The sequence below is a fragment of the Drosophila mauritiana genome, chromosome 2L (genome assembly GCF_004382145.1).
Source record: "Drosophila mauritiana strain mau12 chromosome 2L, ASM438214v1, whole genome shotgun sequence".
Classification (NCBI taxonomy): Eukaryota; Metazoa; Arthropoda; class Insecta; order Diptera; family Drosophilidae; genus Drosophila; species Drosophila mauritiana.
Genome location: NC_046667.1, coordinates 17174747 through 17463104, shown reverse-complemented (window position 1 = coordinate 17463104; position 288358 = coordinate 17174747). Strand labels below are relative to the sequence as shown.

General features: G+C 39.9%; 7 protein-coding genes across 17 annotated transcripts; 5 read left to right on the top strand and 2 right to left on the bottom strand.

Annotated features, from left to right (window-relative positions):
• The first annotated feature begins 7716 nt into the window (after positions 1-7716).
• Positions 7717-7836, top strand: LOC117135114. The gene has a single exon (XM_033295131.1). It carries the CDS (start codon positions 7717-7719, stop codon positions 7834-7836), a length of 120 nt encoding a protein of 39 aa, XP_033151022.1.
• Positions 7837-93213: 85377 nt separating this feature from the next.
• Positions 93214-128538, top strand: LOC117150774 (putative neural-cadherin 2). 2 transcript variants are annotated; one of them, XM_033317818.1, is made up of 13 exons: positions 93214-93364; positions 99888-100031; positions 104648-104763; positions 106224-106388; positions 109084-109221; positions 112032-112452; positions 112899-113807; positions 115790-118115; positions 118549-118719; positions 120831-121072; positions 126005-126226; positions 126305-126478; positions 126903-128538. In XM_033317818.1, the coding sequence occupies exons 1-13, from the start codon at positions 93313-93315 to the stop codon at positions 127214-127216; spliced, it is 5394 nt and encodes a 1797-aa protein (XP_033173709.1). In that variant the 5' UTR covers positions 93214-93312; the 3' UTR covers positions 127217-128538. The 2 variants fall into 2 exon arrangements, with proteins under 2 accessions (XP_033173709.1, XP_033173710.1); XM_033317819.1 differs by lacking the exon at positions 106224-106388.
• LOC117150775 (akirin) lies at positions 102923-103592 on the top strand. The gene has a single exon (XM_033317820.1). The coding sequence runs from the start codon at positions 102973-102975 to the stop codon at positions 103534-103536; it is 564 nt and encodes a 187-aa protein (XP_033173711.1). The 5' UTR covers positions 102923-102972; the 3' UTR covers positions 103537-103592.
• A 9372-nt stretch (positions 128539-137910) lies between the features above and the next one.
• LOC117150771 (neural-cadherin) lies at positions 137911-260472 on the top strand. 10 transcript variants are annotated; one of them, XM_033317810.1, is made up of 23 exons: positions 137911-138353; positions 154437-154488; positions 175931-177679; positions 193094-193544; positions 194052-194268; positions 194509-195294; positions 195854-196087; positions 196145-196336; positions 199683-199873; positions 202703-202892; positions 204601-204783; positions 205968-206154; positions 241223-241366; positions 241502-241617; positions 242506-242670; positions 245032-245169; positions 246955-248278; positions 249688-251989; positions 252080-252250; positions 253382-253623; positions 257839-258051; positions 258185-258355; positions 258828-260472. In XM_033317810.1, the coding sequence occupies exons 3-23, from the start codon at positions 176125-176127 to the stop codon at positions 258947-258949; spliced, it is 9294 nt and encodes a 3097-aa protein (XP_033173701.1). In that variant the 5' UTR covers positions 137911-138353; positions 154437-154488; positions 175931-176124; the 3' UTR covers positions 258950-260472. The 10 variants fall into 10 exon arrangements, with proteins under 10 accessions (XP_033173701.1, XP_033173704.1, XP_033173698.1 ...); XM_033317813.1 differs by lacking the exons at positions 137911-138353; positions 154437-154488; positions 242506-242670 and adding exons at positions 161472-161552; positions 163469-163734; positions 243739-243900; XM_033317807.1 differs by lacking the exons at positions 137911-138353; positions 154437-154488 and adding exons at positions 161472-161552; positions 163469-163734.
• Positions 209075-209538, bottom strand: LOC117150776. Its single transcript, XM_033317821.1, has 2 exons — positions 209317-209538; positions 209075-209256 (listed from the first exon to the last, which is right to left on the bottom strand). The coding sequence occupies exons 1-2, from the start codon at positions 209397-209399 to the stop codon at positions 209121-209123; spliced, it is 219 nt and encodes a 72-aa protein (XP_033173712.1). The 5' UTR covers positions 209400-209538; the 3' UTR covers positions 209075-209120.
• Positions 260473-282226: 21754 nt separating the features above from the next.
• LOC117150417 lies at positions 282227-282682 on the bottom strand. The gene has a single exon (XM_033317286.1). It carries the CDS (start codon positions 282635-282637, stop codon positions 282227-282229), a length of 411 nt encoding a protein of 136 aa, XP_033173177.1. The 5' UTR covers positions 282638-282682.
• Positions 282683-284138: 1456 nt separating this feature from the next.
• On the top strand, positions 284139-284760 carry LOC117145093 (selenoprotein BthD). The gene has a single exon (XM_033310615.1). It carries the CDS (start codon positions 284278-284280, stop codon positions 284713-284715), a length of 438 nt encoding a protein of 145 aa, XP_033166506.1. The 5' UTR covers positions 284139-284277; the 3' UTR covers positions 284716-284760.
• The last annotated feature ends 3598 nt before the right edge of the window (positions 284761-288358 follow it).

The following is a 288358-nucleotide window of genomic DNA, read 5'->3' as shown; positions in this document are numbered from 1 at the left end:
GCCTTTTACAATTATTACACATTTGTTTTCCTATAGATAAGTAATTAATAATTTCATAAACCTTTTAGAATGCAATTAAATATTTAATTTTTTCCATTAGATGTCAAATCACACAAATCAACCTTCTATATATGTACGCCAATTAACTGGGCCACGATTAGCTGACTCCTTCCACAAATTAGACGTAATAATCGCACTGGCGTGACCGGGTCAAAGGTTAGGGCAGTATCAAGTGGGCACATAAAAGTCGTGCATTGAGGAAACACACTCGTAAAATGGGAGCGTTGCGCCAATACAATAATAAATCTACGTGCACATCTGTATGTGTGTGCATGTGTTGGCATTTAGGTGAGCGTTAACAAGCCAAGGACTTGTATAATATTTTCTAATTTCTCAATTTCCCGCACATTGACATCCGGAACTAATAAAAATAAATCGCACTTTGATATCCGCTGCGCATTGCGTTCGTTCATTTGGCTTCTTTTTCCTTTTCCCACCCATTTTTTCAATAATCGTTATACACACACTCATAAAGGTGCACAGAAAGAAAAAATAATGTTTTGTCCATATAGGTCTCTAAAAAAATTACTTTAATCAGAATTAGTTAGTGTTAGTTTTGATTTTTTGTATATATGGCATTTAACTATGACGTAATTGAGCTTCAAACAAAATGCTTAATTTGATTCAAAGTTTGCATAGGTTTTTGTGCAGTGCACTCACACATATAACACAGGGAAAGCCCTATCGGATGTCAGTGTTGTGGCCCACTAACATTTTTATATCATTTTTCGTATTTCTTTTTCATTGTTTTCCCTCTGCTGCCCACACTTTTTTGGCCTGGCGAGTAAGCGCCAACAATAAATAAATGCGCTCGCATTCCCATAGACTCGCACAGATACTTTTGCTCACACACGGACAGCGATACAGTTACAGGAAATTTATAGATCTAACCGGATGTGCGTCTCTCTGGTGACAGAAACAGCGAGATAGGAGACATAGTTGGAGAGCGGGCCCCATATCTGGTACATACTGTATATACATATAACACTTTCTGTGTGTGTCTATTACATGTACAAATAGCAACAAAATGACCAACTAAATAAATAGTTTCCCAACCGCACGGCGGCAGGCGGAACAGGCCAACAGGAATGTGGTAGCAAGCACCACTCCGTAGCACCACTTTCGTAGAACTCGCTTCTAGGGCTTTACCATGACCAATTAGATTGCAGCTATAATATTTGCAGCAAACATGAGCGAATATATGGTTTTACAAAAGGTATATCGGTGTGATTGAAGAGCGCCGAATTCAAATAGAGTCCTGGCTGACATTCTGCCATGTATCCTGTTGCCCTTTTAGGTTAGTAATTGCATTGCACCTGTATCTAACTCAATTTCCCAGCCCCGCCCTCTGATCACATCCCCTTTGGCAATTGTTCCAATCGAGCACTTTCGGGCTCCCCAGCAATTGGAAAATAGAGACAAGTCTGCGTTTCTGCTTTTCTGCTGATTTCCTGCTGCTGGCACTGTAAATCCTGCCGGAGGATAGTATGGGTATATATATCACCGGCCATACTACATAAACGACTCAGAGAAAGACGAGGCAAGGCAAGCGTATTATTGCTTCAGTCTTGCTTGCTGTATTTATATCTATTTTCGAGGAGTGCACACTTCGGGAAAACTTTAATTTATGGTTAATAATCAAAATTATCATCATAATCAGAAAACAAGACATAAAACCCGCTGTGATTCCTTTTATTTGTAAGCTTCCCTAAGAGAGATAGTTTTCTTAGTTCAATAGTGCCATCACTCGAATATTGTTAAATGGCTTATATTGGCTATTTTGGCCTTAATGTTTTCTGCAGTGCAGCACAATAAAATATCTCAAGTTGGTGATGAGAAGCGCAGCGCACAGCCATGCGAGTCTGAGATACTCGTACATATAGCAGGAAGAAGCAGGTCAGCAAATGCAACAAAGCTGCTTATCGCTTAACGCTCGGTGTAATGCGTTTAAACTTGATGATTGATTCTGGGCAAGTGCCACTCCCCCGCCCCAAAGGCCCTCTAAGCCATTAGCTGCAACTAAGTGCAGATACCGATAGAAAAGTGAACAAAAGTTCCTTGGTAAAACTTTGAGGGGGTTCAGCTTGTTTCGGGGTTATCCAAGAACAGCCTAGGCTGAACGGCGGGAAATCCCTTTTCGCTAACGCCCCTTATAACAGATTTTCCTCCTGCCGACGCCATTGTTCCACTCATTTTATGTTGTTGCCTGCGTTTTATTGACTGAAGTGTGGCCTGCTATGGCAATGGCGGCCATTGTGCCCTAAACTAAAACAAAGTACTGTTAGAAGCACTTTCTCTTCTCACGCTGTCAATGTATTAGTGTGCGAGTGCGATTGTGTGTGTGCCAGTGCCTGTGTGTGTGTGTACTGGTTATGGCGCGTTATATGCGTGCGTGTTACTGCGCAAAGATGCCCCATAAATTTCGCGCGTTTTCGCCTTCAATTTTTTCGCCTTGCGCTTTGTTTTTAATTTTTTTCGTGCTATTTTTAGTGTTATTTTTTATGACAGAACGAGAATGGCACAATTATTTTTGCAGCCGAAAGTTTTTGTGCACCACACTTGTGTGTGTGTGTGAGTGGCGATATCTTTCTAAATTTAATGACTTTGGCAGCTCTCGACCACTAAATCAAACTGTTATTGCTCGCTCCTATTTCTTTTTGTCACCTAAATTAATTTTACGATGTCTGATGTGGCAAGTGGTTGCAGACAGTTTTTACATTTTGTGCGCTTTAGTAAGGGACAAAAACTTTCAAGACTTTTTGCAGCTGATACCAGCTAATTAGCTGAAAAGGCTTTTGCCATCGAAAGAATAAAAGGCTGCTCGAAATAAAACTGCAGACAATGAGAAAAGCGGAAGAAATTTCCGCTGTGAATAAATTCAAGGGGAACCCCAAGCGAGAAAGTCGTAAATTTTTTCATTAATATAGACCCACGAAAGTGTGCAACTGTGAACCGAGAGGAATAAATGTTGCAGACATGCACGTTTTACCAATAGTGCTCTGCAATGGCTTAAATAATCCGAAATTCGAATAAATAAATATTTACATTTAAAGTAATGTTTGCATATCTTTTAACGTTTTCCAGATGAAGTTCACTTTTCTTCCATTTAATCAAGCTGCCACTACAGTAACTTCCAGTGGAACATTTCGATTGTATTGAATCTTCACGCAGTCACCATTTAACATACTCAAACTTACCTTTCCTTACCAACAACAGAGCCCCCAAAACAGTGGGGGCATCAGAGCGGCTTATTTACCTGGTGCTCCAGCACTTCGGCACACAGTATTTATGGCCCGGTGCTGTAGTCAAATATTATTCCACGCACTCGAACTCACGCACGAGCAGAGGGGCAAAAGGACAGAGGGACATTGCAGTGGTGGCCGGATCGGTGGGAAAACGTGGCTTTGTTTGCATATTTTTTGGCTAGCACTTAACGCCGTGGCAGAAACGCAGAGCCGACCACAATGCCCAGGTTCAACATGCCATCCCACCAAACTGCGGCTGAACAGTCCGGCGTATTCCCGATCCCGGCCAGAGGCTTATCCCGGGCTCTATGGCTGTATGGCTCTCTGGTTCTGGGGTCAGTTGGACTGGCACTTTATGTACATGCATTTTTCCATTTCCACATTTAAAACGCCGCATTTCCCTCTTTGGTTTCTGTTTTTTTGCCAATTGTTAATGCTTTTGTTTTTCCCATTTCCATCGCGACGATGACGCGGCTCAGGTAGCGTTAACACTTGTTTAAAAATTTGTTATTGGATTTCTTTTGTTCGCATTGTTTATTTATTGTGGCAGTCCGCGGAGCGAGGAGTGACAAAAGGGACGGATAGTGTGGAAGGGGGCCGGAAAATGGGTGCCAGGAAACCCGGAGATGGCTGACAAGTTGGCCCCGCATAGGTCACGATTTCCCCATCTCAGTTTGTCCTATCAATTTTTTCGTCCGCCGTCCGGTAGCGCCTTTGTCACTTTTCATTGGGCTTATCGGATTGTGAGTAATATTCCTGGCAAATTGAATATAATTGCGCTTAAGCTGAAAAGCGCATTAACCAAATTGAATATCAGCGTCTCGTTGAGGTATCACAATTTATTTTTAATATCATATGCGTAAACAGAGAGCCCGCAAACAAAAGTTTCACTTTGATTGAACGTGTTTAATTGGAAATATTTAAGCAATGAAAAAAGTGGGAATATAAAATATAATTCGCATTGGATTTCATTAAGCGGCACTAAAGTAATCGACTCAAAAAGCTGGTGTCGAAAATCGTTGTGCTTATAAGGAAGGTCCTTGCAATTTAGGGGGCTTGTCTTACATATTCTAATATTTTCCCCAAGTTAACTAGTTTTCCACTTTGGAAGAACTCCGAATTCCCATTTAGCAGATGTGTTCTTTCCCTGCCGTCGACAATAAAACATTTTATAATTCACCTTCTTCGTATTAGGCTAATTAACTTTCCGACAACTTTGTTTTGCTCATTTCATAATTGAAAGGACAAAACTTGTTACTTTGTCTTTGCTCACATGTGGAATTGGAACAAGAGCCTCGTTTACGTTGGCCAGCAAGTAAATTAAGTTAATTAGAAGCAAATGAAATATGGGAAAAGTTGGCATTCAAATGCTCCAAGTGCCTCTCGCCAGGTTCGTGTCCTTGTTTCCGAAACAAAATACATATTTGGGCATTAAATTTCAGGGGGTCACGTTTTACACTTCAACAACATCGCCCCCCGTTAAATACGCTGGCTGTGACAATTGCGTAAAATTGTTGAATTAAGGGCTAGCCAATGTCTGGTCTGTGTTTTGGTTTTCCGCCAGGTCCTGGCCCCAGTGTCCTGGGAAAATGGGGACGGGGACGGCGGCGCGGAACAGCTGCGCGTAATTTTAATAGGGAAATTCGTTTGTGCCCACAATTTGGAGACACGCGGCGGTTGAAAGATTGGCGAACTCTTACACCGGCAGCACTTAATTTAATGTAATTTAAATGCTCTCCGTTAATTATGCAAGAAATTTGCCACGGCTTTTGAAATGGTTTATATCAGTTTAAAGCACACTTTGATGTCGCGATTTGCCAAGAACTTTAGTTGGCTAATTTTCCGCTGGCTCTGGTTTTGGTTGGCTAATTAATGTTCGTGCGCCCCAAATTCAATTAGTTAAATTTTCCAAGTATGTCAAGTACGTGGCTGGTTTTCGCCAAAGAACCATTTATCAAAGACACTTTACACATTTTTGTTGTGCTATTTCGATTATTTTCTTTTGTCACCCTAAGCTCTTAGATTGAGACATTCCGCATTAAAAATTAAGCTAATTTCCGCAGCGCCATTAGGGAAATGTCACGACCAAATTTAGACCACTTTGATTCTGGATGCGCATTTGATCTTAACATATAATTTGATTTGCTCTGTCGAGTATGAATATTTGCTATTTTTACAATCTTTTTGAAGCGATTTTTCATGTTGCCGTAAATCAATGAATTTGAAATTGAAAGGAGGGAGGAATATTACATATATTTATGTGAGAACAACTTTTTGCTTTATAAAGTTATGAGTCTATAAGTAGTAGAAAATAGCTGCAACCAACGAATTAATTTGACTGCAAATTATTAGGTTGTATATATGAGTAAAAAATATTTTTTTTGTTTTTTTTTTATTATTTAAACAAAAATTTAATAACTTAGTTCTATTTTTCGTTTGCTTCCATTATTAAATTTTTACTTTGACTACTATTGTCTCGCAATAAAGTGTCATTAAGTTAGTCCCAAAAATGCAATACTCCAGGTCTCCAGCTGAAAACAGCATCCTATTGTCTTTTCATAAATCAAGAACATAAAGTTCAGGTGTGCGGCTCTTTGAAAAGGGCGAAATAAGAGCAAAACTCGGAAATCTGCATTAACCAAAAGGGCATTTAGAAGCGGTGGCCAGGTCCGCTGCAGAAATTCAAAGCAAATTTCCGACACTCCAGAGGGCTTTCTCCTAGCCGTTTGGCAGTTTTATGAGACGGCTTTAAAATCACGTTAATGATATTTACAAGGGCGGTGCTGCGGAATTTGCAAGTGTAACGGCAGACTCAATTCGGCCTTTTGACCAGAGACGCTTCCGTTTCCGTCCCCCCTCGACCATGGTGTTAACTGTGTGAATTTCCCGGAATTTCCCGGCCAACGCAAGTCATTTGCATAACAAAGTCCGATGAGCAGACGCACACACACACAGATGGTATTTACAACATTTAAATTAGACATTAAATTTGAAAGATGGGCTGCAAGGGAACTTTGCCCATTTCTCTCTCAGGTGTTTTCTTCTTTATTTAGCCTTACGCTGTCCGCTTTTTATACTTTTCTGCCAAATTTATTTAAGCTGCAGATAATTTTTGGTCTCTTGATTTACTTATTTACTTCGCTTTTATGGCACTCAAATGACAATCCGCCCGTTGTTGTTGCGTGTAATTTGGCCAGTGCCGAGTGTTTTCTTTGGGGTCGATTACGGCGATAAGCGTAATTCCTTTTTTTTTGCCAGAGTACGAGCAGTCTATATATTAACTTATTGGCAATTACAGAAGAAGAAAGCAACTGGAGAGTCAGCAAGTTTGGAAATCGTAAATATGTTTCGGGAGTTCTAGTTTAGTGCGAACATAATTCAGCGTGATTTATGGGTATTGAATTCGAACTGTGTTTCTTTTTATTTTTAGCTTTTTTTGCTCTTTAACTATAAATATATATTAACTTTTCAAATTATTTTAGACCAAAGGAGATTAAAGGATATTTTCTGAAATATTAAATAAATTATGCTGAGCTTGTATTATAAAGGATTTAAATTCTCAAAGGTATTAGTTGTGTTTATAAAGAATTTTTTAGGGGGTAATATTCGCATCCGTGGTATCGTTTTACAAATAATTACCAAAATCTACAGGAAACAGCTTTCGTGTTTTCATACTGGTATAAAGCAAAACCAGCTGTGGATTGTGTTCAAAATATGCCCACTTATGGCCATTAGGACTAAAAGCGTATGAAAATACAGGGACCGAAAGCGCAAATGAATTCTCATACAAAAAGTTTATCGTTTCGGTCTGTTTTGGGGGAACCCCGGGCTAGATTCATAGCTAGAGCTATGCCATATTGGCGAAGGGGAAGAAGATGAACCAGGGAGTGCTAAGGAAATCAGCACATTTGGTTTTAACGATTCTGCTCCCCAGCATTTTTTCCTCATACCAACAAGGAATATGCTCCAGTGCTGGCATATCTTCTCCTCTGTTTGTCCATTTTTTCATTTTTTTCCCCAGCCAGCTTGTTATTGTTGCTTTTTGCTTTTTAATGCGCATTTGTAGTAATCAGTGGTGGTCGTTCAGCACTACAAAGTGTCACAGGACGAGACGCCTACATCCCTCTCAAGAGGTAATATGGTATTCTCCGAAATGTTGACTTCAGATTTAATGAAAATACAAACAGATCTGAAGCTTTGCATTGTAGACAAATAAAAAGATGACATTTTCTAGCGTAATATTTCTAGATTTCATTTAATATGCATATCCATTCGCATTCATAAGGCAATCAATCTTCGGCTATCCTTCGCCAGGCAGCCAATTCGGTTCCTTTTCTGGCCCGCTTGCCAGTGCGGCGATGGCGGTGTCCTGTGAATTCAAGCAGCTGAGCAACTGAGCAGCTCCTGAAATATGCAGACAGATGAGCCGGCAACAACCATCACCCACGACAGCAACAATGGCAATGCGATGATGGCAAACTGTTATTATGCAAACAAATTACATGGCGGATATTTCACTGTGGGAAAATAAACGTCTCGAATTACAGAGGAGTGTACCATGTGGGATTTATATTAAAAATCTGAGAAATACTTTATATGACTGTAAAATTCTTCACTGCGGCTAGATTCAAATAATAAAGTAATATGATCGTCATAATATGCATACAGAAACTATAAATGAACCACAAACTATTTTCTAACTCTCAAAAAGTGAATAAAGGACCAAAATATCCTGGGGAATATAACACTTAGCTTGTTTTTCCGCCAGTGTAGACTTAAGTAGACCACAACTAGAGCTCTCCTGGGTTCCCATGCGTAGTTGAGCAGTTATTATTTGGCCATTTCGACTGATGCTTCGTTTATTGCCAAATGTAATTAAAATATCCAATTAGTGCAGGAAGCGATCTGCATATATGTATATGGGCCCTGCGGCCAGAACTTTTATGAGCTCCGTTCCCTGTTGGCCACATAACTAATGACCAAGAGAACAGCCCCGAGTTCGGGCGGCAACATAAATTCCCTTTTGGGTAAAATTAATAAAAATGATTGCAGTCGCCTGTCCCCCTGCTACGTAGAATGAATGAATGGCGCATGCCAGCTGTTGGCCAAACACGCTTTTGATTGCCAACAACACCCAGGAACTACAAACCAACATTGTTGTAAGCTGGAGCCAGGCCCAAAACAAAACATCAGGAAGGGATCTAGTGGGAAAAAATGGAACCCGTCTTTCATCAGAGCGTGCATAACAAGCAGCTCGGCTCAAACTAAAGCTGGACAGTCAGACAGTCATGGGGAATGGACCAAAACCATGGCAAAGAAATGGGCCAGGATGCCACCACCACTGTCCTGTCGCTCACTTGGCTCATATGGTGAGCGATAGGGATGGGCTTGGAAAACCATTTCGGATGTCCTTGGCGTCGCTTTCCTTGTGTCATGCCACTGCAAAATGACAAACAGTTCGCGGGATGTGATGCAAACCCAAAGCAAACGCGAGAAATAAGACAGGATCAGAGGGACATGAGATTGGGCTATAAAATACCTATTCATTTTATTTCCCAAGGCAAAGTCCACGAAATTAAATTAAAATTTTTCTTTTATTTGAAGACTGTTCTGGGCTTAAAAATAAATTAAATATGAACAAATAATGGCGTTGAAACTTAAGTATATTCGTTTAATTACATTAAATTAAATCAAATACTCATTTTACAATTTATTACATTTTCAGAAAATGCAAGTGTTTTCTCATTTTAATATTGTCCACATTAAAAGAACATTCACAGGCAAATAAGCCCAGGGCATCCAAAAAATTCCATTTGCTGAAGCCTGTCTCCAGTAAAGACCACTCCGTTTGACAGGCAGTGAGAAATCCTTAAACTCAGCTGCTGCTTAAAGCGCCTTTTAATCCAACATGGTGCTCAACAATGGCTTTTTTAGCCACCACCCGCGAAAAGCCACTAAAGCAACCACAGTGGTTATAAGCACTTCACATCTAATCAATTATGCCATCTGCACATATCGTTTTAGCTCTTAGAAAAGCACATTGGCCAATGCCCACATAACATTTAAATATGCATGAAGATTTTAAAGCACCGCGCCAAGGATCAGCAATTCAGCGAGGGAAAAGAGAGATAAAATATAGCCGTACAGCCAAATGAAATTGTAAGGAAAGCAGCACGACCAACGTGAAACAAACAAAGCAGAAAGGGAGGAAAAAATGTTCAGAAAGAAGCCCAAAACAGGGACAGGACACTCCAGCTGCAGAGCAATCGGGATCCGAATACGAATCCGATTCAAACTCCGACGTAGAATCAGCAACAGAAACGGCAGCCTGGATACGGAGAAGAATCAGAATCAGAATAAGAAACAGGAACCAGAGCCAACATTGCATGGCTGATGGTGCGCTAATTCCGTTAGCAATTTCACTTGCCAGCCGGGAAAGTGCGCAAAACACGAAAACAAAAATCATGGAAAATTCGGTGGGAGTCGCCGTGGAAATGCTCTTTATAAGTCAGTGTAGCATAGACATTTAGGCTCTGGAAAATTACAAGTATTTGAATAATGAATAGTACAGCTTTATTTGAATGGGCTGCTGGGTAGATAATAACTAATAAGAGCATAAAATAAATCATATTATATTACCCAAATAAATCAATTTGATGTAAATTCAATTCATAGATTTTGAACGTTTTTGATTTTTAACAATTGAAATAAGCTAAATTGGAGCAGAACTGAATTCATTCGATTTAATAATATATATTTGATGTGCAAGGATTATGATATGATATCCTTTAAATACCACCTATCTTGCCAAGACATTTTTCTCTAGTTGAGTCAAATAAACCTAATGAAGTAGTCAAATTTTTGGCTCTCCGGAAAATCAACTGCAAACGCACATATGCGTGGAGCTCTTGGAACAAAAACTCACTTTTCCGAGAAAACAGAGCAAACATCCGGTGTCTGACGGTAGAGAACCAAACAAATCTTACGCTGCAATGAAAAACGAGGCGAAACTGCTTAACGGCTGCCGTTTTCTGCTGCCATTCGTCCTGTCAAATGTGCAAAGGAAAAAAACCGGGGGATAACAAGGAAGCTGGAAGAAACGAATGAAATGGCCAAGCAAATTGTATTAGTGCGGGAGTGTGTTGGCCACATTGCAACAGATTAACGTGCTTTACTTGGCTTAAACATTAGCAAACAGAGGAGGGGGTAGTACATCCGTGATGGTCGAGGGGGAAAATGGGCGGAACCTTTGCCCCAAAAGTGGACGCCGCACAAAAGTAACGTTAATTGCATTGAGGGCACACATATGTGGTCCCAGCTGCCCCTGCACTGCCCTCCTTTGACATCCACAAAAAAATTTTAAATAAAGGAAACCACGCACACACTCACCTATTTGCTTTATTTCCTCTGGCTGGTTGCTGGCTGCTTGTTTCTTGTATTTATTTACATTAATTGGATTTCAATGTGTAACAAGCAGATACATCCGATATAAATTGGATACCAGAGCCGGAGAAAAGGCGTCCTCAAAGGCTCAAAGGAAAACTCAAAGGACTCAGGACTTAAAGGCCAGCAGTATGGGCAAATCTGAGAAAAAAATGGTAACTTTTTGCCGAAGTTCAGATTTACACGGGACGCAGATTTAACGTGATTTCGAAATTCCATTAATATGTACAATAGGGAATAAGTCGAATCAATTGATATATAAATAAATATTGAGTTAAGGCTTTTAATCTCTTCAGTTTTAAATGCATATTGAAGTGGTGTGGATGGGTGGTGCAGAAGATAAGCTTAAAAATCAATATAATACATGGGCTATCCACTCAATGACGAGATTAGAACTAATGGTCTAAAATAATTAAGCAGCCTCTGCAAACTGGCTAAGTCACTGGGTCATTGTGGGCTTAGTAGAACGGATGATGTGGCCCTGCCAACCGTGTTAGATGGAGTGTGTGTCCTGTGTGTGAGTGTGTGGAGGGCGGGGACAGGATCTCCTGCTAAAAGGATATGTTGGACTTACCCTAAGTACGGGGAAGCCGCAGCCAAGTGCAGTGGCGACACTAACAAATGAACCCTGTTCGGGACCATGACAATGGAGAATATGGAGGGTACGGTGGAAAGCTCAAGCATATTGAGCGTAAAACCAGAAGATTTAAAGGTACATGCACAAAGATGATACTACTTAGACATATGTCTTTCGCCCGGCTCCCTCACAATTTATGGTAGCAAGAAGGGCAGCCAGCAAACCATCATCAAAACCGGCCAGTGCAAGCCTTTCGCTCTCCATCCATCATGTTGGCAGCTTTTGCATAGACCAAGTCGAGTCCTTCGGCAGGAAAAGAAGCATCCAGGAGCTGGGCCAAAGGGGAAAGGCCGAGAGAAAGCCATTTCATTGTGCCAAGTGGCTGTTTATGATGTTTTTGCTTCCCGGAAGTTATCAGTTGCCCCGACCCAGGACCACAGTCTCAGTCTCAGTCTTTAGACCAGGACCATACCAAATCCACGACCGAAAGTCAACTCTGGGTGTTGCCTTAAAATGTTGTTATTTTGACATTTTCTTGCCTCACTCCTTGCCATTTTATTGCAGGCTGCTGGGAAAGTTCCACTCTAACAAGGGGTATTTAAGCTGCTAAAAACCTAAGTAAAAACTTGTATAATAATGTACAGTCTGAAAAGTGACTTTAAGACGAGCCCTTTTGATGTTTGGATGCTCCAATATTTAAAACTTTATAAAATAAAATAAACTTAATAAATTTAGCAATATTGCAGACGAAAGAAAACGTTGAAAAACATATTTTCATGAAAAGCTACTCACAAACAGAGTCTCAGCTTTCTATGTGCCGAATTGTATTTAAATGCAAGGATAGTACATGAGGTATGTTTGTGCATTTCAAGAGCATACGAAAGGGTTTATGGGTATTTGAAGGGAATATGAGCTCCGGTGCTTGCTGTTAAGCCGTATAGCATTTCTTTTTGGCCACCCTCAGGGCTTAGCGAACAAATGGTTTTCTTAAATTGTTTGCCATTTTCCATTTTTGGTCCCCCCAGTGCAGTTGTTATTGTAACTCTTAGTGCGGCCGTTGAAAGCTTCCTTAAATAAATTTTTTGCAGTTTACAGTTTCCGCATTTTGGTGTTGAAGACGAGCCTCAGCCGAACAGAATAACAAGCTGATGGCCAAAAAAAGAAGCATCCGCCTGTTGTCCTGCCCAAAGCCAATCATCAGCTGGCTTGCCTATTTGAGCAAGGCCCAGACCCCAAGCTTCCTGCTCTCGTTCGCTTTAACAATGTTAATAATCTTATTTTGTGCCTCAATGGACTTTTCCGTTCCTTTCTCCCTGGGCCATGGCCCTTTGTTCGCAGACGAGTGCAAAAAGCACAGCAAGAGCCAAATATGCATGGCATTTTATTGCATACCTTAAATGCAATTTTTGTAGCACAATTTTTGGCGCTGCTTTTTGGTAACTTGCCTGAATGGCGAAAAAACTTATCCACTGATTTTTGTGCCCTTCTGCTGGCCAATTTTTTCCGCTTGCACTGCGACTGCCGTTGGCCCAAACAGCAGCCTTTGCCATTTTTATCATTCCGCGCAAAGTTGCAGCAACATTTGTCCTTTGCCATTCCCAGTTGCCCGAGTCGAAAGGCTCTGAGCCCTTTGCAATGTCATTGGGCCACATTTTGCGCTTCGAAATAAAAGCCAGTTAACGGCAATCGCTTTAAATGACTTCTTGTTTACACTTGATATTCCATGGTATTTTTGAGGAATCGCTTAAACTTTTTTGAAAAAAACTCATAAGTATGTTTAATATAGTGATATTGTATTTCATCGAATTATTTATGAATTATTATGGTAACTAAAAATTTACTATTATGTTGTAATATAATTCTAACAATTATTCTTCTGAATATTTAATTATACATTTTTGTACATGTTCCATTGAAACTAATCCTACAGTAGTCAAGAGGTATTATGGAATCAAACAGAATTATACAATTGATAAAACCGAAATCAAACCTTAAAAAAGGAAACAAGGTGACTAAAGTCCTTTTACTAGACGATGAAAGCATAATAGACGAAAGCGGAAGGGAATACAACAAGGGCAAATGTGTGGCGGAAAAAATTATTCACGAGGAATAACAAAACTCAAACAGATTACCAGGAGCGTGAAACGACATGGAACGGAACTAAAGCGGACCAAAAGTAGTAAAAGAGGGAGTCGAATAAATAAATAAATAAAATCAGGAGCCAGCCCTGATTTCGTTAGGGGTCCTTTTCCGTTTCGACTGCTCCTGCTCCAAGTCCGATTTCCGGGCCCCTGCTGCAAATGAAACCCAGCCAGGCGAAACTCAAACAATAAATGGCATAGATAATGCCCTAAAATATTCAATTAGTTTATGGCCACGTTCGCCATTTACGTGTGCTCCACGGTTGTTCTGGGCCTGGTCAAACTGAAAAACTTCAGCTGCAGAACATTTCCAAAAAATTAGAGATGTTTCAACCGTCGTTTTTGTACCTTTTTGATATATTGTGTGGGTTTTTTGTTCTGTTTCTTCTATTTTTTTTATTCACGTACTCTGCAGCCCTTTTAATGGGCAGCCGTAAAATGAGAGCCGGAGAACAAGAGAAAAATGTTGCATTAAAATATTTTTATTGCCTGCTGAAGTGCAAAAGGAATATTTGCAGAATTAAAGGGCACGGCAAAAATTGAAAATAAAAATTAGATAATGGGCGAAAAGGGAAGACATGATATAACTTTTACGGGTCATAAACTCAGGTTCTTAGTGTGAAATGCTTCTGATAATGATACCCTTTAAAAACACCAAATATTATTGTGGTATAGAAAGCTCGTTCGATAATGAGGGACTATATGCAAGTGGAAAATTAAATTATGGAAGAAAATTGGTCACATTATTTAACTACGTGTTCATTGAAAGTGTGTACCTTGCTATCTTAAGAAACATCAGAATGCATTTCAATGACACCACACTTTCTTTATATCCCTGTTTCTCAACATCGCCTTTGATCTCTTGTCACATCTCAAAAGATTCTCATGTGTCAAGTGGATTCGCCTACTAATCACTCGGCCAGATACAATTCGCAATCACCGAACGAATGGGGCTCCAATCCCCCCACTCACTCACTCATTACTCACGCATTTGACTGCTGTCGCAGACAAATTTGGGTTTAGCATGCACATTTGCCAAAGCCCTGACAAATTAATGCACATTTGCGATAGCATCTTCAATTCAAATCACGCGACATGTCGCGGACTTGGCGGCAGACAGATGCCATTGAAAATCAAATGGCAACTCATTTGACGCAGCCCCAGATGTTTTCACCTTTCCATCAAGACAACGGGTGCGATGGCGTTGTCGCCGTCATTTTTGGTCGACATTGTTTTGGGCCAACGCGTTTGTCATTGTAGCCTGGCGCCCAAAACACTCATTTGCGTGGCTCCAAGTCTGCGAATCCACGCGTCCACGTCGCAGTCTTGCAAATGCGCAACAATTCGCTCAAGTGTAAATAAAGCCAAGAACATCGCGATTGGGAGTACGAGTCTGGCGAGGATGAACCTTATCCTTTTTGGCACAGCTCGTCCCAATGGCGTCTGCGGCATTGACAAAACACCTGCACGAGCGCCTGACAACGGGGCAGGTGAATGCTATTCTGGTTCCACGAATGATTCCACTTTTTATGCTAAGATGCTGCAATGGAAGAGGAGGATTTCTAGTCCTCGCTGCGTATAAGTAAAGCGGGAATAACGGGAATGCTATAGCTTGAAGCCGCCTCTGAAATGTTAATAAACCTAGAGATGTTATCCATAGTCAAGCTTACCATTTGCATATTCTACCAGATTTAATTTAAAAGAAGGCGATATGGGTAGCGAAGATTATTCCACCTGATTCGCACATCTATACATACTTAAATATTATTTATAAAGCAATGACCTGCTCTTTAGATAATATATTTAAGTGAATAAAAAAGAAAAGAAAATGGAGAAGTTGCTCGTCTTAGCATGATGGGAACTCAAGAAGTTCCTTAGACGAAATGGTGTCGTATTAGCACATATGTATTAGAAAATACATATATATAAAAAATAAGAAGCTAGTTGAATGTACTTACAGATTTCCTATTGTGCTTCTCTAAAAATATGGATATTCATTATGGCATTACCAACGGCAAGCAAAAGTAGGAGCATCCCACCTTCATCTCTGACGTTGGGGACTTGTTCGCCTTTCTGGCAACTATTGTCGCCTGCCACGCCCCCATCGCAGACTCAGACAATCGCATGACATGTATAAATGCAGAATGGCATAGCGGCACTGTCTGTGCACTTCTGTATCTGAATCTGCAGTTGTGTCTGGCTGTCTGTCTTTTTGCGAGTGTCTGTGCTCATGGCGAGGTGAATGCATTTGGCGCACACGTGCTTTCTGGCATTACCACCTCGAACTCCCCAGTTGCTCGTATTTTGAGGATCCCATCTCCCCACTATATAATGTATTTGCGCCTGGGCCCAAGCGGCAACGATTCTAAAGGACGTCGCTGTTGTGAGAGGTCCTTGGGTGGGCTAGGCAACACGTTGCCACCGGAGAGATAATAAGTCTGACGTAAATTAGTTAGCCATTTTGAGTTATGAATGCGCATTTCAGCGGATTGCTTTGCCATTGCTGGAGTACTGCGAAATGGATCGGAATAATTTCCACTAAGCTTTTTCCCGCTAATGAAAGTTAAAAGAGATTCTTGGACTGCAAAAGGTTTTCGATGCCCAAAGAGGTTATTGTTGGCATAGCAGCAGAATTAATCTGTTTAAACTCATTTCGAATCTAAACTTACTAATTAGACAGATCGCATTATTCCTGATAATGGTATTAGGCATTTTTATTATTTTTTTTACTTTGAAATGTCAACTAGCTGAACTAATTATTTATCAGCCAAGGATGACCTGAACTTTTGTGTTTCAAACGAAATCACCTTGACTTCCCTATCCCAAACAACTTGTCTGTCCAAATGGCACTGCTACATATTTTATGCCAAGAAATACGATGTACGCATAATTAAGCATTTCATGGTGCAAACAAGCACACTCAGAGTCTGGTGACTAATATGCCCAATCATAAAACTAATCCTCATGGCAGAGGAAAAACCTCATTAAAATAACGCATACGCAACGTTGTGTGTTGACAGACGGGGAGTCCATAAAACAGGCAAGCACAGAGGCCATGGTTAATGTGTCTGCCGGCCCGAAACCAACCCAGGTTTTTGCGGCCAAGAAGTCTAACCAAGCGAAATTAACATAAATGAATTTGCAGTTGTCCGTAGGGGAACCCCATACCACAACCCTTGCCCTTCAAGTGCGAGAAATGCCCAGACAAATGGCCAAATCACACTGACCTGCAGTTTAATGTGGCGAGACGTGTGTGCATGCGGGGCTCTCATGGGCTTTTGGGCTCGGGCCCGAATTAAAGATGAATGAAAACTTGTGGCAACACGATATAAATCATTTATGCCACGCTAAGTCCAGAGCCAGGGCCTGAAATGAGTCTGGAGCCAAAGGTGCCAGGCATATTAAGTAACGCACTGGGCTTGGGCCTTCGATTCACTGGCTTTAAGGCGGAGACGAGGCACTAACCTACAGCAATATGAATGCGAAAAGTGTGTCAGCCGAACAAAAAAAGTTAGAGAGAGAGGAATCCTTTCAGGACATGCGCAGTGCTGTATGCGATCCACAAACAATTCGAACTTCGGGCCTTAACTGTTAACATTGACCAAGAAATTATTCGGAATGGCCAACGACGGCAGCATCCCAGAGAATTCAGTCAAGCGGCGTTGCTGTTACCGAGCACAACACACATTATCCTCGACTTTCGTTGGGAGCCCTGTGTCCTTCGCTGAAAATCGCGGGAATTCGTCGTGATTTACCGGCACATTGCCTGTTTATTTTTCCGCAAGTGGTGCTGGGTCGATTGTCTATTATTGACAGTCCTGTCAGTCGAAATCGAGTCAAAACGGGCCGAGGGGAGCAGAAAGGGCCAATAAAGTGTGTGTTAAGTGCTTGACTTGTTGCCATAGTTTTGGTGTCCTTATCTCATATATATAAATATATATATTCGAGGTGGCAAAACGAGTTGCTAATTAGCCTAAGGTGTGGCTAAGAAATGTATCAGCAATTAAATTAATAAGCTAACTTCTACCAAAAATCAAAATTTACATCAATATTAAGTGCAATCAAAATCAAATATATAATAATAGAAAATCGAAGAGTATCACAGTGAAATACATAAAAAGTATAAATATTGTTTTTGTCAAACGAAGAGAAGCCCACTAAAAACACTGTAAAAGTATATGAATCAACCAACTACCATAAAATCCAGAATACCAGGAGATTTTTTAACACAGTTAAGGATCGTACTTCAATGGTATCCAATAAATTGTCATACAAAAAGTATAAATAAATTCCATATTAAGCGATTAAATAAAAAATCGGATGACACAAAAAACAAAATAACACACGAGTATCGCATAAAATCAATCAGAATCCATCAGTGAACGGTGACAAAAAAAGTTCATAATAGAATTGTGCATAATTCATAATTCATTTTCAATGCAATGCAGAACAACTGATTCAAATTAATCCAAATTAGATAAAGTAAACAGGAACAACATATGCTTATTAAATCACTGATAAAAACTTCATTTAATCGAGATTCGTTTGACCCAAATCCATGTTAATCGGGAAATATAGCAGTTTGATCAAAGTGCAAATGGCAAGAAGCAGCGGAAATTTTATTGACAACACAGTGCCGGAATGCACATAAAATAAAACAAATATCAAATTGCAATGTTTTAAACGGCAAGCGGCCATAATTCGAATATATAAATGCATTAAAGTGCTCCTGCAAAATTGTATAACTCTGTGCAGTCGCGTTTTTGTGTTGGTGTCGCTTAATTGAGCATGCATTAAAATAATAGGCAATATAAATAATCTCGTCATAAATATAAGAGAATGCTTACATAATTTAGGCTTTTGAAACATTTAAAGCCACGAAGTAAAAAGCGTATATCTGTCTCTTTGTGTTTCCATGTGTTAGTGGCAGTGACAGTGCGGATGAAATAAATGCTTTAATTAAATACACGGCATAAACAATCGGCCAGCTCGGATTACCATTGGGAGTACGCAGAAAAAAGATTCAGCTGGTAAGCTTAGACTCGCAATAATTGCATCAGGCGGCGATGAAAATTGAGCAAAATAACAAAGTCCTTTTTTATTTGAAATTAATTGACTATTCAACCACGAAACAGGTATAAATAACCTGCATGTGACCACTGATTGAACTTTATCAATTGATCCAATTTGTGATATTGAGTTGTTCGTAATTCCCAGCTCATCCACATATACACATTGAAATGCAGTTCAATTTAATACAAAAGAAAACTCTTGCGGAAAGACAAAACGAAAAGTCCTAGTTCACTGGTTAATAAATTATTCATTGATTGCGAAACTTATTGATGCTGAATTAATGTGGAAAAACAACAAAATAAAAGTCTCAAGCGGAAGGAAAGTCAGTCACATTTAATGTGATTTTCATTGATTTCCCTTTGGCATATAAAGCGAAATTAATTGATTTCTAATGTTGATAAAAGTAAAGTAAACAGAACACTTGACAACCTTCCCCCTCTGCACCATCCCCCGATCACCTACACCCCGCGCATTTTCTGAGTTTTTCCTCCTTTTTCTATTCTTACCTCCCCCAATCTTGGTTGTCAAAGTTTACTTTGAGTGTTGATTTTGGGGACGAAATAGCAAGCAAGTCTCCATCAGTCGAGGAGGACTTTGTGTTGCTATTGCATGTAATTAATTTTCCAGCTCGGAGCTGCCGCGAGTTTCCCTGGCAACCAAAAAAGAACCCGGCGCAACTATCCTAAAATTAATTTAAATGTAGCTTAAAATGTTTTGACATTTTTCGAAACACTTACTACTCGCCCCCGGCATAAATTTTTATTGGCGCTTTGGCGTTTAAAAGTCAAATGTCACATTGTTTTCTTTATAATTGTAGGCCATGAATTTTAAACTTAATTCCGCTAATGGTTACTATGAATATTCTTTTATGATTAACCACAGCAGATGAACTTGTTGGTTTTTATTAAGTAGTTCTTAAGTAATTTACACTTCTTTCTTAAAAATGGGACTGCTTGTTTAATGCAGATAACAATATTTCGCGCATACATACTTTCTTAAATGAAAAAGAGCAGATTTTCATTACACGCAATAGCAGAGTTTCCGTCCTCTTAAGATTATCATTTTAAGTCTAACTAAGCGACGGCTTGTTGCACTAACAGTCACAGCTGCATTTGCCCACCGCGAGCCCATTGCAACCCTTTTCTTGCCACAAGCTGCGACGTGCCCAAGTACATGACAAATACGGTGAGGTAAGCCGAGGCATGCAGTAACGGAGGCAGACGTGGCAGGAGCTACTCCAAGCCATGGCCATTATCAAGACCACAGCTCCGCCAACTGAGTGTGTTTGGCAGCTTTATCGGGGCCTAATGCCTATGTATAATGCTAAAATTCGAACGACGTAAACAATTTGTAAGTCATGTGTAAACATCATAAGTTACTAGGCGCATTCGTTCGTTCGCTCGTTCCAATTATAAGCACTTAATGTATCACCGGGGAGGATCCATACGCCACGTAGGCCCAACGTGCATATATTACGAATACGCCACGTTCGCCGGCAATAAAAACAAACAAAATAAACACGGAACGGAAGGCAAGCTGTCTGAGTCCTGCTACCCCGAGTTAGTTAAACAGCAGCCAAGTAATTAGATTTTTCCACATGAAGCAGATAGGCAAAGAGAGAGCGAGAGGGAAGAGCGTGCAAGCGGGATGGCGCATCGAGCCAAGTAGTGTGCAAATACGAGTAGTTTCAAGTGCAAACAAAGGGCCTGCTGCCATACAATTCAATTATAAAAAAAATCTCGGGCGGAAGCAAAAGCAGCCACATTCAGAGAAAACTTTCAGCGCAAAACTTAATGCATTTAACGCGTGCGGGGCAAGCAAATGGATTAGTGAGCAGATGAAACTTTTGTTATTCTCGTTAAAATCCCGACATATCCACGAACCACCCACCAAAACCAGCCCACCTGCCATAAAGTTTGGCGTTGTCACATACCTTTATATATATTTTGCCATATGCCACATGCCAAAATCTCTCTTGAGCAAAAGGAAAACAAAAATAACCCAACTGCAGCCCTTTGGGTATTTTCCGAGTTTGTTTGTGTATTTGCGTTGGTGATGCCCTCCGAAAAGTTGTGCTTGAATCTCACATTACACGTTCGCTAGATGTGTGCTTTTTGCCATTTTTTGTTTTTTATCGCGCCACAGCCAAAAACACGTGACTGCAGAGACAGGTGGCAAGTGGGCAGAAAAAAGTGGAAGCATAACTTTGACTGTGCCCCAATTGACGTTGGGCAAAAAGAGAGTGACAAAAGAATTAATAAACTTTACCGGCATTGTTTAATTACCCGAGAGTAGTTAAAGCTGTGGTATGCAAAACCGTAATTACAAGAAGGATGCTTTTTTGATCAGCCAAAGTAAGCTGTTCTAAGCTGATTCGGCTTGGGGATAAAAAACTGGGTAAAAAGAACAGAAGAGAGTAGAATTATTCAAACGGCACTTTAATAATTTGTGGGATGTATAAACCAACCTAGAATTTCAATTGCTTGTAATTTTCATGGTGACTGCAATACTCTGTGCATTATAAATGTAAACTTTTTTAATACGTTTTTTTTTTTTCGAACTTTAACTGAAATTTCTATTATGTGAAAGACAACTACTCCCAAGTAAGTTTATGTTTTAGCTAACATCATCGGTAACTCATTATAACTCACATAATAAAAGACAACAAAGTCGCTGCTGCCGGCGGAATGATGTTAACCTCATCGATGTTTTGAATATCAGGACTTGTGTTCTTGTTGCATATATGTATATGTCTTTAGAAAATGCATAAACCTGCATTCGCCGCAGGTGTACGCTTGTGTGCCTGCCTGGCTAGGTAAATTTTAAAGTCCAATTTATGCATATTTTAAATAATACGGACTCTGTGCACACGCAAAGTTTATGCGACCACAGAGTATCCAAGTTTATAGTATGCCTGCGAATAGGTGAATCGCTGGCAAGCTTTGTGTTTTGGCTTACTCGCAGACTGCAGGATCCAAGCTCCTTTTTTGAGCAGATACTCGCATATTCCACTTGTGTGCATACCAGATAAAATAGCTGTATATAAATCATGTCACGGCCGAGATAAAGGCGAAAATAGTCTCTTTCTGAAGGAAAAAGTATAAGAAATGGGCTGAAATGTGAAGACTTGACCCGAGGTTTCTCAAGAGAGCGGGTCTTTCTTGATTCGGAACAGAATGCATTTATAATGGTCGAGTGCAGTGAGTACGCAAATATAATTGAATTACCTTAAGTGATTTTTCTTTCAGACATCGGTCGGGACTTGCAGATAAATATAATGTATATGTATAATATTTTCGGTTGGACTCACATGCTTTACCGGCAGGCTTTTGAGCACTCAATATTATTTGGGAATAAACCTATTGAATTCATTCTACAATTTGTTTTATTTTTAAAGTTTTTTTCTTTATTTTATTTGAGAAGATTTTTCGGTAAAAAGAAAATTGACTGGGCAAAGGAAAATATTTTTCCTTGCTTTCCTCGCATGAACTAGGTTATTTAAGTTAAATTTCCCTATTCAGGAGCTTTCCTTCAACGGTGCCTTAAAATATACAAATTGCTTTGACAAATCATTACAACGCTTATCAACTAAATAAAATAAATAAAAATCAATTTCCGGATACTCAATAATTTTTTTGTCGGTTCACTGGGAAAATGCCTTCATAATTCCCCCAGCGGGCATAACCACTTTGGACTTTCACTCGTTTTCCGATCCCTAACAAGTTTTCCCCAAGAATGACGCTAATCCCCAAGTAATTGTCTGCTTAGCGCTTACTGCCAATTTATTGAGATTTTTGTTTTTCCCTTTTCCATTCTCACCTGTCGCACGTAGTTAAGTGTGTCGATACTTTTGGCCCTTCCTGTGAATTTCGTAGGAGTTGCCTGGCAATCCCCCGCACACATAGTTATCACGTCGCAAACTTTGCGCTATTCATTTTTATCATGCGATTTTATTTATTTTGATTTTGCCACGAAGAAAGTTTCCGGCCAACGTCTAATGATGTTAACTGCTAACGGCTTATCCGGTGAGAGAATCGGCCCAGGACTGAATAACTTTGACAGGTCGTCCCCTTTGGATGACTGCCACGGACATTAAGTTACAGGATTAAGACCGTAGTGGCCTGGTTTCAGCTCGGGTCTCCTTCGATGCTCCACTCTTAATTAATACCGGGCATGTGCTGAAATCAACCATTTTCTCTGGCCGAAAATTGTTCGTATGAGAGGGGTCATTCGACGCAATGAACTGTCTCTTCCGTGAACTTAATACATATAGTTTTCTTTCCTGTATGCTGGCCGTCTTTTGGCCAAGGATATGCACCTACCCCGAGTACAATTTCAATTTTCTCGTTCTACCAAAGGACGGGAGTGCAATTATTTTTGCGTTACTTTTGCACCCACTTCACACTGCGTGCGGATATGCACGTATATATATTCGCATGGTATATTCGCATAACTGGATATATGTCGCTTACTGCACTGCAGCTCCGGGGGCCCATTGATGGCCATAAATTTTTAAACAACAGAAATTACAATTACTGACCACCGGCAAAGGGAAATGCGATGGGCCAGCGGACAGAAACAGCAGCGGGGTAAATTGTGAAGGATGCATAATGAAAGCAATCCATATTAAAAATATAAATCACGCAGTGCGACAAGGATGCGGAAGATGGGACTGTGGTGGACTGAGTGGGCGAAGGACATATGCCTTGTGTGCCTGGGAACAATAATAATATGCCCAGCTGTCAGTCGATTCGCCTGCGGCAGAAGCCCGGCCAAATAATTAATTGGCTGCATTATGACGCTCAAAGACTGGCTCCTCGGTGAAAGTGGGCAAAAGTGCCCGGGGCATTTAAAGTGACGGTCCAAGGGGCAACCGAGCCGCACTTCCAATGCCACTTCCACCTGTCAATGGCAGTCATTCATTGCTGTCATCGGCCATTCCATTCCGGGGCATAATTTTCAACTTGTTGTGGTCGCCCAATTGCCGTTCATTAAGAGCGCGTAATTGTGGGCACACAGTGGTTTGGTTAGCGCTATCTTATCCGCATTCACTGGATATGGGCACAATGCCATGCGAGAAGGTCCTCCAGAGCCGCCAGGATGCTCTCGAGAGGTTTTTAATTTGCCTCAATCAATTACAACAAATATATATTCACTGATTGATGAAAGATCATATTTATTTATACTTTCGAATTATTTCCAATTAACTCCTACAGATGAAATTATGAAATTAACAGATGAAATGAAATATGAATATGAAATGAATTAATATTTATAATATTTTCCTGTTTAGTTCTTTCATATACTAAACATAATAATTCCGAAAATTAATTTGTCAATCGAATTCAATTAAAAGGGTTTTATTTTTAAGCCAATTGTATTTAAATGTAAAACAAATTTTATGTGAAAGTTCCCTCTAGTGTTCACCATATATTTTATTGATTGCAAAAGAACACATTTATTTTAGTTTTTTGTTTATATTCTGCCTTCTAGCATCTTGGCCACTGAGCCATAGCTATTTATTTTTCTACTGGCTCAAGATAGCCCTGCAGTTGCCTTGGAATGCACAACATTTTAGACCCAAGTACGAGTCAAGTCAAGACCCAGGAGCAGAAGGAGGATCCAGGGCCAAGGATATTAGCCTGCATTCCGAGCAGCTGTTGTGTCATTGTCGCCGGGCGGTATCCTTGTTTTTATAAGCTTTCTTGCATGTAATCAGTTAAGGATATTCATGGACATGACTATGATTTTAGTGCACACACACACAAAAAGAAAAGCACAATGGCATGTATGTATTCTACACAGAAAAATATAAGTTTTCTTGGCGAAACATCAAGCTTTATGCCTCTGAGATGATCAGATGACATTCTAATTTTGCTATCAGCATTATTATAAAGGTTCTTACCATATTAATTTGCTTTTGCAAAGAACTCGATCGACTCAATAATCGTTTTCATTAGCAATTGCAGAAGTTACATTTCTCCCAGTGTACACATGGTCGGCAGAGATTTGTGCATGGGCTGGCGCCAAGTCGCAGCACGGAGCCTTTCAATAGGAAAAAGAAAGCCCGAGCTAAAAAACAAAAAGCCAAAGAACGCTGCAATGCCATGCAAATCCTGCTGAGCAACACAACTCAACATGATGGCCAAGGAGCCGGCCACTCGTGTCCCCGGCGCACTTCCCATTTGCCGTCAACAACTTGCTTGTCCTGCTGGTCCAGCTGTATGGCGCTATATGTGGCTGCCCGGCTTAAAGCCCATAATCAGGCGATTTGCAGGCATTAGAGATGGTGAATGGATGGCGGCGGGGGCGGCAGTGTATCCAGCTCTTCGAGGACACAAGGCAGGCTGTTGTCGTACGTCAGCTTTTGTCTATGGTTGATCATTTGCTAGCCAGTGGATTTGGCCCCTAATACTCTTGAAAATGTCCCCGACAGTTGTGCCCACTAGATTCTCATGTGGAGCTGCTTAAGGTGGGCTTACTCGTGCCGAGAAACAAAAAGCCTCGCCAAAGCTATATTTGTAACTCTACTTTTTAAAGAAACGAAAAAAAACTCAGCGAAAAAAGATTTCTTATATATTGCTAAGAAATATTTTTTTAAGCTTTACTATATGTTTACAACTATAAATGCACTGTAATTTCCGGTTTCTAGACATATATAAACCCCTTTACAAGAGTTCTGGGTGGACTACTCTATTTTCGATTGGCATAAAAAGTTGCCTTCAATTAGCTTAAACAATCTGAAAATGCGCTTATGCTGGATTGTTACTTAACAGCTGTTATATCCTTTGCTTTTTACCCATCCCCATCGACCATGAACTTTTTCTTATCGAGCAACGTAATCTAAGGTAGACCAAAAAAGTGAGTAAATGGCCATCTATCTTCGGGCCTTTTGCAAATCCGTATTCCATCTTTGCCAGGCTTCAAGCACACGCACTTCTTTTGCACTTCGTTGCTCCATCTCTTCTCTTACACCTAGAGAAATTTCTTATTTAACAACTTGGAATAAATATAAATAATGAAATTAAGTACACTTATAGAAAAAAATTGGTTTAAAATAATGAGATATGTTTTGTTTAAACAATGTTGAATTGTGGGAGTATATAAACACTTTATGTATATCTTTCACCCCCTCCTTTTTTCCTTGGTCCACTACAAAGGAACAGGACTTTTTTATAGCTCTTCAGTACAGATGCTGACATCCCTTGACTGCAGCCCGGCTTTCATTACGACGATTCTGCTCAGCATTTCCATTTCCATTGCCACTGCCATTGCGCTTATTTTCTTGTTACACTTGCTCCAAGAATTATTGCCTTTGCATATTCACTCCGTGCTGTGTGTGTGACTGCGCTTTTTTTTTCATGCTCCTTGGCACTTTTTGCCGGAATTCTTTCCACAAAAATGACAGCTGACACTTGCGTTTAACCGCACAGATTTGCTTTTAGTACGCTCTCGTGTCGTCCCCAGTCGAATCCTTTATCCCCTCCTGCGATTGCGGTCCATCTGTTTGTACGTTCGTCTGAAGCCAAGTTGTAATTGTCGTTTGTATTACCAGCAAACGACGACTTGAGGCGTTGTGATTGCGGTTTCCTCCTGCTCTGGATACTCCACCAAGCAATCAAATGCAGCTCCACTTGTAGCCCCATCTACTACCCTTTGTGGTTTTGCCAAAATCGTCGTAAAAAATTGAATTCCATTAACGTAGCAGGGTTTGTGGGCTTTACACTCGAATGCGCTTACAGTTGGGGAGTATTGACTGTTCTTCGGGGAATTAAAGAAACATTTGCATTCCCAATTCGGGGTTTTGAAAAAGGTACAAAACTTTATGTCTATGCCTTTTTAAACATTTCCTTTATTTTGTATTTGATGAAATGGTTTCTAATATACATTAAAAAGATACTGATAACCTTAACTTATTTTGCGCTAAGCCCAAAACATATCTTTTATAAACAAAATTGCAAAATTTAAATTTTTACTCAATTTCCTTACTATCTGCGATTCTTAATGCGTAATGCGACCTTTTGATTCACTTTCAGTTGAGATTGAAATAAGGGAAAGGTTGTTTTTAATATACTTACATGTTTGCTTACCTTGGCAGCAAGCCAAACAGTTTTCATTCGCCCTCTCAACAGAATCATATTCTTCATAACTGTATCCATCGGACCAAACAACATTTAAGTCTGCACTCCTATCAATCCCGTTTCCATGGTTCTGAAAAATATTTTCGATGTTTTATACAAGATGAATTTTTGTAACCACCACGCCCCAATCACGAAGTATCCCCTTTTGTGGGCTACGGGATGGCCGAACAATATTAGCAATATATGGAAGGCACTTTTGATTTTTGAAGTATGCGTTTCAAGCACAGTTAGTTGCAAAGTATTGCATAACAAGGAGAGCTTACTCTTCCCATTTTTTTATTGGAAATGTTAAAATGATTTTTCTGTGCAGATAGATAAAGCCGTATATAAAATTTCAAGTCCCTCTTATATTAAACATATTTAGAAAAAAGTTAATATTTATGTCACATGTAAATAAGCTTCGAATTCGTCGGTATTAGAAGAAAATTTTTTGGTAATTGTGGAAGTTTTAGAACTTCGTCTGGTTTTATTTTCTTAAATAATTTAAGCAGATGTAAATTTTTAAAATCTTTATTTCTCTGCTCTGAAATCTAAATAAAAATGGAAATCTTTCCAATCATCCACTCGATAATATGGCCAAAAGACGAGCATAAAGTCCGAGGGTAAATGGCTTAGAAAATGTTCGCCAACAATTGCCATAAATAAAAGTCACTCGGGCCGCATAAATAAAGTATCGAACAGAAAGAAGGACGCAGGTCCATTGACGATGACAAAGCTGACAATACGCAAATAAGATTTGGCTCAAAAATTTATTTAATTTCATTTTATTGGATGAAAGTCAAAGGCGACGAAAGTCTCAGACAGAGCCGGACGAAGAGGAAAAATCCCGCCGTCGGGAAGGAAGTGGAAAATGTTTACCATCCAGCAGCGGATCCGTAGTCGAACCATTAATCTTTTTGCGCTGAATCAGCTCAAAGAGCTTTGGCCTCTTTTTGGCGAGACGAGTCGAGCGGGCTGAATAAACAAAGCAACCATTTTGATGCCAAAACATTGGGCCAGAGTTCAGCGGCAGTATGAATCTTGGCCATTTGCAAATGAGTCGCCAGCATAATGACCATGAAGCTATTTGCTCGACAACAAATTGCCAACAATTTCGCACACTCCATTGACTTTGGCCTTTCCTCTTTGGCTTGTTCAATTTTCATTAATTTACTTATAATTATTTGCCGACATTTTCATATTGACTCTGACCGGTCATTTGTTCGGCCTTCGCGCCGTCCGGCCTAAGAACACAAGTCAAATTAAAAATTTAAACTCGGGCACGGGGACATGGAAATTGCTTCTGTGCTCTTCGCATCCCATGGCGGCAATAAAAAAAAACAGATAGCAATGAGAAAAATGCGCCTGTTAACTTGTTCATTACCCTAATGGAGAGTTTTTCCCATGCATTTTCCTCCTTAATATTCCTTTTCTTTCACATTCGGTATCCCTTTGGACCTTTTTGCTTTGCGAAGGACTCCTTTTCTCGAAATCTTGTCCTCCTTCGGTTCGTTGCCCCAACATCGTGTCCTTTTTGTTCCATTTATGTGGAGTGGAAGAGGCAACAGTGAAGCAGGCTGGAGTACCGCCTTAATAGAGTGAAATTCCGCACTGTTATATATTTCATTTAAATGACATTTTAATTAATGTCAACAATTTTGCCATTGTGGCGAGTCGACGCTCTCATTATGATGTCCTGAGAATTCGCTTTCGCTTACCATCACTTTCAACATTTTTTCACTGTCTGCCGCTATAATGTAATTATTTCTAATTAGATATTTTAATTATGCGTAAGTCGTTGAGGGTCTTCTCAGGGGCTCTTGCTCATTAAAGAATTTTGTTGCTGCGAAAGCCAGTTTTTAAGTTTTCTCCAACGATTTAAGCAGTGTAAATTGCTTAAAAATATGCTGTACTTGTAAAAACAAACAAATAGCCTTATTCTTTTCACGATTCATTGGAACTCAGATTCATTGGAAACGAAAGCAATAAGTGTGAATCTGTGGTGTATATTCCTGAAATCATGCGCGTGGTTGCTGGTTAGCTCATCACATTTTATTCAACATTTATTTAACCCCTTTAAATGATATTTAATTCAGAGGCAGCAGGTCAACCGACTTGATATCTCCATAATGACAGTTTTTCTAGTGTCAATCCGATAGGCAAAATGAACAAAGCCGAGAGAGGATGGCAAATAAAAACGTCAAAGCAAAGTCAGCTACTAATCAGAGCTTAATGTCGGCTTTAATCCCAAACAAAGTCACTGCTGACAGTCGAATGTTTGCCAGGCCAAAATCTTAAGCTCACCGAAAAATAAACATACACAATGACCCTATATATAAAATTGCCCACGAGAGACCATCAAAATTCGAAGGGCCAAAGAAATGAAATCCCTGACTTATTTTTCGGTAGGCCAAAAAAGGGCACAACTTTTAGTTACAATAAATTATATGCAACAGTTTAAAAAAGGCAAAAGAGTTAACGATGTTGTGAGCAGTGGTAACAGCGGACTCCGAGCATTTTTTGTTGGCGAATAAAGCACTTGAGGGAATTGCACATAAAACGACTGACGGATGACAGGGGAACGGAAAAGGGTTAAGGCCATCATTGGCATGTGGCGAAGAAATCTTTTCATTTGGGAGATGCCAAATATTTGCAGGTAAAAAATAGACGACGGAAAAGGGACAAATCCCAATATGCCAGGCACTTTATTGCAATCCCTTTAAACAAGTTTTCCGAGATCCTTTCCTTTTTCTACATACTTGCTTGGACGCCTTCACGTGCGAATGCGGCAAACAAATGTGTAAGACTTTTCCAGCAAACACTCGAAGTTGTGTGCGCCCTCGGAATCCATCCCCCTTTTTTTGAATCCTTTCTATTTCGGCAAATAAAATATGGAATTACTTAACGGCCATGTCAGAGCGCAGACATTGTCTGCGTCTGTCTATTTGCTGGCGGTTGCCTTTGTGCTGGATTTTATTTGTTCTGATGTGATTTGTTTAGCTCAGCAGTCCCATATGTCAGGTTGTCTTTAAATTCTCGTCGAGAGTTCCCTTCTCCGACTTTCAGTTTGGGGGATTATGCGAAAGTAAGTGCTACATGTGTCTCTGAGTCGGGGCTTTAAAAGTAATTTTCCTTGTTTGTCCAAATTGTTTTTACACTTTAAGCAAGCAGCTGCGTGTGATTGATATTTTCACATCAACCAATTTTTAGCAGCACAGTGATTGGAGCCTTACATTAAATATATCACAATAAACCTGACCTACAGGCTTTCCTAGATATTCAAACACAGGGAGGATGATGATAGGTTTTTAAATTCCATACAATTCGGAAGTTCTACCTTTAAGTAAACACTGATAGCTGCCGATATACTATGCAATACCATACTATTTATTTTATTCTTTGTATTCTTTCAAAAGCTAAAGCTTTTACTTTTTGAGCACCACATTTTCGTATTAAGATTCCATCTTGTCTGACAAAATTTTGAACTCTTCATGAAGCTGCGGCATATAAATAAAATTTTCATGAGAAGGCAGGGTTTGTGGAGAAGGGTTGCTGGTGGGTGAAAAAAACTCATCAGGAATTCAGGATGCGTGGTCTTATGAAAACTTGATGCCTCCGTGATGACACTCATTGTCTTGAGTAAAAAGTGTGGCAAATGACACGAGCGAAGAATGGGTGGATGAGGCCTGAAAATTTTGGCTTTTATAAAATTGCCAGAGCACCCACACACGTTTAAGTCGCGGTCTTTTGTTCCGCAGTCCCCCGAATGCTTTTTAAGCATTTGCTACACACATTTTGCTCGAGCGGCAAATGACTTTCAAGCTGTCATTTCCTCCGGATTTCGCTCCGCATCTTCCGCCAGGTGTCCCCTGTGTCTCTCAGTGCATAAAAAAGTTTTCTAATGAAAAATTCAGCTGCTCAGTTAAAGTTTTCGCTTATGAAAATGCAGCTTCCAGTCGGGGAGTGACCAGATAACAGCGAGATGGAAATGGAAATGGAGCATTTGAGAATAACTCCCCGGAATTGGATGCGGATGGCTTAAGCTGCACAAACTGCACCTCGAATTGCGAAATGAAAAGTAATCAAATTCTTGTTGCTAGTTTGCAGACTGGTGAAAAGGTTGAGACAAGTTTTTACTGAACTCTAACAAGTTCTGAATCGTGAAGGTGACGATTTGCCATAAAGGTGAACGGGAGCACTAATAAACTTGAACTACTGAATAGAATTGTTACAACTTATTTAATTAGAGTTCCTCCAGTTTGTTGTTTCCAGCTTTTCCAGTTTTCTTTAGGGTTATTTTGCTAAATATATTAGGCACAGAAAATTGGCTGTATTGCTAGTCCTACTGCGGGCAATGTTCTTCAGTATATACGTAAACTTTATGTACATTAAAAAATTTTTTTAAAATAATTCAAGCACGAGACTTGGCTCCTCTTTAAAATCATATGCCCGATTCAGCTCAAAAATAATTTTGTTCTAGTTAAGAGATGGAAATTTCATTAAAGTTCACGCCACCGCCATCCGCATAATTTATAAAGTGTCGAGCTGAAAACTGCCCACCGAGCAGCCTCAGCAGCAGTTTCCATCTAGGAACCCAGTATCCGACCATCCAACCGACCAACCAACTAACAAATCCGTCCATTTATCCATTGAAGGTCCGGCTGCGGCCATAACAAGGCGTGACTTACAGCGTACTTGAAGGGCCAGAATGAAGCAATTTTAATTTGCTGCTCTTGGCTGGATAGTAAAACATCAGCAGTGGCAACAAGATGGAGAAGACAACCCGAAAGAAAGGGACTCTCCGAGCCAACCACCCAAAGTTCTTGCAGTCCGAAATGCAGTGGGTGGATCCCAAAGTGTTGCGCTTCATAAATAAAAAGGGGGAATTTCCCGGCCAGAGGATGTGGTGCTGGATGAGCGGCAAACTTATAGCTCTGTTGGCCAGTGTAAAAGCATATTTTCTGCTTTTAATTGCAATATATTCTTTTAGACAAAATGACTGATGATGGTAAAGTTGGCGCTCCTTCTCCCTCACTCGCTCGCTGGATATTTTCTTCGCACAACCAGCAAAAATATATTGCCATGAAATTTGCAGATGGCACAGGAAACGGAAACCCAGCGGAGACAGGCATGTCTCCACACTGGCAAACTCCGTTTGACTGCTAAATGAACAAGGGAAACTCGTTCTCCGCTTTCTCTCAATTTCCCCACCCACCACCACCGCCCCACAGATTACACTTTCATACAGCTTCGAGGCACTCGGAGCATTGCGGTTCCTGGTCACTGCGGTTCTTGCTGTTATATTTTATGACGCAACTGCGAGAAATCGCTTTGCTTAGCCAAACATGAAATTTGTATCTCTTGAATAACATGCTAAAGCTCGATAAGTAAACATCAATCGGTTCAAATGACTAAAAATAAGGTGTCTAATAGTATGCATTTGTTTTTCGTACTTTTCCAAGGTCTCTAAATGAGTTGTTGCCTAGTTCTGTGCATCCCCGCAAATATACTTGGAATAGCAGCTTCGTTTTTTCAAGTGTAGCCTCCCCAAATCCTTTCTTCGACTTAGCGAAACAAATAACTCTGAGATAAAAGGAGAAAAAGGGTTGGGAAATATGGGGAAGAATTACTAAAGGCAGCGGCTCCACAGAGGCCTTTGTCTTAGCCATCGCGACCGCCATTTTGATGATGAATAAATGAAGGCCTTTGTGTTTTTGGACGTGGCCAAGCTGAATTTACCACTTTCATTTACTCGACATGCACTTATCCAGTTGAATGTAATAATTTACGTCTCCTGCAGTACTTTAAGCCTAGGATGTCAGTTAATAAATTTAATATGTATGAATGTATAGTTCATTCGATTTGCTTGCAAGGTTTCGGAAGCAGCGTTCTTTTTGACAGCTTTTCCCTTATTCCTTATTAATTTAATTTTCAATGGATTCAGGTTCTTCCCTTCCAATTTTGATATTTCCGCTGACCTGCAAAACTGGCAAATCGCTGAGAAAACTCATAATTTTTTCCCTGACCTGCTGTGAAGGCAGCGTAAATTTTATTATTGGCAATGCCAACTGCACGGGCTCCACCAACTACAACAAAGTTTCCGGCAAAAGTTTTAGTTTTTTTCCGCGCCCTATCAGCCGATTTAACACCCCCTCGAATCCCCCCTCAAACAGATGATTAATGAAGCTTTGAAAATTTGAGTGCAAATTTAATCAAGCGCACAAGCAAATCGAAACATTCGACGAAAAAAGTGGCCAACTTATGATAAGCTCCAAATTGGCGCAATATGCTCAGGAAAAGAGAATAGGGAATGAAATTATGTAAATAGGAAGGGAAAAACAAAAGAGCATCGAGCTTAGAAAATAAATTATGCAATAAGTAGGATTCTGGCGCCCTGTGATTTATTATTCGATTTTTGACGTGTGTTTATTATAGCGGAGTGGGTGGCTGAATAATGAATGCCCTATGCAAATTGTATGATTTGCAAAAAATGGGTGAATAATGATTGAATTTTACAATGTCAAAACAAAAAGAGGTTAAATATTCAACAAAGTAACTTTTACATTGACAGTGATCTTAGCTACAGTTATTAATTGAAATCTATATTAATGTTTAAATTATTCTTTAAATTTCAGTTGTCCAAAGGGTCATGCTTTGTCTTCAAAGATTCTCAATGTGAGTAACTTTACCTTAAAAATTTATGCATGCAGTAAAAGTTATTATTAATAAGCTACGTAGCTATATTTTCATAATACTCTTTTTATTTACAAAGCCCCCATCACTAAAAATTGAAATAATTTGCTGAACATAATCCACTCATAATTATAGTAAATAGACTTTACTTCGCAGAAAAAATCAGAAACTTGCTTGTATGCGTTAGTTGACTTCCTCAAACCCTCTTCAAAAATACTATCTTCTCTTAACCTGCAATCCGGTTTAGACATTTACGTAACCCTCTTCGCCGGCACGTGTTTCAAATTTTGGCCAGGACACAAGCACTCGTACATTTTAAGCCTTAAAGACAACTTCATTCATCATGCTGTCCGTTTTGTATATAAATTTCATTAAACTTTTCGGGGAGCCCCAATAATCAAGTGGCCATTTTATGCGTATTTGTTCTCTGACGTATTCATGAGCGCCAACTAACGCCATCAATTTGCGAAAAGTCCTACCAGCTCGAAAATATTACCACCGTGACAGACGAGGGCCTAACTTTTGGCATTTCTTGGTCCCGACCTGAACACTTGACAGGACCTGCTGTCCCGATGGCCCGGTTCGTGGCCCAATTATTATCATAATGCCAAATGAAGATGACAACATTGACAGCATGTTGGTTGTGGGGCCAAGTTTTAATGATGCTGCTGAATTCGCCGGCTGAGGGCCAATTAATCACTGCCGCCCAGTGTCTCCGTTTGAGTGTCACTTAATTTTTTATGGTACTCCGGCCTGACTTAGCGTCAAACGATTCACGTTCAATTGTTTTATGCCGTCTGCGCTTTGAGGTTACGAGTGGTTCCTATAAAGTGTTTTCCTCCTCGGCACGCAAACCGCATTCTCCCGCCTCCGAGCGAATTGTTGTCGAGACTTTCGAGCCATTTTGAGTGCCTGGCCAGAAAGTTTTCTCTCTTGCCCGAGAATGAAACCGTCAATTTGCCGCAAATATACGTACATTCATAGGAGGGGATCTGACGGGGGGAACGTATACCAACTACGAGAAGTTTTTAATGGCCATTGAGGCCAGTTTATGCAGCTGCCACTCCCATTCAGCATTTACCAAACATCCACCGGCGGCCCTCAATCCAACCTCCCTTATGGTTTGTTGCTATTATTAAATTAGTTGCGGGCGATTTGCGGTAATTAGGGTAAAATTTAATGGCTCTTTGAACTCGTTGGAAATTTGGAATATGTATAGCCAACATCATGTGCTTCCTATATTCAGCTACTCCCGTTTGCAAACATTTAATTATTTAAATTAGGTTAATTTCGAAAACTAATTGTGTGTTATAAAGAATTAAGTGTACATTGTACATCATATAGGTTGCAAAAATACAACAATACTTTCTGATTTTGAGATATATATGGTCCGCTTTGATTGAACTTTGTTTGTGGGCTTAATTCAGAAGACAGCAATACAATATGATAATAGCGATCTAATTAGGGCGCTTAACTGCATCGATTGGCTGCCAGAGTACGAGTATTCGCACAGGGAATTACACCTGACATTTGCCTGGCTCCATCTCAATATCTCCACACGAGACACGGCTACATCACAGTGCAGCAGAAATCTCACCAGGTGCATAATCCTCTTGCTGCCGCCACCTACAACCAGCGGGGTCCCGACAATCTGGTCGTGCATGATGCTGAATCTTATTCGAGGCATCAGCAGCGGTATCAGCATCATTTATTTATGCGTGGCACAGCGTAGCATGGATGCATAATGGCCATGACGACATCTGCTGGATTCAAGCGGTGTTAATAACACGTCAACATTCGGGGCGTATACTTCATGTATGCGATGCGAGTGTGCAGGGGTGCACGGAAAGGAGCATCAAGTATACGCCATGCTGGCACCTTACACAATGCTGCCTGTGGAAGAGGAACGTCATTTGACAGCCACTGCAGCTAAACGCATTTAATGGCCAACGTTGTCTGCAGCGCTCTGCGTCTTGCAAATTGCAATTAATTAATTGAAGTGCCGGCGGTGCTGCACCCACATCCACGCTCACCCATTAACGTCTCCACAATGCCAAGCAGCAAAATGCTTAAATGGCTGTCACGTCTGCCACTCGAGGAACACCGAAAGAGCCAACCAGGAGATCTTCTGTCTTATTTATGAGTCCTAATAGCGTACCAGCCCCGCACAAGTGTGGCATGCATTCGTTACAGGTGAAGTAGCAGTTTACCACGTGAAATTGAAAAGTCTAGCAATGAGTGTCATATCAACGCAAATTTAATTCCATATTGAGTTGAAGCTTCGTTTCATTCAATCCTTACGACCGTCAGTTATTAAAGATAATTTGGTGAATCAATGGGAAAACTCGTAAAATAAGCAGCTATAATGATTTTAAGTGCAGGAAATGTAAAATTGACATTAATTAAATTTAATCTTCAACAATTTTTCGAAAGAAGAAAACACGGAAAGGGAAAATACCCAGAGAATAAGCTTAAAAGCCGCGCAGTAAATGGCATTTCAAGCGTATGCCTGAATAATACTCAATTATTATATGGCCGGGATAAAGATTGTTGAAGCCCTTTACAATTACCAATCGAAATCAAAGTGACAGAAAATATTACATGTAATACGCCTTGAAAGTGCATTTTTGAAATGCCTCCGACACGCGTTTCCCTTAATTAAGAAGAAGAACAGAAGGAACATTTACTTCCTCACCAATACACACTAGTGGGGACGTGTTTTACACACACGTATGTTGGGCGGGTCCCAAAAACAATATTTATTGTAATTTATTTGTAATGATAAAAAGAATGGAAAGGCACACGCGAATGGCATATAAAAAACAAAATCGAGGCGGTGAATCAAATTAAAATTGCACCCACATTTAATATTCATTGGAAATATTTTGTAACAACAATAATAATGCTGCGTGTATCTCGCAAACGACTGGCTGAATTGAACGGATATCCACGGTATATATACATATAAAATACAAATACCGTATACACACGTTTGATATGAAACAACAAACCAAACTGTCGTGGGCGGAATGGCAAACACATTGATATCCCCAAAAGCTGGGGTAAATTTATTGATAAAATGTGCTGTGGCTCCATCAAGGTTAAACGATTGGATTGAACAAATATAACCATAAAATCATATTTTTTTCAATTTCCTCCCAAACGAACTAGAAATTTAATCGTTTTTATAATCCACAATAAAAGGCTTCCGAAATACCAATTAAATGCTTAAATTTCAAATCAAAATATAAATAAATTTCCAATTACAAATAATACCTAATAACTATTCAATACTAATAACAAACTTAAATTAAAATGTTGACCAAAGCGTTGCCAAAAGAAGTTAACAATTTATGCCATATTTCGGACTATTTTAATTTTATAAAATTAAAAATCAAATTAAATGTCGTCCAATAACTGGTGTACACTCAGATTACATTTTGTGTGATCTCAAACAACGAAAACAGGATTTATTTTTCACACTGTTCCTATGCTAGCTATATTATATCGATTGTCACATTTTGACTACAATTAAATCCTAATTAAATCTGATGTATACCCATTTAGAATACTTCATCAAAAACTAAAGTCAGTATAACCTCTGCACGTGTATAAAATGAAACTTTGTACTTCAGATGGTATTGTAGCCTTCGAAAATTCTACTATTTTAATTAACCATATGTCTATGATTGTATCGATCAATGTATTATTTGAAACATTAAACTCATTCTTGGTCAAACCAGCAATAAACATTTTCTCATCTGGGACTCCTATAATCGAAAGTCAATTAGTTGCATCCACTTATTTCATAAATATAATTTTCAATAATTGTTTGCTGAAAGGAAATCCGAATATAATCAGATTACTAGCGCCGTCTTAAGCAAGTTTTGCAGCAAACAGAGGCAGCTCATGATTCCGTTCATTTGGCCCATTAAATTCTTGCCAGGAACATAAGCACATACTGTGGACATTTGATTAAATGCCCATTTCTAGCACACGCTTATAAATACACATGCATCTATCAGGGATAATGAATTCAATTAATTTACTCCTGCCAAAATTCCAGGATTATATACACACGAGATAGGCTCTCATATGAGAGGACCACCGCCTCCAAAACTCTATCCTCGATGTCTGGGCATCATTATGATGAGTGATTGTTGCTGCTGCGAGTGTCTGCGTGTGTCGAACATTTTTCTCTGCCTTATACTTATATACTTATATTCTTTTTGCCAATTTTTTCCCATTTGTGGCGATTTTTCCCTTTGTTCGTCGCACGTTACTGCGGTTTTATTAATGTGTGCTAAATGTGCCGTCTACTTATAATATACGACCTACTCACTCATACATACACTTATGTGCACCAGACGCGAATGGCTTATTTTTATGGAGTTTCATGAACTCGAGACACCGCATCCCTAAGTGATTTGTTTGCCAAGGCCATCGGTGTGAAGTGTATGTTTATATACCTCAAGTGCCAACGATTTTCGTCCTATTATTCATTGGGACAATAGGCTGATGGCTATTTATTATTGTGTACATAGGGATTGCGGCCACCACAAGGACTGAATAAATTGGCACAATCGGAAGGGATGGCCTATTTTAGCTAATTGAAGCTGAAAAATGGTAGCAGCCAAATCAAATCCTGCCCATTGATTTCCATTTTGATTTTCAATTGAGCCAATCTAATCGAATGCATTTTAAAAGGACAACTTTTTGGAAACCATTTTCGGTTGCCCAATGCATCCTCCATTTATATTCACAAATCAGCAGCGGGCGACATTTGAAAAGCCAATTTCATCCGCATCGTAACGCAAATTTTCCGCCTGGAGCCAAACTAATACATAATTAGTTCAATTTCCGTTGTTGTCGATGACAGGAGGCATTTTCAAAATTTCCCCCTAGCTCTGCGCACTGCAGTCGTCTGTCTGCATGGAAAATTCCACTAACGCTGCATTTTGTGGAAAATTTCGCATGAAACTATATACATATATAGACTCGGGAAATTTATTCAATTAAAAGTTTGTGGTCAATGGTCCATTGAGGTTTAATGACCAATATTCCTTCCCCAACTGTCCTTAAAGGGCTGCTGTAAAAATGCATTTAAAGCAAATAAAAAGTTTTGGGCCATAGAGGACGCTAAAAATAACTAAACATAATGCGTCTATTTGCCACTTAATGAATTTCGTATTTTTTGTTTCCTGCCCGCGAACGAGAAAAACAGGACGAGATGGCAAATGGAAAACCTGTGTCCCATGTCCTGTGTATTGTTCGGCGTCTTCATTTCTTGGCTTTTGCCATTTGGCAACTTTCAGCCAACCGAGTGGCAAATAAAGTATCGCCGCCACATCTTGGAGACGCTTTCGGGATGGGGGCATCTGGCGCAGAGCTGCAAAATTTTCGCTTCTGTCTGCCAAGTTAAATGTAATTGTAATTTTTAATTTTAAGTGCTCTGCCAGGGACCGAAAATAATAGAATGCGGGAAAATGTCTGGTGCGCCAGCATTACAAATGTTAATTGCGCAACACATAACTCATACTCTGCTTTATGCTGTGAAAAGCGGGGAAGGCATTTTCCTATATGCATGGCTGGCCGGAATTTCTCGTAATAAGTGAAGCCTTATTGCATCTGGATTTTCCAACCAGCAGCTATTTTATAACTAAAGGGTATTAAAGTGTGCTGAGTGCCTTTAAACGTACCAATTTAAATGTTAAATAAGAACACAAATTTTAACAACAATAAAACATAGATATAAAAATAAACTGTGATTGGCATCAGTTTTTCCTTTGGAAGTATATTTTTACCACTTGAAAAATACAACTCTGGTCAAAGCCATTTTTCAGTGTCCTTTTAGAGGTTGCACCTGCTTTTGAATGAAATTGATGCCTGTCAAAGGGAGTTTGGTGCAAAATGCTTGCGACAGTCGACGGGGCAATATAAACTGTCCGCTCCTGTGTCCACACCACCCCTCCTCTCCCCTTGCCCTTTGGCGCCCCAGCACTTATGCCTTTTGTGCGATACTTATGGCAGTGCAACTGATGATAAAGGGGGCCGAGTTGGCCATCGGCTGCTTGCAGCTTTTGCTGCTGGGCAAAGCATAAATTCGGCGCTTAACGTTGCCCACATGGATGCGATGCTGGTTTTTCCCGTCGCCAGCGGGCGCCAAATTCCCCTTTGTCACTTTGAAACCCCAACCCCCTTTCCACTTTTGAATCCGCCCGCACTGACCATTGTCCTCGCACTCGCAGCAATTGCAATTGTTTTCTATGGTGCCTGCATCGATGATATGGTCATGACTTGGTGTTCAGTTATCTTAGCCGTTTGCTCTCTTGTTTCCCATCCCGCCTTCCTTCGATTTCCCCCCACCGTTCTGGTTTTAATTTTCACCCTCACAGCAGAGATGGTTGCGATTTTAATCAGCATCGAATCGTTGATTGCCGGCCAGTTGGACTGCCTGTTGTTTTTACTGCGTACTTGCAGTTGATTATTGCCTTCGCACTTGGCGAACCACTGAATCGATAAGAGCTTTATGGCCTGCTCATTAATAATCACTGATACGGTCAGTTGTGTATGCTTAGAGACTTTAAACCTGTGCCCATATACGGGTACTTTGCATGGTTGTGAGGCACTTTAAGGCACTAATAATGTGGGAGTGAGTCTATATGAATAAAGACAAGAAAAGAAGTGAAACATACCTATACCATTTTACCATTAACTTATACCATTGCTGTTGGGAAACCTAATATAAATCGAAAATCGATTTGTAAAGATCATTAATTTTGACTGTTGTCACAGCTTGCGATAATTGCCGCCATGTTTTCGATCCTTTTGGGGCAATGTTTTTATTGATGCAAAATCACAGGGACCAGTTTGCATAGCGACAGGCTCTAAGCCCATATCAAATCACAGCAGTGACAACATTTCACGGAAATATAAAAAAAAACACACACGCGAAACGGGAGACAGAACAAACAGATAACAAATTAAAAATCTGGCGAGTTTGCTTACATTGTGTGGCCGGAACTTTGAATAGCAGGATGGGGCATATGGTCAGAAATATTTTGCTGGTTACATAATTATTTCGGTTTGGCCTCTGGCGGATGTGGTCGCTTAACTGCCGGGACATCCGAAACTGACTGCACAATGCAGTTGATGGAAATTTATTCAGCCCCCGTGGCATCAAATCCTCTGTTTTTCCCCCAAAAGTTGGTAGCAGCGAAAAATTCAATAAAAGTCCGGTTCGTTTGCCCTCCTCCCCTCCTTGTGTTGGCCTGGTCAATTTTTCTAGCTAATGATTTGGTTTCCGCTCTGCCGAATGTGTATGTGCCTGACCCACTGCGGTTTTTCCAGTGCCTACATGTGTGTGTGCGTTAAATTTATGGCTTGCCAAGTGGTTAATTGTGAATGCGCATTCGCGGCTTGGGCGTTGAAATGTGGATGCGGTGGTGGCTTAGAAGTGAAATGGGCTGCGATTGAAAAGATGAAAATTGCATTTAAAACCCAAATTCTGCAAAGAAACCGACAGAATGGTCCTTTAGTGCGTTCCGCAAATGAGAATTTAGAAAGTAAGAAATGCTGACAAGCTTTGGTACTTTTGGAATTTGTACAAAAACTGTGGAAATCAAAAACTCGTTTATAACATGGCAAATTGCGTTTTGTTCCAAGGCGCTTCCCAATCTCACAGCAAAGTTCAAGTTGTGTACACTTCAACTATCAACCATTACTACTAAAGTCCAAAACTGATGAAATTTCCCAAAACACGCTGTTTTGCATACATTTTGCCACTTAACTAGTGTTTCCCCCGAGTAGTGAATTCTGGCATTTGTGCGGCTCAAAGCTAATGGACAGAGGGTGCAAAGGATGGAAAGGGTGCTGCGTGTTTGGCGGTGCCTGTGTGTATCGAGCAAATATTCCGGTTCGATCCAGAACCGCCACCTAATGAGAAATCCTATTAAGTACAAATTTAATCCTCTAACTAATTTCGCAAGCACGCCGGGAGCAGCACGCACAAATTTGGGAGCTCCCATGGCGAGTGGTGGCCTCCACTTCCAGGAACATTCACCCCGGGAAATGCGACGATGACAATGGCTAACAGTCAAATGGCTAGTGCGCAGAAAAAAAAAGTTTAAAACAAAAAATATACTTTTTAAAAGAAATTTTAAAAGAAATTAGTATATTTTTTGTTTTATAATAATTAAGAGTCATGAATAACAATTGTATTTTATTATTTTATGTCAGATTATTTTACTACAAAAAAAAATAGTCTCCAAAAGGATGACATTTTTTAAATGTGAAAAAATGGGAATACAATTTTTTGCCTGTGTCAAAACCGAAAATTTGCACAGGCGATTGAATCAATTAAAAGTTTGCCACAGAAGTACGAGATGCAACACCAGCTACAAAACTGCATAGGGCATGCGGTAAGAAGTGTGCTGAATGAGCAGTGGGGGTCTCCATGGAACCGAAACATTCTCGACAAATTTACCCAAAAATTAACAACAAATCTCAGAGGGAAGAGCGCGGCACCGAGCCCAAACTTCAGCTTGTGTGATAGGTAAAGTGCACAAGTTGTGGCAAATATTTTGAGCGCACTTTATTGACCAATATGTGTAGCAGTTGCCAGTGGCAAAATGCGAAAATGCGGAAAATGCTAGGGCGGACAGCCAGTCAATTGATGTGGCTCTTGGTGATATGGCAAACTTTGCCGGCAACCCATTGGGACAAGTTTCCGTCCACAGCGGAGGAAGCCGGCGCGGAAGTGACTGAGTCCTGCCAAACTTCAAAGAGCTTCGAGAGCGCGAAATTGGCATTTTTAATTGCTCTACACAGTTGGCAGAGTCATTAAGTCGTACGACTGGATAAGCTGTTTGAAGAATCCAAAAATTTTATCAGATTATGTTCCTTGTGGAGAGAGTAAAGGCATCGGTAGGATCTTAATACTTGTTCTACAAATGTCAATAGGAATATATAAATCCCAATTGTCCCACAGATTTTTCGCTGTGTAAAGCCCATAGAAATTGATTGACTCACATGTAAATAAAATCCCGGGCACTGGCAAAGTGTCAGCTTAAATGTAATTGTTTGGAATTTTAATGAAATTGAAAGACTCCATGCTGATGCAGCTGCAGCATAAAATAAGAAGTAATTGGCAAGCAATAAAAAAGAAGGCTAAGAAACCCGAGAAGACTTGGCTACAATGCAGTGGCAAGTGAGTGTGCAAGTGGGCAAAATGGAAAATGCGAAATGGGAAACTTCACATGAGCTGGCAGCCCTCGAATCTATTTGCACTAAGTGTTCGTTAGAAAATGTTTGCATAGCAGCACTCAACGTCATTCAAAACACATGTAGAATCGTCGGAGACCCTTGAAGAGAGTGAGAGAGCTCCTTGGGCATGGAAATTGCGTGGGAAATGGGGAAAATTCGGAACAGGCTGGGGAAGGGGAAGGGCAAGTGCGAGGCCTTGACTGTGCGATCTGAGTGAAGGAAATCAAAGAAAATCAATAAAAGGCAAATTGTCGTAGGAAAACAGAAATGTGCATCATTTTCACTTTATGCAAATTGCAAAATGTGTGATGAAGTCGACGGCTCTGCCGGCTCTGCTTGTCCCGTTCCACACTTTTTCCAGCTTTTCCGCCATTTCATTCCTTCTGCAATCATCATGAATGAATACAAATACAAGTAAATGGGTGTGCACCCGGCCCCGGACCCCGCACCCCGACCACACCCCCATTTTCCACTGTTTGTCATGTGCAAATGCAATGGCTGACAAAAGGCATTTGCATATTTAATGTTATTACGTTATTTTGCATGGCACACAAAAATTTATGTTTGCATGCGACAAAACTCTCAGACATTTTCATACACCCAGACTCGTCGCATTGCGAATGCGCATATTCGTTATATTTCCCACAAATTTCACAATAATTCCCTTACAACTTTTGGGAAGCCAGAATGGTAGTGAGTCGAGTAAAATCTCTCGCCACACTTGTGCGCCATCGTCATCACCATAAATAATACAATTATTGTCTGCTGTCAGTTTAAATTTACGCCCATTTCGAGGCTTGGCTAGTGAAGTAAATATCGCAAATGCACAGCGACGAGAAAAAAAGTTTGATGATTGTTGAGTAATGAAATTCCATTACAAACACATTTCAGATTACAGTGCCTGTTGGCTGCTTTTTCCTGTCTTCCACATCATCAACGCCATTATCCAAGTAGTGGGTAGTGTTGTCTATTTCCGATTTTTATTGTCATTTATTTTGGAAATAATAAAGACTGTGGGTAATTGCAAATGCTATTAAAGCTTCCTCGTCATTTAGTTGGACCAATCTCTTATAGAATTTATAATCATGGAAGCCCACTTATAACAAACAATTGTCTCAATTTGTATCATAAACACCAAAGACGATTTGTAAAGATATCGGCACCAGGATTATTTGCACTAAATATAATTTCCGGCTACAATTTAATTAAATTCATAGTTTGCAATACAATGAAGTAAGACCTGCCGATATTGGAGCTTGCAGTAAATTTTCTTTTGCACAACGATTCACGTCTCAATATTCCCAAATCGAATTTATTACAGCGTGCTTTTTTGGGAATTTACCCGCATAGCATTTTCTTTTGAAAAATATCACCTACGAGCAGTCGCAATTTATGATTTTAAATTCCATATCATCATAATCAAAGTTTAAAGCTTAATGTAGTAGCGCACGCACATACACAAGTGCGTCACACATACAAAGGGCGCCTCAAAGGACTCAACGGGCACGAGTTACCATGTGTGACTTCGGTCACTTGGCTTTCTCAGCCAGGAAACCAAGGGGCAAGTCAGCCTACAAGCTTGGCGACAGGATGTGTGAAACAAGGACACGAGTAGAAGGCGACCAAGGGGATAGGATGGGTGCAACTGGGACTGGTTCTAGCGTCTTCTGGCCGGCAATCATGGCAACCGCAAATCATCATAGATATTTCGAAAATTTCATTACATTGTTAGGTTGTGCTGGGCGACTTGGTAAAGGTGGCAGGATTTCTTCCGCCTCCATCCTGCACGACCTACCACACACCACGCCCACTGACCCATCTGGGAAATCTCGCTGTTATACACTACACTTGGAAAAAATACAAATTCCATTTGCCTAAGTTAACTATTATAAAATATTATACAATATAGTATATTCTATTGAATTTAATGTTTATTTTATGTGAGTGTACATTTTTATAAATAATTTACCCGGTTGTAAAATATATATTTCTCAGTGCATTTGTGCACTTGGCTGAATGTTATCTGCCATGCCAAATGATGTCAATGAATGGTTAGATGAGGTGTGCTTGTATGAGTCCCTGTATTATATAACTCCCCGCCTCCCACACACACTCACACAGACGCACGCATAACAGTTAATGACGGCTCTGAAAATTCCCAGGAAGAGCAGGAAAAGCACAAGTTTCCCAACAGAGCCGAGCCGCCTCTCATTTCCACATTTTCCCCCAAACCAGCATTTTTTGTGCCGTTCTTCTTGTTGTTTGTGTGTTTTTTTCCGGTTTCCCCGTGTCCTGCCACAGCCCATCCGCCCCCTTTTTCGCTTGTACCAACCATTCTCGTCTATTGTCTCATTGTCTGTGCGCTCATGTATGATTTTTTATTATAAATAAGCTTGTAGGCGTGTGTCAGCTAGAAGGGAAAAGCCCTGTGCGCCAACTAAACTCTGGCCGTAATCTGAAATGGTAAGCAACAGCAATGTCTGGCAATCATGGTGTAACTGCCAGCAAACAACAAAAACAGAAAGAAGCGCGGATGAAACGGGGAAATGTGTTGTGACATTAAAATTTAAGATTTAAGGAATACATCGGCCGGAATTTCATTAGACGAACGCTGCCAATTGCGTTTAAAAGAAATCGACTGAAGTAAGAGAAGCTACAATGAATACATCTATAAGTAATGATGTAGAGCTGACAAGGGAATAAATTATGTGAGGGGAAAACCAGAGTTGTGTCTTAGCAAACGGAATAATAAATACGTTTCAAATACATGTGAAAATGGAATTTAAAATATATATTGATGTCAGTTAGCTTTTAATCACCATGCTTATGTAATTCTTATGTTATGAAACGATTTACTTAATAACCATTTCCTTTTTTTATTTACAGAACTCGAATTTTGTTCGAATGCTTCCTGCCAGCAATCAAAATGGTTCGTAAAAATCTCGCAATTGTTTTTAGAACGAAATAAGCTCGTTTAATAATTCCCATTCAGACAATCTCTTTTAATTTATTTATGAGAATGTCTTGGAGTCTCCTCGCACTGCTAAAACAAATCGTCTTCTGCCGAGCAATTCAAATTGAGCACCCATAAATACTTTGAACAATTGCCGTCGGCCTGGTTGATTGTTATCTCAGCTCAAATCTGGGTAATTCAATAAAAAATAAAGACACACAATCCAGGAACACACACATGCTGCATTTGTCTATCAAAAGAAATTTTATCTAACTTACAAATTTCCAAGAAAGCTGGAAGGGCAACCTTTTGCTGGCCCAGAATATACACATCTAAATTGCAAACAAATCGAAAGCCGCAGACGTTGTGGGTGTGGATGAATATCTCAATTGCAGAGGAAGCTAAAGGAAAAATCCAGGAATCGGGTGCTGAAAAAGAATACACATTGCCTTGGGCTTATTTGTCGATTGTGCGGCAATGCAACACTTTTTTCTCAATCCCCAGGCTTAAATGAATAATGGGCAACAAGGGGCAACAACGTTTGCCATTCGCCATTCGCCAACTACGCTCCACTCCAGCCAAGCCAATTTCAATTCCCTTCGCCAGCCACTCGAATCCTTCCTGGAAGCTGTGGCTGCGTCATTTCCATCAGTTGATTGCCATTATGTTGTTAAGGTGAAAAGCGCTGGGACATTGTTGTTTTGGTTGCTGCCGGTGTGTGGCAGGAATATTGCGACACTTGCAACAGCACACAAACAAACAAAGTGCAATGCTGTTATTGTTCTGCTGTTGAGTGGAAAATGAGTTTACACTTAAGTAAATCACTTTTGCGCTTTCATATTGACAAATGAAATTAACCCCGGGGACAGGAGGAGGCCAACACCGACAGCCTTCTCCCCGAAGCACGCACACGTAAGACATTGCGTATACGCAATATCTGGCATGGCCTGCTTTCCTGCATTGTTAACTTGTTTATTAGTGAGTCTGACATCCCTTCGACCTGATTCGGTAAAACCGAACCGGCCATAAAGAAAATTTGATTTCGAATTGGCAGCACAAGCCTCAGAATTAAGGTGTGGGCCAGGAAAAAAGGTCAGGGGTTGCAGGGCTCACTCAATTTGCTGGCTAATTTAATATGCAGGCTGCAGAAAAACCTACCGAAAAGTAAAATAAAGGCACACCAAACACATTCAGCTCTCGTAATTGGATTTTGCAAAGTTATTGTCTACAGGCCGGCAGGCCCTTTCTTTATCCTTCCCTTCCATCTCGCAGTCGCTGCATTTGAAATATCGAAAAAGTTTCTGTATAGGAAAGGGTTTCCAGTCCTGAGTATGAGATATGCATGCTAAGTCACGGCTGACCAGGCATACGAAAGTTTAAATGACTTTTGCTTACTCTTCAGCCCAGTAAGAAAAGTACCCTCACTCTCCAGATGTGTGACACAATAACTTTACGCTTGTAAGCTTAGTTTAATTAAAAAAAAAAATGAAACACAACTGTAAGATGGCTACGACTTGTCCACTATTGCAGAAAACTATTTCAATTTACAATGTTGCACATCGGTAACTTTTCAGATTTCTTTACTTCTATCCCGAACACGCTTCATTTTTCGCCGTGTATGTGTGCGAATTATTTTCAGCTTTTCGACATGTAAAAACTTTTTCCTGTCTGCTGTCCGGCAATTTTTGTACTTCAATTATTTAGTTAATTTAACTGACTTGAGATCCTTTAGCATTTTACCTAAATAAGATGCAACAAAAGTTAAATAATATTTGCGGATGTGAAAGGGCAACAAAAGCATATCTTGTTACAAACCTGAACTCTTCTCGTACTTAGCATAACTTGTCATGTGCAGAAAATTACTTTCACGTCAACAAGAAGACGAATTTCCTACCGAAAGTTCTTTTATTTTTGTTTGGAAAACTTGTGTTCAGCGCACACAGGGCAAATTCCTTAAACTTTTCCGTTATACGCATATCAGGAAAAGAAGGGATTTTCCGTGACTTTTACGAAGAATTTTTATAAGTTCCCGCAAATACACCGCAATGATTGTCGCTCACAAAATCATTACAAGGTGATGATATTTTTTCAGAGATGCTATCCTTGACAGAATTCCTTGTCTATCCTTCTAAAAGCGAAGAAATGAACTTTGTGTTAATATAATCTGCATATAACATTCTTAAAAAGAGCTGTATCAAAAGGAAGTACTGTGTTAAAACACCTTACTTTTTAGATTAAAGAGCGTATTTAAACATTCGGTCTGACTTCTTTCCACTGATGGAATTCTAGCTTTGGTTACAGCATATGCATAATGTTTATAATGAAAATGTGTAAGAGCAGGCATAAGTTGAAGTTTGTGCCATGCTCTCAAAACAGTTTCCACCCATTTTCCACCTTAACCACTGACATTCTTCCCGTTACATTCTCCCACCCGCGTAATCTTTCTCTCAGAGCTTTGAACCTACACCTTCCGCTGTAACTCAAAACTGTTTGCTGCCAGTTTGATACCGTGTGTGCGTTATTTTCTGCTATCAGCTTCTTCCTGTTGTTAAGTTTTCCCAGCCAACTTGTGTGTAAAGTAGGTTAAGAACTAAAATTGAGGCACGTGAAAATTTTAATGCCACATAACTGCGGAAACTGTTGAAAAAATCAATTTACTACGGCAGACCGTACGGCATCACATTATGCTGATGCCCATTGTAATCTCCTTCGAGTTCCCACGAGCCACAACCCACACAACTCGCATAACAATGCCAAGTGATAGTAAAAATCAAATATTATAGTCACAAGGCAAGGGCTCCGAGAGCAGTATAACACTTTTCCGACCAGGACCGAAACAATCTGGCTAACAGAGAAGTCAATATGCGTCTTGCTTGCTGCATTTCTCAAGTTGGATAATATTGCGGTCGGCTTTGCATAAGGGAGAATGTGCCACAAAAAGGGGAGAATCAAATGCACTCAAAAAATCTGTACATAAATATAAATATTTAGGTTTTACATGAGAGTCTAAATAAATGGAATACAAATGATCATTTACTTTAAATAATTGAAGCCAAATAAGTAAGATGCTTGAGTAAAAGCCCTTTTTTCTTCCATCTTATTGATATGTGGAAAATGTAATTTCTGTACAAATATTTTTCTGTGAGTGCTGAAAGAGGAAATTCGCCGGCAACAATCTGCAACGTCTTAGTTTTTAGCCGACTGTTGCCCTCTTTTGACTGTTAATCGGCTGCAAAAACAAAATGTACTCGAGTGGTAAAAGTTCCCAGCATCGCCATCCAACTGTGAATGCAAAAAGGAGCATCCTGGCCAGGAAAAAGGAGCTGCAAACGGAGTGCAGGATCAGGCGGCAAAACCGTTGCTGACTGGAAGATGCCCTAATGCGGTTGCCACACATCACTTGTTCCCCTGGTCGACTGGCAGTTGTTGTTCCTGCTGTTGCAAATTGTGGCCAAAGTGCCTAATAGCAATTCAATTTGTTCCAAATCGTAAGCTTCAAAGTGGCAAGAACTTGGCGATGCAAGAGATTGAACCGAGCTCTTGAACTCTAAGGGGGCTTGCGGCTGTATAAGGAATCAGAAGGCATTGGAAATTGAAGGCATTTGGTGAAAGGAACTTCGAACTAAAGCCTTATTATGAAAACAATATTGTTAATTGCCATTACAAAAAAAGTATTTCAATGTTACCTGTTAGTTAGATACTTTTAATCAGGCTTTAATTAGGTGTATATTCAGAATTCAATTTGAAAGTATTATAAGTTATAATATAATCTGCAACAAAGGTAGGATTTCAAATTAATTAATTAGTTTTGAAAATGAAATTAAAGACTATATAATGAGAGAATTAAACGGCAATCAATTCAGCATTGACGTTTTAAATTTAGCATTTCGGTGAAAGTGAAAACAATTACGACAATCAAAATTGAAAAGAGGAGCACACAACTGCAATCGGATCTGCAAAAATGTTTCAACTAAATCGCAGGGGCGATTCACCTCAAAAGGCGTTGAGCTGCTCTAGGATATACAGACGAGCTGAAGGGATAAATGAGCGAAAAGCTATTAGGACCTGCCGTAAATTCAACAGTTTATTGGCTCCTTCGCCCAAAGTGCAGCCAAAATATTTGGCTCTCCTTAATTGAAAATGCACTTGGTCAGGAGGAGATGGCGCCGGGCAAAAACACCCATGCAACCTCATCTCTGTCTGGAGCATTTCTAATGAGCACTTAACAATTACATACCTCCTGAGTACGTTGGCTGGGCTTGGGAATTCTTTTCCATTGACTGTCTTTCTTGCTCGTACTTGAACAAAGTTTAGCACATACTTTGCTCTACTTTATTTCCCAATGTCCTTTTAATCAAAAGCCAACTTGACCGGGCCAACAACAAAGACATCCCATCGACTGCGACTTGCACAACGAGCATTCAGCATCGAACAGTGAGCAGCAATCGATTTAGTTGGCGGACTGGCCAGGACTCGCAGGGAATAGCCAGGACTCGCTTTTCCAGGAGCCGAAGAATTTACCTTGCCAAGTGCCTCTTCAAGATGCACTCATTTAATTGAGTGACCCAAAAATGAACGAGCTGCATGTTTAATTTCTCGCTCTTGTGCCTCTCGAGCACTGATTGAGATCCCAGGGCAGTCGATTGCTCTTTAAATATTTAAAGAAATTCCACTGTGAAAGGGGCGAAGTGCTGTCGGCCAGGAGTCACCAAAGGCACTTAAGTGGCAATGGCAGGGATGCTGTGATGTTGACTCTAGCATTAGGGGATTGCAAGTTGAGCAATAACTGCACTTGCTTCATGGTAATAATTGCAAGGAGCATTGTGTGACACATTCCATGAAAAGCTCTTTCATCTTTGACTTGATAGCCACCCATAATGTCAGCTAAATCACGATTAAGGATCACGAGCGAGAAGTTCGCACAAAAGTAAATCCGAGGCTTTAAGCTTTAGCATTTCCATAGTGATTCGCTGCAGGACATTACATCCTGTAAGCAATTTGGACATATTTGGGTGGCCATCGTTTCGCAGTTTCGACTGCTTCTTTTGGCTAATACCAACATGGTGCTCTTCGTAAACAAGGCGATTGCATGTTTCCAGCGAATTAATAAACCAGTACTCCATCCATGGGTAGCACTCATCCAGGCCCGCAGTTCCCGAGGGCAGCCGCCCACTTTCAGTCCCTCCCAGAAACGCACATTAATGCGAGTACATAAAACGAAACTGTGATTTTCCTCCTTTCCGCCAAGGTTTCCTCCACTTTTTATACATCATGATTTTATGCGGCTCGAAGGTTAATGATATGGATAGAGGGTGGGGTAGACTCAGAGTGCTTCAGCTAATTATGCGCATGTGAAAGGAGGTGGGGGTGGGGTTTTTGGGGTGTCATGATCCGGCCACATTAGTTGTATTATTCTAATTAGGCGACGGACAAATTAATCGGGCAGCGAAAAAACCAATGAAGTGTGGGGAACACACTCGACGGGTTGGCTGAGCGCGGGGAAAAGCACTTTGGAAAATGGTCAGACATTAGCACCACCAGCTGGTTTTCTTTTATTTTTTCTTCCTTCAGGTGTAATTGCAAGCAATTTTCCCTCACATTTCTTCGGCGATTATTGCGGTCTTTATTTGACCCTTAATGTTCGATTTTATTGCTCGCGTTTTTATAACAATCAACTAGCTTTACCTCTTTCGCCCTTAAAAGCACTTAATTTTTAATAACCAGCAGTTAAATGCTCGAACTCGGAACACACATTGCATTTTCACTCTATTTGGACGGCGTTACTTGAGTCAACATGCAATCAATATGATATATTATGACCGGAGTGTAAAATGCTGTTCGGTAATTAATAATAAATTGAATGGCGATACAGAGAAACGCTAAGAACATAAAAGCTAGGCGAATTACATAGACATTTGATATTTCATCATGTATGCTTTGTTCATTATTGTATTGTATCATTGTTGTATTTTTGCATTGTTTACATTGTATTCTTCCCTAAGCCCTACAGTTCATTTAGTAGTTCTTATCTGATCGAGAGCAGATACAATCCCTTGGCTTGTTCAAAAAAAATCCATAATTAATTAAAGTCAAAGCCCAGAGTATTTCCCTAACACAGCCCGTGTCGCAGACTCCTTCGAGTGTATCTTGAGATACAAGTACCAGGGCATAAATCAAATCAAGAGGAAGGTTATCACGTTGATCACGTAATTGATTATGTAAGCTGTGCAGTGGGTGAGTCCTTGGGTGCGGTATATTTGCCGTATATATAGGGGAAATGCTCGTTTTTGTTCCACCAAGTGATTTCGCAATTAACAAGGAAAAAGTTTGCTGTCATTTGGGGGGTCAAACGAGTGGATGTCGGAAAAGAGGAACACGCAATCCCCCAGCACGTGGGCATTAAAAGTCCGGACTACGGACTGAGGACTCTGGACTTCGGGTCCAGTTCGGTTGGATGGCATTCGGACTGCCGGAGTTTGGCATTGTTGATGCTGCCTCTCCTTTGGGACGTGACAATAAAGCGCCGAACCGTTAAACTATTGTGCGCCATAAGGATTAATGTCATTTACATAATTTGCTCATGTGTGAGTGTGAGCGATGGATGGTGGTGGGGATGGGCCTGAAAACCCCTAAAACAGGAGGACACGCGTTTCGGTTTTTCGGCATTTCAGCATTTTGGCCACTCGCACGAACAGCTGCTGCAACATGATTGAGCTTTCAAATTACTCGACCACGCTCAATCGTTAGATACCCAAGGTCTTACACTTGGCGAAATTCTGTAGTGAATATGTAAGGCATTTGATCTTACTGCCGCACCTTACAAGCATTGCTCTCAAGAATATTCTTAGATGTCTAATGCCCGGAATCTGCATATATTTTACATTCACATTTTTTAACATAGTATTTATCCTCAGTGTAGCCAGCAAAAATGATAAAGAGCAAGGCCCCCAAAATGGCTGACAGAAATCGTAGATTTGTTTAATTCGCTCTGCATTTAGCCGGACAACTCATCGAGTTTCCACTGCTCCCAATCACATTGCTCAACTATTCTTAGTCAGAGTCCGCACCTGTCATTTGGTTTTCGGGCATATTGCTCCGTGGTCATAATTATCCATCTGACTTGTGTTCATCCATGTGCGATGTCAGGGCATTGGTTCGAAATTTTTCGACAATTACCGGACAACCGCTGTGAACAGAGTCGAATGGTTGTCCATCATCTAGTTGTACAACTCGCATTTATAGGACCAAAATAGTCGGGGCGTTGACCGGGGAAATGTCAAGAACATAAAAACTTTGCCCCACACTGTCAACCCACAATGGAGTCCCTATGCCACGCACGAAAGCAGGATAGTTGCGTTTTTGGAAAACATGAGGGGGGTCCTCGTGAGTTGCATCATCCCCACAGTTTTGGCATATCACAGTGGCGACAATTGCATTGGAAATTGGATTAAGCACATGTCACAAGGAAATCAACAGCAGCTGCCTGCGAAAAATGAGGGAAAATAGTTCGGAACAACCCACTGAAGATTTTCAATAGGAATAATATTTATTAAATGTATAACAGAAATAAAAGTATAGAAAATCATGCAATATAGCTTCAAATAACTGAAGTTTAATCTTATTTTTTCGTCAGTGTCTAAAAAAATAAAACAATATTGTCTTTAACTGAAGTTTAACTTTAGTTTTTACTTTATAAGTAGTATAGAGTATATTTTCTTAGGCGACTTGAACTAACATATGTCGCTCGTAAAAAATGCTTCCCATGTGCTGAACAGACAGTGACTATTGCATCAAGGCACCAACCACTAAGAAACCACCCGGCACCACAATCATAAAGAATCATGGAGAGAAATTGTTGAGCACAGTCGTCATATCTGGCCATAACTCATGCTTTGTCCCCTTGTTCCTCGAATCTGTCTGGAGTCCTTGCCACGCCCCCTTATCTGCTGGCACGCCCCCTCCATGCGGCCCCTTCCCCGCCTTAATCTGTAGTCGCATTTGGATTCTGCTTTGCGTTTGGCACTGGTTTCGTTGACGTGACGTGATGCTGGAGTTTTGGCCTGGTTGGCCAATGACAATGACATCGTCATGTCTTTCGCAGAAACATGAGATGCTGCTCCTCATCGTAGTCTAGTCCGTTTTTTCCTAGCTTTTGTCGATCCAAAAATGTGTATATGTATATATATATATATCTATGAACCGCATGGAGATGATACGTGGATTTCGAAAAGCGCGTGCCATGGCTTACACGTGTCAGTGGTCATGTCAATTGTCCGAATGAAGTGCAAGTTTAGTTCGTCCCATGTGAAAATTTGAGACACTCACCATACGAATTGTAAGGTCCTGGCATTGATTTCCAACTGTTGATGAGCTCAATCAACACGCTTTCGGATGAGCTGCCTGATTGTTTTAGCATTTTAACTCTGAGTCAGTATGGTCAACAAACACTAAGAATGGTTAAATATATACAAAATTATTAACTTACCCAGGAAAACTTTGTTATGAACAAGTTATCTTTATATGGCTGCATGCAAAGTTCCCACAACTTAAGTAAGCTGTTGAAATTTGGGTTAAATTGAGCTCGCCGCTAATTAGGCAACTAACTAGATCCTATGGTGATGAGACGCCAATAAGGTCGCAGTTGATGCTAATCACGATGATGCAGCAGCTTCCTCTGGGAAATTGAGCACTACAGCGAACACGTTGAGCATTAATAACTTGTGATTTATAGCAGGAGATTAACTTTCGCCCATCTCACGCCTGCATAAAATGGTGTTAAATTGCTACCAGTTCGATGAAAGTTTTGCCGAAAGTGTCCGTGGGTGTGTGTTGCAAGAAAAGTCTCCGTCTCTAATTCGCAGGGATGGGAAAAGTACGAGTATTTGATAAATGGTCTATGTGATTGCCGGATAAATTTGCCTAACGAATTTAGCTTGCACCGACAGACTTGTGAATTAGCCAGACTAGCGAAAGAGAGCAGTTTAAATCAAACTTTCTCCACCCTTTCATATATTAATGCAAATATTTTACCACATTGGTCGATTAATTCTCAGATTCTCCCCCTTTATTCCATGTAGCACAGTTGAGAGTAAGCCCCCTTAAAGCGACAAACACTTGACATAATAACTGGCAGCATTTGCATCTATTCCGAAACATAATGACAATGTCGGTCTGCGACCCTTCAGCGATTTCTAAACTGTCTTTTGTTGTGCCAAGCTCACAAAAAAAGAAATAGCTGGAAAATGAGGAAAAATGGAGAAGCGTGCATGGAGTGCAAGATAAGTCCCTGTTTTATCCATTCCCCTTCGCACTCTGCTCATTGTGAAAACGCCACAATGCACAATTTTTACGCGCTCTACTTCATAAATTAAATAGCAGTCTTTCTCAGCGAGTGCGTGAGTATGTGTGTGTATGTGTGCTATTCCACACATTCAAACTGGGAAATCACACACACAGGCCGCCGTATTGTCTTTTGCGGTTGCTAGAAAACAAAACGTCGAGAAAAGTGATTCATGCCACAAAAGAGACAAGCTCCAAAAAAATTAAAACAAGACCAGACGAGGCCCAAACTCAAATGGGAGAAAGTTTATTGCAAAAAAAAAAACCCTTTTACTAACACAACCATCATCATTATCTAGTTCTCAAGGATTATTTTAATCGAAGCAACGGGTTTTGGATCATAAAGAGCTCTTACTACTGAAACTTTAGGTTCAAAATTTGGAGTCCATAAAGTTGTTTTCTTGGGGTAATGAGTCATAATAGCACATAAACGGAGCCAACATGGCAACAATAAACGGAAATAATGCTCTCCTGTTTTATTTGCGTGACTTCGGTGAGCTGGGAGCAAATTTGCCGGCTTTATTTAATATTTTAATTATGAAAAGGCTACTGTTTAACTCATTTGCTCTTTTGCCTGTTTGGCTTGCAAATATGCACATCGTGTTTTAAATATGGACGAAAAAATGTGTCACACAATTATTCAATTTCGCTTTTATGTGCTCCGCATTTATTGCATTTTTAATCGCACTTAATATTTCAGTTGGTCGCGCCTCATCGTGTCTCCTCTCGTTTGTTGTTATTTTCTTCTGTACAATATTTATTATGCCAATAATTTGTACTATGTTGCCCTTTGACTGCTTTTATAATTAATCATCGATGCTGGGCAGAATTTAAACAGCAGAAAGTGTGATCTTGTTAAGCTGTCCACTTTCTTTTATTTAAATTACACTATGAAGAGTGATTCAAATTGTATATATTAAATTTATGAGGTTAATTTAATTGATTATACTCTAGCCCTTTTCACAGACGAAAAAAAAAGTCTGTTTAATTTTTGATCTCATCCCTACTCCAAGGATACTTAAAGCACTAGTATCTTCTTGTCCTGCTTTTGTGTACCCGAATACGCAAATCTAAACTTCATGTTTCTTCCTTCTACTCTTTTGCAGGACTGGCAACAACTTAAGCTGGATTCAATGGGAAGCACAAAATCGCAATAATTGACAAATCCAGTTAAAAACTGTCCGATTCCCCAAAAGAAAACACAAAACCAACAGTAAAAATAACTTAAAGTCCAGACCAAACAAGCAAGGCGAGAAACAACGGAGACTGAGTCCTCAAATTGCCCCAGAAAATTGCATAAAATTGCAGCTAGCCAACAGGAAGTGGAGAAGTGACAGGAGGAGATACTACGGCGATAACCAAAGGACACAGACGGGATAAATCCGAACGGGGTCAGTCATTTACTGCACGATTGCCAACCCCGACCAAAAGAACTGAAAGTTTAATTGCCTCTGTTATTCGGAAAGGGACGAGAAAGCAGGAAAAGCGGGAAAATCTGGAAAAGCAGGAGAGGCAGTCGAGGCGAATGCAACAATTAAAATCAAAAAGTTTCGGACAAGATGCTGCTGCCTACGCCGTGGCGACAACAAATCCCAACTGCTGAGCGCATCCATCGACAGCCTTTCCGAGCCTAAGATCCTGTGGAGCACCAAGGATACGGACTGCAGAATCCTTCGAGCGAAAGAAACGGACTGAGTGCGATAGACTGAGAGTGAGAAAGTAGGAGAAAACCGGCTGGCGAGTGGCGGGGCTTTTAAATCGCCTGCTTCTAATTTGAATGGACTCAGCCGCATTCGACATTCAAATGCATATTTGGAAACTTTTGTTAATTGGTAAGTGCCAGTCCGTGTTATTTTATGCTTGATGAAAACGAAAACTTGACCGGTCCCCTTGATAACTTTTGCAGACCCAAATTAAACTGCACTTGAAAAATAATTGACAAAAGGGCATTCAAAGAAAGTTTATTATACAAAACCAACTTGACTTTATTTAAGAATTTCAACAAATTTCGCAAAGCGTATAGCAGACAAGCAGTGAAAGCACGCTATATTCAAACTTTTAACGCGTTTTATGTAATGAAATGGATAATAATGATAGAAAAATACTCTAAGAAACGAGGATCCGGCTTAGGGATTATATTTGTATAAGAAGCCTAAAACAATTCACCCCCTCGAAATGCTTCCCAAATTTACTACTGCCCTCACTGAGGGCAACTCACAAAAAACAGGAGATAGGCAACCCTTTTGAATAAAGGGTTAAAAGTTGCCGCTCTCATATTTCTGTTTTTTATTTTTCCTTCGCCTTTCCACTTTTTCCGTTCATATTTAACTTGGCCAAAGAGTTCTTTCCCGGCGAGTGGAACAATTTTTTTTGCCACCCCGCCTCTTCGTGAGCATTTCAGCAAGGCTGGTTTAAATAGTACTTTCACCTACTTTCTTCCGAGTTGAAGTTGTTGAGGGTTAACCCACGAGAGTAGACTCTCCTCCAGGGCAGCCAGAGAGCTTTTTAATTATGAAGCTGCATCTCGGGGGCGAATCTGCGGCGTTTTGTTAATTTGTATTTTTGAAGTTTATTAGAAAACAGAAGTTTGCGTGCAGAACTGGCTGGAAAAGTGCCAGATGCTCAGCTGTTTTGAAATTCACTTGGTGCACTGAGGAACATTTTAATATGAAATTGCTAGTGAATTGATAAGTCGGAGAGCATGTTTTTATTAATTATCATCCTTTGCATTGTAATTTACATTACTTTTGCCTCAGCACTTAAAGTATCTTTTGACTTGTATACCAATTCGAACTTACATAGTTCACCCGCACCCCAATTGAAAATTAATTTTAAGCGTTTGGTTGAAACTTTTGGCTGTGATTGCCATCCAATCGCTTCGCCATATTAACAGGCAATCAACTTTGATTAATATCGAGCACAAAGCCCTTGCCGCTCGATTCAAGTTCAATTTCAATTTGCGACCCGCATCCCACTGCCGAAGCAATTGCATTTTTCCCTTCAAGTTCGGAACTTTGACATGAGGACTTGCTGCACTTAATAAAGTTATTTATCTAGACCAGACTGTGTAGTTTAGCTCGAGGTAAGGACCATGTGCGTTGAGGTGATTGATGGCATCGATAAGTTCTTATAAATTGCAACCGCTTGCGGCGGACATCCAAGTCACTTTCTTAGCCGAGTATATGCACATACATATATAACAGACAGATAAGCCGTCCTTAAGCTTTGACATCTCTGCAGTTACTCTAAATTGCGCATACTAAAATTTGCATGAGCTGCTGGAAAAAAAGAATAGTAATCTCGCTGCTGGAAATTCCATTGCATAATTACGCCGTCGCCACTGATTTCGACCCCAATTAAAAGTCAACTGCACTTGAGACTTACTTTGGCTGACCACACGCCGCCAGCGGGAAAAAAATCGGAGTAATGCAGAAATAAAACTGCTGAAACTTTTGCACCAAATACTTAATGAGTGGCTCATAAAAATTCTCATATATATGCAAGTTAAGTTTCAAAGCGCGCGAGGTCGAAAAACACAAATGTCAGACGCAAACAGAAACCTCAACAATTAAACTTTGACTGGACGGACGACTTTACAAACTGGCAAACCAAACTGTTTTATAATGTATAAAGGTTTTCTGGCAATTGCCAAAACATAATCACTGAAAATTGCACAAACAACTCGACCAGCAGACTTATTCAAGTGAACATATGGCCAGGATCCGACTTTTGCAAACCGAATGGGAGCCTTTGTGGCCCAGACGTGTGGTTAACTTGGAAAGTAATATTTAAAAAAGCACAAGGGTAGACGGAAAGCAGGAGGTTTAAGCTTACTTCAAACACCCTAAATACCTAGAACAAGCTAATAATTGTGGCATTTCTGGTAAAATGAAAGATAACTATTATTTTAGATATTATATTTTTAAAAATTGATTTTCTAATCCAGTCTTGACTTTTTTCGAAAAATTCTGTGAAATAGTACGCTGTGGGGAAATTAAAGTTAAACTCTCCATAAAAGCTTTATGGCAGGACTCAACGAAGGATAATAATGTCTTATAAAAGCTTTTCCAGTACTCAACAAAGAAAAATCCGGAAGTCTTTTCGAAGAGCTTTTATGGTTCCTATTATACTTATACTCTGTAAAATAAAGCTGTATGGCATTTCTTTTATAGAATACTAGGTACGGAGTGTTGCTTATTTCAGGTACTTTCATGGCCATAATACTGAAGGTATAAGACAGAGAGTTTCGAGATGGGGTTAAAATGTTTTGAAGGGACATTTTAGCACCATCAGAAAGCTTTCGCCAGAACTTTTATGTACAACAGATTTTCGAAATATTACACTTAAGCAGCAAAGTAAACTAAGTCCCACTATTAATTTACAACGGAGATATTAAAGAGTGTTCTCTCACTTATAGCAGAACTGTAACTGTTATACCGAAAGTTTAAGAGAGAAATATAACCAAATTCTTGATAGTCATTTGGAAATTAAATAGTAATTAATTGTTAAGGTGACTAGATACTAACCAACGCTCCATTGAAAATAAATGAAACATCAAGAAAATGTCAAGTGAGCTTAAAACTTCACATTCGCACGTCGCACTTGAACAGCATTATTCAATTTAGACTTCAGAAATGTCATCCGTAATAGAGACAAACTCATAAGGCAAGAAAGTCGGAGAGAACTGCGGCAATAATACAAACAAATTAGAAATTACGATGCGACAGAAACGACATCAGAGGGGCAAGAGGACGAAGCCGTGCCAACTAACCCGCAAAACCATTCAGAATGTTAGCACCGAAGATAAGAGCAGCTACTACAAGTGCGACTGTGGATCTGACTGGGAGGACAAACTACAACCGGAGGGGAAAGCCAGCTTAAAACTATAATTTGTAGGTTGTTGCAGTCTGGCAAAGCCACAAACACACTCCATACTCGTGTGTGCGTGTTGAACAGTGAAAAAAATACGCAAGTGTTGCATTGCGACTTTCAATTCTTCCTAAATAATATTAAAACATTATGGGATTCAAAGCTACAAATTAAGCTCACCCTTAAATTTCTTATAGGACGAACAGGAAAGCATCGAATGTGTGGTTTGGAAATTATGTTAGGTGTATAAATATTTGCACATTTTAAATGTGAGCCCACATATTCCCTGTGTATTCACATGAGAGCCTGGGGTTTTTATTATTGTGGCTTCATTTGCAATGCACAAAGAGAGCGGGATGGTGGAGCGGGAGCGAGGGAGGCCAATGCGTGGCAAGTTAGCGACCGCATCTAAAATGAAAAATCTCAAGCCCGAGCAACACAAGCCAGCAACATTTTGGGAAAAACAGGCGAGCTACGATCCCAAGAAGGGACAACACTTGTGGCTTTTCCACTCACACGAGCAGTTGTTGCGGGTGCTAAAATGGCCACAGCCACAATTTGTGTTGTCACGAAGTAAATGTTGACACTTGACATAGACAAATACAAATACATGCGGACATACACCATCACGCACACATTCGAACGGAGTACGGAGAAAGGGAGAGAAAGTGAAAAAAGAGTTGCTAGCTAACCCGTTAGGAGTTTGTTTTATGCTTCCGCACACTTGACATTACACTGCCATTGCACATCCTCCCCCAACGCCCGTTTTGTCCCTTTTCTCGTCCGGTTCCTCCCTTTTTTGGCTCTCTTGTATCGTTGTTGTAGAGGATAGCAAGGTTATTTGGAAAGTCGAGAGCAAAGGAGCTCAGAAAAATAATCAAATTACTAGGGCTGCTGATCACTTGAATTTAATTGCATTTTGCTCTGCGCGACATGGCCACACTAAGTAAGATGTTCTTTGTTGCATACATTTGATACAAGGTCACGCTGGTTATTGTTAGTACAAGTTTAAAAGTGCAGCTTGCATTTTAATTTGAATAAGATAAAATTTCCTATGAAAACAATCAAAAAACCATCCTACGGTTTCGCATAGTTTTAAAGCCTAATAAAGGGTTGAATATTTTTCCAAAAATATCTAATCCCTTCTTTGCATATTGGAAACTTAAAATCCTCTTCTAGGGTATTTCCAAGATGACTTTGACCCTCTCCAGATTGCTTATTTGGATAGGAATCGCTGCCCAGGCCCTCCCACCACTTTGTGTCGTTCGTGCCTTTATTCAATTTTACTTTGACTGCTAAGCTCACTCCAACACCCATACCCACACCCACAACCAATATTTTCCCTACCGCGATCCCTCCACGTAGCCTTTAGTTGCCACTACTCGACCAACCCCCGCACTCGCCCTATGAAAGCCCCATAAGAACCCCCACATACCCCCAGGCACCCTGTTCGTGACACTCTCTGATAGCAAATTATTACAGTCTGATGAGTTCGTCCTGCTGATGAATGAATGCCGAGCCAATAAATTGTGCTCTGGGCCAGAGATACTGGACCATTTCTTGTTTTGCCTGTCCTGTCCCGTTTTGTTCATTTTTGTGGGGGGTGAGAGATGAGAATCTTGTTATATTCGAAGTATGGGTCACATCAATTTGTTTGCTTTATTTAAGTTTCTGTTTTGATAAAAATTGTTTGCATACTTTGGCAAGTCAGCTGCCTGGGCTCTCATGTTTGAATGTTTGTCCATGCATTATGGACTCCTCAGTTAGGGGACAATATTTTCACAGGATCCAGGAATGCCGGCCGTAGGGATTCTTTTCACTTTCCTAACACAACTTAATTAAATATATGTACCTTTTCCGAATTAACCACGTGCATAACTCAGGACCAAAGGCAGAATTCAAGCCGAAACCAAGGACCGCAAATGAGCGAGCTGGCGGTTTTGCCAAAATATGTTCAAAGAAATTAATTGCGCCGGTGAAAAGAGCAGCCTGCTCAGGGCACATACCTGCGTATCCTTATTGGTCCTATAATGCGGTAAGTGGGCAAATGCATTCCAGCTGCTTGATGCTGCGACCCCACCGCAATCCCTGCAAAATAAACTACCTTGCGGTTCAAAGTTGATGCCCGGAAACTTTTCGGAATGCCTCGCGTCCGCAAGTTAATTAAAGTGCTTTATATCCTGTTGAGGAATCCGTGCACTTGGCAGTTTATCTTCAGTTTCCTGACTTTCTGGCCATCGAAATTGTTTACTCCTCTCCCTAACATGTGGGTAGCACCATATTTGTATCTCTACTCTTCGAAACCGCAAAGCAATCTCAGGTGCTCTCTGCTCTATGAAATATGGTTAGGATTAGTAGGAGTAATTACGAAAGTAAAATTTCAGTAATCGGCTACAATGCTGGTTAATTTCGAAACAGTCCATATCTCATGGTATTTAACACATTCACTAAGGGAATTCACAGCAGAATTCCGCAGCATATTTCCCAGACAATTGATTGATTAATTCGACGGGGGCATAATTTGCGGTGACATTAAATTGAAATGAATCGATTCAAAGTAAAGTGTCATGGTTCAGCCGGAAAACAGGACGTAATGCAAAACTTTAATGCGACAATTTGCAGCTGCCACAAAGACGCCATGAACAAGGGAATCAGCTGGAGAGATGAGGGGAAAATCGTGGGCGAGAAAACAATGGCGAACTGGCAGAGCAAAGTTGCAGCTGGGAATGCTGGAAAAGCTGGGATAGCGAAGCGGAAGCAAAACTTGCCGGCAACTTGCTGACTTCTCTGAATGAAAATGAAGTTGAAAAACCAGCGAGAGATCCAGAGCTTTGTTGGAATATGCCGTAATGATTGCAAGAGTTTTTGATTGTGACAAGGCGCACGCACACTAAAATAAGTCGGGTCATATATACAGACGCCTAAACGATGATAAATGTCCAGGCAGGCGACACGAATTTGTCAGGACCCCAAAAATAGTTGCTGATTAAGATCTTCCCTGCCACTTTCTGGGTGGCAGCGTGCAGTGGCATATAAACTGTGAATTAACTGGCTTCTCGGCGGGCGGCAACATTTGTCTTTGATATTAAAATAGCCCCTGGCTAAGGGTGTTAAAATTAAATAAATATTTATGCATGGCCCAAATCAAAATTCGGAATATGACAAGTAGCAGCTGTCAAAGTAACTGTAAAGGATTTTATTGCTACCGCCGTAGCTTCAGGATGCTCATGTTCTTCTACCTGCTTGTCCTCTGCGGAGGAAGTGGCAGATGACTCCCTCTGACTGAACCACATCCGGTGCTTTCTATTTTTGCCGTATTCTTTGGACTGGGCTATTCTCGGAGCATGCTTCTTGATGCACGGAAAATTTAAAGTTAAGATATATTTTTAGACGTCAAAAAGGTTGAGAACAATCACTAGCTTATTAATGCACTTATGTATTTATTATTATATAACATAACATACTTGAATATTTTTATAACGAATTATTGAATTTAATTTTTGAATAACTTTGTGTGCTGCATACTGTCTTGCTTTGGTAACTCCCACTTCATTTCCTTTCCCTTGTCTACTTCCCACAAGCCCTCGAGTATTTATCATAGCTGGCACTTATTTAATTTTCATGTAAAGTTCATGGTTGCTGAAAAAGTTTCCCCCGCCTTTGTTTAGCAAAAGTTAAAGTTAAACTGTCTTCAGCTTGAAAGCCAAGCAGTTTGCCAGCGTATTAGAAATTCCAGTACGCAAAGTTGGTGTTCGCTGGTGTTTTTTTGTGTGCTTCTGGCAGCGGCTTCCTTTGACACGAGAAGGTGGATCCTTTGGCTCTCGTCCCTGGTGAAGATTCCTATGCTTCTTCATTTACTTGTGGCTTGCCACCATTGGATCCAAGTTTTCATTCTGCTTGCATAATTGAATTCCTTTCGGGGGTCAACAAGTTGATAAGAGAGCATAAATGTGAGCATTATTGGTCAAGATTATGAGATTGCATGCAAATCAAGTCCAATTCAACTTTAAATTTTTGGTACGTACTATAAGCCCTAATATGAACGAAATACAATGATATCTATTGGATTTTTTCTGAAGCAACCCTTTATTAATTTGTGAGCTTGAGGAAGCTCATATTACATTACACATTCAAATAGTTAATTCACGTAACAGTTGGCACAATAAAATATGATGTTAATGTTGTTTTTGGCTGTCTAAATATTAAAATAATAGCAAACGCAATTATCCTTTGTATCTAAAAAGAAGAAAAACGTAGCCCAAGCTGGCATTTCGCTGGTTAATTTATATCCAGCTTGACTGAAATTTACAGGATTATTAATGCCCCTACCATTTTTGTCCATCAAAATATTAGCATACATATTTTCTAAATTTGCTATGCCCCCAACATTCCAGTTACAAGCTTTTGCCCGTGTTGCACGTCACATTTGCATTTGCTTTTAATTTTCTCACTGCATATTTACATGGTTTCGCTGCATTTGAAAAGCGTGCCTGATTAGGCGCTTCATTTGGTATTTTCGATAATAAATAGTGCAATTTTAGGACCATGGTTTATGGCAATTTATGCACCTCATTATCATAGATCGATGAAAAGGTATAAAAAGCGCAAACACTTTTTCTCACAATTTGTCACGTTTTCCTCGAGGGAAGGGCAGTCCCCTTTCCCTTATCAAGGCCGTCTTTAGCTGCTAACGAGTGTCAGCTGCGGCGGCGAAATCTTTGAAATTCATGTTCGGCATGCAAACGATGTCACAAAGCGCCGCCTGCCAGGATATTTGCCTTGACGAGCGTGTGTCAAGCTGGGTGAAATCCTTTGGCACTGGCAAATCGAATTTGGTCTCCTGCGGATTAAGCTTTGAGCCCAGAAATGGCGAATTGTGGCCGAGTTTCCTGGGTTCACTGCACCCGCACACCACAGCCACCGTCTATGAGGAAGCAGAGTCCTTTATTTCAACTCACTGTTGCATAAACGCGGAGCGGCTAAATGTCTTGAAATATACAGCGGCAATTTGTCAGAGTGTGCGTGCGCAAGAGACAAATAAACAACAATTCATTTGTACGGAAAAGAATAGATGCGAGTGGATTGCACTCATAAAATTAGTTTGTGTTGTTTAAAATAAATAAAAATAATTAGAAAGATACTTTCATGCACTAAAAAATCATTTATATTAATATCATCTGAACTATCTCTTCAATATTTAACTAACATGATAGTACCAAATTTTAAAGCGTTGAATTTATTTAAACATTGCTAGAATAGAAAATGCCCAATCTGATTTATTCCAGTGTCGCATATCAACGCACTCACTCATGCAGTTAGTGTGTCACCGTGCAAACCCTGGTAACCCTGGAATAGTGCACTCTGTGGCCAACTGTACTCGTTCTTTCGCATCATTCATATGAGGATTCATGCCATTGGCATTTATCTTCGTTCTGAACTGGGCATTGTTCCTACTTATTTGTGTGGGCAGTCCCCTGTCTTTTGTAGGTTGATTTGTACAGAAAATAGATGGTCAGACAGGACATGTTAATGCGTTGGACAGTTGACAATCTACCTGGGAGTGGCTTACCCCTTCAGGCATTGGCGTATTGACCGCATCTTTGGCCATTTTGTAATAGTTACACTCGTTCCAGAGCCCAGTGCTATTGTCATTAGGAAAACGCATTTCAATGGTAAGTACATGTCTGTGACCGTGCAATGACAGCCCAAGGCTTGAACATGCTGCCTCTACGGCTTTTTTCCATCATATCGCCTGCCACATTTTCCCATCCAACTCCAGCTCGGTAAAGTTAATTGAAATTTAGAGCTCTCGAAATTAACTTTTCAATTATGCCTCCGCAATCGAATTCTGCACAGAGTCCCAGCCCATGGCTGCTTTTAATGTTTGCCAGTGCTGCACTGGCGAGTTTATAGCATGTTAAATGTGTTTTATGTTGACAGTGTGGTCGCTCTTTCTGCAGCTCAAGCACTAAGAGAATTTTTTGGGGAAAGGAAAGTGTTTGTAAGGACTTGAATAGTCAAAAGACATAAGATGTTATGTAGATTTATTGATTTCTGCTAGCAATATGTCGTCTGTTTTGCTTTATAAGACGAGAGGAATTTCTTAAAAGACTTCTCAAGATATTTACGAGAATCGTATTGTTTTGAACATATTTTTTGTCAGTGTTTCCTAAGTGATCGCAGCCAAGTCCATTACCATCCGAACAGCTTTCTGTGTATGCTGTGCTGTTCTGTTTCGTTGTTGGTGGACAACATGTTGACAACAATAACAACGAGTGCATACATGCCTCGTTGCAGAAATTATAGACATAAAAGCTATGTGCCAGCCATCCTGCCCAGGCACACATCCGGCTAAAATATCGTTCTACTTGGCCAGAGCTGACATGACAGTAACTTCAGCTGCAATGCCAACAACGGCAACAGCAACAGCAAAGCAACAAATGCAACGACAACAACATCCAGAAGACCGGCAACAACACAAACTGTTGCACTGTCTTTGGTTGCAGAATGACATTCATAGGTGGTTCGAGAAGGGGCAACATTTTGGACCAAGCTGGGGCATAAAAACTGCATTTATGCATGTGACGTGTTGCTCGCTCCGACACGCCAGCAATTTGGCACAGAAAGCCGGGGTACAACGGGGCAGAAATTTGCGGGGATGAACGGAAGCGAAGTTTTTGGGTTCTGCATCGGAGATTTTCCTGTCATTGACCACCACAAAGAGCGGTTCAGTAGCGAACAAAATAAAAAATCCAGCTGACATTTTAAATGGAATGACAGGTGGGTGGCAAAGTGGTTCTTCCAGCTCCTTGTAGTACAACTCATTAAGCGGATCTGCTCAGCCCAGTAATACAGCATATCATAAAGTAGCCGCGATGCACAGTTTTCAGTTTTCTATATTGCAATATATTTGTTTGTTTAACCGAATTTATAATCCCTCAATGGTGTTTTAATTAGTTTTAAGCATCTATTATTATTTTAGTGTTACTCTTGATTTTTTGTAGCACTGAAGTACGGTAACAACTCCAAATAAATCCTCTTAATGGGAAAACAGCAGAACAAATCCCAAGCCCCATCCTTCTCCCCATGCTAAGTATTTTCCCCGTTCAGATTAAAGACCTCCTAAAAAAATGACGAAAAAAGTGAAAACCCACTCCAGCTGCAGAGCACTTGAAGTGGACGTGAACTGCATCAATGCAGGACGTGTAGATCGGGCGAACCATATACAAATTTCTGCACTTTTTGGGGTCAACGGGATAATGCCGATGGGCGTGGCAGATGCCCCTAACGCACATGTGCCAGTAATTTACATGCCTGTCTATTTGCCGGCGCTTGGAGGTCGCTGGCTGTCAGGACACTGGTGAGAAAGACAGATGGATGTGGAGGGAGGTGGGTGGACTGTGAAAAGCAAAGGGAAAAGCTGGGCAAAATTCCGAAATAGAGAGAGAAAGAGCGGCAAAAAATTGGACATGTAAAATTCGCAAGAAAGACGCCCATTGCCAATGCAAAAGGCAACCTTCAAAACAGTTGCATGCATTTTTCAATTTTAGAATGACGAGGCGATGGTTTATACGCCACACCCCCTTTATCCACCCTTTTTCGCTTTTCCCTTTTTCCATTTTCCATTTTCCAGCCCCATCCCACTTTTTTGCCTCCCTGCATGCAGGCGTTGGTTTTTCTGCTGGCTTAAAATTTCACCGCATGACATTCATCATAGAGCAGGACCATTGCGGCCCCCAGCTGTGTGGGATGGGTTAAGGCTGCCACTGCTTTTTTCTCTCCGTGTATGTGTGTGCTTTAGATATTTGGGTTTGTTTTTGTACTGAGCAAGGGAGCCAGAGTGTGTGTGTAGCCAAAACAAACATTGCAAAATTTATGTCGTCTCATAAATTTGTAGCATAATTCTGGAACTGCTGCTCTGCAGCCGCCACTCGAAAATGTTTGGCTGCAATTTTGTGCTTCTGGCCAAGAGCAACCCAACACGACCCGCTTCGACCCGGATTTGCCTTTTGGACCAACTTGGTTTGGCCTTTGAGCCGTTTGCCTGGTTTCTTTTCTATGTTTGTTGGTCTAACGAACCGCGTAAATGCAATTTCTCGACTTTCTTTTTTGTTTTGTTGCTGGATAAATCAAACATTGCAAAGAACTTTAAATTGAAGCTTATAAGCCCATAAAGCCACTGAGCAAGGTAGAAGAAATTTGAATATTTTCATGGCTTTAATAAAATATAGTTAAAATATATGGCTTTCCAGAAAACAATTTATTTTAATATTATTCTGGGAATATTTCATATAACTAAGAAAACTAACAGAATATTCTACTAACAAATATATATGTTTTTTTTTGAGTGCACCTAACCTCAAATCAAACCGCAAGCTCGAGTCAAATGAATAATTGGCAATAATTTGACGGGTTCAAAGGCTGCAACCGGCTGAAAGTTCAATAAATTGTGTGAAATATTCATATCTCCTGTGGCAGCTGCAATGGCAATAAAAGTTCAGCGAAGTGTCGATGGCTGAAAAGTAGCCACAAGGGCATTTCACAAGGCTGTCAACAAATGCCATTCGTCCAAAACTTTCGGCATGCTAATCAAGGCATTCAAACCCACGGAATCCGCATAATCGGGCTGGAACTTGGGAGCTGCCGTCATCAATTATTCCCGGCTTCGGGGAATTCAGGACTTAAGTCGCTCTGTGTGCATCTCGCATAAATCAGATATTAAATTATTTGCACTGTTGGTGGCTTAATGGCAAGAGTCACAGCTTGCGGAGTGTAATGCGCTTACGTGGAATTAGGTTAATACCCGAAGACTAGCTTAGCAGATTGCGCATACGCAACGTATGCTGCCAGTCGCAGTGGTAGTTAAACGACTCTTTGGCCGTGTCACTCAGACGGACCCTCTGACTTATGCATATGCAAGCATGCGGGACCAAAGAAACCAGGTGAGCACGATAAACCGACAGGGAACCAAAAGCCAGGAGCCAGGAGCCAGAGACCAAATCTCATGCCAGCGACAGCTCAGAAATGCAAGGGAAAACTTTCCCGAGGCTGTGCAGCAAGTAAATGCACGAATTAGTTATACGAGGAAAGTGATTTCTCAGGTGCACTCAAAACAATAACTAAGTGCAATTATTTATATTATGTACAAATTTATGTAATAATCTTGTCATGCGCAGAATTTGCGTTTTCACTAAGAATGTAAAGATGTTAATAATCTGTTTCGATCGTTAAATATTTTTCTTAAATGTGAACTAAATATTCATTTTCAATTACACACGCCATCATCGTAAACCAAACATGAGCCAACAAATTACACATTTTTGTACCCTCTGTTAGGACTTTTAAAGGGTGGCTTTCACCTTTGTGGACTTACCTAATTGAAGTAGTAACTCTGATTAAGCCCGATTATGGTGGATGATAGTTCACTATTTCATACCAGCTTCCGACAAATTTACTTCCCCCAGCAAATGTTGCCGAAATCTGACCACAAACATTTTTGCAACTTTCGCCTGGAAAATAAACTGAACTTTTGGTACGACCAAAATTGCGGCTCCAGCAATTATTCTTGCAGCTCTTTTGGCAAACAAAGGCCAACAGAAAAACAGGAGGCAGTGGATCTCCTGTACCTGGCCAAAGAAACGGGCTGGCAGGAGTGAAGGCCACCTTCGTTTCAGCAAAACATCCTTCCTGAGTAACTTTCCTTTGCCGCTTAGTTGACTTGCAAAATGTCTGAAATTTCAGCAGGCAGCCAAGCGGGTCCAATTTGACCTACATGCATGGCAAAGAGGACGAAAAGGCCGAAAAGGTGGACAACAGATTTTAATAATTCATTGAAATCAGCGAAACTAAAGCATTTTAAAGCCCCTTTTTAAGCTGACTTCGCTTATTGAATTTACATTTTAGCTATCTGAGGTTGGCCTTCCGGCACTAATGCCCAGATTTGTAAATTTATAAATTTCAAACAAAAAAAAACCATTATACGTTCTGGAATTATGTTGAGCAATTTGCGGCTGCATTTTGGAGGGAACAACTTAAGCTTTGTCATTAATTTAGCTTTGAGGTCGCCGGCCTGGTCAGCAGATTTTCAGTAGACCACAAAAAATGGCTTTAAATCCATTTTATGGCCATGGCCATTAACCGAAATATGTCTGTCATGTGAGGCAAATGGTAACGATGATTCGCATACGGCACATGAAACATTTTTGGGGCACGCTCTTTTAATTTAATGGCAGACTCATTTGCCTCGAGGTAAAAGTGTAACTATCGGCCGTTGAAATGATTTTTTTTTTTCAGAGGAAGGAAATCACGCATACGCCGGGTAAACACATACATTTATAGAATTGGGCTAGAAAACTTTTTTGGGCCCTCAACTTTGCTCATTTAAATGCTTATTAAATATGCCTGGTTAGGTTTTTAGGAGAGCCCGTTTGCTAAAAGGGTCTGAAAGGCTAGAATTCGAAAGGCGGATACCTCACAAAACTATACAAAATATAGAGGTTATTCACCAAATAAAATCAATCTTAAAATCAAATACTTTATAACTAATTAATACTCTAAATATATTCTGGCTATAAATAAAATAGCAATATTGCGAATGAAACGTAACATTTTTTTATAGGTTTTCTTTTGGACTACGATATTTTTTCGTATTTATGACCACAAAAAAGTTTATTTCGAGTTCCAGAATTTGTTTGCCAATGGTTCTAAAACGCAAACGCTAAAACTAAAACCAATATGCCATTTAATGCCATCGGCGTCGGAGGAACGAACCCAAAACTATCCGGGCACAGTGGTAAAAATATAATCAAAATAGAAATTGTTGATTTTTCGTTTCGTTGTGCATACTAACGAGTTTTAAAACTTTAACCCACCAACCGAGCGACGCACTTCCACATACACATTAACGTTAACCCATTCCCGCCCCTTGACACATTTACCCCCAGCGCATTCGATTTCATTTTGCATTTGTGGCCCTTGTCGTAGCCTTTTTTTGTGCCGCTGCCAACTGGCGGCCCTTGTAATTTCCGCTGCGTGTTTTCCATTTTTTTTTGCCTCGTTTTTCCAATGTTGTTACCCTTTTTACTTTCGCTTTCACTCTTTCGACACGGCGAGCAGGCTTCCCAGAGCCATTAAGCTCCTTGAATGCCCGAATGTCCTGGCTGCTCCTGTCGCTAAACTGCTAAATGTCGCATAATTATCGTATTTCACTGCGCGTTTTTTCGGGGATTTTTCGGTCCTCCCTCTTGTATATGTCTCTCATTATTGTCTGCTCCTGTTTTTTGGTAAATCCTCTTTGAGAAATACACATATTTTATCGCTTTGAATTTGACAAGATATTTGCGGCATAAAACGGAATGGGTTTTTATTCATTTCGGGCGGAAAAATATTTTTGTTAACGTCTTTATGATGAGAATTATATTTTGCAGCTAATTAGAAAGGTTTTCCATGGAAGGACCAAGGTAAAAGGACTCTGACTCGCTGAGTACTGTGTCCTGTATTCATGTGAGTTCGTAAGCATCCTTATATGTCTGCGCCACTTTTCATTATATTCGTTGGGCACACATTATCTTTGGGCCATTAAAAACTTTCCGCCCACTCCAATTAATGTTGACAATAACAATTAAAATCATTTGAACCATTCCAGCTCACTTGGGCCAACGTTTATACCATGTATTTCCACTACCGTAGCCATAAACTATTTGCACAAAACTTTTCTCTTCGCGGCATCGTTAAAAGGACAACCAGTGGAGCTTCAAGTGTCCCTTTTCCAGACTCTCGCAAAGCCGCAGAAACTTTCGAAAGTCCTGCACTAATCGTTTGATACACACACACATTTACTGCAAAGGGAATATAAGTGTTTTGAAAATCGTAGACAACTTTTTAGGTGCACAAAACACAATACACAAGTTTTTGTTAAAATTATTTTTGGCTCCCCATGCAGCAAGTATTGTTTTTCCGCCCACGTTTTCCTCTTGGAGGCGCCTCTCCCACACTTTTTTCCTTGTCCCTATTTATGTCTTGGCTTTTTTTACGATGTAGCCAGGCGCAGGACAACATTTTATTATTTTGTATCGTCTTACATCCGTTTACACTCTTCTGTATCTTCTGTATTTTACGTGGCCCAGCGAGCCTAAAAGTTTTTCAAACAATTCCACCCAGCTGAGTTTAAAAATAATTGCTTCTTGGCTTTGTGCGCTCGGGTATCTCCTTCATCCCTCTAGTCGCTTTAGTCTAAACGTTTTATTGTTTTATAAATACTTAATATGCGTTTTAATTACTTTCAAGCATCTTATCAACGTTTGTTATCCCCGGCTTATAGTCGTTCACCGGGTCCTTTGTGCGAAAACTAAAATTGTGGCCGAATTGTGTGCGGTTTCATTAAAGGGATTCGACCCGCTTTCAGCCATTCTTCCATTTCAACTCTGTGGCATCACACAAATGGTCAGTGAACATGTGTGGGAAATGCTTGTGGGGTCGGCTAAGTGTGAATTTAATTAGAATTTTACTACAAAGCCATGCAGACAGCTTTTGAAGTGGGTTAATGTCATTGACGCGCTTCCCAGAAGAACGCCAATTCGGGACACCAGGAGCTGAGTGTGTGTTGACCATAATGTCTCCATTTCATGGCCAATAAACAACTGAACCAAGCCTCCCCAGCTCCCGAACTCGATGTGTTGCCAAGTGCGAAAACATTGCAGGAGTTTCAATTCATATAAATAAGCACATGCATGTACATATACATATGGTATGTATTATGTATAAAAGATGGCCTGGCAGCGCACAGCATCACAGTATTTGCAATAAGCCAACAAAACGTAGAAAAGGCGACAAATGCCAACAATGGGGTAAAAAGTGGCCAAATAAAATCCATAAATCGCCAGACAATGAAACAGACATGACGGTGAAAGCGGGGGAAATGTAATAAAAATACAAGTCACAAAGCAAGAGGGTCCTGGCAACCAAACGTGGACTTCATTTCTGCAGAAAAATGCAATGCAAAGAGAAAAAGAAAACTGAATTTTGTTGTGGAAATTTTTCGGACTTTATTCCGTCGTCCATCTCGTTTTTAATAAAATGTGCCAAGCCCAACTCAAGTCAGGTCGGTTCAGCCGGCTTAGACTCCAAAGCGAGCTAAGCTCGCTCAACTGTAGTTATTGCTATTCTGCTCCTGGTCAGATCCCCAGATTCCCCGACTACCACACTACCAGAGCCAGCAATATCAAGAGCTGTCGAATCTGGGCGAAAGGACAGCACATCCCAGTGCACACACACTCGCCCAGCACTTGACCACATTTGAAAAGAGTTATGAATATTACAACAAGGTCTGCAGGAGAAACGTTGCTTGGGGTTCCCCTATTTTTATGACCCCAATGTGCTTGTGTGTATGTTGCGTTGAAATTGTTATTTTTCTTATTTATTTCAATTTATGAGATTTTTATATGCGCACTTTTGTGGCCTCAGTTTTCATGCAGCCAGTCGGGCAAAGTATATTGCCTTCTAAATAAGTTTTTTTTAATCAAATTTATTTATAAACAACAGCTCAAAGGAAGTCGGTAAAATCTGCAGCATATAAGGTTCAATCTAAATGAAACCTTTGGTTTATAGCACTCGTCGTCTATCTATCTGCATTTATTTCCATGTTCGTTTCCATGTTTTCCAGTCTTTTATTCGAAACTGTCTTAACCAATATATTTCGGATATTTTAGGACATTTTTACAGACATACAGACTTTAATTAGTAAAATACGAAAGCAATTGCCATTTTTTTGCAGCTTAAATAAAGTTCTAAGCCTTAACTTTTAATGAAGTAATCCAGTCGATTTTTATGTTGACTTCCCCAATGAACTAAAAATAAATGGGGGCCAAGTGCTGCAAGAGATTCGAGCAAATGAAACCTTAACAAATTATCGCATCCATTACTTGGCAACCTTCTGAAACCATTCGAAGATTAGGAATCCCAACCGCCATTGCCACTAATTCAATTTCAAGGAACACGCGAAAAAGACAAAACTGAAATATCGGATGGGGCGAACTATATATATATATATATGTACTTTGCTCTGGAAAACTAGTTTGAAGAGACTACAACTCGGTCACGAACTGCCATAAAAAGCGCAGTGAAAATGGGAAAGCTGGAAAATGGGGAAAAAAAAGAGGTGGCGGTCATATCGGGGAGCGGTGCTGAAAGACTACCGAGAGTGTGTATTGGAGTTGATATTTGCGCATCAGTGAGCACATTGAACTGTCAATGCCAGAAAAAGGAGCAGGCGAAGAATAAGTTCGCTGGAAAATGAGGAGGAAATGGGGAAGCGCGTCTCCATTGCCAATTTATCAATTGCAGTTGGCAATTGACAACGACGAACCCGACCACTAATGCAGCCATTGCCTTTTTGACCCGAGGGTTGAGTGCTCCAATGGGGAACTGCCTCATCATCACGTGCGTGTTGAAAAAGTAATTACATCGTGGACTGCCAACTATAAATAACAAAGGGGGCTGCGAAGCAACGACACAGTTTTTATTGCAACTTTAAAGTGTCATTTTGGGGCATAAATATTCCCCACAAAAAGATCGCTCCTTCTACGACTCTTCCAGCCTCTTCGGTTTCCTTAGCCTGCATAAATCAACGCAAATGAATGCTATTTAGTTGATGGCACAGGCCAGGAAATGCGCCGCTTAGCCGAACACACTCGCAAGGATGCACACGCAGCTCCTTAAAAATATACACCTAGAGAAATATGGTACGGAAATATAATCTGAGTAAAGCACATTCATAAAGTTAATGTAAATAGCATTTTGTTTATTATTTACAATATATCTAAAGTATTTTTGAAGGGAATACATATTAGGTTTAATATTCATTCGGTATTAAAATTGTAAAGTAGTTGTAATGAGTTTGTATCTCCCAAATATAAAGCCATGATATTTTAGAGGACTTAACGCAAGTGCATATATATTTTGAATAGTGCACACAACTCTGTCGGCAGTCTCCAACTGGTTGCAGTTACAAATGCAGTCAGTGGCTGGCATTTTCCACATGCATTTCTCAAACGTTCAAATGTGTACGGAAACCGAGGCCAAGTGCAGGCGGAGCTCTGATGTTGCCAACCGAAGAAAGATGGCCCAGAGAGTGAAGTGCTGAAGCCAAAGGGGCTGGCATCTGTGTGTGTTTGTGTGTATGTCTGTGTTTGGCACTTCCGTTTGATATTAGCCCGCTCTCTTCTACGAATTTAGTCAACATCCACAAACATTGGCGAAGGCACTGACCCAGCCCCACGGTGGCTTTTCCGGGGGTTAATGCATTTCTGCGGTTTTGGCCAGACTTGAGGGGATGCGTTCGGAAAGCATTTTGTTGCGTCTTGAGTAACTGAAGATGTTTGGCCTGGCAGCCAAATGCGAGGCAGACAGGCATATTTTGCATACATTGGGGCTAAATCAGCTACGTCCATAAATGCACTGCGGAAATGCATAATATAACTCTTACTGCCTGGTAGGATCGTTGCTGAAATCGAATGCCAACACCGAAGGCGTTTTAGATATATATCAGAATCAGGGATTATTTCAGCATTAAGGTCATCAGATGCCAGGTCACTAAGGTGGACTGTTGGGTATTTGACTAAAAAATAAATCGTATTTGCTTAAATCAAGTTTTCTATAGTCTTTTAAGTATAATATATAAATATATTCATTTAGGTGGTCGGACTATAAAGCAGATGTTGTTTATTTAACAGCATTAAGCCTGTTCAAATTTTAAACAAAAATACTTTGTTTTCCTGCCTTAATTAATGCTTAAATTGTGATAATAAAATATGTTTATCTATGATTTTTTTGGCAAGTGAATGGAAATCCTTGAATTGCATTTACATAACCGTGCGCAAGGTGAAAAAATATTTACAAAACATGCAACTTGCACTTTTTGCTTGCATTATAACATAAAGCCAAATTCGCAATGCAAATAAACAAAGTGGAGCGTGGAAATTAAATAAATAAGTTGCTGAATTTTTTCGTCATTCCATAGAGGGTTTCGAGATTTTCAATAGGCGATACTCGGGTTCAGGGATAATGCCTTTGACAGGGGCGAACACTCAGGTTGGGGCGTCGACAACATTGTTTTATTAAATACAAAGTAATGGTCCTGCCACCCACACATGTCCGCATACCCACATACATGCACCTAGCCACTCGCACACGGATTTACACACACACATACACTCATGCCGACATGGCCGCACTCTGACTCCGGAACGGCTTAAATCATTTTCCAACTTTCCTCGCTTTTTTCGTCCTTTTTTTCATACATCCTTGGTCTTTTATTTTTGTTGGGAGGCACTTAAATTATGCAACAATCGCTACACACACGTACACATGTTCATCCTCTCAGGCGCACATACAGCACCATGAGTTATGGTGACATTGCCCAAGTTGCGAAAGGTAATGCTTCAACTGCTAGTTTAGCCCCAAAAATGCCGTTGACTAGTGTCAGCTGCAGCATTAATTGAAAATTCTTCGCAATTTCTGATCGCTCTCAATGTGATTACCGTGTACCTAGGTAATTTAATTAGCCACCCATTCGGATTTATCCTTGCGTTCGCCTTTGACAATTGTTGGAAGTAGCTTAACATGGGAAGAGAATTTGGCTTATGTTGGGATAAAAAGAGAACTTAACGTTATGAAAAATAAAATGGACTTGTTCTGTAAGCTGGTGCGAATTTAAGAGAGGCACTCTGTTAAAAAAATAACATAAATGTTAGGGCTTATAGTTTTTCAAAGAGTAACTGAACAGGAAGTCTTTTGATTTTCATAGAAATGGATAGTAACATTATCAGAACTGTACACATACTCGGCAAAATATAGGCATAGCCCGTTAAATATTTGTTATTTTCATTTTATTTATTTTTAAGTTTTCTATGCACAGCAAACAGTAAATGCGTAAAATTTATAAAAAATAATGCCTACTCTTGGGGTCATGCCAACATGGTTATTCTGACTTGTTGAGTTAACAGAGCTAATGCTTCGACATCCGTGCTGTTAACTAGTAATGGCGACCGGCAAGAGAAAATGTCCTTTTATTGGCGAAAGCCGGCTACTGGCAACCTACTAACCTAGTGAGGCCTCTCCCACATTCGCTTGTTATCACATTAGGAAAGGTCCTTTGAATAGCAGTAAGTGCCACTGTAAATGCTACTGTACAGAGAGGACTCTGTACACTGCAGCATCCCGACACCGAAGTCGCAGGACACATTTTCAGTACATTTTGAGTTGTTGACGGCGGTGTGCGTGTTCTTCGGCATCCGAGAGCCCGATAAAATATGTGTGTGCGCTTTCCGAGTGGCTGAGTTGTGAAAAGCATGAAAAATTACACCCAAATGTAAAGTGCCTCCTTGCTTGGCAGCAGTTCCTTCAACAGAAATAAAAACGAGAGATAAATTATTTTAATGTGATATGATAGCCGAGAATTTACTCGCGTCGCGCTGATAACGCACAAATTTCCGCGGCAATCAATTTTAGTCGAAATAATAATGAAAGGAATTAAATTGAAATATCCGCGCTAGAATGCGGCATCGTTTAAATGCCAGTTTATCACAATCGGTGCGTGCGTGTGTCTTTAATTAATATCCATCCCAGCCGCGTGCTCTTGTAATGATTAATGGAATATGGAATCAATTAACTCGAATGGTTAAGGAATGGTGTCAAACTATCCGCGGAATTTACACGCACGTTCGCAATAATTAAGCAGTGCTTTTTCGCGGCAAAATGGTGTGAAAAGTTTTGAAAAAGAATTCGCAAAACTTTCGCGGTGCGCTCACGTGGAATAAAATATTTGTGTGTAATCAGGAATTTAACTAAAAGTAATAAAACTAATGGCACGCTGCACGAGTGCTACAATTTGCGAAAGCAACGGGGAATAAAACAAGAATAATTAAACTGTTGATGGTCGGCACCGTAAAAGCGTTTTAAAATACTTGTTTAATACAATATCATGGTATAACACACTTACCGAGCACAGTTTATTAGCCTAAATTCGATTTTGGTATTCAATAATAGAAGATAATGGAAAAACGATACAAAAAATTAGGCTTTACCCCACCTAACAGCAATTTCCGCGCTAATAACTGGATCATGTGTATATTAATTAAATATACGAATGTTCCTATTTATGAATGCAAACAAGGTTTTCGATTATTAGTTTCGAGTGTGTCATCGCCTAAATCACCATTAATTGTGGTGCAATGACACCGACAACAAATCCATAAACATCGTGTTAATTATATCTAAAATGTGTGACTTCAATGGAGTGCATTTCAAACCACCGCCTGTCATAAAATGGGCTATCAATGCCAATAAGCTCTCTTGTATAATGAACTGATAGATAAACAAATCCGTTTCAAAGCCAACTCAAACAAATCCATACGACTGCACTCGAATATATTTAGTTTATAACTAATTACGCGCATAACGCAAACAATTATGGACAGTACATCAGCTATGTCACCACATCGCATTCGGGCCACAAATCTAAAAACACTAAGCGGCTTATGAGGACATGAATGCCTATGTACACACAGTGTCAATCCCGAAAAAATGGGTGCCCATCAGAAACATGATTAATCTCAATTTATGACATCATCATCAGAGGACGAGGCTGAAAATCAGTGCTGAAAAAAAACAAAAATCAGTCGCTCTCGGCGAGTCTCTAACGATCAAGCTGGCAATTAATCAATCAATCAAATTATCAATCAACACTTTACGGTGAAGTGAAGCAGGAGCTTCGCAAACTAAGCCATAATTGACATTTATGGCTGATGGGCTTAAGCCCAACTAACCCCAACCGTATAGCATGCATGCGTGAATATCAGGATGCTGCCATCCTGATTCACGGACAATATGATTTATGCAGCAGCATAATTAGTGTCCTGGATATACAGCATTCGGTTGGCCATGCACCCCTGTCATCGTTGCTATTATCCTGCTGCCCTAATCACATTTCGCATAATGTGTAACTTAATAAAATAATAATATTTCCGAAATTATGCTTTTGCTAATTAGTTGCATAAATCAAGCCATAAACCGGATGAACGTCCTCCATCCTGGTCCACCTCCTTGTTGCCCTCCTAATTGATTTGAGTTGTAGACACGATTTTTGCATTTATCCCCTCTAATTAAATGGCACTACATATGCCGGGTTTATATCGCCATAAACGTTACCAAGCCAGAGTGCCCGGCGAAAGGGCTCCGAATCTCGGCTATTTCACACCTCCGCTTTCACCTGGCTTTCACTTGAACTCTTACTTCCGATTCGCCGGCTGCAAGTGATATGTTTGCCGCTCTTAATTTATCATCTGGGGTTCATTTGCCGTAAGTGAGTCTGCGGTGTCATTATTTTTTGTGGCTTTCGGGACTCGAGCTGAGCCCTACATGCCATCACATAAAAAGCGATGCTTGGCATTATGATTAGGGTACGTGCGTCAGCATTGTCCGGATAATGGAAGCGGAGGCTCAGAAAACGTTAAGCCAGGTTAGGGAAGCAATTGTGCTGCGGCCCGGATAACTTGTCCGCCTCGGGACCAAATTTCACTCACAGCGAAATCATACGGTAATCCAAAGCCAACAGACATAAATCGCCCTGATTGCCTTCAATCTTGTCGAAGGTCCTTGAACTGCTTGCTTCCTCTTACTTGCTGGGCTGTTCAGCATTCGAAGATGGGGATTAATGGTTCAGCCCAAAAATTGATGATAAATTTGGGCAATGCATCAATGATAAGTAACTGATGTAAATCGCAATAAAATCTACTAATATCCAGGTCGCAGTAAATTTATCTCGCATGAGAAACAAAATGATATTAACTTAAATTAGTACTATATAGGAATGTCCTCCTCGGCTTATTGCCCTATAAAATATTGTTTTGAACTGAAGAAAAATCGCAGTCAAAATCGCAGTCAATATGTATTTGAGTTTTAGCACTCGCAGTTTATAGCCCAACCCAAAACCCAAAAGAAAGTGCAGCAATAAAATAAAATTATTATATTGCCGGCTCTGTTGAGCGGCAGATAAAATAGTTGCAACTCCCAGCGCTGCGACAGAAATTGGCCATATATCCCGGGGATGTGAAATCGAGCCATTACACAAGCCAAAAGCCGCGGGTCTGCGATTCCGCCAAATGTCTCCCGATATGTGGGCGGGAATTGAAATGGGTCTGAAGGGTAGGGGCGGGGACGGCAGTCAGCCATGTGAGCAATTTGGTAGCCCCCGCCGAATCCGAGGCCCTGGGCCACCGAAAGGACCAGATTTGCAGCCAGCGACGGGGAATCGAATCAGGGACCCGCAGCTCACAGCCAGATAAGCAGCTGTGATTTATTGCATCTAATTGCTCACGAGCCGATCCGCGAACGTGCCCCAATAACATTTGCTGGCTTCACACCTCAGCGAATTCGAGTCGGATGCCCCAATGTCCAAATTGCCTCAAAACGGCATCGGAATGTTATCAATGAGCACATACATTTTGTGGTCGACGGCTCCTGCCAGCCGCCAATCAATTTAAACTAAAGTGGTTACGCTTCATCAAAACCGCTTTCCATGGGCATTTTGCGAAAATATCAAAACTGTCACTGTTTATGATATTAAAGCAGAGAACTTGTTTATTCGCAGACAATTCTTTAAAGTTACAAGTATAAGTAAATACAAAGATTATAGGCATATAAGCCTGTAAGTAAATATAAGTCTATGAAGGTAAACTTATGGTACAAAAAATTGGTTCAATCAAATCGATCAAACAATTCTGAGTACTATTCCTAATAGCCAGAAAGGGAAAGCAAAGTTGAAATAAGCCGATTCGCGAAGTAACAAAGCAAAAGTAAAAGGTTCATGCAATTTTGAACAGCAGAAAAAATGTAAGATGAAATAAAGCACAATTTGAGCAGCACCCTCAGAAAAATCTGTTATTCTTTTTGCAACCATCAAGGGACATTAAAAGTTCAAGAAGGGACACTTCTAAAAGAAATCGATGTGGTCAAGAGAAGAAAAACGTAAAAATCCCATCATGAAATTTGCATGCAACATAAGAAGAACTGCAGGTTTTTCTTTCTGATTCAGTTTAGCAACAATAGATGCCGAGTGTGGAGTACTTTTCATTAAACTTCTAACAGACACACATGCAATAAAATTTTCCACTCACTTGAAAGCTAGCTAATTTATTCGGAAATGTTTGAGCAGCGCAAATAAACGAGCGACGCTACATGACAACAATTTAATGAAATTCACTGTGGCAGCGGCAGGAGCAGGCTAATTAAATAACCACGCCCACTTCAGCTCACCTCGAGCGTAACCTTTGCCCTCCCACGCCCCCTGCGGATATTTCCACCCACTGACCTGCCAGGGAATGGATAACTTTATAACTCGGGCTAACTTCTTTTTTGCCACTCGAACGCTTTGCTTTGGCTTCGAGCACCTGGCCAAAAAATAATCCTAACCCCACTTGAGTTTTTAACTTTACATCTCGTAACGAGCGATGTCCAGTAGGATATTTAAACTTTAATGGGGGTTAATTTTTGGCGAAAAGAGTTGTTCAATTGTTTTGAAAAAGTACCGAACAATATATATATATATAACAGAATATAACAAGTAAAAGTAAAGTTAAGTAAAATCAACTTTATGCAAAATGTCAACTAGTTAAAAATCTTAGACCGGGAATATTTAAAAATAACTTCGATTAGTTGTGCAAAAGAAGTTATTAAAGCGAGATAATTTGTTAACTCACATCAATTATTAAAATGTCTTAAAAGAACCCATCTGTTGCACTGTTTTTCTATGGACAATCAAATTTCTCAACCTGACAGCCCATTAAGCACCGCCGGTCTGTAACAAATTCATCCCTTAAGCTCAAAAAACATTTCTAATTAACTTTTAAGCCACAGAGCAGTGCGAAAGCAGATACATTCAATTTTCACAGCTGAAATTTAAGCTATTCAAATTGCACTTTGTACATAAACATATACGTAAAGATTTTAAAAGTTGCTCAACTTCATGTTGTTGCTAAAACTTTGCCACTGAACTTTGCTCAAGCATCTATTGCAAATATTACATAAAAAAAGGGAAGGAAGGCAAATGAAAGTTTTTCTGTGTAACGTAAAAATTGCTCACTTTGTTTTCCGGTGAACCCAAAAATAAAGTTGCTAAAATAAAATTTAATTTCAACCTCTTGCTCGTTGTCGTCGTGCAACTGGAAAATAAAAACGAAATGGATAGAGAGAAGTGGGTCAATAAAATGCAAGTAATGCATAAATTTGCAGCAGAAACTGGAACTCGCAACTGAAAAGCGGGAATTGTGCTATGCCCCCAAGGAAAACGGAGCGGCATTAAAATAAATAAAAATTAATTGGTATGTTACCAGCCGTTGGTAGTGAGAAAACACCGACTAAATGGACGGGCTGGAGCAAGGTGCTGGGCATTCGGGAAACTCAACTGGAGTCCACACAGTTGGGCAGCTGAGTGAACTCTGCTCGGCCAAAAGTGGGCTATGCATATGCATAAGGGGCGTGGCAAACAGATACAGGCGGCAAGTGGAGGGGACTTTCTCCACCCCATCAGTTCAAGTGTATTAACACAGCAAATAAAGAAAATATTACAAGAAAGTAAAGCGATGCAAAAGCCTTACTCTTCAAACGGCAACATTTTCGCTAGGTTTTCCCTTTCAACAATAATCCTGAAGACCGCAGGGAAAGGCAAATAAAACGTGACGGGCTTTATTATGTTTCATAAGAAAAGCAAGACGTGACGAGATTTTCCCGAGTAGGCCGAATGTTAATTGAGTGAAGGCCAGTAAGGGATACCTTCGCTAAGAACCTGCCGAGTGTATTAAGTGTATTAGATATTAGGCATTGTCATTATAGATACATGAAACTCTTCGTTATTTTCATTCTGCATAAATTAAATGCTTGCCTCTGCGAAGACAGTCTTAAATTCCTTGAAATATATTAACCAAGTCTACCCGTTAGAAATTTTTTAATCATACTTGCGGTTGCTCAGATTTAAGCCAATACTTCCCGCCTTTGACTTGGTCTACCAGCTGGTCTTTGAACTTTGACAAACTTCTTAAAAGTAATCTTGTGTACTTATGGCAACATTCTTTTAAAGTTTTTTTTTTTTTTTGGTGCATGAACTTTAAGCTACCTTTAAACCTGGAAAAATGAAATTTCTAAACTTATGACTTGGCCAACTTTTGCAGGAAACACAAAAAAACCTTGGGCAATTCCGAATTGTGCATAGAACTCGTTCATCAAATCATTTTATGGTAACTACGGAGCAGATTTTGTTACTCTAGGTAGTAAGAAGTGAAATGCATCCCCGGGAAATATCAAAACTAGCAAGTATAAAATGCAAGGCAGTTGCAGCAGCATTTTCCCAGGCATCGAAAAATCATGGGGTCGGGGGAGAAAAAGTTGGGGAAATGGGTCACACGGCTGAGTGCATTTTTGGCGCGTCAAAGATGTCGTTGTGCAGCAAAAGCAGCTGGCAGGGAGATTTCCACCGGCTTGACAGCAGGCAAAGGAAAAAGGAAAAGCATTGGGGAAAATTGTGTCCTGTTTAGGCGTGCCTGCCTATGAAATATGCTAATGATCAACTTGAGACATGTTCAAATTATTGTCACTACTTCGGCTCCGTGTTGTTTGGCCTCTGAATTCTTCCTTTAAAACAGCAAACTTATCCACATTTCTTTTTAAAGGAAGAACAGCTCTGGCGGGAAATCCGGAAAAGGCCCCCAAACGCAGCCCGCTGCTAATTAAGTCAGTTGCTGCTCGCTTTATTACTGGCGTCATATTTTTTCAGTCCGCCACTTCTCCTCGAGAATAATTCTTTTTCTTTTCTTTTATTTTGGTTGACTGTTGCCACTGGCAACATTTTGGCACTTTTGTCTGGCTGCGCAAATTGCTGACAAATTAATTCCTTTTAATTTAATTAGTACTGCATACTGGTCAGATTACCCTCTGGTAATTTAATAAGCTCGCAACAATTGAGCTGAATTTTTCCTATGAGTGTGAGATGTTCGCGAATAAATTTAAAGAAATTCGGAAATATTTACCAGCCAAGGAACCCACAGGGCGTGACAGATGACTTAGGGATTATTATGCAGCATAGGACAAACAACTGGATGACATCCCAACCTTTCGCAAATTTTATTTTGCCGTTTTAATTACGAGTTTTTAGCGCTGCCACTTTTTTTGTCTACGAGCCAACTAAGGCGCAACAGCGGAAAGGACTTTTCCACACACCCATGTCCTCAAGAGGAAAGTCTGGAATATGGGCAGAAAAAGTTAACAGGAACAGCAACGAAAATACACCGAAAGAAACTACTTGTGAATTTCATTAGATAACTCTAATGTTTCTCCTTACTCCATTTTCATTGTATTGTTAAAAACTGATTAAAATACTGAATTTAAAGTACTATTTGTTAAGATTCAGCCCTTTTAACGTCGCAGCAATTATTTCCTAGTGTAATTCTTTTGACAATTTATTAATGATCGTATTTAATGTGTCGTATTTTTTCTAAATGTATCTTACACTAGGAGTGCTTTCCTCAGCTCCTACCCATTTCCCACCGTTAACTGTGAGCGGGGAGTGTGTGATTGTAGCCAATGCAAGGACGAGTGCACAGGATCCTGCATTAGGTTCCTGCACGGTTCAGTGCTTCAAACTTAATCCTTGCTCTGCAGGCGCCTCTTGCTCCCCGCGGCCCCGCGGCTTCGCTTTTCCGGCTCCACCGCCGATTTCCCAGCTGTATGTGTGAATCGTTAGTGTATAATTTTAAAGTTGGATTAAGCTAAGGAGACGAGGGCAAGCAGGAGCAACAAGGATGCGCACAGAAAGGAATGTGATGGCAAAATCAGGTCAACTGTATGTGGCACTTTTACAGCTTATTACGGCAAACGAAATGCCACCGCCCACCGCCCTTTTCTGAGCACTATCTGTTTGTCACCCCGCAGCCTTTTATGGAGCTACATTATCGCATAATGTAATCATTGGCCCAAATGATGGCATGTCCTCAAGACAAATTCTTTGTTATATTAGCCTTGGCAAGCCACGCTAAAGGCACGTCCTTGCAGTTCGTCCATAAAACGAGCAAAACGGAAAGGGAGAGTGGGTCCAATAAAATAATAAAAGTAAGTTTAGTTAAAGGCAGTGCAAATAACAACACCTCAGTGGCAACAGCTTATATCTCGGGGCTATAAAAAGGGCATTAATTGGCTTTTCACAACAGGGAAAGACACTGAAAGAGAGGACAAAATGGAGTGGAAAATAAATACGAAATCAACTGCATTTAGTCAGCTATCTTTAATCTACTACAGACGTGCAATTTAATTAATTTCCATCGATTCGAGAGTCCTCGACTGACTGGAAAAGTTGCGCGCACTTAAAACTGAAACAATAGAAATCATTCTTGGCTCAGATGGCTGTTCACTTTCCAACCAAGCAATGCAGTGGGAAAATGCCAAGTGAAACTAATGAGTTTCCGCTAAAGTTTAAGTGATTTGCGGTCAGCTTTAGCTGCTTCACTTTTCGCAGTGATTCATTTTCTGAGCCCCACTTTTCCCTCTCAAGAGCCCAATAATGCAGTTTTATGAGTTCTCAGTCTTTTATTTATTCACATACTTTGGGCCATCTCTTTCTGTTCTCTTTCGAGAATTATTTGTATATCTTTCTGTTTAGGAAGCGAAATTTACATATTTATGGGACAGTTTTGTAGAGCGAAATAAATCTGCGGGCCATAATGCAAAATGAGGTCCGTCCGGTTGTAAAAGAGCCCCTTTTGGTCCCAGTGAAGCCAAGTATCTGGCTTATTGATCTATCTCAACGAATATATTAACAACAGAAATTTGTTTACATTGCGACGGCAATTTGATGTTCCAACCAAGATTATGCCCCGGAAAAAGAAGCCAAGTTATTTATTGTGTTTTTCTTGTTGAGCATGAAATCCCAATCCTTTTGTGGCCCGGGCAACTTTTTAATGATCCAAATGCTCGATGGCTTGGGTAACAAACAGCAATTTGTCAGGGCAATATAATGCGAAACTTTTGTTCCACAATAATTGATTTACTTTGCCTCCCTGTCGTCAATCAATTGCCGTGGCGAGCACTCATACGCCACGTGGTACCGGGCTGAAGCGCCGACATAACGAGCAAACAACAGCAAACTCTCTTTGGCATCGGCATTACATGCCCCGCTGCTGATAACGGTATAGCTATAGCTCATGCGTCTGAGTCCGTGTGCGTGAGTGTGCGTGGGTGCTTGAGTGTGTGCTGTGAACACATTAGGGGCGTGGTCGGACGCCCTGATTGATGTCACTTTAGCTGTCGGTCCGACTCGCGATGCCATCGATGATGGAAGCCCTGGATTCTCGAGCATTTTGCAAGCGCTCCAGAAGTGCGATCTTCGAATTGAGTGATGGGCCACCGAAACTCCTCGGAGTCGAGTGGATAGAAAAGGACATTGGCACAAATTGGGCAGATTCCGGAAATAGCAAATTCCTAGCCAAATAGTTTACTAGTTGGGTATTACTATTGAAGTTAAACAATAATGTACAGAGTTTCAAGGATATCTGAGCACAATGTTACTGACCCTTGAAATTCATTGTAAAGCTCCTAGTTTCTATTGGATTTATAATTTATTTAAATATGTTCATAAAATATTTTACTGCACTCTTTGTTTTACCAATTTCAGCATTTGAATAAAGATTTTTTTAAATACTTTATCAAAATCACCCTTTTTTAAGGAGATTTTCCGCGTCATTTATTCGCCACACCCGCCATCCCTAAGTAGAAAATAATAATTCCACATGAGACCCGCACAATTGCGCCATTTAGATGAGTTCCAGATCCTCCGTTCGAGTGAGAGGGTATACGAAAGTTTTTCGGCACGTGACAAAGGGCTGGGAAGTTGGGAAAATGAGGGAAATGGTAGGCGTGGCAGATGCGTCTTTGGCTTCTCGCCTTCCGTCTCGCGATTCCGTCAGCCGCAAAATGGCAGGCAGAAATAATGAGGCTTACATTTATGAAATTTATGCGTGACACCCACTTGAATGCGAAAGCGAAAATGAGTTTGTCTTTTGGCAAAAGGCAGTACCAGAAGCGAGTGTCTTTGACGCTTATCAGCGGGTCGCCAAGGAGCGTGAACTCCCCTAATATTGCGCCTTTGTCATTTTTAATCTTAATAAAAGAAAGTTTTTGGACAAAAGTGCCGGGCGAGGCGTTTTTATTGCGCCACTAACAAAAGTCGTGCGAACAAAATGTTTATGTCACATGACAAAATCGTAGGGAAGAACAGTAAGGGGCGCGTCATTATTATCAATGCATGTTGACGAGGGGATGGGCGTTGTGGGATGGCCAAAGTTTGCGCACAACTTTCACATGAAATAAAATCAAAATATCATAAACACTTGAGCTGGGGGCGTGTGTCTGGTCTGGCCAGATATATATTTATTTATTTTTATGCTCGTCGACAAATGCCATTAGATAAATAATACCAAATAGAATTGGCCAAGGAAAAAACTTTTTCCCGGTCGTTTTCAGTTTTTCTTTCTGGTCCCGGCAAAGCAAATAAATAGACCCAATAAAAGCCTTGAAAATTGATGAGGTTTTCTATTTCCACTGAAACTTTTCTGACACTCTGGCCTTGAGAATGCCCCAAATGAAAAGTTTAAGAACTGAAAATGCCAATAATAAAATCAATTTATCTCCCATCGCGCTTACTTTCGATCTGCTAGAAACCAAACATTTTCTAGTATTTCAAAGCGTTATTGCCCCGCTCTTAATCCGGTTTCGAATTAGTCCATGTGTATATGCATACATTTCACTGCCTCCGTCACTCTAATCCCATCAAAAAAAGCAATACTTTTTCTGCCATTTGACTGAACTATAACGCTATAACACCAAGTAACGTGAGGGTGTGTGTGGGCATGGGTATGGGAATAAAATATACACTGAAATTTTTATTGACTGTCGCACTGAAAATGAAACTGCAAAAAAGAAAAAATCCGACGCAAATCAAATAAACATTCCGCATAAAATAAATTCCGGGGCATATCAAACAGCGCCACCCCAAAACTGAGTCCGAGCAAATAGAAAACAAATTGCATGTGCAAAGGGTGTGGCTGTTGGTGGTGATATTTTATTTTCGGTGGAGCGGTGGTGAAGCGATTGCACTGCAGAGGAAAAAAGCAAATGCTGGAAATCAAATAAATCAAATGCTCGTAAATAAATCATTTGAATTTATTTTCATTTGGCCAAAAACGAAATGTTGACAAAATAAAAGCACATAAATACTCAACGCCCGAAAACACGTCGATTTCGCATTTACCCAGCCCATTCAAGGAGCACACACACACACACTCATATACAGCATATTCCTGCCGTGAGCAACAAGAGTCCTGCTGACTGACATCGGACAGGCGGATGAAAGTGGCGAAACTAAGGACGCAGGGATCTCGTGAGCCTGTCACGAGCCAACAAAAGCTAAAATGTTATTTTCACACTACCCAGCTTTGCAGCTGGGCTCCTGGGCTCCTTGGATCCTTGGCTCCACTGGTGTCCTGTTTCCGTTTGTGTGCCCTCCACTTGCGGTTAGTTATTTCGTCCCCGAGTGCTCCGCCAGCACAGCAATTGTCCTTTCGCCACACTGAAACACATATAAACGGCGGTCGTATTGCTGCTTTTATGGTATTTCTTTTTATTAGTCACCAACTGTCGATTGTTGTATATCCATGACAACATGACACGTCTGCCGCAATAGAGTATCTTTATAATAAGACGATTATGGCTCACTAAACCGACCCACGGATGTACAGTGTTGTTTGGCTGCTTGAATGGCACTTTATTGATCTTAAGTGGAATTCTGTTTCTGAGAAATCTTCAATACCATAGATAGCTCTCCGAATTTAAAGCACATAAGGTGTACATAAGCGAATAAGCTTAATAATAAGTCTGTAAACATAAAAAGACTCTTTGCATGTTTGCAACTAATTAAATTTTGAGCGCAAATTTCTGAGATAGTTTGGTAACCCATCTATACAGAGTTCAGAATAATTCAGACTCTTGACCGATCCCAACTCAATATCCACTGCGGGCGAAAGTTTAAGACAAATTAACAAGGCGGGCCCTCAGCTACTCTACAAATTGCAGCTTTCAACAGGATGCCCTGACGAAGGTGGCGCCGGAAAATCCTTTAAGCCCGGGAATTGCTTATGCCAAACGTCAGGCGGAGAACTACTGGAACAAGAGTTTCTGAGTTGCTGAGTTTCTGCTTCCTGTTCCCTGCGGTCGGATGTCTTCAGCTGCAGCTATACATCTTAAATGAATGCTGTGGGAGTTGGGAGTCGGGACCAACTGCAAAAGTTGGCCACCCCACAAAACAAAGAAAACCAAGCTGTAATTAATTACATTTTATTTGGGTTCCGCTGGCCCGGGAACGATTGATTATTTCGTGTGCGCATATTTGCTGCTTCATTTGTTTGCCAGCCCGGGAAACTTGAGCCAAAGTCCCAGTTCCTGAGCAGTTTTACCATCCACCACTCCCCCACCTCTTACCAAATCCGTCTTACAGTGTCTCGCTAATTGAATTGTTAAGCGCATTTGATGCGCTTGCCAAGTTGCTCTTTAAGGATGCAATTTTGCTGGGAGCTGCTCGTCGGCGAGCGTGCAAACACTCGAGTGGATGGAATGGATGTTTGTCTGCAACAGGCAGCAATCTGCTGGCTGGGGTTTTCCCCGGAAACGCTGCTCATAATTGTTTCCCCCGCCCCGCGCAGGCACTTTTCCATCTGCCGACGACCGCCTTCATTCACTTTGTTGTTCTGCAACTGTGAACAGCATCAACAACAATAAGGACATACATATGTTGCCTGCTTGTTCTGGCTTCGCTGTTTTTACAACTTCAAGTTTTCATGTTTTTCCATTTATATGATTTTTTTTACTTCTTTTATGCGTTTTTATTTTTTATTATTCCGCTCCTCCGCTTTTTTTTAAACTTGGTTCGCCAGATGTTGGCTTTGGCTTTGGCGTGGCTATGTGGGTCACTCACTTTTTGCGTTGTTAACTCATTTGAATTGCACGTCAACAATTGTGAAAACAAAGCTAAAACTTTTGCCATTTGTTCGGCCAACAACAAACAGCATTCGACAGCACCAACGCTTACAACAACAAGTGCAATGAAAGCAACAAATTTGTCGGGGGTTCCCAGAATGCAAAAGCGCTTTGGGACTTGAGTTCTATCTGCTAATTCCTTAGATCATCCCCTGGAGCTGCGTAGACACATACATGTTTTAATTTTTAGGAAAACTTTCCAATTGCGACAATCAAGTGCACTTTGTGTTGCATTAAACAATGCTTAATTCGCTGGATTAAGTCCCTCTTGTGTAAAGCCATTGTGATTGTAATGTTTTCACTAGGAAAATAACATTTAAATCAAATTGATATAAAGTAATTAGTTATTTTCATTTTAATTGCATTTTTCTTGTACGAGTGCTTAAACAAAAATTGAAATGAAAAAAACTTGAATTCAAACAATAATGTCTGCTTTATTATCCCTCATCGATGTTATGTTATTGAAAGTTGCTCTTTTAAACAAAATATAGAAAGGATTGTAACTTTTGCCTTTTTAGCATTTTTAAATTTCACACATGTGCGTTTGCACCCATTTTCTTGTTTTTCTTTTGGAAGTTCGGAATTTTGTGCTTTAAAATGTGTCTTTTTCAAAAACCAAATGTCGGCATTTCTTTTCAACTCAGCAGGTGGTCGACAAGTTGTGGCAGTTGCTTTTCATAAATAAACGAGTTGATTTCCTGTGGTCTCCATAAACTTGTCATTCCACATCCATTTGGTAGATATCACATTTCTTTCGTTGCTCCTGCCACTTTCTTGCAAGTGAACTCTGCTAATTTACTTGGCTGGCTTCCTTCCCCTGGCCACAAAATCCACCGTCTTTGGTGGAGGCTTGTGGGATCGGGCAAGTTTATATTCATTAAACTTCCGCCACATTTTGCGCTTTATATTTTGGCGCTTTCAAATGTCGGCCCGGGACACTCACTCGACTGAAGTACCATATACCCCTCGTGCTGCCCCGTCGCCCGGAAGAGTGTGCGGTTAGTTTTGGCCGGAAAGTTTATGCTTTTGTATTTCCGGCGGGGCTGGGCAACAGTTTTACCCGCTTCCTCTTCGTTATTTTTCTTTTCTGCTTTGGCCGACTTCATCTTGGGCCGGAAAAGTGCAATTTCGAAATTTGTGCTGCATTGAGGCTTTCTTTTCGTCGGTCCGTTTGAAAGAAAAGTTAAGAAATGAGCATGTTTAACTTTTTGGCAGGCAAAGGAGCATAAGACAGCCGGCCGAAAACAAGAAAAACTCTTGTTTGCCGACTTCAATTTTCCATCTCCCGTTTTTATTCAATGCAAGGCAGCAGCTGCCGTTTGAGCAGGAGCTTGCATAAATTTGCATAAATTGCGTTAAAGGCGGATTATAGAGCTGGCAAAATGACTTAAAGACGGCAAGTCTGACGCTAATTTCCCTGACCTCAATTTTTGCCCAGCTTGGGTGCTGCTCAGCAAATCGCTGTGAAATCGGGATAATGTGGACAAAAACAAACTCAAGTCTGAAGAATATTTTTTATGGATTTAACCTTACTCGTAAATCTGATGTACATTTTTGATTGTTCCTAAAATATTTAATATAAAATGACATTTTCCTTTTGATGGTGTTATTAGTTGCACACTCATTTTTCCCAGTGCCTGCTCTATATTTTTATTCATATTTGAGCGTGCCAGTTGGCTGGCAATTGATTTGGCCAGCTTTCGCAGGCTTACGGGCTTATGACAAAACCACCAATAGCCCATCAAAGTCCAAGCAGGCTATTTGTATGCGGTGCTCGGCGCCAGAGCGAAGCAATTGAGTCACTAATTACTTTGCCTTGGCTTTAATCGTTTCGCAACGCAGAAGTGGATGCTTCTCCGCCGGCCAGCTGTCCATTAAAAGTCCCTTCACAAGTGGGCCAAATTGTTAAAGTACATTTTGGGGGAGGTGGGGCGGTGAAAAGAGGCTTCGCCATTACCCCTTATAGCATAAACAATTAAATATTTAGGAGCCTGTCCACGCCTCCGGATAAAGGTCAAGGCTGTGGCCAGGACTAAAAAGCTCCTTGGGCGGATTTTGGGCAGCTTTAGCTGCGTTAATTGGCCCGCCTTGGCCGGCTTTTGTTTGGTCTAGGCCCAAGTTAGCTAATGGCCAACTGTTTGAGCAGCGTTTGAGAATTTCCTAGGCAAGTTTGGCAATTCTAATTGCTAAGACTTAGGCGCTACCTCGCCTGGAGCTCTACCGAAACTAGAGCATATCCTTGGCAGCAGCTTGGACCTCTAAATAACGAATCTGTTGCAATAAAAGTAATGAGCAACTTTTTATGGGATTAAGCGCTTACTTTGTATAGAATTAACTTCGGTCTTATGCAACTTATACAGATTCATGGAATACTCTAGTTTATAAATGTAATTAATATATACCATTAATCAAACTAAATGTTGCATATAATTATGTTTACTTTTCTTAAGTTGCTTAAGATGAATTTCTTCATTCACTGATTCAATGGCAAACTTAACTTGACCTGTCAATCAATCATAATCATACAACTTTTCAAGTTCTTAGGACCCATAATAATGTTATCAAAATCGTAATTATTCTTTACATAACTAGTCAACCTCACCCAACCTTGTCAGTCATTAAAAGTTACTTAAATATTTTTGGGAAACAAAACTTTATGTTAACCAATTCTAATTAAGTGGCCACGAAAACGACCGCAACTGCTGGAAAAGCTTGCTTAGAGTTTTTGACAATGTGACAAGCTTTTAATAGCTACGGATTATGTTGGCAATGGGGATAATGGCGAAATATGTGTGTGTGCGAGACATTGTTGCTGACTTAAATAAACAAACAATTTTAATTGCCATGCCAAGGACAAATTTAACCAGTTTAATAAGCAAAACGAAAGCTTCAAAACTCCGCTTAAAAATTTGGATAAACTCAAACAATTTCGTTCAAGGTCGCGGCGCGATGTGATATTTTTAATTTATGTAAAATATTTTTGTTGGCTTCTGCTTCTAGCTAGTCGCTGAGTGCAAAATGATAGCTTGAGTTGTACAAACGAAATATTAATGCCAACTACTATGAAACACGCGCAGCGTTTTGATTTGTGTGAACGCCATAAAAGTGCACAGCGCAAATTGCAAAAATACCTCAAAGGCAACAACCACCGCAGCAACTCATTAAAACTAGTGCAAATCAACAAAGGGAGCTGGAAAACCGGAGAGCTCGAGAATCGCGAGCTGGCACAGGCAAACTTATCATTTTAATCACAGGAAATTGCGGAAAGGTGTCGTTGCAGCAGAACGAAAGGAAAACACCTGGCCAGCCAAATCGACGCAAATTAATTGCTCAGCACTTTGCGACTTTCAGCAGCTTGTTCACTTACAGCCGCCGAAATAGCTTCTGCTGCCATTGAAACTGCGTAGTTATGGTCGATCCATTAAAAATCTTTTGGGTTTTGACAAATAGCACCTATTTGGGTAAGTGTGTACGGCCATTTGAATACCCTCTAACTGAGATCTTTTGTGTAGCTACTTATAAGTGCACATGATTACTTACCCATGCGTCCCAGCGTCGTTATGGCAATGTAAATGGTCTTGTGAAAATTTCATGAAGTGTAATTTGTTGCGGAGGCGAGAGTGAAGGAGTCTGAGATTCTGGGTCTGCACGTGTGTACGTGAGGGATCCTGGCTAACGACGCCTCCGGGGATGTGGCTGCCCCTCGTCTTAAATATGCAGTTATGTTTCCCGGCTCTTTCCGGCGCAATTTTCTTAGTTGATTCCCTCTCGACGTAATGAGGAATGTACCCAACACTACGGACAGGCATATGGCTAGAAATAAAAAACAAACATATTTTGCAATGTTTCTGCCATGTTTTATACTAACAAAAATGTCTTGGATCTTAAAATAATAGCTCCAATAAGCATTCAACTAGCGTATTTCTATGTACTTACCTTCATGCCTTCTACTTGAGATAACACAGCGTTAACGTACCAAACTCATAATTAGGTTGACATAAAGTAGGGAGACTTTTGTTTTGAAAAGGGGTAGTAATAATCTAGTTTTTAGGCCAGGAAACTTAAGTTAGATAGACAGACTGCCAGACAACACTCCCTCCCGTTCCTTAAGGTAAGACTTTCCAGACTCAATCGAAACTTTAAATTAATTCCCGATTAGGATGACTTTTAATATTGACGCACACGAGCCGTGACACGGCACACATGTCGTATACGCAACACATCTTCACTGATAAAAGTGTAATTTCTGCGAACCAGCTTTTTAATTGCGGCTTTTGGTGCTGTTCCACCATTAACCCTGTCATCACAGCCCAGTGAAAACCACCCTGCTCGTCGGATGTGGGTCGTAATTAACACGCCGGTGCACCGCGGTGGACCGTCCTGTTTCTTAATGAACAGCGGCGATGAGAGCGATGAAAACGAGGCCCATAAACAAGGTCTCCACCTCACCTTGTCCTCCTGTCCTCCTGCCCGAGAACTCATTATGACTGGCAAAATATTTGTCAACTCATCAGAGTTGTGGTGGGGGTCTGGGAATAGCGCCATATTTTTTTTATATCGGTACACCGAACTGTCTACACTTTTCCCCCTGCTTTTACGGACTATTTTGTTTTGCTGTTTGTCGCTTTGTTTGTCACTGTCCGCCGCGCACACTTTTTAATTAGTCCTGGCTGAAAGGAAACTCACAGGAATTTTAATGCGCAACGCAATGCAGGCGGTGAATGGAAAAAAAAAATCTTCTAAACATTTCATAAGTTTAATTAACAATTTTTTGTGTGTTGGTTAACTCGCGAAAAGCCCAGGGGATAAAGCTGAAGTGCAGGTCACTTCCGGCATCGGATGTCGGTAACGATGATCATCATCATCGGGCCGGCTAATGAATACAAATATTCCACGCTCTTGGACCCGGTTTTAATTGAAATTTCAGCACAACAAAGAGGCCCAAGCCAAAGGGCCCGAAAAAATTCGAGCTGGCCATCATCAAAGTTAATGAGCTGCACGTTACTGGATACAAAAAATGAGAATTGAATACATGGCCGGCTTGGTCCAAGGGTATTATTTGAATTTCGTGGGGTTCAACGAGTTCATTTAACGGATTTAATTGTACTTTCTTTTAGATGGAGATGAGTCTGTGCAAAAGGTTTCCCTTGTGAGACTTGTTTTAATGCTTACACAGCAAGGGGTCAAAATGGATGAGCCTAACAGCTAACCCAATAAATGTTGAGCCTAAAGATATAATAATATATCATAGGTTTGTTTTTGCCATTTAGCATTTTATGGTCTTATCGATTTACTATTCGTTGTACTAATTATTTATTATGTATTATTTATGGAAACATTTATGCCGAATGTCAAGTGTCAGCAGCAGTTGTGTGCAAGATCACAGTGCGTTGACGGGAGCAATAAATTAATGGTAGAACTAATTATAAAACTGCCGCGTCCCAATCACTTATGTCAGAAGTCAAATGAGTTGCCATTATGCAAATGCTCAACTGACAAACGCAGCGCAACAAAGCCGAACCCTTGTCTTTCATCATACATCAACATAATGGGCGTGTAAAAACTGTCAGGCAGTTTAAACTTTTGCCACATGGCATATCACGCATACGCACTGTTAACATACTTCCTCTTCCGCCTGCCAACACTTGGGGCATTAAACTAATAATAACTTTTACACGCACAATTGGGTGGTATTTTCCGGCCTTCACGCCGCGCCATCGATCTCTGTCCATATTTGTTTTAGTTAGGATAAGCGAAAACTTTTTTGCATATTACACAGAAAACTAAGGGGAAAACTTAATCTAACGTACATGAGTAAACGCAACATAAGATTATCATACACTTGCTGCAAATTTATTACGCGTTGTTTGTGTGTGTTAACTAAGCTCCGTTTGACGCCTAGAGGATTAAAATATTGCCGAAAAACTTTATGGTTATTTATTCGCACTCTACTTCTGCACATTTTCGGCCGTGTTTATTTATCTATCTGTTTGTTTTGTTGTCAAACGATTCGCCCTGAAAACTAATTAGCAAATTAAAATTTGTAATTTATTTATTTGCGGCATAACTTTGAGGGCGTTTGTTTAACTAGATTTTCCACCAAAGTAAACCATGCCAAAGGGCATAAAGTACGGCCTCGGTCACCAATAAGACAATTTCGGTTTTCTTTGTATGCCAACACACTTTGATGTTTGTGGCTGAATCTTAATCAGTTAAATTACCCGAATTTTTGATGAGTTGTGTAGTTTGAAAATTAAAGCACTTATTGCAAGATATAATCAATTTAAATATAAAATAAATAAAGTGCCGAAATAATTTCTTTAAATCCAGCTAAAAATTTGAAAAATTGATCTATCGAAAAGCTTGTATTAAATTCACATGCAAGGATTGGCGTTCAAAAAATACCACCCAAAAAGGGATAAGCTTTCAGTTGTCAAAGGGAAAGAGCCCCACATTTACCCCACCTTCCTGTCAGTTTTAATGTGATGCGCTTTGTTGCCTTCTGGAAAATGTAGCTTCCTTTTTTGCTTTACAAAAACTGCTTTGACTATTTCTGACTTTGCGAGAGTCTGCGTCTGTGTATCTGTGTGTTTTCCATGGCTGATTTGAACAGCTCTGACATTTGACGCCACTTTGCACACATTTTCCCTTCTCCCCTTTTTTATTTCTTTTGCTTTGCTGAACAAAAAACCAAAAAAAAAAGGAAAAACAAAAAAGAATTCTAAAGCAGCATATAAAATAGAGAAATGTTTACGGGGTTGCGAAAGAGAGAAAAAAAAACAAAAATAGTGCCAGCTGCCAGTCATTCATGGACTGACATATGGCTCACCAGCAGGTGGGCGGCGATGCGGCAGGGGGCGTGGCCGGGCTTGTTAGTGTGCCAGTTATGCGACCATAAATAGCTGACGGCAACTCACCTGCCACTGCCCTCGGCCACGCCCCTTACGCCTCACGCCTCCGCCTGCACGTTAATAGCTTAAAGTGAGCCCTTTTGACTGCCCCTCTGCCAAGCGATGGAAAAATGCGAGAAAGTGTGGGGAAATGGGCGAAAAGCGGAAAAGCGAGAGCATGCTACCTGGCTGATGACTTGGGCGCAGCCCACTTTGCTGCTCAATTTAACGCCAACAAAAAGGCAGCCACTTTAACCAAACACCACGCATTGCTTTTCTGCGCGGCACAGGGACTAAGAAACGTGATAACATAAAGATAATACAGATACGGATTAGAAAAATATCTTGAGTTAATCTGATCTGATTTAACATTTAACGCTTACTGATTAAACTTGTTATTGGTTATGAGAAATTAATTCTTGTTTAATAGTTTATGTGACTAAACCTTCCAATTGTATGTGAAGATAAATTATTTAATAATAATAAAGAAAGTGAAACATAAACACTTAACACAAACAAAACCGCATCGTAGTAGATTAGTAAATTAAGTTGTCCCTGAACCACTGATATGAACATTCTTTTTACGTTACATATATTTTTTGTAGATTTTTTTAGTTGCAGTCCATTCGCAGGCAACCCCTTTCGTTTACTGAGCCATAATGCCTGAGTGCCAAAAAATTAAGTCAAGATACCTGGGGGCGAAGGGAAAAAACACAGCGAAATGCAATTTCAAATGCCAGAAATGTTTGCTCATCGTGTTTGCGTGTGTGTTTGTATTTATTCAGTATATTGTAGCAACACGCATCGGGGTCCTTGGAGTTTTCTTCCTAAACGCTTTCCACTCAACTCGCTTTTCCTTCTTTTTAGGGTCTTATTTATACGAGCCTTTGGCCTGGGCTGATGCCCAAAAAAAAACAGTGTGTGAGTGTGTGCGTATTTATTTTGCTCATTTCTCATTTCCTTTCATTTTCTGGGCCAAAGAAGGACTAACACGTAATAGCTAGACTTACCTGCAACCTAAGTAAAGCAAAGAACTAAATTTTAAATTAGATTCTATTTGTCTTAGCCCATACTTGAGTATGAAAGAGCTGAAAGGCGAGGAGTTCATTCATTTTTTTATTTTTATTTCCATGAAAAGAATTTCAAGTTTGACTTGAGCATTCAAACGAATGAATGACGTGTGTGAGCGGAGAATTTGTAGGAGCGCTGCCATAAACACACTTCACAGAAAAAGGGTGAAAGCTCATTGCATTTCGAATTTCCCGTCGAATATTTAATTGGTTTCTCAAACTTCTCAGTCCCGCAACTTTTGACAAAATTCAATTAAGTTACTTGCAAAGCAAACAAAGCCAAAACAAATTAAACGTTCAACAGATTCTGTAATGCAGTGCTTAGGCAAGTCAAATATCGAAAGTTTACTCAACACTTCCGCTTGGCCACCAAAAATTGTATTTCCAATTTATGTCATCTGCCAAACAAGCGTAAAAAATATAAAGTAACATCCCAAGGACCTTGCTCATATGTGCTTTTGGTTTGCGCAAGGGATAAATAAATTGCACTCTTGCGAAAACGTACATTTCTTGCTAAAACTTGGAAATTTCGAAAGCAGCTTTAAAAACTATTAAAGACTATAAGTGTTGAGTGCATTCCACAGAATGCTTTTGCAGCCGAAAGGATTGCCCCGGCAACTGTCGTCTTTTCAATATTTCGTATACGCAACGTGCGCCTGCTGGCCATTTTAATTCTTCCATCTCCATACTGCAGCTCTGCTCTTTTATGTTGTGGGACTGGCCGTTCATTCTGGCTGCTCTGGCTGTTAACGAGCATTTATTCTTGGCGAATGTATACATTTTATCGTTCTCATATTTATGCCGAAGTTGTGCAAGCATTTCGTGTTTTTTGTAAAAACAGATTATTGCTTCCGGCATGTGGGAACCGATACAAAAACAAGGCGAAGGACCTTTCAAGTCATTCTCATGCTCTTGGGAAAATTGAACGCTTAAACCACTTTGTTAGTTAGGTTGGCAAAGACGCATCTCGAAAATATTTTAGTAGTCCAATAAAGTGGAACTTAATTATTTAGGGAAAACTTAAGAGCTTGAAAGGATTCCTTTGTTAATGACCCGACTTTTACATGAAATTCATATTTTTCGGGAAACAATTGTCAAGCTCACCAAAGTTAAAAAACTTTCTCTGTGGGGATTGCTAAAATCCACGCTTATTTGTGAAGTGCAATTTCCTTCCGTATTTGCCTTGAGCTCTCCTAGTCGAATAAAACTCATTAACGCACGTTCCCGTTCCGAAAACTAAACTACACAACTATCCAGAAAGTTTTGTTTGGCAAGACATTAGCAGGAAATAAGCAAATAAAGTGAGGCAAACAAACGTAGCTGCGCTTGCCGAAGGGAGAGCCGGAAAATCCCTCAATTCGCAGTGCACTTTGTGAAAACTTATTTTGCTTTCGACTGGAAAAGGGGGACACAAACTTTTCACTTTGAGTAGATTGTTTTGTGATTTCTGCTGGCTTTTAGTTGCGCACATATTTCTAGGTTCAGTATATTTGACTGAGGCTTTATCTGGTGTAGCAAGGGGATAACATGCCAATAGTTTCCCTTACAAGCTGAGAAATTTGGAAAATCAACAATTGTGCACCACAACAAAGTAATGTACCATGTACCATCAAAATTATTTTTTCGTTGTAAACCCCATTTTTTCATACTAGATTATTTCAGTATGCTAATACATTTTCCTTTAAATTTGTATTAAAACTTTATTATGTTTGCTTCAATTTTAAGTAGTAACGAATTTATAGCCCAGTTATTTTCGGTGTATAGTAAATTTGGTGATATACGTATGTGTGGGGTTGGAGTACTACCCTCTTTTATGCCTGCCACGTTTCGAACATAAACGAATAAGTATACGACTTCCTCGACCGCAAAAGGAGGCACGCGCGCAATTTGTCAATCAATAAATTTGCCATAATTAATGCTGCTTATTGGCATTTCATACACTAAGAACATGCAACCGAGCAATCTATTTACACAGTATGAGTATCTATATCATGGCTGGCTTTCTTTTTCTTTCTCATTTGCAGTTACAAAATTTGTACGCATTGGTATTGCCGACAAAAACGATTCGCCGCCGTATTTCGATAGATTTCTGTACGAGACTGAAATCGATGAAAATGCCGATTTGCAGAGCACTGTCCTCACTGTCAACGCCAAGGATCACAATGAGTGTGAGTAACAACAATCCAAGCACTACACATAAACAATAAACCGTCCCTTCATCAGGCTTAATGTGATTTCGTCCTTCTATTGAAATTAGGTTTTTGCTCGAGCGAGGATATTCGTACTTAATCGCCTGAGCAAAAGAATATAAATTGCATGAACTACCAATTGATTTCATTAAGTGTTTCTTTAATTGTAATTGACCGGGGGCCATACGCTTATATCATGTCCAACGATTTGCATTTGAAAGACATTAAGACGTAGACAGCTGCTTCAGGGAGAAAGTCCATCAAGAATGTCAGTGAGCTTTGGCTACATACATGTATACGCAGGAATTATTTGAGCAATTAAGGACATGAAACTAGTAATTTATTCAGAGCACGGCAATCATTGCCTTTATTGGTTTGCCTCATTACATTTTCAATTTAACAAAATTTTGGTTAAAATTAAAATACTTGATAAGCTCAATTGAGGCATTATTTCTTTACTTTAGAAACCACTGATTCAGTCAGTAAATTAAAGCATTTCAGTTAAATTGTGAAATAAAGAAAGAACAAGAAATAAACAAATAAATAAATATCTTAAGTCCGTAATCGGTTTACCTTCTCACTTATCGCAAACTAAAGTAAAAGCAAAAAGGCAGTCATTGGAGAATAATTGGTTGCTTGATATTGTCAATTCATGCGATTGCGACATTTTCAGTCGGCTTGAGTCATGAATCCTATGACTTCCTTCCTTCCTTAAGCCACAAAAAATTATACGAAAAAATACTCGTGCATAGGGGGACGTCATAAACATTTGGCAAAAACCAATTGGGCAATTTCCCTCATGGGGCCGCAGAAAATTTATGCATAAATATTAAACAGGCGTTCCAGAATATTTTCCCCTTCCCCGCAGTCATAATAGACATTTACAACATTTATTTATTTTAATACATAGCAATGTTTGTTTGTGTGTGCAGCCATTGTTAAATATTATTAGGCATCGGCCATGTACCGCAAATATTTACGAAACATTACAAAAATATAAAAGCTCAGTAAGGCCAAAGATACATAAGAGAAGATACAGCTCATAGTCATGCATAAATCCATAAAATACAAAGACAAACACAAGCGGAGAGCAAGTGAGCATCTAATATGAATATTTGTTTATCTGTCTATTGATTCCCATGCGGAAATTATTATTGTTAATACGGCTAGGGACGGGGAAAGTTCTTCGTCTGCGGCAGATACGATTTGCAGCACGAAAAACATTCAAAATCTCATTGAAAGCGTTTAACAACTTTCTCCCTACCGACGGGAGAGGCAAACTCGTGGGTAGAACTTTGTCTTCACTTGAATCAGTCTCCCCAACAGCAACAGCTCTCAAAGGACATCCGAGAAGACTACGAGTCCTTGTTGTCGCCGTCGCGACGACTGCGAAAAAAGCATTAACCCGAATTGGAAAAAACCAGAGCAGAAACAACAAAAGCACACTGATACAAATCATTGTTATGCATGCAAAATAGTATGGTATATCTAGAAGAAATAAATGCTAGAGATTACAATGTAATTGTTATACCTACCAGTTACTGAATAAAATATCTAAATTCTATTGTATCATTCAATTACAAATCAAATCGAAAAGAAAACATAAATGCATTGTTATATCTGTGTTTTTTAATTACCAAAATATTCACCTAAAATAATATAATATGTGTAACTTATACGTAGATGTTGTAATTTAAATTCAAAGGTTGCCACAGCAACGGATCCCAGTGTAATCCCTCCAGAAAAGGGAAACAGAGCCGGCGAACGGAAAAATAAATGGGCACACGAAAATTTTGAACTACTCGCTGAAGGAAGAGGATTTTAGCTGTGTGTGTGTGAGTCGCATAGAATATGAATTGAAGGCTGAGACCAACAAAACAGGGTCAGGACAAATCTCTTATGCGACTCCTTGCGTTGCCATGTTTGTGTCAACTTGGAAGTACGAATGGAGCTGTAAAACTTTTGTACCATTGCGTGCCACATTGCGAATTTATGAGCGAAAAGATTATTTATTTGAATGTGCGCGAGTGGTTGCCATGTGTTGGCCAAATGTTCTCACATTCGAACCAGTTCGAAGAGTTCTAGGCGGCCAAACGAAGCTCATTTATTTCCCTGGCTTTCCCATCACTTTAAGGACTCGTTTTTAAAGACCCACCCAAGAGCTGGCTGGGAGGAAAACCAGGAGTCGCACAACCTTTCAGTGTGTGCCATAAAAACACTTATCCGACACCCCAACCTTCAAATAAAAAGGAAAGAACAAAAAATGAGCACACGAAGACCTAGAAAGATCAAAAAACCATGGCAAAAAACGAGAATGTTTTTCCCTCCACTTTTTAAAATGACTTTTCATGCTAAATAAGTACACAAACAACATCGCAAAGGTTGCGAAGGACGAGCAGGGATACTTTTACTGCCTTTTCTGCTCCCATGTGAGCCTGGGTCTCTGGTGTCTGTATATTAATTTATTATCATTATCAGTGATTTAAAAATGGCGTCATGACATCGTAAATTGTAAACGTCATTGTCTAAGACTGGGGTCTACTTAACACGACTCGCCTGAGCTACTCCTGTTGTTCATGTTGTTGTTATACCATAGTCTATGGTTTGAAAAAATTTAAAAACAAAAATAAATAGGTTCTTGATGGAGATATTTTATATATTCGCGTTCTAGCGTTAAAGTGTAAACAGAATACATAATTAATGTTTCAAGAGAGGGCGGCCAGAGAAGTTTTTTAATAAATATAACACTGGTTAAATATAATTTTATTGGATTGGCTAGCGTAAATAGATTTTGTATACTTTTGTAAAAAGAAATGGGAAAATGACTTCACAACATAGCACAGTAAGCGTGGCAGTTTGCCTGTCGAATTGGAAGTGAACAGAACAAATCGGAAAAAAAATTAAAAGCCAAAAAATAAACATGAATCCCCTAACGCGAAAGCGTTTACTACCTTTGGATGAGGAATCTCAGCATATCGGTCCGACAAATCGATGTGGGAGCAACTGCATCAAAAAGAAGTTAACAAAATTGTCCCTCCAAAGTATTCCAGGCGTCGATAGCATTTCGCAGAAGCGATCGTTTCCTTGGGAGGACAACTCGCTTGATATATTTCCCGCAAAGCGATTACGAAATCTTATCATAAAAAAGAATTTGACTATAATTAGCGAACAAGATGTCCCGAAAGAGTTATTGATGGGATTGCCAGTATTACATGATAGTGACTTTAGTGATTCGGAGGAATGTCGCCCAAAATCGGAGAAACAGATGGTCAAACCAGAAACTGAAGATGACCGAAATCTGTTTACCTATCAGCAATTGAAATCAATGTGCTGGGAAATGATGAAACAATGCGAGGATCGGGTAGTGCTGGAATATGAAATAGCATTGACTCAAAAAATGGCAGAGCAGTATGATACATTTATCAAGTTCAACCACGACCAATTGCAGCGAGAATGTGAACATGGGGCTAGTTATTTGTCTTAGTCAAGACAGTTTGTTGTGTTACTGTTTACTAATTTGTTTTAAAAATTGTTTACGTGAGTTTAGCAAGAATAAAAAAATATCTCTTCGCTTATAAATTGTATTTGTACTGTGTATACGAGTATATATAGCTGTCATAAAGAAATATCTTAAATGGCTTGAATTAATGTAGAATTCTGTTTAAAAACCTTTCGGAAACTCACTGATCAGCTCTCCAACTAATTCCTTAATTGTGCAGAAAGCTATTATGGCCCACAAACAGCAAAAGTGGCCAACTTTTAATGCCTCAAAACTCCAGCTTCCTGACATCCTGCTCATCCAGTTCCCTTCCCCCGCTCAGCTAGTCGAGCAGGTTAAGCGATTTACGCGTCGCTAATTTACGCTAATGTTTGCCTTTCACATTTCCGCATAAATGCACAGACAATGTGGCAACGTCAGCCCCGACTCCTGTTTTCCACACTTTTCCCCCTAACGCACCCCTCTTGCTCCCTCCAGACGTGTCCTGGTTGTCACATATGAGAGCATTTCCATATTCCGCCAGCAAAGACAACACTTTTGCAGGCTGTTTAAACATGAAATAAGTAAATTATATGGCATCTTGTTGTGCCTGGCATTCTTATGAAACATTGGGGCCATGTCCTTGGGCTCACTCTCGTGGGGAAAAATGTTTTTTAATGAACTTAATTATTTCAGCTACCTCCGTGGCTGCCATTTTGTTTCTCTTTGACTTTGTTCATTGTTTTTTAATCTTGAGGCAGTCAAAATTTTGCTTGGAAGCCTCCCCTTTGTAGGCTCTTCAAATTCTCCTCAGGAAATTCGATAACATAAAGAATTATCCATTGATAAGAAATTAAATAAAAAAATAGTGAGAAATTTTTATATACCCAAATTTCAAATACCCAAACCGAAAACTTTATTCTTTAACAATTTCATTAACGCAGCTCTTTCGAACGACGATCCTATTAAGTATTCATAATCTTATTTTACTTAAATTTGATTAATTTTCATTACGCATACGCCGAGTGCTCCGCGAGTACTTTGTACACCAATTGAATTACCCCCTTGAGTTAAATTTAATCTTTTTTAACGCCATGCTCTCATTATCTCTTTGCAGCGACGAATATTCGATACCAGATCACAGGCGGTAACATAGGCAATGCATTTGCCGTACAGAACACCACCGGTGTCATTTACGTGGCAAGTCCACTTGACTACGAAACGAGGCCAAGGGTAAGTAGTCGACTACTCTGGAACTTCTACAACTGCTGAAAGTGTGGTTTTTGCTGCAAAGCTAGTCTAAGCTGGGAAAAATGCAACAATTTTAACAGATTTTAGGACTTATTATAGTAACACAAGCTAGCTTGTGTTAGCTAGCTAGCACAACTATACTAAAGTAACTATACTAAAGTAAAATATACTTTTTAGTAGGATTCACAAGAATTTTTTTTTATTCAAAAACTATTCAAATGATTTATTGATGCCACATTGTTTTGGTTTGTGTATCCACTTGTCTACAAGTTGCTGCACATTTTTCTTAGTCCTAGTTTCTTTTACTAGGTCCTAACTTTCTGTTGCATGCATAATTTATGTATTTTTCCGCTTTGGCGATGAACAACAAAAAAGGAAAATATGTAAAACTATGCAAAACTTTTCAGGGGGTTCGCCAAACTTTCGACCAGGCAAGTCAAGGCGTATAAAAAAATTAATCCAGAAAAAACGGAAAATTCGCTTACATGTAGCATTTCTATCTCAAAAAACTTCTCGGCTACAGAGGATATATATAGACAGCTGGCGTTACATTTCCCATTGCGCATTTTTAACGTGATTGCTAACGCACTGATCTATCACTGAGAAAAATCAGTAATGCGTTCTTGCAGCCTCTGAAAAGAAAACCAATTGAAAAAAATGGAAACCAAAGAAATGGTCAAATACTATTAATTTATATAGATTGTAGTGCTTGTGTAGTACATTTGAGCAATACATTTATCTATGGACATTATAGTATTGGTAATCTTTAGATGAGTTACTATGAAAATGACTATTAAACAATTTTTCTGTGTGGAAGAAAGGCAGTCACACATAGAAATTCGCAAGCACCCTGCCCCGCGTAGTCATCACCTATACGCAACTTGTTTTGGCACCCCAAACAGGACTGAAAATCCGTGTAGCTGTCAATATCCAGCCATGCAACAAGCAGTGGCAGTGCCACAACGGCCAAAACAACCAGCCACAGCGTCCGGAACATGTGTTGCCAATTTCGTATTTGGTACTCATTCTTTTAACTTTGTTTTATTTTACCCGTGGAAAAAAACTTCGCAGACCATTCATGCGAATTTGGCTTTTGTTGTTCAAATTTCAACACAACAGTGGCAGCCTGGTAATTGAAATAATTGAGTTTTGCTGATGGTCATTGCCTACCTTCTTATTTCTCGAAAAGTGTCCATTCTATATAACCATAAATGCATATTTAGCTATTGAAACGTAAAAGCTAGATTATGTGAAGTGCTAGTGACATTTGAAATTCATTTAAATTAATAAATTGCTTATTTAGTTATGCCTGGCTTGACGTAAGCTTTATAATGTTAAAATGGGGTATTAGTCATTTGTAAATTTGAAATGAAATATAAGCATTATCACAGTTGTGCTACAATAATTTAATAATTATTTGTTTGAAATCTTTTATCTTGCAGTACGAACTGCGCCTGGAGGCAACTCGTAATCGCAAAAATAACTACACCACCGTTGTGATCAACGTTCGCGATGTCAACGATAATCCACCGGTATTCGATCGTCAAACATATCGTACACAAATCACTGAGGAAGACGATCGCAATCTGCCCAAACGCATTCTGCAGGTTAGTTTACAGCCGAAAAACCATTGCCTACTTTCAGGGCAACACTTATCGCCTTATTGACTTCACGCAATTTAAATATAAATACCAGTGGCTGCGTAAGCCATACATTCAATACGTTAAATTTGCATAAAGTGCCGAAAACTGAGCAATAAAAATGTGGAAAAGAAAAACAGGCCGAGGGCAAACACAATAGGCTGGGAAACTCAAGTGGCGAACGAATAGCGACTGAGAAAAAGGAATACAGGCGGGGATACGGTTGGCAGAAAACTCTGCAATCGTGTGGGGAAATTCAGCCGTAAATATGCATAAATACTCATTCATTAATAACAACGTGATAGTTTCGCAGCGGCAGTAAAATGCGTACACAAGCGCAAATACATACATCAACTTCATGAGTACGCACACAGACCACTCACACACATATTTCCACAAGCGACTTTTATTCAAGCCATCATTTACCAACATAAAGGCCAGTGGGCAGAGAGTCGACTTTATGGCCACATCAACATTTGAATACACTCTAACGGGTGCACGAAGTAAAGCGCCACTTATAGATTATCGAACGAGTAAAATGGCAGAATTGTGAGGCCTTATCACTTAAGTTCTATGATTATTTTTCCAAGGAAATAAATCAAAGATGGTCAAATACACTCTGCACAAATGAATCAATGGATTGTCGTAGCCTAGTTTATTACGTCCGAAATTATTATTTTTATTAAGGCAGCTTTATTAATAACCGATTGTGACATTTGAATGATTTATTACGCGCACTTATTTTCAAGAGCATTTCATTAATGCCAACTTTTCCATATTTCTTTAACATTAAATACAAATTAAAATTGCACAGCTCAGCGGTCATGCCCAAACCAATAAACAAGAAACGATGAAAAACAAGGCGAATTTTTAATTACACATTTATGGCGGGCCAAAGTGCGACCGGAGGAGCATTGTCACGGCAGGTCCCATTATGGAGGATATGTATATGTTTTTTGTACATATACTATATGCGGCCGTTGCACAGATACAAGGTGAATGGAATGCGTTTGCTGTCGCCGACACCTTCGGACTCAAATTGATTTCTGTGCTTGGAAAATGAAATGCAAATATTTTTTATATAAAGCGCAGCTCTGGCGAGGATTCTGTGTTTGAGTTTTGGCTGGCAAGGCATTTCAATTACGCCCATAAGTGTAGGCGGCGGGTGGGAGGGGATGTGTGGGCGTGTGGATGCGTCCTGGCGAAAGGACAATGCCGCACGCTGCTCGAAGGATCGCTTCCGCGTCCGAAATGGGCGGGGCAGTAATAATGGGCACAATGATGGCACGTAGACAACTCTTTTGTCATATCAAATTGTGTTGAACATTTAACGTAAATTGTCGCATTGTAAATGTGCAGCGGATGGGAGCTGAAAATGGGAATGGGTGGAAATGGCAGGCACTTAACACGTGACGATGATTTAATGGGCCAAGGACCCAGTGGATATTGCTACAAGTTTGGTTGTAATTCAACTGAAACTCGGTTTTCTTTCATTAAAATAGAAAATGGGTTGCACACACGCATAACTCTGGTTTTGTTTCCACAATTTGCACAGACAATCCACCCAGATACTCCACTTTGCGAACACGACAAAGGCAGAGAGATAAGATTCAAACTGAACAAGGCAATTATTGCTTTTAATTGACACGACTACTGTTTGAAGGATCTACAATCCTGTTGTTCTCCCCATAGGTAAAAAGTTTGCATTTGCTCCGCAGGGAGAAAAGTTAGTTAATTGAATACGTTGGTTTTGTAAGCACTTTTTGCCTTTTTAAGGGGATTTTAAGCTTAAGAAATGCAATATTTAAATTGCATTAGCTGCTCACACCACACAAATTTCTTCGAGTGTACTTCTTTTATCCATAATCCCTACTTTGCTTTTCTGCTTGTTGTTTAGAAGCGATTACAAGAAGTTGTAAAGTTTCCTACTACATGTTAGCGTCTAAGGAATATTCAGTCACTTGATTCTAATACCTATTATTTCTAAATGGACTGGGCCAATTAAAATTCTTAAGGAATTTTCGAGTGTATTAATTTTGCTATAGACGAGGAAAGCTTTTTAGTACCATTCCAGTTAGTTGATTTTATTCAATTGCTCAATCCCCTAGAAAACCCAATCAAAGTCGATAACCATTTTGCCTATGATCAAATATTCCAAGAAAATGGTCCTAAATGCTGATTTAATTTAGCAATCACAAAGCGAAAACGAAACAAAATAAAAATAAAACAATAAGACAAAAGAATAAGCCGAAATCCGATTGAATAATTACATAAATCTCGGTTATATTAGCATTTCATTCCTTTTTTGCCAGAAAATATTTTTCTGACATCGGGAGAGGGTCAAAAAAAAAAAGTGCAAAAAATAGTAGAGCAAAAAATCGAAGCATAAATTTACAAGCAATCTGGCGGGCTAAAAGAAAAACACCTACCACGCCCACCGTCCAGATTTTCCAGCCCCCACCGGTCTTTCCCCGATTCGACTTTCACATTGCCCTTTATTGGACATTTAAAGCATTTGGCTCATTTGCATATTTGATTTATAGCCACCAATTTTATAAGCAGCGTCCAGTTCGGAATCCACCCGAATCTGAATCCCTATCCCCACCGTATAATGCAGTTCTTGTTACTAACCGTTCCCTTTTCATTTTCCATTTCATTGCAGGTCACAGCCACCGATGGCGATGTAGATAGACCAATAAATATTGTATATTTCCTGACTGGCCAGGGCATCGACCCCGATAATCCAGCGAATAGTAAATTTGATATAAATCGCACGACGGGCGATATTTTTGTTCTCAAGGTAAGTTCACCTCACGGGTCTTTTTAAACAGATTCCAATTTCGAGAGTCCCCTCGTAAAACGAGTGTAATAAAAGCCAGTTAAAATTTCGCGACTGCCCCCTTAACAGCAAACCGTGCAAATGGCGCGCAAATCGAAAAAAGCAGGAACAAAAACGGGGAAATAACTTTTTCCTTTGTGACCAAGCTGTTGGGTACCTACTACGTACTCCATAAGCCCCGGGAGCCTACTTTTTTTGACAGGGGGCTTCCCCTTGGCCGTTTACAATTGAGCCACAGTTTACGTTCGCACAATGGCGCAGTTTATATTGTGTGACGAGTGAACAGCTAAAAAAATGAGAGGGTCGCCGCGATATGAAACTGAATATACCCTAAATAAATGCTCGTGGAATGACATTGTAATCTTTGCCGTCACAAAGGGAGAGTTTTGACCAAGTTCAGGGAAACATAACGCATTTAATGGGCATTTTAAAACATTTGCATTCGAACGTACATATTTGGCACAGGATCCACATTTTAAGCTTTAAGCTTCTTTAAATTCGAATGTAAATGACCAAATAGAAACTCACAATAAGCGTTAAGCGTTTTGACAGCCCTTCTAAGTTTTTTTCACTGGACACTCGGGAAAAGATTGAAACGTTTTCAATATTTACCACTCTTCCTCGCTTTTCAATTGTTGTCAACCCCTACCACGCTGGGTTGTGCGACTTTTGTAAATTATAAAGCTCTTCACGCGGTTCGGTGGCGTATGATTAATTTAAAACTGTGTCAGACCGCACACACAGCCATACACACAAACGCCACACCCAATGGTGCATGAACGAACAAAAAGTAATGTCATTTAGATGCAAAAAACTGCCACCGTCGGTTGTCAGATACATAGACTCCAATTAATTTCAGACAAAGTCCATAAAAACAAACGAGTCAAAGTGGTGCGAAACGCATCGTTTCAGTGTTGTTAACCCAAACATGGTAGTGTTACCTCTATTAAAATAACTACATATAATTGGCCGCTGTAAAATAATTAAAAAGCTTAATAACTTTGAGATCATTTTAATCATGTAATTTTAAATACGCAAGCACCACAATCACAATGCCAATATGTTCTTGACTCTGACTTGTTGTTCAATTCTTATATTATCCTAGTTCGTATCTTAACCTGAAAGGACAGTCTAGTAACAGAAAAGATACACTTAAAATAGCCAAACATGAAACTAATATCTTATATTGATTTCATTTAAAGGCAAGAATCTAGCTGGAAAATAGGTGCCAACACTATTGGGCATCCCGAAGCCGTTCAAAGTACGAGCCACAAAAAACCCCACTCCGATTCGCATTCTGCATAAAATGTTCAAATGTTGCCGCTGGCGGTGCGCTTTATTTGTTTTATTGCTGGCGGATGGGGCAGTTCACTGATGCGATAGGGTTAAAGTGGGCTAGTGGGCGGTGGGCGGGGCAGCGACAGCATGTGGCATTTGCGGTTTTGACGCTCTACAACCGACCACATGTAAATGACGTTCGTCGTTCGTTATTGGTGCGCGGTTGGCTGGCATAAAATTGTGTGTAAAATCAAGCGGCAAAATGGGCTTGGAAAAAAAGAGTTCTGTTTGGAGGGATCCGAGGTTCTTCGATGGATGCCACTTGCCGCCGACTGGCTGACGGCTTTTAATTTGTAATTGCGATTGCATTACGTGTCACGTGGCAGTAAAGCCAATTTTTTCCTGTTTTAATTGAGCGAGCAGGGGTTTAAAGTTTATTTGCCGACAGCTGAGAGAATGTCAATCAAATGCGTTGTCTGGTTAGCTACTAAAAAAGTGAAATGAAATCTGGGCCACATAGAATTATATACAAAATCAAAGAGGAGCAAACACCTAAATTTATTGACCAGCATAATGTATTATACGCATTACTTAAAAATGTATCTGAAGGACTAAAGCATATTGTTGCAAATGTATATAATACATTGAACATCACAAGACGTTACAATCGATTTACTTACAAGTATACTCTCCCTCGTTCTATGAGCTTTTTGACCACTTAAATATGCTCGTAGAAATAACATATGAAGATTTTCTTGTGTCCTCAGAATAAATACAAGTCTTAGCTTTCATTTACTTCAATAAGACTACAGAATTAATTCATCGTAAAAGCAAATTGTCCTTCAAACCGACCACACATACCAGCACATTGAATACATTTCAAGTGTGTTCTATATGCATTAGCTGAGTAAGCAATGTTTAAGGGTAATTTGAATAGGGGCCAAAGCCAGGCCAAGACCAAAAGGTTGACAGGGCCAACACACTGGCACACACAAGCAAAGCACAACAAACGAATGCTAAAGGGAATTTTCATCGAATGGATGGCTTTTATTTTGTCATTGGCAATGCAATTTCGTGTGGATAACTCATTTAATGAGAAATCTAATAACAGACTTCTGTGCGTAAGACCACCTACAATCGCAAAGCCACCAAAGCCAGATTAGGAGCAAACAACAAGCGATGGCCAACGGCTCAAGGGTTTCCAAGGTCTCCGACTGTGGCTGTGGCTCAGTTACAATTTACCGAGGGGAGAAAATAATTTGCAAACAAACAAACAGCTGCCAAATCAAATCTCCTTTTGATACACTCTAAGAAATCGGTTAGCCTTGAGTTAGCTAAAACATTTTATGTGTGTAGAAGTTTGCTTACTCAATTAATAAAATTAAAGGGATTTAAGAAAATATGGTTTGTCATTCGATAATTTTTGGACATCGAGTTGGTACTTATTTCCAAATCCAGTTAATAAATAATTCGTGTGTACTTCCATTCCACAGCCCCTGGACCGAGATCAACCCAATGGGAGGCCACAGTGGCGCTTCACAGTATTTGCCCAGGACGAGGGCGGCGAGGGGCTGGTAGGCTATGCGGACATCCAGGTGAACCTAAAGGACATCAACGACAATGCGCCGCAGTTTCCGCAGGGCATCTACTTTGGTAACGTGACCGAGAACGGCACCGCCGGCAGTTCGGTGATGACCATGTCCGCCGTCGACTACGACGATCCCAACGAGAGCACCAATGCCAAGCTAATCTACTCGATTGAGAAGAACGTCATCGAGGAGGAGACGGGGGCGCCCATCTTTGAAATCGAGCCGGAGACGGGACTCATCAAAACGGCTGTCTGTTGTCTGGATAGGGAGCGAACGCCCGACTACTCGATTCAGGTGGTGGCCATGGATGGCGGTGGACTTAAAGGTGAGTGGGTCACGTGGCCGGGTGATTGGTCTCGCTTCTTTGGGTCTCGGTACCAGTTCTCAGAAGTGTTGGATGACCAGAGGACAGCATTTATTGATTCTGTATATGTGTCTGTATATAAAAAATCAAAGGTCTTGAAAATACGATACAAGCTATTAGACAAATAAGACAATCTTGGTACTAAAGGATATTAAATACAGTCTAGATTGGTTGAAAAATAAATTAAAATATAAATTTGGTAAGGAATATGTATATTTGTACATATTTTTATCGAACTAAGATTTGAGATAACCATAATTCATCCTTTAGACCACATATTTATCAAACACTGCAAAGTTTATCAAATGTTCCCCAGTAATTTGCCCATTTGTCTTCCACTGCATCTATCTGTTATTGACGCCCAACTGACGCACTTCGTCCGACTTGTTTGCTGTCCAATTTCACAGGTACTGGCACCGCCTCCATTCGCGTCAAGGACCTCAACGACATGCCGCCGCAGTTCACCAAGGACGAGTGGGTTACGGAGGTGGACGAAACGAATGGCACTTACATCCCAGAGACGCCCATTCTCACGGTGACGGTTCAGGATGAGGACGAAACGAACACGTTCCAATACAAGGTGGTGCCAAACAGTGGTTTCGGGGCGGATAAATTTGCAATGGTTCGCAATGGCGATGGAACGGGCTCGTTGAAAATCATTCAGCCCTTGGACTACGAGGATCCGCTGCAAAGTAGTGGGTTCCGGTTCCGCATCCAGGTCAATGATAAAGGCGACGATGGACCCGGTGGAAGTGACAAGTACCACGTGGCCTATTCCTGGGTGGTGGTGAAGCTGCGAGATATTAACGACAATGTGCCAAAATTCGATAGGGAACACATAGAGGTATCCATCTATGAGGATACGAAAGTGGGAACGATTCTCGAGCAATTTAAGGCCACGGATGCCGACCAGGGCGGTCACTCCAAAGTCGCATACAAAATAGTTCGTTCCACAAATCGCAAGAGACAATTTGCCATTAGTGATAGAGGAGCAGTGAGCATACAAAGACCTCTGGATCGGGAAACTCAGGATCGACACCATATTCAGATTTTAGCCATTGACGATGGCAGTCCTGCTCGAACTGCAACCGCAACTCTAACCGTGATAGTCAAGGATGTCAATGATAATGCGCCGACTTTTGCCCAGGACTATAAGCCCACTTTACCAGAGAATGTGTCTGGTAAAAAAATTCTTGAGGTGGCAGCCAAGGACCCTGATGATCGACTAAGGGGCAATGGAGGACCCTTTACCTTTCGATTGGATCCTTTGGCCAGCGATGAAATAAGAGCGGGCTTTAAAGTGGAGTATGACCGAAGTAAGTACTTGAAAGCATATATAGATAAAAAAAACTAAATTATTTTGATTATTTCAATTGCAATCTAAAACTTCTGGCTTTAATAAAAAACAACTGTTAAATGTGAATTTAATAGCACGTGTATTTAAGATAGCCTAGGGCAAATCGCTTTGCATTATTAATGGCGCAAAAAATGTTTAAACGCTCACTAAGCCCAACATCTGTCGAATTAGCGCCATAAAAAATCGAATGGGAAATAATCGCTAGCACTTGAAAAATTAAAATACAAAGTACAGCGTATATTTAATGCATATGCCTGATTAAAAATGAATTCAATGAGATATGTTGCAGCAATTTATACCAATTACGCATCTCATTTAAGTAATTATGCAAATTAATATCAAGCGAATAGGCAGCCTAATTTTTTATTTATTTAGAGCTTGCATTTGTTTATGGACCAATAATTAATTCAGCATCTGAAAATCAATTATATGGTATACCTAAACCCCCCAAAGGCTTTTGGGTCAAATCGTTTATTGAAGAGACACTTGAAACTCAAACACGTGCCAGGTCAGCAAAAAATTAAAAAAGTACTAATAAAAACACATCAATGAGGAAGGTTCCTAAAGCAGAGGGACACACAGATACCAAAGTGAAATGTGCCCTGAAATTCAAACTGGCAAAGCAGAAAAACTGCTCGAGAAAATTGAAAAACTTGCTGTCAATGTCAGCGACAGCATTCAAGTGACACCTCAAATTTTCTCAATTTGATCGATTTTATTGGGGTGCTCTCGAGAGTTTTCCTTTTTTTTAATGTTTTTTGTTAAGGACTCGGGTTTTTGTTTCAAATAACTCCCAATAATGGCTTCACAAAAAGTATAGGGCAATTTCCAATTTACAAAAGAGGAGAGCAGAGAAAAAAATTGAAAATCAAGATTGAGAGAGTTGCTTTCTGTGTCAACCTGACTTAATAAATACACTAAGCCGTATTTATTCATTTATAAAGATAATTAAGTGCTAGACTTTTTTTTTAATTTCTTATTCCGTCAAGGAATTCCTAGAGTAAAGGAAGTTTAAATTGAAACGAATAGAAAAATATGCCTGCTTCTTAAGCCAGACTAAAACGAAATCTCAAGCCTTTCTCGGAATTAATTCTATCTTTTGTTTTAATAAAACAGCCGACTAAAGCCTTAAGCCTACGTTTTGTTAACAACTTTTCCGTTTGACTGGAAACAAAACCTTTTAAGAATATTATAAAGGAAAAATATTTATTTTCATGTATTTCCATTCATGTGCGTATTAGGCTTAAGATAGGCATAGAAAAAATTGCAAAAACCATAATACGAGTATTAAGTTAGAACTTCAGTTTCGTGTATATACTCCTACCTTAGGGAAAACCCATGCAAGAAAAAACACCAAATCGCAATGAAAACAAAGCCGGCCGGACATGGTCAACTGCACCAACCGAGATGAAGCCTCGAGGCTGAGTCCTGTCCACAGTTCCATCGCTTTCAGTTTCTCTGATTCTATGGCACATTTTGACCAATTTCTCTATCTCTCAGTTGGCTTTTACAGTGTTTTTTCTGTTTTTTGGTTACTAACTTTGTGGCACAAACAATGCTGATGATGCTGATTGTCTGGAACATAATTCAATCACCATTACTATGCAAACACAGTTTGGCTTAGCGTTTGATTTCGACTTTGATTGTGTGGCGATTGCCTCGAATGAATCGAATTGAATGGAGTGTCGACGAGCGGAGGGAAAATTGCAAAAGTGGTTCCGTTTTGAATAGCAAGTTGTTTGATTTTAGCGTTTTCTGGTTAGTTTGGGAAATGCAGTGGAGCAGAACCGCGGTTTCCGATCTGCCGAATTTTGGAAACTGATTCGCTTTAATCTTCAACTCCCACGCCATTTATACCCACCAATTTAGTTACATTATTAGATACGCTCTCATAACTTCTGTTCCTACTAAAAACACCATTAATTTAAATTATCCTTTCAGGAGGTGACAATGGAAATGGGGTGGCCATCATTTCATCCCTTCGTCCCTTTGATCGCGAGGTGCAAAAGAGCTATGCCATTCCCATCGAGATCAAGGATAATGGAGCTCCCGCCATGACGGGCACCAGTACTCTAACCGTTACCATCGGCGATGTAAATGATAATAAAATGCAGCCCGGCAGCAAATCCGTGTTGGTATATAACTACCAAGGACAATCACAGGATACGCCGATTGGCAGGGTATATGTCAATGATCCCGATGACTGGGATGTGCCGGATAAGAAGTACTACTGGGAGGTTCAGGAGCACCAAAGATTTAAACTGGATACGGATACTGGAATTTTAACCATGCGAGCAGGAACGAGAAGAGGTCGCTATCAGTTGCGGTTCAAGGTCTACGATCGTGAGCATGGTCAGGAGGATATTCCTGCCAATCTCAGCGTTACAGTGCGCGACATTACAGCAGAGGCCGTTCAGCAGGCTGGTTCCATGAGATTGTCGCACATAACCGATGAGGATTTCGTTAGAACTTGGAACCCGGTTAAGAATCAAGTAGAGCCCTCCAAGCTAGAGAGATTTCGCAACAAGCTGGCCGAATTGTTGTACACCGATAGAGACAATGTCGACGTGTTCAGTGTGCAACTTAAGGAAGGTTCACCTTATCCTCTAACTGATGTTCACTTTGCAGCTCGATCTGCAACTCAGCAACCATATTTCAAAGCAGTCCGCCTGAATGGCGTGGTGCAAATGCATCGTGAGGAGATTGAAAAAGACGTGGGCCTGAACATCACCATGGTCAATATAAATGAGTGCTTGCATGAAGGTAAAGGGAAGTGTGGCTCCAATTCCTGTACCTCCAAAGTGGAGTTGGGCAAAAAACCGTATACGGTTAGTGTAAACCGCACTGCTTTGGTGGGCGTTCGTTTGGACATCAGTGCTCAATGTGTTTGCCGGGCGAGGAACTTCACCCACCAGGATCACAATTGCAGGACCCACCTTTGTTATAATGGCGGTCGGTGTGTGGAAACCCGAAATGGTCCGAAATGCGTGGCCTGTCCGGTGGGCTACAATGGCCCGCGATGTCAGCAATCCACGAGAAGTTTTCGCGGCAATGGCTGGGCATGGTATCCTCCATTACAACTCTGCCAGGAATCACATCTCAGTTTGGAGTTCATCACTCGCGTAGCCGACGGCTTGATACTCTACAACGGACCCATTGTCCCACCAAAGTCGGAGGAAACCGTGATCAGCGACTTTATAGCTCTCGAACTGGAGCAGGGCTATCCGCGGCTACTCATTGATTTCGGCTCCGGAACTTTGGAGCTCAGGGTGAAGACAAAGAAAACCCTGGATGATGGTGTCTGGCATCGGTTGGATATTTTTTGGGACTCCGAAAATGTCCGGATGGTTGTGGACTTTTGTCGCACTGCCTTGGTGTCCGAAATGGAGGATGGCACTCCGCCGGAATTCGATGATAACGCTTGCCAGGCGAGAGGACAAATTCCGCCCTTCGCTGAGTCCCTAAATCTGAATCAACCCCTTCAGTTGGGCGGACTCTATAGACAGCACTTCGATCAAACCCTGTACAATTGGCAGTATGCCTTCAGCTCCAAGGGCTTTGATGGTTGTATACGCAACGTTATACACAACTCAGAGCACTATGATTTGGCTTTTCCGGCTTTGGCCAGGAATAGTTTTCCCGCCTGTCCGCAGACCGACGAAGTTTGCCTGAAAACCGAGCACACAGCTCGTTGTTGGGAGCATGGAAACTGTGTGGCCAGTTTGGTTCAGGCCAAGTGCCATTGCCAGCCGGGTTGGATGGGTCCTGGCTGTAATGTACCCACCATTCCTACGACTTTCAAGGCCCAGAGCTATGTGAAATTCGCACTCAGCTTTGAGCCCGACAGATTTTCCACCCAGTTGCAGCTGAGATTTCGAACTCGAGAGCAGGGAGGCGAACTTTTCCGGGTTAGTGATCAACACCACAGGGAGTACGCCATCCTGGAACTTCGAAGGGGCCACCTGCAGTTCCGCTATAATCTGAACTCCATGAGAAACGAGGAGCAGCTGCTGACCCTAACCGCAATCGCAGTGAACGATGGCCAGTGGCATGTGATTCGCATTAGTCGATATGGATCGGCAGCTCTAATGGAATTGGATGGCGGGGAGTCGCGGCGCTACAACGAGTCCTTTCACTTCACAGGGCATCAGTGGCTGAGCATCGACAAGCAGGAGGGTGTTTATGCGGGCGGCAAGGCCGAGTATACGGGAATCAAGACCTTTGAGGTGCAGTCCGATTTCCAGAGAAGCTGCTTGGACGACATCAGGTAAGCTCAAATGCTGATTAGAGCCAATTGCGTAGCAGGGATACTCTTTCCAAAGGGGTAATACAAAATATGTATTTTCGATTAAAAAAATGAAATATATTCACCTCAAACTAAAATACAGATTGTTAAGTTAAAAAACCAATTTAAGAATAGAAAACAAGCTACAATAAAATGAAAAATACTATGCAGACTATTTCGAATTTGAACACAAATTGTAAAATAGAAGTGGTTAAACTAAGAGCGAAGGGATATTCACTTAAACCACGATAAAAAAAGCACACGCGAATAGGATTCCAATAAATATATGGTACTCCTTAGCATCTTAACATCTGTTAACCAAAGATAAAGGAAAAGGACACACTTTTATAGCCCATCGATTGCCGGCATTCATGCGTAGTTTTCCCATTTCTTCCCCTCTCCCGACCAACAACAGGCTGGATGGAAAGCACTTGCCCCTGCCGCCCGCCATGAATGGCACCCAATGGGGCCAGGCGACGATGGCCCGCAACCTGGAGCGCAACTGCCCCTCGAACAGGCCGTGCTCGAATGTCATCTGTCCCGATCCCTTTGACTGCGTCGACTTGTGGAACGAATACGAGTGCACGTAAGTATAGCTCTTGCAGTGGCACATCCTGCGCATTCGCTTTGTGAACGGTGCACAGTAATTTATTGGGCTTCCAATTTAATTATAGTTCCCGTTGTTCGCCTTTGAAAGCAGGCCAAAAGTAGTAATTAAATCGCAGCAATATCAATTACAAATAAAATAACTATTTATTGGACCATAGAATATCGAATTTACCTAATTACCTTGCCGACTTTTAGTTTTGTTTGACTTGTGAGTCCTGTGCAAGGGAAGCATAACTTTGGGTACTGAATGCCATTAGGGTGAAAGCAACCTGGAGTGCTATATATGTATATCTATTTATTTCCGAGTAAGACTCCCTGCCATTTTCCTACTGCAGGCACACAGACAATGCCAAACAGCAAATTGACTTCGAATGCAAAACAAATAATATCAATTGTCATTGCCTGTCTGTCTGCCTTCGCTCATGCAACTCAGGCACCGCAAGGAATGGAAATATGCACTGAGGAAAATGCAGCCAGAACAATATGAATAAACATAAAAGATATTAAGTAAATACAAAACTAATATGGAACTTATTTAACAACTAAGAATGAATATAAAAGACTGATTTTAAATCATGTTTCATTATGTCTTCTACGGAATAAGTTCAATATTTTGTAGAAATTCTTTCCATCAAAGTATCCAAGTTCCTAAGCTTAAAAAATCTTTCCATCATGTTCATTGAGCCCGGTTCGACTATATTGTTTGAAAAAATGTGTATTTTCCGAGTGTTTGCACATGGAAATTTTCCCATTTTCCCGACTGGCGGGTTGGTCGGAAATCTGGGGCACGACTCGTGATCCTGGTGCTTCTGCTCCGCAACACCTCATCGATGATGGCTCGCTGTGGCGGTGTAGGTGTGGGAGCTGGTGGATGTGGCGATGAAAGTGGCAGTTCCCTCGCCGAGAGCAGAGCACATTTTCCACATCATTAGTTTTGCGGAGTGACTCCATTTGAGAGCCGACGACAGCGGCGAGGACACTCAATCTGGCACTGCATCATGACCTGTTCGCTCCTCCGCCATTCGGGGGAGAAGACTAAGCACCCCAGCTGTGAGCTTCTCGCTCCATTTGCTTTCGGGAACAGGAACATCTGGGCCTGCTGCTTTTTAACACGTGTTCGCCAGGATAGCAGCCTTGCGGTCTTTTATTTTTGATTTTTCAGGAGAAACGAAGAAATTTAAATAGTGTCACACGCCTCGGCTTCAGGTGGCGACGTGTCATAAATTATGCTTACTTTAGCCTCAATTTCGTTGCCAGTTGTGGGCAGCAGTTCACGCAGTGCTCTGCTGGAATTTGTGTCACTCACTCAGGACACTAAGATGTCGGACAAGGAGCTGTCCTCAATTGGAATACGAAATGACTTCAATTTAAATGTGCACAATGTGTGCGCGGGGTGCTTAAAGCTTTAATTTCCCCATCGCTGAGTTGTCCAGGGATTCCAGTCCGACCAAAACTTCACGCCCTTAATGCGCTTTGGAAAATATTTGAGAGGGCCCCCGCTCATGGGGGAAATTATTCTATCCCTTGGTTGCACAACTTTGTGTGAAAATAAAAAGTTTTATTTCGGGGAGAGATGCGCAGAACAAAAGCGCACTTTACAATGTTCCGCTTAAAATTTCGAAAGCCTGAATTAAATTCTTTTTTTTTACATACAAAAAATGATTTTACAGTTTTGCTGACTAAAAATACTCATATGTACAACTTATTCTTAATATTACACATATTATTAATTGAAAATGTGGTACGAAAATCTTAAATTTGTTTATTTTATTGAATTATATTTTACTTTATCTTTTGTATCTTAATTGGTATTTTTTTCGATATTAAAAAAAAAACACTTGTGATTGCCGAAAAAGGAGTGGCAAATACATTCTCTTTTTAAAATGTTGTTTTACAAATCTGAGAAGAAAGTATTAGAGAAATCTTGCGACAGCATACATTTTCCATCCCATCCTAGTGTTTTGTTATTTAGTCGAGAGTGTGGAACAACAAAGAGGGAAATCTTTGTGGCATACGTTTTGCCCTCCGTTGCAGTAATCGCCTCTGAATTCGTAATAACTCTCCCGTCCGTCGAATTTTTCGTTTCAGTTGCAGCGAGGGTCGCATCATGTCCTCGGACACCAAGGGATGTGTGGACCGCAACGAGTGCCTGGACCTGCCCTGTCTGAACGGAGCCACCTGCATCAATCTGGAGCCCCGGCTCCGCTACCGATGCATTTGCCCGGAGGGCTACTGGGGCGAAAACTGCGAGCTGGTGCAGGAGGGACAGCGCCTGAAGCTGAGCATGGGCGCCCTGGGGGCCATATTCGTTTGCCTGATTATCATACTGAGTAAGTAGATGGGATGAGGGGCGACCGCAAGTGAAGACTAAATGCCCCCTGCCACCCCAAAGCCCCACCCACTGAGTCGCTAAGCGGCTCGCCGAATTTTCCCATTCATGTGTGACAATTAAGCGGCTTAAGCAGCAACATTTTTGCTTGGCCCCCAACCCAAAAACACATACCCTTCTTCCCTGTTAATGCAATTTGCTGGGGGAAGCCCGTCTTCCAAAAAAAATATAACAAGAACCGAAAATAAATATAACGACACTGACATCTGTTTGGACAGTCGCGGCCGAGTGGGGCTAAAAAAAATAAAAAGGTAAGGGGTTAACATGGGAGGCAGCCATGCATTTTCAACAACATAAAGTGGCAACAAATCTTGTATTCGTTGCTTTATTTTTGCAACACTTTTTTATGCCCAGACAGGGGCAATTTGTTGGTTTAGCTGGCAAAAAAGAAGCATGAAAATATTTGCATAGTGGCTAATTAAGCTTGGCAAAAAGTGCAGGAAAGTTTCGTGCTGCCTGCGGAGCTTGTAGAAATTTTCCAGGAAATTTCAAAGACGTAAACAAAAAGCAATTTTATATATATAATCCCTATTCTAACAGATAAGCATTAATTGGTGTCCAAAACTAAGAGAAACATCCATTGATAAACAATACAAACCATATATTATTTAAATACGCAATTATTTGCAATTACAAACTGATAATCCAATTAATGAAATAATTTTTTTTTAGTCTAAGCCAGGCAAAAAAACTAAAACTATAGTTATTAGCTGGCTTTTAAACGCGGCCTAAGCCAATTAGGACCATTTTATTGCTCGAAAAAATCGCAGAGAATAGAATAAAATTTCAGCAAAACTCGTGGCCACTTAATGGATTTTGCCAACGAGTGTTAAGTGGCTTTGGCCATTTGGTTATTTTTGCCACTCCGCATTTCACAGATTTCCCAGGCCAATGCAAATGCGTTTTCTCGCACGCAATGCACGACAATCTATTTTCGTTTCGCCAGCTCGTCTGGGATTTGAAGGGATTTTCAATTAGCGCCACACTTTGGGCCCTGTTTCGAATGGCTTTTATCCACACATATATTTCCGTGAATTCTGGCAAACGCCGTAGGCCATTTACTTTGGGCCACATTTAAAAGTGACGCTGATTTATCCGGCTGCGTTTGGCCCAACTTTAATGAGTACTTGCGCCAAAGTTGCAGCTGGGTACAATCCTGGCAACAACAAAAGGCCAGGGCCGAGCTAATTAGTCGCTGCTAAGGCAGATAATTACACAGTTCGCTGCGGGCGGGAAAACAAAGGCCTAAAGTGGCCATAAAACCGCTAAACCGCAAAATAGGCGCAATAAATAAACGACGAGCCGTCGCACAGAAGTACTTTCATCTGCGGCGCGTCCTTTCAATTTTTTTATGATGTGAAAATATCTGAGGAGCCGAAGACATAAAATCTGACAGCCGCAGTCCTGTCCTACCCAGTTTGTGTTGATTCGCCGTAAAGTGGCTAAAGTTCCGGACTTCCGGTGTTGGGGGAGTTGGGGGAGTGCAGGGGTGGTGGTAAAACAAACTAAATAATTATCCAGCATTATTTACAGTCGACGCTTTTTCATGTCCTGTCCGTGCGCAGGAGCTCAGGATGCTCCAGTGTAATCTGTGAATCGCTGAACTGTATTTTAGCATAAAGTTTCAAGTGTCCGAGTGGAGCAAGTGTACTGGGGAACTGAACTACAAGCTTGATGAGCTGACCTGGTCAGCAAGTTCAGGCCGGGCAGCAACAAGATATTACCCGGTCCTTGGTCCTTTTACAGTTAAGTGCAAACAAAGGCCGTTAAAGAGCTTTCGGTCCTGCCAAGGCTTTTGTTCATCTTGCAGGATATTTTTGGCTTTGTTTTTGCTAGTTTTTATGTAGGTTAGACGATGCTGCCCCCTCTTCCTGCTCCTCCGGCTGTTGTGCAGCACTTTTTCGGGCTCTTGGTCTTGTTTTATTTTCCTTGTCGGAGGTAATGTTGATTAAAGGTTGATGAATGAACAGTTGGCCCTGGCCTGCTTAGCAAAACACAGTGCCATCTATACCAAACTGCAACCTTTAAAATTGGCTTTCATAAGGTATTTTTGGTGCAAATTAAAGGAGAAGATCGGTCAGCTTGATAATTGAGTTTAGTGCTTTGTTGGGCAGTTGGATTTTGCAGCACGTTTCGACGGGAAATTAAATTCATAACTTTCCTTGGGCAAAAAATATTTATTTAGCACGTTTTAACGTTGGCATACCAATTTAATTGTGTTTATAATTGCTGCTGGGTCTACTAAGAGAAATTAAATTTTGAAAACAGGTGGACGCTTTTTGTTTCATCTTGCTCCTTAGTTCCCTACACCCAACTGCGAATTTATATCCACGGCTGCCAAAACAAGTAAAAATTGTCCTGGCTCATGATCAAACTTTATGAAATTTTCTCTGATTTGCGAAAGTTTCGAAAACAGATTTGGTGTGCTTCGCTTTTGGACGAATTATCGAAGATTTCTGTTGGCTCTTTCTGGATGGGGTGGCACATTAATAGCAAAACTTGTGCGGCAAGATAATTTAGAAAGTTTTGTCGCTCCTTTCTGCGGCCAGAGACAAATTTAATGCACTTCAAGCCATGGCCAAGAACTGGTAGTAAACTATTTTCGGTTCAATTCGGTGCTCGGTTGTGGCTTTGGGTTTTGCGTCCTGCTGCTGTTGCAACTTTATGCTGTAATTGTTGCATTAAACTTTCCAGCTCCCAGCTCACACAGAAAGACTTGAATCGGGGTGTATGGTGGTGGGTGCTCCGATGGATGGATAACATAGTGGCTCCCCACTTTGACAGTCATTTGCAGCTAAGCGGATTACAAGTCGGCCAAAAACATTCGCATTCCAAATGCACATTTCGAGTGACTCCGAGTCGCTGTAGCATGAAAACTTGTTAAGTTCGGTGTCCTTTCTGCGTTTGCCTTTATACTTTAGTTTGCTTAAGTAGCATAAAGTTATTAATAAGTTCCCTCCACTCAACCACTGCAACATATTCTCGGAAACTGACGAGCACTCTCCTTCTGTTTGTCGGGTAAACAGGACTTTTGCTCAGAAGAAATACAAAAAACATGAAGCGATGGTAGCTTCCGCAAGCCGTAGCTTATATTCCCTTACAGTAAATTCCTTGTATATCAAATACATCGAAACTATGAATTATTCTTTATTATTTTTAATCTATTTGCCGACAGCATACATCCCAAATTATACATTTTACAGATTGAGCATGTTTTCACTTCCAATAAAAAAGAGACTTTTGGGAAAGTTTCACCTAGACTAGTTTGCTTAAAATTGAACATCGACTATGCTGTTGATACAGATCAGAAATGTATATATACGCATGTACTCTTCACTGTGTTGCAAGTTTCTGACTGAAATTAAAATGACCATTGCAAGAGTATAAAAGACGACCGCAAAAAGAGAAACTCACTCGTAGACTTGCATTTTATCATTTGCGCTTCAAATGACAGGAATATTAACTGGGCTCCGGCACTGTGGGGTTAAGCAAACAGCTAAGTAAAAATAATTAAAACTCTGGCACGACTTCTCCAAAATGACAAGCCAGCCAAGGATGTTTCCTTGGAATTGCCCAACCCCGTTTTTTGGTTTTTAATGCCCCAGCATTTCTTCTGCGCTAAGCGGATTCATTAGTTGCAATAACTGCCAGCTGACTTTCGCAGAGACAGGCACAAAGTTCATTTATAAGGAGAGAGCATAAAGCATTTCTCTACTGCCGAGTTGATTTCCTGTAATTGATGGCACTGGATGCGGCCTTGGGATCATTATCTGCTTAAATGTCTGATGCTTTATTTGTTTGCAATTTTCCGGGAACACAATCTTATTAAGGTCTGCTAAATTTCATTTAAAGCGAAATCTTTTATTGTTTAATTAATTTAATCAAAACCAGAGCTGTCATCCTTTTCATACACTTGCAGTAGTATATTGATTTCAGTCAGTCAAATAAAAAGTGACAATAAATATAATAGAAATAGAAATTGAAATTGAAATTTGTTTTTATCATGAAGAGTTTTAGTTCGGTATGTGTCTGATATTTGACAATATACCATTTCATTAAAATAGGACGACTATATAATAAGGCTTTTATAAACAGTTGCAAAATTAATTTAAACAAAAATATCATATTTTTTATCATTATCAATATCATCATTTATCATTACTGCAAGGGTATATAAACTTCGGCTGGTCGAAACTAGCTACCTCTTCTGTTAAAAATATTTTTTTATAAATGTTCATGTAAAGTTTGGGATGGTTACAAAAGCATCCCAACGCTTTCATATTCAAAAAGTTTAAGCGTGCCTTTTTATTTTCTGCATAAAGCTGAAGTGTGGAAACGCGAAAGCAAAAAAAAACAACAATTTTTCCTACATTTAATTACCTTCATTAAATGAAAATGAAGCTGTTGTTGTGGCACTGACACTTAACAGACACCCAACAGACTACCATTCTTGCTTTAGGTTTTTGTTGCACAATTCCGGCTCATTTTTCTATTGCGAAAAAAAAGGAAAGCGTAAAACATAAAAAGGACAAACAGGAGAAAAACAAGAATAGATGGTGTTTAGAAATGTTTAGTTAAGATGAGGCAAATAAAGGAAACTGTGAGGAAAGAAGACTAAATACTTTAAATGATAATATAACTACGTAGCTCAAAGTTGAATTAAATATTAGACAAGATTCTTGAAAAGATGAAAAGATTTTACTCATTATTCTTTAGATATAAAATCGTGACACCAACTGACTAACTCTAAAACTCCATTTAATTTCTAGTTATATTAAAAGTAAAAGATAATTGTAGCAGTTAAGTTGTAATAGGGGAATCTCTGCGCACTAAGAATCTTCCAATTAACCTATGTTCTCCACTTACTTTGCAGTTCTCGCACTGATCTTCGTGTTATATAGTCGCAAACGCAAGACGACCAAGAAGAAGAAGCGCTCCGGACCCGAGAAGGATGTCCGCGAGACGGTAATCAGCTACGAGGACGAGGGCGGCGGCGAGGACGACATGACGGCCTTCGACATAACGCCACTGCAAATACCAATCAGCGCACAGGGAGGACCGCCGGACATCGCCACCTGCAAGGTGCCCATAATCTGTGAGTAAACGGGGCACAGAGAGTGCCCGAATCCCGGCTGGGACATGGCCAAGTAATTGGGCGGTTGTTTGCACTTAGATCCCGTGATGACGCTGCTGCCACCTGGCCAGGAGCTGAACGTGGCCTATCTGATGGAGGAGCGGAAGCAGCGCATCGACAAGGACAACAACGCACCGCCCTTCGACGACCTGCGGAACTTCACCTTCGAGGGCAGCGGCAGCATCGCCGAGTCGCTGAGTTCGCTGGCCTCTGGTAAGGACCTCTTATGTTTTCAGCACTTTAAGTAAATCCAGAGAAAGCATTTGGAGTCTTTTAAACGGAAAAAGCCGAAACTCAACAATTCTAGTTCAAGGAACTTTGAATTCACCATGTTCTTGTATTGAAACGATACCAGCTTGTATGGTTTATAAGAAGATTTTTATATTTTAATTTTTTAAAGAGAAATCCTGGTTAAATACGAACCATTTTACTTGAATCTTCTGCCTTGGCAAAAATTCAAATCGAAATTGTCCCTTGACTCCCGTCTGCCATTAAATTATCTAAAATCACCTTGAGTACGAATTAGATTTCGGAGTTCAATCAAATATCGTAATTTTACGGCCATTTCCGACACATCCTTTGCCCCACCTTCCGCAGAAATCGCTTAAACTCACTGCTCTCCCTTGTGCAATTCCAGGCACCGATGATGAGAATCAAGACTTTAACTATCTACAGAACTGGGGTCCACGTTTCAATGCCCTGGCCGCCATGTACGTGCACGATAAGGCGAAAGCCAGCAGCCAGCTGCCGTCGGATGGCGGAGGAGGATCTGGAGATGGACCTGGAGCCTCATCATCATCGCCGTTGGGAGGCGGTGGCGCAGGAGGTGGATCTGGGGTTCCAGGCAATGTCCTTGCAGTCGTCGCAACGGGAAGTGGAGCAGGTCCTGGCGGCGGCGGTGGTAGCAGTGGGTTGATGCCACTGCCCGAGGTCGACAAAGTTGTATTATAAAAATAAATAGTTAAGTTGTAGTTAAAATGATGTTTCAGCTGTAAGCACGATGATGGGGGAAATCCTCAAACCGAAACAGGTGTTTTGTGTGTTCGTGTGTCTGGTTAGGATTAAATGTATGTACATGTGGCTAACTGTGGAATTTAAGACTAACTTAAGGTTTTAGGTGTTTCTCACATATACGATGCTAGCTGGTCCTCGGAGCAGAGGCACTTCATTTACTATTTTGCTCAAACTCCTCAGTTGAGTCCGTTTGGTTACCTTTTCACCAAATAATCGGGAATAAAGTAATGAAAATTATCTGCTCTGTTAAGTTTCACTATTTATAACTGTGTATATCTGTTAAATGGTTAAAGATGATTAATTGATGTATTAACTTATTTATAGTGTATCCACAAAGTTTTGAAAACTTTAAGAACCCGCTGGAACGCGTTAGCGTATAACTTTCCCTGGCCACCTTCTTTCGAACATCTTTCTATGTCTTCCTTTCAAAGCTCATCTTCTCGATGACATTCAACTGAACCAACTGAGAAATCAATGAATAGTTCTACGAATTATATTATATGAGTACACTAAGCATACTACAATGAAAAAGAGTTTATAAAACTTGCTATACATTAGTTAAAGACCATGTACTATAAATACGCCGTTAACTCTCTAGCACGTAAGTTGAACCAAACTAAACCGGAATTCGGCCAACTCCCAGAAAATGTGGAGCGTTGCAACATTTGTGTGCCGCCGACTGGGAAACGTGTCCAATTGCCACCAGGAGCCAGGTGGCACCTGAAAACCGGGAAAGTCGGCAAAGTCGGGCTGGGAAAACAGCGCTGAAAGCTGCGACCGAACCCACGCAGCCACAAAAGTTTGCAGAACGAGGATGAAATTTAATAAAAGTACGAAAATCATAACTAACTTTGGTGAAAATTAAAGGTAAATGGGGGAAGCTCTACTGTAACATAATTTTGTACATATTCAATTCTGTAATTCTACGACTAAATTAATGGCTACTATAGCATAGAAATGAAAACGAATCGAAACAAAACAGAACAACTAATAGACTAATTAACAACAATTAAACCTACATTTAATTACCGACAAAGGGAAGCCGAAACCAAATACGAGTGTTGATCAAACCAATTTCATATTTCTGCATTTACTAGCAACTACACAACCGTACAGAAAATGGAAATATTAATGATAATATTGTAATATGTATTAAAGTATGAGTCATAAACGAAACAAATGGTTAATTACATTTACGTTAGTTAATGGACAATTTGTTAGTAACTAGCATTTAAGCATACTTTTTTAAAAATCAATAAAGCCCCAAAAAAATATGTGTATCAAGCTCCGTACGGTCTAATTTCCATGCCAATATCGCCTGCACTTCTCGCCAGGACTTCTGGATGCCAGCCAACCCGGCAATCCGCTTGTTGACACTGCCTAATGATGCTTGGTGCCTCCACTTCCGGCCCAGACATTGTGGCATTTGGTGTCCTAAACGCGCCGCTAAGTCCCGGCAAAGGTGTCCAAATGGAAGCCGCAGAAGGAAGCCACTTTGGGCGCCTCCTCCGAAAGGCAAAGTTCAACGGAGCGTTTGACAGGGCGACATGCATTGCCTCTTACAGAAAACCAGAAGCTGTCAGCCAGCTGGATGAACCTCCGCCAGTTTTGGGGGCAATCCCATCTAGGCCGTAAAAAATGTTGAGCAGTGACCTTTGAAATTTTTCGGTTCAGGTCGCCTGCCCTCGCCCTCTCCTATTTTGTTCCCCATCCGTGGATTTTCCAGGGGGGGGGGAAACACTTCACGGTGCATAATAAATGAGCCAGGCTGAGCCATCGATATGAAATATGGTCACCAGACCTCAAATATCCTTGCTCCACCGCTATCCCAGTTGGCTTTCCTTATGGCGGGATAAATTGATGGCTTATATTGACAGTGTTAAAAATCGCTGTAAGTTAAAAATCGTGTTTTACTCACTACAGTGATTACTGGGATGGCCGTAACTCTGCCAGGACTCAAATTGGTTTTTATAGGTTAAACTTACTGTAACCTTTATTCGCTTTCAATGAGTTATTAGTGAAATATAGAATATATATTGCTTGCCCAGTAATGTGTAACATTCGAATTGCAAGTGTGGCAGCAACCGCTAGTCAATAGTTCAAGTGTAGGGATTTGAGCTGCCTGGAAACGAGCTAATTAGTTGCATTAACACCAAGGTTCGTCTTTCCGAGCGGAATTCGCAGCCCGAGGCATCAACAATAGTACAACACAGATGCGCAAACAGGACTTGTGGATGTAAACACAAGTTACTGGCTAATTTGGGTAAAGTTTAAATCCCATTTCCAGCAACTAAGCCTGCTTGTTTAAGCAACAATGGGAAATCTATCTATCCAGTTTCAAATTCAAAGGAACAACAGTGAAATATAATATCTACCGATGCTTTAAGTGCCCATTAGTAGAGTAACTAATTATCAAATACAATCAATTACGAGCATTTCATGATGAACGGTGTAAAATCCTGTTTAGTGCATGTTCAATTAGTTGTACTGCACTGCAATATAGAAACGGATTTATCAAAAATGTTTAGATACCAATATTAATCTTATTATAGGTAATTTAGTAGATCATCAACCTTTGAATCTTCATACGTTTTACAAAAAGAGGAAGGTCCTTCCTATTCGCCAGCATTCTATTTTTAAACAACATATTTATTAATATTATTTAAACCCAATTTAGGACGATTTTACTTTAAAAAGCTACACTTCAGGATATTATGCAAATAATTGGAATATGAAGCGGAACGGAAGCCCAACTGCATTATTTGTATCCAAAATGAATGCTAATTACATTGATTTTCGCCTGATTTGCCGCATGAACTTGCATATTCCGCGCTGAACAGAATAAATTATTAATAAATATCATGCAATTTGCTTAATTATTTTTGGCCCCAATTTGCTGGCGTCTGAAAATATTTGTGGATTACCTTTTAGCCCGCAAACTGCCGAGAATGCCGCCCCGCCCCCACCGGCATCCTCCTTTTTGAGCATTTGAAAATTTTCATTCCATTTCCATGCGCTGGCCATTACTTAACGAAAATAGCCGAGAACATTAGCCTGGATGTTGTTATTATTTTTAATTGAATATTGGTTGAGCGGGATGTGAACTTTGGACTTTGAGCGAATGCATTAAAGGTATTTACCTCGTCATTTGGCCAACAATAATGGCCGACGCAAATGCGCAGCACGGTTAGTGGAGCTCCCAAATGAATATTTGCTGAAATTCAGAATAAATAAGCACATTATCATGCAGCTCAATTACACGTTAGAACATTTATTGAAACGGAAATAGGTAAGATATAAGTCAATTCAATAATGGGAATATGGAATAATTATTTAAAGTTGGTAAAGAGCAAGGGAGTTTTGGGTTCAGAGAAATAAGGCATATACATTATTATATTTTTATTTATATAACTATAAGCAAATACTTGAGAGACAGAAAGAAGGGAACGGTCGCTTTAGGAAAAAATTCAATTTGAAATTTTGTTACAAAAATTAAATGCATTTTTTCATATTTGCTTTTCGCAGCGCATGTAGCTTTTGACAGTGATCAAACGTATGGCGCCATCTGTATAACAAAATGTTCATCAACACACAGCGCTCGACTGTTTCTGCCACTATTTAATTTGATATAGCGCCACCTATGTGTCATACAATTGGACTAACAGTTTCGGACTCCGCTTATCTGGCAACATCAGGACTTACTGCCGAATTCAAATTTTAAAATGGAAAATTCATATTACTCACATTGAATGAAAAATTAATAGTCTACAAACAACATTTTTTTGATTGGTTCGTTCTGCACCAATTTGAAAATATTTTTCTGTTCTATTCTTTAAGGTTGTGTGACCAATAATTTTACTTAGTAATTTTCCGGAGTACAAAAAAATATTAAATTTACGATTGATTTGTGTACTAAAATTCAAAAAAATAAACAGTACAATTTCTACCAAATTTTTTTAAAGTAACCTTAAAGTTAAGGGTCTTCGATTTCGAAGTACTGCCAAACACATACCATTTCTCGTCGTAGCAGCAAACTACATTAATATTGACACCGCGGACACCGAAGCTAATCAAGCCACTTCATTGAAGACAACAATTGTTAAAGAAGCGGGAAAAAGCCGGGAAAGAGGCCAGAAAAAAGCGATTCTCACGCCCAAATAGGCCGGCAAATAAATAAAAAAGTAAGTCTGCTTCCTCATCGAGTAGTTAGCTCCCCACGGAGTTGTTCTTCGGACTTCACTCGCTGCTAATGCGAAACAAACGAAGCGCAGAAATTCGAGGGGAGCAGCCGTGGACCACACGTCGAGTGTAACAATCAATCACCCAATTAATAATTCAACGTGGAAGAGAAATACCTGGCAGAGCTGTCAAAACTACCAGAAAGCTCGAAAACATCGAAATAAATACGTTTAATCAGTGGGAAATTAAATTTAATTAGCGTGGCCCAGAGCGAACAGCAAAGAAGAAGGAGGCCGACGGCGACGTGTTGCCAGTTTTATTTATTTCTAGTTAAATAAATCAATTTAAATTACTAAATTGTCACCGCGGCGTTGACAGGCAGCAGCTTAAAAGGAAACAAGAAGGTAAAAAACTGTGAAATGTAAATAATTCAATCGCGAGTCGAGGCTATAATACGCTTTTATATCAGCTTTAAATTAAATACCATTTTCATATTTTGAGTAGAAATAGCCACAACTAGACATCGGTGGTAAAAAAAGGCTTAATGTGTATTTTGCTGTAATTAAAAGTATCAACGATAAATTAAAGCAAAAGGGTACGCTTTATTTTATTTTGTGGACTATCAGATACCCATTACTCAGCGGGCTCCAAAATTTGTATGGAATGTAGATAGAAATGAGCAAGAGTTTTAAATCTAGCTAGCACCGCTCGAAAGACTTTCGACGTTCATACGGACAGACAGACGGACAAATTTGATGCTCTATAAGGACGAAAAAACTTCCTTCTACTTTTACAAAGTTTTGACTTATATTATACACCTCCAACTCTACTATAAACTACAATAACGTATTTATATTTTGTATCATTTTTTGTTTTTCTTTTATAAGCCTTATTCAACTAATAACTACGGGTTGAAGTTACAAAAACCGCGTTCAAATGGGCACGAAATATATATTATTTTAATTGCAAGTATAAATCACTATACAAAACGAGTAATCCCTAACTTCAAACTGTCGAGTGTTGAAACTCGTTTTTAATGACAACTGAAAAATGGCGATAATTTCGTGTCGAAGAGAAGTGGCTGCAAGTTGGCATATGCCCCGATACATATTTAATTAATGATGTTTTTAATCAACGTACAATTTGTTAATAATTAAAATAGACATCTCTAACAAGCAGCTTTAAGCTTGTTTTAATATGTGTTAACCGATTTTTTCCGCTCCCAGCTGCTCTGTGGCTGAAAATCAATAATGAGCCTCCAACTGGAGGCTGAGTTCGTTGTAGAATATTTTCGGCTCAGCTCTGGATAAAGTGTTTGAGTTTTATGCTTTTCTGTGATGGCTTGTCGTTGACCTTTGCCAAATGACCGGCAAATGCCGTTCGTTTTTGATGCTTTTTGTGAAAAGGGCCCCTTGAAACTCTTAAAGTGGCTTTAAGCTGAAAAGAAGAAAGCTACATCCTAAATCTTCAGGAAGTCTGGTCCTTATTTATAACAAAAAGAAATAGTTATAGTGCTCCCTAATTTATCTTACAATTATAACATTTTGAATTCTATCTTAAGAGGTTAATAGGTTTTATACCTACATATGTAATCATGCTGAACGTTTTTGGCTTAAGCTTAATATATAAACTCTTAAAAAATATAAACTCTAATAAAATAATAAAATGTGCCAGACCAACATCGCTAGAAATTTTAGAGGAACTTCAAATGAAATATAAAGAGGATACTTGCTAATATTTTCACCTAGTCGAGGAAACTTTGGTCCAATCAAGGCTAGTCAGTTGACCTCCTTGCACATTGTATCCATTTGTCTCGCACAAATTTCATGGGGAAAGCCATGAAACTCTGGTCCCCTTTTCACATTTTCCCCCTCCCCGCCTAAATACCCTTTTAATTTTTGTTGTTGCTGTTGGCCAGATGCTCCTGCGTTTGAACAAACTTTTGGAACTGACACTTTTATCGGACTCGTGGCCAAAATGCAGGCAAAAGCATTTCAGTTTTTTGCTGCCATATTTTCTTGCCCGTTTTGTCAAAAACTTTTGTGTTTGGAAGAGGACGCGTCAGTTTTAATGAATGACGAACGGAGGGACACTGAAAAATATTCCACAGGCTTTGTTAGTTTTGGATATTCGTGCTTTACAAAGATATAATATGCTCAAAAACCAGACTGTTATATTCATTGATGAAATTATTATTATTAATTTAATTATTAATCAATAATCAATTTAATTAATTATTAATTAAATTGAAAGTATAGATTCTTGGATAATTGATGTTATATTTCATTTGATCAAATTGACTATTTTAAATTGATATTTGAGTCGTCCAATTTCTCTCAGTGTAAAGCCCAGAGACGACGGGCTAACTGACTGACTGACTGAATCCCGGGACCGAACCGCATTGGATCCCCTGGTTTTCGGGCTTGAAGCGGAACTGTCCGCAACACACCTTACGCACGTCTTTCCAACTAATTTCTCCGCGCTCCTCAACTTTCTCGCCGCGTTTAGACCAAGTTTTCGACCCAGCCAGAAGTTTATTAACTGAACTCCTCCTCGCGTTTCGATTCTCCCCATAACCGCGATTCTAAACGGCTCTCACACAAATTTCGTGGTGTGGTCATGGGGCAACTGGTGGTACTCTGCCATTGGAGGGGGTCTCCAACTTAGCAACTTGGGAGCACTTTGAAAAGCGTGGCATTGTTGCTGCTGCGGCCTCTTATGTTGCTGCTGTTGCGCTTGTTGTTGCTGCTTTTTATGGTTTTTTCTTGGTTGTTGTAGCAATATATTTTTGTTGTTCTTCGGTGGGTTTTTTGTCATAAATCGGTTGATTTTGCTAATGCTGTCACCGGTGCTGTGGGAAAACGTTTTGCAGATTTGTGTAAACTTGTCGTGATTGATGGGTATTACAAAATATTGCTGAGAAGGAAAGGTATCGTTTTATTCTAAGGTTTTCTCAAAGTTACCCACATATTTACATTTGTTTTATATTGCTCCTTTTTTTTACCAGTGTGTTAATTCATCATTCGCTAAATGGTATTACCTGCAAAGTGCGTTTATCACGTGCTGTGTTTGGCGGTTTTATGCCTTTTTTGGACGCCGCCTCCTTATTTCTCTTCGCTGGTTTTAAAACACGCCTGCAAACAAGGGTAATATGCGCATCCTCATTTTAAAGTCAATATCTTTTGATTGTTTCAATGAAAAACGTGCAGCGCTTAAAAAATTAATTACATTCCACTGGCTTACGAAAATGAGGCTGAGTAAGCGAGTCTTGGAAAAGATTAAAAATTAAGCTCCATTTTAATTCAACAAATATAACGAGATATAGTTAGTGTGTGGTATGGAGTATATCTTTTCTTTACATTTCCAAATCCATCTTAAACTTTCAACGAACAATAGGCAAATATTGCATTGATTAATGACCTGGTAGCCAAAAAATACATCTAGCAGACCATTTATCACAGCCAAATGGTGAATAAAATCTTCGCAGTAATTCAATACCTTTTACTTCCTTTTTAGGGGTTTTGGCCAACATTGGCACATAATCCGTCATAAAGTGGAAAATCAAGTAACCAAGTGATTAAGTCATGAATCGAACGGGGACGAGTAGCTGCGGCAAGGGGGTATTATTCAAACAGCATTTGTAACGAAAATCAAATCGAAAATTATTCAATAGGCTTTTGCCAAAGACGTCTCGAGTGGCCATCGGAATCGGATTGGCTTGGATTCGAATTGGATTGCCTTCGATTGGATTTTTTACTATTTTTTTAGTCGGACTCCGTTTGCTCCACAAATGCATTTTAGATGTTTGCCCACTGGGACGACGGCTTTCCGTTGAGGGCGACAAGATTTACATAAATAAGTGCGCACCAAAAGCGGGATAAGAAATCGTTGATTTTTCCTATCCTCACATATTTATTCACCATCGAGGTTTCTTTTTTATTTTTTGGGCGTTTGATTGCCTTTTTTGGGTGCCCATTTAGACAAACCGCAACGAATTTTCTCACTTTTATCGCATTTTAATTAAAAGCTGCCGAAGGTTTGATCTCAACCAAAGCAAAACTGGATTGAACGAAATATGTATATGGTATATTTTAACGGAGCCAAAGAATTCGGAAAAAGTGGAATCATATCTGAGATATTTATGAACACATAAATATGTCTAATTATTTGGATAGAGGCGCGGATTTGGTATATGTTTAATATTAATAGAAAATTAGTCTAAAAACGAAACGAAACCAGAACGATGTTCGTATTAAATATGCAATGCTGTGTTTTTATATTTTGCATATTTACTTAAATATTTTGAAAATTTAAATAAATCTTTTAAGCTTCACTACATAGGAATTATATTTATTGAGAAGTAACCGTTTTCCCTTTACAATACATACCTATAATCATAATTCATAATTATTTGCTCGAATCGATCTAAGATCTTTTTTGAGATGCAAATAATGTGTTAACACTTCGAGAAATAGACATTCAAAAAGAAGTCTAGTATTTCGGCCATAAGCCCCTCAACTTAGCCGACTTAAGCATCCGGTGGCAGCTTGTTAGCCCTTTCTTAATCATTGCGCACTGGCCCGTTGACCATTTAGCTCTCAACGACTTCCGTTACGCTTGAAAGGAATTCTTATTTATTTGTTTTCATTTCCCCCTCCGTTGCCAACATTTTATTTTACCATTTTGCGCTTGCTTTGTCAGCGATTTCAAAGAGATGATTATCTAAGAGCTTTCTGCCTGTCGGCGGCTTTGTCTCGTCGACTACAGACGACTATATACATCTATATATATATCTGGATCCCGACTTTTGTTGCTGCCCGACATCAATATCTCAGCGTCGATCGCCTTTCATATTTGTCACACATTTTCGAACTGGAAAACTGGTTCCTCCTCATGCATGACATTCGTTGTCTGTGGGTCACTTCATTTTTTCACTGCAGCATTTTAGTGCACTTGCCGGTGTGCTGTCTCTCTCCTTCGGGATCTGCCCTCTCTGTCATCTTCACTTGCACATTTCGATGTGACAGCTTTTTACCCAAGCGTTTTTTAATAGCCCCGTTTTCGCCTCATCATGTGGCTAATGACCAACAGCTGACCGCATAGTAGCGCAAATGTTTCAAGGTTGCTTACGACAAGATAACGGTGCCAAGTCCGGTCTTATGAGTTCAGCGTGAGAACAAACATGGGCACTTGCTTAGAAAAGTTTGATTTATGGGATCAGCAGATCATTCGAAACCAATTTCAGCTCGCTTCCAAGTTATTATCAAAAATGTGCGAACATAATTAAACAAATACGAAGAATATCCAAGCAATGCGATCAAGAACATGGTTTACCCCAAAGAATATTTAATAAATCATTTACAAAAATGGCATAGATAAACTTTCGTTGAGTAGGCCTCACTAAAATCGGGCATGTTTTATTCTCAACTTTCGGGATTCTATAGTTTATGAGATCTCTACGATTATACAAAAAGAATCGTGCATATAATGTAGAAAAGAAATTGTTGAAATTGTTTATCTGAGACTTTAAAGTAAAACGTGCATATTAAAAAAAATTATTGATGTTTGGACTTAGCCGTAGAGGGCTGTTTCAATAACAATTTGGCCACTTCCACTCTGACACCTTTAAATATAGTTTTCTTTCAAATATAGTCGAGATAAACGCCTACAGCGTTCCCTCTTATTTCTTTTAGTGAAAATGCAAAAGCCGGGTGTTCATTCAAAACATAAACAAAAGCGTTCATTTTACCGGCACCACGGATGAACTCACTCCCGTCAGCGCTCCCCTTCTCTCTTCGTCCATCCATCTCTTTCTGTCTCGCGGTGGAGCACAAAACAAGAATAACAACCGAGACGCTCTTACCAGGCAGAAGACATGTACATCAGCATCGCCGATGATCGTGGGTTGCTTTTATGCCTCGCTTTTCAGTTCGATTTGAACACGCGAGCGGGAAGCTTCGTTGAAGGCGAACGAACGAGCGGTCGGAAAAGCCGTTTTTATTGGCGGGAGAGCGCGTGAAAAGTGCACGCTGTTTAAAAAAAAAAGAGTGTGTGTTGACGAAGGAGTTAAACAAAAAAGGTGCGGAAAATTGAGGAACGGTCGCGGATGTACACAAAATATGGGCATAAATTGGGGCTCCGAGAAAAAAGAAAAGCCTAAACAGAATAATTTAAACTCTTCATAAGTAACTTACAAATATTTAAATTTTGTAAAGCCATAATATAACTTGTTACTTCTATTTTTAAAACCATTATAATAATGATTAAAGTGCTAGTTTTGCATTTAAAGAATTCTAACAAATTTGCATAGTGTTTTCCTTCTAACTGAATAATACAATTAATCTTGAGCATTATTCCCGGTGTGTTTGCGCCGTTTGCTTACATTAAAGTTTCCCCATTTTCGATGCCTTTAAATCTATTTTTAGAGCCCAGTGCGTTTTCCTTTTCATTTTGGAGCCCCAATCCCGTTACCGTACATTTGCATCTCGCCCTAGCATTTCCGTTGCGTGTGCAAAAATCGACAGAGGAAAACAAGAGCAGCAGAATGCCAAAGTGCAGTGATGTGAGAAAATAGAGAAGGAAAAATATTGTATATTTTTAAATATTCGCCCTCAAGGCGGGCCCAGCAATACAGGCAACCGAAAATAATAAGAACTGAAAACAAGAACAGCCCTTTGGAGATTTGCCCCCTGCTAAAAGTGCGTTGCATGTGTTTCTAATAATGAAGTGTTTATTTTGGGCGCCCGCAAGTGAAATGCATTTGAAATGCCACAGCGATTGAGCAGCGACTCGAAATCAAGAGATAAATAAAATTCGGAAATTCAAAGTGCTTGTATATTCGTTGTGCTTTTTTATGCCCGCCTTCCATTTTTTGGATTGGATTATTTCCCTGGCGGTAAGCATTCTCTATCAGATATCTTCAATAGAGGCAAACAAATTGTGATTTATGCATTTGTTGTGAAATATTTTCGCCGCCTGTGCAATCTTCTCGGTTGCTCGTCGGCGTAAAAGTATCTTTTATTTAATGGCTACAATCTCCCAGTTTTCGCCTTCTTTTTCTGTACTTTCGGAGATTTTATCTTCTTTGATGTAATTTCAGTAATTTGGTTTAATGTTTTAACAGTTCGTTTCAAGTCAAATGACTGCAGGCTACACTTCCAGATACTTTTACTATATTTCTGGTGTGCTATCCAGATTAAATGGGGAATGCAGATGGGATAGATTTATTTAGATATATAGTCTTATATTTTGGGGGTTTGAGGTTAAGGAATATTAATACTCACTCATTATTTATTTTTTCCACATCTGTTAATAAATTTAAAAAATGTGTTAGATTGTATTTGTTTTTTGCAGTCAGCCTTTCTGTCACTTTTGCGTATTCATCACTTTAATTCAAATCTTTTTGTCACACACATCTACAATTTCTTTTGCTCCCAAAAGAAACTTTATCCGTGAAACAAAATCTCCTACTTGATGCATTCCATAGCTTAGTAGCTATTTTTCTTTTGACAGTCACTGAAATGTCAACTTCTGGCCACGTTCAACCAGAGACAATAACAAACAACGCCTTGGAGGGAAACTTTTAAACAAGGCCCACAAATCATATTAGACATCAGCGCCAGCAGCATAACAGTAAAACTAGGCTCTGCCACGCCCCCAAGCCCCACTCCCACACGCCCCTACGCACACCGCCTTGGAGAAGGGTAAAGTGCATAGGGACAAGCCGAAACCCCAGCAACTATTTTGCACACATAAATCTGACTTATGGCACCCACTTGCAAGCACACACTCACTCAGTGCGTGGGAGGCAGCTCGAAAGGGGCGTGGCAAGGCCCCTTAGCTACACAGGAAAAAATACGAAACACCTACGCAATTCGGCATATATGAGAGGCAATCAAATAACAGCAAGGTGCTAAATGTACTACAAATATAGGGGTTATTATGATGAATGCTTGAAAATCGTACTATCTAAAGCTCAATTTCTTAGTTGTACTTTTGGATACATATTCAAATAGAATTTTATTTTATTATTTCATCATTTTCTGATAGTTTTTATAAAATTAAATATTGTATTCCTTTATAAATCACAATTTTTTCAAAATAAGATTTGTCTGATATTTTAAATGCATATATGCTAGTGTGACTATAATTTGTGTCCCAACTTGAGTTGGCCAGAATTTTCCTCAGTGCATGTAGCCATTCCATTCCGAGTGCCTCCTTGTTGATGATGTGTCTCTGTTAACAGACCGCGAGCGCTTTTGAAAATGAAAAATGCTGATAACTGCAACAAATCACTGACTCAATCCGACGCTCGGCGCAAATTGCAAGTATGCGAGCTCGTTCATAAAAACATCATTTATGAGGGGGAGTCCACTGGGCTAAGAGCACCTTTTGTCTAAGCCCGGGCCCAAAAAGTGGCGCCTAATGATGAATGCAATTGCCGCAATTTGATATTACTATTATGGCCAGCAAAAACAGGAAAATGTTTGCCAGCGCAAGTTGGGCGGATTGGGGAAAAAATGGGGAGGAGCTTTAGAGAAGCTGCAACTCGTAAAATGAAAAGCGTTTTTCGGTGTTTGCATTTGCCAGCTTAATGCTCGAGAGGCAATCGAGGAATTTAACCTTTTGCCAGATCAAAAATCGTGTTTGTTGTTATACACTTGGCTCGAAAATGTAATTTCGCGGCTTTAAAATGGGCTAAAATGGCTGGGGTCGCAGTTTAAAGGAGCTAGTGGTTGTCATCTTCCAGTTAATCGCAATATAAGAAAGAAACTATTTAAGGAACTATTTAAAATTCAAGATTTTTGTTTTAATTAAGTTTTAAATTGGTCAATATTCATGTGATCATTCTTACGTAATGGGCATATCGAAAGAACTACTACTTTCAAGCAAGTCTCCTTAATAATCGAGTGTCATGAGTGTATACGATTTTTAATCCGATACATAGTTGCATAATTCCGGCTTAAGCCGTCTCTCCCCATGACAGTTTTTCCTTTTGAATGCGAATGTCATTATTTAATGGCAAGGGCATTCGAGATTCGAGCACTCGCTTTGCTATATTTTGGATTACTGTCTCTGGAATTGACAGACGAAAAATACGGCGAAAATGGTTAACCGAAATGGAATGATATACGAAATAAAGCTGGATCTGAAAAGCTGGATAGCGGAAGACGATGATGAAGATGCGCGCGAAAAACGTGACGAGCGATTTGTGGGTTGAATTTTATACAACCTTTATTCGTAGAAAACAACACCAACAAATGACAGTGGGAAATGTGCCTTCGATGAAATACGGTTGGCAGAAGCGGCTTTCAAAAGTTTTTAAGTCTATTCAATACAGAATGTCAAGTAAGCGAAGATGAAATGGGTGAAAATGGGGGAGAACAAGTGGCAGACAAGATAACTTAAAATATTGCACTGTAGATAGTTTAATAATATTGACAGTTTGGAATTTTTGACATTAATGGCCGCGCTAACTTCTTCCGCAAGGTTCCAGCTGTCTTTATTCCAAAATGGAACCGAAAAGCATATTCAGATTACGTATATTTCACTTCAGATACTTTATCCGTACAAGCGCACTATATTGCAACCCACAATCGGATGATTCTCAGTGCCCCATCTTCTTATTTTCCAGTCCCTCTTTCGCTGTCTTCCAGTGTCTGGCATTTGCTAAATTTTTATTTGTTCCCACAGTTTGTCGTTTGGCATAAATACATCGTTAGCGGCAGTTTCAGCTTTGGCTTCAGCCTTAACTTCATCTCGAGCTCAGCTCTGCAGCTTCACCTCGAGATCTTTGTGGAAATAGAGGAGGAAAACTGGCAGGAAGCTGCAGACAAAAAGCCGCATAGACGGAGACAAAAACTCGGGCCATAGTCGCAGTCTTAGACGCTGTCTTAGTCGTAATAGTAGTTATTGCCTTACATGCACGTTTAATGTTCTTTGGAGGCGGTGCGACAGCTAAACTAAAACAAATCCGAGTCCTAAGAAAAGCAAAAGCAGGTGGAAAACGTAGGCGAACTGTGAGATACTCTTTACGTGAACGAGCATAAATTAGGCTAGGTTTTATATTTCCAATAAACTTAAACTGCATGGCTTTTGCTTCTGAGAAGTTCATGTGTATGCATAATCTATAATAACTTTACATACTAGTTATAAAGGGAGGTTATTAATAAATTGAAATGTAATCTTCATGTATTAAAGAAGTTACAGTAGTTATTTGAAAATTATACATAAATGGCTGCCTAATTGAATCATTATAAATTTAAAATGAAACACAAACTGAAATTATTCAATTAAATTTAGTAGTCGTAAACTTATTTGAGGCACATAGGCAAGTTGGTTTGGAATGTTGAAGTGTCTCCCGTTTTATAGGGTATTCTAAACGTAAGCCCCTATATGTCGTGCCCCTGTAACCCCGCTTTCTTCGCCCCCGCTGGAGTCTACTGCCCTGAACTCTGGGGGCACTCCGACCCCTCTGCATCCCACTGGAATGGCAAGTGAAGTGTCTGTGAAATGGTGCACAAGTGAAAACAACAAATGGGTCGCCTTGTCGGAGCATCTCCGAAGTGGCTTCCAACTCGGGCTCACGTTTTTGTTTTTTATTTCGCCGTCGATTAGCTGGCAGTTCATGTCAATGTCTGCCCCCCGTACAGTCTTACCCCTCTACGGCGTACATGTAAACTTTTTCTGCACAATTGCTCATCACGTTGAGCTGCCGCAGCTTGAGTTCTCCCCTCGTTCTTCGAGAATGAGGAATTGTCGCCGATTGTCACTTGTCCCTCGACATTTTTTTTGCATTTGCTCTACTTATAAATCAACTGAATTCATAATTTTTGCAGGCGTCTTTTGCCGACTTTAATTAAGTTCAGCCAAAGGGGTTGGCTCCCCATCTTAGCCCTCGGCCACTCGAAAGAGGATGTGCCTGTTTATTTATTCGAAACTTTTTTCAGCAAGGCTCGGTCTCATGCTAAAATGTGTTTTCGAGTTCATTAAGCGGGTTGTGTCGAAAGAACCGCGAAAATCATCTGGAAATGTGAACAGCGAAGGTTGCGAATATGTTTACATATAGGTTGTGAAAGAAATAAACATCAGCTATAAACATAAGCGAATATTTATTTCTCATGCTGATACAAGCATTTTATAAATTTTAATTTCATATTCATTCAACCTAATCCCAGCTCACAAGCATATCTGCACTTTTGCTAGAAACTAAACAATTATTGGCTTAACCGCAAATAATTATGTGTAAGCCAACACTTAATTACCCATTCAAAATCAGAGACCCAGCACTTTGCCATTCAATTCACCCAATAATGCCTACAATTATTCGGAAATCTCTCGTAGAATATTTCAATAATCCCAAAAGCCGAGATCTATTCAAACCCGCACCTCCTTGGGCATTCTCTTACAATCGGAGATGCCAAAGTCAATGCCAGAGCTAATTCGCCACGACTTATGAATAGCCGGTGAGGATGAGGATGGGGATGGGGATCTTGGGAGGAACTCGGTGGCGGGAGCACAAACTGATTTGGCTACCACTTAATGTCCCCCTTATCGAGTCGAAAAGTCCCCCCGAGGTGCTGCACGTTCGCTCGACTCCTCCATCTCCATCTCCATGGGCCAATAAACATATTAAAGACGTGCCACAAAAGCAATTACTTAGGCCGAAAGGTAGGAAGGCATGGATGTGCAGCGGATATATGCAAATGGACTGGCACATATGAGCAGGCCCGGCTAGTTTGTCAACCAATTTGAGAGGCCCGGCTCGTGAGAATCTTTTTGCTTTTTTTTCTTTTCTTTATGGCCAATGGTAGGAGGGAAAAGGCCTAGTCACGCTCGAGTTTTGGCCCGAAGAGTCGAGTTGTGGCAAGTTAGTTATCTGTGCCCAAAAGAGACACAGACCGGTAAAGAATGCTTTTTGCCAGAGTCTAAAACCGAGAGCACAGAATCCCCCATCCGGAGGGGGCGTGCAAATAAATCTTGGGGCAATTACCAGCCCCAGACGCCCAAAACGGGCCAAGGCTAAACGGGTTCACAAGTGTTTGGCCAGAATGCTGTGTGTGACCTTTTATGGCTGGACTGGAATCGCAGTCGAAGCTGAAGCTGAAACTGAGGCTGTGAATACTTTTTACCTCTGCATTGGAAAGAGGAACTCTACGCTGCACTGCCTGCGACTTAGACAATTTTTAAATTGTCTTCCTCCCGCTCGACTGCGTTTGGATTTATGGTCAAAAGATCTCAGACATGTTTTGTGCCAGGAGAGCACTTTAAAAACGCTAAACAGTTTCCTGGGAAGCACTAGCAAAATTATACACTCAAATTACGGTCATAGAGTGGACAAATGCGGTAAAGGACTCTAAATGTACATCTTTGTTTAAATTATAGGGTTTAAGCTTTACTTATTACTAGCTGGATCAAATAAAATTATAGAAATTTCTTAAAGCTTATGCCCATATTATTTAAATAATAATTTAATAATAATATATAAAATCTATAAAAGTTGTGTTTATAAGGAAAAAACTTACCTGTAATCTCTTTTAAACATATTTAGTTAATGAAAAATAATCTTGAACCCTAGCATTAATGGTTGATATTTCTATAATATTTATGTTTAATGGCATGATTTGAATAGCATAATTTTTCTCCCTGTGCAGCCCAGCATTCCGCCTGATTGAAGGCACGCCAAACTATGCAGCACAGATGTACTATGGCCAAGTGGAGCTGGTCGATCTATGGGATCGAACGATCCTACGTTCCGATTCGATCTCATGGTCCTGGCCATTTATTTATTTATCTGAGCCTCTTTTCATGTCGTCAACTTGTTGTGACTTTGTTTGGCATACGTAATAACATGAGGAACCGCAGCAACCACTTGGAGCACCCAATCGAGCCTCCATTGGGGCCAACACAGATCACTGACTGATCATCAATTCGCTGATTCTCCTTGGCTAAATGCTTAATGTCATTGCTGTGTTGTTGTTGGCTGCTTGTAGGTTGTTTGTTTGTTTGGTTGCCAGAGCCAAGCTTTATTTGTTTGGCATGTTTTATCTGCACCTTTCATGTTCGCATGTAATTTACTTTTGACTCGCCACGATCATCAGTCTTGGCCGACGAGAAGTTGCGTTGAACTGCTTTCTTAGTCAGTCTTTGTGCGCGTTTTTCAGTTAATTAGCTTTTGACTTGTCGCTGATTTGATTTGGCTTTGATTTGCGCTGGCAGCTTGACTCTGACTGATCTTCCTCACTCTGCCGTCAATTGTTCATGTGAAAAGCACGAAACGGGCATTTTCCTAAGTGCTTAAATGGAAATTCAAGTGGAATTAGTTGCCTAACGAGTCGGGCAATTATCGGAAGACACTAAGCCGGCGTAGAAAAGTGCGACAGAGGCCCAGAGAAATAGATCGATCAATTAGGTAATTAGAGCTATAAGCGTTCAGTCCTATTCCTTCTTAAGTGAGAAACGATTCTACTCTTAGAGGCCACGAGAAAACCATTGGAATCAAAAGTGGTTGAAGTAGCTCAAGAACTTATGGAGCGATAGCTTCCAAGAAGCGAATAAAAATAAAACAGATGCGACAAGATAGAAAAACTTTATCAAGTACGGGAAAATTCTTAGAATGCTTAAGTATTCAAGTGGCCATTAATTGCTTGAGAATATCGATTATTTCGCTTGTGCTATTTATAAAAAAAAATTAAATAGACTGCTGGTAAAACGCTATCTATTTTGTGTCGAGATTGACTATGCACAAGAGTCAATTACCTATGGTAACCTTTTTACTTGCCCAAAACCAAATTCAAAAAACCGGAATAAACCGTTTTGTCTTCACCTCCGCATCCAGTTAACCCAAAAATGCGGCAATTTAAAGATTTATATCACCAACTATCGCAGACAAAGACAAATTGCTACATTAAGCGATAACCGATCTAAGAGAAATAACAACAATTAATTCAATTTGCATTTTGTTTAAATAAACAAGCGTGCGCCGAAGAAAAGGGGAAACAAATTGTAAACGATAACAAAACAAAAATGGAATTTTTGCCATGCATATGCAAATTGAGAAAAAAGAAAAACCCAATACAAATTGAGGCAACGATAGGGATTGCCGATGGCGGAGCCTATCAAAGCCCGAAACGAAATAGTTGTCGGCATGCGATTTTATTGACCATTTCAGATTCAATTAAGGGTAATTTAATTTCAATAATAACTAGATAGGCAAGCGGGGCCAGTCCCCTGAATGGACACAAAAGATACTCGCACACATGTATCTGTATCTTGGCCGCACATGTATCTGCTGGATATCGTGGAAATCAACGTCATTGCGGTTCATACCGATGGCTTTTGATTTTGGCGTCTAGTTCTGGCCATAGTTACAGTTATGGGCACACGGAAATTTTCTAAAAAACTTTGAAAATATCTTACTTACAACTTAGTCAACAGGATTTGTCTGCCCTGAGCTTAGCTGTAATTTTCTTCGTAGAATAATTTAGGTAAATTAAAAATGTGTCTATGTATAATGTTTAAACTGGTTTTTGACTCTGATTTGAATGTTGCGTGCCTCATACTCTGATGCTGCATGCACTACAATGACTTTATGTACAATTTCATACGGATTGTTTTTGTACTAATGATCTTAATGAAACAGTTTTTGCCCCATTCGAGATTGAGGAAGTTGGTTTGAGTAATGAGTGAGCAATCTCTGTTTTTAAGAGGTAACGCCGTAGTGTGAATGTAATTTGAACCAGAATTAATTACACAGTTATGTCTAATAGCAAATTAAGTGAAGAAGCACTTAGAGAAAAAATGCGTACACACAAAATATATTTAGTTTAATTTCAGCAGAAAATAAACACTCTTTGCTTTAGTATATAAGAGTTATAAAATATCTAGATAAAATTGTTCGCCTTCTTCATAAGAATATTTAATACATAATATTCAAATCAGACAGCAATTTTATTTGATAGAAAACCAAATAAAAACCCATCCACTGAAACTATTGACACATACTTCCCGCAGTCACCTGTCGAACCCACTTTCCACCCAAAGCATTTTTTAATTTAACTGCCACCGGCTCAATTTCAGCTAATTTGCTCATCACTTGACCAAACACTCCATTTGGCCGACAGAAAAAGTGACCCCAAAATAATTTTTAGCCGTTGATATGGGATCCGGACCCTTTGAGACGTATTTTTGTTGTGGTCAACCGCCGGCCGTTGTTGGTTTTTGGATTTTTGTAGGTATTTAATTTGCTGTTTTGGTCGCGTGCAGCGTCCGTCCGCTGGTAGTGACGTTTTTTTTTTTCTTTACTTTGGGCCAAAACAAAAGGTGGCTCACGCAAATGTCGATTTTTGTTTCTTTCGCTGCGTTTTGTTCGACATTTTGTTGGGGAATTTGAATTTGTTGGGCGCCAGTGCGTGTTGAATGCGTTTTACAAACAAAAAAAAAAAAAAAAAACAAGGAAAGAGAACTGAGAAAAAATTATGACAAAAACAGCAGCCGCCGTGAAAATGTTTGGCTTCGGCCATTGCCAAACACACAACGCACATTGTATCTATGTTAATTAATTAACAATTAATTAGGTGCACCAACCACGACATCGACCCCGTCGAATTGAATCGATGACGTCCCTAATGGTTAATGATGACTTTTTGAAATTTTTTCGGACCGCTGTTTTTTTTTATCCACTGTTTTTATTTGGGTTTGGCCCCGTTTCCCCACACATTTCGGGTTCGTTGGGTTAGCGTGCCTAACCGATATGTTTGGCCAAGAAGGAAAGGAAAGAAAAACAACCGAAAAAAAGGCAAAGAAGCCGCTGAAGTTGCCCCTGCCCCAAAAATATATTTATTTTTTTGAGCTCATCTCGTGCGGGTGCTGCAAACCTTCCGTGTGTCGTTTTGTTATCGGTCGCGTTTATCAAATGCGAGACAGCTTTTTATTAGACAATCCCCGTTGCCCGACCCGATCCCACTTCTTTGAGGCATATGAAATTGATTAATACAGCATGATAAATATTTTCAAATTCCGTTCAATTTCTTCGATATCTCTGAGCTGCCATTAAGCCCATGATCTATAGTTGTTCGATAAGTTTGTGTATGTCGGGGTGCAGCCTCCCCTGATAATGACGAGTGGAAGCGTATCAAAAGCAATTTCGGTCGAAAGTCTGTTGGTAATGGATAAATGTGAACCTTATCTCAAGGAAAAATGATTAAAAATTACGAATTAAAATGGAGGCAAATATTATCAGGGTCTCGGATTAATCTGGAGAACAAATCATGGGAAAGTAGAAAGCGTTGAATTTCAGATTTTCCAGTAAATTACAATCTAGGATAAAGTTGAATGAAATTAATAGTACAGCTTAATGGATTGTTGATACAGCTGGCAGAAAAAGCAAAACAAACACGTTTTTGTTTTACTAATTATTAATAAGTTTAATATATTAATTCAATTAATGAAAACCGCACTTGATAAGGGGCACATTTTAATTAAAATATACTGATTTAGGGCTCAAAGAAAACACAAGCGCCTAAACCGAGCATTTAACAAGTGCAAAATCTTTGCATAAATCTGCTAATCTGTGTGCCTTGCCACCTCGAAAACAAATGGCTTAGAGAAGCGCCAGAATGGAGAATGAGTCAGAAGGGGAATGTTTTGGCCAAGCCCAGAGTTGAAAACAACTTCCGGCAGAAAGTAAACTTTCCCTTCCAGCAAAAAAGGGTTTTCTTTATCTATAGAAGGTTAACAAACTTCGCGCCCAGGCAATAAAATTCTGCAGGGCGAGGCATTTCCCATCCCTAAATCACCCAGAGCCTAATACAAATTGCTTGCATGTCTGAGCATTTTATGACAATGGACTTCTTCAGACTGTTAATTAATATGTGCGGAATGAGTTTGAAATCCCTGCGATTTATTTGGCCAAGCCCTGGCCTCTCAGCCAGTCATTTGGAGCATAAATGACTGATTAATAATATGGTAAAAAGATATATGGGTTTATTTGCAACAAATAAGCATATGTTTATAATAAATCAAAAGCGAAATTAATTAAAAATAAGCTAGAGCATGGGTGGAGAAATCAGAGCATGAAATGGATATTTGTTGATTGATTGGATATTTGTTGTGTCGATGGATGTTGAAAGCCTAATATCATTACAAATATTTTTAATTTTATGCATGATGCCTGGTTACCTTGCATTTCTTAGAAGCGGCTTAAAAAATGAATAACAGATTTAATATGTATAATCACCATGTGAAATCCTTATAAAAGAGGTATATGTACCAATGATGAAATATAACGCATCTGTGAAATGATAAATGATGTAAATGCAGCCCAAGGAATCATTTTTTATGCTAGTTGTTTTGATTTTTTCCCTTTTACGGAAGTCGGTACAAAAAATGCCGACATCATCGCCATCATTATTATAAACGACAGAAGTCACAGTAATGGTAGCAACAAAAGTTTTTTGAGCAGCTACTTAAAGCTCGTGCTCAATATTATTTATGCACAAGTTCGTTAGAATTATTTCGATCATTTCTGTCACTCCAATTCATGAGCAATCGTTTGGGGGAAATGCTCTTCACTTCCTTATTTATTTATACAAAAGTTTTTGTTTATGAGGCTCTCTGGCATAAATGGAGCAAACCACTCACACAATGGTCACAGCTGGGGGTTTTTCGGGGCGGAGAAAGACATTTGGGCTCCATATGATAAATGATGATGTACGCAAATTTGCTTATGACTGCAGGCATTCTAATTGATGATCATGTGTGAGAATACTTAACAGGTTCCTTTTCAATTGCAGCTGAGAACCTTTGCGTTAATCGTTTAAATACACAGTTTTTTTTTTTGATTTTCTGTTCGCCTTTGAAGTTGGTAAGCCGCTTTAACCTAGTTGCCCTAGTCGTTAAGCTTACTTTCTGCTTTTAATTGCACTGTAAAAACCATCCCTAATGACCCAATTCAGTAAGCAAATTAAACCACAGGATTTATGCTGATTTACACACGAAAACTCCTCCTGTTCGTACAATTTTTCAGCTTAAACCCTAACTATGGCCATAAAATAGCCCCAAGAAAGAACAAGGCATAAAAATGGACGAAGGGCGGGCGGCTCGAGGGAAATAAATCAATATTTAAATTTTATTAGCCGCATTCAACGGGGCGTGTTGGCCATGTTATCATCATCATCATCAAACTCTGGGCAATTGTAATTAATTGTTAATGTGGCTACATACATAATATATATAATTTGCTTATTTTGTGCAGCAAATATTTGCTTAACCACTAATTTACACACAACACTGACCATGCGGGATTCAAAGAGTTAACGTCGGTCAATGCCTGTGGCTTTAATGTATTTTTTAAATTTATAATGACAGGGCAGCCATAATGTTAATAAACGAATATTCTCGGGGGCTTTTAAATTCAGGAAAAAAGTCAATGAAAAAGTTATTAATGAAATATTAACATTTTATATGATTAATAAATACGCCTTGAGGGAATGAAAAATTAAATTTTTCATTTTCCAGTGACCATTTAAAAATATTTGACTTTAATGAAAATGTGTAATGGCAAAGTAAAAAAATACATTTTATCGAGTCTCTTAATATTCGTCAGTCTAGCCAATATCTTGTTAAAGTGAACGGTTCGTCCTTAGTTTTATTGACAAATTACTTTATCAAATGCTGATCAGGGGAGAAAAACAGAGAAAATAGTTCCTCCCTTTGCTGGCGCTGAAAGAGGACGAAAGTGGGGAGTGCTCGATTCTCGATGGGCGGCAAAAGATAATGATTGTCTTGCTTGGATGCTCGCTCAAGAGCAGTGGGTGGGGCGGTGGAAATGTTTGAAATGGTGGAAGTGGGGGGTAAATGGCACTCATACATAATGATTATGAGGCCACTTTTCTCATAAAAATTCTAGCGGCAGCTCCACGATAATGATGCTGATGGTTAGATGGAATGGGATGCGAAATGCCACTGATGATGTCAAAACAAGCAACAAATTGGGTTCGACCCGCAAACACTTGTCATGGATTGAATCATTGATATTTTCCCTGATTACACTCCACATCATAATCATTATATTTTATTATAGTAAACGGTTGGCTTTGTTTTATCAGCTGGGCACAAACATCCAAAGGCTAGCGATCTAATAACAAAGGCAAATAATCAGAGGAGACTCCTTCTTGATTTTCTTGGCATTTGTGTAAGAGTCGTTTTGCGGTATTTTATCTTTGAAATAAGATGCTTGCAAAGCTTTTCCGGTGTTTCTTTTACCCTTTTCCACAACTGCCCCCTGCAAGCCTGTTAAGGAGATTTGCTTAAATTGACTTTAATTTTATTAAACTAATTTGAGTGGGTACATCTTGAGCAAATTGAATTGAGTTAATTAATTGAGAATATTTAGATTGGGACACATTACTTATTTATACATCTTTTACAAGTACAAATTCAAAAGCAGCCCCTCAATTTTTTGGCTTGGCTGTTAAATCAAATGAATACTGTTTTTAAACTATTGTCACTCATAAAATATTCCGATGCTAAGGATTATGTGCCACAATAAACATATTTCATATTCAAATCTTTATGAGCATCAGAATTTTGCAGGCTTATTTCACATTTTTCGTTTTAATTATACTCTATCATTTGTTCAAAATAAACCATAATAAATATAGCAGTTTTCGTTGATTTAAATATTTTCATCTGAACGATAATCGCCAAAATTAAGCCAATAATGTGCAAATATTTTTGTTTTACCCACCATTTAATGGCCTTGCCCAATCGATTTGCTGTTCAACTTTCCCCATTAATTTAAAATTAGTTTTCATTCGATGCCCAGTCTGGCTTTGATCACTTTGTTCCGTAAGCTGACCGCACGGGATTCGATTCAATTTACCCACTCCGAGCGCACAATGCAATATGTTTATCAGTTTATTGATTTTCGAGGGTGCAAACAAACAAACAGACGGACGGGGCAACTCCCCTGGGGAAAAGTGGAAATGGGGAAATGTGTGCACAACTTGCAGCTGGAAGCTGTGTGGAGCTGGCTGGCCAAGACTTATGTCAAATGGCACAAGATCAAATATCCTGTGGTTAAAATGCGATTCAGTGATAAATCGGACGCACATGTGACAGGGGGAGGTGGGGTGGGGGTTGGTATGTAGCACAAACAAATAAAGTTGGGGCACTGGGGCCAAGGGTTACCAAATGGGGTCGTTAGAATGCATACCCACCCATCAATTCGGTCGCCGTTTCCTCGGGAAAACTCCTACATTAGTCTCCTTCGGCTTGGATTTTCTCCCACCGCGGTTCATGTTCGTGTTGGTTGCGGTCGAAATTAAATTGCCATCTCCAACTTCCTTGGCCATTTTCATTTTTATGGGATCTGCGCTGCTGCAGCCCCCCATTCAAGGTTTTTGTTTCCAACTGCAGGTACGTGCAAAGTGCCGGGCCAAAACCAAAAACTAAAAAAAAACACAGGAAACTGGGTGGAGGGAAACAGTTTTTTCAACGCTAAATGGATAAATGGAATGGCCGGGTTAAGATAGCTTCATGTTGATACTCGAGTATTCTCGGTTACCGTTGCGCTTAATGCATTTGATTTGCACTCGGCTGTGTCCCTTTTAGCCATCTTCCTCTTACCTGTCCGCCTGTCATCTTTGTTTACTTGTTATCACCACGGGCAATGGTAGGTAGTGGTATATATTTCTCAAATCCACACTTTAAAAGCGATTTTCTAACCTCTTAGCTTTATAAAAGAAAGTAGACTGAATTTGATACTATTTTGTGTTAGTTGTATTTTTATGTAATATTAGATAATTTGCAACTCAACTTTGAAACCCAATTTACAGGGCATGCACAAACTCATCGCAACTGACAGCAAACTTTCCCTTCCTGTGTGCTTCCCTCTTTTTTCATGCAATTTTGTAACTTAACTAGGGTTCATTCATTTAGCAATGTCAACAGTTGGCTGACCAGAGGCGTCTCCTTTGTTCGAATGCCCGAATGAATGAGCGAATGCCCGACTGACTAACTGAGTGATTGAATGGATGAGCGTTTGGGACTGGGCTTGGGTTCGTGTCAAGTGTCGCAGGCAGCGGAAATCCAAAACCCAGTCACTTCGCCGACTGACGGCTACTACCGACTGCTACTGGCCAACAAACTCAAACTAACTGGCTGAGTGACTGGAATGAATGGAAAAGGGGCGTGCGAAATCTGTGAGCAAAGAAAAATGATACCATCCAATCTAACTGAAATGGAATTGATAAATGATGAGGCGAATGTTGCAGGGCACCCAAGACACTTCGGCCCATCGATTGTTCGCCAGAGCAGCGGCACGCTGCTTTCATTAAATATTTACTGCCGGCTAATTGCAACTGGGATAAGAACTTTAAACGTGAATACAGTTATGCTTAAATCAATAGCTATCTGCAGGATATAATCCTATATGAAGTAACAAGTAAAGTAGTAGTCTCTTTAATTGGTTTTAATGGGCAGTAATGATTTAGTAAAGTTTGATTTATTTTTTAGTAACATATTCTGAATACATCTATAAATTATAAACACTGAGCTAAAGCTACTTTTAGTTTGACCTCAACTGTATAACAACATACACATGTCTCTCTAATGAACTCCACTTGACTTTGAGCACCACCCAGGCCTGCAATTAATTTCACTTTCAATTTACTTTTAATTTTCCCCATTTAACGGGCAATGTGTTGGGCGAGCTTGTAGGAAGCCGAATGCAAATTAATTTTAATTACCATCATTTAGATAATCAAATGAACTTGACCAGAAAAAGGACCAGATGAAGAATTAAGCTACCCTGAAGAGAACTTTAAGTTCAGGCGATACACTGGAAACCAATTAGACTGCACTTAATTATTTAAAACCCATTTTGAAATCAACAATATCCACTGCGAACTTTAGTAACAACAGCTGTTGCATACCATTTTTTCCAAATTTAGGGAACCTCACTTTGAACTAAGTCCAAAGGCTTAATAGAGTATTTCGCTATTATAGTCATTGTTTCTTTGTTTTGTATTAATGTAATTAAAGGCAATTCGATCGTAACTTTCAATATGCAAGCGAACAAATGAAATGTGAAACTTTTGAATCTTCCCCGAGTCTCAAAGCGCATTTAAATCCACTTAAATAAATCCTCTATGCCTTATTCTCTCTTCCTCCATATAGATTGAATAAAATAAACTCTGGAAACTTTTGGCTAATGCCTGGCTTTTCCTCTGCTTTTCTCATTTTGCGGAGGGCTAAAACTTTTCCACAAGTGAAAGGGGGAAAATAATAAACGCTCTCGTGTTTCCATTTTTCTGTGTGTTGAATTTTTGGCAATTTGCTCCGCCAAAGTTATTAATTATTTATTCACTTGTACCTCCTCGTCGTCTCGATTTCGCATATACTCTCTGGATGGCTGCATAAAAGCTTTGTAAATAGTTTTTACTCAGCACTTTACATATATTGAACTGATGTCCTTTTTCGATTCCCTTCATGTGTCGGTGTTTGTTTTGTTCCTAACAACCATTTTATTGCTGGCCAGCACTTCTAGTTGCTGGTCTCTATGACAAGTTTAAGTCAATCCTAGTTAATACTTCTTATTGCTCTGTTGTTCCACTGACCAAAGTCCCATTCAGTGTCTGGTTTGCTTCCTGTTTGCCCTTCCCTCCATTGACCAGTTGACTTCTCTTAACTCTGACATTTTCACAGATTTTTGGCTTCTGGCCTTTGGCTAGGAACCTATCAGCCATGTCCTTGGCATTTGAAATCTGCTTGCATGGGCTGCTGACACTGACCAGAGATGATGCAATCCCAATAATATTGAAACATTTAAGGGCAAATGGAGATATTAATTGTGGGCCATTGCGTTAGTAATAAAGCTGTATGAACTACACATTTACAGTAACAAAGGGTTTATTTAAATTTTATAAAAACGTAAAAGTGTAATTTAATAACACAATATTCATGTTATTTATTTCAGAACTGTAACATTCCAGTGAAATATGTAACTTATTTTGGTGGCCTACAATATTGTAAGTATCTTACCAAATGTCTTAATATCTTAAGTAACATTTGGTTATTGGAGCTTCATTTTAATATGTAAATGTAGCTAGTTTAGTAGTTAACCATTTTAGACACTGCCAATACTCTACTATTATCTCCGCATCATGGAACTTAAATTTAGCATACATACTGTTTCTGCTCCGCAAATTCGTATCGTTTAACAATAAATAAGCAAACAAAAAGCAATAGAACAAAACCGAATGTGAATGACAATCGACCAACGAAATGTATTCGCCGAACTAATGGCCGAAACAATAAACTTTCCAATTCGTTTATGATCAATGTGGAATTTATTGAGCAATATTGCAATGGGCTTATGCCCCGCCGCAAAAACTAATTGCAAAAGTAAAAAAGGACAGACAGTAAATTAAAATGGTTAAATAACGCAGCAACGCATCGAGGAAGTGGAAGTGGAATATCTCCTGTTGTTTCACCCCAGATGAACGGCAGACACATAAATTACCAACAGACAAAGCGGACGTGCGCATTGTCTGACATTGAAAACAGCAAAAAGTGGGCAGTTCAAAAATATTTGGGTGCTGCAGCGTGCTCAAGTGTCGCAGCTCTAATTTGTTTTGGGTTTTTGGTCCACTCTAATGGGGTTTTCGCATGCGGCGGACACGACGGACACAGCTGAAACCAAAACTGAAGCATAGAAGTGGGCACAGCTTAATTAGCAGAGTGAACCAGACACTTGAAACTTTCGGTTCTGGGTGGTCCTAAAGCCCCTGCAAATGCCATCAAGAACTCATTTCCGGCAGTGCGAAGGGCGAGTGAAACTTCCCACAGGATCGCCTGCAATTGCAACAAATTTGCAGCCATTAAATTATTAAATGGAGCGCAAACAAATCGCAGAGAAAAGGGAACATGAATCTGAAGGGAAAAAACTTCTTCCTGCCCAATCAAAAGTTGACAACCACAAACTGCAATTCCCCTCGCTGGTTTTTAGTGTTGACTACACTTTTTTTTTAATTGTAATAAAAAAATTTAAGGAAAATAAAAGGCTTCGCAACTTATTTAAAGCAGTAATAAGTTCCTTCACAAAATTATTATTATTATTATTATATGTTAAATGTTATATAACGACAGAATGACCATTGTATATCTATTTCTGTTTTTGAATGGACTTGAAATTAAGCAGCATGACAACTCTGTTGGCTTCCCTAGTTATTCCGTATTTCCCACATCTTGCTTTCCCCTCTAATTATGAGTGTTGTATTTCTGTTGATTAACCTTGCCAGGACTTTGCAACGACATTCCAGCAGTAAAATGTATCTATAACTGCTAGTCTGCGTTCCGCATCTGCATCTGCATGTGGGTGCCCCTACTTTAGCTAGTTCTTTTGCCAGCTCGTTCATTCTAATTGAGTTTGTGAGGCTCTGACAGGAGGGGATGAACAAAAACCACTAGTAACTCCCGCTGCCTTAGGTTTTTGCAGTTGTATACCTCTCACTTGTCGGTCACATTGATGCATGGCTTTTTAATAGAAGGGGCAGCAGGAAAATGAAGATTAACTTCTTACTAGAGGGAAGGATTTATGGTTGGGAATTACAGAAAAAAGGGAACTCAAAAGTGGATGACAGTGAAGCGAAAATGCCTAGGGCTTTATGTTGAAAGCAAAAAGCTGTGTGGAAAGCACAGCTTTGCATTTGATTTACACGCAGTCTTTAAATGGCCTTAGTCAACACTAGAAAGTAGAACACGAGAGAATAGTCAAGTGACGCGACTATAAAATGGCCGTTATTCATTTAAGATGAAAATATGTATGAAAGCAGCAACGCGAGGCGGGTCTTTTAATAAAGGTTCGATTATATTCGACTTAAAAGTGGTTGGTTACATAGTTTTCACGTTTAAGAACAGTTAAATGAGTTTTAGAAGGCGTTGCAATGTCTTCATGCTCTAAGTTGGCCAGAAGTTATAGTTTCCGAGATCTCTACGTTCATAATGACGGAGAGACAGACGTGCGGAGCGGCAGACAGATCAGATATATGTATGTATACCTTATGAGTCGGAAAAGATATATTTTATTGATACCTAATATTTAACGAATCCTGTATAAACTTTTACTCTATGAGTAACGCACGACTATTAGTGCGCTGAAAAAATGTAGTTTGTACTAACATCCATTGGGATATTATATTTAGTAAATTTCCTATCAGCTCTCACTTCGTAAACTTTATACCAACTTTACCAACACTTGAGTGTCTGGCCCTTGAGCAAAACCAATTTGATTACCATTTATATATAATGCTCCATAATGTAATATGATGTGTAAACAATAGGCCTGGCATTAGGACGGGCCTTGTTGCCACTTTTCCCCACCCAAATCAAGGCTTGGGAAAACTTTGACTAAGCCGCAATACAAACTCAAGATGCCGGCCAAAGATGAAAATCAATTTCCACAGCTAAACTGAATTTAGCAAAAAGATGGCCACAATACGATTCGAATACCGACAGAAACTCATCGTTAGGGGTTGAGTTAGGAGAGAAATAAGGAAAGAGACTTCTTCCTGTTTGGATGCCTTGCTTTCTCCATCTTTTTCTTATATATATATCTATATATATATATATATTATACGTTGCTTTTGTTGTATTGGAAAAGTTTATCCGAAGCAAAAATCTATTAAGAAAGTTTTCCCACAACGCAGCAGTTTGGTTATGGTTTTTGTTTTCTCGTCCTGGCTAGAAAACTGTAAAAGTTGCACTTGGCTTTATGAGTTAGTTGTGCTCTGGATTTGGATTTGGATTCGAGTTCGGGTTCGTGTTCGGAGATAGAGGATAAGTGTTAGCGATAGGCCATGGAAACCTTGGGAACAACACTTCGGCATCCGTGTGCCTCCACTTGGCCCAAAGTTCAGTCGGCTGTGCTGCTGCCTGGTTGCCAAATTAGTTTTGCAGTGTACATTGACATAATTTTCCCACGAGCATGTTGCTCGCAATTTGTTTTCATAATTTTCCCTCTGGCATTCGCAGGACCCGCCATTGAGTTTTAATTAACAAAGTTGGCAGTGACAAAAGGCGTTTTGTAATTATAATTTCATTTCCACATTTCTAAAATTATATTTGGCTGCTCTTCGAAGGCTGCTTTCTCCATCAATGCCAGACATATCAATTGTCGTTATTTGTTAGTGTCGCTCCCAACGGACCCCCAAAAACAGACACCCATCTCGGGGAAATTGGTGAATGTCTGGGAGATGCCCCTGAATGTCTGTGGAAAGTGCTTTGAAAAATTGCTTAATGCGCTCGCAGCATGGTGTAAGAGTTCGGGAAATAAAAGCACGAAAAATTGGCAAAGAAAACTTTGGATATTGCATTGCTTTTATTTGGATTTCTTTAAAGTTCTTCTCACTCGTTTTTATATCCCCGGCTTCCTGTCCAGAAGCTTTTGCTGATGCGTGTAAACTTTGGCATTTGCGCAAAATTTAACAGACAAGCTGGAAATGAGGAGGAAAATGTGAAAAGGGGAACAGAGAGCGTACAAAGCCTTGAACTCAACTTGGGGCAAGATAGCTTCGCGAATTTTATGATATTTTTATTACCCTTAAAGTGGGAAGTAATGCATCATGAGGTGCACTTGTACTTATTCATTGCAAAATTAGGGGAACAAATGCTCCCTTTATGCAGCGTATATTTGCTTTTCATTTAAACAAGTTCGTTAAAATCAAATTCTTATGTGCGTAACTTTCCCATTTTTCAATTTATTTATATGTGAAAAATTGTTTGCCACAGCCTCGAATTGTGTTATTTTTATGACCCGACACTTTGATATATAGTGGGGTCATTGCAAACGGGAGCCTTAAAGATCGTAGGCAATCGAATAAAATACTCTACAGCGAAATTCCTATAAACAACTAATGGGAGTGGCATTAACGAAATGTGCCATCAAATTGCAACACTTGAGCGAAACGGCCACCAAAACTGTGACAAAAGAGCCAAGCAGTCAAGATCTCGCGTTGAGGACCCGAACTCATGGTCCCGCTCATGTCAAGAGAAAAACGTGGGGTGTGAGGAATTTGCAGGACGCGTACGTGACTCGAGTTGAGTGTTAAGCCACAGGAATGGCCCACGAAGTGCTGTGGAATCAGCAGGATGTCCGCATGTCCTGCGCCAGTGATGACTGATACTTTCTTGCTTGTGTTTGTTGTCTTAAAATCACTAAAATGTTTCTATAATTAACTATAAATATTCACTTATTTTATGTTTTAAATGTTGTTTTTAACTTAAATGTTTTTTTTAACTAATTATAATATATTTATAGTCTTGGTTATCATCAATATGTGTAGCTATTTGTTGCGATTGATTAGCTTTATTCTTTATCCATCCATTTGGCATCACTGGCTCGCTTCTTTGAGTAGTTGATGATGAAGGTCTGCTGATTTTCAGGACGCTGAGCATGGTCCTTGGCGTTGAGACGAGATACAGGGATTCGGGCCATGTCAGCCGCCACCGTTGGACTGGTCAGAAATGTGTCTCAACTGGTAACAGGCTCACCCCTCATGGGCGAGCACAAAGTACGGGGGATAATGCGGCTGTGAGTTGTTTGCGCAAAATGAAGATAAATGTTTTAATGCAAAGTTGAAAGGCTGAAGCCACACAGAATGACAAGTGAGTTGCAGCAAAATGTTGAAAACAATGCATTACTCGAGAATGTTGGGGGATAAACAGATCTTTTAATATGCATTAAACTAATCAATATGCGGTAACCTTCTAAAATAAACCATATAATATCCTCTATGTGCTCTTAATATATAATCCTCTTCACTTCCACGCTTATATAGCCTTAATATATTTCCCGCATTTCAAAGTTTTATCTCTAACTTTCCAATATGTAGTCCCTATAGAAATTCATCCCCTTCGATGAGTTCGATATGAATTTTTTGTAGTATCCCACGCGATCTAATTGCCTCTTCCCTTAGGTGTCGTTGAAAGAACATAAATTAGGGACAAATTCGTTGATATGGACACATATCGAGTGTCAGGGAGCGTCCGGGCAGGTCCTTTGGTGACTAATGAAGCGCTGACAAATGAAGCAAATGTCACAACAGTGCGACTTAAAACTGAAATTGTTGCACTACGAGTGGAGGCGAATGGAGAAGCGAAGTGGCAGATGTTGACGAAAGACAAACTACTGCGGCATTGATCACTGAGCTTGGGTTCTGTTTTTATTTTGGGGTTCCTGATCCCAGGCCCTATAATTACATTTAAAGCCGCAACCGCACAAAAAGATGCTGGTCGCGGCACAGCCAATAATGTCATCATCATTACACACCCGGACATGTTTCCCATATGGATGAGCGGGATTAAGCACTTTCTGATAGAGTCAAAACAATAAAAATTAAAAAAAAAGCCAGAGCGTGTGCGCATGCGTGGCCCTTGTCATTTTACAATCCCCGTTTCCATTCCCGTCGAGAGGTCAACTGATCCAACCGAAATTGAACCTTTTATGAGGGCGAGGGCGTCTCACTTTTGCTGCCCATATGCTCATCTTTGTTTTTCAAAAAATTTCCAGGGGAATAACTCATAAAGCAAACATGTGCCGGCAATGTGTGGCCAAATGTTGGGACAGGCAAAAAGCAGGATGTAGGGAGCTGGGGATGATATCCCTCGAAACGCCAGAGACACGAGACAACTTGAGAACCTTTTAATTGGCGCGAGGTGAGATGCGACTCGCTTTCAATCCGATGCAATCCAATCAATTCTTATCGAGCACGCGATGCAATCAGGAGTGAAAAGCAATTATACGTTGTTGCCGCTTTTCGCCTCGATTTATGGAATTTTAATGAGTGAAATTATGCCCAAGGAACGCAGCAAGAGTGGCGAAAAATCCCCCTTCAATGTAAACATTTTCGGTTAGATTTGTTGTTTGCGTTGTTTGCCATCCCTCCGATAAAAACAACTCAACGCGCTATGAATATGAAATTTGTTGAAAATATTCAGCGAATGCATAGCGCCTCTAAATATGAATACACAAAATAAAAAGAAATTGCGAAAAAATGAAACAAAATTAAAAGTTGATGGGTACCACGCTGGGTCCACAATGAATGTATTGTTTAGAGAGAGGGCTGGCAAGTTTTTTGGCTTGGAAAAAATCCAAAAGTGTCTAGACGGGGATTTATGACCAGAAACATTTTGCTAATCCATTGAAAGTATTTTTGGCCCCTTAAACTCTTACAAAAACATGAAAAGTTAAGTAACTTCAAGACAGATTGCTGGAAGAACTTGAGGAAAAGGTGGTTATTAAATAGCATTCTTTCATGTCAATAGATTTCTTATTCCTATAGAAGCAAACAGTGATTGAATAAAATTCTTTGAAATAAAACACGGCCAAGTTGACTTTTTTCTGGCATTCCCCCCTTTTGGAAAACCCAAACAGTTGTTTGGGATTCCGTCGAAAACAAGCTTTTCCCGCACTTGGATCCAAACTTTTAACGCACATTTCGTGTAAAGTATCCAGCCACTGAGACTTAAGCCCATTTTCCACCCGCCCGGGCCACCTGTCAACGGCATCGTCAACAAAATCACCAGCGTCATCACCTCGCCATCTTTTCGGGCTCTTCCAGTAGTCGCTTTAAATCCGACCCTCCTGCCTAATTAATTGGCCTTCTTTTTGAATTTGAAATTAAAACTGGCCCAACCCCTTTTGCTTGTGCTGCCCTGTTCGCCCAGTTTTCCCGCCCATTTTCCGCACTTTTCACCCCACCCCGTTTTACGCATTACTGGCTGCTTAATTACAGATATTCGTGGGGACCACCGGGGTTTCGTTATCCCCATCCTAGCCTCCCCAGCCCAAGAAATGCAATTGCCAAATGTCTGCAAAATTGTGCACCCCTTCTCTGTCTCGCTCTCTCGCACCTTCTCTCTCGTTTTGGTAGGGGCTGTGTTCCGTTTCCGCTGCGTTCCGCGACCGCTCCTTGGATAAAATATCTCAAAGGTTCCACTCAGAATTCCGTTTGCTGGCTTCGCGTTCGGTGTGTTTTGAAATTGTAGCTCCGGCTTTTGTGTGAAATTTAATTCCGATTGGAAGCGCGTAACGGTAACGTGAGGTCCCTGCCTTGCATTTGTGTGTGTGTGTGAGACTGTCGCTGTGTGCGTGAGTTGTAAACAACGCAGACTCTCCAAGACCGAAAAGGCCATTTTCGGGGGCACTTCTTCGTTTTTCCCACATTTCCCACTTGACGTGTTCCCATTTCGCGGCTCTCAGGGCTTCCCCCTTTCCCCCACGATCATATGGCGCGCATTTTGCGTGCTTCCTTCCTCCTTCTTAAGTTTTTTGTTTTTCTTGAATATTTTTTGTTTTCTTCGCTTTTGGCCAACTTCCTGTTGCTTTCTTTACGAACTTCAGGGCGTTTATTGTGTGCATAACTGTCGGGCGCAACCTTAAATAACCGTATATTGCTGGCAAATAATTTCGTCGCCGTAGTGTGCAGTCAAATGCAAATTTCATTTTATTTTCTCATTCATGCAAAATGAGTATTTATGACTCTTGCCTTGCATTTGCTCCATGCCGTTTTGATTTACTCTAGATGACTTTATTTTTATGTTGGCTCCTTAAATTTGGGTGTGTCGCGAGTTTCAGGGGAAGTGGGCGGAAATTTTCGGAAACAGTTGAGCGGAAGAATGAATTTGATTTGATACGGTACCCGATTCAGCTTGTCATAGTTTTCGTATAGAAAACAAAGGAATATAAAACTGAAATTACCTTAACATCGGTTAAATTGGTATAACACTAATAATGTTTTGTTTTGCAAATCACTAAAATCTGCATGCATAATCCCATTCTAGCTCTTAAATATAAAGCGAATATATAGAGTTAAAAAGACTTATCCTTATGATATTTTTGTTATATATATTAGGCAATCATAACCAAATTATACAAATCCCCGAAAACTTTTTCAACTTCTGCGGCAGTTTTTCACTTAGCATCTATGTACAAATCCAGCTTAATCGCCTACTTCACATCTGCCTGTAAGCTGCTAAATAGCCTTCTCATGCTTTTAAGCCTCCCACTCAAATTACTTTACACTACAAAACCCTTATAAAGTTTACAAAAACCATACCCGCAAACTTATTAAGTCCGAGCATCGCTTGCCGAAAAAATATCCTAGTAAATGTGTAAAAAAAAAAACAATACGCACGTAGGGAGTGTAACGGAAACTCATGAAACTACAGGATATTACACAAATACATATAAACAGCAACACCTATTGGCCATGGGTCGGAAAAAGGAGAGAGGCGGGGAAAAGTTGGTCCAGAGGTTAGCTATAAACGAAACGTAGGAAGCCAGGAAGTTCCAACTGCGGTTGTGGAGGAGATGGAATCTGTAGGCGCAGAGTTTTCGATGGGATGCAAAACATATGATTCGGTAGAGTCACACTGAGAGTTCTCCTTGTGGAGAATGTTCCGCTGTTTTCCCTGCTCTCTGTTGGGTTTTCAACCATTTTCCCTCTCCGCTGTGAAACAACTTTCTCTCCCTCTCTCTCTCTGCGCCCACTCACTAAACAGGAGAATTTGTGCTCTCTGCAGAGCTGCTTTCACATGCTTTTCGGTGGTGGAAAACTCGGTTGGCCTAGACATCGCGCTCTGAGGACTTTTCCAATATGCTCTGGGCTCATTGTGTCGATTGAGTTGCTCGTGGAAGGACGACAACGACGGCGGTGTCTCCAGTCTTTTGATTTTCGGTTCGGTCCGCGCCAAAGGATATACAGAGACACACACCAATATAGCACATAGCATAGCTACCGCCCACCACCCCTCGAATACATAGGCGCAGTGAAAAATTCTATACGTTTGCTGTGTCTGTGTGCGTGTCTCGCGTCGCGTGTTACAGTGCATGTGTGTGCGTGTGTGCGAAATGGGCACAGCGAAAATAATTTAAATAAATTTGGAAAAAAGCCCATTAAGAGAGCTAATACAAAATTCTTTGCTTCCCCCCATAAATCTGAATAAAAGGAAATTTAACAAAGGATATACAACAAATGCGAAAAGGAATAAGAAATATATATATAAGATATATCCAAGTGTGTGTGTCAGTGCAAAAGTGTTGATGGAAACTAAAACCAAATAATACGTGAAACTAACCGGGTATTCAGTCCCGAAAGAGATTATAGTTGTAAAAACACAAGCACTCGATAAAATCAATAACTGGGATTAGAAGCTGAAGTTTATAGCGAAGCGTAACGGAAAAGGAAATTGGAAAAAGTCGCAAAGAACTTAAAGTAAGCAAAGGTCTAAGAAAAGTTTTCTATAAATATACCGTTTTTATATAAGAAAATCTCGTGTCAAACATGAAATGAGTGGAAATGTGTTGTCTGTCAATTTGTACGCAAATCAGTGAAATTGCTGGAGGCGTCGGAAAAAATAAGATAACCATTTTAATCATAAAGAGAAAGGCGTTTGCAAATGAAAATATACATTTTTTTAGCGTTTTTTTAAAGAATCCCTTTGGATTTTGGATTCATTGCTGGGCTGTGTGTGTGCTGGAGCAGTTGAGGTTAACACACCTTAGACATATACATACACGCCACCACACACACACTCACAGCAGCAGCACACCAATACAGAGAGAGAGGAGCCCCAGCCCGAGAAGCTCTTTTGCCCCTGTGCGTATGCAGCAGTTTCTTTTTGGCCCGAGCTCCCGCTCTGTTTTTTGGGGAGCATGAAAAATCGATCGAATCCTTGTTCCCCTCTCTCCGCCGGAGCTACAATTATGTTCAGCCCCTTCTGCCCCCCACAAAACGGAAAAAGGAAAACAGCGGCGGCCGCTTATCAGCAAAAATACGAACTCGTAGTACTCCAGCATAGTTTCCCAGTAGGAAAATTGGCAGGACTCTGCACAGTGAGTGTTGTATTTCGACGGGGGGTTGGTTTTTCGCAGAGAGAAGTGGAGAGAGTGTGAAAACTCTCTCTGGGCTTTGCAGATTTTCAGCCAGCTCTCCGGAAACTCTGAGAGAATCCAAGAGCGATTGCCGCCATGTGGACTGCACTTGTTCCTCGGCACTTTGCTTTTACTGCGAACTTCTTGCCGGTTTCCTGGTCTCTGCTTTCATGTTTGCTTTGTCGCGATGGGTAGGAAAAAAGTAACAAAGTGCAAATCAAAAGCATTAGATACTCTGGGAACAGCCATGAGATACTCTATCTGTCAGATATTATATGGAAAAGTGGTATTAGTTGTTGGAAAAATAAAAAATGCTTATAATAGTGTGATTCTCTCGTAATAAACTTGTTTTTATAATGGAATGGTATTCCATTGAAATTTCAATATTTTTCTGATTGTATTTAGTGCTCCAGCTGTTGCAACAATTTTACTGCCAAATCCAATTTCAATCTCCCTTCAACGAACCTTTCTCACATATTAAGCGCGAAATTGCCCACACTTGAGTATTTCCATTTTATTGAAAAAGATGAAAAACTAATCACTATAATTTGTCAGTCAATAATAGCAGCAATAATTTGCAGCAACAAGCAAACTATAATCTAGCAATTTGCGAGCAATAATGTAATCAGTAAATGGCGTCTACACTCTTGACGTTCCAACGGAAAGACCCAAGACCAAAAACTGAAAGCGGCCGAAGATGCTACACAATTCAGAAAAAATTAAATAACAGGAAAAAAATAAATATGAGTATAAATCTACGTGCCAGTCGGGAAAATAATAAAACACCGTCTGGTCAAAAGATATTTTGTGAGCAAAGTGTGGCAAAGGCGGTTCAATGGAATTATCGAACCGTGGGCTAAAAGGTAAAAGTGAATCCGGTCATTGACGTGCTTTTAAATATTTATTTATTTATAAAACACTTATAAGTTCGCTTTTTTTTTTACTGCTCACAAGAAACTCATATAATATTTTAAACAAAACTTGCTTTATTGAAAATCAAAAAAGCGCATTCGAACGATTTTAGCCCACTGCTTGCCACTTTGCCATTGACGGCGTTGATGTTATCGCCTTGGTTCAGGCCAAAGGCAAAAAGTATCTGAAGACGCTGAGACGGCGACGTTGACTTTCGACTGTGGGAATTGTGAGAGGAGCAGCAAAAAGCTGCTTGCCACCTTAAAAGCCCCAGACAGGCAGCCCCTCCGAGTTGAGTTCTTGGCCAAGTCAATATAATTGACTTATCTGCGCTGCATTGTTCTTGCCTTTTTGGGGCCGAGACGAGTCGTCGTTGTTGCTGCGATGCTATGTCTTTTGTAGTGGCTGTGGCTATATTGGCCCGAAGAGGTTGGCTCCCTTCTGCGGTTGGGCTTTTGAACATAATGAAGCTCGCTGGCCTCGTATTTGACTTATTGCGGTCGGAACGCGCCGCCGTCGAAGATTCATTGATCGATGGCGACGGCGGCGCGAGAAGCGAAAAGAGCACGTGAAATATTGGAGTCTTAGGTAGGTGGATACAGTGGAAATTCGGCGGGGGGCCGCCTGGCTGGTCAATAACTATTGAGATTGATTGAGATTGCTTTGCGGTCAAATTGAAAGCAAAACAACGACTTCAGCTTATGCAAAGTAACAAGAAAGAGTAAAAACAAAGAAAGATCCAAGATTGGCAACTTCCTTTGCGTGGAGCATTTTCAATTAATTTTTTTCGGCACTTTTTCCGACAGCTGCCATAGCAAAAGGTCTCGAATTATTAATTTCAGCCTCAATTTCCGTTCGGTGCAATTTTCCAGCCAAGCGACAAGTCCCAGAAGAAAAGGCGTCCGTAAAGCACGTCCTCTGCAAAATTCAAGGTACACAACAATAATAATTATCTTGATGCCCCATGTTTGCATTCTTTGAGTTGCAGCAAAGCGAATTGCTAAATTGAGAATTTCAAGCGCTCAATGAATTTGCATGCCTCGCATTCGTGTGTGGCAAATATTTAAACAATTTCCCATTTATTATATTTTTGTTGACGCTGCTCGAATTTTAATTTGAGGCTGCCTCCTTTGAGATGCTCCTCACAGGGGCTCAGTTAAGGGGATGGTCAGACTTGGGTGTAGCTTTTGCCTTTATGAGGAAACTGAGTTTGAATTCTTCCGTTACCCGTTTCAAGTATCTATGCATTCTCTGTTTAATATGTATTACCCTGCATAGTTACTAAATAAGCTTGAGAAACCATACGTATTAGTTAATAAATTAAATATAAGTTAATACTTGTGTTAACCCTGGCCATTCCATCTGGTTTTTATGACCCTCTCGAAAGGCGCTACCTACGCCCCTGTGCAATAAATCTCCTACGGTTCGGGCTCTTCTTGCACTTATTTTTGCTGGTCCAGGCCAACGCCTTGTGGTCTCTTTGAGTCCGGGTGAAAACGAAATGAAATGAAATCTTTATGAATGAAATTTCTGCTTAATGCATTCGTCTCGTCCAGAACATGTGAGCAGCATGTGTGAGACTTATGATGATGACGATGACTGAGAGGCGGAGGAAGGGTCAACTTGGGCAGTCCGGTTGCCACTTGGAAATATTCCCTTTGCCCTCGCCAAATGTGCAGCATTCTGTGTGCCTTGGCCTCTTCTTAAATTGTGCCTTACTGTCTTCGTTTGAGTGGAATATGGGCAGAATATGTCATTTCTAATGGAAATTTCAGGCCACATTAAAAAAAATGCAAACAACTTCCGACCGAGGGAAAATTTGTTTAAATGCAAGCGAAGGCTTCGCATAAAAGAGTAGCAACCCCGGTTTCCCTTCTGGCTCTTGCTGCTCATATTTTCCGCTGCATTCCGTTGCTAATTGAGGACAATTAAAATTTATTAGCTGGCAACAGCAATTAAATGCAGACACCCAGAGAGCCAGCGAGTAATTTTAAAATGTTGTATCAAATAAATTAAAAAACTGTAATATTGCACAACGAACAAGGAGAAATATGCGTAAAGTTTGGTTTCATATTCCTGAATATTTATGGGATCAAATGTGTTTCATTTCTAGTTAGGTTATACGTTATATTTGCTAACTTCCTTTTTTTCAAGTTGTGGATTTTATCCCCCGACGGGAGCAACGAATGCATGTAAAATCAGCCAATAACAAAAATAAGAAATACATTTCCCTGGATCTTTACCCACCATAACTCGAACAAATAACCTATCTGTCAGATATCAAGTATCTGGCCTACTCTGCCATCCTTCAACTCTCTGAGGGCTAAGCTTATAACTCTAATAAGCTTACACCAACTCGTATTCTGAATAATTGCATTTGCTCCGGAACTGTGAAGCGGGCGAAGCAACCAGCGGGGTCAGAACAACCACCCACTCCACCACACTTGACAATCAATCAATCTAAAGTGGAGAGCTGCAGAAAGATCTCTGTATAGTACGGAAAATATTGAGGGGGCATTAGATGCTAATCTGCATACTGTGTCAAATGCGATGTCGGGATGCATTGGGTTAGTTTATTTTTTGCCAAGTGGCACTTGCAACAAATTGGAGATGAAGCCACAGCTGCGGGTGGCAGTTGGAAAGAAATCCATGGAAGGGGTTGCATTTAACCGAAAACTGGGAAGAGCTCCTAAATCTTCTCTGGCAACTTTTTGCCGCACTGCAGCAGCGGCAGCAAAAACAATGGAAAATCAATAGGAATTGCAACCCCGAGCAGGAATCATATACAGTCTGTGATCCGATGTCTCGGGTCGGGTGATTGCCCTCTTTGCCGGTTGCTGCGGTTCTTCTCCGTCCGCTGAATGAGTCCCCAACCCCCCTCTTGTTTTCCTCCCCTGCGGCCATCCACTTCCTCCTTTGACAACAGTTCCGGCATCGTTTGCGAGTGTGTGCGTGTGTGCGAGTGTGAGTGCGAGTGTGTGTGTCTGGGATATTTATGTGTGTGCGCTCGCGCATCGTATCCTTTTTATTGCACAAAGCAGGAGCACACTCAAAAAAGATTCTTTACTAATTATGTTCATAAATTTATTATTAAATTTAGTTCTTTTAGAAAGTGTAGTAAATACAACTAATAATAAGAGAATGGAACTATTTCATAAGGGTCTTTTCCAGATAAGTCCTATCAAGATAAAGTAGGTCTATCTTACAGATACAAATTCTCTTTAATCGTAGTTTATATAGTTTTTATAGTTTTTATAGAAGTATAAAAACATATTTTTCTGTAAGTGCATGAGCGGAATAGAACAGACTTTCCGGGGGTGGGCAGCTGAGGGTGGTGACGACAAATGGCAAAAAAAGTGGAAACGGAGTGGCGTGTGCGGCAATACTTGTGACAAATCTGCAGGAATACAAAAAATGCAGATGTGTGCGCACAAGGGGTGATCCACAATTCACATGCAGAAACCAGGGGAACTCACATGCGAGACTGGGCGCTATAAAAATGTAAAATTCATTCAGGGCAGCCGCAGCAGCAGCGACAAAAGGAGAGAACAAGACGATATGCGACAGCAACAACGTGACTGCGCACAAATACGTGAAGGAACAAAGGGAAAGGATGGAGAAAGGGAAAAGATATAGATTGGAGTTGTGGAAAGCACCAGACAACGGAAATCGATGGACAGCTCGGGATAGGTGAAAAACGTTTATCTTAATCTCTTAAGATATCTATCTCTACAATCAAAAACTATAAGCCGTTGAAAAATACACTTCTGTATTTAATGTTACTAAAGTATAAACAAAATATATAAAACTATTTACTGAAAAATTTCATATTCGTGAGTATAGTTAATCGAAAGGAACCAATTTTTTGTCCCGAGTATACGAAAATATCACTGCTTTCAGTGAAATCGATAGACACGTTTGGGTCAATCTCTACATTCTTTTAGTAATGCTACACAAGCTCAAAGCAATAGCTCAGAACATTTTAAAAATGTATTAAAAAATGCAATATCCATGAGTAATTTGTAGTAATTTAGATTAAATATATAAAGATCCCCGAGTAAACGCAAACATCACATTTTAAAGTACTAAAGCGCACACAATGAATTCTGCATTGGAATTTATTCATTTGACACACCAACTTTTTATTGTTTTTCACATTTCATGATAGTTTACGCGCTGACTAAAACAACATTGCTTCAACGTAGGCTGTTTATTTTAAATTTTCCCCTTGGACACACCTTTTCAATCGATAACCACATAATCCTTGCCTCGCATATTCCCTGGGGTGTTTTTCTCGCATCAGATATTTATTTAGGTGTTCCAATTGCCGTATTTATCCCCACTTGGGACGCTTTAAAACATTTACACCACGCTCTTATTGTTTTAGCGGATTGGAAACGCTTTCCAATTAATTGCCGTCCCCATTTGCCCATTTATGCCCCGGATTGTGTCTCAATTTAATTAGTGTTCGAGGCTGTTGGGCTTTGGAATGTGGCACACACACACATCGAGCAGGCGATTCCATAAAATAAACGACAATTATACACGGGTGCGAATTCGTGCGACAGGAAAGCAATGCAAATATTTAACCTTGATGCATACTTTTAAATACACACATCTGCAACCACCCCATGTTGCACAAATAAAATCTAGCAGTGAGTTGAATATTGCCACCAAGCAACTTAGGTATCTTAAGTAAAAAAGCATCAATTAAGCTTTTATTTCGAATTTCCTATTAATGTTTTGAAAAACATAAAATTAAGTATTAATAATTCTGTAAAAATATGCATTCTGCGATTGGCAATTCGCTCAGTGATCGGCCAAGTTGAACGTCCTCTCACTTATGACGGTTACTGTACCGAGGCTCCCCTCACCTTTGCATTGATTTTGTTTCATTTCCCCCCCTCATCGATTGCATTTTACGTTTCACATTGTTTGTTTTGTATTTCGTTGGTTTTTGTTTTCCTCTTTTGCAACTCTAGCTTCTATTTGTTTTTGGTTTAATTCAATTTTAGTGCATTGCACTTTTTGCGCTGGCGATGACGCCGGAAGTGCAGCGGAAGGTGATGAATGGGATGGCCGGCGGGGTGGGGACTTCACTGTGGAGGTGCGGTACTTCCCCTTTTTAGTCAGACTGTCATGGTTTTGTAGATTTTGCAGTTGGCATTGTGCCAGCCAACAGTTCTTCTTGTTGCTCGAGCGTGTTTCAGTTGCTTGCTTCCTTACTCATAAGTTTTTGGCACATTTCATGCTTAATTCATTTCCATTGTTGAACATTACTCGTTGGCTGAAATATTTCCGAAAGCCTGTTTGCCAACTTGAACAGGAAAAGTTGCGGATAGGTGTATTAAAAGTTCGGTACACAAATCGGATTGAAACGTGCATCAGGCTGCAAAAATGTTATTTGCTTTGCCGGCTTATGCAGCTCTAAAAACGTACTTCAGACCTTTAAATTCTGAAAATTCTGGTAGAGTATTACCTTGGCTAACTATTGATGCCGTATCCATTGCATGCACAGCGCTACATCAATTTAAGCACACCAAATTGCTTAATCGCCTTTTCGAAATAAAAGTAATCAACAATTGCCGGTCTGAAGACCTGCAAATCCACATCCCCCCCTTCGTTTTTTACCATTTAATGGCACATCGAAGAATTCGCTTTGTGCACGCAAAATATTCCTCGCAGCCACAGAAAGCCAGACAAAAGTCTGCAAATTTAATTAAGGCGTTACCTCTATTCAACACCTTCCAGGCGTTCGTTTGCAGAGGAGGGCACATAAAAAGTTAATTTCTCCCCAGTGGATTCCTGGAACAAAGACCAAGGCTTCTTGCTACCTCTTCCTTGCAGGCAGAAACTGCAGGTCCTACATTTAATTGCTTAAAAGCTTCGGCAATATTCGAAACGATGCGAAGGCAAAGGCACTTTTGATCGACTAAAATTGTTATTACACGACAGAAAGGCGGACAAGCGAAATTTTCTTATGCCTTTGGGGTGCCAGCTAATGACATTATAATGGCCAATTGTTCTGGCCAGCGAAGCAAACTATTGTAAATACGGGAAAATTCGATTTGTTTTCTTTGGGAATTAGGTTCTGCCAGCTGTTGGGCCTGCTAATTATCTGATGTTATTATTTGCCTTCGATTAGTCAGTACTGAGTTTTTGACTTATTTTTTAAAAAATAAATCATTTTCCCTCATATTTAAATACGTATTTAATAAAATACATTTTAGGCAGTACTTGCAAGTTTTCAAGTTTTTTGCCAGTGCAAGCACTTTAGCTATGGTTACCCAACATCTTAAGCTTGCCACGCATCGCAGCTATCATCATTTGAGCCCAGCCCATTCCCCGCACTCTCACGGGCGTTTTGTGATCAGCTACCTGAGTTATCATTATCGCTAATTCCAGTTAGCAGCGCAGCTGACCAACCAGTCTTGAGTTCTCGAGGAGGCGTGTCACCAAGGCATGCCCATGTGTTAACACATAATTTGTTGCCAGACATCGGAGGAGGAGTATCAGGTTGCTCTTAACTGGAGTGTGAGCAGCACTCCTTCACTCCTGCATTTTTCCAGTTTTTCTTCTTACCTGGCTACCGTGTGTTTGCGCTTCTTGTGATATGCAAATATTTGGATCGCATGCAAACGTCTTTTGGCGCATGGCAAAAAAAAAGAGGGGCTTAAGAAAACCAACATACGCGAGAGACGAGTGCGTAATGACTTTATTTATGACTCGGTCTGAGACAATAGCCTGCGGACCAGATACCGCAGCGAATGTGATATTTGCATGCCGAAGTCATTTTCCGCTCGCCGTCCTCTTGCGAAAGTGTTGACAGGCCATAAATACTCGCAGGACTCTGTGCGATTTAATGAGTTTCGGTCGATTTCACGGGAATTTTCATCTTTTGATTGCGCTCGTATGGGTTATTTTTCGGCTTGGCCTTAATTTAAATAGCAAAACAACCGAGCGCCGGGCCAATTAATCATTGTCTGCTCAATTTTTCATTGTCACCCAAAAAGGGGAGAAGGGTCTCTTATGCGGATGACAATTTTTGGTTGGCGTTCCCATTCGTTTTCCTCTACCGGAATGGCCTATTCCATATTTGATGAAGCACTTTGCTCGCTGCTGTCCTGTCATCCGTTCTGTTGCCGTCGCCGGATACATTAAGAGGAGGGACAAACCTGATTTTCGACCCTCCTCGAAAGTCCTGAAAATCGGAAGTGTGTTCGTTCACCCCTCTGTCTTTGATTCTATTCGCATTCAAAATTCTACCTGGCAGGGCAGATTTGTTGGCCATTGTTGTGTGTCGAGTGCCACGCGCTTTGGTGCCACAATAATACAGAAAAAATTCAACTCAAACCGAATATGTCTCGTCGCCTTTGATAAAGTGGACTTGCACATGAGGAGTTTGGAACGAGCCCTTCATCATGTTCCATTTAGAACTGGCTTTTGTTTAGAACCCCGTTTAGTTTTTCATTTGCCTAATGTTCTGGGGGTTGCCCGCAGTTCCTGGTAAAAAATGTATAATTTCATATTTTTTGGAGTTTAGGATCACCGTTTTTTGACCTTGATTAGGGAAATGAGTTGTTAATGTTAATCATATTCTGGGAATTATGAGGGCAGTTTTTAAATAACGGGCGAGACTCACTACAATTTTCCCTATTGAAAATACTTTCTCCTTTAATTCATTAAATGTATTGGGCATTAAAAATCATTTAATACCCATTATTTGACCGAAGCATTTCGAGCAGCTCAACTACCAATGTGCGTCACTTAATGCTCAAAACAAACAGCCCACCAAAATGACTTTTTGGTAATAAAACAGAGTGGAAAGCGTCAAAGAAATCGTCAGATCCAATACGACGGTCACTTTTGTTTGTGCGGGTGAGGAGTGGGCAAATAAGATATGAAAATGTGAATATTAATTGCATGCCATTGGGTAATATACAAAGGGGAAATCAATAAACCATTCCAGTGACAAAGAGCCAGAAAAAGGCCACGACAAATAAATATATGGTAGACAATTAAAGCTTCGTTAGCCAACATTTGGTTGGCATTCAATCCAGGAAATTTTAGGACGGCCTCAATAGTGGGTAATTTATTCAGCTGCGCTGATCTTTTACGAGCTTCGCTACTGAAACTTGTTAAAAACTGCTGCCAGCAGTTAAAAATCTAATAAACAATAAACCGGCAACGCCTTGAGCTTGAATACATTTCTGGGCTCACTCTTCGAAGATACATATTCACACTCGAGTTCTTTGCGGGTTAACACACGGCAGGTGGTCTGCTGGCATTGATATTTAATCGATTTTAAATGACTTTAATGTGGGGAAAGCCCAATGTGATGCTCTGTGGGGGCGTGTCCCAACATTCTGTGAAATGCCATCACTGCTTGCTGGAAAGAAAGCCAGATTGATTTCACTTTAACTAAACTTTATGTCAAACTGAAAGATACATTTCCATCAACCTAAATATCATTGTATGCATTTCATTTACTCTTTCTCCTGCGTGCCCTTTGGCTGCCATGACGCATCAATCAATCCAATTGCTGAATATGTAAATATAAAACACACGGAATTCCAGCATCAAATATTCATTTATGCCGAAATGTAGAGCTATGCATAGGGACGCTTTTATTCACCATATTGTATCGCATTTTATCTTCGCTTTTAATTAAGTGGCACTATGAAAAATAAAAAGACGAAGCCAACCTTTTTTGAAGAGACAAAAACAGAACTGTGTTTTGATTAATCGCAGACTGGGGCATTTTAAATGAATTTTAACACGCAGAAAAGCTGCCGCCAATGGAATTAGGAAAGACCAAGAAATGATTCAGTTGGAAGCCTAGTAGAAAATCGTTTATTTTTTTGCCATACAAATTGTAAATGATTTATTTGGCTTATATCTCCGAGCTTGTTACCCCCGAAACTATGGGTTTATTAGCGGCAGAAGCAAGTTATGCAAATGCACGCAGCTCCTATAATTTGTTTGGTAGTCAACTTCGTCAACTGATTAGCAGATCTCACAGATAGTCAGCCTAAAGTTTTGGTTTTATTATCTGAATCGGCTGCCGGAGACATTTTCATAGCTAATTGCAATTAAGATGCCGAAAGAAAGATAAGCGAAAGAGGTGAGAATTATACATATGTGACTCGGGTTTTGGGGACGATTAAAATTAGTAAGAGCCCCTGTTTTATTTCGAATAAGTCAGGCGGAAATCGATACATGAATTTCTTACCATTAAGAATGGTATGCTTTTCACAAGCAATGATATTTTTCATTTCAACAGTAATAATATAATTCTAGCAGTGTTACACACGTGTACCTTCATTTTTCAACACTCATTAGGAGTCAGCCATGCAATCATTTGTCATCGAATTCCGGTCACACCCAATAATAAGTCAGGCTAGTTATAAGATCATTAGCAATCTATGTATAGCCCCCACTCCTTGTCAACCCGAGAATTGTTAGACCAGAAATCCTCCGCGTTGATAGGAACGCGTAAAAAGCAAATAAAACTATTGTCAACACATTGGGGATGTACAGCAATCGGTCCAATAAAGTCAGTGGCGCCTGCGCAGCTGTTTGAAAAATTGTTAAATGGGAAAGAACCTTTTTCCGACTTACCCAACTTTAGGTAGCGAAATTACAGGGTGCGTGCCATTGTCGGATTAAGGGAACAGGGTCGGCGGCATGGCGTGTTGCACACGGGGTAATTAAAATAATTTTCTCAATGAAATTGAAGTTTTCAAGGCCGGCCATGTGTGGCACATATTTCGGGGGGTGGAAATGCAAGAGTCCTGCGGAATTACCTAGAGCCTAGGACAATGCAATTGCCGGGGCGTTATGTAGAGCATGTCGGGGGAACATCAAAAACCAACCGAAAATCCCACATCCTGGGAAAAGTCCTTGACTGGAACAGACTGTGACAATGTTGCCATTCTTCGCCCTGTTTCCCGCTCGGCCTGCCAAAATAGCTTGAATATTAAATACTTTTACTATTACCATGTAAAAGTTTTCCCTTTGTGCAACATTTTCTGGGTTCTTTTGGGAGTCTGGTGCTCGCCTGCCGCCACACAGCAATTAAAAAGTGAAAAGTTGACAATTTTCTCGGGCTCAGCTGATGTCAGCGATGTAATGATGATGATATAGCCTCGAAAATTGGGATCCCTTGTGCTCAAATGTCTTAATGTTTAATTACCATCGAAGCATTGAAAAAGATGATTTAAGAAACACTTTAGTATATGCTGTGCTGTAGAAATTTATTTCAATTATATTGATTATATATTTTAATATAATTACATAATACTAATATTTAATAACTTGCTAGCTGTGTGATTAAAAGAATGCCTCCTGTTATAAAATAAAAGTATTTTCCAGGGTTCTTTAATTATACCTCAATCAAATATTTATACTTTATAGCCCGCGAATATGCACCTCAATAAAACAAACTTTCCTGCATACTTGATCAACCCTCACAGGGCAGCACCAATATAATGTATTCACCTGGCCTATGAATTATTCACTTCCAATGACCCATAAACTTTACACAATGCCCATAAATATTTACCTGTACCGAGAACCGCCACTAACCACAAATCAATTTTCGTTTCTACCCGCTTTATTTGCAGTTTGCGCCTCCCACAGGAAAACAAACAAAAATGTATTGATCAGCAGTGGAAAAGGTAGACTGGACAAAGGAATTTACCCATGAATAAGTCAAGTGTTAATAGTAAAGTCAACAATTGAAGAGTGAGCACAGTGAAAAGGGAAAGTCGCAAAAAAGGTGTTAATACCAAACAGGAACAGAAAGTGCCGCGGCAAAATGGCGGCACGACGTTGCCTGAATCAGCTCAGGCAACGTTATATAACCAACCGATTTAATATATGCACCTGCGCGATATTCTTGATATCCCTCCCATTTATTTTGGCTATAGAGGAGACCACATTTGCTGGTCTTTCGGCGGAAAATGCGGCTCGCATGCTGGCCGGAAGTCCCGGGGATGTGGAAAAGTCCTCGTCATTGCATCACAGCGAAATGTCCTTGGTCCTGCCACACGATACCTATCCTGGATTCAGCATCAAAAAGTTCAAAACCCATCCTGTGAAGATAAACGGTAGCTCCCACTCTGGTGCAGCTGCCTATCACATGTTGGACACGGACTACTCCAAGTACTTCACCGTACTGGAAGATGGCGTGGTGATGACCACGGCGGATATTTCTCCGCTTGTCAATCGTCCGGTTCAGTTGGTGGTTGTTGAGCAAACGCCCAATGCCACCAATACCCACAATCTGCAGCTGTTTGTGATGCACCGCAATGATATGCTGCGATTTTCGGGTTCCCTACTCGATGCCAGTGGTGAAGTTAGAGAGAATCAACCGGCGGGTACCAGGGTGAGGGGAGTGCCCCTGATGCAGGCTTTTAGCGGTTCCATCCTGGACGAGGAACTGGCCACACCCAAGAAGGTTCGGTACACCATTATTGACGGCAACGTGGATGATGCATTCGCCCTGCAGGAACGTAAGGCCAACAAGAACATTCAAATAAGTGCCAAGCCCTTGGTGATTAACGGCGATGACGAATCCGGTGTTTGGCTGGTCACAAACCGTCCTCTGGATCGAGAGGAGCGGGCTCACTATGATCTCTCCGTGGAAGCATCAGATGTCGATGGTTTGGACAAGACAGTTTCCAAAATACAAATCACCGTGTTGGATGAAAATGACAATAGGCCGATTTTCAAGTCCCTGGACTACAAGTTCGCCATCGCTGGCCAGAAATCTGCAAATATGGAGAGCAACAGTAGTGTGACATATCAGCGATTTGCAATCATGGGAAAAGTCGAGGCCACCGATGCTGATGGTGACAAGATTGCCTACCGGCTGAAGTCGCCCAGTAACGTTGTCATTATTGTACCCCAAACTGGCGAAATAATGCTGGCTGGAGAGCCCACGTCAAATGAACTTCTTATCGAGGTGATAGCCCACGATCTTAGGTACCCGAGTTTGCTGAGCGCAAAACCAGCGAAGGTTCTATTGGAATTTTTGGCCGCCGAACCAGTTTCGTTCATAATGCAACACCTGGAACACGATGAGATCAACAATCACTCACATCACCGAGAGAAAAGACGTGTTACGCGAGCTGTGCGACCCACCAAGAGGATTGAGTTCACGGAAGCTGATGGGGACACTGAGGGAAAATCGGTATTCCAGTTGGAAAAGGAAACCGATAAGGAAACATTCAAGATCCGGGATGATAATCCCTGGGTGACGGTGGAAACAAATGGAGCTGTTCGAGTGAAGAAGAAGTGGGACTACGAGGAGTTGGGACCAGAGAAGACTATCGATTTCTGGGTCATCATCACCAATATGGGACACAATGGTAAGTGACTGTCATTTCTTGTAGGTTCACATACTTTATTTAAGGTCAGGATCTATGATGTTTTATGTATGATGCCAATTTCCATGCATTCGAATTCGAAATCTTTATTCCGAAAGCAATTAGCGAGCATTCACTGTATTTGCACAGTGATTTATTAAACGACCCACAGCCCATTTAATCTTGCAAATTATCACACAAAATTGTTCAGCTGTTTAGGCATAATTATATTCGTTTGCGTTTTTGAAAAATAAATGCGTTCGCATAGTTTTGCCGATAAATTATTCGGATTATTAATATTTGGGTTTGACAATTAAGAAAATCCAGGCGAAGTATATAATGACGAACAGGCTGTACTAATTGAATTTGCTCGAGGCTTAATAGATAAAACAAAGATTATTTCTAGTAGGTAAATGCACTTTCTCGGTACGAATTATTAATTAAAAAACAGTGTTAATATCTTGGAACGCATGTAAATTTCATATATATAGACTTGGGCTTCGTCTTAAATTTTAATATAATACAATCCATGACAATCCTGGTTCACTTTGATTAGCCAAGGCGACATAAGCCATCTGAAAGCGATTTTATTCGACCTTTTGAGCTAAGCATGAAAACACAATTTCCACAATTAAACGTAAATCACAGGAAAAGTGCTGACTGCCTTTCAATTTCTGTCCTTGTTTTCCTTTGCTTCATCTTTTGTTGCTATAAAATTGCTTTTCAAATATTTGGTTGACATGGAAAGCAATTACGGTCGATACAACCGAGAGTAGTTTTTACACAGCGAGAAAAGGCTTGCTACAAACGCATTTACATACATTTTAAAATTAAAAGACTCGCTGAGATCTAAATTAATTGAAATATATGTTTGATTATATTTCTGACCGAATATATAATTTGAATCTTAAACTTTGAAAGTTAGGTTTCGCTTTGTCGAACACTTCGTACTGCACTGAATGTCATTTGAAGCGAGGCTCAATAAGCAAATATTGAACCCACAGCTAGCCAGAATCCATTCAGGCATCAACTGAGCAGCTGTAAAGCAAGTTAGGATTACTGGTGGTCCTCAATCCAGGAAAACCCGAAAACCGCACTTTCCCTCCCCATTTCTGCGCCCAACTTTTGACAGGAGTCGAATGAAAAGTTCAGACAACTGACAGCTTTCCCTCCGAATGTCCAAGTTGGTTTTCCAACCAGTGTACGAGTTCATGAAACGTTGAAATATATTCAGTGAACCCCACACCCACACACTTGTTTCATTTACATCGGGAAATGGTTACAAAAAAGGAAAACTTTTGCCCTGCAGTTTTTCCGCATTGTGTGGGCGGTTGGGACTTCGGACAGCGATTGGTGACCCCTCAACCCCTTTGACTGTTCAACTGTCAGTCAATTAACAGTTTCCATAAATTTTGCAACTGCAACTGTCTCTCATTCGCTATCGCATCTGCTCTTTGTTGGAGTGATTTTCATTTACGCTGTTTGCCTTCACACATTATCACAGGCTTTGCCATTTCTCTGAAAAATGTCCTTCGATTGCCCGGACAAAAGTGCAGGCTACTTTACAATACTGATTAATCTATCAAAAGTGTATTTTTAACTATTAAAAGGCATTCAATTTGCTACAAAAAATTCTGTAATTATAGAAAATTATAACGTAAAGCACAATAAAAACACGAATTATGTCTGCTTCCCAAAAAATATCAGGTAAACAATCCACTTGATGAAATCTAAACGAAATTATCGCTTGAAGGCACCCTAAACCACTTGAACTAATGCTTAGTATCTCAAGCGTTTAGCCAAGACATTCGAGATTTCATGGAACTCTACGAGTATATCTAGCCTCTCCATTAGATCCGAGAATCCTTGAGTTAATTTATGAGCGTACGGCGGCAAGGAGGAGGTATACGGAAAATTCTAGGATGCACACATGGGCTTGGCTAATGGTTAGCGAAGGCAAAGCGGAAAACTCTATGTAAAACACTTAACAAAGCATTGCACCAGCCAAAAGGCCAAGGAGCAGAAGAGAGGAGGAGCAGCATAAGTGAACACGAAATTTACGACAATATTTTTCATTCATTTAAAATGCTACGCCAATACACATGAGGTTATTCAAAGGCGTAAAAGAGAGGGTGGGAAAGGGGAAAAGAGAGTGGCAGAACGTGTGAAAGAGACGGGGGAAGGGGCGAAAGAGATGTAAAAACATATAGCGAGAGCAACATCTGTGGAACGTGAAATGCCAAAACCTGAAACAAATGAAAATTGAACAAGTTGTCGAGCATGCGCCTCCGAAACTGAGAGAAATTGAGAACAAGGACTTGCAGAAATGAGAACTGCTCTAAGGGTTGGGTTGTTGGTATTATTTTCTGCTCAGGAGTGGCGACAGGTCCAACAGGAAAACGCTCGTTACAATTAGAATTCTCCTTGTCTCACCCCAAAAAGCCCAAAGAAACCAATATGAGTTTTGACTCTACCCTTCGTGAATAAATACGCACGATTTGACATAGAATATGTGAGAGAAAGGGAGGTATTTCGGCATAGAACGGGACGGGAATAGCGAGTGTGTTTGTTTTAGAAATTTCCAAGCGCATTGTTCTGTCCAAAAATGCATGCAGTCCTTTTTGCATTGGAATAGCTCCCCAAAGGATGAGGGGGCTATACTTTACGGGCCAAAGGGTGGAACAAAGGCTTTGACATTCCGACACAATCACATGCACAAGAAAATGATGTAAAAGGAAAAAAGGCATCAAATTTATACCCTGCAAGAAAAGAAGAATGAGTGTAAAAATTATGACACAAAAAATAAGGAAAATATAAAAAATACATAGATAGCTTTAATTTAAAACACATGTAACCAAAATTCTGTAATATTGGCTATATGGGGTTTTTCTTATAACATATATTCTTCCATAGAGTTATGAAGTGTATTTAATAGGGTTGTTACCGTGTAAACTACACAATCAATGCTGAACTCCGCGAGATCTCAGGTGCAGTTTCCAAGAGCCAATCTTTAAGATGCGGCCTTTGACTCCATTCCCAACTATTCGCAATTGACAACTTTTATTGCGATATAAACTTCCGTTGCGATGTCATACCTGGACTCGTGCCCCATATGAAAACTTTACACAGCTCTGGGTCGTAAACTCCATCTGGCTGTCATAAAACAAAGGAGAGCAGGGCAACCCTAAGAGGGAGCAGCCCTGGATAAATGCTGCGCAAATTGTAGCATATCCTCGGGCTGGCTTGTGTATAAATTATGAAAATCAGAATTTAAGTTTACGGCGAGGAAAACTTCTTAGTACTTCTTCTTTGGAGAAATAATCGAGTTTAGATGTACAAGCACACACTCACCCAGTGCACATTGTAGGTGGAAACTTGCTTAATTAAGCATTAATTTCATGTTTTATATGCAAGTCTAGGCTTTCAGTGAGTGAGGAACGCAACTATTCCCGTAATGGAAATTATTTAAATTGGGTTTACGGTGAGTGCTGTCATCTGTACAGTGAATCATTAATGCATTCACTGTGCTCCGATTTAATTTTAATATAAATTATGCACATTTTACATCAATTATTTCATATGGAGGGGAGTACACCGATTTTATATGTCAACTTTCAGTCAATAAGGTTATTTTTATCAATTATTTTAAATTGAATCATCTTTTCATTTTTATTGTATGGTAATAATGAGCAAATACATAACTTGCTGAATGTTATCATCCTTACCCATTACACATTTCGTGTAACTTCCCACGATTCTTCAGCCCTTGGAAATTTTTAAACTTGCAACCCACATCTGCGCCATTTTGCAAGCTTCAAAAGTGTTTTGGCCTAAATTCCAAGTGCCGGCGAGGGGATATGAAAAAGAAAGTTTAGGAGAAAATGCTGGAAAAGTGACGCTATATAAATTTTCTATGGTGGATGCAGGATGCCTGGCAAGGACTTTTCAATATGACAGCTGAGCAGGGTGAATATATAACAGGTTTTGCGATAATGTCATTTTAAACACCGCGTGTTCAATCCTTTCCCTTTTAACTCACTTGACATTGCGCTAAAACAATGCAAATACAAATCTCATACTTTCCCATACGAGTTGATTCGTTTGTATCTAATTGGAAATGCATTCGAATTGCTCTTTCCGCTTTTGCGGCTTTGATCTCCTTGGACATTTTTCGGAAATGATAAAAGGGTCACTTTGGTTGATCAAATTTTAAAATGTTACACACCGCTTGACCTTTTTGATTTAATTTGTTCCTACTAAACTTGAAAGATTGCTTATATTTATTATGCCACATTTTTAAATTGACAAGCATCTGAACAAGAAAAATCTATTTAGGAATGTATTTACCAACTTTATTTGCATTTTGGATGACATAGGAAAACTTACAATAAATATGAAAAAATCGTGTACGGTGCAACTGGACTACAGTGTTCAATTATCTTTGGTCTAAAGCAACAAAAAAGCTGATTGATTAAAAAGTATACAATTCCTTGATTTTGCTGTACATTTTAATTGACATAAATTTAAACGTACAAATCGTGCTGAGTGGAAATTACTGTTTCTCATATATTGTATATCCACTTTTTGTGTTTAGGTGTTATTTGTTTTTAAGAAATTGGGTTAAACTATTAACTCAACATTTTTTATTTAAAGTTCATTAATGAGTTATTTAAACAAGGAAAATGAACGCATAACTTATCTTGACCATTGCTCTTTTTGTTTGTTTTGTAAAAGTGCTGTCCACTAATGGAAATCATTTATATTTTGCGAGCTTTTTTCTCTTATTTTATCTGTCAATTAACTGTGAGTTCGTTTGGGCATTTTAAAGTAGCTTAAAATACTGTGCCTTGATTTTTTCACTTGCCAGAGTTCAATAAACGCTGAACTTTCGCGAAAGGCAAAAAAAGTTTCGAATTAACATATAATCGGAGTAGACAAGTGACAGGAACATCGAAATAAATGGCCATGGCCAGCGACAGCAACCGGAACTGAACTCGGATCCGAATCAGAAACAGAATCCCAAACTGAAGCAGACGGGAGCGAAAGGCAGAAGCGGAGGGCCAAAACGCCTAGAGGCAGGCTACAGTGCAAAGGAGCATAACCGTGGAGTCCTCGTACACATGGAGCCACGAATACAGATACAGATTTCCACCAAGAGATGTGGCAACAAAATGGCGTCTATTGCGACCATGTTGCCATGGCGGCAGACGGATGGGAAAATGGGAAATTTCGGATAAGATGGATGCGCACTGCGTCCAAAAAAAAGGAGGAAGCATTCCGAACGCGGCTTATTTTGTTTGTTTTGTGTTTTTAGCTTTTGGCGACTGCGACTGCAATAAGAAACGCACACACAGAAATATAATGGCGTCCAGGGGATAAGTAATGGCGCCCCATTTGGGCAGTCAAAACAGGAAGAAAAGTCCTTAGAAAACTAAACGACAAATGGAATAATAAGTACGAAGTAAACAGAGACGACGGCTGCGAAAAGCACAAAAGTAAACAAGCCGAGGAAGCCGAAGCCTGGAAGCCAAGAATCAACCCTCCGATAAAGCAAGATTTATATATGTACGAAGGCATATAGATACTTTATAGGAAAACTTGAGCACAAATGTTTGACAACGCCAAAAAATTTGCTGAGCTCTGACTTTATTGTTGTACAAGCCTGGGGGATTATTGACTCGGATTCATAAAATCAACTTTAAGCTCTGCCGATAGCCGGCTAAAGTTTGGCTTTCAATCTTCCCAGATTGGCTTAGTTTCATCACTTCTCAACTATTTCTATAAAATGGCGGCAGCGAATTTTATTCTATGCATTAAAAATTATTGACTGCCAGTGCCGCAAATTAATAAAAAACTATTTGTGGCGAAAGTACTGAAGTAAAGTACGCGCTGGAAATGTATTTCCATATTGTATCTGGATATTGTGCCCTGGATCTTATTTAATTCATGTATTTTTCTGTGAATTTTGTTCCCAATTTGTTAGCACGGCAATTTCATACTTTTTTACCGAGTTTGCTCGCACTAACGTCATTTGCCGGACTGCTGTACTTACCCTCGTTACGTTTGCAGAAAATGTTAAATTTTTTCGGAGAGGTATATGAGTTTCTGGATGCATTTGAAGCCTTATAGCCTTATAAACCAGAATTCATTTACATTATAAATGATATTTCCAGCTAGGCTTACATGCCTTAAGTTATGTTTTACTACATGCTTAACTGCCAATATTATGTTATTTCGGGCTTTCTGTAGAGTGTTTCTGTGTCCCAAATCCCGCCGAACTTCGGTTCTGCTCTGGGTTTTGCTGAGTTGAGTCCGCACATCCGTGCGGCCAGTTCGCCGCAGTAATAATTCATGATACAAATTGCGTTTATTACAATATACCAAGCACGGCGCAATGGGAACCCGTATCCGTACACGGAACCCGTAAGCACACGAGGCCGTAGTCCGGAGTCCACAGTTCGGAGACTTCATTCTGTGCGTGGCAGGCAACTCGATTTGCATTGCAAAAATGGGAAAAACGTGGTAACGTATATGGATGGGGGTGGTATATGGGTTGGGGGTCGTTGGAAATACACGAGTACAATTGGCCTGTGGCTTGACGGTTTCTTGCGGCAGTTATTTATCACAGTTGCCAGTCTGTGATTTGTGTTTTTGTGGGCGTTGTGAGCACACACGTCACGATCCAATTAGCAGGACCAAGAGCGATGAAGTTGTTATCCGCAATAATAATCGCTAGCTCGCTGGTTGATGAAAAGTTAACGCACAAAATCTTCACACTTGAGTAGGCGATATCGTTCGGTTTTGGCGTGAACTGATCCGTGAAAATTTCACATGTCATTGAATTTGATTATAGCCAGTGAAAGCTCTAACTAAATTAGCCAAACGCATCGACATCGACGTCAGATGCCAGACTAAAATATATATAAATATTTAACACGCTTTTAAACACATGTTTTGGTCATCATCAAAGCCACACGCATTTGTCACATTATAATGATGCATAAAGAAACAAAGAATCACATTAATAAAAATTATTAATTTCTCTTATGGTTGAGTAAAGCTCTTTTTTATCGCATGTTGCACAATTCGCGATGAACATTTTAAATAAAATAAAATTAAGGGACATATTAAATGAATTGAACACAATCCAGTATTTTTTATTATGGTATTTATGCAGACGTAGGCTCCTGAAAGTTTATACAGTTAAAAATCGCAGAGCAAACTTTCACCGAGCTAAATCAATAAACACTTGCTTGCCCAAGCGAAATAAATAATTTTCCTCCCCGTTCACTTTTTGGTAGCGGAAATTGTGTGACTTAAATAAGAGCAGCGGGAAAACAACAGAAAAGCATATTTAGCACAGAGTTTTTCACTGTTAACCGCATTGGCTATTTGATGAAAACGAAAAGAGAAAAACCAGCGACCATTTTTCGAGTGAGAAAAACACAAATCAAACAGCAGGTGTGCCAAAAAGGGGACAGATTGGGGGAAAGTCCTGCGGATTGGCCGTGTTCAGTGGCCATTTTGTTTTCACATTGCAAATACAAATTGTTCGCGGAAAATCGTAGTCCTCTAAACTCCCCAACTGGGCAGCTGTTAAAAAAAATTCTTGGAAAAACACCAGAAATTCGTATTGAAAGTGGGGTAACAGTAGGAAAGTCCTTGTCGCCATACCAATTTTTTTGTGTTCTCCTTATTTTTCCTTTTTTTTCGAACCAATCACACTTTGCATATGCAGCGTTGCGGTATTCACACCAGCGATCCTGCCCCCACTACCATGGTGCACCCATGCCCCTTAGTTAACCCCCATTTCGCCCGGCACTGTGTTTACTCATTAAAATGCAAAATGCTCGCGCTCGTAGAGGTGGTCCAACTGCCATTCATTTAACGCTCGACATTGTTGATACTCTGTGTGTGGTTTGGCTTGGATAAAAATCCAATGAAAAGAACATGTTTCCTGTGCGGCAAACACTGGCGAACTAATAGAGTTGTTGAGATTCAATTTGGCTATCATTGTACGCTGGCAATAGACCATTACAAAACGAAATGCAGAAGGGATGCAATAAGTGTTGATAAGAGTCCCCGTTTTTTAAATTCATATAATAATTATATTCTTAACTAAAATATTTCATAAAAATATTTTACAAAATATTACTCCATATATAGTAAAAATACTTACTATCAAAAATTATATTTTATTAATCCATTTGCTGATGTTACACAGGGTGCTCTAGGCCATCCACTTGAAAGTTCCCCTGTTTTTTTTGGGGGGTAATTTGGCCTGGCCTTTAATGACAACATGCCAGATGTTGTTGTGTGATCTGGACACTTGCCAGCCCCACATCCCTTTTTATGGGGGCCCTCTCAGTGCGAGAGTCTGTGTAAATTGATGTGCCATTGTGTGGTTGCAGTTTTATTGAATGGAAAGTGCGTGTCAGTCCCCGGAGAGCGGCAACGACAACAATTTACATAGCTTAATGCGCTGAAACATTTAAATATTTTTCGGTATTTGCATTTAATTTGAGCAATTTCCAGTGGCTCGATTTCAGGCTATGTGAACATGTGGGCGTAACCGGCATAGATTTCCTTTCTATTCTCGTTTTTTGGTATGCCGCACATGCGAAACACAAATCAGTAGGATCCCGAATATATACATGCTAAGCTTTACGATTATGATTACGGTTTTCATAGCATACTTTTGTGCGCGCTCCTTATCTGAGAGTGCTTTCTCTTTTTGTGAGTGTGTGTGTGGGCCACATTATTTCTTATGGCATCCCGCTTTAGCCGCTGCTTATTATTATTGGAAAGTAAGGCTCGTAAAAATGCATATTAAATGCGGTAATGGTTATGACCCAAACTATAATTTTTCCCGGGTTGAACATTCCCTGCAGGGGTTATGGAAACGTGGGGAAAATCCTAATGAAGTGGCGTGGAGTTTTTGATTTATGCACCTCTGGGGACTGGCATGAATCAAATCAATGAAAATTGAGGAAGAATATTTTTCATATTTCGTACACTCGGAGAACAGTCGAGTATTTGTATCGGGAATTACTAGAATACAACGAAAGTATTCTATAAAATACTATTAATAACAATGTCCAAAGCGTTTATTCAAAAGTTTAACCATATTTTTTACTGAATGCATTTAGACACCCCTACAAGTGTATTTAAGACTTCAGTGGATTTTAGTTTACAAAACATATTTCAATGTTAAGTTAAGACATCAATGATTTCGATGCCCTATATAATTTCTATCTGTGCACCCCACATTATTTTATTTGCGATGCCCACAGTTCAGTGCATTTCTATGTCACTCAGTTGGCAGCCGACTGCCTCAAACCAAAGTGAAATTTATGTTGGTAACTTAAAGTCAACTTCTGCTCGGCTTGCTCATCAATCAAAAGCCAAAGTCCTGTGCTTAGCTAAGAGCATGCAAAAGGAGCAGTGGAGGTGGGAAAAACTAATGTCTCGTGCCACTGCCAGAGGCCTTAAATGACTGACTGCCACCTGAGATGGGGAAAAATCTGCAACCTCCAACCGCTGTCAGACCCGCTCCACGCTCGCCACCACCCCAATCTCCACCCGATTGGTATGCAGGGGGGCGTGACTTGACGCCTTTGGCTATCGGGGTGGGTAACATCATGGCTGAAATTGCAATCAAGGCAGCGCAGTTGGCGCAGCACAATCGCCATCAAACTCAATCAAGCTCACGACAGCCCCCGGATAACAACGGATTGGATGAAGCTCGTTCAGGAGAACGGGAGAACAGGAACACCCGGAACACCTAGAACCCGGTGATAAAGCTCGGCTAAACTGCGTCTACACTGGGGGCGAGGCGCCATCGGAAAATTTCATTAATTTTCGCTTAATGTCCGCCATGTGCGCAATTTCGCTTCATTTGCTCGGGCTTCAGAGTGTGTTTGTGTATGCAAAAGAGTTTCTGGGTGAAAAGAATGTCGAATAGTCAGGTGGAACAAAGGAGAAGTGCGGCTGAATCGCTATCTAGTTTGATTAGCTTTAAGCCGGCCTAATCGATGAAGATTTCCGAGAGGATTTGCCAGCGAGAAAAGATAATTGAAATTTTAACTGAATTCTGCCAACGAATATAACTCATTTGGTGACTTATATAAGCTAAGTTGTATATCCAAAGAATGTCTTTCCCTATAAAAGCGTCATATGCTTAGACATTCATGTCCCTTAAGGCGTATATGGTGATACATATATGCGCCAAAGGTCTAAGTTGATTACGAGCATTTTAATTGAGTCGTGGAGCTCATCGCTCGCCGTCTTTGCCAGTGCGTGCAAATTAATTTATTAATGTTGGTAATATTTTTTTGCCCATCCTTCTTCTTCGCTGAAATTGGCAATAAAAGTGTCTGCGATGGGTGGCGAAAAGCGAAGAGGGGCCATGTGTCTTCGCCTAAGCTTGTCAAATGGTGTTTCGCCCCGTTTAATGTGTCAACATTGGACTGTGCATTTAAATTGCCAAGTTTATTTATCAGAAGCAGCGCGGGAAATATGACACCTGATAAAGTGCTGGTTTTTATGTTCGGCGGCAACAGAAGTCATAACATTATCTTTATCTGCAACTGCCAATTTGTTGCCTGCAACGAGGCACGGCAGATAAAGAGCCACAGGCGGGACTTCTTTTCCGTCCTCTTTTATTTTTCTTATTTTCTGCAGTCTTGCATATCTTTGCATTCGAAAGCAGGCAGTTTTCCCCCCGAGTTTTCATCCTCCAACCAACGCCAACGACAGGCAAACTCGTTGTCACACCTCAGATTCCTCGCAAGTTTCCGTTGCAATGGCACACTCTTCGTTCCACCTGTCCAGGTGTTAACTCATTCGCGTGGCTGTTAAGTAACTCAATAGCGTCATCTCAAATTGAGGACTCCCCGCGGAGACTGCATCTCATGGATACACATGGCAGAAGTTGCGCTTCTTAGCTTGCAATTCGCAGAGACAAATTTGTAATGACTGCAAGTGGGGAAAAATCAGGTTTTTAAATAACATCTTGTTAGTTATTTACTTTGTTTTCTTCTAAAGGAATACAATTTCAAACTTAACTATTCAATCCAACTCTGACTTTGTAACTACAATGAAATGTACTTAATATCTTCTCTCCCCTTTCGTTTCCCCTCCCAGATGAGAGGTTATTTATCACAAACGATTTTTCAAAAAGAATCAAAACAAGAACATTTCGTTGTAGTTCATTATTTGGCAAAAGTTTTTCTTTTGATTCATTTCCTCAACTTCAACTTCTTTTCCATCAGTTGCAGTGGGTCCCAGAATCCCATGAGCTTGCCCAAACTCTCAGATTCGATTATTCCCTCCACCGTCTCTGCTACTTTTCTCCAGTGCAATCATGGCCGAGCAGAAAAGAGAAACTTCAATCCGAATTAGCTTCAATCAATACGTATGTTCAATATTTGGCCATGGCTTTTTCTACATTCTTGCTCAAAGCCCCCATCCATTGTTAACAGCTTCATTAAGCCCATGGCAAAAGGATGGTCATAAAAAACATGAAGCTCTTGGCCCTTGGTAAAGGGGAAATATTACAGCAGCCATAAAAATATTTCGGGGGAAAACTGCTGCTCAACATTGTGCTTGTATTTCCAGCACGTTCTTATCCACGACCCTTGACTCCATCGTGCCAAGTTTTGCCATTCAAACCGCAGCGAAAAATGAAGAAATTCATTTGAAACTCGCGTACCTGAGTCTTGGGCCAAAGAATAAAGTTTCGACTTGACTGCATTTTAATCAAGCCGAGAGCCACGAACCGAGCCAAACTGAACCGCATTTTGACCCTCTTGATTATGTCGAACACGGTGGGGTGTAAATCGTTCTGCTTTCGGGTTTTGCGGGGGTGTCATAAAGGTGGGTCTGGGTTCCCTTACCAATGCCATAAAGGCTAAGTTGCCGTTAAATTGCGGTGAAAAATTGAGAGCATGTTGCGAGTGGTTGATACGTTGTTCTCTGTCGATGTTTTCATATAATAATTAATTATTATGCATTTATTTAATAATAATTCAAATCATGAATCATTAGCGTGTAGAATGCAATAACAACACATTATTTGCCAAAGGACGTATCAAAAGTAATTCCACGAAACGTAAACTCTCAAATTATATTTGCATAGAGTAAAATGACGTTAATGCAGCAGGTAGCACAAGTTTCACATGTCAATTTTCCTAACAAATTCAATTTTTATTCGCTCATCTCACAGATTCGTTTGCTTCCGCAGTGGAAAATGTGATGGTGTCTTGGGGTGGCTAGGTGGTTAGGAGTGGATGGAACTTGGAAGATTCAAGCTGGCACCCACTTGAAGATGGCACCACCGAGGCTGAGTCACATCCCCTGAAAATCGTCTGAGCTGTGATGAGCAGCTGCCTTTTGTGCCCCTTTCCCCGTGGCTTGGGCTCCCCGAGCTCCCCATTTTTCGCTCAGTGCAGCTTCTCTCACTTTGGCCGCCTTCCACTTAATCCATTGAAACAATAAGCAGCTTTGTTTGTTCTATCCACGACGACAGTCTCGCACTTTTCTTCTGGACTTTTGTTTTGTTGCTGCACTCCTTGAAAAGGGAAAGAGATGGAGTGACTAAGGCAGAAAGAGAGGAGTATAGTTGCCACCGCAGCAGTTTTCAGTTGTTAGAAACTTTAACCTCGTGGCACTTTTCCCATCTTTTTATTCACCCTTCATAGAGTATAAGCAATACATTGAAAATTATTCATTCATTCTTTAATCTAAGTAAATCGCTCTGTTACATAATGGAATCCATTAGCTAAGACAAAATAAAGACAGAAATAAAACTAGAAGGTAGCAAATTTGTATCAGTACTAGCTACTTAATTGTATGTAAGGGTAATAGAAATTCGCCTATCAAAGGCTAGTTATCCTGTTATTCAGAATATGTTCTCCACCATTTTCGCCCGTTTTTTACGTTGTACTACCGAAGCGCGTCTGAAGTGCAATGCAAACGGGAATGGAGACAAAGGCGGTACAAAATCTTTGCCGTCTGCTTTTGGGTGTTTCATTTAGTGCTAACCCCTGACTGCCCCCCTTAGCTACGCCCCTGTCTGTATGCATCCCAACCCCCTTTAATCGCATCTGCTTGGGATCCTGGCACTGCATCCCCCTGGCAAGCTTATGATGACAATGGCTATGGCTATGACTGCGAAGGGAGTACGTTGGGGTGGGGGAAACGCCATCCCTTGGCAGTGATTACGAGTATTATAGTAGCTGCATGGTTTTGACTCCTCAAGGATCTATCCCCAGTTCGCAGCGCGTGTGACAGTCACTTAATGTGCATGTGTGCGGGTATACTTATGGCATTTTTGATAAGAGAAGGCTGCACACATATAGGTACTCGCATTGAGGAAGCGATGAAAGTGTTTTAGGGGAGTGCCAAGGAGTTTCATTAAATTGAAACGAATGTGCGCAGGCTAAGTGGCAAAGATGATGGCTCGTTATTACTACATGTTCCGGGTGTAAATTGTAGGATACTTCACTAAAAATGCCCTGAGCATAAAGCATGCTAGTACGCTACACTAAAGGGTAGATTATTATATGATATGATATATTAATATTAATATATTACAATATTCACATATGTGATTATGAAACTTTTAAACTTAAATATGTATGCATATACTAAGTTACATCCTTAGTAAGGGTGGAATAATGAATGATTATTTAAAAAACCTTCACTCTTAATGAATGTACGCAACGACAACAGTTTTTGAAAGTGCTTCAAATAGTGACGATTTTCTTAACTTCCCCCGTGAAAACTTAATCACAAATCACATTTGTTCGTGCTCATTGCAGCGCCGAACATAATGAAAATCCATCTTGCTCTTGCTTCGCATTTTAATCCAGCCGCACATTCACATTCTATTGCCAAAGTACAAAAGGCATTTTCCCCGCTTTCCACCGACCATTTTCCAAGCCATCGTGTGCATTGTCGCCACGGAAATCCGCCATGTTGGCTGCTGCTCGTGCCTCATGAAGGAACCCAATGCACATTAGTACCGCTCACACACAGTCATAACAATAAAACTCGCTTCGTATTATTTAAATTTCAAGTTATGTATGTGTGTGGAAAATGGCATTATTTTTTTGTGATTTTTTACCTGCTTGGCACTAGCACAATAAGCCATAGAAAAGCGTTACAATGCCAAGCTGGCAGGAAAATAACAAAAGTTGGCAAGAATCAGAAAATAACTTTGCCAAGTTGTGCCCTCTCACTTTTCCACCCGGATCCGTTGAATTTTCGCTATGCGATGGGTAAAAAGTTTTTCATGCAATTTCTGTGCATCTGTTGAGCGAAAATGCTGTTTATTTCCAGCGTTTTCTTTTTTGGCCAACTCTTCGCCGCCTTGCGTCTTTGTTTCAATTGCAATATTTGCTTACACGGGTTAAGGGTTAGCCTCTGCTACCTGTTTACAATTCACTTTGCTGCTCTTGAGAAATTACACATGCTTCACCCTTATTTTGGTTCACTTCTTCTTCGCTTCTATTCCTTTGTATTTTTTCTCGCTGCCACTTTTTATGTATCGCTTGAATTTGCCTGTGTTGTTTGAGGGGGCAGGTAAATCCTCTGCTTTATTTGCCCGCTACTTCAGCCGACCTTCCACCACCCACACTTTCCCCCCAATTGCGAAAAAAAATACACACGCCTCTAATAAGCGTCCGTCTGCTTGGGGTTCCCCTCGTTTACCGCTCCTTGTTTGTCCTAACCAAAAAAAAAAAAGAAAAAGAAAAAACAGGGAGGAGCCCAACAACATGATTGGAATTTTCCGGTGCAGACATTTTTTGCAAAGGTAGTACAATGAAAAAAATTGCGTCCCTGCATTACTTCTCTGCCACCGGCCTTCTTGGCCTTTTTATTGATTTCTTTCAGCTTTAAGCATTTTGTTGTGTGCATGTTTAGTGGAAATTAAAAGTTGAGGCATTTCGTTAGTCGAAGGAATTCAAATAGGTAACTTGTTAGATGGGAAAGCTTGCCAAGAGAAATATAACTTGTTATATGTAAATGTTGGATAATAAATTACTCAACCAATGGACTAAGTTTGTCAGTTAAGTAGTAGTTGTAGTGTCTAACATGTTTCCTAAATTTAAATATAATAATCATTTCAACACTTTAGTGTGGCCTTAAAGCGAAACCCGTGTGTGCCAGGCTTTGGCCTTGCCTTGAGACTGCTTTTCCGGCTGATTGCATTTCAATGGCTCAACCGAAACCCGAGAGTCTTAAATTGCAAAAGGGGGCTTCCCCCTTACTTACTATCCATTAGTTGTAATAACAAAAGGCAAAAGTTTCGGCAACCGCCCGAAAAAGCCAAAACCCAAACAAACCAACAGAGAACACAAAAATTTCTCATGCTTCCCTTTCACAAATTTTCTATGTGTGTGTTTGTTTCAGCTGGCATCAAGTACACGGACAACCAGCGTGTGATAATCCTGGTGAAGGATGTGAACGACGAGCCCCCCTACTTCATCAACCGTCCACTGCCCATGCAGGCGGTGGTTCAGCTGAATGCACCACCCAACACTCCAGTGTTCACCCTCCAGGCCCGAGATCCCGATACGGATCACAATATCCACTACTTCATCGTTCGCGATCGGACCGGCGGACGTTTCGAGGTGGACGAGCGTTCTGGAGTTGTGCGGACAAGGGGAACGGATCTCTTCCAACTGGACATGGAGTATGTGCTGTACGTAAAGGCCGAGGATCAGAATGGAAAGGTCGATGATCGCAGGTTCCAGAGTACTCCCGAAGAGCGACTTTCAATCGTCGGCGGCAAGCGAGCTCCCCAGTTCTATATGCCCAGCTATGAAGCCGAGATCCCGGAAAACCAGAAAAAGGACTCAGAGTAAGTCTAAACAAAGTGGGAAAGAATACTGTTGTACCCATAAAATGCTAATAGGAACACTATGAAAAATAACGATAAAACAATGCTAAATTGTGCTCTAAAAACATTTACATTTTAACCATTTGGACTGGAATGTTTTAAATAATAACACAAAAAATAAAAACAATACATGTAATGTAAAGGAACCAAAAGAGAGCAAGCTGTTTCGTTGTCATTTTTTGGCAAGTGCATGCAAATTTCCTGGTGCTGCCAATAAAAGTTATGCATAACAATGTGAACTAGACGGCGGCCATTTGTGAGTGTGTGTGTAGGACCTGATCCGTGTATGTGGGCTTGTGCTCATTGAAATTCCGCTGGGAAAACAACTGTCAAAAGGCAGTGGTGCGAGTGACAAGCACACACACACACACACATTCAGGGCTTGAAGTGGTCTGTAGATGGACATAAAATATGCAAGCAAATTTTAAATTTCCCATTGCTAACTTTTTCGTATCCGTATCCTTTCAGCATCATTTCGATTAAGGCCAAGTCGTTCGCAGACCGCGAAATTCGCTATACTTTGAAGGCCCAGGGCCAAGGAGCCGGCACCTTCAACATCGGACCCACGTCGGGCATTGTCAAGTTGGCCAAGGAGTTGGACTTTGAGGATCTGCGACAGCCGCACGTGTACTCGCTGATTGTGACAGCCACCGAGGATTCGGGAGGATTTTCCACCTCCGTCGATGTGAGTAAATGGCATATCCCTTTAGAGGGGTTAAGTCGCAGAAAAGATGGAAAAGAAAAGCTTTTTCATACCTATCTCCGTGAACGGAGCTTAAAGTTTGCCTTAATATAAATTATAAACATAGTTATTTAAATGAAATTTAATGTCATAAGCCGGAGGTATGAAAAAGCATACAAAAATCTTTATAGTAGCAAAAGCTTTAAATATAGAAATCAAAAACTAACTTACATTATTTTTCAGCTCACTATTCGCGTTACGGATGTGAACGATAATGCGCCCAAGTTCGAGCTTCCTGACTACCAGGCCCACAATGTGGATGAGGACATTCCGCTGGGAACAAGCATACTTCGCGTTAAAGCCATGGACTCCGATTCCGGATCCAATGCGGAAATCGAATATCTAGTATCCGACGATCATTTCGCCGTGGACTCCAACGGAATCATCGTGAACAACAAGCAACTGGATGCGGACAACAACAATGCCTATTATGAGTTCATAGTGACTGCCAAGGACAAGGGTGAACCGCCCAAATCGGGAGTGGCTACAGTTCGAGTTTACACCAAAAACAAGAACGATGAGGAGCCAAAGTTCTCCCAGCAAGTGTATACCCCCAATGTGGATGAGAATGCAGGGCCCAACACTTTGGTTACCACTGTTGTGGCCTCCGACAAGGATGGTGATAACGTGCGTTTTGGATTCGTGGGCGGCGGCACTTCATCGGGTCAGTTTGTCATCGAGGACATAACCGGTGTGATCCGACTGCACAATAAGGCCATATCCCTGGACAAGGACAAGTACGAGCTGAACGTCACCGCCATGGACGATGGATCTTGTTGTGTGAATGGTGACCAAACTATCCACACCTCAACTGCCGTGGTCGTGGTATTCATCACTGACGTCAACGATAATAAGCCAGTGTTTAAGGACTGCAGTACCTATTATCCGAAAGTCGAGGAAGGAGCTCCTAATGGAAGTCCTGTCATTAAGGTTGTGGCCACCGACGAGGATAAGGGTGTGAATGGACAGGTAAATAATATAATGCCCGCATTGTTTTCTAGAAAATAAAATATTTTGTTGTATGACGACATCAAGAATAAGACAACACAAGAATGCATTGAAATATTTCACTAGATAACGTTTCAAAATATTTCATACAACAAAACCCCTCAGGTGATATTAACAGCTTTTAATATCGATTAAGCTCTGGAAAACTTCCATTCATTTTCGGATTAACTAATTTAGATGCATATACTATATACTTGTAATAGCAATCCCCACTTTAATACCTCTTTTGATTTTCCTTTCCCTAATTACATTCCCCTTTCGGTCACCAAACCTGATTAATTATACGTTATTTGTGTTTTGAGGCCAACGCAAACATGATTACCCACACCTAATTGAATTACCTGCATGTGTGTGGAAGCGATAGGGTGATTTCATGACGAGATTTGGCCATAATTTTCTTTTCGTGCCTGCCAAGTTCAATGCACTGCTTAGTGCATGTCGTGTGTGGAGGTCGAGTGCCTCGGCAGCTCTAATAGTAATTTGTGTCAATCACTAAACCATTTTGCATGTTTTTCGACAGGTGAAATACTCAATTGTTCAGCAGCCAAATCAGAAAGGCACAAAGTTCACGGTGGACGAGGAGACCGGAGAGGTGTCCACCAACAAGGTATTCGATCGCGAGGGAGATGATGGCAAGTTCGTATCCGTCACAGTTAAGGCCACAGATCAGGGTGATCCCAGTCTGGAGGGTGTCTGCTCCTTCACCGTGGAAATCACAGATGTCAACGATAATCCCCCACTGTTCGATCGACAGGTGAGTCATAAAAAACGATCAGTCTAAAAATGTATTACATATACACTAATTTTTTAGAAATACGTGGAGAATGTAAAGCAGGATGCCAGCATTGGCACGAACATCCTCCGTGTCTCTGCCTCCGATGAAGATGCCGATAACAATGGAGCTATAGTATACAGCCTGACTGCCCCCTTCAATCCCAACGATCTGGAATACTTTGAGATTCAGGCTGAGTCCGGTTGGATTGTACTCAAGAAGCCGCTTGACGTAAGTGTTTGCTTTTCATTTAGCCTATGAACTTATAAGTCGATTACCCCAATTATGAGTTTGCCATATCCCTACTAACCAAGTCTTATTATTTAAATTTAAAGTTCTTATTTTCAAAAATGAAACTTTTTGTTTTACTAACTAATTCAATGACAGATGCTTAGCATCTACCAAGTTCAGTCAGCTCAAGCGGCTTGTACCTATATATCTTATCTTTTTGCTTTTGATTTATTTTCAAACTGCACCTTTCTTTTAATTTGTATTTCAATAACTTACAAGACCGCAAAAAGTCATAGGTGCAATAGAGCCTGATATGCAACGATGCAAGTTTTTTGCCACATCGATTGAGATCTGCGTTTATAAAAATAAAATACAAAAATATTTTTAGTTTATTCAAATTGTTTTGTTTAGTTTATAGTGCGTAATTGGCGAAAAACATAAGCTTACCGAGTGCAGATAATGCCAAAGAGCGAATTGATTTTTAACATTTTTTGAAACAAATCAAAACTAACACAAAACAAGAAAAAAACCTAAGAAAGAGAAGTTGGTATAAAAATGCTTATAACAGTTCAGCTATTTTTGGTGACAGGTTTATAGGTTTAAGAGAAATGTATATAATAAAAGCGCATACCCCAAAACGATCACGAATATTTTTGAGCATCGTTGGAACCTATTTTAATGGTTCTATCCATTAAATATTTTGAATTTAGTTGAACTTTCAAAACAGCATAATTTTGTATTGCCTCTTTTTATTTTATACCCAAATATCTTCCCAACAAATCCCAAAGCAAAATAAAAAAAACTTTTTGTCGAGACTATGCAATTTTTTGAACGTCTCTTGCTGAAAGCTGAAGTATTTATGCTATAGCTTTTATTTTTTGAAACCAATGTTTAAATGGATTTTTGAAGAACATTTAGTTTTGCATGCCCATGCGAAATGTGGCCTAATTTGTAAAGGATTCTGATAGGAAACATTTACTTTTATATTCTTATTTTAAATGCACTTTAAATTTTTTATTTACATTTTTATTTGTTAACTAACCATTTGAGAGGGAATACGATTTAGGCATTTTAATAGTTTATATTTTAATTTATCTTTACATATCCAATATAATGGTACTGAAAAAATATATCAACAATTTAGGGTTGTTATCCAGTAAGTAAATGAAATTACTGTTACTGTGCTAACCCCTTAAAGCAGTTAAAAAACCAAAACTGTAAGCTAACATAAAAAATCCAAACTAACTTGAGGAACAGGTTGCATTGTATTAAGTGTAAATAATTCTGAATTTTAGGAATCATTTCATCGTAGGGTAACTCAGAATAAATCAAAAAATAGTCTCGTCAAAAGAATCCACCCATTTATCTGAACCGATCCACCGAACCCGTTGAAACGATATTATTACCTATAAACGTATCCTTTCCCATCCCAAATGTTACAAAACTCGAATATATATTTTTTAAAATATTTTGTTATGTTTTTCTTATACTTATATAATTATTGGACTTATTTTAAATATTTGAAGGTGCCAAAGAAATCCTTCAGATTTGAAGTCATTCAATGCTCTTTAAAGTTATACAGTAAAAAGAATTTGAATTTATTATTCGAAAAATAGCAGTAATGATTTTGAACCCTATAAATACAAGCACCAATATAATGATATAAAAGGGTTTTATTGGCTAAACCGGAACCTTCAAACCGAAGAGATTTCTGTAACACCTTCGATTTTAACAACGATGCCATCAAATACGTAATCGTAACGTAAACTGAGTACACAAACCAAAACGTAACCAATGCTAACACTCTGGGTTCGGTTCTCGACTACTCCTTGCAATGTTAACTCCCGTTGTGCTGTTGACGCTAACATTTTCGCCCTAACTGTTCTGTACTGCTTCAATCAAAATTCACCCACTCAATCAAATCATTCAACAGCGTGACCGTTATCGATTGAGGGTTAGTGCCTCCGATAAGGGCACTCCCGCCTCGGCAGCCGATGTCGATGTTGAGTTAGATGTCGTCGATCGGAATAATAAGCCACCCATTTGGGATAAGAGCATTTACGGGCCGATTCACATACGCGAGAATGTCACTGTGGGTACGGTTGTAACATCGGTTAAGGCAAGGTTTGTATAGCCAATGAGAACTCACAACCTAACATTAAAACTAAAACTTAACCACCTAACTTGCGAGTCTAACAGCTGTCGGTCTCCTTTAACATAGTCTAGATAACATTTTTTTGAACCAGCGGAATAACAATCGGCTAACCTAAACTTAGCATTAAGCTTTCAAGTATTTTGAACATACGGTCTATTTACTGTTACGTGAGCTTTGGAATGCAAATCCTTTTTTTTGGCATATCGTAAAGCTCTCACCGAATACAGCAACCAAAAGTCCTGACCAATCTGTGAAACCGAATCGAAAATGGAAGTGGAAAAATTCAAAATCCTTCAATCTTTTGTTGCTGGTGTGTATTTGATTTTGAATCGAGCAATCTGTTTTTTAAATATGGTTGCTCATCAGAATCTTTTTGGATTTTGCGGAGTCTTATTTCTTTCTCTATACTAAACAAAACACATCACCCATTGGATCTGTAATTTCCTTAAAAAGACTCAAAACCCCTACATGAATTAATGCCTGGAATTGTGAGAATCGTAATGAAATTTTTGGTGTTGGTTTTCATTTGAAAAATACGCTGCTTAGACATGCGCCATATATCATAAGCAAAACAAGGTTGCAGTTTAGTCGTAAGCTAGTGGAGCAAGGTAACTACACAAAGTGTTCAAAAATGTTAAAAAGCAATAGTCGAAATCGAAAAGAATAATAACCGCAGCAAACTGTGTAAAGTATGCTATGAAAATTGTACTTATTAAATGCACAAAACCCAATATTAGTTTCTTATATTAAATATTTAGTTGACAATTTCATTTTAAAGCTATAAATATTCATTTAAATAACTAAACATTTTTTTGAAGGCTAGGGTCGAGACTTACAAAATATTTTGCACTGCATTTGAAATACTTTTTATTAAGGCCGTGAACTTAAAATGTTTTCCTTTCCCGTTTTTTGATTAATTTATAACTTATTTAATTGCGGTGTTGGTTTACAATTTATTTTTGAGTTTTAACCAAAAGTCTACTATTATAACTACATCTTTTTTAGAACTTCTATACATAAAATGTTCCAACTATATTATATCATTTTGTTTTTTGCCTTTTTCCTGAACAAATGTCGTATTTACCAACCAATATCGACGCGACTGTCATTTTTGCATCGCCTTGCTTGATTTTGATAACAAACCCAAACGATTTTTGATAATATTGATCGTGAAATGTATATAAAATACAGCGCGAGACATACAAGTTAGAGGCCATGGCCCAAGACAAGGGCTATCCGCCATTATCGCGTACTGTCGAAGTACAAATCGATGTGGTCGATCGTGCAAATAATCCGCCCGTCTGGGATCATACTGTCTATGGGCCCATTTATGTCAAGGAAAATATGCCCGTTGGCGGCAAAGTCGTCTCGATCAAAGCCAGGTCTGTTCATTTTTCGTGCAAAAAAGTTTATCTTAAAAAAATCAAATCAAAATACCTTCTATTTTGCTTAGTTCAATTTTAAGAACTGCATATTTTTCTTACCATGATTCTAGATGTTTTCTTTTTTTTTGTCATATATTATTGGTTATTGGTGTCATGTCTTGCAATAATTTCTGTGTGTTCTGAATGTTTGCTATAGATGTTTATTAGCTATTGAATTGACCTCAAGAAAGTGTTTTTGAATAACTAATCTCATTAACGCCTTCTCCTAGTCTATAGTTATTTTATGTGGTCGTCCAACTAGTTTCCCCTCCCAAATATCATCTCTTCCCATAGAGCCCCATCATTTATATAAAGCACTCAAACTGCACCAGTGAAATATACACTCAATATATGCCAAAACTGCACAAGTCACACATGTATATTAAAAAGCACATTTATTTTTTGAATTATATATAAACAATTTCTTAAGAAGAAATAATTATTATTACGCTAAAAATGTATTAAGAAGCAGGTATATTAATCCCCAAAAAAATAAAAATACTGTCTAAAATATGGCACTGAACTTATAATTTTGGAAAAGTTTTCTGAGTCATAGACAGCTTTCACCGAAAATACCCAATTTCATATTTTTCAAAGGGTAATCTTGGTTTAGGACTTAAGAGAAAAAGCATCAACGTTTTGTAAAAAACATAGAAACATTTTCTAATGTTTTTATATACATAATTTGTATGAAACCTTTACCTAAAAAAATCTGGTTCTGGGTTTGAAACTTTTAATCCTTTGCTCTGTGAAAAAATTAGACTTTTTTCTTCTTGACCAGATGAATGGCACACAAGTCGGCTTTGTCGCCAACCTTTGCCGCATGATGAGCTGGGTCAGTTTCAATTACCTGCCACTTAGTGGAAGCCGGGGGCAAAAAAAAAAATACACAAGTCGCCTGCTGAAGAGTAAAATGAGGTTGTGAAAAAATGGAAAGTTTATTTTAAACAAAGTTTTGTTTTTTATAATTGCAATTAAAAAACTTCAAGCAGCGGACTTTAATGACTTTTGACCCCCGCGACACTACTTTTCTGCTTTGCATCTCCGCGGGCACCGTTTTATCTTCGTGGCAAACCAGCCACATGGCACTGGCATTTTAATTATGCGTCAGTCCGAGTCAGTTTTTATATTATCCAATCCCATTTTTTACCATGCACTTTTCCGTCTATCTTGCCGCACTGAAAGCAAATGCACTTAAGCCGAAAGGACACGTTAAAAATATAAACAAATAAAAACAAACGTAAATAGAGTATAGTACAGTAAAGTGAAAACACTGCACATACGCACCTGCACACACCTGAGCCTGATTCTGAATCTGTATCCGTATCTGCTGTTTAGCGTTAGTTTAGTGCCCTTAAGTACACCTCCTTTCTGTTCGCAGCGCAATATTAAGGAAATTACAATCTATTAAACGTGCTTGGGTTCTGCTTTCTGTTTTCTGTTCTCGCCTCTGTTCTTTATGTGTTTAAATTTCGAATAAAAAGCATTCTCATCCTGAGTTTTCTTCTTCGCAATTATCTGGTCATGTCCCAGCACAGAAATTTGTTAACAATATGTATATATACATTGGGCCCCATTAGGAGAGGGTTTAAGTGTTTGGGGGAGGGCGGATTGAAGGACTCCCCAGTGTGCGCGTATATCATCATAATTGTGTTTGCTCTTGGGCGCCGCGAGTCCTTAAGGGCTCAAGGAACAAACGCAACAAGGTCGAGGGCATAAGACACATATATATCTATAGAGATCTCTTAGATAGAAATGTTGATTATAATCCCATTATTTAACGTACTTCTTTTAAGCCAATAGCAACTAGTTTAGGCTTTAAGCAAACTGCAAACAACCTACAACATTTACGTTATGTGCTCAGTGTACAGAAGCAAATAAGTACATCATTTTGAAACACTTTATTTTGGGTTTACCAACACAATCAATGAAATTAAAATCGATTCACACCATCCAATCACAGAACAACTACAAAACATAACGAAACCTCCAAGAAAATTTCATGCAATCCACAAACTTCCCAACCATTTTCCCACCCACCATTCCGCCATGAATTTTTTTGTTCGCAACAATAATTTTTGTGTCGTTTTTTTGTCCTTGGCAACATTTTGCGCAGTCCTGACAGTTTTCATTTATTCTTAAGACCCGTTCTTAAGGCTTTTTTCCTGTCATCTGCAAATGTTGTCCATGTTCAAATGAAATATATATATTTTTCATATACCCATTGCGTATATACTTTGCTCTTTTTTTGCGCCTAATTTGATTTTCATTATCAAATGCCGAACCCATTCCCAAAACAGTCAAATGGCAATTAGACTTTTTGAGGCCATTTGCTTAAGATTCGGTTCGTTTTTTCGGTTTTCATTATCAACCGCACAAAAGGCGCTTCAAGAAATTTTGTTGTGTACGATTTTTTAAAGCACACAACGCAAATTTTTACTGCACATAGTTAAGAGCAAAAGTTCCATTCATGCGTCATCTTTTTGTATTTTGCAATGTCGCATGTGCCTCAAACAGCGGCAAATTTTTGAGTGTGTGAATGTATGAATGTATTTTTGAGAGCAAGAGAAAGGAGGGTATTTTCTTGATACCATGCCCTTCTCTTGCTCTTTTCAACATTTAACCAATTGATTTTTGATAAACTTACTATATATTAACAATTTAATTTGTAGTATAAACATAATTTCATGTAGCAAGTATCTAACAACGTACTTACGATATTGCCAATGCCCTTTTTACTAATGCAACAAACCCTTTACACTTGATCCTTGGCCTAAACGTCTGCAGTTCGGGTATCGAAGGCAACCCCACAGTTTTTTATCGACTGATGCCCGGGTCAACGGCTCAAACGAACAAGTTTCACACGTTTTACTTGCAACAAAGACCGGACAATGGCGACACTTGGGCCGATATAAAAGTAAATCATCCGCTGGACTACGAGAGTATCAAGGAATACAATTTAACCATACGTGTTGAGGTAAGTATGTCCACATGCAAAATTTGCAAAAAAAAAAAAAACAGAAACCCCAAGGAAATTCAATTTAAAGTTGGCAAATGTTTGCACAATTTTCAGTCGAAAGGCAGGCAGTCGAAAGTTTTCGAGTCGGTCTTAGGCCCAATTAGACATGTATTTGACTTTTGTATTTGAGAATGACTTCCAAATACGTTTGTAATTATTTGATTTGAAAAGTTTTAATTACTTGCGCGAATTTCCTTGCCGGAAAATGCAAATGCGAGCTCCGGTTCGTTTCGAATTCATTAGAAACTAACTGATTGAGTGACGGGGTGGCGGTCCGACGAACTTACTGACTGAATGGCAGTTCGCGGCTCAACGGTAATCAAGTGCATTCCCAATCAATGTCAAGTTTCAGCATTTCCTCATTAGTTTGGCCATTCATCGAAGGACAAACTGTGTGCCAGACTAAACAAACCGCCTGCTGAAATATTAATGGGAATTCCGCTGGCAACCGCAGCCTAATGAAATGTTATAAAAATGCAATTGCAAAGGGCATTTGCACCGTTTTGCACTCGATGTGCAGGTAATTAAATATCACAGGGCTTCAGCTTCATTGCCAGCAAATGACCCACTAAAAGCTAATGGTCCCGATGGGCAGGAATACGAGTTTCTAAATGAATTTCAAAAATAGTTTGCGGTTTCGAGGAAGCCATGAATGTACATATTCGTATTAATTTTTAATTCACGTTCTATCGTTATTGCGGTTGGGGAATATGTCAAATATATTTTTTGTTTAACCTGCGGTTGGTGCTAAAATTCTTTAATAATGTAAAATCGCAATTATGTTTATATTAAACTGCTAAACTATATTTGGCAGGAAATAATTTAATATAACAAATATATAGTTTCCGGTCTTAAAGATTTTCTTGCAACTTATCAAAGCTCTGTAAAATCGCAATTATGTTTATATTAAACTGCTAAACTATATTTGGCAGGAAATAATTTAATATAACAAATATATAGTTTCCGGTCTTAAAGATTTTCTTGCAACTTATCAAAGCTCTGCCACCAAGACCCAAACTTGGTCAATAACAAGTCTAATTACTGCTCGTGTTTACCCAAGAAAATGGAATAAACGCAAAATAAATAATTCATATCGGCACTCCGCTCCATCAGGATCCCCACTGCTGTCCACATTAGTGTAAACATGTGTTTGCACATATGTACGTATATATATCGATTTCATATGCATTGATTAATAACGGAATGCCGGGATCTGAATGGCAAATATTGCGCAAATAGACGTCATAAGCAGGAATGTTAGCTGGGCCAATCGGCAATCTGGCCATAAAACAACTAATAAATGACAAGTTGCCAGTTCGATTTCTTCAATTGATTGATGGCAAGTGTGTAATCAATCATCTGGCAAAGGGTGAAGCCGACAATTCGCATAGATACCCATTAATACAAATAACAGTTTCAACTTGTAAATTATTTTTCTCCGCAACCCTGAAGAATTTTAACCATTTTTAATCAGCCGGGGTAAAGAGCAAATTAAATCAAATATATTTTGTCAACAGCAAAAGCGAACAGCGAAACTCATTAAGCGGACTTTATTGCTTAATTAAAAAACAAACACTCAACCGACCGGGAAAAAAGTTATGAAAAATCAAATATATACCATTTTTAAATTGGTTTTCCCACTTCTCACCCGCACTTCTCTTTACAGAACAACGGGGCCCAACAATTGGCTTCGGAAGCGACCGTGTACATAATGCTCGAGGATGTTAATGATGAAATACCTTTATTCACCGAACGCGAACAGGAAACGGTGCTCGAGGGCGAACCGATTGGCACCAAAGTGACACAAGTGAACGCCATCGACAAGGATGGCACATTCCCAAATAATCAGGTGAGCAGCAGAACCATTTCACAGGGGGTGGTCGAAATGGAGGGAAATCGGGTCAAATCGACGGAAATGCCCGACGATTGCGATAGCAAATTAAAGGGAACGATAAAAAGGAACGAAATGGCTGGCGGAAAAATCCAGATAAAAAGTGGATGAGATACGATTACGGAGTCTTTAAAAGAAGATTGTTTTAATCGAAGACTGGCTATACTGAAACTCAGTGAAACACAAGTATCATATAGTGTATAGAGCATATATTATTAAAATTTTACAGTAACTTAAATTCAATGTATAGCACGGAAATGCAATCACCAGCATTCAGCATTAACCTTTAACCTTATAATTTAAAATTTGTTAATTCCACAAAATCAGCACCCCTTCAAGCGCCTTTATCTAGAAATTCCCTCAAAGAAGCCTTCATAAATCCCTTTAAATTGCCATTTCCAGCGTCGTCTTCATGTTTCACTCACTTTCTGACCCACCTAGAGTTCTTTAGTACCCCCCCTTAATTTGTCCCACCCCGCTGTTACGGACCCTTTTACGCCTTTGTAATTGTTTTTTGCTTCCCGCTGACCACGTCCTTCGTCCATTTGGCCATCAGCTGGCAGCTGGCTAATAAATGTCAAAGAGTTAACATTTTTGCACGCCTTCCAAGTGTGTGCTAAGCCCTTGGTGAAAGTCCAGGACTAAGGAGGGCGTTGTGAAAAACTAATGCAAAATGCAGAACGCGGACAACCGCAGGGTGATTTCTTTTTGTGATGAAAGGGTGGTGGAGATGGGTCGGCTCTTTCAGACAGAGCCCTCAAGCCCCTTTTGCGATTATAATAATATGGCACTTTGGCGCTGGCCATTCTTTGTTTTTTATTTTAGTCTTCAGCCAGCCACAATTTGTGTCCTCAAGCCAAGTAATTTGCATGTACGCGCGAAATGTCCGCACTAATTAGCGTTTTCATTTATAGCCCGCTTTTCCCCCAAAACGTTCTCGGGATTTGATTATCATTATCGTTTCTCTTTAAAGTCCGAAGCAGTAATTATATTCTCTCACTTCCCCACTTTGGCCACCCGAGTTAAATTCCTAATTTGCCTTCTTTTGATGTTATGCGTGTTGCTATCAAATCCATGTTTTAATTAGCCTGAGTATCGAGCAGAAATAAACCAGATTCCCCATGTGCTTTTCGCCCTTTCAGGTCTACTACTACATTGTGGATTCGCCGCGAAACGAGGGCAAGGAATTCTTCGAAATCAACCTGCAAAGTGGGGAGATCTTCACGAAAACCGTATTCGACAGGGAGAAGAAAGGCGCCTATGCCCTCGAAGTGGAGGCTCGGGATGGAGCCCCCTCTGCTCGACCCAACAGCAATGGACCCAATTCAGGTGAGCAATACAAATTAAACATTTTCTCCGCTATTTTTAATATCCGAAAACCGAAGAATAGTCAAGATGCGGTTACTTTTAACAGTCACTGTAAACTTGGTAGTCAAAATGTTACAAAAACAATATAATACTAAAAATAATTTATCACAACTTGCTTTTACTATAACTCTTTCGAAGCAGCTAATGATACGAATATATATTAAATTACAAAAATCTTTAAACAAACTCAGCAAACATACATTTCGAATTTGATGTCACAAGAGACAGAATCGCTACTTAGATACAAACAAGTCTTGAACATCCGAAACGAAGTCCAATTCAGTATCTTTTTTGAAACTTAATATTTATGCAAAGTGGCTAACTTTTATCGCCCCAAGATTGCAAAACGCATAATGTAGTTTAGAAACAAATTGTTGAGTTCTTGAGTGTCATCCAAATTCGCTACAAATGGCAGCAAATAAATTTGACTCAAAATTCCCCAAAAACCAGAAGCGAATTCGCTTTGCAAATATTTACTAGCCTGTTTGTGTGAGTGAGTAAATACGCCAGTATGGGTGGTCCTGTGTCAGTGTGACTGTGTGCGTGGGCGAGTGTGTTTAGTCGAGTGCATTTGGGGCATTTTATGTATGCGGAATGTTGGCCAGGCATTTGCCACATTTGGCGTGGCGGACATCAAAAACGTTTTCGTCGGCCGGGCGTCCTGAGTTTGAATGGTTAAGCTGGTTGGAAAAATATTTGACGTAGGTGCGGATTGTTGACGGGACTAGAACAGAGGCCAGGATGTCAGGGGAATCGAATCGTAAAAGCATTAGATGCGATTTAAAGAATTACTTTGCTGGAAAACAGATAACAGCGTGGCAAACGGTATGTGAATAGCTTAATTGCAAATAAATCCACCTGGATTATGTTATTGAAATACCAAGTATTTATTCATTGACTACGTTTGACAAATACCTTTTAATCTGGCCTTGTCAAATGCAAAAATGCCCACAGAAATACCAATACAAAGTTGCGAACATACCACATCAAAAATAAACGCATTTTGTCGCTTCATGAAATGAACAATTAAGCGCATGTCAAACATGTAATTTTCCAAATTTGATTTGCAACTTGTGGATTGTACCAGTGGTTCCTTTTTCTCATTTGTTACACATTTCAATGGCTAAGCCTTGGCTGCATTGTTATTTGCTGTTCATTAAAAATTGCCCCTGAAATGGCAATCAATTTCTCCGCACCCCCATCCTCATGGCCATCACGGTTTTTATATTTTGCCGTATTTTTTGTTGTGCTGCGGCGGTCTGTGAAAATGCTTTTCAATTGTTTAATACGTCACTAAGCCGTGCATAAGCTCGTGGTAAATGGAAACGGCGAAAAAATAGACTCGCTTGCGGGCCACATTGAAAGTGATGTGCAATCAACATGAGCGCGAAGGAAAACAGGGGCTTTTGGTCATGAAAACGAAAATTAAAAAGTTTCCTTGCCTGTTCCGAGAAGTGAAAGCGGCACAGATATATACGTAAATTACCACAGTTGCTTACAAATATTGATATTCATGTTGAGCGAAAAAGTTGCGGCAAGGTTTTTGGGGTTTTCAGGAGGCTGGGCGCTTTTCCGGTGGCTCATTTTTGGGGCCAGGCTCTGGCAACAGCTTGTGGTTTTGCAATTTCCCTAGCCCAAACAAACAGGCTTCGCTGGCTGGGATCTTGTTTAGAGAAAAGGCAATAAACTATTGTTAAAAGCCTGTACCCTGCGATGATTTGTTTTCCGTTTCTATTTTTTTTTTTTTTTTTCGACGTCGGTTTCGTTTTCATTTTCTGCTGATGCAATGCAAAAGTTTTCGGCCTTTATTTATTGTTTTTAATTGATGTTGCCATATTTGTTTTTACGTGGCATCGCCAACAAATATATATGTATTTTTTATTGTGGGCGGTATATAAAATTTTATTTTGGCTAGCAGCGAAAGCTGAAATGGTAAATCTGTGGCATGTTTTTGCAAGAGTATCTTCTTTGCTCGTATTTACATATGAAATTGAGTAAGTTTCAGGCATCACTGGTTGCGTTTCATTCATGGCTTTGAATTGACCAGGAAAGCTAGAAAAAAATCAAAGGTCGTTGATAGGGGAGTTGGTTTTACAGTCGAATAAATGTATTTGTTCCACTAATCACTTTAAAAAAATTAAGTTTTAAGCTAAAATGTCAATGAATGTGACCAGTGATTAAATGAAAACCTTTAAGAGCTTAAAACTAAACTAGACTTGCTTAAAAATATATTAGTGGATGATTGAGGATTGATGTATTCCTTTGTACCTCCTTTGGTGTCTGAGGATATCCTTTGCATAGCTGTGGCTTTTGTTCAATTTGCCTGTCACTCTTGGCGCTTCACATTGGTTTTGCTGAGAATATTCCCTTTTTGTATTATGGTTTGTTGATATTTGCATTTGGTTCTTCCTTTCGCATTTATTGTGCATTGAAGTTTCTGCGGTGCTTTGACTGCATTTGTGTGCAATTTCGTTTTCCACGATGGCGGAGTTTTCCACCCCGCCTATTGTGCTATTTCCCAGGATTCCGTTTTGCATTAGTGCCGGGCAACTCATTTTATTTGGCCTTTGTTATTGCTTGACTTTGAGCAGTGCTCCTTTTATCCTGCCTGCGACCTTGTGACCCATTTAAATGCCAACAATTTTGCCACAGCTGCGTTTCGGCTTGCATTTTCCGCTCCATTGGCAAACAGACCCGAAGCGAAAAATCATTTGCCTAAACAACAAACATATCTGTTATCCCACACGCACACAATTGGGCAAACCCAAAATCACATAGATACAAAGGCACTGCAAAAAATAATGGATTAGAAATGTACCGTGTCATAATAATAAGTAGAAAATCCCGCCAGGATTTGAAAATCATTTCGAATCGTGTTCAGAAGTGTTCGACAATATACATTTAATCCGAAGGATGAATGAAATCATTCAGAATGACACAGATTTTTTATAGCAGCGTATTGCATTCAACATTTTACTTAAATTGTTTTTAAACTTTTTCCTTGTGTACCCAGTTACCGATGTCTTGTTTTGCCCGTTGCTTTCTTGCTCTTCCTGCCCATTGCTGTTTGGTTATCTGTGAAACGTGCTCTTTTAAGTTATGCATACTTTTAGGCTTAGCAACCTCTCCGCACGTACCACATCCTTTGGCTTTCTGGGGAATAAATGCGCCAACAGGGAAACCAAAACACCAGACAAACAAAACATGACAAATGTCGGAAAGTTAAATTTTAAGCAACACTGGGCAGCGTGAAAGAGTTATTCAGGAAAAACAACCCCGACGGAAATTATTATTTATCCAGGGGCCCAAAAATTGAGCCACTGCCGGGAGCAGTTTAATCCTTTACTCGTTTGGTTCTCGTAAAAATCGTATTAGATAAAATAAGCAGAATTTGCATGACATACTCGAGTGGATGGCCGAGGGCAACCTTAGCATTGGCCCAATTGTTACACACATCATAAATTCAGAGAAAATAGAAGAGAGCAAAGACTCAGCTTATTGGGATACAACACCCTTTCGGGCATAAACGCCTCCCAAGCAGTTGTCTAATTTCTGGGGCGGAAATAAGTGCTCGTAAAAATTGTTCGAGACCATAAAATAGGGCCACTCCCACCGAATATTACCGCCCCTCTGCCGGCGAACAGCCATTTTAGCAAAGAAGTAGTTGGGAACTTTGCTCTAAATATTCGATAATGCTTTTATGCCATGCATTCAATTTATGACTTCCTATGAAAGGTCCAACAATTTGTAAATAGTTTGTTTGATTTTTGTTTTTATTTTTTTGCCACTTTAAACTCGTCTCTTCGCACATTGCGCATACGCAGTGATGTCATCGAGAATGGAACAATAAATGGCCGTCGAGTCGTGAATTTCTTTTGCCCATGGCTGCTCCGGCACTCGACGGAACCATTTATCTTGATTGCCGCACTCCATCATTTATGATCGATGCTTGAACTACGTCCTCTCGGTTAAAGACATTAAAAATAGTCTGCGATGACCACCGATATTTGCTGTAAATTGAATCTGTTTGTTAATAATGGATTTTCATTTTTTTCTTCTCATTTCAGGTACGTAAATGGAACTTTGCACAGTGATTAGTGAAAATGACTGATATGTTGTGATTTTTGTGGTATGTAATGGAAATGTATTAAAGTCTTGTATGTCAGAAATCGACCATTTAAATACGACTTGGTATTTCTCCACTGGCATTCCTCCCAGCCCATAAATCCTCCCAATTAGATAAAAGGCAAGGACGATAACCAGACTGTTTAGTACTATGTATGTATGTACCCAGATGTAGTTGGGCTTCGTGGAGTAGTTATGCACTGTTAATATTAGCCCAGCAATGCCAAACAATTTGTCAGGAGCAAACCGAAGGAAGCGAGAGATGAAGTGGAAGACAAAAAAGACGGCAAGCCCCATTCGAATATATATCTCTCTGACAAGAGCGTGTGTGTGTGTGTGTGTGTGTAGGAGAAATCATGAAAAATGGCATTTCCGCATTGCCAACTTCATTTCCGCTTTTCCTTCCGAGCGGTCAGAGTGGCAACAAGTCAACAACAAGTTTGCCAAAGTGGCAGCTGCATTTACCATTGAAGAGCTGACAACGTCTTGAGAAATGCCCGAAGGGAAACGCTAAAATAAAGTAGAAAATAGAAGGGAGTAGGGGGAGCGGTGCAAAGTAAACGCAAATATGTACTTTTCGACCATAAAACAAAGCTCCAGGCACTTGGGCCAATTTGCTACGTTTTTCTGGTTAGCCGCCGATAAACAAGGGGAACTAGTTGAATTTTCCCTTCCTTCTCACTCTTTAATTTGCATAAATCGCCTTAAAGTTGCTGCCAGCATATTCAACACTTGCCAACAATGGCCCAAAAATAGACACCGAGCAGCAAGTTTGCGCCGACTCGAGTCAATTGCGCTTTCTAGAGCAATAAATCTTAGAGATTATTTTAATTTCATGCAAACTATTTCAAGCTGAGCTGCGTCGAGATGCCTGTCAACAACTTTTGCGACTCGAGGAGAGCAGCGGCGGCAACAAAAGATAGCAAAAAGTTGCCGAACCTACGCAAAAAAATTAAAGGAGGTTACGCAGTGAAAAGCACGAAACTCTCGCTATAGGAAAAATGAGGTTGAAATCCACACGCAGAGATGGGAAAATAACATTTAGCGTCGGAAAATAACAGTACTCGAGCTCCGCTTTGGGATCCACAGTTTGAGGAGAGAAACCATACATAACATTCGAAAACCATAGCAGACCGAATTTCGAACATGAGGGGGAACATTTACAGAACAATGAAAAAAAGTACTCTTTACATGGCAGGACTTTGCAGAAAGAATAGGATCCACATTCTCCTGAAAATGTCTATTAACAGAATGTTTTCTTACTTAAATTAGCATTTGGCAGAAATTAATAAAACAATAAATATTTTTTTAGAAGTTTCCATAACATTTCTTTCGACAGGAAAAAATCTATTTTTTAACCTTCCATCAACTTTTACAATGCACTTACAGATATTAAAAAGGAGGGAGGAGATGTTAGTTCCAAATTTGCGTTCCACTGTTAATTTACATACTGCATACAGTATCTTTTTCGAATTTTTCTCTCTCGGGAAACTTTCTCTCTATTTCGATGTGGAACCCATGCTAACGCCATTCGCGGGCAGTTTTCGAAATCACTTTAACAGTGCCGGCTTTTGGCAGGTCTTTGAACCTGATCAACCACCCAGCTGCCTCTGTGTGCGTGCTCGTGTCCGTGTGAATGGGGAAGGACTCTTAACATCCTGCCACTGCTGTTCATGGCGTTTTTCGAGGACGCTTCTGAAAATGTTGAGCAGCCATCGAAGCGAATGCATGAAATGCAACTCATATATAGAGTAAGGATGCTGCCATCAAAAATGCGAATCTGTTGAATGGGAGTGCCGAGTGTTATTTGATGAGCAATTTTAATGCAATTCGCCATGACCTTGACACCCATAGACTAGAGAGTTGCATTCCATTTTGCGGTGATTGCAATTTATTAAGCTTAAGAGAAATAATAAAATTAAGACTTAGGTAGAAATACGTTATTATGATTTTCTTCTGGAGATTGTAACCTTAAAGCTGCTTTAAGTACACAAACGGGCACATGCAATTGTGGGCGTGCCCACGCCCACTTGAGCTGATATTTATGGCGCCGCACTTTGGGTCCACTTTTCAATAAACTGCTTAGTCGCAGTCGCAGGCCACAACAGCAGCGAAAGCTCCGCAGAATCTTCAGCTCCATTCGGTGATTTATAAGTGCAGCGTTTCACACCCTCGACTCCACAAATTCCCACCACCCCTTTTTGCCACCGCCACTGCATGCATCTTGTTGCTATCAAAGTGCAAATAAATTACCGGCAGTGGAGGAAGAACTGCCCATTTGGCATAACGCTAGCCAGAAGCGAAGGATATGGGGAGGGATTTAGACTGCTGCCTAAGCGTTTTCTGATGAGACAGCTCACCTGTGCTCAAAAGAAAAAATCTGTAAGAATGTAAGGTCAATGGAGTCCTATTTTATATGGAGCGAAAGTAAAAACTGGAATAAGAAAGGCGTAAGATATACCTCCTCAGAGGAGACTGAAATTCGGCTTGAACACTTTGCAGCTCTTTTAAATTTAAATATTTTGAAACGACACGAACATTGTTTAATTAACATTCTAGTGAGGAATTATTTTAATTACCGCAATGTTCAGGTGTTTGCATCTGGCCAAGAAGCCATGCTCGGTATTTGCTTGTGGCCAAATGGCCATTAACTGGCCTTGTCATTCACCTCCTTTCACGTTGACATCGTTGTTGTCGTTGTGTCGACGCTTTCAAACGTAAATGACACGTGTCAAAAGTCAGTAGGAGCGACCATACAACAAAAGTGCCACGCCCACGCAGACAACTTTAATTGTTTACGAAAGTCCGAGACCATTGAGCTTCGAAATGGTAGCAGAAAATAAGGTTAATACTGCCAGAATGCTTGCAGAGGGTCTCGTTCTCGTTTTGGCCAATATTTCCTCTGAAGATTAACGTCACATCCACGCAGCTTGGCACCTTTTTCAAGCCGAATGATTAATGACAGCAATTTTGGGGTGAAATTCGGGTGGGGAAAGCATTTTTTCTCTTCCTGTTCGGCCGTGGGCAGCTCTCCCTTTGATGGAAATCTACTTGTTGGCGCCAGTTTTTCAGCCAATCAAATTTGTCGAGAGGAAAAGCTTGCCCAACTGATTTATTTCCCGATTCCATAGCATTAATGATTACCTAGCTTATGAGAATTAAGGAAATTTTTCATGAATTAATCATCGAAAGCCAGGCTAGACAGGTAGCTCTTCTTGTTCCATAAAACTCAAAATCATTTATAAAGGCATCGAAAAGCATGCAAATATTTATTGTCAGTGGAAAATGCATACACTGAATACCTTCATAAACATTTAAAAGATATTTTTATAAAATTGTTCCCCATAAATGTATATAAGAGTTTTTTTAAGTTAGTCAACCCATGCAGTTCAGCGAGCAAGGACTTCTTTATTTTGGTAAGGACCACATTTTGGCCGCGTAAAAGCTGTTTGAAAAATGTCAGATGCAGGTGCATAAAAGGAAACATCTGGCAAATTAGTGGGGCACAAACAACTTCAGGTAGCTGGCTTTTAACCCTTCCGGCTGTAATATTGAAAGCACCGAAAGAGATACACGGAATGGCGGAGAAGGAGTACGAATGTCGTTTGTCGGCATTTGTCACGTGCAGTGACAGGTCGTGGGGGCGGCGGATGTGGGCGTGGCTGGATGTCGGTTTGTTTGGGAATTTGTGTGCATCGTTTGATTGAAAGGCGCTGCGATTGTCGCTCCGCCACGTTGCAATGCCTAACCCCAGAGGCATGGGACCGCCCTTTACAAACGTACATATATATATTGGTGGCACAGAGCAGCTCTCAATCAAGCCAGCCAGTCAATCAACCAGTCAGTCACTCATGCATTCAATTATCCAATGCAATTCATTTAAACACGCGTGCACTCGAAATTATTGAGCAAGCGGGTTCTGTTGAAACAGTGTGATGAGAGGCACGAAAATAAAGTGCACACAAAGCCGGAAAAATTGCTTATTTCCGCGCTGAAAGTGCATTGATGGTTGAAAAAATATAAATAGGAAATTTGTTTAAGCACTCGAGTGCGCCAAATCAATCAGATTTATTTATATTAACAATTTGAAAACAAATTGAGATCAATTAAAATCAGTTTTAGTTTTACATTTTCCGCTCAACAGCACCCGAAACGAAACACTGAACGCCAATAGAATTTCAAATCGACGTTCAAATATTCATTAATTTGGCAAAGTGCTAAAAACCAAATTATAACATAAACACGCATTTTGGTTGGTCAGACTCTATACGTATGTACATGCATACACATATGAATATATTTATATAGGGGTAATTAGAACTGCAAGTACGACAACAAATATGCAAAAAAACGAACAGAAAAATAACATACCAAATGCGGAAAGTGGGCGAGCGGTTACCCGTACACATGTTTGCGATTTAAATAACCCAACTTGGTTGCATAGTCTGATTTTGGGCCACAAAAATTGCACTTCACATGTAGTACATTTGCAGCCAACAAATCTAGGTCAGCAACAAATATTGCGTATACGCCGCATGTACCAAAAAAATGTAATTGATTTTTTGTCCAAAAAAAATCACATCAAATGTACAAGTGGGTTGGGTCCTGTTTTGAATGGGATTAAGATAGGAAAGTATATACAGCGCGGATTTATTTAATGAATGTTGAGTGGAAACATTCAGGGGAAATATAAAATGTGGTCACATTAAATATTTCTGAATGTGGTTAAAGTATTCCGTGTTCTTTATTTCAGAATCACTTCAACTTTTCAAACAAAATCAAAACTTTGAATGCGAGCATGTGAATTTTCCGCATTTTCCGCATTTTCCTGCATGGCTTTTTGCATTTTCTGCCCTAAGGCTGTCGTCTCTGGCCAAACGCATAAAGTGTCAACTTTATCATGAGACTGCAGCCAACTTGCTCTCCCTTTTGGCTCCACATTTCCCCGCCCACTTTGGCCACCTTTTGTGGGCGGTGAAAATATTACCGGAGCGTGCACATTTCGCACATTTATCGGCAGAGGTCAGAACTGACCAAAGGTTCTCTGGCCTTTTGCTTACAAAGTCTTTGACAACCAAGCTGCCAATGTGCGTGCCATAAAAATGGTGAAAAAACAAAGGTTGTGAGGAAAAAGTATAAAATAGGAGACTGGAAAAGATTTGAAAATGCTCTAAAATATGTCACTCAATAAGCAGTAGCATTAGGCCAATTTACGTGCATGTGAATGTGAAAGAAATAGTCGAAATCATGGCTTCTGATAGAATAGTAAGAAAATATCAGCAAATATCCAACTAAATTAGTACTTTCGACTAAACCATGTTTATTTTTGCGCACAAGGAGCCCAATTTGCTTGTCATTCAGCAGCAACAACTGAAAAAAGTGTCGATGTAAAATCCAACAATTTAATTAAAAACTTTATGGCAACATGTCGCTCGATTTCTTTACTTCTTCTTCGGCTAGCACTAAAAAAAAAACAGGAAAAATACTTCATAACTTCTGTGGCTGACAATTGCGGCGGCAAGGCAAAAGCGAAAAGAAAATAAGGGGGGTGGGAAATATTTTCATGTAACCAATAAAAGCATAAAGTAGACCAAGTTCTTCAGCAATGGAAGTGGAAATGGCAATGGGAATAGAAATGGAAATGGAGATGGAGATGGATCTTCCCCTGATATATTGTCATAAACGTTGACGAAAGGCAAACATAGGAATCACAAGCTGGAAAATCATCATCATGAAAGCAAAACAAAAAGCCAGACGACACACATACAGTCGCAGCTGCTGCTGACAGTGGGAAATCACATGAAAACAACATGTCGCTGACTTTTAGAGGTGGGGCTGGAAAAGACGGTGGGCGGTTTTTGAATGGATAAAGTCCACCCACTCAAGAGGCTTGAAAAGTTTCCAAACACTCGATACGACTGCATAGCAGTGGCACAAAAAATGAAAAGACAACACAAAGTTTTCACATATTTTACTTACAATTAAATACAATTGTTACAGCAAGGGAAAAGGGGCGTGGTTGCCATTTCCCGGCTGTGGGCAATAATTTATGATTCTTCACCGAGCGCAGAGCGCGTAAATTATGAAAATCCACTTAAACTTGCGCCGCGGAAAACCGCCAAGGAAAACCGGCTAACGAAGCAAAACAAAAGTCGCAACAAGGCTAGACGCTTTTCCTTTTTTATATTTTTTTCGTACTTTTTCCTGTTGTTTGCCACTTTTATAATTGCTCCACTTTTTCTGGCTGTGTCGGCGTTTTTTCTTGGCACTCAGCTTGTGCACAGTAAGCAGCTTCAGACTCGAATCGCCTTAGTATTTGGTGTGTCACTTAAATTAAGATCGAAGGCAAATTTATCGTAATAAATATAGATAAGATTAAAATGAGTTTTTTAGCTCATCTTTCCCTTATGACATGAGAAAAGACAAATGAATGTGATGGCTCAGCGTCCTCTTTTTGGCTTATTAAAAAATGAATAAGCCTGCAATTAGTGCACAGAAATGATTTCATATGATCATGAAAAATGACAGGCAGGGGAATCAAATTGTTTCTTTTATACGTCTTTTATGCAAATGTTTTCTTGTTCATTTAAAAAGTGAAACAAACAAAGAAAACCAGAGGGAGTATATTATAAAAATACTTCGCATTCAGTTGACTGTTGTTTGTTTTTTATTACCCCCAATTAGTTATGAAAATGTCCTCTTAATTGCGGCTGTAATTAACTCTAATGAATTTAATTGTTCCACCGCCCACAATAATGCAAATATAATTTAATCAAAGGCAACTGCCAAATATGGCGTACATTCTGCTTGATTGCTGTTTATCGCCTGTGTTTATTTGTCAGCAGCTGTCATCACATGTGGTTTTCATCACAACTTTAGGCACACGATTTTAATTACAAAACAGCGAATGGGGATGTTTTTGAAGGCTCGAGGTGGTTTCGGTTCGATTTATTCTAGAATGGGTTCTCAAATCATGACTTTGTACAGTCAAAAGTAGATATAAGTACGCAAATAATTTAAAAGTTCAGCTTGATAGAAAAATTACTCGACGAAACTAAAGAAAAGCTGTGGAGCAAAATGGCAATTAGCAATTGAAAGTTCTTACGTGGTTTTTCCCTTTTTTGCAACTGCAGTGGAAATGATTTTATTGCAATTTTTGATTTATTTGACACAAAGTTGCAGACAAAGAAGTCGTGTACAAAAGAAACAAGTCAAATAAATCAAAGCAATTATGCGTAACATTCTTATTTTGAGCAGGTTTTTCACAGAAGTTGCTTAAATACTCATAGTTCTTTCTAGTAGCTTTCAAAAGCAATGCACAGAGAGCTTGCTTTAAAGTCACTTTGGTTGTCTTTCCATTTTCCAGGACGCATAAGCGTTTCGCATGCACAAAGCTGTCCCCCACAAACATGCTAAATTATTAATATTAACTAATTTAAGCTGGTCTAAAAGGCAGTAGCTACCTTTTTTGGCTGGCAGACCAGCCACGACATGTTGTCGCATTGTTGTCAACGGAAATTTTTCATGTGGCATGCAACAAGGCAGAAGAAGGTGCCACTCCCTCCCCGCTGCAACCCTTTCAACAGCTCAACACTTCTGACTTTTAATATGCAAGCAACCCGAAAATCCTCACCCCATCTTATCCAACCAGTTTTTGCTGCTACTGAAATTATTTCGTTGGGAAGCAGCGACGTTGAGTGTTGCTTTGTTTGAAGAGCCACGTCGCACCCTGCTCCACAAATTTATAGCTGGAGCCCTCAGCAAACCCTCAACCGACATAGTCTTTTATTAAAGTTTTTGCACATTTCGTCCTTCACATACTGTATGATGATTTTGTAACCCTCGCCCATTTTCTGCCCATTTCTCATATGCAACAAAATTTGCATAAAAAATAAAACATCAGCAGCCACGCCGAAAAATTGTTGCGTTCGTATATATATTTTGTATTTTTTCTGTTTTGGAAGGGTCAGGCGTGGTGTTGTTATTTTTCCAGCTTGGTTACTCTTTTGGATCCCGCTCATAAAGATATATATGCAAATTGTGCTCCACTTGGCTCGCGGCCTTCTATGCGCATATAAGTTGGCCTAATCACGTGCCACTCAGTGGGGAAAATGTGGGAAGGCTGCAGTAGCTCGATTATCCTGGCAAATAGGTAAACAGGTTTTTGGCTCCGCCGGAAGTTTTATCCTCGTCCAAATCGACTGTTATTCAGGAAATAGGAAAACTTTCGATGGTAATTATTTCTTTTACAATGTTGAGCTCCCTTTACTCACATAAATAGTATGGAGTATGTTTTAGGTCGCTTTTATTTGAAGATTTTTAATTGGATTGATATTCAGTTATCCTTTTTGATTTTTTTCGCTGATTATTGCTCATATATTGCTCATAACATATTGAAATTGTTTTATTGAAGAATGTTTACAATTTCGCTTTCATGATATTCATTAATTCTATTTAAAATGTGCGCCGCTCTTTTTACTCATTTTCAACAAGATTTATCCAGTTTTACAGCAAAAAATAGCAGTTAAATATCAAGTTAAGCTGAGCGAAAAATAATATGGCTTGACTGGGTATTAATTCAGAAAGTTTTTTCAACCTAAGCTTCCCAATACTGATCAAACTGATGAAAGCAAACATAAGCCTCGGCTTTTGGGGCATCATCATCAATATGTTTACATTCAAGGGCTGGCAAAAACTTAATAAAAAAGTCTGGCTTAAAAATGCATTCACTCGTGCTGCGATGCTGCAAATTCATTTTAATTTTTCGGCTGTAAAGCTTCTGAAAAAAAAAAGTTTACACACACTGGCATCACAAAGGCCGCGAAATTGCCGTCGATCTAGGGGCTACGCCCACTTTTCGAGGAGCTCCCAATAAAAAAGCTTTGTTAGCATAAAATTGAACATGTGTGGACTGCTAAAAAAATTGGAGGAGAGGTAGCCGGGCTTCGTGCGTTGTCGGACCCCTTTTGTATGATTTTTTCAGTGCTCCCTTTAGTGCGCCGCATGGATTATCCTTTGGATTATCCTGCGCAGCATGACTGCGTTTTAGTTGCAATTTCTTGGACGCTCTTTCCTTCCCCTGCGAGTTGAAAAGGCAATAAAGGGCCGTGCCCTCACGTCCAATGCGTCCTGCCATTACTCTCCCTTTAATTCGTTAAAGTTTCGCGAACTTTTGTCTTGGGCGAGAACTTTCAATTTGACTAATTGAAAATGTGTTTGCATAGAAGGGCGAATAATTTTCATAATTTGATTTTACCGAGTCGCGGCACAACAACAATTTGGCGACCGAATAATTTTGACATAAATAAAACAAGCAAGTGTACAAAAAAAAAGAGAATGCTGAAAATTAATTAAAAAAGGGCTGATAAAGGGGGGTCTTGTCGCCGACACTAATTGTGTTCATCAACAAAATTTGTCTTCCTCCTTTTTCCGCGTGTAATAAGCTTAGGTATGGTTGGGCTTACGGGAAACTTCAATTGTTGATCGTAATCCAATGCGCTTACTCGAAGGGCTTGTGTGTGTGTGTGTGCGACGCCTGCAAGTATGCTTCATAAATTTTGCGGGGGCGCCAAAGGATGCCTGTGCGTGTATGTGTGGCAGGATTAAACGTGAAATTTTAATACGGATAAATTACAGCACAAACTTTTCGCTGCAAGGAATTTGTTAATTTAAATTTTTCAAATTTTATGAGCAAGCTTAGCATATTTTTGAATTTTTGATAAGGTTCTATAAAATTACAAAGGAAAAGGAAAAGTATTAAGCAACAATGGGCCGGCAGTGGGATATTTAATCCATCAATTAGTGATTTAGTTAGAGCCTATTTTAAAACGTTTTAAAGCCTGTCGGCACAATAAATAAACAGGACTTAAGTGCTGCCATGGAGTGCTGCTCCACACGGCGCCACTCCATATAAAAAGTAAACCCAAGGCAAACAAGGCACACACACTGGCGCAAATAAGCAAATACCAATGGCAGCCGCAAACAAAACGGAAGCAAAGCGAAATCCTGTCTCGCAATGAGCAAACAATAGACGAGCGTGTGTGTGTGTGAGTGCGGGCAAAAGGGTTCAGGTGGGGTCAGCTGCGGTTAAATAATTGGAGTGGTCGTGGGAAGAAGGGCATGGGGGTAAGGGTTATCTCGGCATGTTGGTGTCAAAACAACAAATTGTTTTATAATGCTTGGGACAGACAAAGGACACACAATCACACACTCACACAGTCAAAGACGACTCCAAAATGGAAATGGACACACACAGAAGCCATTTGGGCGTGGTCAGCGTATGGGCAATGGTATTTGGGGGCCGAAACGGAAAGTGCTCGGGCTTATTGTTCACATTGTCTAAGCTTTTATAATTTGCCAGTCAAATGTCACGACAAAGGGATCGCCTCATTTCTATTGAAGCTGTGAAATTTCCGTGGAAATGCCTTTCACAAAGCGGTGCATAAATGATTGCGCCATACGTGGCCGTCTTTTGTTTTCCGTTTTGTACTTGTGCTTTTTTCATTTTGCCGAAAACTTTTCCGTGCTGGCGCACCTATGAAACAATTTTCGTACCGAAAAAGGAATTTGTTATTGGCTTTATTTTTTCTATGGATGCGGAAGCAATTCCCCTTAACTTTTATTTTGCTCACCGTGCAAAGCTTCTGAATTTTTATAAAATTAAATTTTGCTTGCTCACGTTGAACTTTTTGACGTTTAAGAGAACGAAAAGGAATTTAGTAGTGCTCTACTCTATATTAAACGCATTTTAAAGGGTCTAGCTAATAAATTAGGCATTGCGTTTGCTTCCATTGAAGTCAAGGAGATGGAGCTGCTTTAAATGGGACACTTTGTTTCTAAATAACTCGAAACCTCCGCCTTGCGAGTTTCTAAGCCAGTAACTTCACCATTGCACTGGGATCGGCGGAGATTCATTGAGTTGTCACCTCGGCAGTTGCAAATTGGCCTGACAAATGCGATTGGCAGGCAAGGAGGTTGGTTGGTTGAATGTTGGGAATGTCTCGGCTCGTAAATTGGCATTCATTTGCATTACCGTAAAAAGTTATTTGCACATGCATGTGTGCACTTGGCCCGGCCGCACGCTCCAACAAATTGCAGCTACTAAAGCGCTAAAACGTGACGACAGATGCCGTGAAAGCTGGGGAAAGCCGAGGAAAGTGTGTGGGCCCAAGGCAAATACCCAAGTAAATTCGAGTGCAACAAGGGGCGGCGGGGTCGCTGAAGGCTAAGACATGGCATTAGCCTTTTCCTACTTTTATTTCACTTTGCTCAGATGCTTATTGGCTTAGTCCGAAATGCAGCAGCAACATCAGACTCAATAAATGCCATGGCCATGCGTCCATACTCCCCTGTAAGCCGATTTATCACCAACTTTTCACCAAGCCCCTTCAATGCCCTCCACCAATCCAGTTGGCTGATTGCAGAGGATGACAGAGCGATGACATCTTATGCTAAGTTCGTTAACTGAATACAGTCCTTGTCGTCTGCAAATTTGACTAACAATATTGTTTTTCTTTTCTTGCAGGTATGTTACGCTCAGCATTGACAAAGTGCATTCAATTATGTTGTAAGTACTTAAAACATATTTATTTTATAATATTCAACAGAATTTGGGCATCAGGTTTAGGTATAGGCACGTTATGTGATAGATTTCCGAGGCAATCAAGCTTGTTTTATGCATTATGCTACTCAACTCGACTTAACGCCTTTTCTAAAACTAAATGCATACAATCAACCGATGAAAAGTTTTCTAAAAAGGGGGGCAGGTGGCATGCGCCTGAACAATGACAGTCCTGCCATTTACAACCTGGCTGAAATAAACGCAAAATGACAGCCAACAAGCTGCAGTAGCAGCAACAACAATACTATGCCAGCCGTCGCGACAACAACAAGACCAACAGCAATAACAAGCGTGACGCAAGTTATACTCCAAGTGGAAGCGCAGTTAAAGTGTCAAAAACACGCGCACACAAACACACCGATGGAGGGGGTGGTGGGTGGAAAATGTGGAAAATAGGGGTCGGCACCAGCCAGAATAAGGGGAGTGGGGGGAACACTCACCTGGGCAGAAGCCACCGAAGGTTGTCCCTTGGTATGCAAGTTTTATAGATTTTTTTCACACGTGAAGCATTTAAACGCGCCATTAATCTCAAACAGTCGTGGCGACTCTCGCACAAGACCACGCCTTTACACTGAGGCAAAAAATTAAAATAAATATGTTCGGCTGATATAAGTAGGGCTTTAAAATTGCTGGTAAATGTGTCAAAAAGTAAGCTATGATATGTTGCGCATTTTTAAGCACCTCTACAGTTATTAGTCATTTCTGTAACACCTTTTAAGCCACATTTTTTTCGATCTGCTTTAATGGCCACATTTGTCATAAATATCGAACAAGCAAGTGGTTGCCACTCAGCTCCCCTTTTTTGCCCCGACTTTATTTTTATGCGACCACACACACATTTATACGCGCACAGTATCTGGCAGACAGGCGAGTGGGCGTTTGGTGGGCGTGGCGCTGAGTAACACATGCGATTGATTTAAAATGCACTTGAAATTATGTACGATATATTTGACAAGTGAATTTATTTAAATTTTGTTTTTGGCAGGTGTCCGGGGCCAACGGGGCGTATGAGTGGTTTTAACTTATGCGGGCGACCGTAACAACAGCACAGCGCTGACGGTTATTTATGATTTCAAGTGTATTCCGTTGTCTGCTTTTAGGGGTCAGCTTATGGCCATGGCCATGCGTGTGTGTGGGTTGTTGGCCATTGTTTATGGCCGAGCACTTTTTGCTGCAATATGTTGCCCTGGCAAACAATGCGATCGCATGTAGCGGACCAGCTTCGGAACAAATTGTGCTACATAAATTATGCGAATGTCAAAAAGTTTTTGGCGATTCAAAACGCCCGCCCGATCCCGGCCACCCCAAAAACAAATTGAATTAAATCGGGTACTTGAAATTGGGCCAATTTCGGAGCGAAAATGTGACATGATTAGGGAGTTCTCAAATAAATGGTTAGGGTCTCACAAGAATGGGATTTAATCGAAAAAGCAGCAATGGTTAATTAATATTCACAAGATATAAAAAGAAATCATGTTGTAATTACACAGTTTTGCTTTATATCAATTTAGTCCTTAGGGATTTTATTAACTTTTTAAAGTCCTTCAAGAAAGCTTAGCTGACGCCCTTCTCCTTCCAACTTAACTAGATTTCTTCATTCATCATAAATGAACTTTGCCCGTCCAAATAGTTTCGCGCTCAGTTTCATAAGGGATTTTTCCAAATACACAAAACTTTTGCCATCAAAAATCCCGCCTTTGCTTGGCAGATGATCAGCAGTTTTTGCGGTGTGCGTTTAATAAGCAGCGTCACATCTTTTTATGATTTTATCATGCATATAAACATTTGACAGCTCGAGTGTTTATGGCGAACTTCTCGTGCTCATCTAACTTGCCAATTTTGCCATCAATATCATCATCAGCAGAGGCCAAAGCAGCCAAAATATCTCTATCAGGATGCGGGGCAGCCACGGGGTCCTCTGCCATTGATGGCTGCATTTAAGTGCTCCGCTTTGGTTATAAAACTTTAAAATATGTGCGCATAAAAGCAAAGCAGATTCTTTGCATCTAACAATGTACGGAAATACGCGTTTTTGGCAACAGCTGAAGCTCCATTTCCGAAATATGCTGGCCAGCGTAATGAGCTGAACGAACTCGAATATTTCCTACTTACTTGGTACCAATAAAGTTTGGCCAAAAGCGAAACAAAGTTTCCACGTGGGCTTAAGTTTATAAAGTATTCCACCGAAAAGGGATAGGCATGATGTGGGGGAGAAGAGTGGAGGCAATTCAAATTAGCAGCTGGTCAGAGCTAAGTATTAAAGTGTCGTTTATCAGCAATTAATTATGAGAGGATCTCAAATTTGTATGGGACATACAATTACAATATTTACTTTTAAACTTACAAACTAAGTACAATTCTAAACTAAATAAATTTTGACTTCGCTGTTGGTCCAGAGATTTTAAAACACAACTTGACAAAATCTCTACACAGCCGTGTTGAAAATCAGCTTTTGCTATAAAGCCACTATAAAAGTCAACTCTTTCGTTAAGCAGTTATACGTATAAGTTAAGATAAAAGCTTTTCTGAAAGCTTTCAGGACTTATATTTGTATAATGTTTGTAATCACCTTTCTCTTCATATTTATAGAAAATTATGGATTTGGCTTAACAATCTATATACCTTCTTTTGAAATTAATACCTTACCCATAACTTTTTGATACTATAATAATGCTTTAAGTTTTATCTTATATATCAAAGAAGCATTTTTATAGAAAATTCAATTGTGTACCTAAAAAAGCTTTTAGCTTTCGTTTTCAACTTCGTTCTTATACCACACAAGCTTGTCTTCTACTATAAAGACTTTTGGAAAATATATAATATTCATTATAGAAAAAATCCCTTTCGACTTTGTATCATAGGTTATGTTCAAAGGATTAATTTTAGACCTTATGCTTTAAAAGCATGTTGTAGAAAAAAACCCAATTTTGTTTCACACTTTTGACTCCTTTCGACTTTAAGGCTCTAAACATTCCTATAAAATTTGTATAACAGTTTTGTGGCTTTTTCCTGCCGCTGCCAAAGAGAACACTCTTGATTAAGAGCACATCTTCTTTATCTTTATCCCCAATAAAGTCGTCTTTGGTTAGTGAAGCACTTTTAATTAGTTAACCACTTTGACTCCAACAATTCGCTATATCACAATTAAAGCTCTGAGCTTAAGATGGATCGAGTTCTATGTTGGCTTTTTCACTCTGACCACCTCAGCGGTAGCTCATTAGGGTGAATTATGAACGATTTAAACAATCATTAGCACAGTCTTACATATTGGCTTGAACAAGTAACAAAGTGAATTAGGTGACAGACGGATTTGAAGTTCCATTTTATGGAGGAAGGCGCAAGGTCGTGTTCCAAGGGAATTGCTGATGTTGGGTGGCTGCCAGCTGGAGAGCCCTTACCCGTTACTATTTGCCAAACAAATCGCTTAAGACCCTGATGGCAGCCGAACAACAAATACACAAGCACACATTTGTCAGTCAATTTTCAATTGGCATTTGAGCCTTTGAGCCGGCACGTAAATTTATTTGCCTTTGCTGGGCAATCAGAATGGGAATCAGTATCCTAACTGAAATCTGAATGCGGAATCACAATTGAATGACTGTGTGCGATTTGAAAGAAAAAACATATGCACCTGCACAATGAGAAATCGCTGGATCTTCACAGGTGTGCGGGGAAAAGCCCCCTCGGTAATGCAGTCAATTGAGTTTTCATTTCAGTGAAAATGTAACAGAACTGTACACGACGACTGCTGACGATTTATCAGCTCGGCAATCGAATTTTGAAAATTTGTGCACACTGCCAGTAATATATTTCTGAAATAATACTCGATATTGTGACCAAATTGCTCGCCTATTTTCCTAACATTTTAATAAGCCCCATAATTTGTCATCAGTTTGAGGCGCAATAAAATGCAAAGCATCCATGCGTACTTATTGGAGAGAGTACTAATAGAATGTAATTAAATATTAAATAATAATTTTACGACTTTTCCAAACTGGGCATAATGCAGTTTTGGTGTTTAGTTCAATCAATCGCCGTCAATCAGAATTAAAACCCCAGAGGGCGAGTTAAAACCCCAACTTTCATCGCAGGGGGTGCCATTTGAACCCCATTCGGCTTTAAGGAGCGGAAGTGGCCAGTTATTAATTACATTTTATACATTTCGTGCGATTTATTATTATGCGCATTATGAAATTGTTTGATTTATGTTTTTGTGGGGTAAGGTCCTATTGAATAACTTATTGTTGAACTCTTTCCTTTGACAATAAATCAAGGGTTTTCTTGTGCTGCTGTATTTGCTGTCTGGGCAGCTGTCAAGCATTCCCACAGGACATTTGAGTATGTGGATATTTTATGACATTCCATTTCAAACAGGATAAATTGCTTTCGGCGGAAAGAATTCGAGCGTGAGACATTCTCTCCGGGGAGGTGCATAACTTTTAAAGCAGTTTAATAGTTAGCAGAAAAGCTATACTTTATATGGGGAAAATAAAGTTTATTTTCGCTGGGGAAACAAACAGATGCTCCACACCTTTGGGAAACTTTTCTTAATTTTCAATTAAGAAACGCAAACAATAATTTAGATGCCAAATGAAAAAGTGTCTTGCAGATTTCTCCCAGTAGTTTCTCAGTTTCCTGTCTGCTGTCTACGCAATTAATTTGCTGCAAAAAGGCGGACAGAAATCAGCTGAAAGCATGAAAAAAGTAAAGCGGGCAAAATGCAATTGCAAGACGATCTCTTTGCTGTGTTCCTCTGTACTTTTTTGGTGCCTTTCCTTAGCTGAATACGCATAAATTCGCATCCGGCGACAAGTTGGCGCAATGTGCAATGAGTTTTGGGCTGCAATACCTCGTTCACTTAAAGCGCAAAATTGTCAGCGTTGCACTTTATCAAACGGGAAGGACAAATGCACAACAAGAAATACTTATTTAATCGGTAATAAATGGTAGAAAGCCATCGTCAAAAGCAATGAAAAATAAATGTGTACCGGGTTTTAAATATTTTCACGAGCCACTAATTTCTTGCAGTGCACTTATTGCCGTCGCAGTCTGTGTTTGGCAACATGGCGTATGCGGCACTTCCGCTAAGCGAAAAAAGCGGAACGGAAATGTGCAAATGAGTGCGCCTTGAATATCTTAAGCAGGCCATGGATACTCCAAGTTCCCTTTCTCCCATTTCCTCCCTACTGTCATCTCAATTATTGTTTTGTTTTTGCCCGAAAAGATGACAAGCTGGAAAAAAAAGACAATTTAGCCTCCCAGTTGCCGTTTTTTGTACTGTTTCGCCTAATTGGAAAACTATATGCAGACAGCGAGAAGTAGCAGCAGAATGCTGAATGTGGCAGAATAAAATGGGGCAGTAAAAGTGGTACGCAAATGCCACTGAACAGTAAAGAGAAATACAAAGGCAGTATATAATATGGATATTCAAGAGATCGATTTGCTAACTGAAAATAAAAGTAGACTTCCTTTTTTTATTTCGGAATAATCAAAATTACTGAAATTAAATACCTATCAAAATGTGTAAGTTGAAATCATCTAATGTAAACTTTGTGCACAGCTTCTATTGAAGCTATTTTCCATTTGAAACATTTGCAATCAGCAAACAACCTTTAACCCTTGACCCACACACTAAGCATCAATTACCACCGCTTTGGACGGAATAGCAATCACCCACAGAATGGGGTACCTTTCTCAAATGCAGCTGTAATTAGATTTAATTTTCGACTAGGATGTGAAAAACAATATGTAAATAGCTGTGGCCCAACATCGAAAAGCACAATGGGATTAATTTAAATGGGCAAGGCTATGCTATCTATCAGATGAATCACGTCCGACATTAAAGGTCACTAATTTCACTCCAGAGCCCTAATTTAAACATTTTCGGCTGATTGAGAAACAAAGGGTTTCAAAACTGTCATTATAGCATTTGCCCTTCTTAAATTTTTCATCGCGTTGATGTCAATTCACACACACAACTCATCCGGATAGGGGGTTCGAAAATCTTGTTTGAGAGACATGTGGAAAAGTCCAACTTTGACCGCAGAAAACGCGTTTCCATTTCCGCCTTCTGTGATGAATGACAACAGCGAGTGTGCATCATCCATCAGAGCCTGGTGAAAACTCGAGCTTTTAGCCATGTGCGTGCTTCGGAGGTTGGGAAAATTGAAAAATGCATTACAATTAGTCGACGCTACTAGATTGTCCAGACAGAGATGGCTTTCTGCCCTCATTCAACGCATGATTCTGCTCCTTGTTGGGAGTTTTGTGCGATAATTTGACAATTATCACCCTCTACAAAGTTTTTTGTTTGTGACAGGCAAAGAAGGTAATGTCAACTGCAGGGTGGATCAACGAGGGTCTAAATAGAAAGGTGGAGAGATAAGCTTTGGCGTGTATTGAACTTTTGTGTCGCATATCATTTTATCTGGTAACATGATTACCCTGTGTTGCATTGGACAAAGCTGCTATAATTATTTATACAAATTAAAAAGTTTAGATTGATATATTAGGACAATATTCTTTTTGAACATTTAGAAAACAGTGAATTGCTTTACAATTTATCAGTTCTGTAAAATATCCGCATTAATTATCATGGCCATATGCCAAGGGTATCTCGCATTTCACCCACTTACTACTCTAATAATTCTTCACATTTTTTGTGAACGCAATCTGTGCGAAACTTTATTAGCTCGACCAGCTGTCACACAGCGACCTTTATCACATTAAAACAGGCGCAGGAAAATACAAGAAAAATAGGCGAAAAAATCTCGTTATCCCAGCGGTGAGGGAAACACTTGCCAGAGACCAAAATATCTAGCCCACCTTTACCCCACAAATTTTATTTTATATAGACAGACCCTTTCTCGCCCTCTCGCTTCCCCTAATTGATCAAAGTAACTGCTCCAAAAACGGAGAAAAGAAAACTTCTCGAAACTTGCCTCAACAATTTTCACGCCAACTTAAAGCCGCTTAGAAGTGAACTGAGAATCAAGAATCGAGAAACGAACTGAGAAGTTCAGAGGGAATCTTTCTGGTTGAGTGGACTTGAGGGCGTGTACTTCCTCATCTTGGCTACCTCTAAGGCATTTCCCCATCTTCTTGTTTTTTTTGGCCAACTTACCTGCTCAGCGCTCATTAAGATGCATTGCAATCTGTGTGTGCAATATGCTTTTACCTGGCGATGATGATAATAAACGACAAAGTTTTTCCACAACTTGAGTTGATTATTATGCGCCGACAAACTTGGAATTGTTAATGCGTGTTAAAGATTTTGCATTAATTATCTGAGCGTGGCGGCGTCGGTGTTAGTTAGTGGGAAAACTTTAATTAAGTCATTATGCAATTGTGGATTGCGCATGGCGCATACGCCGCGTGTGTCGAGGACGAATGTTGACTAAGAATCGTTGCGTATATGCAAACTAATTAAAACGAGCAAAAGTTGACTTTTTCAACAGTCTCGCTCGGTGAAAAGTAATTTATTTCACGAGCTCATATGCTTTTTTTAAAAAACTAAATAAGCGTGCTAAAAATCCGACTAAAAATATATCTTTTATCTACAAACATTAGACAACTTTAATTAAAAAAATGCCAAATTGTTTTCGCTCAAAAAAAAATTAAAACTCCTACCGCTTATTCAAAAATAGAAAAATAATCATAAAATACGAAAAAAACAAACTAATAAAATCACTAACAAAACAAATTGAAATACCATAAATGCTGATACAAGCAACCAAATACCGATTGCAAAGCAAAGGAAAAACAAAAACTTTTGCCACAAATGCCATAAAATGCCAGATACTGCAAAACTTGTGTGGCTGCAAAATTTTATGGCCTCAACCAAAGTTGAACTCTGTCCCGAGGCCTTTGATTCCTGTCGAGTTTGATTTTCCTCGAAAAAACTTTGACTTCCAGATGATGATTTAATTGAGAGTGCAGGTGATGGAAGAAGTCCTTAAAGTGTTTGGCAAAAGCTAAACAAAAATGTTCCCTGCCGTTATCCTTTTGTGTGTGCCCCACCCCTCGACTCCAGCTAGTTCGCATTGTCAGCGTTCAGACAATTGAGCTCAAGTGTTGCCACTTGGATTGGAGTCCCCTTAGCACCGGCCTCATAACAAGTATAAATGTCCTGCAGAATGTCCTGCGACCACGGCACGGGAGAAAACGTGGGAAGCCAGGGAGCTCTTGTTGCGAGGCAGACAATAAAAAAAAGCTGTGCCAAAAGTTTTCTTAGATAAGCCCAAGCACGTGTCTCTGAAATTCATATAACGCATACGTGGCGAGGCTCGAAGCATTTCTTGTTTTGCAGTTCATTGGTCTAGAACTAGTGCTTAAACGCTTCAATCAGCACTAGTTACATTATAACATTATTATTACAATAATTTCCTAAATTTACAAAACGCCTAAATTTAATGCAGTACACATTTATTCGGTCAAATGTATTCCTTCCTTTTATTGATTAACTCGTATAAGACTTCCCGGGCTCTAATTCCCTTTCCTTTTGTCTGAAAGCAAACACAAGCTCCATTTGCCAACCAGCATTGCTTTCTTTTCTCTATTATTACCACTATAATGGTAGGAGTGCTTATTGTCCTTGGCTTCCCGACTTCCTGGCAGTCACAATGCCAAGAGTGCAATTGTTGGGAGCAGCATCATCTTCGTTTTATCGCACACCCACGGACACGTCCTCGACTCTCGTTTAACTTTTGACCTCCATGCAGCCTTTGTCCTGTCTTCCAAGTGTTACTTCTATTTCTACTTGTTTTTGTGACCCACAATTGAGTCCCATAACTCATAAAAGTTTGTAATCAAAATAGCTGAGGACCTAATTGAGTTTGCTGTGTACGAAAATTGAGCTTCCTTTATTTTAGTCAATTTAGCGCTGGGCTGGGGTGAGAAAATTATTATCAGCAGTTGGCCAGCTGCTTTAAAAACCTGGCCAACTGGCAACAAATTAGCAAAAAGCTTTTGCCAAGGACAAGCAAAGGATTGGGTATGAAAAGCCCGGCAGGCACATTCACGTGTATATTTTATTGAACTGCCTGTGATTTTACCAGCACATTGGGCAGTAAATTCTCCAGCCGTTCACTGATTGCTACACGAACACAGTTGGCCGAAGTCAGGACATTGAGGTCAGCTTCAGCAAACACGCACCCAAAAGCCAAATCAAGTCGAGCTGACTTGGCCCGAGTCACCGTCCACAATCCACCTTCCTTCGATGGCTTTCTTTTCTCTCCTATCGTCCTTGTGCACTATCAGCAGGAAAAACCCATGGTCTGTTTGGACTGGGTCCTGTGGGGGCTGGGATAATGAAATAAGCCACAACAGTAACGGCTCCTCGAACATATTGAGTGGAAGCTGCACAAACAAATGAACTAAATGTGAACACGTAAGGTAAATAGCGAGTGGCAAGGATGAAAGAAATGAGGGAAGGATGGGCCTTGCTCTTAATTCAGACTTTAATCCACTAACCTGAACAATGCACACAGCGCAAAGCATATAGAAAAGATTTTTTTGAGATTTAGTTTCAGCTAAGGACACATTTTATTAAAACCTTTGTGCAAATTTACAAGGAATATTATTTCCATAGTTAGAGCTAACCAATACTTTCAACTCGCAGTTGAAATTTTTAAACCAAAGTGCAATTAATCAGTGAGACGTGCCCCGCCCACATTCATGTGCGTGCTGCACACGAAATGTTGATAAAAATGTGCACTGCCACTTGCAGCGTGTTGCGAGATTGTTGACTCGCTTTTATTTATATAATTTTTTGTTGCCAGTTGTTTTTCCGAGAATTTTTCGCAGCCACATTCCCACAATGCAGCAACTATTTTGATATTTTTTTGTTGTTTCTGTTCGCTGTCTGGGTATTTGTTAAATGCTCAGAGTTTTTTGCGCAAATTGTTTGAACAAACTGTCACCAAATGACAATGCGGCTGCTGATGATGATGGCATGAGAAGATGGCACTCGTTGTTTTGAGTGTTGGGATTGGTCACTTTTGAAGGGGCAGGAAACACATTCGGCACTTTTGGCATTTTTTGGAAGTAATTAAGTGAGTGGCAGAACATATTTTTGCTCATTTGAAGAAAAACCTGCAGTGCTAAGTAGATTGCAATTTTTAATGAAAAAATGCGTAAACAAAGTGATATTATATTAAAAGTTCGTAAAAACATGCAATAAAATATTTTAATGTCAATGGTAATAATTGGTGTACAAAAACATTTCTTATGTTCTCTTAAATTTGTACACCAAATCTGTTATTCTAATTTTCCCCGCTTTAGTTTAAATGACATTAAATAGTCAGAAGAAACAGACTTTATATATATCGAAAGGTTTTAGTGCTGCCGCCTTGCGCAAACTGAAAACTGCAACGAAGCATGGCAAGGGGCAGATAAGCTGCATCTTATGCAAATGTAATTAAAATGCAACAGAGAGCGCTGTTTTACAATATTTTATGCTATTTCGCTAGCTTTATATTTTTTGCCCTTTTTGTTGTTGCTTAGGATGAAGCTGGCTTAGCGACACAGTCGTCCGTCTCTTTCACGCTGTACTCGCTATCTCGTGTCGGCCATTCCGGTTAAATGAAAATGAGCGTTGTTTTCTATTTATTTCTGAGGCGATAATTAAAACAAATAAAAGTTAATGAAATACAGTTGAAAATGGCAAATGGTCCCCAGGCGCACCATAGGTGTAGTCGCGCAACTTGCAGCAAACATAGACGTTAGTGAAACCCCAATTCCTCAGTCCGAACTAATTGGGTCACATAACAAACAAACCCAGACTTAAGCGGTGGAAAAGGTGAATCAGAAATCGTTCTTACAAAGCCAAAGCTCTTTTCCTTTTTCGCACTTTTAATCTGATTACGCAGCACTTTTTTCCATCCTGCCTTATCCTGGCAGTGGAATTTCCCGCTTTCCTGCTTTTCATTGTCACTTTTGTTACCATTGTTGTCATTGTCGCTCACGTCAAGCTCAGATTATGCAACTCTGGAATAATCCCTGCTTTTCCTCTGATTTACTTAACATGACGAGTCGGAAAACGAAATAGGAAAGAAAACCAGTACCTGATAATTGAAACAAATGTGTGAATAAAAAACCCGATTTGGGACAGCTTTTATGTTGCGGAAAATTTAATTTGCGATACAAAAGCTAACAATCTAACACCACAAAGAGTGTCTAATGTCAAGTGCAGACTTCCTGATGTTGAACAAAAATGTTTTATGTTATTCATAGGCACATAATGGAAATTCATTTCTCTAAAGTGCATTTTATACAAGTTGAACTGTAATTACACCGAATGTTATGGTCCTCACAGCCTCGTCTGTACTTAGTTTTTGGCAAGGAATCCCAAGGTAGTAAAATAATAGTTAAGCTCCAACTTATATAAGATGTTGCAAGTAATTGAAATAGTCTGTGGAAATATATTCTAATATTCTAATATGCAAATAAATGGACACAGATTTTAATATCCTTAAACTGTTGCCAGGCTTAGAATTTAGTTATTTAAAGAGAAGAGCAATTATAATCGTAAGCTATTGATTATATTCTCGCTATTTGATCTGTTACTGAATCCAATTTCCCGTTCTTACGTTTGATTGCAGGTAAACTAAACTTCCCATCGCAACTCCTCTATAAAAACCGCACTCAGGTAAGGTTGGTACTTCGTTTGACCGCATCGAGCAGAAACTTTAATTACTTTGACGCTAAAGTTCAGGGAAGTTAACTTTATGTGCAATCCCCTTCAACTTTAAGCTGCTTATAAAGAAAACAAGGAAGGTAAAGGGAAGTGAAGGAAAGCCGGAAACTTTCATGTGCTAGGGTCAATAAAACACAATGGAAACGAAATACAGAATTCCTAAAAATATGCATGACTGTTGTGGGCCACACTCGCTCACAAAGATAGCAAGTATATTTGTGTTCTGGCCAAAAGGAAAATATAACACACACAGTAAGGGCAAATTCGGAAAACATTGCGCATACGCCAGGTGGTACAATACCCGATGCTGACACTTTAATTTTTACGCAAAACTGAACGGTCAACGGATGGAAATGGAAATCTAAACACAGTTCTACATACATATCTTACATTTCCATTTCCGCGACCAAAACTGCCAATGAAATATATAAACCCAACAAGAGCAAGTGAGCTCATATATGAAAAACAAATATTTTGGAGCCGACTAACTAGCATTTGAGCTCTATGTGCTCCATTGTTTCTGTTACACAAATAATTTCATTGCACATATTTGAAACAAAATAGCAATGGGAATAGGAATGGGAATAGGTAGATGAATAGAGAAATATAATATCTATAAATCCGTGTGCCCCAGATAAGCCATGCTTCCGTTGCAAAGGAATTTTGGCTTGTCATTGGAATTGTTTGCCATATTCATACGAAATTAATATTCTTCTATTTGGGGATTGCATATTTGATTTTTGATTTGAGTGGGGAGAACAGTTGACTCACACGAAGAACCCTTATATTGAATACAATTTCGATAGCTCAAATAAAGGTTAAACAGGTGCCATGCCATAGCTTTTAAGCTCTTTTGAAGTTCGATTTGTTTGGACTTATTTTTTAAGTTATTGAAGCCAGCTTTTGGGATAACTGAAACCTTTAATACAATTTTATGCTTAGGTGGCGAACTAACATAAACCAGAAATTGTAGACGCAACAAACATTGTGTAATACGGCTCCGACCGCAAGGGACATAAACAATATTTATAGTTGGCCGATGTAGATACAGGCGAAGCCTTCGTCGCAACAACAATGAATTTGCGACCATAAAAGCCAAAACATTGTTCATTCGCAGCACCAGCTGCTAGTGGAAAGTAACAGTGCCGCACAGACAGGACCAAAGTCTGGAGACGTTTTATGAACACTCCGCACACATCCTGCATCCCACAGCCCGCATCCCGCATAGGATATCCTTCATATATGTACACTGATGTTTCCCCATCGATGGCTTCACCCCTGCCATATTCGATCTCCATTTGAAGCACATTTCAATGGTTTTTATGGCAAGAACATCAATCAAATCTAAAATATTATTGACAAAACATGCGCACGACATTGTTGATGTGATTTTTCGCAAAAAGTGAAGTAAATATAAGCGTGCACTTGAAGAAAGTTGAAGATTATCAAATTGTATGCTGAAAACAGTAGTTATTGCTAAATTTATTTTTTGTATACAGCAAATATTATAGTACAATCACAATAGAAATGAATTTCTTAAAAAATCCAACTACAGATCTAGCTTCAATAACACTAAATTCAATTATTTTTGACGAGTGTATGCATTCAGGACAATGGCAGCGCACTTGGGTCACAGATATACAGAGAAAACGTCTAGAGTAAAATAAGCAATTTGCGGACGTGCCGCCGCAAAACTAGGCAACAATTTAAATCGTATCGCAGCGAAATAGTTTGATAAATTGCTGCAAAAAATTGATTGATGCCAGGGTCCTGCGTCCTTCGTCCTGCCTTATTTGTGGAAAAATTCCAAGCTACGAAGGCGTCGGCCGTGTCACTCCACCGACAAGTGTCGATAAGTCACGCGTGTCTCTGGTCTCGCATGCCTGGAATGGCATAAATCAATGTAATTAATTTGAGTTTATCAAACGCTGAATGGCCGTCCTTAGAACGGCCAGCCACTCGATGCTTAATGGCCGTTCGAGCAGGATAATTATCTCCATTTGTGTATACAATACCATGCCGTCTGAGATGCTGCTGATGTTATTGGTGTCTGTCATTACCGACAGACATTCACCATTGAATCTCGAGAGAATGCTGAGGAGCTGCAACATTGGCTTGACAATGAGCCAGGCCAGTAATTTTTATTAATGGGCTTCTAATTTGTTGGCCACTTTTCCCCATTTCGCCCGCTCCAGAGCTGGGTTCATTGTCTCGGCCTCGACATCCTTTAAAGTATTCATCGTGGCCAGCAACTTAAATTGGTTTATTTCGTCTGGCCGCGTCCACCTGTCGCTTTTGCTTGGCATACTTGATGAAAACTCTGGAATATTCTTGGACAGTTGCGCTGAAAGTTTCGCTCGAGAGATACAATTTAATGCTTCACTGCGATGCGGTGGAAAACTCATTTACCTCGGAAAGAGACTTCCGAATGCGAGGCACGCATTTCGGCCAACTACTCGCTTTTCCGCTACCGTTTTTGAGGGATAGTGTAGCCAATCATTGAGCATATGCCGTGATAGAGGGAACGGGCTAAAATGCTCGACATGTTTACACCGTTCGATTGGCAAGCTGTGGATGCTATTAAAAGTTTTGCCAAAGTTGCGCACATAATTTAAACTATGACACGAGGGCCGCAACTTTCCGCCGCTGTCCTTTCAGGATGATTAGTCGTCCCTTGGCCCAAAAAGGCAGCAGGTGCACTGGCAAGTTTCCGGTGATATAGCACTTTGTCCACTTGACGTAGTTTAGCGACACTTGAGTGCTGCTGTGCCAAAACACTGGGAATATTAGTTTTAAAGAAGAACAATTTTCAGCTTAAAATAAGAAAAATACCAAAGGAATATGTTACACGTTAACATTGATATGAGTTTTCTAAAAGTAAATATTTTTTTTAACTTCGCCTTTATGAAAACAACGAGCCTAAGTTCCACATTTCTGACCAAGGAAAAGATTTTCATCTTTAATAAGAGCCCTTCCTATACCATTAACATTTTGCCAGAGTGTAAAAAAGTTCTAGCTGATTTTTCTTAAACTCCATTGACAGCTGGCGAAGTTTTCTGGCAGTCAATTTGCGATGTCGAAACTGAGAACGAATCCCGCTCGAGTGGCGACAACTGGCAATTGTGAGGCCCCCATACTGGTCCCCCAAATGGCTAACCCATTTTGGCCATTCATTATGCAAAAGCTGCTACTGTTGTCCGCATAAATTCGCTGGAGACCGAGACCAGCATAAACAAGTCAAGTGCAAGAACAGGGTCACTAGTTTTTGGTCAGAATAGAATTATGGCCATTTGGTAATTGTACAATCGTATGCAGCAGATACAACTGCAATGACAACTGTTCCGGAGGCGGGTACACGATTCTGGCCCCATCTTTGGGCCAACTGTCATCAGCAAAGGGAGAAATGTTTCTTATTCTCACTCTTCTTCTGCTGGCCACAAAAACCGCAACAAGCCCCCAGGAAAACTCGTTTGCCTCTTGTCGCCAGCATCGTTGGGCTGCCCAAAATGTTATTTTGGTCGCCCATTGCTATTTTGTATTCAGTTTCGTGTTTCAATTTCTTAAAGAAAATGTGAAGGGGATTTTTCACGGGACAATTTATCATCCACCTGGGCCCAATATATACACCTCTTATTATTCTTTATCAATTAATGTCCTGCCAAATTTTGGGTTCATAAATTTGCTGTTAGTACGTGACAGCATTTTCTTGTTGACTTTCCGGGTACCGGAGTAGGTGTTCCCTGGCCTTCCCTGTCAATTGATTTTAATGGCTTTTTTGCGGCTGTGCCTGACTGACATTTAAACTAATTAAAAAGTGCCCACTGGAATCTTTTCGGTGGCGCAAATTAGTCGATAATTGGAAAAAGTGTGAACACACAAAATTCGGTGATGTGCGAAAGAAAAACCTCAATAACCACAAACAGGACAATCATATACACATGACACAGGCAGGCCCACAAAAATTCAACTGAACCGCAGATACATTGTTGAAGACCTCGCATGTGGTGCATTTATATTTATACTTCTTTTTTGAATCCAAGGACGAAGGACGAACAGCAGGGAACAGCTGCCAGTCAGCGGGGCAGACAGGAAAACTGACAGACAGACCACAATCATAAAAAAATCAACAGAAGCGCCAGCAGCCAAGCGACAAAATGCAGTTGAACAAGTTTTTACGAGCTGGGGCTTAAGAATTGCAATAAAATATTTTTGCAACAATTTAGATGCCACAGTTTACCCTTCGGTGGCATTAGCTTCGGACATGCAGTTAGCTTCTCTTTATAGCCTGGCCACATTAAGCGCCATTAATGGTCCATACCACACAAGCGGATGCGGATGGTCAGTGATTTCCTTTTATATCGTACATTGTGTTGCGCTTGCAACGGCGGCGATCATAAAATGAAATGGGCAAGAGAAAACTGCATCGGCCAATTAGTTTTTACCTTAAGTAAAGAAAGTGATACAGTGAAAGTGAAATTGAAACTAAAATAGCATTATATTTCAAATATGAGTTCGATTAAAATTGAACTATATCTTAAACCAGCAGAACAACTTAAAGTCCTGATGCTGAGCGAATCCTTATACGAGTATTTTTCCCGACTCCTGTAATTGTTTATTTTCTTTTTTTCTTTTCGCTGTTTAATATCGTTAAAATTCATTCAAGTGCGAAACTCGTCGATAAACTTTGCCTCGCCAAAGAAGCGCAGAGCAAAAAAATGGAATGGGATGCAAAGGAAAACTGTTAAGGAAAACTGGGGAAAAATATGGCGACTTTGATTTTGACATTGTGCCACATCACGTAGTGCATATACATATATAAATATGTTTGGATGGCGGAATGCCTGAACAAGCGAAAATAGCGCATAAATTTATGACACTCGAATTGGAAGGGGGCGTGGCATGTGGCATTTGTGCAGCTAAGCGTGGCAGCTTTTCGGGAGCAAAAAAAATAGAAGAAATATCCGTATTTATTGAACACTATTTATTCGGTTAACAGAAAGCGAATGTGACACATTTTTCTCGAGTTAAATATGTGATAAAGATGACTTTGATTTCGCCACTCGGCTGCAGTTAACCCAAATTGCTTCAATGTCAGCTCGCAAGGCTGCACAAAGGACTCGAGATCCTGGAGAAACAGGAACCCGCAACCACTCCACAGCCCAAAGGGGAATCCCCAGCAGCTGTCCAAACATTGCACACACAATTCACCATCCAATTCGTTGTGTGTCAGTGGGCGAGTGTGTGTCAGAAAGCTGGAAAGCTCAATGGGATATCTTCTATTTGATTTCGAGTTGGTATATGGGAGTGCGGTCGGGTTGAAGAATGCAATAAAATTGGTGTTAGATAAATAGATAAAGTATTTCAAGGGCTGGGCTTTGCCTCGTAAGCCGATAAAGGCGAAAGGATAAAAGCTTTCCAAATTGGGTTAACTTTTGACTTGGCCCCGGGTGTTTTCTTTATTGTAAAACGTTTCACCCCGTACATTATATTTCGCTTATATTGCGCTTTAAATTCCACACATCCCGGCAATGTGCTTAATAAAAACTCATAAAATTTCATTTATCCGAGCACGAAGAACTCAAAGAACTGGATGGCATGCGGAAAAAATCTGCGTCAAAAATATATATGAGGCAACATGAAATTTTTATATGTTAAGCATCAGCAATAAATATATATATTGGGTGTTTGGTATTGTTCCGCGGAAACTCACCTCATCTGCATACAGGTAAATTGATTTTTGGCGTCATAAAGTCAGGCAGAAATTACTGCTATGATTTTATGAAAATCTTTGTAAAATTTGCAGTATTTTTAACAAACTAAAGGGTTGCAGATGTCCTGCGAATAAGACTGCACTTATTAATTATATTGAAGTGCCACAATTGAGGGCAATAAAACTTAATTTCGGGTTTCGAAGCAACATTATATATACAATATCCTTTGACTGTCATTATTTTTAATGCCGTATCTTGGGTAATTAGCAAAAGCCAGCATGGGTATAACAAAAACCCTTTGAGTTTTCAGAACACACAAAAATGGGACTACAAAAATTTTCATCTGGCAAATGCAAGGTCTTTGACTAAAGCATAAATTTTTATAAATACGCTGGATATTATTTGCATTTAATGCCAGCCTAGCAACAGGATTTTGCCAAGTTTTAATTAAAATGTCGTCACATAGAAAGCAAGCCACAGTCGAGTTGGCAATTAGCAATGTTTTGCAATAAATTTAATTCAAAATTGGTCACAAACATTTGCTAATTTAAGCGCCACGGTGGGATTGCACGCAGGGCAAGGAACTTATCACACATACGCCATGTGAGCCCGGCTGCAATGGGAGTTGTCAACCTGCAGCGCTAGCAAATGTGCATAATTCTAGCACACAGATAGTGCCCAGTCAAGGCAGCTAAATTATAAACCGAAACACAAACAACGCAGGCACAAGAGAAAGTTTTCCTGTGTTGTCCTTCTCAGGATTGCTAAGTAAATTGATAAACAGAAACATTTGTGTCGAGCTCCCATTGAACTGAGAAAAAATATCACATATTTTGATAATTAATTTCATCGAAACAGTCTTAGAAGAGCTTGAAAGATAAAATCTGAATTTAAAAACATGCATTTAAATATGGAAATTTAATATTCCTTTTGGAATTAAAATTGAATTTAAATGCTATCCCAAATTTCCACTGTGCAGTTCTCAAGATCTAAATGGGCTGTTAAGCGGCAAAAATTGGTCGCATCTGTTGCCATAGATTTGTGTGTACTCTTCATGTTTTCGTTTGGTCCAATGGTCTTTGCATTTATTTAATTAAAACGCACTGGCTCTGCCCAACATTGTTATTGCTGCAATTATAAATGATATATGTAATTTACTGCCTGCCTGACATCTCTGCTCACTGATATGTCTCATTGTCACTGGCTTTGTTTGTCCATCCCTCCGCGTCCAAATTTTGTACTTCACTCGGAGTTTTCCTTGTTCTATTTACCCACCCTGGCATATTAAATCACCTGAATACTTGGACTCAAATCGAGCAGAATGAGAGCTCTTTTTGGGGCAATTTGAATTTAATTTGGGTGAATTCGTAGCAATTTCAGCAGCTACAATAGGTGTTGTCTAACATTAGCAGAGGTAATAATAGTTAATTATGCGATTGAGTACTCAAGACAAGAGGCTTAAATGGGCTGAATATAAAATTTCGCTCGAATTCATTTGCGGCCGCATTACTGCTTACTCAATTCTGTGATCAAATGTAAAATCCATGAATATCAAATAAATTACATCATCGCACATGCAAATAAAAATCGGAAGTTCAAAATATCCCAGGCTGCTTAGTATGCGAAACGCGTTTGAATCTCCCACGCATAAGAAGCAAGGAAAATAGGGAATATAGCCTTAAATAAAAGACAAACAAATTGTTGGTCGCCCCAATAAGAGGCGTTAAATTGTTGTTCTGTCTGGCAGAGGAAAAGTTTTCCTCATTGTGTCTAGTACGTGATAATTGCGAAGTACCAACCGTTCTTGAGTGTCAAATTGAAAACGAGAAATTTAACCGAGCGAAATGGTGTTTTTTCCGCCCCTTTGCCCCACAATAGTCACCAAATTCATACGCATTGGCATCGCCGATAAAAACGATAACCCGCCCTATTTCGACAAATCGCTGTACGAGGCCGAAGTGGACGAGAACGAGGACATTCAACACACAGTGCTCACTGTAACGGCCAAGGATCACGACGAGTGTAAGTAGAGGGCCCCTCTGGATGCCCAAAAAAAAATGCTCCCAGAAATTCCGCAATTATTATCTTACACACACATTTTTCTCTGTCCCTATTCTCCTTCTTTTCCCGAATTCGTCCTTCGTCCTTCGCCCACAGCCTCACGTATCCGCTATGAAATTACAAGCGGCAACATTGGCGGCGCTTTTGCGGTTAAAAATATGACGGGTGCCATTTATGTAGCTGGCGCTTTAGATTACGAAACTCGACGCCGGGTAAGTAAAAAACCAAAAAACCAGAAAAAAAATGGAAACACAAAAACCGCGCGTTTACAAAAAATGAAAAATGCAAAGTGGAAGCCCGTAGAGGACTCCTCTGTAATCGACAAACGTTCTTTCGCAGCTCAGATATATTTATGACATAAGCGTTGCGGGCTTAGTCAACTGTGAGATTTGTTTATGTCATTGGAAAGCTGAGAATACATAGGGCCAAACAGGGATTATAACAATATAACATTCCCGAAGTACAATTACTTTTTCTTTAAACTTCAAGGATATATTTTACTTAAAACAGAAAAGATTAAAGATTCAATTGAAGTCTCCATGACGAGACTTGAAAAAAGGTCCCTAGAAAACCCACAAGAAAACTCCATTTCACTGGCCAACCGAGCATTAAGGCCATTCTAATCTTGACCAACTATAAAATTCATTAAGAAACTCGCTCTTCCTTTGAATTTCAATTTATTCACACCGCGAGGCTGCTTAAATATTTAAAAGTTCAAACAAGTTTTGTTACACGAGCTGCGGTCGAAAAGACAAATACCAAAGGCAAGAAAGTGGATGGCCAACCATTAATTGAATTGCAATTCGAACAATTGGCCAAGTGCAAACTCAGTCAGTCATTCAATTTTCGTGTCTTTAATTGAAACGCGGCTAGGGAAACTTTCTCCAACGAAGCATGCGAATATTTCCATTTATTTGAAGAATGAATCTAATATTAAATAGAAAATTGATAAAGTATATATATAAATATATAATTAATAAGAGTTAGGTGCACAGCCATTTATTAGCTGAAACACTACTTCAAAAGATCTAAGATCACGTTTTAGGTATTGAAATTTCAATCGATGAGTATATATAATACGTTTTTCTCTGTGCGTTCAGTATGAACTTCGTTTGGCCGCCTCCGACAATTTGAAGGAAAACTACACCACCGTGATTATCCACGTCAAGGATGTTAACGATAATCCACCCGTTTTTGAGCGACCCACTTATCGCACCCAAATTACCGAAGAGGACGATCGTAATTTGCCCAAACGCGTCTTGCAGGTCAATGAATGAAACAAAATGAATACGAAACTAGCTCACAACTTTTGTTTTGTTCAGTAGAGTTTTTATTCAGCTAGATTTTATTGCATGTGTTGAGTTTTCGTTTTCAAGTTGTTCCCCGCCCCGAAAACTGCCTGATCCACACTTTAATGCACAAAAGATACACATAGAATGTTAGATTGAAGTGATTTTAGGCAAAACTATTTCATAGTTTCTAGTATTTATCACTGCCAATATTTATGTTAATTATGTGAAAAGCCTAAAAACCATTTTCACCTTTTTTTACACAACAAATTGTTGACATGCTAAAGGCATTTACTGCTTTGCAATATTAATGAACTCAAATTTATGTTGGTTCATTTTAAAAGTATTTACAATGGCAAACCAATATATTTTTTTAATTCAAAAGAATGCCACATATTTGAAGCCATTTGCATGTTGTTCCACTCCCCGCTTTTTCGATTGATTTAGGGTCGGTGAAAAAATATGACGAAAAGTAATTGAACAATTAAAAAATGCTGTCCATTTTAAAGTGGACATGGCCTGTAAAATGTGTCCTATAAAAAACGTATAAAATTTATTTACCGAGTGCGCACACATAAAACATTTAAATTGCGGTTTACAAAAAAAAGTATGGTAATACTATTGATTTATCATTAAGCGGGCTACGATAAATTATGTTTAAAATTGAAGATGACTTGGAAACGTGTCGATTAACATGCACACCTTCAAACGACTATGCACTTTTTAATGCATAATTGAAAAAGTCAATTAATTTATCGCCATTTAATGAGTAGGCAAGCGAGCGCCATTGAATGTGAAAAATGCAAATAAGCCGTCAAGTCAAGAGTGGAAAACCGTTTACAAGATATTCGCTGGATTCATCTTGCCATTTGTAAATTGAACAGCGAGCTTTCATTTAATTTTAATCAATACTTTTATGTTCTCTTCGTAATTTATGTGCATTTTATATTTATTGTTTAATTTCGTTGTTTTTACCATTTTTTTGTTCTCTTCCCTGCACCAATTTTCCTTTGGCCATATATTTTATTTAATGTTTGCATAAAGTACGAACTGAAATTGGTTGCCTCGGACAGTTTGAATGAAAATCAAACAACAATCGTCATAAATGTGCGCGACGTCAACGATCTACCACCGCAATTCCCGCAGACATCCTATGAGCGAACTCTCGACGAGGGAATGACCAACACGCCCTTTACCATTATGCAGGTCGCTATATTATTTACCATTTCCGAGTCCTGTACATAAAATCGTAGCGAACACAAAATATATATCGCATAAGGCAAACAAACAAAGCCGCTCCTCCACCACGTAACAATTAATTTAACCCAACAACCCGAAATCTCATTCAGTCTCATTTGCCATGTTAACTTTGTGTAAACCAGCCATAATAATACGTAAACATTATGAATAATCTCCGCGAGCAAGGTGTAGTATTCGAATTTATTAAAAGCCATTCAGCGGTAATTGTGTAAATTGAAACGAGAATTCCACTGGGCACATTGAGGTGCACCATTAAAGGTGCATAGCCGCCTGCCATTTGAAATGCAAGCAGAACAATTAGTGGGGTGACTTAAACGAAAAATTGATTCTGTTAATAAAATATTCCCTGCGGTCTTTAAATAGCATGCGTAAATATGGCGCAAACTTTTCGCATTTTATTTATCGCACATATGTGTTTTCCATTAGCCATTTCTGTTTGCTACCAAAAGCTGCTAATTAAATTCAATATGCTCTTTAAGTATTAATGCCACACATTTGCACGATTAAGGTTGACCCGCTCAGATTTTCTGTTGTGGTTTTACCACGTTTCACTTGCGGCTAGCTGGCGCCCAACTAATTTAATTAAAATGGACATAGTTGGCGCTTAGAGCCAACAAAGGGAATTAAAATCAATCAGTCAGCACTTTTCTTTCTTTGTTTGTATTTACATTTTACTAACCATACGCAAATAATATTTTAATATTTTCCATTGATTTCGTGCTCGCTCACTCACTTCTAACAACAATATTTTTCACTGACCAAACTTAATACCTGAAAGCACTATGCAAACAAATCATAATCCATTGAAAAGCGGCTAAAAAAAAGCCAGAATGGTAATTAAAGTAAATAAATACCATTGAAAAAAATAAACGCACTTACAAATCACACTCATCTAAACTAACCACGGCACAAATATTTTTGTTTTCAAGTAGTTTTTGCACGGCATGTTTATCTTATTTCTGTACTACTTAATTCGGTCTTTTTGCTTGTTTACTTAACGTTTTTCAATTTTTTTTTGCCACTCTACCGACAATTAATAATAAATATGTGTATTTATTTGCCGCGCTGGATGAACAGGTTACGGCCACAGATGGCGACAAGGATCGTCCCCAGAACATCGTGTACTTCCTCACGGGCCAGGGCATTGATCCGGATAATCCAGCCAATAGCAAATTCGACATCAACCGCACCACCGGCGAAATATTCGTTCTAAAGGTAAGTCATCAGCGAAAACAATGCCGCAGTGCTTGGCTCTTAATTTAAGCATTAACAAATTGCCAATGGCCGATGTGAAAAAATGCTCGCATGCATAATAAATATATAAATAAAATGCGGTATTTAAAAATCCATGTTCGCCAAGGCCGCAGCTGGTCAGAAACGGAAAATAATGGTGAAATTTCGAAATATGCTCTCGCTGATTAAGCACCATCAAAGTGCACTTAAGCCCGCTTCGAATCAATCGCAATCGCCACAAAATGCAAACGTGCGAATCTGTTCATTATTTCACATTTAAGTTGCAGTTGGGGGGACGAAGGCAGCGAGTCTCATTGCACTATTAAATAAAATGCTTAAATGGATTCCTCGAGGCGGAGGAAGTGACTGATGACCCTGAAGGAATCGTGGATTTTAAAACGAAATAAATAATTCATTTGAAATGAAAAGGCACTGAACAATTTACTCAGGTGCTGCTGCTCTTTAAATGGCCCACTAAAAGCCGCAGCAATTGAAAGAAAATGGAAACTAATTACGAAATCACAATTGAAAATCCCTCGCCACATGCGAGTTGGAAAATTTCACTTAACTCTAGTGTAGTCCCAATAACGCCAAAGTCAAATTAAATGAAATTCCCATGCGTCCAGCAAAAAAATAAAATTAAACGAATAACATTCGTGCCGCACAATTCGGCCATTTTAGTCCAAGGACTATCTCCCTCGACGTGAATACAATTTTATAAAAGTGGCGGGAGGAGAACTTGATAAGGGATACCAAACAGCTGTACCGCATTTCTTTTTTTCTGGGGTGCGGGTCGGAATCCACAGGATGTGACCCACTCACAACTAATCCCTTAAATTGAATATGTCATAACAATGTTGGCAAATTTGTCATGCAAATTAAAGCGATGACTACGCAGGGGTTATGTGTACATATTTTTCTTTTATTCCGCACTTAAGGGGTATTTTCGGAGAATTTTAGGTTGCTCTGGATTTTAGTCAAACTCAAAAGCGTTGCGGTAACCAAACGGACTTACACCTATTTAAAGTGTATAACAAATAAATGAAAATATGGAAACGTGTCCTTCATCGCGTTCTAGTAGGTAACCTTATGGTGAATGCACTTTTATCTCAGATCCACATAGGCTATAGCATATTTCTCCAGAGTATCCTTTGGTGTAATCCATCAACACAATTATTTATACACACCGTTTTTTGTTGTTGGCGCCTCGTGCACAAATTTTTTTACGACAAATCCAATGTCAGCGCCATGAAAGACTCCTCTTGTTGTCGGTCCGCTGTGCCTGTCACATGTCGTCGGGGGTTAACGATGGTGGAGGCTTAAGGGGTCGTGGGGCTGCGATTTGCTAACAAGGGTTTGGGGCAATATCCAAGGGTTGCCTGCAGCCAACAGATACAAAGTACTGATTAAAATCGCTTGCGCATTTTATTATTTGCATACGTATGTGGGGGTAAATGGGCGACCCAGGTGGGACCGAAACCCATCACTCAGGCTGCTGTGAATGCATATCAAAGTCACAATCAACATCAGGGACAGGTACAGGCTTCCCATCCCTTTTTTGTGGCTTCCCCAACATTGTGTAAAGGGATAATTTCATGGGTTAAAGATGGTGTAACTCTTAACCCACAACAATGTTATGCTCGCCCCGCCCGATGTTAATCGGTCTTGCGTTTATGACAGCTAAAATTACGCAAAGCCCCCTGCGTATTTTAACCCATAACAGCGCTTTACGCTTTAACTCACACTTTTATTTCGATGCCTTTATAGCCTCTGGATCGCGATCAACCCAATGGACGCCCCCAGTGGCGTTTCACTGTATTCGCCCAGGACGAGGGCGGCGAAGGACTCGTGGGATATGCGGATGTCCAGGTCAATCTGAAGGACATCAACGATAATGCCCCCATTTTCCCACAGGGCGTATACTTTGGCAACGTGACCGAGAACGGAACCGCCGGCATGGTTGTGATGACCATGACAGCCGTGGACTACGACGATCCCAATGAGGGTTCCAATGCCCGACTGGTGTACTCCATCGAAAAGAACGTGATTGAGGAGGAGACGGGCTCCCCCATTTTTGAAATCGAACCCGATACGGGTGTGATAAAGACCGCCGTTTGCTGTCTGGATCGCGAGAGAACTCCGGATTATTCTATACAAGTCGTGGCGATGGATGGCGGGGGGTTAAAGGGGACGGGGACGGCCTCCATACGAGTTAAGGATATTAACGATATGCCGCCGCAGTTTACGAAGGACGAATGGTTTACGGAAGTGGACGAAACGGATGGTACGGCCTTGCCGGAAATGCCCATTTTAACCGTGACCGTACACGATGAAGACGAGACGAACAAGTTTCAGTACAAAGTTATCGACAACAGTGGCTATGGCGCCGATAAGTTCACCATGGTGCGGAATAACGACGGTACTGGTTCGCTCAAAATCGTACAGCCCCTGGACTACGAGGATCAGCTGCAGAGCAATGGCTTCCGTTTCCGCATCCAAGTGAACGATAAGGGCGAGGACAACGACAATGACAAATACCACGTGGCCTACTCCTGGGTTGTGGTCAAACTGAGGGACATCAACGACAATAAACCACATTTCGAACGGGCCAATGTGGAGGTGTCTGTATTCGAGGACACGAAAGTTGGCACCGAACTCGAGAAGTTCAAGGCAACCGACCCGGATCAGGGTGGCAAAAGTAAGGTGTCCTATTCCATCGATCGATCTTCGGACCGTCAGCGCCAGTTTGCCATTAACCAGAATGGTTCAGTTACCATTCAACGTTCCCTGGACCGCGAAGTTGTTCCTCGTCACCAAGTTAAGATCCTGGCCATCGACGATGGTTCTCCGCCGAAAACCGCTACTGCCACTCTAACAGTCATCGTCCAGGATATCAACGACAATGCTCCCAAGTTCCTCAAAGATTACAGACCAGTTCTGCCCGAGCATGTTCCTCCACGTAAAGTGGTTGAGATCCTGGCCACCGATGATGACGATCGCTCCAAGAGCAATGGCCCGCCATTCCAGTTCCGTTTGGACCCCAGTGCGGATGACATCATCCGTGCTTCCTTCAAGGTGGAACAGGATCAAAGTGAGTATTTCTTTCCAATTATTTAAAACAAATCGTGACTCGAAAGTTTAGCTTACCAATGTTAGTTGAGTTTTTAAAACTCTGAAACAATATTAGTTCTATTAGAAATACATAAACACCCATTAAGTGTTTATAGAAGTTTGTATAACTCAAATAATAAATTCATTCAAATTTATTTGCCGTTTAGCCGAAGTATTATTTCGCTTCTATCTGACTTCCAAATTGCAACCAATTACATGTAAATTGCGACACATATTCAACATGAAAAGGTGGTGGTAGGGATCTGAAAATAGTTACAGACCAAAACTTTTCCAGCCTCAATAAAAAAGTTAGCCAAATATTTGGGTCAAAGCTTAAACAATGCCCCAGCGTAACGCTCTTAGTTATTTTTGTATTTTTTGTGTGTGCCCCTGCCTGTATTGAATTTTTCTTGCCAAGTATTGAGCGGAGCGGAAAGGGGTTGTGGCCGGTGTCACTGAAGGCTAACAATAGCATACAAATGCAATTACCTCGCAGAGGAAGTCCGAAATGAATAGCCAGGAATCTTTGGCCATAGAACGGAAAACGTAAACCGCATCGCACATGAAAATTTAAATAATATAAGCAAGGCAAACGCAGAAGATTCGCCCACCTGGGCGCCAAATAAAATGGCAAATGCACAAGTTTTCAATGAAATTACACCATGCAGAGTCTGCCGTAAAGTCCAAACTCCATATGTATGCATCGCAGCTCCCTTCGCAAAGCCAAGAAGTGAAGAGAAAAAAGTGGCCCAGCATTCACAATTTGTGTGGGTGGCAATCCAATTCTGAAGCCTCAGCTGGGAAGTGGAAAGGGCAGGAAAGTTTGGGGCTTTCGTGGAGTCCGGACAACTACGATTCGGTGACTTTATGCAAACGTTGGTTGGCCGGGGGAGCAGAAGGCCTTTCCAGACTCCTATTTGCATACAATTTGCCTAAAAACACACCATGGAGTGTCTTTAAAAATACATTTCAACTGTGCGTTCTCCGCCGGTTCTCCTGGGGTTTTTCCCCTCCGGGCCAGTAGTTTCCTTTCCTCCGGACGTCCAGACCTAACACTTGTTGGCTCAAAGGCGTAATTACAACAAATGGGCTATTGCACAAGTTGCATCTGCAATCAGGTGGAAGGGAAAACGTGCTGGCTAATAAAAGAGCTTAGTTTTTGGGTTGGTTAGTTGTCAGAGCTCATGGCTAACTGGCAAATGCCTTTGAAGTCCTGACTAGCAACTGGATTTGGGCTGGACCTTAGGCACTTAAATGACCGAGAATTGGTAGTTTATTCACCTGTAGACACACTTTTTAGGTAGGTCTTTCCATGGAGCTTTTCAATACAGAATGGAGGACTTAAGGATATCTATTCTAATCTATTATAAATTTACTTGCAATTTTCAGAGGGAGCCAACGGTGATGGCATGGCTGTAATATCGTCCCTAAGATCCTTCGATCGCGAGCAGCAAAAGGAGTATATGATCCCTATTGTAATCAAAGATCATGGCTCACCAGCAATGACTGGAACCAGTACCCTGACCGTCATAATTGGCGACGTGAATGACAACAAAATGCAGCCTGGATCTAAGGACATCTTCGTTTACAACTACCAAGGACAATCGCCAGACACTCCGATTGGACGGGTCTATGTCTACGATTTAGATGATTGGGATCTGCCCGACAAGAAGTTCTATTGGGAGGCCATGGAGCATCCAAGATTCAAGTTGGATGAGGATTCCGGCATGGTAACAATGCGAGCAGGTACTCGCGAAGGACGTTATCATCTCAGGTTCAAGGTCTACGATCGGAAGCACACTCAAACCGATATACCAGCCAATGTTACGGTTACAGTGAGAGAAATTCCCCATGAGGCTGTTGTAAACTCCGGATCCGTACGTCTATCAGGCATTTCAGATGAGGACTTTATTCGAGTCTGGAACTACAGAACCCAAAGCATGAGCCGCTCGAAGATGGATCGTTTTAGAGATAAGCTGGCTGACTTACTAAACACTGAAAGGGAAAATGTTGATATATTCAGTGTGCAATTGAAGAGGAAACATCCGCCTCTAACGGACGTTAGGTTTTCCGCACACGGATCTCCTTACTATAAGCCAGTTAGGCTGAATGGAATTGTACTGATGCACCGCGAGGAGATCGAAAAGGATGTGGGCATCAATATCACCATGGTGGGCATCGATGAGTGTCTGTATGAGAACCAAATGTGCGAGGGCAGCTGCACGAACTCGCTGGAAATCAGTCCTCTGCCCTATATGGTTAACGCTAACAAAACTGCCTTGGTCGGTGTTCGTGTGGACACCATTGCTGACTGTACTTGTGGTGCTCGCAACTTCACCAAACCAGAATCCTGCCGAACCACACCCTGTCATAATGGTGGTCGCTGTGTGGACACCAGATTTGGTCCTCACTGCTCATGTCCTGTGGGATACGCGGGACCCAGGTGTCAGCAAACCACTCGCAGTTTCCGTGGAAACGGTTGGGCCTGGTATCCTCCCCTGGAAATGTGCGATGAATCGCATTTAAGTCTGGAGTTTATTACCCGAAAACCCGACGGCTTAATCATCTACAACGGTCCAATTGTTCCTCCAGAACGGGATGAGACGCTCATCTCGGATTTTATTGCCCTGGAATTGGAGCGAGGTTATCCTAGACTGCTTATCGATTTTGGCTCGGGAACTTTGGAGCTGAGAGTCAAAACGAAGAAGACATTAGACGACGGTGAATGGCATAGAATCGATCTGTTTTGGGATACCGAAAGCATTCGTATGGTTGTCGACTTTTGCAAATCAGCAGAGATTGCCGAAATGGAGGATGGCACTCCGCCGGAATTCGATGACATGTCCTGCCAGGCGAGAGGACAAATTCCGCCATTTAATGAGTACCTCAACGTTAATGCTCCTTTGCAAGTGGGTGGTCTATATCGGGAACAGTTTGATCAGAGTCTGTACTTCTGGCACTATATGCCCACGGCCAAGGGATTTGATGGCTGCATTAGAAATTTGGTGCACAACTCAAAACTCTATGATCTGGCCCATCCTGGTCTGTCGAGAAATAGCGTTGCCGGTTGTCCTCAAACCGAGGAAGTTTGTGCTCAAACGGAAACCACAGCTCGCTGCTGGGAGCACGGAAATTGTGTTGGATCCTTGTCCGAAGCTCGTTGCCATTGTCGACCGGGATGGACAGGTCCTGCCTGTAACATCCCTACGATACCCACTACCTTCAAGGCCCAGAGTTATGTTAAATATGCTCTGAGTTTCGAACCCGATCGATTCAGCACGCAAGTCCAGCTAAGATTCCGGACAAGAGAGGAGTACGGCGAACTATTCCGTGTTAGCGATCAGCACAATCGGGAATACGGAATCCTGGAGATCAAGGATGGCCACCTGCACTTCCGTTACAATCTGAACTCTCTGCGCACTGAAGAAAAGGATCTCTGGCTGAATGCCATAGTCGTAAACGATGGCCAATGGCATGTGGTGAAGGTAAATCGATATGGCTCAGCCGCTACCCTGGAATTGGATGGTGGAGAGGGTCGTCGTTATAACGAGACCTTTGAGTTCGTGGGACATCAGTGGCTGTTGGTGGACAAGCAAGAGGGTGTTTATGCGGGCGGCAAAGCTGAATACACTGGAGTGAGAACCTTTGAAGTGTACGCCGATTACCAGAAGAGCTGCCTCGATGATATACGGTGAGTGTACTTATTATTAATCAGAAAAGTAAATTGTTTCCTAACTTTTAATTTATAATTAATTTCTTATTACTTGCTATCTATTTACAGTCTGGAGGGCAAACACCTGCCATTGCCACCGGCGATGAATGGTACTCAGTGGGGACAGGCTACCATGGCCAGGAATCTGGAGAAGGGTTGTCCCTCGAATAAGCCCTGCTCCAACGTGATCTGCCCCGATCCGTTCGAGTGCGTGGACCTGTGGAATGTCTACGAGTGCACGTAAGTTTCTTATCAGCTTACCATTTCATCTTATGAAAACCACCCACTGCTTTTCGTTTCTCATCAATCAAAAAGAAAAATTCATACCATTTAAATAAATTGACCGTTCGGACTGTACTTTCACATAACATTTACAAGCCAACAAAAAAGGGTAGAACCTCAAATTCCCGTAAGCCAAAATGGCGGTAAGAAAAACCCCAAAACCAATACCACAAAAAAGTTACAAAAAGGAAAACAAATCGCCAGCTTTTGATAAGCAAGCGCAGAGCTTACATTTGATAGGCTTAATCAATTAAGGGGGGGCACAAAAAATAAGAGAATACACGGTAGGAGGAGCAGAGTCCGGAAAAAAGCTTGCTGAAACTGCTCGTCAAAGGACCTCGTGCCGGAGATTCAGTTGAACACCACCACACCCATTGAACCCACACACATGGCACAAAAGTCAGTTAGTGATTGGCACTAAACGTTGCGTGACAAATCAATCGGCTTAGGCTTACGTTTCCGATTTCGCTTTGACTTCGAGTTAAAGTCGATTCGAGAATCCAGATCCGGGAGCAAAGAGCATTTGTCCGGCTTGCAATGGTCCTTGTATGTACATATTCACGCTTTTGTTTTCCCACACACAGAGCAACAGCAACAAGCTTAGCACAGGTACTACTACTTTGCTTATCTTTCTTGAACACACACAAACCACACTTCATACTTGTTGGCTTCAAGCTTTTGGCCAGGGCAAATCAATCAGTGTTAAATAGGGAAAAACACGCCCATTGGGAGAAGTCACTAGGGATTTTAAAATCACTGCTTAACAGTATGCCGTAGGAAGATAGTTCTCTTTCCGGAGAGCTATATTACACGTCTTGGTTCAAAGCTGTATTTTGTAATACTTCATAACCATTTGCGGTACAAAAAACAGAAATTATTAGGTATACTTGTACTCTCATTAAGCATTGCGCATAATTATCTGACAAAACTTGGACCTGTCTCAAATGTGTTAATTATCCATCACTCAATTGGAACATCCATTCGATACTTGAATTTTCGGTTGCCCAATTTATTTTCCCATTTATGCGAACAACTCAATTTCGAATAATTAATTATAAATAATGGTAATTGAAACCCGAATCGAACTAGTTGCGGCGACGGACGCATTATGTCGCCCGATTCCAAGGGCTGTATGGATCGCAACGAATGCCTCGATATGCCCTGCATGAACGGTGCCACATGCATCAATCTCGAGCCCCGACTCCGATATCGTTGCATATGCCCAGATGGATTTTGGGGCGAGAATTGCGAACTGGTGCAGGAGGGTCAGACCTTAAAACTCAGCATGGGCGCCCTGGCGGCGATTTTGGTCTGCCTTTTGATCATACTGAGTGAGCATCGAACCATAGAATCCCCTCCAAAAATCGAAATATGCGACAACAACTTTTAGTTATAATCAAGCAATTAGTGCTTTAGCGAATGCTTAGCGTTTTAGTGTCTATGTTGTTACGTTTTTCAAAGTTAATTAGCTAGTCGCAGTCATCCAATCAATTTCATGCAAATTCCATTTCATTTTACCACCAATTCGACATTTCAAAGGCCCCTATGCACTTTGGTTTTATTCGATCATCTCATGCTCTATCATTTATAAATCCAATCATTCGGCATCAAAATCACGGATCACCGAATTTACCTTTAATGAAAATTTATATATTTGGCACACGGCTTTCAATATGTCCGCTCACATTTAACCCATTCAAAAAGGCATTTCCATATTCATCAAACTATGATTTCATTTCCATACCATTTTGAATGTTTGTTTTTGGCACGTTTTCCGTTCAGCCTTCCACTCAATATGTCTAGTATTATTCCCTCTGTTTGTGTGTGTAAATATTTTATGTAACTAAATGAAGGTATGTATGTGCCGAATATTTAATGAATTTGTGACTTACTTCTTGCCAAGTACGAGTATTTCATTTGGACGCCGTCTCTGTAAAGTACACTGTCCATTTAGTTTTTGCGCTACACTCTGCCAACTATTCGCCCCGCACACTTTTCAAAATGCACTCAGCCAAGAGAATGAACAAGACCTGAAATGCCCTTCAGGTAAGTTAACAAATGTGCAGTCAGAGATACAAGTTGTCCAAGAGGAGACAAGGGCAAGCCACCCAAAACCGAGCAAGAGCAATTGCAGTTGTTAGCTTTGGCATTTCGAGAAATCACGATGCTCCAAATCCGCCCACCTTATACGGAGTCTATATACAAAAAAAAAAGATAAATACAGGCTAGGGAGGACAGGATGATCAGACAGCTCAAAGGAGCAGGTTGGAAAGTGGCACTAAGAAGCTGCCAGTTCCATTTCGGCAATGCCTCGCGAGGATTTACTACGTTTGCATTTGCTTTTTTTCCCCTACTTCTCGACTTCTTACGTTAAATGCCGGCTACGTGTGTAAACAGCCAGAAAAATGCCAGTTTCAGGCTTGGAGCTCAGCTCCATTTATATGCCACCTTTGCTTAACGTTTAAAAGCAAGCGAACCGCGGTTCACGAAGCATACGGAAATTATTTCGTGCCCGAGCCAACCATCAGCTGAAACTAAATGACGTAAAATATGGCAAACTTTATAGACCAAAAATTCCGTAGAAATTATCAAGTACCTTACTCACTTCTGATGGGCTTAAACTGTGCACTTGGGAGCAATCGAAGGCTGGAGGAGCAGCCAAGAGCAGGAAAAAACTATCCCTGACTTAACTTTTCAACTGGCGTTGATTTAGTGTGAAAGTTTCTTGCTGCTTTTGAGGTATTTACTCTATCCTCGCCTTTTAACTTGTTTGCTCCTTTTTTTTCTGCTGGCCCGCTGTGCGGAATTCAATGGTTAAGCAATGGCTTTTGCCAATAATCAATATATCAAAAGTGACTAGAGTCTGTATTTGAAAAGTATTCAATGGTGCTTGCAAAAAAGTCGCCCAATGGCCATGAATTTTATAGTTGCTGTGAAGAAAAGAAACCGAAGTGTAAACAAATTTTCGATTCCTTTCTATTCTGATCGAAATAAAAAGTCCATTACAGAATGATAGATTGGAGTTTTAAGCAAATGGCAAAACTAAGACTTTTACAGGAAATGAGCAACAAAAACGTGTAATAGTGACCTTAATTTAGGTGAAATTGTACGAGACCCATTTTTAAGGTCAGACATTTAGAATTTTTACGAAACAAAACATAGACAATTTCCCATGCATCTCAATTACTGCAGCCTTGAGTCCGAGAAATCTCCCTTGGCAATTTCACACCTCAATTCGCAAAAACAAGTGACACTGCAAAGTTTTTATCCCTCTGCTTCTGGAAGATCGAGTGTGAGTGCGTTTCCCAAAACTAATCAAAACAAACTTAAGGACTGAGACAAAATAAAATGAAATTCAACTTATGCCAAGAATGCAGCTAGAGTAAAACTTTCAATTCAATTCCAACCAGGGAAACAAAAACTGTTACATAATAATCATAAAGGGAAACAAAAATTGTAAAAAACAGCACTTAAAATGCGTGTTAGGATGGGGAACTCGATGAAGGGCGATGCGGAATGCAAATGCAAAAAGTTTGTAACACGACCAAAAACTGAACTAAAAACTCACAAAGCGTAAAATAATAGCTGCTACGAAAAAATAGGAAAAATGGTAAAGTTGCAACGAACGTTTAAAAAGACTTTTTGACAGTTTTTCACACTTTTAAAGGAAGCAAGCGAGTGAGGCAAATGAAAATATTCCATTCTCGAAACTATTGAAACGAACAAGAAAACAAGTAAGCACTGAGAAAATATCAACATCTAAAATCAGGAATAATGTTTCATTGATTAAATTATTGCATTATTTTCATCAAAAATTTGGGAATAGTAGAGTATAAGTAATTAATGGGAGTTTTGAAAATGATTTAAGCCTAAATTCCTGATTCTATGACGTTTATTTTTCTCAGTGTGACCATATGCAGGAACTTTATCCAAGACACATCCACACATCACACCCCAGCATGATGGAAACAAATTTTAAATAATTTCTTTTATTTTTTCAACACACTCGACACACCCACACATCCTGTACACCCCACATCCACCCAAACAACCAACCAACCAACCACTCGTGTACGTAACTTTTTCGGGGCTCGTCCTTCAGCTGTCCGGCGGGCTACAAAAGCTCGGGCAGCACCTGTGTCAACGACAACGAGTGCCTACTGTTCCCCTGTCGCAACGGGGGTCGCTGTCGCGATCATCATCCTCCAAAGAAGTACGAGTGCCATTGCCCCATGGGCTTCACTGGCATGCACTGCGAACTGGAGTTATTGGCCTCCGGCGTATTGACGCCATCCCGTGATTTTATTGTCGCCCTGGCGCTCTGCCTGGGCACTCTGATACGTAAGTACATACTCAGGAACCACAAAAGAGGTGTGGAACCAACGAATTGCTGAATTAAATCGAACTTTTAAGGCTTGAATAGCTCAAGAGAATGGTAAAACTTAAACTAGCGAATAAGGATTCCAACTATTCAATACATCAATTGCATGAAGAGAACCCTTTTAAATAATTACTTACTATTTTATTTATTATACTACACTTATCCAAGTTAGTTTTTACATTAATATTGCATTTTAACTCATTTGATTTCTTTGGTTTTCTTGTGCCAATTAAAAGTTTGATCAGACGTGTATCTGTCCTTTAAATATTGATGGCATTGCGCGTAAGCCATAAAATTAATTAAGTCTTACAATCAGCAATCTGCAATGACCGGAAACGACGGATCCCAGCAAGCAAACATGTCAAAAGTCATTTCCGCAAATTACATAACACAACAAAAGTCCTTCCTTTAATTAAAGTTTATTCGATGGTCAGCGAAATATTTTTGCATATCGATTGGGGCGTGACTGCAAAAGAATCCAAGTATAAATTAAACATTGTTGGATAAGAATAATATTTCGGCATTGCGAATGCCGAATATTTGACTAACACAATAATTGCAATTACATGCTGGCCAGCTGGCGAAAGGCAAGAAAAACAGAAAAATCCAACTTTCTGCGAACGAAGAAGCCGCAGCAAATTACTTAACGTCAACTTCAAGTTGTGGTGGCAGTTTCCACGACTCGAAATGCCCAAAAACTTTTTGTTTTCCCAGGGTTTTCCCGTGCAACAGATGCTGTCTGCGTTTCGCAATATGCTGAAAAGCGCGCTGGCCAAATTAGAAATACTACAGAAGACAGCGGATTCAAGTCGTCTGCAGCTTGATTTGCTATTTTCTGTTGACCAGAAAACTGGGACAATGTTGGCGATATTGTTTTAGGTTTCTTTTCGTTTCGTTTTCCCTATTCTTTTTCCGTGTTTCGGCTCTATTCCGCTCTGGTTATACAATTTAATTAAGCATTTTTCTGCCAGCTGATAGCGCACGAAAATGTTTGGACCCGCTTTTCCGCCGTCGAAGAGAAGTATAACTGAAATTGTTCTGCATGTTAAATTAAGCGTTGTATGATGCACTTTGTAAACCCAAGGAGTTGTTGTTGCATACAGAAGGAGGGCAATATTTGAGGGGAAATTGCATTTTAATATTGTTGAATTTTAACTATTCGCAGTACTCGTCTTGGTGTTCGTCGTATACAATCGTCGCCGTGAAGCGCATATCAAATATCCGGGTCCCGATGACGATGTGCGCGAGAATATCATCAACTATGACGACGAGGGAGGCGGCGAGGATGATATGACGGCCTTTGATATCACACCTCTGCAGATACCAATTGGAGGGCCAATGCCACCTGAGCTGGCGCCCATGAAAATGCCAATTATGTGTAAGTTTTCCCTTCTACACTTTAAATTACAATTAAGAACTATATTCTGTTTTGAGAGCATTTAAAACTTCCGAATATCAAGTAAAATGAAGTATAACACTATGGTTTTATTTTTAACGTCTCCTTTCTCCAGATCCCGTCATGACCTTAATGCCAGGTCAGGAGCCCAATGTGGGCATGTTCATCGAGGAGCATAAAAAGCGCGCCGATGGTGATCCAAATGCGCCACCTTTCGACGACTTGAGGAACTACGCGTACGAGGGCGGCGGCAGCACAGCTGGATCGCTCAGCTCGTTGGCTTCAGGTAGGCCTGAAAAAAGAATATTCCACTTAAGACTAGTTCTTGAACCCATTATGCAGCCGTTTAGTCACGAAACTAGAACCGAAAAGCCTGAGAAGCCCCAAAAAGTAGGCTACTAATAACTAGAAAAGCACTCAAACGTGCAGCTGAAAACTAGAGCACTCGATTCGTTGTTGACTCATCAACTTTTTGACATTTCCAGGCCAGCGTTTCTCAGATACAGCTGAATATTGGGTGTAGATCTAGGAGAAATATGAAACCAAAAATGGCTGTTCGCTCTTCTATTTTGACTACACAGTGGAAAAGAATACTTAATCGAGTTATATCATATTTTTTAATATCCAAAGTCTTAAAGCAATATTATGCCATGGTCTGAGAGAAAAATTAAGACATAAAAAACAATAATCTGCAACATTTTCTTGAATGCTTAGACTAAACATGGATTTTTGTTTGCGATTATTCGTAATTTTTGCAGGAACTGATGACGAGCAGCAGGAGTATGACTACCTCGGAGCCTGGGGTCCGCGCTTCGACAAGCTGGCCAACATGTATGGACCCGAGGCGCCCAATCCCCACAATACCGAACTAGAATTGTAAGCTGGTGGAGCGAGGAGTGGCGTGGAATAGAGTGGGGAGAAGGGAGAGACCGAATCCAAGTCCGATGCGGATACCTAGATGAACAAACTAAAACTGTTAGTAGATACAAAGTTGCATTTAAAACGAAATGAAGCCCCACTCCCGAGGGAAACTCACACACACAAAGAAAGCGCAACCAAAGAAGCATCTCAATGCTGAAGTTGGCAGAACTCTCTACGTAAATGGAAACTAAGAACTAGAAAACTAAAATAGGGGAAGGAAAGTGGAAGTGAAATCAAACACATATTATGACACGTAAAATGACATTTGTAAAAATATTTCATCAGCATTTAAATTTAAACAATTACGATAATGAGATTTAGTTGTTAGGGCAACCGGTAAGCCGAAAAACGGTTACGGTGCCACTTTTTCCAGCATTTTTTGCGGGGCAAGTTATGAACGAAATAAAACTAAAAATTGAGGAAAGAGATTTGTATGATGTAGGAGAGAGCATACCAAAGTTTAGTTTAGGAGCGCTTATGAATTTATAACTTTAATTCTCAAACCGATTTATTGTGCATATTATTTTAAGTTGTAATTATTATTTTAGGCATTTTATGTTTATAAGTTTGTGACGCATGTGAGAGTCATTTAGCCGTTAAGCCAGAACAATTCTCAACGCCTTTAATTTATCGATACCTTAAGTTAAACCATTTTTATTTCGCATTACTTTTTAAGGATTACGATTTAACAGAATTAAAACTTATATAAAGGAATACCCAAAGACTGTTTTCGTTCCATCATAACAAGTATATACATACATTAAAAACACGAAACATATATATATATTAACATATAAACATTACGAAATTTTTAACTGCAACCGACGGGCGTTTCGCAATTTGTCGCATTGTGTATGATTCAATTCACAGTAAACCACAATCGGCAAAACCTGGCCAAATTCCAGGAAGAAAGTACTCCTACAAAAATATTCTAAAGCAGAAAACCTATGCTAAAACTCCATAAAAGCGAATCAAGCAAAAGAGTAAAAGAAAAAGTAAAAGTAAAAAAAAAAGTAAGAAAACGAAAAATTACCTTTAGATGAACTTAGCGCAATTGATATAATTAAAATGAATACTTCAAAGGAAAACAAATGATATATATTAATGATGGAAAAATGGAAAAGTATTTTACATTGTATATATTATTAGTTTTAGCACGTATACAAAGAAACACACAGATACAACAATATTAAACCAAATCAAATTGGTAGCAAAACCTAAAATAATATTAAGTCATTTCAACTACAGAGAAAGAATGCATTGAAAGAAAAACAAATAAAATCCTCCATATACATAAACCCAAACTAACTGCATTTAAACACAAACTTTTTCCACACAACAAAACAAGCGGTTTGTAGATTCGTCCTTTTTTTCCATTTGTTTGCTGAAACTTAATCGATCGGCAATGGTCGCAAATTTTTATTATTCTTCGTTTGTTGTTGCATAGACCCACACATAATAAATGTTGTTTTTTAAGTTGAATTCGTGTGTTTGATTCAATTTGCAACAGTCAGCCAGAAAAACTAAACCAGAAACGCAGTTTCCCGATAACAGATTGTAGAGAACCGTAAGTACATAGCAAAAAATATATATAAGATCTGCGTAGATCATACAGTTTTCTAGGATCCTATTGTTTTCAGTTCCTTCATTTTACAGATTGTCCTTTTAGCAGACAAAAAACACGACAAAATTTTTGGTATTCGAATTATTCCTACTACCACAGAAGAATGTTTATGAACACTACTTAAGAAAAACCTACCATATACATATAACAAATGGAAACGGAGAAAAATCTAACAAAACTGCAACAAAAGTTGACTATTGAAAAGTGCAAAGATTTTAACGTAATTGTTAAACCATACAGCGAAATAAATAATAATACACTTCTCTGCTGTACTTGTTTGAGAAAATTCATAGAAATTTTAAAGCACATTAATTGTTAAATCGAACCTTAACTCGAAGTAGCCATTTACGAATAAACGAAGCCATTTTGCATGATTTGCCTGCTCAGTGCAGTACAGTGCGGTACGGTACAGCAAGTCCGCAGATCGAGAAACACACAGAACACTGCCAAAATTAGGTTTTAGTTTCGCAGGGACTCGTGAGGTTAATTCAACGAACCGTTCATTTTTCGCTTTCGCTTTTCTTTAGCGCACTGAACTTTTCATTTGGCCTTCTTGCTGACGCATCTGACTATGAATAAATTTTGCATTTATATATGTATAGGTCGAACAGCCAACGGAAACGAAAAAAATCTCAAACAACCACAAAACAAACATTAAACAATGCAAACATTTTAAATTGTAGACATTCAGATAAACAGCAAACAAAAGAACCGGGCGATATTTTATATTTATACCAGCTGGAAAACACACACAGAACAAAAAACCAAATTAGTAGAATGGCAAGTGAATTATATACTCATTTACACATATTTGTTATATATTTTGTAACGTAAGTTAGAAGCATATACTATATACTGAATAATGCACAGACACATACATATATAATGCGAAATACATTTACAACAAACACAAATGAACACGCCGACAGACTGACAGATAGACAGACCCATACATACGATGCAAGAATCATACTATTTGATAACTATGTATTTATAATGTATGCATTTTTTACCAACCCAAAAACAAGCGGCTAACAAAAACCGAATCTCCTCTATGAATCGTAAATCCCGTTCAGTCTAATAAAATGCAAAAACAGATACACATACTAAAACAAATGAAAATGCGAAGCCAGAAAACAAAAAACCGATTTGAATGCAGTTTTAGATAAATTTGCATATAAGTACATTACTATGTAAAATCCCTTTAATATACACAAAAAAGAAAATGCAAACGGAAACTAGTATTAAAAAATGAAATTATGAATAAATTACGAGTAATAATGATAAAACAAAAGCAAAGCAAACTGCTGGAAAAACTAACAAATCAATTGTGTCAGTATCGAAAATGATAATTAAGTAAGCGACAGAGAAAAGGCGTGAAAACTTGTAAGCTAATCACGCTCCACTTGAGGAAAATGGGGAAAATATTTAGTTAAGAAACCTATACACAACACACACACACAGACACACTGACATATACACACTCACTCATAGACAACATAAACAAAATGCAATTATATTAAACGAGGAATTATTATAAAAGCAAAAAACACACAAAAAGAAAAGTGGAAAGCAAACAAAAAGAAGGAATAAAAAATAAATAAAGAATCTGTAACGTTATATGGAAAGAAAAATTGAAAGCTGTGTATTTATTGAAGTGTGGTGAAAAAGGCTGGGGCCAATAAAGTTGGACTTTAACCAAACAAACTTTGTCTCCTATTTTAAATGAAATGTATTTATTCAGAATGACTTATTTCATTTCGGATGATTTAAATCCATAAATTGCCAAAGCTATGAAATAGAATGTTTCGTTAGTGGTTTCTTAAATATTAAAGAGTTAATTTTGTCCACTTTTTGCAAACTACAACTTATAATTCTATAAAAATGATTTATGTGTACTTTACACTTAAAGACATCATGGGACGCATAAATTTGAACTCTTGACTTGGGCATTTTTAGTTCCCGTGAAGCAAATGTAAATATGTTTGTGCCTCTTAGACAGTAATCCCTTGTTATCTTAGTACCACAATAGCCATTCCAATTTCCAGGTATCTCTGAGGAACAGTGCTATTTGTGTATTTGTATATTACATATTGCATTGTTACAAATGAAACCAATATTATGTCAATGTCGATGTTGAGTCAGACAAGCTCGCAGCCGCGGGCAGACACTCTCAGGATCAGAGTATATCCTTATTTGGCCTGTATGTGTATCCTTCATCTGCTTACACACTATCGCTATCAGCAAATTTAACCAGCAGTAACTATAAACACAAAGCGCACAATAGAAGGAAACACTTTTCCCGAGAAAAGAATATACAGACAAACAACGCTTCTCTGATTTTGCAAAGAAAGGCGGTAGGTTTTGTAAATGGATTTGGCCTTTGCTTTTGGCCCCGAATACAATTTCCTCTTTTGCTATCCAAAGAAGCGAATGAAAACTTCTCATCACCACAAAGGCAAATATATATGCGGAGGGAGGGCAGCAGATTTTCTTTCCCTACACTTTCCAGTGCGGCATCAAATTTCCAATATTATTGCTCCCTGTTGAACATTTGTCTTGCCCTTTTTTGCCGGCTCTTGGCACGTTCCAACAATTGTTTAAGGCGCCAAAACAAATTGCGCATACGCCAAGTGGTGCGGGCAAGGAGAGAATGTATATGCAAACATTCACTTCGAGCACAATTTATAAGCCACAATTTGTGCGGACTATTTTTAGCTAAACAATTTGTTTAGCCGTCTCTTTGCAGCTGTCGATTTATTGGCCAACCCTTTCCATCGCAATTCCCCCAACTTTTTCCCAGTTCGAACCCAATGTCTCCCGTCCAATTTCATTGTCAAGCTTTCGGTTTTGTTTGTTTTCACCCCCCACTCACTGGTATTTATGGGTTTTGTTTTGGGCTGTTAAATTTATGAATTTCGCGCTGACAGAAGCCGCTCGTTTATCTCATCTAATAAGTTTCGCTTGTTGCTCCACGACCCTCATACTATGGAACTTTCCATTTCGTTTCGGATTTTTCCTATAGCTCATTTGCAGTAAAAACTTTTGGTTATGGCCTTTCTAGAAAACACTTGAAAAAAATATCCAATAAGCAGGGTTTTAGGGATTTAAAAAGTTTTAAATTAATTTCAAGGACTAGAATTTTCAAATTATTACGGAAAATTCATACAGTGCGAGCGAAATAATTATTTATGCAAATAATTCTTCCTTTAGTCATTTTCTTTTTTTCAATATAATTTTACCTACCATTTAAAAATATGCATATATTTAATGCATATTTTATAAATTTTTGTTGTGCACTTTGTATTGATTTTGAGTTGGAAAAACAGTTTGATGAGCCCGCTGAACGTTTCAGTTTCCGCTTTGGGCTTTCGGCGCTCGGTTTTTGTGTGGGACCTCTTTTATGGCAGGTTGTTAAAGTCGAGAATTTTCCGATTTTGGCTGCGTACTATAGTGAAACAGCGAAGGCGGCCAAAATGCCGGTATTTTTTAGATAAGTGCTGCAGTTTATGAAATCGCTCTGGGCAGCTTGAATGGAATTTAGCAAGCGAGTGATGGGTAAGCTTTTAAATTGGTACAGCAGCGAGACATATGAATCGCATTTGCGGATGTCTGGCCACTGATTTAATCTCATTCATGCCGAATGATACTTATCATATTTGCACTTCAAAGAGGAATACCAAATAAAGGCATTTTCAAATGCGATTTTGCGCCCGAAAGCATGCAGTAAATATGCGCACTAGATAAGCACATGTCATCTACATATGTATGTTTGAACCGGGACCAGATTCCGGCTTTGTTTCGTGCCGCCCACATATTTCAATATTTTGCCAACATGTCACATGGATGACATTCATTTCCTACAGTCAACACGCACAATTTGCCGCTCGCAAATGAAATGAATCGCTCCAAGACAACAAAGTCAAACGGCGGAAAGAGCAGCCAGCGCAACTCGTACAAATCCCCTGACACACCGGAAAATCTTGAACGAAAAACCCAGAAAAACGAAAACGGTAAGGGGAAAGCGAAACATGTTTTAGCCCAAAAGCGAAAATCAACACATGCAAATGGCTAAAGTAAAAGCAAGAGCTGACAGCTTCAGGCCAGATGGCTGAGAATAGATTTCAAAAAATGTTTAGCAATATGTGTACACAAAAAAAAATTAAAAATTTTCTTTAATAGGGTGCAAAAAAACGGCATTTATCTAAGCACAATGTATTAAACTAAAATAATATACAAAACTATACATGCATTCTATGAAATATAATATTTAATTTAACAACTAAATATATCATTTTTTTTTTTTTGACTGCCCGACGTACATAAGAATATGTTTAAGAACACGGAAATACTTGAAATACCCTGAAAATGCGTGGGCTCAGAAAATGAACCGCTGGGAAACTTTAGCAATTTAAATCGTAATCGGGCTCAATTTGATTGTCCCAGCATTTCTGCACACCATGACCTCTTGTGGTTGGTTGGCCGTTAGGGTCAACTTGTCAGTCAATCAAAGGTCAAAAGGGTTTCCCAACTACGGCTGGAAAAAAAGTTGTAAAGAAAAAGGGACAACGGTCGCTGGTTGACAAGCATTAAATAAAGAGGGCGGATCGCTTTAGAAACATATTAAATTTTGTGGCTACAAATTACTTAATGAATGTGGGAAAGCCTTCGGATTCCATCATGGCACGAATGGGAAATATCCTGTTTGGCAAATACGCAGGCAGACTTGAGCTCTTGAGTGGACCGCCAAAAATGTTGATTATTCGGTCCTGCTCTGGAAATTTGCATAAACTGTCGCCGAGCACGTCTGTGAGCCATCTAATTGAGCCGAAAGAGGCCGGCTTAAGCTTGTTTTAATTGCATTAGGGAATAAAACGGATTGGGGGCACAAAAACCAAAGCTCGGGCTGAGATTTCTCCAACTCAAACAGACAGAGATCAGCATGTCAGGCGGTTAACCGCCATTTCAGAAATTAATTGGTATCTTTGGTTCCTACAGCTTTGGGTCACACATCCCACACATCCACTTATTTAAATTGATGGTCTCCCCGGTGTCCGGGTCAACATTTAGTGCCTCTGGCTGCTGTCGTCTAGAACGGTTAACGGAATTGGTGTTTTGGCCAAGGGATTAGTTTATTAGTATATATTAAGTGATGGCTCAATAGCGACTAAGCCGCATTGCAGTAGGCATAGGCTAAGCCCAGGCATTCTAGAGGTGCACTATGAAATTGAATTTTGAGTTGTTATACCGGAGTAAGATAACTCTATTCAGAATGATGTTCTTTTAATTTAAATTGTTTAAATCATACTAATACTTCTTTGCTAGGCTCCCGTGGAGCCTTCTTTGATGTCATAATAAAAGTATTTCCATTAAATTTGCTGTTGCAACTCATCACTCCATTTCACTACACAGCTTTCCACCGAAACTAATTTCATTTCTAAGAAGATTTTCAGTGCACTAAGCTCTTATCATCTTACCCACGTAATAGAGATTATGCCATTTAATAACGCAGCCACTTAGCGAAGCCGAAATCAGATTTTAATGGATTTCCATAGTCCCAGTTGCGACGGGAAATTGCCTTGAATTCCTGTCAATATCGGAATCCATTAAGATGTTCTGCGAAACAAATAATAGCAATAAGAACCTTAAGAATAACAGCCCACCCACACTGGAGATCACGTTTCTTTTCACTTTGAGTAATTTTCAGCACAATGTCCCCAAGCTCAACTCTTTCGAGTAATTTAAATGTATGTGCTCAGACAACGGTAACATTTTCTGATTGCTTTCCATTTGCGGAAGAGATTTTCCCCCCGTCGGGCGGTGGATGGATATTCATTTAATAAAAGCCAACAGCGAACAAATTTTAATGAAAGACTGCCAGCGCAGTGGGTCCTGCATTCTGGCTCCTGGATCCTGGGACCGTTGCATATGTCTGCGTTAGCCTTAAGCGCGTACAGTAAAGCCCCAAAGGCGAGAACGACCGAGCCAACAACAGGAGTTGCAACTGCAGCACCAAGTGCAATCGGTATACAGTATCAATGGGCAACGGAAGAGGTGGAACAAGGGAAAACGAGGTGGAAAGCCTGCGAATCGGAATCGGGGCTAAAAAGGACGAAAAAAAGAGGGGAACCGGCAAGGAAGGAAACCCACTGCGTTACGCTCCTTGCTGATAAACTCTTTGGCAGGCCTTTTGACGGGGTCCGAGCGACCGAAAGGACATAATAAATGCCTCACTTTTCGAGGCCAGAAGAGCGCGTCCAGGCATCGAAAAAAATTATAATAAAAGTAAATCCAAATTACAATACGAAGTATTAAGCATTGGTCATAAAATATTCAGCAGTAGACTATGGGAAAAATAGCTTTTGATTGCATAAATATTTCATAAAACTATTTAAAGTTAAAGAATAAATTATTAAATTATATAACATTTTATATTTAAGGAACCATTTCAGCATTTCCAACGTCTGCAAATATTACAAGTGAAATTTGTTTCTCTCGGCCTTACAAACATACTTGCAAGCCCGGGAAGCCAATTTTATTGAAATTTCTGTGTACGCAAGTTGTCATTGCGTATTTATGCTAAATGGACGCGGTGGCAAAAGGATATGCCAAGCGTCCCTTCAAAGGTGGACTCTGGAAAGTAAAATTAATATTTTTCGTTGGTTATCGATTATCGTCATGTATGCGATGAAGGCCCTTTATATACAGCACTTAAATTTAAAACCTTATACCAACACCTGCGTATCTTTCAATTTCATTGGCTTTTGCTTTAATAGTTTTTTTTTCGCTTTTGTGCGCCACTGTATCGCTTCTCATTTCGCAAATTGCATTACTGCCGAGTCATAATTGCGCTGATTAATTTCCATAAAGTAGCCATGGCCAAAGGGACTCGCTCTGAGTAGCCCCATAACTGCCCGGCAGTCGTATTCATATATCTTGGCTATATGGCAAGCCGGGTCGGTAAATGGATTGCAGCAACAAAAGTTTATTGCTGTCTGAAATTTCTCCCCTTTTTTAAATTATATGCTCGTATATGTACGGTTTGCTGTTTTCTTTATGTTTCGTAATTTAAAAAGGCAGTTTTCTCATTAGCATAAGAAGCGAAAAATATTACGAATCATCTGAATTCCCGGTTGTGATGATGCCCAAGAAATGGCAGAAGTGCCAAGGGATTAAGTTTCGCAATGGAATGGGAAGAATGAAAGATTAAAGTGATTATTTTCATTAATTGATCTTGGTAGGAGATATAAAGTGAGTATTAAAAAAGTAAAAGTTTCTTTAAAATTATTGATATTTTGTAGGACATTTTAGCTTAATATTTATCTTTTTTTATGTTATGTAATAATGAGTATTAAAAAATGCATATTTAATTCTTTAAAGAAATTACTGAATAGGAAATTCGTTCTAGGAAATATGACTTACGCACCCTTTTTTATTCAATACTCTACTTTTCCTGTAGCCCTTTTTTCCGCTTTCCAACCAAATGTCGTAATCTCATTTCGAAGCAAATATTTACCTGTCCACTGGGGCGCATGTCACCTGCCGATGTTGGATGCGATTCACCCATGCTTCCGTGACAGGAAACACGTGACATTTGCGCCCGTCGAAGGAGACGAAAACTTGAGCTTCTGATGTATGGTATCCCTTTATGTGTTTGCCTTTTTACACCGAGCCACCTCGCTCCATAAAAATCACGTAAATTTCATTAACAAAAGGAGAGAAGTTACAACGGGGAAATAAAAATTGCGAGGCGATTTAATTGTGCACGGAGAAGTTGACTGCCAAAAAGACGCGGAAGTCAGCCGCACACAATGTCACAATGGCTGCAAAGGTGGAAAAGGATATGCACCATGAAATCCATGTGCTTTTAATGCTGAAAAATGAGTTTGTGAGCGGCCAGCTGACCACCCATGGGCGCGCCAGCACCCGCTTTCCTCGTTTTCCCACCCGCTTATCACGCCCCTTCCACCTAGCTTTTCCGACCCCCTCGCCGCGCTTTTCGTGTGTGCAGCGATGCAATTTGGCGTGTGAAACGGGTCAGGTCAGTGGCGTCCGCAGTCGGCAACATTTGCAGTCGGAATTTATACTGCACTTTCGAACAAGTGGCCGCCTTTCCACCGCCATTTCCCCACCATTTTCCTATTTTCCCCCCCCCCCCCCCCGAACTGGCTTTGTTGTTGCTGTTTTAGTTCGATATGTGCTGCTGCTACAACTGCACTTGGCCAAGTCATTAAGAGTACGTGCCGGCCTTAATGTGTATGTGTTTGCTTCTTTAACTACATTTAATTGAAAGAAATTTTATTCGAAGTGGCTTTAATAGAAACGGAGGGGAACTCGTAAGCTGGGTTCCACTATAACTTGCCTTTGCATTTATGAAGCAGTTTATACAAATTTTTAAATTTTTCAATGCCATTTTATAATATACAGTCTTATGTCCATACCTTATTACCCTATTTATAGGTAAATTAGAGTTGATGAAAAGTAAAGTAGTATATCTCATTGCCATACATTTCCGATGCAAATCGAATTATATTCCCTATATGTACAGACATTCAGTTCTCAGACAATTTAGGTTTATAGCCAACCAAAAGAGAGCATTTCCCCCAACTAATATTTCATGATCCTGTCTTTGCCAGCGAAGAGTCTACTTGTTCGCCCTCCAATCCTTTGAGCAAAAGGCATAATCATAAATACTTGGCTTGTCATTTAGTGTGCAATTTCCGCAGCTCGCTGGGAAAACTTGCCGGTTCCGCCTGCCAGGGTCATAATTCCTTTTGAGTTGACAGTAAAAGTGGCGCTAATGTGGCAAAGAGTCTCGAAGCTAATCAGCCACAAAACTGTCGGCGATGATGACGCTGGTTATTGGTAGTTGAGTCGGCTGCTTCAGTTCGCCTGCAAACGGGCTGCAACTTTAATAAGAAAATGATTTCCGTTTGGCAAATTGGAAAAACGTTTGCGGCGTTTTGCTGGGTGATATTTCGTTTTTTTTTTTCTGCATCCTATCCGCCGCACTCTATTTCCAACCCGCCCGCCCCCTGCTTCCATATTCTGTAATCCATTTATATGGTAATTTTTGCGTCGCTCGTTGCGCATACGCCACGTGGCCTGTCATAACTATTTCAATTCGCACAACATGTGCTGCAGAAAGTGGCAGGAGCATTTTCGGTGGGAAAAGGCAGCCGCAGCAGCAGCAGCAGCCGCAGCAGGAGCAGAAATCAATAAGAAGCAGTTACCGCAGAACGGAAACGGAAATAAACGCAGCAGGTGAATGCTAAATTGTGGTTCCTCCTCCATCCTATCGACCCAACTACTCGGTGAATCTCTTCGTCTGGCCAACTGATTACTTACAGTTTGTTCAACTGCTCTACTTGTATTTTATTGTTTTTAGGAATACCTCCTCTACGCCCTTTGACGCCGGGTGGCGGGGGGAATCCGCAAGTTTATTTTCGCAAAGGTTTTGCCACCAAAAACTACCTGAAAAGGATGAAACAGAATTTTAGTCAATTGACACGGGAAATCGCAGTATTGCGAATATACCGCTTCCCCGGCTTGTGGAAAAGTGAGGAAATCAAAAAATTAAAGAAAAAGGAAAAAAGAAAAATCAAAAAAAGAAAAGGACTGACAAATGGACAAACAGGCGAACGGACAGTCTGAGGAACCAACTAGGCAATATATAATATATTTATTTTTTATATATTTATTATATAAATAATATTTAATAGGCAAGGAAACACTCTCATCTACATGTAACAAATTTCCCATAAATCTAATATAACCTCCTACTCTAGGAGTAATAGGTAGAACAAATTAAAACCAAACTTGAACAACTAATTAGTATTGGCAACAGAGAACTGCAAGGGTGGCACTTTTTTACCACTCGACTCACACCCTACAATTTTGTGTGCGGGTGCTACCCGCCACGCACATCGCGGGTACTTACAAACACACAGTATAAATCTGAACATGCAGACAAGACACCCCGTTGTGCGCGCACCCGAATCAATACGGTGCTCTGCGTCGCGGGTGCCGATCACACACTGCCTAAAAAGGGATGAGTGAGAAAAACACTTATGGGTTTACCGTTAAACACATGGGTGTTTCCAAAAATACTCGGGTGTTTCTAAAAATACTCGGGTGGTCTTGTCTGGTGGTCGACTATCTGAGTCACAGACAAGATGCGTAACTCCATACGTTTACACACTATTCTTTCGGCGTGGCTCTAGACTTTGTCAAATACTTTGTAAAATATGCCCTTCATCTTATTATTATATATTATTATAATTATATATATTATATTATATATTATTAATATATATATATATATATATATAATTTAATTATTATATATTATATATATTATTAACGTTATTATTATTTAAATATAGATTATAGTAAAAATAATAGTAATAGTAATAATGCTAATAGCCAAATCTATGTACATAATGTCACAAAATTCATTTCAAAAATGACTTTATGTAAGAATATTTCTCATTAGAGTATTCAGCTAGCGACGTGTGAAAAATTAATAAGGCAATGATTCGAAACGGGTGGCACCCATTGAAGAGCAAAGACATGAGCACAAAAATTTTCTTGGGTATTCCCTTTTACCCTTCATTTCTTATACCCGTCACGCTTCCTCCCATACAAATTTTAGGCGTACAAAAAATGACCAGAGAACTGCAGCCCGCATACAAAAAATGACGTGCGGCCGATCGTTGACTGTGCGTCCACTCACCCAAACGGTGATTGCGCAGCAGGCCTCGGGTGGGTTTTTTACTCGTCACAAAAACACCACGTTGGTAAAACACTCGAGTATTTTGTGTTGCCGCAAGTAGGGTGTCAAAAAACACGGGGTGCCTAGAGTACCGAGTGTTTATCGGGTGGACGTAGAGTACCAGTGGCAGGCTGCAGTTCTCTGATTGGCAACACAATTCAAGGCTTCGACAAAACGTTAATGCAGCTAGTAGATAAGAACCTCAAACTGATGCTGAAATTATTACATAGAAATGAAGTGCTAAGCATTTAATATTATATCAAATATATAAATATTTTTAAACAAATGACGCATACATAAGTATAAAGCTCTGGCTAAAATGTATTAAAAATATAGCCCCCTTAGAACCAACCGCAATTTATTAAAAATATAGTCTCCTCAACACTAACACCTCGTTTAACCTTATACTAAATTCCACTTGTTTTTCCATGGCCGCATTGTGTCCTCTTGCTTTTTAAAGTCAACACATACGAGGAATGGGTTAACGACAGTCTGGCAACAACTGTGGAAAATACGGCAATAAATTAATAACGAATTTAATTAGTTCTGTACCACTGGAATAGACACAGGCACCTATCCCACAAGGAGGAAAGATAGCGGCGCAGAGAACGGGCTTTGCATCCGAAAGGATTTTGGCGCAAAATGAGCCACAGTTGCGTTTTAGCTTCTGGTGCTATTGTTGCTTTCTGTTCCATAGGCGAAAACTAATTTGAAAACATTTTAACACTTGTTTGGCCATTTCTGCACCGGTTCCCCGTTATCCAGCGCTTTTGGCATTATTAGTGGCTGGTGCTGTCGTTATTTTATTAGATTTCATTTTAGCTGCTACATTAACTTTTCCCAGGCGTTGTTGGAAGGCACACACGAAATGTTCCACTGCCAGGCTTTATATTGCAAAAACATTTGTTCAAATAACGAGCATAATAACAATAACAACGGGCGCGGCACCAGCAGCAACAGCATAAAATATGTATCCACTTTTATGGAGTTTTAATTTGTTTTGTCGCCGAAAACATTTCCTAAAGGGGGAGTGCAACGAAGTTGGTAATATCCGTTTCACGTTTTTGGCAAAGCTAAAACACTCAAAAAGTGTAATTACCCAAATGGTGTTATAATTTAGACGTGTGTTAGGGGGACAAATTGAAAGGGCTCGGCAAGAAAAGTTGAAGAAAGTTTTCTGATTTTTCTCCAAAAAGGGGAAGTGCATGGCAAAGTTTTAAATGGCTGGGATTTCAATGGCTGCATTCTAATCACAGCGATTTATTTTTATTCTTTAAATTATTAAAAAAATTAACTACGTAGAATAATTTGTTTTCTCATTTAGCTTTGTTGATTCGTTATTAAAAATGAAATTCCAATCAATATCGATAGGAACACCCTACATATTGTTTACACACATCCCATTGGCATTTCCAATTGAAAATGTTGCGAATTGCAATATACACTCAAAAAATATTAATGTTCACATTTAAATTACCTGCAAAGAAATGTATTTTCTTTTTATTATTATTATTGCATTTTATTTACCTGAACATGTAGCATGTAACGGGTATCGGATAGTCGAGCTATTCGACTAGAGCTTCCTTTCATGTTAATGCATAAGAGCAATATAAATTACTTTTGACAATTTTCCAAGCTTTAAGACTCGGGACTTTCTTTTCATCTGAATAGATCTCAGTTTGAAGGATTACTTTCTTTCTGTGTGACATTGAATCTCAATTTATAATTTAGACTTACTACAATTTCATTTGTTTTCTATCTGCACTATATCTGCGCGTTAGATTTGCAAATAAATTACATTGAGGGAAACGTGAGCGCAAACTAAACTGAAATATGTTTTGTAAAATTCCGGCGAAAAATTGCGCAAACATTAAATTGGACAACATGTGCGCGCCTTTTGCTGTAGCTTTCGCAATAAATTTTACTGATTTACGAGAATGCGATGCTAGTGGCGGTGGTGGAAGGGCGGAAAGGGAGGAGGGGGGAAATAAATAAGAAGGACGCGAGGCACACGCTTAACTAACTAAATAAATGTTGCAACTTTGCCCCATCTGGCTGCATATCAAATTATTTGTTGCACTTTAATAGTGCCAAAGTGGAGAGCGAAAACTTTTCCTTTTAGCCCGCCATTTTATTTGCCATGTCCTTTTTCTCTCGCTCCCTTCAAATGAATTGCACATTTGACATTTGGCAAAGCATTTGAATAACGCAACGGCCCCGAAGGCGTTCTTCCAAAGCCAACAGGTGTCCTCGAGTGTGTTTGTGTGGGCCGGAGAAAAGCTTTTAGCATCTAAAGGTATGCAAATCAGTTGCTTCGCCACAAAGTTGCTGGCACTTGCAGCTGGGCGGAATGGAAAAAGAACTCGTCATTAACCCCCCCCCCAAATTTCCACGCCCCAGCTCAAAAGGGTAACTCCCCCAATTGCATTCTCGACCTTCTGCATTCTGGCCACGCCTTTTGTTGCAATCTTTGTAGCAAACTTTTCGCATTAGCTGCCGAGTTTGATACTCCAAAAACTATTATAGAAAAATATTTTTGCAACCCAAGTGCGGCCAAGGGTGCCAAGGGTGTGGGGCTTTCCGGAAAGGTTGGTATTTGATCCTGCAGCTGACTGGTGCATTCTATTGGCTGTTGAGGGGTGCATGCCGCAATGCTACAGTGGGGAAAGATTTAGTGCTCCCCTGGGCAATTTTATTTCCTTTGAAAGTTAGTTAATGTGTGCAATAACACATGAAACGATGTGAAATTAATTGGAATGTACTGAAAAATATATAAAATTGAAATATTGTTATTTAAAACAATGGGTCGAGGTTCCCTTGAATTAAATAAAAAAGTATTTCTACTAAAATAAATATGTGAAATTTGCTAGCATCTTTAAAATTATATTATATTCAACAACTTTAGTTTCATGTTCTTGTGGAGCGTGTGCTGGAAAACTTTCGTTAAAATTTTCCGACTGCTTTGCTACTTTTCACGTCATCGAGGTGCCTGGTGAATATATATTCTGTGTGTTTGGGTTGCATTATGTGTGCAGCCGTCGTTGTCGACGTCGTCTAGATTGGCACTCGATATTCGCAAGTGCATTCCCGCAACGTCACTGGGCTTTCCCCTTCACCCCTTTGTATTTTCAGCTTAGTTAACACAAAGGCATATTTACGTTACCAACCCAAACCCAAGCCGAGGAGAAAAACGAAAAACCCAAAAGTTACTTGCGTAAAATTTGATAAATTCCGGTTAAGGCTCCAGAGCCTCCAGACTGACGGCAAATCTAATAAAAAATACCATTCAAGGCTTCACTCTGTGTGTGTGTTGTGCCGCAGGCTACACTGCGGCCAAAAGTTAAAACTTTCAAAGCCCTAGTCCACTTTGTATGGGCAAGGCCCAACTCTTTTCGGCCATCAATATCGGAGCTCAAGTGGATGGCTGACCTCTTGGCCTCTTCTGGCCATTTGCAACATCGTGCATATGTTGCCGTTCTCCGTTCAATTACCTTTTAGGATTCAGAATTAGTATCCAGCTGGGCAAACATTTAGTTTGTGCTCCGCTACTTTAAGCTGAAGTCAGGCTGCTCGGTTGCTGGTTCCTGGTGAACTTGAACCAACTGTTGCCCTGTGTTCCGAGTCCTGTGATATGTAACTTGTCAGAAGTTTGCTGACGTGCAGATTAAACGGCGAGTAGTCTGCCAGGAGCTATGGAAACGCTACTCGAGCTGGGGATCATTTATCATGAGCAGCGTACTCGAAACATTTTGTTGACACTCTTGACGGCTTGCAGTTCATGGATAACGAATTTCGAGGATGCCGCGTTGGCGATGAAAGGGCAAGGGTTAAGCCGTTGGGTGAAATATTGTTACACTGTTCCAGCTCTTTAATTGCCACACCAAAACATGTTGAAGAAAGTGTTAACAGAGAGGCGTTGATTCTTTTCCGTTTGAAAATATACCGAGCACCTTTTAAATTTATTTAATGATTACAAATTTATACTTTGTATATTCACTATATTTTATGCCCAAACAACGCATTATTTATATCAAGTTAGTCGAAAACCAACCAGATCAAACACGGCTAGCACACACCTGCTGTGAATGAGCATTTACATGCAACTGGCTTGAAATAATTGGATTGAATGGGAGTTTTTCCATTCTGATGACTAAGGATAATAGAGGCAGGATACCTGCTGATCAACCGAGCATCACAAATCACAACAATCATGCGCGTTCAATTGCGCATATTGATTGTGAATATAATGCCCAGTGCCGTGTTGATTGTGCTCACAGGTCACATAACAAAGGTTGTGACCCATGGGACACGCCCACCGCCCTTCGCCCCCGTATCTGCGGGTTAACTAGCTCAAGTCCCCGGACAAGAGGCGTACTTTTGCGACTCACTGTGTCTTGCTTGTCATTTGTCTGCGTCGGCATCTGTGAGCTTGTGTTTCCTCCACGGACACAAGGACAAGAGGTTCATCCGTCGCCGCTTGTCGGGTGGTTGTCCAAAGGTCGACCTTAACCACACACTCCCACTGTTCGGCTCACTGAAAAAAAAAGCATTTGTGATTCTATACAATTTTGTACAAAGGGAAATTTAATTTTTTGTGGATAAGCGAATGATCCTACGCTATGTTTGCAATCAATTTATATTTGCAACTTTATTAATAATTAACAAATATTTTATATCGTTAACAATGCCTTTCATTGTTAGAATGTAAGCAAATTTAAATACAAATCTAGATGTGTCTCCTGCCGTTCAACTTTTATTTTTTTCAGTGCATCGGCCCAACTACTCAACGATGTCTGTGTAATTGTGCGCACTCGGAGCGACCTCGTTTGTCATTGCAAATTATGCGGTTAAATCGTTCGTGGGCCTACATCTGTCCTCAAACCATCTCTTTAAAATATTACATTGCGCTTTGTTTTAAAGCACTCTGCCAGTTTGTTTTAACGCAAACTGAATATTCATGGTTAGCAGGAAAAAAACTTGTCTACAAACTACTACTGAACCTCTGTGCATTCGTCTAGAATTTACATATCTTTCACATATGCATAAACCGGCTTAGAAAAAATGATGTTATTTTCCTGGTTTTAAACTCCCAGCTTCAACTAATAAAACTGAAAATGGGAAAATCCATGTAAAGTTGAATTGCCGCATTTGAAAAAAGAAATATAAACGTTCAAACGAAAAACGAGGATTCCGACTTTTATTGCTAACTAATTGTATACACTTTTAAAAATGAGTAATAGACTAATGATGAAACATATATTTTAAGCACAAATTAAACTACTAAATATTTACGATAATTGTCATAATTATTTCAATAAACTTTACTAAATATAGTTAGTTGAGCAGAGTTGACGAAAAATACATTTAAACAAAAAGGTTGCACATTCCAACCGCACTTAAAGTTAAAGTATCTTAACAAAAAAAAGATAGAATTGTCGGTGGAGATACACAGTAGCACTCAAGGACCTTAAGTGAACTTTGACTTTTCGGACCGCAGAGCCATGAATACTTGTGTTTATGATGAGCCACAACTGAATGCCAGCATTTGCATGTGCCAAACAGAAAAATACGAGAAATTAATGTGGTTGCTAAAAAAAATGCTTTATTAAAATAGTCGACGGTGCTGTTTATTAAGTTTTCCTTCACGATAGCCGTAATTAAGGGTAAGCGTGAAAGCCTTTAATTGAGTTTTGTTCGGGGCTTTTTCGTTTGTGCCCTGTGCAGTTCTTGAATTTCCCAGGACCTCCCGTTGAGAGGACTTGACTACAGCTTCGTCGCCATCTTCTTGTGGCAGCTACCACTTTTTGTGTTGATGGATTAATCTCTATCACATGTAAACAATTCACGTGCTCAGAGTTTGCCCTTGTTGTTGCGGCTGATGTTGTTTTTCAACACTTTGCTACTGGTTTTTCGCCTGGATTTTGCGTTGCCGGGTTGCACCATAAAGTCATTTGAGCATATAAATTGCACTTTTATGCTCCGCGCCTGTCCCACAAACACAATTACTCCGGCACGTTCCACGAAAGCGGCATGTGGTTGTGTGTGTATGTGTGTTTGTGTTCAAGCAAGGACTAGAAAGGATGTGAGTGAAAGGGAAAGCCGAAGAACTGAGCCCTTAAAAGCACTAGACTTAAAGCAATGCCACAAATGCACGTTTAGACATTAAATTTAGCTCTTTAAGTGGTAAGTTGGGCTTATCTTAAACTTACACATATAGTTGTTATCACTATCTAGTTGTCCTTGAGTTCTCTCTGTGCAGTCATAGACTGCGTTCTGAAATCCCTAATGGCCATACAGTGCGTACTTACAGCGAATGATTCGTATCTCAATCGCCGATGGCCTTAATTACACTTCTTCAGTGCTATTGTGAGTGCAACTTTTGGTGCATATATCAGCTCTTTGCCTGCAGGGCTGTCCAAACAGCAACGGGCTAATTAACACAGGGCGGTAAAAGGGGGTGTGGCACTGGTAGCAGTGGCAGTGAATGCGGGAATTCCCCGGTGCCACAGCAGCCAGAGTTATGCATTAATAATGCTATCGCAGAGCAGCCCAAAAGCCAAAAACAGCAAGCCAATGTGGGAGGCGCACACGCAGGACACTGGCTTTTGTCATCGGCATGTTGCATACTTTTCTGGGCAAGTGCAACATGCAACAATAGCTGGCCGTCTGGCCAACAACAAATTATAATGCAATTGCAAATTCTCGTCGTTTGTTCTGTTCTGCGTCTGTGTGCGTTGGTGAATTTATGCGATTCTGTGCATTTCCTGCATTGGAATTTACTTGGGGTTATTACCAATGCCGGGGGCCGTCGAACCGGCATAAATGCAAACTGCAAACTGGAATTGTCCTGCAACAGCGTCCAGAAAGCCCCACCTTTCGCCCCCTGTCTCCACAATCGATGTGGTTTTTGACATTTTTCCGCCAATTGTTTTCGGGCCGGACTTTCAACACTTTTGTTCGGTTGCTGCGGTCTGCCGCATTTCATGCTGAGTATATTCCCCATCGATTTGAGTAAACGAAATCTTCATTTCAGCACTTACCTTCAATTTAAAGTCAAGAAGTTTTCTGGAAATTCGACAATTATTTTGCATCTTTCCCAATAGCAGACAGTTCAATGTCGAGAAAGGTCGCCTAGGGAAATCCATAAAAATTGAAAAGTGCCTGGGCAAATGCAACAATTGTTGCAGCCGCTTAGCAAAAATGTAAGAGTTTCCAAAGGATTAAGCTAAATGGTGCACAAGTTTAAATGCTATTTTATTTAATTCCAAGAATGTGTATAAATAGATTCGCTGCATTTCTGATTTAAAGAATTGAAGTATAATAAAATTGTATTTATTAACAAGACAAAGCTTTCAAGCATACTTAGAATATGAATTTTATTTATTTTCGACATTTATTTGTTTTATGAGTTAAGTCAATTTTATATGACCCTTCAAAGCTTACCAGTTCTGTTTAATTAAGAGACTCATAGAGACGCCTTTCGCCCTCATAAATGCATTCACATTGCCTCCACTTCATTTAGCATTCTCCCCTCGCACCAAAAATGAAATTTAAGCAACTTGTTGCAATTACAATACTGTTGATAGGAAAACTTTTAATCGGCTTAATGCGCAGCGAAACTATACAACTAATTTCTCGGTAGGCAAAACCGATAACAGCAAGACAACATCCACGAACGACCGAAACTTTGTGGTTTTAACTCGATGTCACTCACACTCGATTCTTGCAGTAACATTTGCCTACGCTCCATAATCACAGCAACTAGCAAGTTAATAGGACATTTTGACAGTACTACAATTAATACATTATTCTTTCTCAATTTGTAAAAAGAAAGTTCGAAATCAAAAGAATTGCGGAGCATAGAAGATTTCACGATACCTTAAACAATTTATATTTTCATTCGTTGGTATAGCCATATATTTTATGAAATCGAGGTCATGTTGAAAAACTTGAATTGTTAAATAGTTTTCATTTTTACATATATGGCAGGACGTCGATCTGTACAGCCGACATATATATTATTTCGATGTACGATCCTACCTTTTTGGCCTGAACCCCAACGTATTAGTAATTTGTTTACTCGTATCCTAACTGCTTCATATGTACAAGGAGTGCCATCACTGTCGCACATAGCTGAATATGCATAAAAGTGTAATGGTACATAATTTCAATGCCTGCACAAACTTTAATTAAAACGACTTTGCCGAGCGGTAAACATCAGTGTCCCAGGCGACAACCGCACACAGCTACATATGCGCACACTCAACCAACAGAATGCTACGTGCAACCCAATAGATACACAGATACACGACACGGGGCTCCTAATGAAGTGCATGAATACCTTAACAAGATGGAACCGAAATCTGTGTGGTAGTGTGTGGGTTCGGCACCGGGCCTTTCCCCACTGTGTGCGTGCCCATAATCATTTTGATGGCCACGTAAAATTCAAACTAAAATCACTAGAGCGCTGGCAAACAAGGACGCATCTGCCAACGGCAAGGAAAAATACGTCAGAAAAACAAGATGAGACCGAGTGGCAAACTAATAAAATGTTGGAACCGCCCCACAAAAACCATGGCAGGCCAACATCAACTGTGGCCCAAATCGGATGTTAACCGGATTCATGAGCAAACTTTGGTGCACGTTTAATAATATTTATTCTAATTGTGTTTGCTCGAAATGTGGCTGCACGGCGAGAGTCAATACATACGCTCTACTTGTTGATGCATGTAATTTTAAAATGTTTTTTCCATGACTTTCCGCATTAAAGTGCAAATGGTTTAGCCATTGATCACACAACCGACAAGAATACATAGTTTCGGCGGACGTGTTCCGAATTTCTGTCCGCAAAATGCTGACCTCAGTTGTTGGGGGAAGACTTGACCTGAAGCCAAAGTAAAATTCTATAGAGCTTGTGGTTTGGCTGAGTCGGTGATTAACCGCAAGCAATAGCAGCCGCTGGCCAAACGTTAACTTCTAATGGCTGCATCTGTGCGATAATTCAATGCAATGATTAGGCATTTAATCATATCACAAGCAGATATGTATCTCCTGCGCTCAAAACCATTCCCCGGCCATTACAATTGGCCATTAAGTCAGCCCACTCTCGCGCGAAAGCCATGAACAAACTGCTAATTAAAGATAAACACTCTTTAATAATAACAATGAGGCGGCGAAAAAAAGGGGAATGCCAGGCACTTAAAGTTTTATGAAAATTGAAAGGAAAATATTTAATTATGAATACAAGGCAGCAGACGGAAAATAAAGCGTAAAAACGCTTTACCTGTTGAAGACAACGAGTGCAAAAGCCCCAAGCAAATATAACAGAGGCTAATGGAATACATTGTACTGGTTACTGGGCGGAAAGCATTAAAAAAATACTGCGAGTGATGTTCCCACAATAGATTTTCCTAGCTGAAACGGTATGAGAAATTTATTTAATTACATCTACTAAGTAATCCGTGCGTACTGTATTTGTAATGAAAATCAGGCAACTTCTTCCCAATTCTGTACTTTATAGAATGTTAATTTTGTAAAATTTTTAGGAACGTTTCGACGGAATAAAAGTTCTAGAACGCCTATAAAACTAAATAAACGCCTTGGGTGACGCGCCTGACATACCAATTAGGCTAATACTCTTGATTATGAATAAATTGCGGCAATGGAGAGGGGGTCGGGTGGGGCAATAAAACCGGGCGAAGTGGGGATTATTATGAAGCAGGTGGCGTGGGGTGGCGATGGCCGAACAATTTAAAGCTCATCAATTCAGGACAAAGCAGCGCGTTGAAAACAATTGAGCAGTTAATGTTTGTTTACCCCACGTCCGCAGGAATAAAATGCGAGCAAAATATAAAAGCGGATACTAGGGGGTGGACTAAAGTGAATTTAAAAGGAAAAAATCCCATTTGCGACTTTGCTTTTCGCTTTTCCTTCCTTTCATTCTGAGGGCATTCTTTCGGGCAACACGCCGGCGGCAGAAACTTTTCATAATTGAAATAAATAAAATACAACCAAGACTAAATTGGAGAGTATATACGCTGGGGAAATCCCCCGATGAGCGGCCATCTATGTGTGTGTATCAATGGAAACTCATTTATTTGGAGAATATTTTATAAATAATGCGGATTCGTTTTATGCCCGCCGGACTCGTTTGTTCAGAAATTTAATCAAGCCTCGGCCAGCCGTGCGGCGAAAATAATTTTCACAAATTCTTATACGCATTTCACTTGCCACGCCGCCCTAGTTCGATTCCCGCCCCCTTCTACGCCCACTCTTTTTGCCGCTGGCATGCAAAGCGTTTTTTAATCCCCGGCAACTTCTGGCTGCCCGAACAAACGCATTGGCCAATTTGTGGCAAGCTGGAAAAAAGCAAGGGGCCAAAGAAAATCCCAGCCGAAAATGAATAAGTAAAGCTGAAGGTTGAAGGCCATGCCACAGCCCTGTGGCAATTGCAGGAGTTGCACCACCACGAGCATTGACAAATGGGGCGAGGCCACTGGCCAGATTACTCGGCCATCTATAAGTCCAGCTGACGAGCGGAAAGTTGCTCACTTTGGGCGTCCTGGCCAAAGGGGCAGCAATTATGATAATGAGTGTGACAGCTGGAAATATCAGAGATTCATCGACGACTTGCCAGGTAAATTAATCCCAATAAAGGAAATATTATTAATAAATTTTAGTCAGGAAAAATAATATTCCGATTTAAAAAAATTAACGTATTTCTTACATAAATGATGCATCCAAAACATTGTCCTTTAATAAGCTTCACATATTATTTTAATTATTATTTATTAATATTTATATTATTATTAAACATAGAAAAATCATTTAACATAACTTCAAAGTACATTTGATTTTAAGCAAGTACAGCAATTTGTTGCTTTCTCTGGTTGATCAATTTGGCTGGCCTTGTGGATTGGTTGAGCTTTTGGTTTTTCAACTTCACAAATGTCGAAATCAAAACTCTTAGGCACTTCGGCGGTCTTAACCTTTGTTATCAAACACTGAACTGTGAAACAAACTGCAAATAGTATGACTATTATGCAGCCCAAACACACGAGAAGTATGGGTATTTTCCACAACAATTCCTCTTCTACAACATTTCTGGACTTCAGGTTTTTCCTTATGAAACTATAGCACTCATCTACGCTCATTAGGCCAATTTCATATTTACGCTTAGTTTTGACTGTTTGAAGATTGGGGAAGAACTTTAAGCGGCTTTCTTCGCATATATTATTGAACCAATTCATTTTGTCTCAGTATTTTTAGAAGTACAAAAATAAATTTTATTTCCAATGTCGATGTATTTATCAATGACAATTGTTGCTTTGTTATTTTTATTTAATTTAAGTGAGTGTTTATAGCTAAAGCTAATAGCTTTGACTTAACTGAGGCTGAATGCATAACAACATGCATACATACTTGTATACACCCAATTTTAATCCTTTTAATAGTAAGCCTTTTTAATATAATACCATTTGACCCCTTTACAAATAAAATTCGAGTAAGCTCCCATAAATCTTGAGTTTTAAATTTCTTGACATTCACTAAGCCCAAAATTGAAAGGCGAAGGCAAATGTTTGCGATAAACTACCTGAGCAACTTAAAGCGAAAGTCGAGGGCATTCCCATGACTATTTGTTGGGTATTTTGCCAACACAAACTAAGTATGTTGATCCAATCAGAGGGAGCAGAGCAGTTGTATCCAAGACCCCAAACCCAAGACTTGGTGAATATATTTTCCCAGGGATTTGCGGCGGGATTCGAATTTGGATTCAAGTCGTAGTCGTCGTGGTCGTCGTCTGTCAACTGTCATCGGCTGTGGGTCGGTGGCTCACGTTCCGACCTCTAACCCTTGGTTATTATCATGTGGCCGGGACTTACTTTTATTTATTTCCATATTATTCGAGAGGCAGAGCGCTGCTCTACTTTCAATAACTGTGAATAAGACCGAATGAATGAACTGGCTAACCTTGCCGCTGGCTCGACACTCGGTGGCTGTGGCCCAGTGGGTGGGTGGTGCTGGGAAATGAGGCGCTCGACTTTTGCTACGCTGCTTTGTGTTCGGTTTATTAAAACATACATTTTCCTTTTTTCATTTGGCTTCCCCTCTGTGCGCTGTATTCTATTTGGCCGTGCCTGTGCGTTTGGCATGCTCTGCTCTTTACTCTTTAGCCTGGTAAATTTTGCAGAAAAAATCTTCTTTATTTTCTTTTTTTTCACGTCGCCGCAGGTTAAAATGTCAGCAAAAACTGGACAATATACTAGATGTACAGTAATTACTCGCAAATTAGGGATTTTTTGTCCACTTTTAAATTAATTACTCATCACTATGCATTTTCCATAGAATGAAAGTGGATGCACTTTCTCTTTAAGTCTCGCAATTTTCATTATACATGAATAAATGTACACTTTTTGTCATTCTATAAGAATATAGCTTTAACTTTTAATCGGAAATAACTCTAATGTACTTCTTATATCTCATGGCTTTTCTTGTCTTGTTACCTCTATTCAAAGACCACTGTATAGCTCTGTTGGTTGATTTAATTTTTGTATTTATTTTAAGGCTTGCGGCTTTTGCATATTTCATGCGCATTTGCATGTTCTTTTTGCGAGCCTGCTTCGTCCTCGAAGATTTATTTGTCAGATACGCTCTTTTATTTGATTTATGAGAGCGCCCCCATATCCTCCATCGGCCAGGTTATCTGGTCGCCGATAAGCTGGAGGCTTGAAGCTGCCCAGGAGAATTGTGTCAAACCTCTGAACCCCAGATTCAGCTCCACGCCTGGGATTTTCCCCCTCATCCTGTCATGACTGCTGCTCGTTGAAGTCCGTGGTCTGTGGTCCGCCCAAGATTTCCACCTGTTTACGTGTCCATCCGCCTCCTAGAGATGCCCGACAAAAGGCCACTGGATCCACTCCAGCCGGTGCTCTACATTGACCACTGCCGTTATCGTCAAACTTATCGCAAGCGAGCCCTGCTCCTCCATTCTTCGCTGGCGGAGGCACTGAACGCCATTCAGCCAAGGGTTAAGCTTCAGCTAAGGATCAACGACAAAGGCCCGCCCGAAGATGGATCCTTTGAGGTTGCTATTGCTCCGCAACCAACCGATGATTCCAAGGCCCGTCAAAGTGTATGGACTGGGCTGAGGCGGATGCCCAGTGCATCGAAGGTTCCCCATGTGGACGACATTCTCACCCCGGTTTGTTTCGCCCTCAAACTGAGGGATCCGCACAAGGAATCACATCGGCGGATGCTGACCAATTTGCGGCACAACGAGGGCAGTCGAGCAAGGACGAGGACTATCAAAAATGCGTTAAATAAATAATAGTAAATATTACAATAATAAACCAAGCACGTGCAGGATCTTCAATTGTATTATTCAATTTAATTCAGCAAACGAACCTTCATAGCTTAAAATAGCTCTTTATGCCCAAATTTAAAGTGAAATTAAAGTTCATGTCTCATGCCGTTACAAAGTCTACTTAAACAAAAAGACCGCCGAAAGGTCAGGCTTCATCATCGCGCTAATTTTTTGGTTAATCTGCAAAATCAGCAGCCAAGTGAATTTCGTTTCTAGGCTGACACCAAAGATAACACTAAACCCCGAAACTAATGAAAAGACAAACTCTGCGCCGGAGGAAAACGCACTTGGTGAAACTAAAGTGTGATGTGTAACTGCGTACTGGCGGCAGTTATGGCAGCGCCAGAAGATGCAAATGAAAATTGCAGGAGGCACCGAAGGACCGTCGCCTCCTTTTCCTCATTTCCTGCTCATTTTCGCCGGGGGAGTTGCCAGTTAAGATTTTCGCCTCGTTGCGGGGATCTTTGAAGGAGCGACAGGAGCTCAAGTTGAGTGCTGCATTTCGGCTTCATTGCATCTCGGTGAGCACACAGTGGGCGATAGAGGTCTGCTCAAGGGAAGCTGGGAAAGGAAAGGGAAGGGACGGGGAAAGGACATTAAAAGGCAGCAGGGGCGGTGCATTGCAAGGGAAAAAAGCACAATAAATCCCTACTCTTGAAGTAGTTGTATAATATTTTCGTTGCCAAAGTATTTCCCAGCCTGACGGATCGCCTTTGATAGAGCGTCTGCTTTCGTGACTTAAGTTTTCAGCACACGCATTGTATGCACTCACACACACAAACACACATACACATTAGCAGCACACGCATACTCATTTAACTAAAAAGTGAAGGATACGCAGCTACAGTGGCTTCAAAAATATACCTTCGATAATGTTTTAAGCTTATATTGCTTATATATTTAAAAATTAAAAAAAAAAAAAAATATTCTTTTTAAACATATATTATAGTATATTTGAAAAAGTTAATTTGTGAAGGTCGGCGCCGTTTCATTTTAAATGGATGCACGCACGATGCGATAAAGTTCAGCGAGCGTTCTACGAAACAATTTTGTAATCGAATCGATGCAATAAGCTATTAACTTCTGGCGAAAATATGCTATTGAACACATTTCAGAGAATTGAATATCAATGTCTGGAAGTATCGCTGATCCAAACATGGCCAGCATTCACTGTTGCGCCGCTTCGTGTGTGAGTCCTGACAGGACGTGCCGGCCTGGTCCTGAAAGGCAGCATAAGTAGTGGAAAACGGCAGCATATTAATCTTGCAACCAACAACAGCTAAAACAATAGCAAACAGCAAAGGCCGCGAGGACATTGCAGCAGTAGTTGTATACGGTGCTCGCAGCTTTTCCTTCCGCCAGCCAACAGAACATGAAACTAAATCGTTTGTGTGTGCCCTTTTTATTTTCCATTTTCCTCCAAAGTAAATGAACTTCATTATAAGTAAAGCGTCGCTGGAGTTGCTTTTCTTTGTTGGCGGTTGGCTTTCTCTCTTACATTCTTTTGTTTTAGCATTTTTGGCTTTCGGTTTCAGTGTCAGTATAGTTAACACAAATGGCGCATTTTGTTGGTGTCTGGCTGCCGAAGCTGCTGCCAAAAAAAAATGACGCAGACTTTGGAGGAGTCTGCAGGACAACCTTAAAGTTTGAGCTTTAACTTATGATGATGCCATACTTAAAGATAAATTCGATGTATTTTTAGGTATCTAAAAGCAGCAACTTTATTATAATCAATAAAAACTAATCTATCCTACGTAATCCCTTAAATCTGGACAGTAAATCAGATTTCATTTATCGCAACTGTCCTTTTTCTATCCTGACACTCCATTTTCGCTGTTTTAATGAACTTGGTGTCACTTACATTTTTGCTTCTACTGCAAATATTTGAAATAAAAGTGTAAAAAATGTAAAAAAAAATAAAATTAAAAAGCGGAAAGAATGAAAGGAAGGCGAGCTTTATGCTGTTTACGCACATTTTGCCAGTCAGCTAAGACCCTTTACTGCGCTTCTTGGGCAGCAGCTCCCTAGATTTTGCATGGAAAAAGTGCAAAGTGTATGTAAAATGATTTTAATAATATTTCAAATTGACATTGTCGATGGTCCTGATGACATTCAATTAGTGCGCAACACTTTTTGCAGCTGCAACAAATGATAAGTGATTGGTTTCTGGCTTAGACGTTTCTCCTTTTCAATTTTGCTGCACTGCATGCGCAATTTTCAACTGACCCCATTAATCAATTTGGAAAACCCTTGTTGGTTATCATTTTTCTAGGACGTCATACAGATCAATCCTTGCAAGAATGTACACAGCATACCATTGCAGGCATTTAATTAAGTTAGAGAACATTCAAGCCCCAAAACACTCACTTAATTAAATAAGTACTTATATTTTCAAATTCAGGTCAGTCACTCAATCCGTTCGAAAAAGTTAATTTATTTTTCTTTCATATTCATTGATGTATGACGCAAAATAGCACAATACAAATTGATCGCATTTTGAACAACGGAAGCGTTATTCAGCAATAGAATACAATTTATAGATGCCAAATATTTTTAAGCGCCTGCACAAAGAGGGAAAGTTGTGAGCTGGCTAATTGGCATTGAATTTCATACAATTTTTTGCGGTGTCTGATTTTTTCTGTTGCGCGATGTTTGCATTGTGCAATATTCGGGGGATTTTGATGGTGTTCCGATAACAATAATCAGAATTGTTGGCAGTCCACTGGCTTAATTAAGAGAGTTAGCGCTGATACATGCCGCACTTTGACCGCGATTATATTTCCACTTTAATCCGCGTTGTTTTAAATCTTTTGTAAAACTGGCTTCCAATATTTGAACTAACAAGTCTTTCGAATAAAAAATAACATAGCAGAAAATCGGCGCAGAGTCAATTTCGATTTCAATTAAAAGCAGCCAGGAATTCGCAATATGTCCAGAATGCAAATACCAATTTTGACATTTTTCCAGACCAAAAGTGGGTGGTTGGGCGCGGCCAAGGTGAGCGAATCGAAAAGGTCACTCGAACACTGCTGGCCGACCGACTGACAAGTTTCGCAATCTCTGGCAGTCAACCGTGAGGCTTTTTCTGATGGCCAAGACATATTGAGATGCATCGGCATCGAATTCCCAGGGTGATGTCCTTAAATTGGAATCGCTCAGCTTAAAGTGGAGGCTATGCCAGCAGTGCAATATAAATATTTACTTGCATGCATACGGAACAAATTCAATCCGAATTTCAATTTTATAAATTGTATATTAAAATAAGGTTCAGTAAATAAAATTATATTGAATATCCAAATATTTATTTACGACAAAGTTCATTGAACTGTATTGTAACAATCATATTTTTTGGCTATCAAACTAATTAGATGAAAATCGTACAAATGCAAATAATGCGATAAATACAATTTTAAATTGTGATTACCAATTTAGCCAGCTTATTAGCCTTTGTATAATATGAGCCATAATGTAAATTGATATCTGCTATTAAGCCAACTCGTGAGCTGCCAAATTGTTGTTTTAAAAAGCAAAGCCATATATTTCGAGCAATCCCAATGTCAATCCTTTATCGCTGTTCCAAATGTCGGGCTATCCGATTCCCCAAAGG

Coding starts and splice junctions, on each gene's coding strand:
- LOC117135114 (XM_033295131.1), top strand. CDS start 7,717: ATGCAGACAGATGAGCCGGCAACAACCATCACCCACGACAGCAACAAT.
- LOC117150774 (XM_033317818.1), top strand. CDS start 93,313: ATGGTCGATCCATTAAAAATCTTTTGGGTTTTGACAAATAGCACCTAT. Junction 93,365..99,887: donor GACAAATAGCACCTATTTGG/GTAAGTGTGTAC, acceptor TCTCATTTGCAG/TTACAAAATTTGTACGCATT. Junction 109,222..112,031: donor GCGATATTTTTGTTCTCAAG/GTAAGTTCACCT, acceptor TCCATTCCACAG/CCCCTGGACCGAGATCAACC.
- LOC117150775 (XM_033317820.1), top strand. CDS start 102,973: ATGAATCCCCTAACGCGAAAGCGTTTACTACCTTTGGATGAGGAATCT.
- LOC117150771 (XM_033317810.1), top strand. CDS start 176,125: ATGGCGGCACGACGTTGCCTGAATCAGCTCAGGCAACGTTATATAACC. Junction 196,337..199,682: donor TACTCAAGAAGCCGCTTGAC/GTAAGTGTTTGC, acceptor TATAAAATACAG/CGCGAGACATACAAGTTAGA. Junction 248,279..249,687: donor CAAGGTGGAACAGGATCAAA/GTGAGTATTTCT, acceptor TGCAATTTTCAG/AGGGAGCCAACGGTGATGGC.
- LOC117150776 (XM_033317821.1), bottom strand. CDS start 209,399: ATGTTTTGTTTGTCTGGTGTTTTGGTTTCCCTGTTGGCGCATTTATTC. Junction 209,257..209,316: donor GATGTGGTACGTGCGGAGAG/GTTGCTAAGCCT, acceptor ATAACCAAACAG/CAATGGGCAGGAAGAGCAAG.
- LOC117150417 (XM_033317286.1), bottom strand. CDS start 282,637: ATGAATTGGTTCAATAATATATGCGAAGAAAGCCGCTTAAAGTTCTTC.
- LOC117145093 (XM_033310615.1), top strand. CDS start 284,278: ATGCCCGACAAAAGGCCACTGGATCCACTCCAGCCGGTGCTCTACATT.